We start from the raw sequence: 241,249 nt of genomic DNA, 5'->3' as shown, positions 1-241,249 counted from the left end.
TTCTGGACACCCAGTAACTGTGAAGACCATTCTTAGCTATGGCTTTCTACCTTGCAAATGTATCATTTCAGGCGATTAAGACAGGAAAGAGCCTTAAAAATGACTGTGTTCTCCTCCAACTCCAAAAGGTAAATTGCTGCGCAAACTAACTTGAACACAAGCCCACCCCTCTTCAACTAGATGGCCACCTCTGAGTCGCTCCCACCTAAGAGCACGTGGGCCTTAGAGAATCTTTAGCTCAACCCTCTCCTTTTTGAGGGACTAGAAACCTAACATCCCATAACTAGATACCTATGGGACATAATTAGTTACCTATAGAAACCTGGTATCCTATGGCCAGATTGGAATCCATGTTCCTGGCTCCAAATCTGTCTCTGCACTAAATCACATTTAAGTATTTATGAAGAATCTCATCTACAAATCACCATGCTGCCTTCAAAAGGTGGTAACTGCAGAAAAGACAAATAAAGCCAACAGTGAAGGGTAAAGACTCTGTCTCAGTCATTTGTCTATTTTCAGTGCCTAGAAACCTCCCTTTTTACCAGCTGCCAGGGAGAGTCACTGAAACATTTTATTCACGCATTAATTCAGCAAGTCAATGTTGACCAAAACTACTCTGTATACTACTACAAATTGATTAAGCATCAATCATGCTTAATTAAAAACAGCAAGTATTAAACACTGTGCTATGTACAGGATATAACAGAAGTAAGAAGACCTCAGCCCTCAAGGACTTCAGCCTAGGAAACAGCAACACCTGGATAATATGTCAGTTTTCCTCATGTTATAGGGGTTGTGACAGATGTCTGTGTAGAAGAGGCAGGGAGGGCTTCATTGAAGAGGTCACCTGACAGTCAAGCTGAGTTTTAAAAGATGTGGTAGGTCAGACACTCCTAGGCAGGAGGTGATAGCATGAGTAAAAAGCATGCAGACCTAGAAAAGCCTAGTAGTTGAGGGTACATCAAGGCAGAGTGTGGGCAAATCTGCAGAGAGCTGTGTGGACATGTCACGTGCTCTGGGACCAGGCTCTTCCAGGAGGAAAGACAGAAAGGCAAGGGAGGCTGCCAGGCTGTGTTGTAACACACCGCAGCAACAACACAGACACTGTAGATACAGATGCAGGCTTTTTTTTCCTACACCAGAGTCTGTAGGGAGCAGTCAGTTCCACAGTTCCAGTGGCAGCCTGGCTAGCTCCACTCACTCCCCAAGAAAACCACTCTAGTCACTATACTAGAGTGACTACTATAATCTTTCCTAGCATTTGGAAACACATGTGCTTGCATTTTCCCTAAACATTGCTGCCCTTCAAAATTGAAAGATTACATGGGCGATGGCTACATGGAAACACCTGGATGTGGGATAAGTGACCCTCCTCACATACAGAGCAGTTATTTATAGAGTCTGTCACCAAGGCTGGCTTCACAGGGGCGTAACCAATGCATTTATACAGGGCCCCACACTTACAAGAGCAGTATGCTTGGTTTAATGCTCTGCTGTTCCTTGTCTTAGTAATTGTTCAACTCCTCAACTCTGTCATGATAATACAAAGCAGCTATAGACAATATATAAACAAATGGCATGGCTGTGTTCCAATAAAACTTTATTTACAAAAGCAAGCAGCTTATCAGGTTGGAGATGTCAACCTGATAAAAGGCATCTGTGAAAAGCCCAAAGCTAACATTTCAACAAGTAATTCTTGGTTTAATGCTCTGCTGTTCCTTGTCTTAGTAATTTTTCAAATCCATTTTCATTTTTCACTAAGCCTTACAAATTATGTGGCCAGTCCATGCCTTTCCTTGGGGATGCTTGTGATGCTACTCAAACCACATTTCATTTTTAAAACACGTGGCATTCGCTAGGTTTCTTCCACATGATTCTCTTACCATGGCAATGTGGGGTAGACTAGTATTACTTTTTTGGGGGGGGGGCAGTTTTGGCCAGGGCTGGTTTTAAACCCGCCACTTCTGGCATATGGGGCCAGTGTCCTACTATTTTTTTTTTTTTTTTGAAACAGAGTCTCAAGCTGTCGCCTGGGTAGAGTGTGTGGTGTCACAGCTCACAGCAACCTCAGACTCTTGGGCTTAAGCAATTCTCTTGCCTCAGCCTCCCAAGTAGCTGGGACTACAGGCACCTGCCACAACTCCCAGCTATTTTTTGTTGTTGTCATTTTGTTTTAGTTGGCTTGGGCTGGGTTTGAACCCTCCAGCCTCAGTGTATGTGGCCGGTGCCCTACCCACTGAGCTACGGGTGCTGCCAATTAGTATTTCTCTTTATTCTTATTTATTAATTGAGAAAACTGAAATTTGGCAACTTTGTCCAGATGGCGCCGCTAGGAAGTGATAGAGCTTGTTCTTGAACCCAGCCCACCCAAACCCTTTCCGCCCACTATAAAGCCACCTCCATCCTGGGTTCAGAGTCCTTTCAAAGGCAGCTTTGTTATGTTCTGGATGTACTGTTTTAGAGTCAGAATACATGATAGAGTAGACATCTTTCATTTCATGGCTTTCTCTCACCTTTTGAACAGTTTTTCCATCAGTGTTGAACAATTCTCAGCCAATGTATATTCAACTACTGTTTTTATTCCTTTCCCTCTTGCTTTCTAGGGCTCCAAATGAAACACCATTAAACCTTCTCACTTCATCCCTTTCTTCTGTAGTTTCTATCTTTTTTTTTTTTTTTTTTAGACACAGAGTCTCACTTTATCACCCTCCGTAGAGTGCTGTAGTGTCACAGCTCACAGCAACCTCCAACTCCTGGGCTTAGGCAATTCTCTTGTCTCAGCCTCCCGAGTAGCTGGGACTACAGGCACCGCCACAACACCCAGCTATTTTTTTGTTGCAGTTTGGCCGGGTCTGGGTTCGACCCCACCAACCTCGGTATGTGGGGCCTGCACTGTGCCCACTGAGCCACAGGTACCGCCCAGTAATTTCTATCTTTTGTCCTTCCATGCTTTGTTCTAATAGTTTCTTCTGATTGTTTTGTCAGTTCATTAATTCTGTTTACAGCTTTTATTTATTTACCTATTTAAAGACAGAGTCTCATCTTTTGCTCATGCTAGAGATCTATGGTATCAAGCTAGCTCACAGCAACCTGAAACTTTTGGGCTCAGGCAATCTTCCTGCCTCAACCTCCCCAGTAGCTGGGACTACAGGTGCCTACCACCATGCAGGCTAATTTCTCTAGTTGTAGTAAAGACGGGGTCTTGCTCTTGCTCAGGCTAATCTCAAACTCCTGAACTCCTGCTTTGGCCTCCCAGAGTGACCCACCAGGCCCAGCCTGTTTTCAGCTTAAAAAAAAAAAATCTCTTAAACTCAGACATTGAGTTCTAATTGGTAATTCTATCTTATAGTTCTAGAATTTGTATTTGGTTGTTTTTCACATCTGGTAGGCCACTTCTTACACCTAGCAGGCACTACCAGACTGCCACTGAAAGACAAATGTTATTTTTTCTCTCCTTAAACATGGTAAATGTCGTAGTTTTGTGGTCACATCTGAAAATTCCAACGTGGAGTACCTGTGGGTTTGCTGCTATTGTTGGTTTTACATGTGGTTGTTCCACATGTTTTATCTCCTCATGTACCTGGCTATGCTTTGAACATTGTATTTAAAAAATTTGAGGTTATAATGATAAAATTTTCCTCTGGAAAGGATTGCCATTTGCTTGTTGTAGGCATCATGCAATACTAGCAATCTGGGACTACCTTAACCCAATTTCAGGACTCCAGATTTTCTGAGCCACCCAAATGACTGAAAGTTAGACTACAGTCCATGGAAGAGTTTACTTACGGTTCCTCCTTACTCAGTGGTACAGCTCTGTGGGGTCCCAGTCTAAAATTGGGAGTTCTTTTAGTAATCCATTGCTCCATAGCAAACTCTCCCAAAATTTAGTGGCTTAAAACAGATGTCAGCAGACTTTTTCTTAAAGGTCTGGATAGTAAATATTTCAGATTTAGATGCCACAAGATTTCTGTCACAATTCCAAAACTCTGTCTCTATAGTACAAAGCATACATAGGCAATACATAAACAAATGGCATGGATATGTTCCAATAAAACTTTATTTACAAAAGCAGGCAGCTTATCAGATTGAGGATGTCAACCTGATAAAGGGCATCTATGAAAAACCAAAAGCTAATTTCATACTTGATGGTGAAAGACCATATGCTTTCCTCTAGGAAACAACACAAAGACAAGATAAGGATGTCCACTCTAAGAACTTCTATTTGATAGTGTATTAGAGGTTCTAGCCAGGGCAGTTAGGTAAGAAATACAAATAAAAGGAGTCCAAACTGAAAAGGAAAACACAAAATTGTCTCTTCACACATGCATGATCTTGTGTATATGAAAACCTAAGGAATCTACTAAAAACTACTAGAACTAATAAATTCAGCAAGGTTGTAGGATACAAGATGCTGGCAATAAATGATCCAAAAATGAAATTAAGAAAACAATTCCACTTATGACAGCATCAAAAAGAATAAAATATTTAGGAATATGCTTAACAAAAGAAGAGTGTAAAATTATACTCAGAAAACTACAAAACATTATTGAAAGAAATTAAAAAGGTCTAAATCATTGGGGGGAAATCCTATGTTTATGGATCAAGAGACTTAACATTGTTAAGATGGCAATATACCCAAACTGATCTTCTAATTCAATGCAATCCCCATCAGAATCTCAGATGACTTCTTTGTAGAAATTGACGAGCTGATTCTAAAGTTCGTGTGGAATTGAAAGGGACCCAGAATAGCCAAAACAATCTTAAAAGAAAAAAAAATTGGAAGACTGCAAAGCAGCAGTAATCAACACAGTGTGGCATTGGCACAGGATAGACAAGATTAATAGAACAGAATTGAGAGTACAGAAATAATCCCACACATCTACGGTCAGCTGATTTTTAACAAGGGTTCCAAGAGTTGGTGAAATTGGAATCCACATGTATTGCTGGTAGGAATGTAAAATGGTGTGGCCTCTGGAGAAAATATTTTCATAGTTTCTAAAATGTTAAATATAGAATAACCACATGTCGCAGCAATTCCATTCATAAACATGTACCTAAAAGATTCAAAAACAGGGACTTTTGGCTAGGCACAGTGGCTCAAACCTGTAATCCCACCACTTTTGGAGGCTAAGGCAAGAGAATTATTTGAGATAAGGAGTTGCAGGCCAGCCTGGGCAACATAGTGAGACTTCATCTTTACAAAAAGACAAAATTCCACATGCCGGGCTGAAGCAAAGAATCTTTTGAGCCTAGGAGTTGGAGTTTACAGTGACATTTCATCAGGCCACTGCACTCCAACCTGGGTGAAAGAGTGAGATCTGGTCTCCAAAATAAAACAAAGCAAAACAAAACAGAACAAACAGACACTTGTATATCAATGTATACATTAGCATTATTTATAATATTCAAAAGGTGGAAAGAACTGAAATACCCATCAACTGATGAATGGATAAAACAAACATGGTATATCCACATAATGGAACATTATTACATCATTTGGCCATAGAAAAGAATGAAGTACTAATAGATGCTACAGCATGGATTAACCTTGAGAACACTGTACTAAGTAAAAGGAGTCAGTCGTGAAAGACCACATTTTAGGTGATTATATTCATATGAAATGTCCAGAACAAGGAAGACAGGAAACAACATGTAGCTTAGTGATTGTTTGGGGGTGGGTATGTAGGGGAGGGGAGGATAGGAAGGTATTAAGTAAAGGATACAGAATTTCTTTTTGTGGGGGTGAAAATGTTACAAAGTTGACTGTTGCAATGGTTGCACACATGTGTGAGCATACTGGAAACCATTGAGTTGTATACTTTAAATGAATGAATTGTACGGTATGTGAGTTATACCTCGATAAAGCTATTAATATTAATTAAAAGACCAGGTAGCCAGCCATGGGCCATAATTTGCTTACTCTTGGCCTAAAACAACAACTACTGTGTTGTAGTTATTTGCTCATGATGCTGAAATTTGGACAGATTTCAGCAGGGACAACTGACCTTTAGTCCATGTGGCATTGGTTGCAGTAGGTTGACCAGGGCTGAATGATTCATCTCCAAAGTGGCCTTACATATGGAAAACAAGTGATGGTGGTCAGAGCCCTCAGTTCTCCTCCACATGGTCTCTCCATGAGGCTAGGTTGGGTTTCTCACACCATGGTGGTCTCTAGGCAGTTGAACTTCTGAACTAGGTACCTGGGTTTCCCCAAAGGGAAAATATGGAATGGAAACTGCCAGGCCTTCCTAAGGTTTGGACCTATAGCTGACACAGCATCACTTCTGCCACATTCTTTGGTTAAAGCAGGTCATAGCCCAGGCCAGGTTCTAGGGGAAGGAACTAACAACAGTGTGAATACTCAGATACATGGTTCACTGGGGGCCACCAAAGTAACCATCTATCATAGTCCACCCACTGTCACCTGATGACTCACTTGCTCTCATGTGCAAAATACACTTGCCGGCCCATAAGAGTCCCCAAAGTCTCACCCCATTACTGGGCTCACCGCCTATGGCTCAGCGGCTAGGGCATCAGCCACATACCCCTGAGCTGGCCGGTTCGAACCCGGCCCAGGCTAGCTGAATAACAATGACAACTCACCCCATTACTGAACCAGGATTGAGCTTAAAGTCCATACTTACCTCATCTAAATCGGATGCATGTATGAGTGAGGTTTCTCAAGTGATGCTCCTCTTAAGCTGAAGACATTTGAACTAAAGAGACGAGTTATCTACTTCCCACACACAATAGTGAGGTAGGAAAAGGAAAATCACAATAGACACTCCCATTAAAAAGGAGGAAATGGGCTCTCTGGTCCTCCCGTTCGTCAGACAGCCACTTCTTCTAGTGCAGCACTAGCCGCATCCCCGAGGCACCATGGTGAAAGTGAAGGTTGGAATAAATGGTTTTGGTTGTATTGGGCGCCTGGTCACCAGGGCTGCTTTTAACTCTGGCAAAGTGGATATTGTCGCCATCAATGACCCCTTCATTGACCTCAACTACATGGTCTACATGTTCCAGTATGATTCCACCCATGGCAAATTCCATGGCACAGTCAAGGCTGAGAACGGGAAGGTTGTCATCAATGGAAATCCCATAACCATCTTCCAGGAGCGAGATCCCACCAAAATCAAATGGGGTGAGGCAGGGGCAGAGTATGTTGTGGAGTCCACTGGTGTCTTCACCACCATGGAGAAGGCTGGGGCTCACCTACAGGGGGGTGCCAAAAGGGTCGTCATCTCTGCCCCTTCTGCTGATGCCCCCATGTTTGTGATGGGTGTGAACCATGAGAAGTACGAAAACAGCCTCTGCATTGTCAGCAATGCCTCCTGCACCACCAACTGCTTAGCCCCCTTGGCTAAGGTCATCCATGACAACTTCAATATCATGGAGGGACTCATGACCACTGTCCATGCCATCACTGCCACCCAGAAGACTGTGGATGGCCCCTCTGGGAAGTTGTGGCGTGATGGTCGCGGGGCTCTCTAGAACATCATCCCTGCCTCAACTGGTGCAGCCAAGGCTGTGGGCAAGGTCATCCCTGAGCTGAATGGGAAGCTTACTGGCATGGCCTTCCGGGTACCCACTGCCAACGTGTCGGTCGTGGATCTCACCTGCCGTCTAGAGAAGGCTGCCAAATACGATGATATCAAGAAGGTAGTGAAGCAGGCATCAGAGGCCCCCTCAAGGGCATCCTGGGCTACACTGAACACCAGGTCATCTCCTCTGACTTCAGCGGTGACACCATTCTTCCACCTTTGATGCTGCGCCTGGCATTGCTCTCAATGACCACTTTGTCAAACTCATTGCCTGGTATGATAATGAATTTGGCTACAGCAACAGGGTGGTGGATCTTATGGCCCACATGGCCTCCAAGGAGTAAGAACCCCCAGACCACAAGCCCCAGCCAGAGCACGAGAGGAAGAGAAAGGCCCTTAGCTGCTGGGGTGCCCCTGCCTACTCAGTCCCCCACCTCACTGAGAATCTCCCCTCGACAGTTTCCACACCAGACCCCCTCAAGAACAAGAGGGGCCTAAGGAGCCCCACCTTGTCATGTAACATCAATAAAGTTCCCTGAATTCAAAAAAAAAAAAAGGAGGAAATGGCAGGGACAGGTCCGCAGCAATTCTGAAATCCAGTTGGACACGATTCCTAATTTAGGCCCCAGTTCTCAGGGTAGCTGGACTTCTTGCATGGCACTTGGCTTTTCCCAGAGCCAAAATATAGAAGCTGCCTTCTTAAGGCTTAAGCCTGAACTGCACAACATCACTCTCAGTATGTTCTATTGATTAAAGCAGGTAGTGGGGCACTGCAGAGTCAAGGGTAGTACACGGTGAAAACCCATAGCCAAGGCTCATCTGAGGCCATCAAAGTAACAGTCACCACACAGATGGTTTATCAGTGTTGCTGCCAACCTTGGTAGGCCCTGAACTTTGATTTCATACCCCTATTTCAAGAAGCTTTAAAAGTACAGCTCAGCCTCTCCCATGGCTCTTTCAGACTGGCAAATGCTCTTAGGGCAAAAGCAGTCCTAAGTGCCAAGCTCACCTTCCTGGTAGAGTTGCCAGATTTAACAAATTAGGATGTGCAATTAAATTTGAGTTTCAGATAAGCAATAAATACATTTTTACTATACTATAGGTATATCCAAAATATTGCATGAGCATACTTTGAGTATGAAAAAGCATCCATTGTTTATCTGAAATTCAAATTTAACAGACACAAATGGTACAAATTATTCATTACTTATCTGAAATTCAGATAAGAATTTAACCGGTAGTACTGCATTTTATTGGCAATTCTAACTTCTCTGGGCTCTTAGAAATTTCCTGTATCTTGGTCCAATAATTCCTCACTATCTCATTAGGTTTTTGATGCTTTTAAGATTTAAATCTCTTGCCAGTTGAGGTGGCTCAGCCTGTAATCCACTTTGGGAGACTGAGACAGGAACATCACTTGAGCTCAGGAGTTAGAGACCAGCGTGAACAAAAGCAAGATCCCATCTTTACTAAAACTAGAAAAACTAGCCAGGCATTGTGGCAGGCACCTGGAGTCTCAGCTACTCAGTAGGCTGAGGCAGGAGGACAGCTTGAACCCAGGAGTTTAGGGTTGCTGTGAGCTAGGGTGATGCCATGGTACTCTACCCAGGGCAGAGTGAGACTCTGTCTCACCAAAAAAAAAAAAAAAAAAGATTTAAATCCCAACACACAGAAATGATAAATACTCTTGGTGATGGATACCCTAAATACCCTGACTTAATCATTATACATTCTATGTATGTGACAAAACATCATATGTGCCATATAAATATGTACAAATTTTATGTGTTAATAAAAATATGTTATATATACATATTTATATATGTACATATATACATATTTATATATGTATATATATGTGTGTGTATATGTATATATATATATATATATAGAGAGAGAGAGAGAGAGAGAGAGAGAGAGAGAGAGACAGAGCCTCAAGCTGTTGCCCTGGGTAGAGTACTAAGGCATTACAGCTCACAGCAACCTCCAACTCCTAGGCTTAAGCAATTCTCTTGCCTCAGCTTCCCCAGTAGCTGGGACTACAGGCACCCCCCACAACACCCGGCAATTTTTTTGGTTGTCATTGTTGTTTGGCAGGCCCGGGCTGGATTCCAACTTGCCATCTCTGGTGTATGTGGCTGGCGCCTTAGCCACTTGAGCTACAGGCGCAGAGCCAATAAAAATATTTTAAAATAGTTATCTAGCATAGGTAGTTGTTTTTTACTGTGTATTGGTCCAAATTCTAAATGGCTTTTCTATGTTGGGGGAAATTCTCCTGTTAATGAGTTTTGCTCCTCAACCTAGAAGTCAGGACTCAAATTCCCAGCCTCCCTTGCAGCTATTGACATGTGATCTAGCTCTACCAACCACACACCCAAAGGAAACTTTAATTCCAAAGTGCACAGCAGGAGACATGGTAGTCACAATGGCAACAAAGGTGGTTTCTCATAGTTGGTAAGATCAACTTCTTGAGGCAGAATCTGCCATCAGTGCTGGAGCTAGGAGTGGCTGTGCTAACACTAAGTTCTGGGCATCAATTTCGAGTAGTGGTGGTAGCTGCCATTTTCTCTCAGTGTGGTTTTAGGCATTATCTCTAGAAGCTTAGCCTGGAATCTGTTTCTCTCAACCCTTCCAGTGATTCTGTCAGTTACCTAATAACCCAAAATAAGCCCTCTTTCTGCTCAATCTAGTCAGATAGGATTCTGTTATTTGATCTACTAATGATACTCCTGCATTCTGAATTCTGATCCTTCAATAAATAGCTATGCAAATTTGAGAAATTTCTTTCCCCTCTCTGTACCTCAGTTTCTACCTCTGTAGAGTGTGTGTATGGAGAGGGGGCATATAGAAATGTCCTCCAGGCTCATGGAGTCGAGAGCTCAAAGATCAGTGATTGGGGGCCCAGAGAGGCTTGTTGGCCCCTGTGGTTTCCCAGGACCACTGCCAGATATGATCCTTCTCTTTCCCCTTCCCATCCATCCCCCACCTCCTCTTTTTATTTTTTGAGACAGAGTCTCACTGTGTTGCTTTGGGTAGAGTGCCATGGCATCATCATAGGTCACAGCAACCTCAATCTCTTGGGCTCAGGTGATCCTCTTGCCTCAGCCTCCCCAGTAGCTGGGACTACTGCCACAATGCCTGGATAGTTTTTTCTATTTTAATAGAGATGGTGTCTCAGTCTTGCTCAGACTGGTCTTAAACTCCTGAGCTCAAGCAATCCACCTGCCTCGGCTGCCCAGGATGCTAGGATTATAGGCATGAGCCACCATGCCTGGGCTCTTCCTTTTCTTCCAAAGGTGCTGAACTCCAGTATAGCACCTGCCACCTTCCCTTGGTTGTACCATTCCTGACAGTCCAGTGTTGCCTCAAGAGGGAAGAACGATTTTCCATCCTAGGGAACTAGGAGCATGTCTGGATGGCTAGATTTAGTTCCTGAGACAGCCTACCAATTGCAGAAGCTCAGGAGGAACCTCAGGAAGAGAACCGATAGCTTGTCAGCATGTTTTTTGAGACTTATAAATATCACATATCAGTTATAGGTCTTTGCTTAGAAACTGTATATTTTTATAGATTGAGACACAAAAATATTTACTGTTTGCAATCCCAATTGCAATATGATTTTTTTATCTTGACAAACTGATTCCAAAATTCATTTGGAAAAATTAGCGTATGAAAATTGCTAGGAGAATTCTGAAAAAGAAGAGCATGGTAGCTCTAGCAGATGTTAAAACATAGTATAAAACTATCACTAAGGGCAGTGCCTGTGGCTCAAGGGCACTAAAACAGCTTAATTCTGGCATATAAAATATAAATATATTTTTAATAAAATCATAAGAAATACAGAAATAGTCCCTAGCACTTTGGGAGGTCAAGGAGAAAGAATTGTTTGAGGCCAGGAGTTTGGGAACAGCCTGGGTAAGACCATGTCTCTACAAAAAAAAAAAATTAAAAAATGCAAAAACTGGGGGCAGCGCCTGTGGCTCAAGGAGTAGGGTGCCAGTCCCATATGCCAGAGGTGGCGGGTTCAAACCCAGCCCCGGCCAATAACCAAAAAAAATAAATAAATAAAAAATTCCCAAAAAATGCAAAAATTAGCCAGGCATGGTGGTGCACATCCGTAGTCTCAGCTTCTTAGGAGGCTAAGGCAGGAGGATTGTGCTTGAGTTTGAGACTGCAGTGAGCTATGATCATGCCACTGCACTCTAGCCTGGGTGACAGAGTAACATGTTTCAAAAACAAAACAAAACAAATGAAGGAAATAGTCCTAACTATCTATAGACATTTAAGAGCAGTGAGGAAACACTTAAATATTCAATAAATAATTTTGGGAAAACTGGTTAGCCATCTAAAAGCGGAGGTCAGGGGAGCTAGAGTCTTATCTCCTATCTTATTAAAAAAAAATACTGCAGATGGATCAAAGATATGAAGGAGGGTGGCGCCTGTGGCTCAGTGAGTAGGGCACTGGCCCATATACTGATGGTGGTGGGTTCAAGCCCATCCCCACAAACTGCAACAAAAATGTAGCTGGGCATTGTGGCGGGCACCTGTGGTCCCAGCTGCTCAGGAGGCTGGGGCAGGAGAATCTCATAGGCCCAGGAGCTGGAGGTTGCTGTGAGCTGTGATGCCATAGCACTCTAACAAGGGCAGTAAAGTGAGACTCTGTCTCTACAAAAAAAAAAAAATGATATGGAGGAAAAAGATGAAGTTATGAAGATAATATGAGAAAGCACAACTGAGTTTACTTCTGAAGCTTATAGTATGGAAGGCTTTTATAAGCAAGAAATAAGAGGCCATAGCAGAAAAGACTAACAAATTTGGCTTTCTAAAAATGTAACATACCATAAATTAAGTAAAAATACAAACCTTGGAAAATATTTACAATACATATGACAAATGGGTCAATTCCCTAATATACAAAGAACTCCTGCAAATCAGTAAGAAAAGAAAATGGGAATAAGATATGAACAGACAGTTCCCAAAAAGAAAAACAAATGATTTAGAAATACATAAAAGGATACCTAGCCTCATTCATAATAAAAAATAATGCAATTCAATATGATGATTCACCATTTTATCTACTTGATTATTTAAAAGTTTGATAATATATAATGTAAGCAAGTATATGGGAAATAGGGCACAGCCATTTTCATTTGTAGGAATGAAGGTTGTGTAACTTCTTTAACAGGCAATTTAGCAATGTTTTATCAAATTTTAAAAGCCACATACACAATGACCCAATATTTTATTTCCAGGAATTTATTTTATAGCTATACTCCTACATGTTGGCAGAGCCATATTATATACAAGAATACTTACTGAAGTATTTGTAACAGCAAAAAACTAAAGACAATTCAATCATCAGGAGCAGGAGATTATCTTAATAAATTTTGGTTTTCCATACAACAATTTAAAAGAATAGGTCAGGCATGGTGGCTCACCCCTATAATCCTAGAACTTTGGGAAGCCGACGCCAGCAGACTGCCTGAGCTCAGGAGTTTGAGACCAGCCTGAGCAAGAGCAAACCCTGTCTCTACTAAAAATAGGAAAGATAGCCAGTGGTTGTGGTGGGTGCCTGTAGTCCCAGCTACTTGGGAGGCTGAGACAGGAGAATCACATGAATCCAGAGGTTTGTGGTTGCTATGAGCTATGATGCCACGACACTCTAGCCAGGGGCAACAGAGTGAGACTCCATGTCAGAAAAAAAAGAATATATTTCTAAGTACTGACATGAAATGTCTACAAAATGTATTAGGTGAAAAAACAAAGTATACAACTAAGTACAATGGAAACTCCTATTTTTAAAAGTTATATATATATAATTAAAAATTATATACATACATATGTGCAAATAGAACTTTATGGAAGAAAATGCAAGAAACTTTTATTTGGGGGTACAGAGTCTCTCCTTTTTGCTCAGGCTAGAGTTCAATAGTTTAATCATAGCTCTCTGCAACCTCGAACTCCTGGACTCAAGCCATCCTCCTGTCTCAGTCTCCCAAGTAGCTGAGACTACAGGCATACACCACCATGTCTGACTATTCTATTTTTAGTAGAGACGGGGTCTCAGTCTTGTTCAGGCTGATCTCAAACTCTTAGACTCAAACGATCCTCCCACCTCGATCTCCTAAAGAGGAAGGATTACAGGTGTGAACCACTCACTGCACTGGGTTGCAAGAAGCACTTAATGGTAGTTACTCCTAAGACGAGGAGACCTGAAAATCTGGGGTAGGAAGAAAACTAATTTTTACTGTATTTCTTTTTATATTGTTTTAATCTTTTATCAGATACTTGAGTTACTTTCATAATTTAAGTCACTGAAAGATACTTGACCTAACATGTAATGAGAGAAATGTAAATCAAAACCATTTTACACTTAGCAGAAAGAGATATCATTTTCTCACTAAGAGACTGCTGAAGTTTTGTAACACAGAGGGCTGGTCAAGGTGCAGGAAAAAATATTATTGGTAAGAGCAAAAATTGATGAAACTTCAGAAGACAATTTGGCAATAACTCACACAGTCTTTTACCCAATAATTCCACTTCTGGGAATTTATCTTACAGAAATACACCCATATATGCCAAGGAAGTAGCTAGATATAAAGATACAGTTATTGCAGCATCATTTGTAATAAATATAAACAACTTAAGGTCTGCCAACTGGTTAAATAAATACAATGGGATTCTATGTAACACTTTTTTTTGTTGTTGTTGAGACAGAGTCTCACTTTATGGCCCTGGGTAGAGTGCCGTGGCCTCACACAGCTCACAGCAGCCTCCAACTCCTGGGCTTACGCGATTCTCTTGCCTCAGCCTCCTGAGCAGCTGGGACTACAGGCGCCCGCCACAACGCCTGTCTATTTTTTTGTTGCAGTTTGGCCGGTGCCGGGTTTGAACCCGCCACCCTCGGTATATGGGGCCGGCGCCTTACCGACTGAGCCACAGGTGCCGCCCCTATGTAACACTTTTTAAAACGAGGAAAATCTATACTGTAACAGAGATTGTTTGTCATCCTTAATATCCATTTTCCTATTGTCCTCTGATTTTTGAGCTGGGTACATGACTATCTGGAAAAAAAGAATAAATTTCCCAGCCTCCCTTGCAGCTAGTTATGCTCCAGTGTCCTGGCTAATGGGAGGTGAGCAAAAATGCCATAGGAATTGTCCTCAAGGAGAGGAAGCTCATACCTTTTTTTTTTTTTTTTTCTCTTTCTGCTAGCTAGATGCAGATATAACAGCAGGTGCTCAGAAAGCCATATTGGATCATGAGGGAGAAGCCCGATGTTGAAGATGGTATAACAAAACCTGGATCCCTGACAATTGTGGAATCCCAGTATTACCTGGCTACTTACCCCTGGACTTCATTAGAGAGTGAAATCAATGTCTAATTTTGCAAAGCAATGATATTTTAAATTTTCTGTATTTTTTTTTGCAGCTGAACCTAATCTTAACTAATACATACAATAATGTGGAATGATTTCTGAGATAAATTGTTTTGTTTGTTTGTTTGAGAAAGAGTCTTACTCTGTTGCCCTAGGCAGAGTGACATAGTGTCATGGCTCACAGCAACCTCACACTCTGTGGCTCAAGCAATCCTCTTGCCTCAGCCTCCCAAGTACCTGGAACTATAGTCACCTATCACTACCCTCAGCTAGTTTTTCTATTTTCAGTAGAATCGGATTCTCACTCTTGCTCAGGCTGGTCTCAAATTCCTGAGCTCAGGCAATCCACCTCCCTCAGCCTCCCAAAGTGCTAGGATTACAGGCATGAGCCCCCATGCCCAGCCTGGAATAAATTGTTAAATGAAAAAAATCAAGGTGCAGAGCAATGTATACAGTATAATACTATTTTTGGGGAAAAGTACAGAAAGTTGTACCTATGTTTGTATATGGCAGTCTTTTCCAGAAGGGTATACTGTTTGAATTTTCTGACATGTGAAAATGTAACTTATTCAAAAGCTAACTTTAAAAATAATCAAAAATTTAAACTATTTGATAATGAAAGATTTATATTTTTAAGCCATAATAATTTGATAAAATTTGGTTTATTTTCTTTCTTGCTTTCTATATTTTTAGTTTTCTAAGACATTTACATGCAAAATAGAATAGCACCAAACAAGAAAAATAATTTATGCTTAAATATTTCTGTTTTGACTAGGCATGGTGGCGTGGTGGCTCATGCCTATAATTGTAGCATTCTGGGAGGCCAAGCTGGGTGGATTGCTTGAACTCAGAAATTCGAGACCAGACTGAGCAAGAGGGAGACCCCATCTCTACTAGAAATAGAAAAACTGAGGCAAAAGGATTGCGTGAGCCCAAGAGTTTGAGGTTGCTGTGAGCTATGATGATGTCATGGCACTCTACCCATAGTGACAGCTTGAGACTCTGTCTAAAAAAATAATAAATAAATAAATAAACATAGATATTTCTGTTTTGATGATATACATACCCTTTCAGTCCCAGGACTCCCAAAGATCAACATACTGAACATACACTTTGAATCTGCAAAACCAAGACATATTGTTGAGTATCAACAATATATATTCAGCACCTGCCATCAATAGGCACTGTTCTAGGTAGGCAAAGGCAGGATGCATTTATTTGTTCATGGAGTTGATGTTCTCATAGGGAAGACGGTAATGCGATTAAAAAGTGTTGAGGACACCATTAGAGAAGATAGTGAGGGAAGACCTATGAGGAGGTGACACTTGTGCTGAGACCCAAATAATGAGATTTCCAGGAAATGATCCTAACACATGGTGGAGAAATGGAGGGATGGTCAGAAGGGATGGGGAAGCCCATGGGTCAGGGAGAGTAGCTCCAGAAGGGCTGGAGGGGCCAGTATTTATATGCTTCAGGGAGAGACCAATATGCATGTCACCACAGGTGCCAAACATAAAAACTGGCAATACCAAAAGCTGGCCAAAAACAATTGGAACACTCCTATTTTGCTTGTGAGACTGTACAGCTACTATGAAACACAGTTTAGCAGTTCTTTTGAAGTTGAGCATATACACAGTTTACCATACTCAGCAAGTCTGCTCCCAAGGCAAATAAAAACTATGTGTCCACAAAAAGGGTTGTACAAGAGTGTCCATAGCAACTTTTCCATAATAGTCCCAAATGACAAGTATAATTTCCATCAACAGTAGAATGGATAAACAAATTGTGGCATGGCCACAATGGAATACAACACAGCAATAAAAAGGAACAAACTACTGAGACATGCAATAACATAGATGAATGTCAAAATTACATTATGTTTAGACCAGTCATAGTGGCTCAGACTCATAGTCCCAGTGCCTTGGGAGGCTGAGGGAGAAGGATTGAGACCAGCCTAGGCAATATAGTGAGATCCTCATCTCTAAATAGGCCAGGCATGGTGGCTCATGCCTGTAACAGTAGTACTCTCAAGGGATTGCTTGAAGCCAGGAGTTTGAGACCAGCCCAAGCAAGAGACCCCCACCCAATTAAAAATATGTACAAAAATTTGCCAGCATGTCCCAGCTACTCAAGTGAGGTAGGAGGATCACTTGAGCCCAGAAGTTTGGGGTTATAGTGACCTATGATGATGCCACTGCACTCTAGCCTGGAGTAGTGGCTCACATCTGCAATCCTAGCACTCTGGGAGGCGGAGCTGGGTGGATTGCTTAAGCTCAGGAGTTCAAGACCTTCAAGATCAGCCTGAGCAAGAGCAAGACCCTATCTCTAGGCTCGGTCCCTGAAGCTCAGCGGCTAGATTACCAGCCACATACACCGGTGCTGGCGGGTTCGAATCCAGCCCGGGCCTGCCAAATAACAATGACAACTACAGCCAAAAAATAGCCAGGCTTGTGACAGGCACCTGTAGTCCCAGCTACTCGGGAGGCTGAGGCAAAAGAATCGCTTAAGCCTAAGAGTTTGAAGTTGCTGAGAGCTGTGACACCATACCACTCTACCCAGGGCAACAGTTTGAGACTCTGTCTCAAAACAAACAAACAAACAACAAGAAGAAAAAAACCCTGTCTCTACTAAAAATAGAAAAAAAATTCTCCAGGAGTTGTAGCGAGTGCCTACAATCCCAGGTACTTGGGAAGCTAAAGCAAAAGGATCATTTGAATCCGGGAGTTTGAGATTGTTTTAAATTATGATGCCCTGGCACTCTACCCAAGGTGACAGAATAAGACTTCATCTCAAAAAAAAAAAAAAATTAGCTGAGTGTGATTGTGTGTACCTGTAGTTGTAGTTCCAGGTACTCCAGAGGCTGAGGCAGGGGGATCTCTCTCTTTTTTTTTTTTTTTTTTTTTTTTTGACACAGAGTCTCACTTTGTTGCCCTCAGTTGAGGGCTGAGGCACCACAGCTCACAGCAACCTCCAACTCTTGGGCTTAAGTGATTCTCTTGCCTCAGCCTCCCAAGTAGCTAGGTGCCCTCCACAATGCCTGGCTATTTTTGCTTGTAGTTGTCATTGTTATTTGGCAGGCCCGGGCTAGATTTGAACCTGCCAGCTCTGATGTGTGTGGCTGGTGCTCTAGCGGCTGAGCTATAGGCGCCAAGCCAGGCGGGGGATCTCCTGAGCCCAGGAGTTTGAAACTACAGTGAGTATGATTGCACCACTGCATTCTAGCCTGGGTGACAGAGTAAGACCCTGCCTCTAAAAAATACCAAAAAACAAAGAAAACCATTATGCTTTATACTGAGCAAAAGAAGCCATATACAGGGCGGCGCCTGTGGCTTAAAGGAGTAGGGCGCCAGCCCCATATTCTGGGGGGATGGCGGGTTCAAACCCGGCCCCGGCCAAAAACTGCAAAAAAAGAAAAAAAAAGAAGCAGCCATATACAAAAGAACACATATTGTATGATTTCATTTACTTGAAGTTCTAAGAAATACAAATCTAATCCATACTGACAGGAAGCAGGGTAGGGGTTACTTGGGCCAAGTGAGGATTGATTGTTGAAAGGAATAAGGAAACTTTTAGACTGGAGGTACTGATCTATATTGTGAAAGAGGTTACACAGGCAAACACATATGTCAAAACTCATCAAACTGTACACTTAAATGTGTGTATTGTACTGTAGGTAAAGTAGGCCTTTTTACAGTCAATCCAAAACACACCCAGTGTGTGTGGGTACTTACTAATCTAGTCTTTTTTTTTTTTGCTCTTTTAGGTATGTTCTAGAAAGTAGCTTGCAAATAATAATTTTTTACCTGCTCACTTTTTTCTCTTGATCCCCTGCACCAAAGTAAATATCACCAGAATTTCTAACTCTTAAGGCTGACTCCATCATCTCAGCCCTTTGCCACAGGGAGATCTAAGAAAAAGCTCTTTCAGGATGGGGGCAGTTAGGAGAAAACCCCACAAGTGGGTAAGATAGGGGGAGGTGGACCTGGAAGTTCAAGAACATCTTTCAGACCCTCACTATTTGCTATGGAGCAGCTAATTGGCCTGGCAGCAGGAAAGGGCCAGGCTTTGTTTTGTAAGTCAATCCCTTCACCACCTGCCCCTTCATTGCAAGGAGCCAGATTTATATCCTATCCCAGGCTAGTTCTCAGAGATCTGGGAGCTATCACTGCATAGCTGGATGCTGCTCTTACTTTGTCATGCAAATAGCCGACAGGGCTTTCCCAAGCCTGGCAACATGCAGGGCTGTGAGCTGTCCCCTCTGGGGAGATGCTGAGATACCAGTGCCTGCTCTTCTGGGACTCTTCCGACCCTCAAACTGGAGTTGGCCCAGTGCACTCTTCAAAACCAGTCACGTTTCATCACAGCTTGTTGTTCCTGCCCAGGCCCTCTGGGCACAGAGCTAATATTACCCCCAAGAAGCCAGTATCAGTGTAGTGGGCATAAATGGGCAGGGGCAAAAAGTGGGGTGACTGACTCTGGGTGTGTGGTAAGTGAGGAAGGTATTGCTTGGGTCAACAGGAACCACACCTGTGACTGGAGAGGGGCAGCAAGCACAAGGCCAAACCTGCGCCTTAGAGGAGGGATGGTCTCATGAAATTTTGCCACATTATGAAGACCCTTGATTATAGTGACATATTAGCCTATGTTGGAATCTGGACCATGTTCCAGATGCTATGTGAACCTTAACTAATCTTCAACAGCAACATTAGGAGGTAGATGCAATCATCCTTTGACAGTTAAGGAAATTGAAGTACTGAGGTTAAATGAACTGCTCGGCTAGTTAGAGGCAGAGCTGGGGCTTACTCTCTAAGAAGTAAGTGTGGAAGGCTGAAGCTGCTATTTGGTGGGTGGGGGGCCAAGCACATTAGATTGGAGGATCAGCAAACTCTCCTGCCCCAACATTTTTCATTTGAGTTTTTTCCCAAACTTAAATGCCCAATTTGCATAAAGGGTAGCAGAGATTGTGAGAAATCAGTCACTTGTCTGATTGTACAGCCACCCTGGGTGGAAGTGAAGTGATGTCAGCCCCTGCCACTCCACTGTGCAAATGTCACCTGCTTCTCTGATCTCACCAGCCTCACATCCTCCCTCTCTCTCTCTTGCCTTCCTATCCTGCCCTTCCCACCACCAAATCCTAGGACCAAACATTTTGTGGACTTCCCTGTACTTCTCTCTTTCCTCTGATTACCAAAATCTTTTGAGACTTAGCCCACATCTCATCTCTTCCAGAAAGCTCTCACAGACACGGTAGGAACTACTGCTCCTAGCCCATGTACTAAGATATGAGTTCCTTTGCATCAGTCAGAATTCACCTTGCCTGAGGTCACTTCTCAGGGGTCTGTCTCCCTCAGGACCTAATGCCAGGATTGCTTGGTATGTAGCTGACACTGGCCCATGGTTAAGCAGGTTATTAGGGGGTTATGAAGACATCTCTCTCCATTGATTTAAAAAAAAAATTAGACTTGGAGATTCATATAAATTCCATTTTAACACAAGAAGATACATGTGATTTTACTTTCAAAATTTGTTTTCTTTATTACAAAACATTCCATATTCTATAAAAATAAAATGGCTTTGGCATGGCAGGCATCTTACATAAGTGAAAGTGAGCCCTATTTCTTCCTTCTCTTGAGTTTTAATGAGTTCATTCATTCATTCATCAGACATTAATTAATGCTGGTTGCTCAAAGCTATATGAGCAGGCAAATTAACTTTAGGACAGAATGTGAGGTAGTGCAGCTCAGGGGTTAACTGCACAGAATCTTCAGCCAAACTGCTGTGAGCAAATCTCATTCCACCACTCACTAGGTATGTCACCTTAGGTAAATTAATCACTTCAACTCTCTGTGTATCAGCTTTCCCATTTGTTAAGGTGGAGATGCTAATGATAGTACCTATCAAGGTTGTTATGAGGATTTAACAAGTGTATATATTTGAAAGCCAACATTTCTACAGGAACACATCAGACACTGGCAGCAGTGTGGAAGATGAAGGTGGGATTCTCCCTTCTCCTCTGCCATTAGAAGTCCTGGGAAAGAGATGATGAGAAATGCCAAGGCAATGGTAGCGAGGCCTGAGAGGAAGGATTGGAGGGTGGGATCAGATGGGAAGGAGAGGACAAGAATAACCAATGGGGCATGAGGAGTGAATGGATGAGGTAGGAGAGGGCAGATCTGGGGTGGCCCTCAGGTTTCTGCCCTAGGCTGCTATGTGATGTTAGTAACCAAAATAGGACAGCAGTAACATCAGGCAGTGTTTGTGTCTCTGGGCAGAAGTAATGGCCTCATTGTATAGCCTGCTGTGATTGAGTGCCACTCTTGGGAGTTTTGCCTGTGTGACACACATGTTCTTAGAAGACAGTTACTGGGTCTTACTCACTCCCTCTGTTCACCCTTCACTCCTCCCTGCCCATGCCTGGAGATCTGGTAATTGGGTCACAGATATAACCCCTCTACCTGACTGGGCTTGGATTACTCCTGTGCTGCCCTGAAGGAATATGAAAGAAGTCACCTTCCATTGGAGAGGGCCAGACTTCTTGGGACCCTGCTGTTAGCCCCAGGGCTGCCACATCAGCCTTGGGACTGGCCTCTCTTCCAAGCCTTCCCACCTCCCTATGGAAGAGAACACAGGTCCAGGGCCTCTCCAGTAATGGGATGAATGGATGGGATGGAGGGAGGAGTGTGGCAATGAGAACAAAGAGAAAACCAGCCACACATACACTGGTCTTACCAGGCCACCTCTCCTTGGAGATGTTTGTTCGCAGGAATGATGGAATCCCTACCTAACTCTGTCAGCCAGCAAGATAAAGTGCTGCCCCGGAGTAAACCTACAGCTCTTGAGGCTTTCTTTAATTCCACAGGGTCATCTGTAAAGAAAAGAGCCAGAACCAAGCCCTCTCCTCAGAACATGTTCCCCTGGAGCATCCTCAGCTTGCTGAGCATGAGCTGGAGGGACCCCATGCCACGGGAGAGTGTGTGTGTATGCACATGCACTTGTGTGTGTATCTGTGTGTCTGTGTGTCCATGCAAGTGTGGACTCAGTGTGCCCCTGCATGAACTCAGGTTGGCCATATATGCCCACCTGCATGTCCGTGTGCACCGTGTGTGTGTGTGTGTGTGCAATATAATGTGCTTGTGAGTGTGCTACTCGCTCAGGGAGGGAGCCATGGGAGCAGTGGGGTACACTTTTTGTGCTGGGCTGTTTGTGGGCAGATAGACAGAAGTGGGTTTGGGTGTGGCTGTGGGAGCAGGAGCCATGTGTTTGTTGTGAGGGAGAATTTCTGCCCAGGTGTTTATGAATGAGGACGGGACAGGTGAGCTGGGGCAGCCATCCTTCTGGCTGGGGCCCTGCCTTCTCAGGACTCCTGAGGTCACCTCCCAGGGTGGAAGCACCCCAATCTGATGTTCCAGCCTGGGCTGGTGAGCTCAGCAGGAAGGCACAGTATTTTGGAGGCTCTATGGAAGGATGATATCAGTCTCTGAAAGTTGAAAAGGGACATGTGGAAGTGTGTGGGTGGGAGGAAGAAATCTCTACAATTCCTCTGACAGTGGCTGACTAAACAGACCATTTCCCATGGAAGGCCCTGTGCTGGGATGGGAGGACTGCAAAAGTAAGGAGGCTCTGTCTGTCCTAGCAGGGAGACTTGGGTGACACCATTCACCAGATCCCCAACCTGGGAGGCCTCTGGGGGCAGCATTTGAAGGAGGTCATAAATGATTAGGAGAATGTCAGAGGAAGGAAGTGGGAGGGGAGTGGGGCACACCAAGCACAGAAACAACCTGAGGAAAGGGGCCGAGGCAGGAAAATGCAGGGTATGCTCAAGGAAGTTAGAGCACAAAGGACCCAAAAGATCCTCGGGAAGTTACCTCCTTCATATTTTTGAGAGAAAACCAAGGCCCGGAGAGAGGAAGTGCATCTAAGACCTCGGGGCAGAAATGAGGGCTTCTGACTCAGTGTCAGTGTTCTTTCTGCCAGCCCAGAAAGCTTACAGGGAGTCAGGCCATTGATTTTGTCTCCTTTGCTCTCTTATCTCCAGCTAGGGCTGAATCAGGGGTCCCTATTCTTTGCTTACCTCTGCCAGCAGCTAGCTGTGTAATTCTGAACAAGTCACTTCCCCTCTCCGGGCCTCTCATCTCCGAAAGGAAGGAGGTGTAAGGCCTCACCTCACTTGGGAATGCTAACTCTGACTCCATAGAGTTAAAATTTGTCTTAGTCATCCTCCTAACCCTGCACCTGGCAGAGTACCTACAACCGAATGCAGGTGTTCAAATACACGTTTTTGAATGAAGGAAGGAAGAAAAAAACGATGAGCTCTGTGACTCTTCCCTACCCCTCTGCTCTGAGGGCCTCAATCTCCCTCCTTCCCAAGGAGGACAAAAGGTGAAGGAGACACGAAATCATAAAGACCTTGACAGGGAAGGCAGGAAAAACAAATAATCTAACTGCAAAGGGGCCCGGACTTCTCCCTGCCCTTGAGGGAGGGAGACCTTGACCTTGCTGAAAACTGCTGTAGTGGTGAGGGGCTGCAGGAGGGGCATGGACCCCCAAGCAGAACTCAGCCCTGGGGGCATTCTGTACCCCACCCTACTTATAGCCTCTCTGCTCCAAGAAGTGTCCCAAGCCCTCTTGTCCTACCCCTCACGATTTGGGTTGGCTCTGAAACCTACTGTTTCCCAGGCCAAGGATACATTAGTTTTTTTCCAGTTTCAAATAATGCTCCTTTTTGGAGCCTCCCTTTTCCCATTGAGAATTTTATTGATCACTTCCCTCTTCTATGATAATAGCTCTATCTTTTCTCTTTGTAAGACACACACACAAACACACACACATATACATACACAAACTAATCTATGATGATACAAATCAAAATCAGTCACTTCTGGGATAGGGACTGACTGAGAGGGAGCAGAAGGGACCTCAAAGGTGATGAAAATGTCTGGAATCTTGATCTTGGTGATCGAAATGTGGGCAAAAGTAAGGAGGCTCTGTCTGTCCTAGCAAGGAGACCTGGGTGACAGCACTCACCAGATACATTTGTCAAAATTCATCAAGCTGTACACCTGATTTGTGCATTTGACTGTATATATATTATATCTCAATAAAGTACTGCTAGCATGGAGAATTATATATGGAACATATATGATCAGTTTAATGAATTATATAGCCAGTGCCCATGCAAATACCACCCACAGAGCTGGTGTTCCCCAGTATCCTTCCATGCCTGTATGGCCAAACAGTTCCACAGGGGTCCTAGCACCCACAGACCGGGCACCTTAACTCCAGACCCCACGTGTCTCTGGCTTCCCAGATTTATGGTGAGACACAGAGAATAGGGGTAGGACAGAGCCCACCGGCTTTGGAACCTGGAATTTCCCATCAATCCAACCCCAAGCTTGATTGTGGCTCCTGTTCTGGTGAACTGAAGGAACAGAAAATACACCAGTTTCCCCTTTCTGGGAGGGGGTTTCCATACCCGGCCTCCTCCAGCAAGTCTTGGCTGGGGAGTGGGGGTTGTCCGTAGTGAAAGTCAAGGAGAAATGTGCCTTCCCTGCATCACTGCTAAAAATAACCCCAGGCAGTGCTGCTGCCACAGAGCAGCAGGAAAGACAGAGTCATGCTTTGCTCTAAACCTAGAAGCCACTCAGCAGTTGGGGGCTAGGGCCGGATGGGAGAGGGGGTTAGGGATCTGAGGACCCCAGCAGTACTCCACAAGTCCCCATCCCCAGCTGCAGCTGGTCTTCTCAGAGGTGCCTGGGAGTGGCGTATGGGTGCTATGTGCATGCACAGCTCCTACGGTGATAGGGCTCCAGCAGCAGAGCAGGAAGCAAGGGAAGGCTGGGGACGGTGGGGAGGGTCTCTGTCCTGCTAACTGGAGCGTGCAGCTGGAAGGGCAGGAGTCACGTACTTCACCGGGTCCCTGCCTCCTCTGAGAATGTTCTGGCCCTGCAGCCCACGCCAGGCTTCCTGCGGTGGGGGGCGGGGAGGGGGGCTAGAACCTCCTGCAGCATGGCTGTCTGCCCCTCAGGGGCTCCTGACACACACAGGGCTGGGGACTGTCACTTCAAAATCCCTGTCTCTGTCTGGCTTCCACTCTGCCCAAAGAGATTGGAGGTCCTCAAGGGTGGGTGCGGTCTTGCGTGAGGAATTTCCCTGGAAACGGGAAGTACAAGATGTGTCAATGTGGGATCCTAGCAGAGGAGTGAGAGGCTGAGTAAAGGGAAAGGAAGAGGCCCTCCTGGCTGCCCTCTCCTGCTGTCTCCGCCCACTGCTCTTCGGCCTGTCTCAAGATCAGGGCCCTCACATTGTTGGCCTTTCTCTGTCTATGATTTTGGCCCCCAGCTCCTTGAGGGCAGAATCAGTCTCCATTTTCCAAGGTAACAATAAAGAAGAAGCATCATTAATTGAATATGCATCATGTTCAGGCACTGTGCTGACTCTTCATGGACAACCTCATTTAATCCTCCCAGCAAGCCTGTGATATTATTACTCTTCCTACTTACAGATGAGGAAACTGAGGCTTGCTGAAGTGCTAGTATAAGATCTTGCTGGTAGTACCTGACAAAGACAGAGCTTGATGTCATGATTTGGAACACAGAGAATGTCCAGGATAACTGTCCAGGGGACAATGAGGCTGAATTTTAAAATTGGACTTTCATAGATAATTTAGTATCTATGGTTGCTATACCTGACACTTCAGTAGAAAAAAAGTGGCTTTTGAGCCAAAATTTGTACTACCTGTTGTGATTTCCGCCAAGGAAATTGACTATTCTGAACCTCAGTTTCCATTTATACAAAACAGATATAATAATGTTTGCATAGGATCTTTGGGGATTAATGGATTTGAACTCAGCCTTTTTTCTAAACCTGGAAATCAACAAGCTCTTTGGCTCGGCGCCTGTAACTCAAGCAGCTATGGCACTAGCCACATAAACCAGAGATGGCAGGTTTGAATCCAGCCCGGGCCTGTCAGACAATAATGTCAATTACAACCAAAAAATAGCCAGGCGTTGTGGCAGGTGCCTGTAGTCCCAGCTACTTGGGAGGCTGAGGCAAGAGAATTGCTTAAGGCCAGGAGTTGGAAGTTGCTGTGAGCTGTGACGCCATGACACTCTACCCAGGGCGAAAGCTTGAGGCACTGTCTTAAAAAAAAAAAAAAAAAGGCTCTTTTATGCCTCAGGACCTTTGCATGTTCTGTTTTCTGTGCCTGCAACCCTCAGCCTCCAGACGTTCACGTGACTTGTTCTGTTACTGCCATCTGCATCTCAGCTCAAACATAATGTTCCTCCGAACAGCCTTTCCCGACTGCTCAGACACCCCATCATGCTCAATTACATCCCTGTTTTGTTTTCTTCTTTACACTTATCCTGATCTAAAATTATCTTGCTAATGTATTTGTTTAATTTCGTTCTTTATGGCCTGTCCCCCTCCCAACTGCCTACGATGTAAGTTTCTTGATTGCTGGGACTTCTGTGGGATTCAATGACCCATTAGTGGTGCTCAGAGCAGTATCTGACAAACATCAGAGCTTGCTGAACATTTATGAATGAATGAATGACTGTACTTTGGAAATAGCATTATATTTAAGTGACTGACTTTCCCACAGGCCTTGCTGAGCCAAAGGGCAGTAAATGTGGGTTAATGGGGGATTGGAGGAGAGTGCTCTGGACCTGGCTCCAGCCCCAACCCAGCCCTGAAGCTCCCAGGCTGCAGGGAGCCGAGGCTGCCTGGGCTTCCAGCTGCTGCAGGATAAAGGTCAACTCTTGCTGGAACATGAGGTTCTGCACCATCTGGGCCTGCTGTCTCTGGCCTCATCTCCCTGGGCTCCCCAACCTGCACTCCATGTCCAGCCAGACCAAACAACTCCGGGTGCCCGCCGGAGGACACGAGGCTGGTTCACGCCTCTGTGCCTTTATACACACTGTTCCTTTTACCTGGAACACTCTGCACCCTTGCTCTGCCTGGCTAATGCCTCTCAAACTTGAAGACTTGCCTCCTCCTCAGAGTCTTCCCTGAACTTTCTACTCTGGCCACACCCAGTCCCCAATTGCTCAAGGCACTATTATGATCTGGTTTTGCACATTTTCCCAAGTAACCCAGGGGTCTTGATGGCAGCAACCCCCTTTTGTGCCTTCAGATTGTAGTACAATGCCTGGTGCTTAATAAATGCTCAGGTGCAGTTTTTGGACTTTGGTTCCCAAGGCATCAACATAATTCCTGGGACACACCATAGGCGCCCAATAAGTGCACATTGAATTTGTTTACCTAAACTAACTGACACTGTTATATCTGTTTATTTACCTAAACTAACTGACATTATTATATCTGTTTTGTACAAATGGAAACTGAGGCTCAGAACAGTCAATTTCCTTGGCTGAAATCACAACAGGTAGTACAAATTTTGGCTCAAAAGCCACTTTTTTTCTACTGAAGTGTCAGGTATAGCAACCATGTATCCTAACTGGTAGAAGCTTGGGGCCAGGCGAGAAGGGGTGTGGGTAGGAATGGAAGAGTCTTCCTCAGAAACAAGATTCGGTCAGAGGAAAGAGGCAGAAGGGACCTTGGGAAACTTCCCAGGAGACTGGAAATACAAAAAGCAAAAATGAAAAGTAAACATAGTGGCCCAGCAAAAAACAAAAATGGGTCTACAAAAAACTGAAATAAATTAGCTTGGCATGACTGTGTGTACCTATAGTCCCAAACACTCGGGAGGCTGAGGTAGGAGGATTGCCTAAGCCCAGAAGTTTGAGGTTGCTGTGAGCTAGGCTGAGGCCATGGCACTCTAGCCTGGTCACTGAGTGAGACCCTGTCTCTCCAGAAACAAAAAAGTAAAAATAAAAGTAGACATAGTTGGATGGAGGCATAGAAACAGGACTCAGAGAGCAAGGAAAGAGAAAGAGAGAAGGAAGAATAAAAGAGGAAGAAGAAAGAACTTAGAGGAAGAAGCAGCAGCTCAGAAAGACAAAATGTACCCATGAGAACCATAGAGGACAGGAAGCCAGAGAGCAGGACAGGCTGACTAAATACAGGATGTCTAGTGCCCTTGCTTCATTCCCTGGTGGTAGATAAGGGTGGCATAGGCAGTGTGGTGCTGTGATCCTCCCTAGTATGATAGAGCTGGGTGAAAGGCCACATGTCGCCAGCTTTTAAGACCTGCTGGAAAATTTTCCTTTCTTAAGGCGAGTCCCTGTAACAAACAAAATACTCCAGAGAGTAACCACAAGCCAAATTTCTTGCCCTTGGGAGCAACTTGGCTACTCTTGCCTCAGTTCTCCCCGAAGGAAAGTGAGTACTATTCCTCTTACTTCAGAGAAACATGAAAATCATACTGAGTCAGGACATGTAAGTGAAATGTGCACAGCCTGATCCAAATGCCAGGACATAATGATGATTTCTCTCAAAGTCCCGCTGTGAATGGGTCCTAAAAGAGGCATGTTACCATGTCACTAGGTACTGTAGACAGACCTGACGTCAGAGCCCGGAACCCAGGCTCAGCCCCTAGTTTTTGGATCCCAGAGCCAAATCACTATGAGGCAGTGTAGTCCGAGGGGGAAGGTGAGGGGTAGCAGACATGCCAGCCAGCCAAAACAAGCAGCACACACAGCCAGTAGGCCTGACCACCCAGCTCCACTGCTGACAGTGTCCTCTGGGGCCTTGCTAGCATCTGGGTTTCAGCCTGTCAAATGGACTAGAAACAGTTTTCTAGCTGTCAGATCACACCTCAAGGCATGTATGGGCTCCAAGAAGGTGGAGTTTCTCGAATCACTTGTAGGGAGAAGGGAGTAAGACTCTGAGGCTTGAGAAATGCAGGATTTGTGTTTTAGGTTCATAATCTAAGCAACCTAGCAGACCATTAGAACTGGCTTCTAAATGAAATCAGACAGACCCAAGTGCGAATTTCAGCTCTGTCTCTTCTCTAAGCTTTGTTTTCTCTGTCAAAGGGAGTTAACAATAGCACCCACCCCACAGAATCGCTGTGAAGAGTAAATGAGTTTCTATATATAAAGCCCTGAGCCCAAACCCTGATCCCTAGTAGTAAGTCTCCTGCCTCCACAGTCTTAGAACTCTGGGTTCTAAACACTGGTGGTGGTGAAAGAGGAGTGCAGAGAGACTCCTCCCACATATAAGCAGTCAAGCTTAGCTATTATTATGAATGGTAATATCACAGTCCCTGGAGGAGGAGGGCCAGATCACAAACATTTCGATCTCTGAATATCTAAGCCACTTTGAGGAGCTAAAACTGGTCACAACTCAGAAAATCATTGAGAAATAACCAAGTGTCAAATTCCATTTTGCTGCTTCTATAGGAACATGTAACTCGTGGGGGGGAAAGGGTAGGTAGATGTCCCCATCCTTGTCCCCCACTGCCAGGTTCCCACCTCTGCCTGTATTCTCTGTAACTGATGGGGCAGGATCACGGATTGCTGCCAAGCTTTTGGAGGTAACTTACATACAGCTGTCACTGTCTAGCTGGGCTCAAGAATATTAAAAAAAGTGCTTGGGGAAGGAGGGTGGCAAGGAAAGAGGGATCAAAGTAAGGGGCCCAGAGGACCTTCAGACCCAGTTTGGATCCTCCTTAGCTTTGGAGGCAGTTTCAGGGCTGGGTGATGGCAGAAAGAAAAGGGCCTGGGGGATTCACCCTTCTGGAGTCCAACTTCTCCCCCAGGGAGCTCTCTGCAACCCACCTCCCATCCTCCACAAGCATTTAGAACTCAAGGACTGTGGGGGAGAGACTCATTTCTTGACCCATGAGGGGGCAGTGGGCCCCAGATGAGGGGGGCAGAGGAGAACAAGGGTAGCTGACAGCAGGATGCCATGGCTAGAGAAGGAAGTATAAATATAAAGCAGCCAGTGTAGGACTGGACAGAGGCCATATGAAACACACGGTACATTCCGGCCCCAGCGTAACAAACTGTACCAGCCTTTTTGAGAGCTAGGAGCCCTGAGGAGGGGAGGGAAGAGAGCAGAGGTTCCTTCGAGGTTGGCCCTGCCTCTCCTCCTCCACTTCTCCCACAGCTCAGGCACCCAGAGGGAAAGTCCCCATGTTCCTTTTGCAACCACAGCAAACCTACCATCCCTGTTCACACTCTGTACCCAGGGTTCCTCTCAGCAGCTCCAGACTGGGAGGGACCACGAGTATGTGTGTTGTGCGTTGGGGGGCGTGTGGGGTGCAGATAGCCACAGCAGCACAGGTAACATCAGGGGAGGTGGCAAGCATCCCTAGGACACAGACTCACAGAGTCACAGCCTATAAGGGCTGCAAAGGAGGTATAGACAACGCGGTGAGGAAGTGCCTTGCCCAAGGTCACACAGCTAGCTGTTCTCCAGGGTGGGACCAGAGTGCATCCAGAACTGGGTAGTGCTGGGCAGCTCTCCTGGGTGTAGTACATAGGAGTGGCAGGCCAGGGAACGGGCAGTGCCCAGGGATGAGGGTGGAGAGCCCAGACCCAAGGCTGCCCCTGTGCTCTGATTGGCTCTGGGAGGGGCTGGACTGGGCACTGTCCTTTCCAACCTTTCCAATCCTATCCCCTACTTAAATAGTACAGATAACGCATGGAAAGTGCCTAGCATGGAGGCTGCTTTGTGGTGATGTAAACAGGATGAGTCACCTCTATCCCTCCCCTCTCCTCCTCCACATATAACACAGCTCAGGGCCTAGAACCTCCTGGGATCTTTCTCCCCTATCACCACCTTCTTCCCTCTGAGTCTCCATAGCTGTTACACACATTTGGTACTCACCACCTGCTGGCTTGGGTTATTATTTAACCTCACACACCATGTGTTTGTCTCTTCAACTAGCCTCCAATCTGCCCAAGGGCAGGAAATCATTTCAATACACCCAATATTTATTGAACATGATTCCTGAGCCAGGCTTGGCCTATGGCAGATGAGTTGGAGTGATGGGGGAGGCCTCAAAGAAGAGACAGACTTTGTTTCTGCCTCAAGGACTTTCTAATCTGGTTAGAAGAACAGGATTAGTAAACCGATTGCTAGAATATGAGACAGGCCACATGCTGTGCCGTAAGAAAGGTACAAACCAATCCTGCTGGGCGTTCAGAAGAGAGAGGAGTCAGATTTAGCTGGCACTGTTTCCGGGGAGCTTTATGAGCTTGAGAGATGGGCACTCCTGGCAGGGGAAGTGGCTCGGCACACTGTGGAGGTAGGAAGAAGAGAGAACAAAGGACTTCAAGAATTGTGCCTTAGCCTTCCATGTAGTAGGTGCCCCATATATGTCCCCTCCTTGGGTTGGAGAGTGCAGAACCTTCAGGCCCAGCACTTACTGATGTGTTTCTGCACATCTTAAATAAACGCACCTCTTAAATAAATCAGGATTTGGGGCTAAAGAAAGAGAAGGGTCAAGTTCCAGGGGGAAATAGGGGTCGTCTTCCTTCACCTTGCCCTTCTTCCACCCTGCTGTCCACTAGTGTCCAGACGCTCCCTGCTCCTGGCGTTCTGCCAGGGGTTTCCCAAGCTGTTCAAAAGGGCTGGGCTTGGTTGCCAGCCCTGGGAATCCCTGGAGTCTCCGTGCTCTAGACTTCTGGAAAGGGTCAGGGAAGGGGGTTGAGGAGAGGGGAGGCTCTTCCTGGGGATGCTTGAATTGGCCCCCTCAACACAGGCCTCCGTTGTCACATGACAGTGTTCCAGGTCTTGCAAGTCTCGACCTGCCGTGCTCCCAGCTTCCTCCTCCTGACTCCTGAACTGACTGCTTTGGGGACCTGGGCTGCGACCTCCTCCTCCTCGAGCTCCCGACACTTGTTGTCCCTCCACCCCAACTATGCAAATCCAGGCCCCAGGCCTAGGGTTCCAAACCAGGAGGCAGGCGGAGGATGGATAGGTCCGGGTGCTCCCAAGCCGGGTGAGTAGGCAGGGCTGCAGGGGCCCCCTCGGCCGGGACGCGCGTCCCTGAGGTTGCGCTCCAGACCCTGCCCCAGCGCACACTTGTAGGACAGCAGCAGCCGGGAGGCAGCGACAGCGGGGAGGCTGCGCGCCGAGCGCAAGCCGCGAGCACAAACAGGGCGAGGAGGCTGGTGTGAGCGCCTGGGCTCGCTGCCAGCGCGCTGGGGCTGGAACACAATGTCCCGAGCCGGCGGGCGGGCGGGCGAGCGCGAGCGAGAACAGCCTGACTCAGCAGCTGGGTAAGTGGGTGTGCTCGCTCACCAGATCAACCGCTCTTGCAGCCTGCGGTCAGCGACGACCCGACGCTCGGAGGCTCCGTGCAACGGGAGGGGCGAGCGAACCGCCAGCTCCTCGGCTCTCGCCCCAGCCTGCCGCGCGGTACCTCCACGTGGCCCGTTCGCGCATCCCTCTGCCTTCTCACCTCTCCATTAAAGCGTCTCCCAGCCCCCAGCCCGAGGAGAGCAGGCTCTGCCCACTGGAGAGACGCATTCTTCTCACCCCACCTGACAGGTGTGGCAGGCACACAGCTGCTATGTACATGTGACATTTCACCCAAACCTCACAACTCTGGTACATCTCTGGAAGTCTTAGGATGGAAGATGCCACTCTTAGTTGCAGACAGAGGTAGGAGTTTGTTCTGGAGTGGTGATGGGTGTGTGGGGGGGGCAGCAGTAAGGGAGTAGGGGAAGAGAATCCCAGGAGTAGGTTATAGGGCAAGATCTCCCCTATCTCTGTCCTTAGCTGACCCAGAGTTCAGAGTCTTTTCCTGTCTCCTCCCCTCAAAACCACTAGGCCCCTGAAGATTTCCTCCTCCGAGGCAGGGAGATGCAGATGGTGTGGTGCTTTGAAGCCTGAGACCCTGCTTTTTTGCTTTACCCACCCTCCCACCTGAAGCCACAGCAAAGACCCATGAATCCTGCCACTGAGCCACAAAGTTCCTCCTTCTCCCTCAGGGCCTGCTGTCTACTGGGTCTGTAAGGACGACAGAAAACCAGAGCATGGCTCTTTCTGCAGGCAGAGACCTGTTTTATGCCCCAGCCTCCTGTGGTATCTGCAAGGTGCCCTGAGGGACACTCTGTGCCTGGAGAGTGCCAGGGCAGGCAGGGAGGAGCTCGGTCCTCTGCGGTTCAGTTCTCGGAACAGCTCTGGCAGACAGCACAGGCCTGGGCTCCAGGGCCTTTGAGGGTGGGGCTGAGGGAGGGACCCCAGCCTGCTGAAGTACCTTCTCTGGGCCTCACTTGCCAAGGCCCATCTGATGGCATCTCTGGCACCCTTTGTAGCCAAAGGTGAGGAAAAGTATGTCAACACAGGCCTGGGCCATGGACCACTTTCCCACACAGGCTGTCATCCAGCTATACCTGCCCCATCTCCCAGTCTGGAGGCACCTTCACTGCCATCTATTCCTACCTTCTATCTCATGCATGCAATTATGAAATCTGTCCATGATACCCCAGGCCAGTGACTGCTCTGAAGCTGTGACAGGGACACTCTCTCAAGAAGGGCATCCCACTGCCCTCTGGACTTTCCTAAGTCCAGTCACCTAAAGGATCCTTGCCTTTACATGTGCTACAAGTCACTGAGCTTGTCTTTATGCCCCCCCACACCAGCCCCTCCTCCCCATTGCCCACCTTGATCCTCCCAGTCCCTGAAATTCACTATGAAGGTGGATTTATTTTTAACTACTTTCCTTCACAATCCTGTATCTGACATATTACAAAATTCTGCAGATTCTTCCTTTTGTTGCTTTTATTTCAAAATGTCTTGATATTTTCATTACTTTGCTCATTCACTCTTTCATCTCCAGCCCCACTGATTCCACCTTTGGCCCAAATTCCCACAGCAGCTGCCATACTGTCCTTTCTGACTCAGATTTTCCTTCCTCCTACACACCCTACTGAATAATCTTTCTCAAACATCATTTATTGTGTATGTTATCAACATCAGACTCCTCAGCCAACACGCTGGGTACACCAGCGACTAATCTATGTGTTCTATAGGAAGGGACCTGAATTTCTTCATAACACAGCCAGATCACAGAGTCTAGCACAGTGCCTGATGCACAGCAGGAGGGCAATAAATGTTCCTCAAGTGACCCATCCATTTGGTGGTGGTCCCTTCTCATCCAATTCTCTCTCCTGACTTGGTCTACCTATTCCTGTCAAGCCTGTTGGCTTACTGATGTTCACTTAGGTCTTTTTTGTTTTGAAGAGCCATTATCTTTCATTTCCCTCAAAGTCTTCAGAGGGGAATGGGGAAGAAAAAAGCTGATATCCAAGTTAACATCAGGGAGTTTGTGCCAAAACACCAGCTCCAAAGACCTGAGTGCAGAGTGGAATGAGTGCAGCTGCCTGCTCAGAATCTCTGGTCCACTAAAACCAGAGGAGAGGGTAGAAGACAGAAGGGGATCGGTGAATCAGTGGCTTTAAGGTTTACAGAGGGATCTTCTTGCTGTTTAGAGATTCCTAGCCTAGCTCTGGGTCCCTGTGCTGACTGTTCTTACTTGGCACTACATCTCTCTCTCTCTCTCACACACACACACACGCACTCCCAGTGGTCCTAACCTCATCACCACTTCATGACCAAGATCAAAATCCACCTGCTGCAGGAAGGCTCTGATAATCTCCATCCCACTGTGATCCTTTTGTCATCAGCTTCCCTAAAAGCCTTATAAACTACCTTCAGTCTTTTCTATATTTTATTACTTAGTCATGTCCCTATAGTATTTTACCCCTCTGCCCATAAGTTATTAGCTCTTTCATGGCAGGGGAGTGTCTTTTATTTATTTACTATCATCTATTTATTTTGAGAAGTAGGATTGAGGTACTTTGGAGGCCCAGACAGACTTGGATCTGGATTCTGATTCCAACACTTAGCTGTTTAGCTTTGGATAAGTCTCCTTATTAACAATTCTGAGCCAGTTTCTTCATCTGTAAAAGGCCCTAGCAAAACTTGCCTTGCAGAATGAGGGGCAAAGATTACAGAGAATACAGAGTGCCAAGAACAAGTCTGTTGAGTGATGAGCATACAATATAGTTCTTATTTCTTTCACATACTGTTGGAGCCTTTCCAAAACTGGGGATGGGGCTAGGGGTGGGGACAAGGTCTTCAACTTCCTCCCAGACTGGGATATTTTAAGCTAGAAAGGAACACCAGGGCCAGGAGTGATGGCTCACGCCAGTAATCCTAACACTCTGGGAGGTCAAGATGGGTGGATTGTTTGAGCTCACAAGTTGGAGACCAGCCTGAGCAAGAGCAAGACCCCGTCTCTAAAAATAGCTGGGCGTTGTGGTGGGCGCCTGTAGTCCCAGGTAGTCCGGAGGCTGAGGCAAGAGGATCGCTTGAGTCCAAGAGTTTTAAGTTGTTGTGAGCTATGACGCCATGGCACTCTATGAGGGGGACAAAATGAGAGTCTCAAAAAAAAAAAAAGTGTTTGTGGGGGGAGACTACTAAAAATTACACCAGTTCCAGGGAGGCACCTGGAACTCCCACCACCAGGACGCATGGAGACTTTATCCTAGTTCACGATTATCGGCAAGCAAGCACTGTAATCAAGTACCTAAGCATGAAGCCAAACATAGTAAAAACTCATTCAATGTTTGTTGAATGAACGAGCAAGCAGAAGCTGTGCCTCAGTGTCTTGAACATCAGTGAGCGAAGAAGCAAAAATTGAAAAGCCCGCCCCTGCCGCGCTCCCACCCCCTACCACTCCAGAGATGCAGCAGCCACTACTCCTTATGCAGGCGTCCTCAAACTTTTTAAATAGGGGGCCAATTCACTGTCCCTCAGACCGTTGGAGGGCCGAAATATAGTTTAAAAAAAAAAAAAACTATGAGCAAATTCCTATGCACACTGCACATATCTTATTTTGAAGTAAAAAAACAAAACGTGAACAAACACAATCACACCGCCTCATGTGGCCCTCGGCCGCAGTTTGAGGACCCCTGCCTTATGGTCTGTCCTTCAACAGCCATTGCCCCACCCCCGGTTGCCTTGGAAGCAGTGACGTTTCGCGAAGGGCGTGGCCTTTCTCCATCCTCTCTGGAAGCTGTGCGCCCCTCCTTGTTGGAACCTGTGGGGAGGATGAGATTGAGGGCCAAGAACCTACCCGCCCCCCGCAGGGCTGGAGCTAGCTGCAGGCTCACGGCTGCCCCCTCGGGGGCACGGCTTGCTAGAGTGCGGGCACCCCATCTTCAGCCAGGTGAACTCGCGGGGGCTCCGAAGAGAGCCAGCGTCCGTCGCTGTGAGCGGTCTCCACCCCTCCACCCGCGACGGGTTAGAGTATCCAGAGAACTCGGGCCCAAAGCTTCCCAGCCCAGGCCCACCCGTTTCCGGGCCGCTCGGGCTCGCTTCGCATCCTGGGGGGCGGGCGGGAAGGGTGGGAGCCGTAGGAGGCGCGCAGGCGCCGCTGAGCGTGGGAGGGAAAGAGTTAAACTAGGTGCCGGCGCCGGGCGGGGCGGGCGTGGGGGAGGGGAGCGAAGAGAAAGTGAGAGCGGGGGCGGAGGGGGGACGGGAGCGAAAGAACATCCTGTGCCCGTCGCCGGATGCGCGCGGGGGGAGGAGGTAGTCCGGGGAGGGAGAGCTCGCTGGGGGGAGGCCCGCGGCGGGGAAAAGGCGCCGCCTCCGCCCCCCGCCCCTCGCCTGGGGCCGGTGGCCCCCTCGGCTCCCGGTGCGTTTGTCCAGCTTCCTTGGCCCGAGTAGTGAGCTACCCCGAGGCCCCAGAACCTGGTTCCCGGGCCGGGGTAAGCTGGAGAGAGAAGGATCTCTGAGTCAGGCATCCACGTCAGGGCAGGGGCGGCCCCGGCCTTTCATCTCTCGGCTGTCTGGCTTTTTGCCGCGGAAGCTCGCGCGTGTTGAGCGTCCCTTGTGCACCCAGAGTAACAACACGTTCTCTCAGTCACTCCTGACAGCACCACTTCCAGGTAGCACGTAGGTATTAATGAACTCTGGAGGAGGAAACAGACTCAGATTATGGAATCTGTTCAAACTCGCAACTGCTGGGTTTGAACCCCATCCGGTCGGACTGCAAAGGGCTTTTCACTGGAGTATGGAGAAGCCTAATCTCCCTTCCCCCTCTGTGCACACAATTGCTGGGCAGCTGCAAAGTCACCCTGGTAATGGCCTAGCAGGGTGTCTTCCTTAGTAGGTCCCCAACTGCTTCTGGCTGGAGCTTATCTCATTAACTATGCTGAAGTGGCCACTGCCAGGGTGCTGGTAAAGACACTAAGTAGCCTTAGACTTCACGGGTGGTTAGATAGCTTTTAGGAACCAAGGAACTCAGGGAGAACTGGCTGAGGGGATAGTGCTCCGGATTTCAAACAGGGCTCTGAAGTTCTTCACAGCAATTCAGTGGGTTACAGGAATTGGGATTGATTAGCCTTAAGAACAGCGTAAGAGGTAGTGGGAGAGGGTGTGGAAGGAGCTGATTAATGAATGTACTTTTGAAGGCATGGAGGCCCAGTATCTGTGTTCTCTGCGGCTGTCCACACCCAACATTTTTGTCCAGGTGAAACCTGCTTATAATAATTATGATTATAGTTAACATTTGTTGAGCTCTGTGTGCTGGGCACTGCCTCAAGTGCTTTATTTAATCCTCACAGGACCACAAAGTTAAGTTTTATTAGTGCTATTTTTCAGATGGGGAAAGTGAAGCACAAAGAGATCACTAAGCTCAGTCAGTGGCTGAACTGGTTTTGAACCCTGGTAGTCTGTCTAGAACAGTGGTTCTTAACGTTCCTAATGCCGCGACCCTTTAATACAGTTCCTCCTGCTGTGGTGACCCCCAACCACAAAATTATTTTCATTGCTACTTCATAACTAATTTTGCTACTGTTATGAATCGTAATGTAAATAACCCTGTGAAAAGGTGATTCGACGTGGGGACCCACAGGTTGACAACTGCTGGTCTAGAATCAGCACTCATTCACTAAACTACACTGCACTTAAAACAATGAGAACTTCAGTCTTGAAGGTAAAAATTTGGAACAGCTCAGCCCTGGTAGCACAGTGGTTATGGCACCAGCCACATACACCAAAGTTGGTACGTTTGAACCCAGCCCGGGCCAGCTAATCGACAATGACAACCACAACAAAAAGTAGCCGGGTGTGGTGGTGGGTGCCTGTAGTCCCAGCTACTTGGGGAGCTGAGGCAGGAGAATTGACTAAGTCCAAGAATTGGAGGTTGCTATGAGCTGTGACACTACAGCACTCTACCGAGGGTGACATAGTGAGACTCTGTCTCAAAAAAAAAAAAAAAAAAGCTGGAACAGATGGCAAAGAGGTGTGTGTGGGCATCCTATGTACTTCTTGGTGAGGGTAGGTGCCTGGCTATGTGCATATTGACTCTTGACTTCTTTCTAGCCAATGGTTCCAGATTTCTGGATTTGACAGAAAAACAAAACAAGAAAATAAGTGAAAGCCAGGTTCCCATAAAGAGTTGCAACTATTAATTTATCCTCCCTAAGAACATTTGAAACATACCATGTATCCTCACGTTGTTTTATTAAACAAAATTTAATTCTCTTCAAAATAGACATGACATCTGAATTGAAAACAGTTATTCCCAAGGATAATCATTGACTGTCTACTGACAAATAGATGCTTCTCTGTCTTAATTGTTTTGTTGTGTTGTTATCTAGTGAAAATGTTGCCCTAGAGATGACTCTGCCTCTGATCCCTCTGAATCGCTTGAGGGATTCAGGTAGAACCAGAAGAACTGAGCTTTTGATGTAGTAGGGGGAAGTTAGGTTACAGCCAAGAAAGAACTATCTTTGGAGGTCTTTAAAGAACAGGTGAGCAGCACATTTGCTTAGGATGTGAGGATTACAGAATCAGCTCCATGGAATGGAAGGGCCAGTGACTCTGGGTCCCACTGTGCAGAAGGGCAGAGAAGGGACCTTGTCTGAGGAAATTAGTCTCAGATCCCCCAAAGAGTCTTGGAACCTTAAATGACAGTTCCCATCAGGCAGCCGTTTTCTACTCAGAGTTTATGGGTTGTGAGCGGTAGTGGCATGGCAATGGAGAAGCTGTGTGGGAGCCCATGCACTCACTCACCTCAGGGCTGAATAGACTGTGAGGAATGACTCTTGAGGAGGGCTGAAGGTGGAAGAAAGGATGGGAAGAGAATGACCACCCAGGAATGCTGCCCGTTCCCTGCCTGCCACCTAGGGTGTGATGGGCCAAGCAAGGCTCTGAGTGGGCAGGCCTGGCTGGCCACAGCATCATTGCGAATACTGTTTCCTTGTTTCCCCACTTCCCTCCAGCTCAGGTGCAACCTAGGACCCAGAGCCTTCTGTCCCCAGAGGAGCTCAAAGCCCGGTAGGTGAAGCCCTATTCTTGTTCAACCATGCTCAGCACTGCCTCTGGGCCTGCCCCTAGCTTGGGGCTTATGATTTCAGTGTTCTGCTGCAACAAGGGTTTCGCAGAGTGTGGGGAGGAGGGAAGGGTCTGGTCTTACCTGCCTCATCCTAGTGGTGGCTCAAGGCTTCCAACATGGGTTCCCATACCCTGGGGTGGTGACATTTTTCATCTCCAGAGGGGGTCTCAAGCCTAATCCCACTTGTGGGGAAGCTGAGAGGTGGTACTCCCAGATTTAGACCCACCATGACCAAAAGGCACATATCCACTCACATTTTAGTCTTGGAGTTTTATAATGGTACGTCTGGATCCCTTCAGGTTACAAATGCAAAAGCTAAGACCCAGGCAAGAGCAGTCCTTTCTTCTTTCAGGGTCACTCTGCTTAGATGGGCCTGGAGCCCCAATTTCTATACTCTGTCATCATTCTGCCCCCAGGTCCTCAAAGAATGACAGAACATGACTCAAGCACTCACTAAGTGCAGGATTCTGTGCCAGATGCTAGAGATGCAGAGCAATTGCCCTCAAGAGCTTTTGTCAAACAAGTAACCTCCAGAGCAACGTGCAGATGATGAAAAGTGGTGGATTTGTCTTCAGACTCACATACTTTATAAGATGCTCCCCTACTTTTTATCCTCCATGGGGAGCAGGGAGCCCTGCCTGAAGAACAAGGCCCACATGCAAATCTATGGTGGAGAGATTACAGATTGGAGGACCAGAGAAGGGCTGCCAGTGGGCACACCCCAAATAACCTTTCCCAAAAGGCTCCAGCCCAGAAATGGCTTCTGCTGCCCTCTAACGGGGGAGAGGCCTGCTGGAGCCCCACCAAGCTGGGTCCCCTAAAGATAAGGGGCGGTGTGCCCCTTGCATTTTTATTCTCCTGAGGTCTCATGCTTCATCTCCAGCAGGCTCTAAAACTCAACTGTCTCTTTTTTCAAGGATCCCTGACTATCTAATTTCCTGACCACCATACTCCATCTCATGGTCTCCTCAGTTTCCTTTGTTGCTTGGGTTCTGATTCTGGTACCCTGGTTCCTGGCCCTGCCAGAGTTCTGGTTCCGGAAGGCTCCTCTCAGGTACCTTGGGCCTACCTCCCACCTGGGCACAAGTCAAAGCTGAAGACATGGGCAAGAGCATCCCCCAATACCTGAAGCAACTGGACATCCGCAAAAGTATAGTGAGCCTGGCTACGGGCGCTGGGGCCGTCTACCTGCTCTACAAGGCCATCAAGGCTGGCATGAAATGCCAACCACCCCTCTGTAGCAACTCGCCCATCTGTATCGCCCGTGAGTGTCCGGGCCCTGGGGAGAGGGCTCTACCCGAGGAGGCACCTGCTCCCGAGGCCTCTGATGTGGGCGGGCCCAAAGGTGACTCCTCCAAGTTCCTCTTTCCTTGCTTTTCTCTTCTTCATTTTCCTCAAGCCCACCCTGCAGTGCCCTAGGCAAGGCCTTGCTAAAGATGCTAGTTCAGGGTCCCTGGATCTCATTCAAATGGATACTCAGACTCATCTGGCAAGTCTCCAAATACCACATTTACTCCGGCTCCCAGGATTCCACTTCTTGGAAACTTGGCATCAGCAGCTCCCCCATCCCTTTCCTGCCCCAGGAAGTGGCTACTTTAAGGAAAGGGAAAATTGGAGGATCTACATGCCCAGAGCTTCCATTAAGCCTGTATGTTTCTTTTGTGCAAGTGGGGAAAGCTGCCCCTTCTGCAAGACTCTTTGTTGCCATCTGCTGGAAGATCATTGCTATATGCTTGCTTAGTGAAACACTAATTGTTAGTGCCATATTCTGGAAAATTGTTACAGTAAATAGACAAATCTATGACTATATGCTATGGACAATATAAAATTAGATGTGCCCGTGTGCAGTATATGCCTCATTCAATTGTATGTGGTGGTGCTGCATATAGTGAGAAGGCTTCTTTTCAAAAGAGGCAAGGCAGCATTGTCCCCAGGTCCCTGCCCTTGCTTCCCAACCCCATTCTTTCATTACTTCCGAGTCTACAGCCTGAACTGGGCTGGGTGGCTGTCTAGGCCTGGCAATCGAGCGAGAGCGGCACGGGCGGGACTCGGGTGAGCTCCGGAGGCTCCTCAACTCTTTGGAGTGCAAACACGATGAGTACGCCAAGAGCATGATCCTGCACAGCATCACTCGCTGTGTGTACTTGCTGGAGGCTGAGGTGAGGGAAGGGAAGCAGGAGGCCCCTCCTAGCCAACCTGGTCCCTGGGGGTTACAGCTGATCCCTGTCCCTGGCCTGGCCTCTGGCTCTCTCTGGCTGATGGTGGGAAGGGTATACTGAGGGGTTGTGGTGACATGGGGGGGCAGTGGGCCTACGACTTCTGCTTTTCCTGCCTCTTCTATCTATCCCCACATACTCCAGGCCTCTGCTTGTACTACCGATGACATCAGTTTGATAGGCTCCATGCTGGATGACAAGGACAACAGTGTCAAAATCCAAGCTCTGAACACACTTAAAGCTTTTTCTGGCATCAGAAAATTCAGGCTCAAAATCCAGGTGAGTGCAGGGTCCAATGGTGGGGCAGAGCACACAGGATGTCCATAGAACTTGAGTCCTTGAATTGGCACATGATTAGTGCTCATATTCCAGAAGTTTGTTTGGATCTTAGTTTGTAACCTACAAATAAATAGGAAGATTGTAGTCAGATTCCCAGCAGAGTCATGAAAGCCTTTGACTCTTAGGTGGAAACTAGACCTAGGGTGGTATCTCTAAACCTCAAAGAATGGAAAGCCCCCCCAAGGATCTTTCTGACACCAACCAATTGTCAGTGCCAGCTGAGTATCCACCAGTTCAGTTCTGACATTTAACTATCCATGTAACCTTCTAAGTTAGCATAGACCCCACAGGGTAAGTCTTGTGGGACTGTGCCTACTTCAGATGCCAATAGCAAGTCTGACTTCTGACAACAGCTATGAATTCATGGGTTCCCACAACTGCCTTTTTAGATTTGATAACTTGCTAACATGACTGACATAACTCAGAAAGATACTTTAGATTTACCAGTTTATTATAAAGGACACAAATTAGGAACAGCTGATAAATAGGGCAAGGGATGGGGGAAAGGGCACAGAGGCATCTTACTGGGCATCCAGGCCCTCGCTGTGCACACCACCACCACCACCAGCATCTCCTGGAAGCTCTCTGAATCTCATTGGCTGGAGGTTTTTATGGTGGTTTCATCATGTAGGCAAGGTTGATTAAATCAGCCATTGGCGATTGATCTTAATTTCTAGCCCAGTGGTTCTCAACCTTCCTAATGCTGCAACCCTTTAATATAGTCCAAAGGGGTCACAACCCTCAGGTCGAGAAATGCAGTTCTAGCCCTTCTCCCTTCCCAAAGGTTGGGGGTTGAAAATCCCAAACCTCTAATCAGACCTGGGTCTTTCTGGTGACTAACCCCCACCCTGAAGCTACCTAAGGACCCTCCAAGAGTCACCTCATTGTCATAAACTCTGGTGTGACCAAAAGGGTTGAGAATTTACAAGACACTACTATCAATCAGGACTTCTGAAGAGTTTTAGGAGCTCTGTTCCTGGAATGACAAAGATTTAAAAGTATATTATTATACCGCATCCCTCATGCCTGGGTTGGTTAGAGGCTGGTGGCTGGACCACAGATGATTTCACCACCACCCTGTAGAAGAAATGTTAAATGACTAGATGTCACTTCCCCCCATTTCCTACTGTAATGCCCCCAGACTCACCTGTTTCTATGCCTGTCCTCCTTGCTTTCCTGCGGTGCCAGGAGAACATGGCTCTCTCCCTGTCTCTGGACAGTGCTGGTCTCAGTCCTGCACCCTGTCCTTCTTTTTTATCCCCTCTGCCCCAGGTACCCTCCCAGGCTCCTTCCTGTCAGCTCCAATACCTCCCATCTTATAAGGAAAACCTTTTCCTTGACCTAGTCTCACTCTAGAAAAATGTCTCTTCCAAATTAAAAAGTAAAATATCTGTCTGGCGTGGTGGGTCATGCTCTGGGAGGCCAGAGCAGGAGGATCTCAAGTTCAAGAGTTTAAGATCAGTCTGAACTACAGTGAGACCCAGTAAAATAGAAGAAATTAGCTGGGCATTGTGGCAGGCACCTGTGGTCCCAGCTACTCAGGAGACTGAGGTAGAAGGATCATTAAACTCAGGAGTTTGAGGTTGCTGTGAGCGTAGGTAACACCATGGCACTCTAGCCTGGGCAACAGAGTACAACTCAATCTCAATAAAGAAAAAAAAAGGAAAATAACCTAAAACAAATATTATATATATGTAAAGTAGAAAGAATAGCAATAAAACAAAACATGTATCACCAGAACCCAAGCAAAGATATAGATGCCCCCAGGTAGCCCCCCCCCCCAATCTTAACGGCCTTCCCCCATCAGAGACCATTATGGTCCTGCTTTTTGTTTATTAGTTCTGAGATTTTCTTCGTAGTTTTACCCTATATGCATATGTCCCTGTATAGTCTATCAGGGCCAGGCAGATAACAAATAGGTTAAATGTAGCCTGGGATGTTTTAAGTGTACTTGAGAGTAGGTGGTTTGTATTCTGCGGTTTGCTTTTTTTCCTCCAACATTCACCTTACTGGGCAACTCTGTTTCCTTTCTTTTCACTGTTCCGTGGTATTTTGTTTTATGAATGGCAAGCGCACCCTTGGTCCATTGGTGGGCATTTGTGTTGTTCCCAGGTTCTTGCTGCACCACTCCATGCCGTGAACATTGTTGGGTACATCTCCCTCATGTACCTGGGAGAGTCCCTGTAGGGTAGGTGTGCAGGAGTGGGATGGTTTGGACAAACGGTATTGCCCAACTTTTCCAGAAGGGTTGTACCAATCTACACCCCACCCCTGCATGAGTGTTCCTGCTATGTTGTAGCCTCACCAACACTTGATAATGTCTCACTTTTAAATTTTTTGCAAAATTTTCCCCACATTTTTTGGGGGGAAGTTTCTTTATATGTGCCCCTAAAATATGTACAACTATGATATATCAATTAGAAAATACAAAAAATAAAAACTGATTGAGTCGCTGGGTGCTGTAGCTCATGCCTGTAATCCTAGCACTCTGAGTGGTTCAAGCAGGTGGTTTGCTTGAGCTCAGGAGTTCTAGAACAGCCTGAGCAAGAGCAAGACCCTGTCTCTAAAAATAGAGGCATTGTGGTGGGCACCTGTAGTCCCAGCTACTCAGGAAGCTAAGGCAGGTGGATCGCTTGAGCCCAAGAGTTTGAGGTTGCTGTGAGCTATGACCCCATGGCACTTTACCAAGAGTGACAAAGACTCTGTCTCAAAAAAAAAAAAAAATAAAAGAGAGATTGAGAAGTAAACAAAAAGTCTCCAGATCTCCACTCTCTGGTTGCTCCCTCAGCTCCTGTGTTTCTCTAAAGCTATGATTCTCAAATATGTCAGAACAGCTTGAAAAGCTGGTTAAAAGCAGAAATTTGGGTGGTGCCCATAGCTCAGTGGGTAGGGCGCTGGCCACATATACCCAGGTTGGCAGGTTCGAACCTGGCCCAGGCCTGCTAAAACAAAAAATAGCCAGGAGTTGTGGCGGGTGCCTGTAGTCCCAGCTACTTGGGAGGCTGAGGCAAAAGAATCGCTTGAGTTTGAGGTTGCTGTGAGCTGTGATGCCACAGCACTCTACCCAGGGCGACAGCTTGAGACTCTGTCTCCAAAAAAAAAAAAAAAAAAAAAGGCGACTGCACTAATGTACATAGCTATGATTTAACAATAAAAAAAAAAGAAAAAGAAAAACAACAAACAAACTTGAGGGCCCATACCTAAAGTGTTTTAGTTCAACTGGAGAGCAGTGTTTTGCACAAGTCACCCAGGGAATTCTGATGCAGGTGGCCTGATGTTCACTGTTCGTTTGTTCCAGTGTCTGTACCCTGAGGACCTGACCCCTGTTTTCTTTCCAGTTTAAAAGTAGTTACTCCCTGGGCGGCGCCTGTGGCTCAAGGAGTAGGGCGCCGGTCCCATATGCCGGAAGTGGCAGGTTCAAACCTAGCCCGGCCAAAAACCACAAAAAAAAAAAAAAAAAAAAGATGTTTGAAAAGTAGTTACTCCCTGATCTCAATTTCCATCCAGATGTGCTCTTCTGGATCTCTGAAGCCTGAGGGCTCCCCTCACGTCTTCTCCATGGCCAGCTGCTACTGGACGTATCCATTGACCCAATACATTCTAAGGGGAGCTCGCGTCATTTCCCTAAGTCATACTGTATTCTCCAGAGGTCTTTTGTCTCATCAGCCCTCTGTCCTTTGGCCTCGAGGCTCTCAAGCATAAAGTGTGTGATTGGTGGTGGGCTACACCTCCCTGCCCTAATCCCAGCCATTTACACTGTGTGCTTTATATTCTTCCATGCCCTCGGCCTGTCACCTGGTGCTCCCTGTTCCTGAAATGCAGCCTCAGACTTGCTGAGTCTAACCTTCATTTCTCAGCAGACAGTGAAGGGTTGGAGAAGGGAGATCAGGGTACTAATAGGATGCTTACTTCCCCTCCAGGAGTCTGGTTTATTTCTTCCCTGATCCATTTATGGTACAGCTTATGAGGTTACCTGTCTTTGGTAATACCAGTAGGTCCAAGCACATTACATCTCAGAACCCAAGATCCCTTTGTTCATTGAACAAATGTATGTTGATCACTTACCTTATGCCAACATGCTGTCCTAGGTACTAGAGAGAAAGCAGTAAACAGAACAGGAAAGATCCCTGTCCTTGTGAGATTTATATTCTAACAGGATGACGGAGGCAGTGCACAAATAAGTAAAACATGTAGTGTATTTCATGTGGTGTTACAGAGAAAAAGAGGGAGGAAAAAGAAGGCTGAATGGGCAGGGTGGTGCAGTTTTGAGGAAGAAAATCTTCTGGGACCTTGATCTTTGTAAATTGTTTATGGCACCAAAAGCATGATCTTGTTAAGAAGATGAAAAGACAGGGCGGCACCTGTGGCTCAAAGGAGTAGGGCGCCAGCCCCATATGCTGGAGGTGGCGGGTTCAAACCCAGCCCTGGGCAAAAACTGCAAAAAAAAAAAAAGAAGATGAAAGGACAAACTGCAGACTGGGAGAAAATACTTGCAAACCATGTATCCGATAAAGGGCTTGTCTGTATTGTACTATGAAGTGCTCTCAAAATTCAGTATTAAAGAAAATATGCAATCCAGTTAGGGAATGAGCAAAAGGCACAAGGAGATACTTCACTGAAAAAGATACATGGATTGCAAATAAGCACTGGAAAGTATATTTAATATCACTAGTCATTTGGAAAATGCAAATTGAGACTGCAGTGAGATATTACTATGTGCTATTACAAGATCTAATCAAAAATAATAAAAGTATTTCTAGTAAAAATACCAAATGCTGGCAAAGAGGCAGAGAAACAATTCTTTCATACGTTGCTAGTGGGAATGTAAAATGGTACAGCAGCCACTCTGGAAAATAGTCTGGCAGTCTCTTTCAAAACTAAACATACATTTACCCACCAGTGATTATCCTAGAAAAATGAAAACTTAACATCTGCATAAATATTTGTACACCTTTGTTCATAGCAGCCTTATTTATAATAGCCCCAAACTGGAAACAGCCAAAATGCCTCTCAGCAGGTGAATGGGTAAACACCCTGTGGTGCCTCCATGGAATGCTACTTGGTAATAATAAAAGAAATGAAATTCTGATGCACACAAAAGCTTGGGTAGATCCCAAGGGTGTTATGTTGAGTGAAAAAAGCCAATCACAAAAGTTTACATAATGTATGATTCCATTTATATAACATTCTCAAAATGGGAAAAGTTACAGATAGAAAACAGGTTAGTGGTTTCCAGGGGTTTTAGGCTGGGGGAGTAGGTGGGAGTGACTAGAAAGGTGTCCCACGATGGAAATCTTTGTGGTGGTGGGTAAGTTCTGAGGGATTATAGTGGTGGTGATACACATCTGTGGGTGTGATAAAATGACATAGAACTATGCACACCTACCAACAGCAGTTTCCTAGTCTTGCTACTATGCTCTAGTTGTGTAAGATGTAACCACTGAGGGAATCTGGGGGAAGAGCACAAGGGACCTGTCTGTGTTATTTTTGCAACTTCCTGTGAATTTATAATTATCTCAAAATAGAAAGTTTACATATGAAAGGTGTTTCACATGTGGCAATGTTGTGAAGAAAAATAAGGAAGGCTAGAATGAGGGTGGTTGGGAAAAACCTCCCTGAGAAAGTAACATTTAAGCAAAGACTTGCAGGAGGTAAGGGTGAGTTGCCAGTTTTTGGAGGAAGAGTGTTCTGAACAGAGGGAACAGCCTGTGCGAACCTCGAGACAGGTGCGTACCAGGCATGTTCAGGGAATAACTGAGGAGACCATTGTGGGAAGCACAGGGGCAAAGGAGAGGAGAGGAGATCAAATAAGCAGTGGGGAGGAAGGGACAGATCCTAGGGGACAGTGTGCCACCATAAGGACCTTAACTTTCACCTGAAGGAAATGGGGGTCTTGAGCAGAGGAGTAACACGTCTAACATGTTAAATGAGCAGGTTGGATGGAAGCAGGGAGACAGGAGGCTAGCGCAGAAATCCAGGTGCGAGATGATGGTGGCTCAGAGGAGAGCCGTAGAAGCGGGGGTGGTGAGAAGTGCCTTGATTTTTAATAGACGTTGAAACAGATTTTCTGAAGGATATGAAAAGAGGTGGGAGAGAAAGAAAGGAGTCAAGAATGCCACAGAGTTTTGGCCTGAGCAACTGGAAGAAAGGCACAACAGTATCTGAGGCAGGGAAGGCTGTGGAAGAAGCAGGTGAGGGGTGCGGACAGCGTGTTAACTCTGAGGGGTCTATTAGATATTCAGGGAGAAAAGCAGAGTCGGCAGCTGGACATTTGTGTCCGAAGGACAGTATTTAATGCTGTGAGTCTGGATGATATCCCCACGGGAATGATAGAGGTAGAGAAGAGCTGGTTAGCAGAACTAGGGAGGAAGTCTGTGAAAGAGAAGCCAAGTGAAGGGAGACATGGGAATGGTCAACTAGGTCGAATGATGTTGAGAATTCCCCTAGGGAGAACTATCTGTTGGGTTGGGCTGGGGATCGTGGGTGGGGTAGTGACGAGTGAAGTCAGAGACTGGGACTGTGGAGGGGATCCCTGCATAAAAGCAGACCCTTCTCTTCCCCCACCCTAGGAACTCTCCATCAAGATATTGGAACTGATCTCTACCATCTGGGACACGGAGCTGCACATTGCGGGCCTCAGACTCCTCAACAACCTTCCACTACCCGACTACGTGCATCCACAACTGCGACGGGTGATGCCTGCCTTGATGGAGATCCTGCAGTCAGACTACATCTTGGCACAGGTGCCCAAGGACCATGACCAAGGCGCTGCCTTCCTGCCAGCCCCAGCATGGCACCCAGAGGGAGGAGGACAAGTTTATGTCTTTCCCTACTCAGGCCCAGATTCACCTTCCTTCCCATGCTTTACTCTTCCCTCTATTCAGGTGCAAGCCATACGACTGCTGAGCTACCTGGCACAGAAGAATGACCTTCTCTATGATATTCTCAACTGCCAGGTGAGAAAGAAACTGAAGAGGGGTTGATGGATGCCAACTCAGAAATGGTCAAGGGAAGAATTGTGGCTTATTCATACAGAATTAGCCTTGAGTAAGAATTGTCTTACTCTTCTTTCTACCTTTGCACTAAATGTATTGAAAACCATCCCCTCATTGGGTACAATGGCTCATACCTGTTATGCCAACTACTTGGGAGACTGAGGTGGGAGGATTGGTTGAGGCCAGGAGTTTAAGACCAGGCTGGGCAACATAGCAAGACCTTGTCTCTATGAAAAATTAAGAAATTAGCTAAGTACAGTTAGTCCCAGCTGCTTGGGAGGCTGTGGTGGGAGGATTGTTTGAGCCTACGAGTTTGGGGATGCAGTAATCCATGATTGTGCCATTACACTCCAGCCTGGGGAACAGAGTGAGTGAGACCTCGTCTCTTAAAAAAGAGAGAGAAAGAAAACCATCCCTCTTTCTGTTCTCCCAATAGAATAAGGATTCATTTTTTTGAGAGGGGGATTCTCCACTTGGGGGCTTTATGAACTCCTAGAGTTAGGAACATAGACAAAACAAAAGTTAATATAGATTTTTTTTTGGAGACAGTCTCACTTGTTGCCCTTGATAGAGTGTCGTAGCGTCACAACTCACAGCAACCTCAAACTCTTGAGTTCAAGCAATTCTCTTGTCTCAGCCTCCTGAGTAGCTGGGACTACAGGTGCTTGCCACAATGCCTGGCTCTTTTTTTCAGAGGTGGGGTCTTGCTCTTGCTTAGGCTGATCTCAAACTTGTGAGCTCAGGCAATCCACCTGTCTTGGCCTTCCAGAGTGCTAGGATTATAGGCGCGAGCCACTGTGCCCAGGCATAGATACTTTAATATTAGTGGAAAAATGACTTATGTAAAGAACATTATTAGGGATAGAAGGGGTAATTATGTAATAGTCAGTGATTCAGTCTCCCAAAACGATAAAGCAACACTAAACCTAATAACATAGGCGTGGCATGTGTAGCACAATGGTTAGAGCACCCGCCATATACACCCACGCTGGTAGGTTCGAACCCGGCCTGGGCAGCTAAACAACAGTGACAACTGCACAAAAAAATAACTGGGCATTGTGGCAGGCACCTGTAGTCCCAGCTACTCGGGAAGCTGAGGCAAGAGAATCGCTTAAGCCCAGGAGTTTGAGGTTACTGTGAGCTGTGATGCCATAGCACTATACCCAGGGTGACAGTGGGACTCTGTCTCAAAAAAAAAACCAAAAAAACAAAAACCAAATAACATAATCTCAGATTATAAATATGGCAAAACTTGATGGAATTATAAAGAGTAATTAACAAATCTACCACCCCCACAGTGGGAGACTTGGGACATTTGAACTACACTTTCAGCAGTCAATAGATAAGAAACTAAAACTAGTAAGGGTATATTTTCTATAAATAACACAAATAAGCTTAAGCCATTAAATTTACCTAGAATACTTTACAATTATTAAATGGACATTCAGCCAGGTATAGTAGTTCATGCTTGTAATCCCGAAGACTCAGGGGGCTAAGGTGGGAGGATCACTTGAGCCCAGGAGTTTGAGACCAGCCTGGGCAACATAGTGAGACCTCATCTCTAAAAAAAAAAAAAATTAAATAAATATTATCTGGGGATAGTGGCATGTGCCTATAGTCCTAACTACTCAGGAGGCTGAAATGAGAAGATCACTTAAGTCCAGGGGTAATAATGAAAGGAAAATTAAAATACTCCTATACAGTTGAGTCTGAAACTTAGGTATATTGAGGGAGTTGAGGTATTAGGAGGATGGAAGAATAAACATTTTAGAAGTTGCCTTTTTTACCATTCCCATCACAGGTGCACTCCAACTTCCTGAATCTGTTCCAGTCCACACACCCAGGGAGTCTCCTGTTTGAGGTACTGGTATTTGCTGAGCGACTGAGTGAGGGCCGGAACGCAGCCCACTACCGTGCTGTGAACTGGCATTACAATGAACAGTCACTGCATGAAGCCCTCTTTGGGGACGGGTCACGACTGGCAGACCGTCTGCTTGCCCTGGTCATCCACCCTGAGGAGGACGTTCAGATCCAGGCCTGCAAAGTCATAGTCAGCTTGCAGTGCCCCCAGGACTTGGTAGCCCGGTCCACCTCCTGCCAGCCCAGTTCTTCCTACTTTAAAAACGGGGAATAAAATTAAGGAGAGCCAATAAATGAGTATGGGAGAGAAGCTTGAAGCTTCTCAAAGCTTGAGCGTGTGTCTGTGGTCTTCCAGGGCTGGGGGAGACTTCCTTCAGTATAACCTCTGCCCCAGAGCATGGCAGAGCCTGGGTGTATCACCCCCAAACACATCCCCATTTCTGTATTTGGGGGATTGACTCAACTCTTCTCTTTTCTTTCTTTCTTTCTTTTTTTATTATTATTAAATCATAGCTGTGTACATTAATGTGATCATGGGGCACCATACACTGAACTCTTCTCTTTTCAAACCTGAATGTGGAGCCAGTGCTTTCAAGGGGTTGGAGAAGGCAGGCTTGGGGGACTAAAGCCAAGTGTAATCAACAAGAGACAGGATCTCATTGGACTAGTCAGCATGGGCTGGGATCTGCCACAGTGACAATCTCCACATCTCACTGGTTTAAAAATGGCAAAGGTTATTTCTCATTCACACCACATGCCACATTGCAGGTCGATTAGAGGGTTGAAGGGCAGGCTTCTCTGTGTCATCCTCACTCAGGAACTTAGGCCCAAGGAGGCTTCTTCTGTCTCTGCAACTATTACAAAAGGAAAGGGCATGTGGCAGGGATAAATGGCTCTTAAAATTTCCACCAAAATGATGCTTACCACTTCTCACATTTCATTGGCCAAAGTGGGTAGGGAAAATCAATCTTAGCATGTGTCCCAAGGAAGAACTGAAAAAATTTGGTGACAGCATAAATGACAGGGACCTGCAGGCATACTGAGTAGGAGTCAGATCTCTGGAGTCAGACTGCTAAGTTCAAATCTCAGCTCTGTCACTAGCTGTGTGACCTCGGGGTAGCCATTAACTGCATTTGAGCTTTAGTCTCCTCATCTGTAAAATGAATATAATAAAACTTCATGAGGCTATTGGGAAAATATGAGTTAATGAGTGTAAGGCACACTGTTCTGTATGTATTCCCAACAACCAGCTATGAATTCTTCATTGAGAAAATGAAAGATTAGCAACAAAGAGATCACTGGAAGAGTGTTGAGTCCAATCTCTCTCTAGTCTGTTCAGGTTACAGGCACTGAAACCTAGAGTCCTTTTTATAAAGCACCCTGAAATTCCACTGGAGCTTAGCTTTGGAAACCACAGTGATTGTGTAACATGAAACTGTAATTGTGAAGTCTCTGAGAACAAGAAGACGGCCAAACAAAATATAGTCACCCACTTTGAGATTTTCCCATTCATTTGCATTTCCCATTTGTTCATTAGCTGTTTTATCTGTGAGTCCTTGATGGCAAACAAACAGTAGTGGTTGCTAATGGTTTAAGAAAATGTTATGGGAGAAAAACCTAATATTGGAGCTGTTCACAGTCTGTTACTGCTCAATCTAGGAAGCAGGACATGGTCCCGCTGTGGGACCCCAGCTTTCTTCAGAAGTAGGATTTGAAAACCATAATCTCATCCAGGACCAACTCTGGCATTTTATTGAAAGGAAAACAAACCCAAAGGAGAAAAGTAACTTTCTGAGGTCATGTGACTGTTCTGGGGCAGCAAAAGGATTTCAGCCTCCTAGTATTGGGGTTCTTTAATTTCACACTTTGGGGCCTGAGCCTTGGAATAGTGGGTCATGAATTCTCAGCCAAACATGTGGAAATTGAAAAAGACCTTGATGCTTCTGGCTTTTACAGGCCAGTTTGGGACTGAACTGCCTAAGGAAATCTGTCCCCACATAATCCCTGCTCCAGGGTCCCATTATTTGGGTGGGGTGAGGATGGTGGTTGTGGACAAAGATGGGCTGGTCAGAGAGAGCTAGTTTCTACAGAAGGACCAAGCTCACAGCTATTGCCCAAAGTCAGACTTGTAACCCCTGAGTGGACAGTCACTACCAGGTCTGAATCAATATCCTTTGTGTCTCTCTTGAGTTCAGGACTGAGACTGCTCCTCTTGATACTTAGAGACCCTGTAGCACCCCAGTGGAACTTGTCAATTGCCGACATCACCCGGCCTACTTTGACCAGCATCCCCAGCAAGGTGCTGGGCATCACATTCAAATCCTCTTCCCTGCCGCATTTGCCCAGTGCTCCCATTTCCACTGCTACTGTCCTGTCCTCCACATCAGGACTTGTCCAACTTCTAGTCTCCATCTTCTCCAGCCCTACACATTCCAGGTGAATCAGAATCCCATATCACACCATCCTCAGAAACCTTCATGGGATCTCTATTCCATAGGGAACTATTTTCTCAGCCTCAAAGCAAAGTCACATGATCTAACAAATAGAAATATACCTTCAGCAAAAAAGCAGGTTGAATTTTGTCCTTGATGTTTGTGGTCACTGATTGAACCCCTTTCTTACATGACAGAACCAAATGAATTAGCTTTGCATTCTAGACCCTTCACAACGATCCTCTTGCCTGCCACGAGCCTGCTGTGCCAAATCTCTGCTCCAGCCAGACTGGAGCACACAAGTCATTGCTGCCGTGATCATACCAGGCGTAGTCTTTCCTCAAAGCTTGTGACACAACCTTCCTGCTGCCTACAATGCTGGAAAGGCCTTCCTGCTTTCCTCTGGGTTGTGTGTGCCTCTAGTGTCATCAAAGCTGAACCACACCCCGTCACAACCTACATCTTTCTTCCACTGTACCAGCTTTTAGTACTTCGGCAGCCATTTCTCATCTGAATTTCTCACTTGGCATTTGGCAAATTAAAGCTTGGATCTTATAAACCTTGGGGCTTTTTTGTTGTGTCTTGTTCTTTTTTTTTTTTGCAGTAGAGTAATCTGACTGCTTGTTCCAAGCCTGAAGGAAGAACCCACTCAAGGTGGGCACATGATAGAACTGGCTGATGGTAATGAAAGGAGAACTTGAAGTGGGCAGATGCGATGGGAGCAGTGTAGTACTTACCTGTTGCAGTGTGACAAATAGCAACAAAACTTGGTGTATCTGGATCTGAATCTGATCAAGAGAGAGAAACCACACAGTTATTTGAACCGACGATTTGAAAACAAAGGATTGGAGTAACAGAGAATTAGTAAGGAGCAAAGAGACCCCTATGGAATACATGAACAGTGGACATAGGAGCAGCCCTACCCCCAGGGCTGAGGTAGCCCACCCAAGGAAGAGACACTACCCCCCTCCCTCTGAGCTGAGATCCAGACCTTGCTGAGAGAGCTCTGGTGCTCACTAGATGGCAGGAAAGTCATCGTACTGTCCTGCTAGTGGAACCTGCCAGAAATGCACCTGCTAGGAAGCTCTTCATGGGGAGACATGGAAAAAAAGGCACCCCACTACCAAACCACCAGAGTCGGGGCAGGGGAAGCTGCTACTCGCTGGGTGCTGCTGGCCTCCATGTACCACCGGAGCTTGGTGCTGGAGAGACCCTGTGGGTGCTGCAGGGGCCTGATGCTGGGGAAGCCTTGTGCACACAGCTGGCAGGTACTGGAGAAGCTGCAAAAGCTATAGGAGGTGGAGGCATCCAGCTTGCGCTACAGCCCAGGGGCGGCTGTGGTCAGAGAAGCTGCTAGACGTGAGGTGCTGCTGGGAAAGCTGTTTGGGCTGCAGGAACCTGTAGATCAGTGGTTCTCAACCCGTGGGTTGTGACCCACAGGAACTGTATTAAAGGGCCGCGGCATTAGGAAGGTTGAGAACCACTTCTGTAGATCAAGCGCACTGCAACCCAGAAGCAAAAACCTTTTTCTCCTGCGATGTCTTTCCAGCTCCCTTCCTCTTAGCAATTTAAAATATCATTTGCAGCCTGGTGCTCACACCTGTAATCTGAGCACTGTGGGAGGCTGAGGTGGGAGGGTCACAAGCTCAGGAGTTCAAGACCAGCCTGAGCAACAGCAAGACAACATTTCTATTAAAAACTGTAATAGGGGTGGCGCCTGTGGCTCAGTGGGTAAGACGCTGACCCCATATGCCAAGGATGGCAAGTTTGAACCTGGCCCTGGCCAGCTGAAACAGCGATGACAACTACAACAAAAAAAGAGCTGGGTGGTGTGGCAAGCGCCTATAGTCCTGGCTACTTGGGAGGCTGAGGCAAGGGAGTTGCTTAAGCCTAGGAGTTGGAGTTTGCTGTGAGCTGTGACACCACAGCACTCTACTGAGGGTGAGAGAGTGAGACTCTGTCTCAAAGAAAAAAAAAATCAGCCTGGTGTTGTGGCTGGCTGTAGATCTATCGTCCCAGCTAATTGGGAGGCTGAGGCGGGAGGATCACTTGAGCCCAGGTTGCTGTGAGCTAGGCTTGAAGATATGGCACTCTAGCTGGAGTGACAGATGGAGACTCTGTCTCAAAAAAAGAAAAAAGAATCAATAAGCATATGTTATCTCTTATAGGAATTGAGGGGAATCTTGGCTGGCTGGTTCTGGCTCAGTAAAGCTGTGGTTAGTCAAGTCTTTGCCCACAGCTGCTGTTTTCTGAAGGCTTGACTGAGCTGGAGAATCCCCTTCCAAGATGGTACACTTATGGGATTGGTGATTTGGTGCTGGCTGTTGGCAGGAGGCCTCAGTTTTTCTTCATGTAGGCATCTCCGCAGGGATGTTTGAAAATCATCATGATGTAGCAACTGGTTTCCCCTAGAGCAGTGTTCTCAACTTGTGGGTCCCGACCCCTTTGTAACAATGAAAATACATTGAAGCATTAGGAAGGTTGAGAACCACTGCCCTAGAGTGAATCATCCAAGAGAAAGCAGAATAGGCAGGGTGCCATGGCTCACGCCTGTAATTCAAGCACTTTGGGAGGCCAAAATGGGTGGATTGCTTGTGCTCAGGAGTTCAAGACCAGCGTCAGCAAGAGCAAGACTCCCCCATCTCTAAAAAATAGCTGGGCATTGTGGTGGGTCCTTGTAGTTCCAGCTACTTAGGAGGCTGAGGCAAGAGGATCTCTGGAGTTGAATCCAAGAGTTTTAGATTGCTGTGAGCTCTAACACCACAGCACTCTACCAGTGGCAAGAAAGTGAGACTCTGACTCAAAAAAAAAAAAAAAAAAAAAAACAAAAAACAGCAGAGCAGAAGCTGCAATACCTTTTCTGATCTTTCCTCAAAAGTCATGCATTGCCACTTTCACCGCATTCTATCGTTCTAATAGTGAGTGCAGTCCCCATTCAGAGGAAAGGCAATTAGGCTCTACTTAAGGGAAGAGTATCAAAGAATTTGTGAACACTTAAAAACCACCATAGGCAGCATCAATCAACAAGGACTAATTGAACACCTCCTCTGTGCTCAGCAGCTAAATGCACCTGTCTCTCCATAGAGAGGTTCCTGCCAAAGAAAAGAGAAAGTTTTTCTTTCTTTCTTTTTTTTTTGCAGTTTTTGGCTGGGGCTGGGTTTGAACCCGCCACCTCTGGTGCCGCCGCCCGAGAAGAGAAAGTTTTTAATCAATAGTTGCCACTCCATCCCCCCCCCCCCCCCCGACTTCCTTCCAGCTGGGTAGCTGGTTTCTTGCCTGCAGACTTAGTTTAGTTTCAGGAAATTGTATTTCCAGGGAAACATCTATTCTTTTCAGTTGATTCTGAGAAAGCTTCAAAGAAGAAAGGGTTTTGAATTTGGTCTTTAGAGAGAAGTGATCTCTAGGATGGGAAACTACTTGGACTTTACCAAGTAGAGAGGAACAAATCAGTGTCCCTCGGATGGGATTCTTAAGCAATAGAGTGCTGGTGAATTGTACATGGCCAGGCAGAATGCCAGTTACTACTGTAACTGATTAGCAAGCAAGGTGGGCTGGAGTCCCCAGCTTTGCCTCTTAAAACTTAAAACAGGGCCTTTCTTTTTTTCTAAACTCACATGTTACCACCAACTGTTCTCAAAGCCCAAAGAAATAAGAATTCTGGAGTTGCTCTTAGGAATGAAAAAAAAAAAAACAGAAAAGGAGAAAAAAGAGAGGAAAGAGAGTGATTTAATTTTTTTTTTTGAGACAGAGTCTCACCATGTCACCCTTGGTAGAGTGCGGTGGCATCACAGCTCACAGCAACCTCAAACTCTTGGGCTTAAGCGATTCTCCTGCCTTAGCCTCCCAAGTAGCTGGGACCACATGCGCCCGCCACAATGCCCGGCTATTTTCTGTTGCATTTGTCGTTGTTCAGCTGGCCTGGGCCCGGTTCGAACCCACCACCCTCGGTGTATGTGCCTGGCACTGTAACCACTGTGCTTCGAGTGCCGAGCCAGAGTGATTTAATTTTTATGAAATGAGAATCTTTTTGTCATCAGCAAATGCAACTTTTACACATCTCTGATAATAATAGATGGCAGATGTGATATGCGGCCTTCTAAAATGCTGGTGATCCCCACTTCCTAAATGTGCCCTTTTAAATTTTCTTCCTTAGAATGTGTAAGCTGGACCTAGTAACTTGCTTATAACCTATATATTTATGGCAAAATGAGAGACTGTTACTTTGGAAATTAAATTATTGCAAAAGACTATGACTTCCATCTTTCTCTTGCTCTCTCTTGCCCCTTCACTTGCTCGTGCTGATGAAGGCAGCTGCCATGCCGTGAGCCTCCCTATGGAGAGGACTACATGGTGTGCAGGCTGGGAAGCCTCAGGCCAACCGCATGTGCAGAACCAGAACTGGCAGTCCTTCAGCCTACGAGGGCCCGAAACCTGAAAAAACAACTTGAATAAGTTTGGAAACAGAGTCTCCCCTAGTGGAGCCTAAACATGACTCTAAAGGTGACTGCAGCCCCAGTCAACAGCTGGATTCTTTTGTTTTTGTTTTTTCCTTTTTGGAGACAGGGTCTGTCTCTGTCACCCAGACTGGAGTACAGTGGTGTCATCATAATTCATTGCAACCTCCAACTCCTGGGCTCGAGTGATCCTCCTGCCTCAGCCTCTTGAGTAGCAAGGACAACAGGTGCCTGCCACCATGCCTGGATAATTTTCCTATTTTTTGTAGAGATAGGGTCTTGCTGTATTGCTCAGGCTGGTCTTGAATTTCTGGCCACAAGCAATCCTCCCACCTCTGCCTCCCAAAGTGCTAGGATTACAAGCGTGAGCCACCACCATGTTTGGCCCCAGCCATCACCTTGACTGCAGTCTATGAGAAACTGAGAGTGAGGGGACCCAGCTCAGATGTGACTGGACACCTAACACAGAGAAATTGTGAAATAATAGTTGATGTGTTAAGCCATTAGGTTTTGGGTAATTTGTGATGCAACAGAAGGTAATTTATGCAGCAGGGGACTATTCCAAGAGTCCATGCACTGGGTCAGTTCTTTTCTTCTCGAGGATGAAAAATACCCAATGCTATATTCAAGTGTGGGACTTTTAATACCTGCGACCCCTCCCCAAAAGTGACTAGGGCCATCCATATGTCCTGGCACATGACATGGATTCCCTTAAAAGGAACAAAAAAGGCATGGAGAAGACTTCCTCTCAACACCTGTTCCCACTGAGCCAAAGGATGAAACAGACCCCAGCCAGGGAGGTCCCTCCTTCTCTCCTCTGTTTTCCTTTCCTAGAAATCCTCTCATTACTTCCAAGCTTCTCAGTCATTAGAATGCCTCTGTTCTGATCTTGGCTGAGGAGTTCTATGGTAAAAACTAAGCAATGCTTGTCTTTCCTTAACTGGGAGGAAAAAGTTAAGTGAATAGATAATTTTCCCCTAAATATTTAGTACTTGCCCTAGCTTATCTGCTGACAAGTAACAAATGGCAAAATGAAAGAGCAAGGAGCAAAGAGTAATAGAAAAATGTAGAAATGTGTTTTCCTAAAATAGTTTATTTATTTATTATTTGAGATGCAGTGATTTAGTTACGTAGAATACAATGAGAAGAGGAAAGGAAGGCAGAGAAATAAGGCTGAGTTCCTGAAGGGAGATTAAGTCTCTCTTCTACAGAGAGTGTCAAAAGGTCTGGGCTACCAGGACAAGTGTGAGAAACTCAGCTGGTTCCAAGGGAACAAGCTGATTCCAAGACTTGACTCTGGGTAGATGAGATTCCCCAAGGCCAAAGTTGCCCCAAGTCACATCACTGAAGAATGGGGAGGAGTCTGTGTGTAATGTATTTTATCTGGTAAGGCTGGAAACCATCAAGGCTAACTGCTGAGCATCAGTGACATCTTCTGGGCACACAGCTGGAAAATATTGATGTTTATAGGCGCTGTAAACGTGGGCCACTGTGTCTGGCCCAGCCCTGTCAGTTGGTGGAGTAGGATGGCAGAGGGAAATGAATTCTTACTATAGGACCTCTCCATTCTCATATCACTCTGAATACTTGTATTTTGGGGGATATTGGAGTCAAATGTGCGTCCAGGAGACAGAGGGGCCATGGAGTGCATGGTTAAAGAGCTTAGAGATAGGAGGACTCTTGGGCACACTCTTTACTAAAAATATCTACAGATTCAGTGAAATCCATATCAAAATTATATCCTTTGTAGAAATAGAAACAAATCCAAAAATTTGCATAGAATTTTACAAAAGATCCCAAATAGTCAAAGCAAATCCTGACCAAAAATAACAAAGCTTGAGGAATCACACTACCAGACTTCAAAATATATTATAAAGCTGTAGTCCTGGTACTTATACCAAATCTGGTTTTATACCAAAACATGGTCCTAATATAAAAACAGATACATAAACCAATGGAACAGAAAAGAGAATCCAGAAATTAATCCACATATATACAGCCAACTGATCTTTGTTTGGACAAAGGGGCCAAAAACACTCATTAGGGAAAGGACAGTGTTGGGAAAATGGGATATCCACATGTCAAAGAATGAAATTAGACCCCCACCTCTTACCCTGCAGCAAATTAACTCAAAATTGATCAAGGCTGAGTGTGGTGACTCACACCTATAATTCTGTAGGCCTGGGCACCATAGTGAGCTCTCATCACTACAGGCTGAGATGAATCACTTGAGCCCAGGAGTTCAAGGCTGCCGTGAGCCATAATCATGCCACTGCACTCCAGACACAGTGAGACTCTGTCTAAAAAACAACAAACAAAACACACAAAAAGCCAAAAATAGACCAAAGACCTAAATGTAAGACTCAAAACAATAAAACTACTAGAAGAAAATAGGAGAAATGTTTTAGAGGATTAGTCTGAGAAAAGATTTTATGAGTAAGACCCCAAAAGTACAGGTAGCAAAAGCAAAAATAAACAAATTATGATTACATCAGACTAAAAAACTTCTGCATAGCAAAGGAAATAATCAACAGAATGAAATATAATCTACAGGGCAGCGCCTTGGCTCAGTGAGTAGGGTGTTGGGCCCATATACAAAGGGTGGCTGGTTTGAACCTGGCCCCAGCCAACTGCAACAAAAAAATAGCTGGGTGTTGTGGCGGTCACCTGTAGTCTCAGCTACTCGTGAGGCTGAGGCAAGAGAATTGCCTAAACCCAAGAGCTGGAGGTTGCTGTGAGCTGTGACACCATGGCACTCTACTGAGGGCCACAGGGTAAGACTCTGTCTCTAAAAAAAAAAGAAAAAACAAAAAATATAGATAATCTACAGAATGGGAGAAAATATTTGCAAACTATGCCTCTGACAGGGGATTAATATCTGGGATATACAAGAAACTGAAACATCTCAACGACAAAAATACGAACAATTCAAGCTGGGTTATGGTGGTGCAGGCCTGTAGTTCCAGTTACTCAGGAGGCGGAGGCAGGAGGATTGCTTGAGCCCAGGAGTTCAAGTTCAAATCCAGCTTGGGCAACATAATGAGACACTGCCTCTAAAATGAGAAGTAAAAGAAGAAAGATGAAAGAAGAAGGAGAAGAAGAAGGTGAACAATCCAATTTAAAAAATGAGCAGGCTCAGTGCCTGTAGCACTATGGTTACGGTGCCAGCCTCAGACACTGAGGCTGGCAGGTTCGAACCCAGCCTGGGCCAGCTAAACAACAATGACAACCACAACAAGAAATAGCCGGGTGTTGTTGTGGATGCTGTAGCCCAGCTACTTGGGAGGCTGAGGCAAGAGAATCACTTAAGCCCGAGAGTTGGAGGTTGCTGTGAGCTGTGTGATGCCATGGCACTCTACCCAAGGTGATATAGTGAGACTCTGAGCAAATGACATGAATATTTCTCAAAAGAAGACATAAAAAATGGCTAAAAATATGTGAAAAAAATCCCTCAACCTCTCAACTTATCAGGGAAATGCAAATAAAAACCACAATGAGGTGTCATCTCACTCCAGTTAGGATGGCTATTATCAAAAAAGCAAAAAATAAATGTTAGTGAGGATGCAGAGAAAAGAGAACTCTTCTACACTGTGGGTAGGAGTGTGAAGTAATACAGCCTCTATGGAGAACAGCAGAAAGGTTCTCAGAAATTTTCAAATAGAACTACCATTATGATCCAGCAATCCCGCTCCTGGGTATTTATCCAACAAAAAAGAAATCAGCGTATCAAAGAGACAATCTGTACCCCCATGTTTATTGCAGCACCAGTCACAATAGTCAAGATAGAAAACCAGTCTAGAAATCCAACAACAGATGAATGGATAAAGAAAGTATGGTGTACATATATCATGGAATACTATTCAGCCATAAAATGGAATGAAATTCTCTACTCTGCAGAAACCAACATGGATGGAAGTGGAGAGCATCATGCTAAGTGTGAAAAGTCAGGAATGGAAAGTTGAATACCACATGTTCTCAGTTGTATGTGCACGCTAAAAAATACTGATTCATAGAAGTAAAAAGTAGAACAGAAGATTCAAGAGGCTGGGAAGGGTAGGAGAAAGCAGGGGAAGGGAGACATTTGCTAAAGGACATACAATTACAGCTAGATAGGAGGAATAAATTCTAGCAATATAGGATGAGTATAGCTAACAATAATACAAAGGATGCCTCCCAAAATGTACCACACTTTAAGAAAGGGAAGAGCTGTATTAAAATTGTAATACTCAGGTCAAGTTTGGCTTCTGCAATTACAAGAGGAGCTCAAACATAATTTGCATTCATCTTTTGTTATTGGTATATATTGAGTATTATAATTTTAATACAGATTCTTCCTTTCTTAAAATGTTTATAAATTTTTTGGCACCCTCTGTATATAGTTTCAAATAGTTAGAAGGAAGATATTAAATGTTCCCAACACAAAGAAATGATAAATATCTGAGATGATGGATATGCTAATTACTCTGATCTGATGACTATACATTATATGTCATGAAACATCACTATCTATCCCATAAATATGTACAATTATGTGTCAGTTTGAAAACTAAAATGAGCTGGGTGTGGTGGCCCATGCTTGTAATCCTTAACACTCTGGGAGGCCGAAGCGGGTGGATTGCCTGAGCTCAGGCGTTCATGACCAGCCTGAGCAAGAACAATACCCCGTTTCTAAAAACAGTCAGGAATTGTTGTGGGTACCTGCAGTCTGAGCTACCTGGGAGGCTGAGGCAGGAAGATTGCTTGAGTTCAAGAGTTTGAGGTTGCTAAAAAAAAAAGACTTTGAGGTTGCTGTGAGCTATGATGCCACCACACTCTACCAAGGGCAACAAAGTAAGACTCTGTCTCAAAAATAAATAAATTAAATGACATGAAATGAAACTAAATCAAGCGTATCCCACTTCACCCTCTATATTATCTTTATCTGCACACACACACACACACACGGGATAGACTGCTAGATTCTGGCCCATGCCTGATTTTTATCTGGGCACTTAGCCGCCTATAATAAACACTTACATTCTCCCACTTTCCTTGCAGCTAGGTGTGGCCACGTGACTATGACTAGTCAATGGAGTGGAAAAGTCCTTAGAGGCTACAGTTATGCCCTCCTTTTCATTGCCTGAAATATAAACAGGCTGGAAAACAATCTTGAACCATGTTGATGGTGGCAATACTGAGGCTGTGGAGCTGCCAAATCTGCCCTGGACTGTATATGCTCGGAATGTTACACGAAAGAGAAATCAACCTCTATCTTCTATGAAGCCATTTATTCTGTGGTCTTCTTCTTCTTCTTCTTTTTTTTTTTTGTAACCCTCTCCTCCAGCCCTCAATTATCTGTATAATATCCCTTCCTGCTTAGAATCAGTATGGTGGTATCTGTTATCTACAACTGAACTTTGATGATAAAGTCTTAGGGTATGGGTTGCTAAATGTTTGTTGAATAAGTGAATGAATGATGATGGAATAAGCAAATGGAGACAGCAAAGATGTACTGGGCACACAAACCTGTTGGACTCAGCAGAGTGGTAGAGAAATGGACGAACCGTAAGTGGACAATGAAATCCGTTTGGTGGATCCTAACCAGTGTATCTTTTTTTTTTTGAGACAGAGTCTGACTCTGGGCAGAGTCTGACTCTGGGCCCAGTCTGACTCTGTGCCCAGAGTCTGACTCTGGGCACCCTAGGCTACAGACTCCTGGGCTCAAGCAATCCTCCTATCTCAGTCTTCCAGAGTGCTAAGATTATAGGCGTGAGGCACTACACTTAGCTTCATCCCCCCCACTACTCTGCTAACTAGCATTTTTTTTTTTTTATTAAATCATAGCTGTGTACATTAATGCAATCATGGGGCACCATACACTGGTTTTATATACAATTTGACACATTTTCATCTCACTGGTTAACATAGCCTTCCTGGCATTTTCTTAGTTATTGTGTTAAGACATTTATATTCTACATTTAGTAAGTTTCACATGTACCCTTGTAAGATGCACCACAGGTGTAATCCCACTAATCACCCTCCCTCCGCCCATCTTCCCTCCTCCCCTCCCTTTCCCCTTTCCCCTTTCCCCATATTCTTAGGTTATAATTGGGTTATAGTTTTCATATGAAAGCTATAAATTGGTTTCATAGTAGGGCTGAGTACATTGGATACTTTTTCTTCCATTCTTGAGATACTTTGCTAAGAAGAATATGCTCTAGCTCCATCCATGTAAACATGAATGAGGTAAAGTCTCCATCTTTCTTTAAAGCTGCATAATATTGCATGGTGTACATATACCACAATTTATAACTAGCATTTTTAAAAGAAGAAATATAATAGAAAATCTCAGAGAAGACCACATATGTAGATGTAAGTATTGTTTTATGAAACGTTAGTTCCATACACACATTAACACGTTGTACATATGTGCATACACACATTTACGTGCTAATAATGAAAATATTCAGCAACCAGCTTGACACAGATACCAACTGATTGAAATGGATGACAATAATAAATACCAGTTGTCTGAATACCTTTATAAAATGTATCTTTTACTGTGGATTATAGTAAAAAGGTGATTGAAATCCATTGGTATGTAAAATGTAGCTTAAAGCTTCTTGGGATTCGGGGTGGTGAGCACAAGTTTCCAATGACTTTTCCTCTGTTGTTGCCCTGGTTAAAGGATCATGTCTGTGGCTCTTTCCTGGCTTCAGGGAGCCATCTCTGAATCTAGGTCTGATCCTAAAGCAGAAACATCCTCAGTGTGGCAAGTTGGGATGTTAGAGACACCTGTTATTCTATTTGGCATCCATCCATCCCTGGCTTTGAGAACCTGCCCTATTCAGGTTTCATGAGGTTCCGCCAATAAAAGTCCCTGGTCCCCTGGTCTTCTAGGGTTTTCTATATGGGTACTAAAGCTCAGAGCTTTGTACAGCTTTGACCCCTTTCCCCCACTGTCCACAGAAAGGCAGCCTCCCTCCCAGAGAGGAAAAGAGGCCACCACCAGGAGCTGAGGAGAGACACCTAATGTCAACGTGTGCGGTTTTTGCACTCCTGAGGCCAGTCTTGCATAGCTACTGACCCAGTACTGTTCCTTTTGGTTTTTATTTTTAAAATAACTTGGTTTGGCTCAAGTTAATTTACTGGAGGGTAAGGAAGTTGAGATTGCCCCATGGCTCCTTGGGGTGAGCAAGGGGCCCTCACTGTCAAAGCAACTGATACTAATGTGGCTCAGATTCATTGGGAGAAGGAAGAGCCTCAGACCACCTGGTGCCAGTGAGTCTATGCAGCCACCCTGCACGTAGGCAGTGTGGGCAGGATTCAGGTCGGACATTTCCCTGCTTTGTTCCCTGTGGACATTTCACCTCAACATAGAAGTTGAGGGGAACCCCCCTGGCCACTCTGTGAAAGTCCTTGTCATAGGCTAACCTGCTTGGAGAAACTTAATCTTCTTCATGGGTGGAAGGCAAGGGGGCCACACACTTGGCTGAGAGGTATGACTGACCACTTCTGTCCTCCAGGGTCCAGGGCCTAAGGGCACAGACAGGCGTGGGAAGAGGCTACAGGTGAGTGCTGTCCTCTCCCTCCAGGCCTGACTTCCTCCCAACCTGAGATGATAGCCCCTCACCAGGGCCAGCATGTCCTGGGAGGAAATAAAATGAGAATTGTGTGTTCTGAGCCCTGCCCCTGGTTCAGTGTGTGCACGTGGGTGAGGAAGGGGTGATCTCCCTTGGTCCTCACTCACAAAATAACTTCACGCTCACCCTCTACCCCTGGCTCATAGGCTGGGGTCTTCCTGCCCTGACTCCAGCACTGCCACCACCAAACCAGTTTTGCACTGAGGAGCCACCTCAACTGGGGTTACTCTCATGACCCCTCAAGTTCCCTGGGACACTGATGCCCCAAGTCTTCACTCTGCATCCCTCTGTAAGCAGACACTCTCTCCTCACTGTCCCATCCACATACTCTGCTCACTGTCACTCTGAACCCTGCTTGGAAGCCCTGAGTCTCTGCCTGCCTCAACCCTAGTCCCTCTTGAGACTTAGCAAAGACCTTAGCCCCTCCTGCCAGGCCCTGGAACTGTCCAGGCATCCTGTGTAGGAGTTTAGAGCCTCCGCCTCTGCACCTCCCCACGTTTCCTACTTTGGGTCCTATTTCTAGAAAAGCCTTTGCTGATCTGGTTCTGCCTTTCAAACTCTCAGGCCACCAGCTTGTCCATCCCCCTCCCAAGGTTACCCTGAGAGTTCCTTTAGGAATGAATTTGAATAATGGGCAATTTCTACTATGTCCTTTGCCTCCCAAATTTTATTTTGGATTTCATAGACTGATAAAACTTCCATAAGATTGCCGGGCGCGGTGGCTCATGCCTGTAATCCTAGCACTCTGGGAGGCCGAGGTGGATGGATTGCTTTAGCTTACTAGTTCAAGACCAGCCTGAGCAAAAGTGAGATCCCATCTCTACTAAAAAATAGAAAAACTGAGGCAAGAGGATCGCTTGAGCCCAAGTTGGAGGTTGCTGTGGGCTATGAAGCCAGGGCACTCTACCCAGGGTGACAGCTTGAGACTCTGTCTCAAAAAACAAAACAGAAAGAAATCTTCCACAAGATTATGGGGACTGACAGAATTTGCATACATATATTTAATATATTGCCAAAATCACAACATAGGAAATGAAGCGAAACTAGTGTATCATTACCATTATTTCCTAAAAGTGCACTTTAATATCAAAAAGTAGGAAGGATATAATTTCAGAATAGAGAATCACTCTTTAAATATACTTTAGCAAAAACACTATTACATTATCCTTATTTTTTCATTTTGTTGCAGCTCAACAAAAGTGAGCTGTGAGAACATTGTCATGGAAACCACCACTTGGCCCACCAGAAAGATGCAGGAAAAAAGATCACACTCGCAGAATGTCAGAGGAGGGGTGAAGGGGCAGAGAATGGGGTGCTCCTCTGCCCTCAGCTGAGCCTTGTTCTCCTCACTAAGTCTGAGGTGGCCAGTTTGGGGAACTGGCCAAAGGGCAGAGCTGTGGCCGTGCTCACAGGTCAGGTGCTCAGTAATCCCCCACCGTGGAGATTCTGGTCAGCCGCCTCCTAACCTTCACACTGCGGAGGTGTCCCAGATGTGTGCCTGTGACCAGGGGCTGGATTTTGGAGGCAGGTCATTGTATAGGAGAAAGAGCACAGGACTTGGAGTCAGGAGTCTGAGGTCCAGGCCTAGCTCTGCTATTCACCAGCTGAGTTACCTTGGGAAATCCCTTCTCTTCCTGGACTGCAATTTTCTCACCTTAAAATAATAGTTCTGACCAGTCAATTCTAAGGAAGACTGCAGCTCTCCAGCTTGAGGGAGGAGAAGCCATGCACACATGTTGCATAGAATTTCAGGGGCTTTACCACCACCCCACCTCGGGCCTTCTGTGGACTGCATAGGGATGTCAAGGGACAGGGACAGCTGTTGGCCTCTTGCCCTCAAATTAGCCCTTTTCCTAAGCTGTCAGCAGTATTTACCAAATATCCAACACTGGCAAGGGGATGGGCAAGGGACAGTGATAATGACACAAGGAAGCATCCACCCTGGACGCCTCTCCAGTTCACAGGGCAACTGGGAGACTGTACCAGTGAGAGCAGCACAGGCGGGGAACCAGTCAATCAAGGTGGCTGAACACATTATCTGAAGAAAATTCAGACTGTGGGTGTCGGAGGGAGGGGCCACAGTAATGATGGGAATCCCTTCATTGGGGACAAAGACTTCTGGCTGCCCAAAATAATGTATAACTCTGATGGGAGCTTGGACTCCATAGCTAGAATGCCCTGGATTTATATCTACTCCCCCATTTAGTCATGTTACTTGGACAAGTTACTTGACCTTGAGCTTTCAGGTTCCTTGTCTATAACATAGAGATGAGAGTTACACAGCAGAAACAATAGTACACATTAAATATTCCCAGAATCCCTTGAATTTCTCAGCCTCCCTTGCAGAAGGTTGGGTTCATGTGACTAGTTCTGGCTGATGGTCTGTTTGGAAAAGGCAAGGTCTCCTGGCTTAGGCATTTAGGGGTCTGTGTACTTCCTCTTTCTTTTTCTTCACCTTCCATAGCAACCCTGGAGGCCAGTCTTCCAGACACAAGGTTACAAGGCAGAAAAAGGATCCAAAAAAAAAGTCACTGGGAGATTTGGTATAGCAAGGGCAGAGAAAGGATTAGTATCAGGAAGGAAGCTATTTTTATTTCAGCATGTAAGTTTTGGGTAGTTTCTCTTTCTTTTTTTTTTTTAAAGAGACAGGGTCTGGTTCTGTCACCCAGGCTGGCACAATTACAGCTCACTGTACTCTCTAACTCCTGGGCTCAAAATCCTTCTGCCTCAGCCTCCCCTTTGGCTAGGACCACAGACCTGCACCACTGTACCTAGCCAATTTTTCTATTTTTTGTAGAGGTAAGTTCTTGCTTGTTGCTCAGGCTGGTCTTGCACTCCTGGACTCAAACGATCCTCCCTCCTCAGCTTCCCAAAGTGCTGGAGTTATAGGTATGAACAACCACTCCAAGTCAGTTCTGTGTAGTTTTTAAAAATGAAATTTTATTTCATAGTTTACAAGTTTTTATTCAGAGGCTAGTGGTGGTACATGCACCTGTCATCCCACCTACTCCTGAGGTTGAGGCAAGAGGATAGCTTGAACCCAGGAGTTTGAGGCTGCAGTGAGTTATGATGACCTTGTCTCTCTCTCTCTCTTTTTGAGACAGAGTCTTACTTTGTCACCCTCGGTAAAGTGCTATCGCGTCACAGCTCACAGCAACCTCCAACTCCTGGGCTTAGGCTATTCTCTTGCCTCAGCCTCCCGAGTAGCTGGGACTACAGGCACATGCCACAATGCTTGGCTATTTTTTTGTTGCAGTTCGGTGAGGGTGGGTTTGACCCCGCCACCCTCAGTATATGGGGCTGGCGCCCTACCCACTGAGCCACAGGCACCACCGACCCTGTCTCTTAAAAAAAAAAAAAAGATTTATTTGAAAGTAACACAAAAGGAGGCGGTCCCGGATCCTCTACAGGTCTAGAATCCTGCCTGTTGGAGGCTAGAGCGCCCTTCCACTTTAAACCCTCCCAAGCTCGGGGTGCCTGGGGCAGCTGCTGAGGGCTGAGCTGCCGCCCTCGCTCTTGCCCTGGCAGTCTGAGCCTTGAACGTGTCACCTTCCTTCCACTCCTCCACGAGCCCCCACCACCCACGCTCTGGACACCAGGTCACGAGACAGGAGAAGGGGGTTTCTCCCAAGGCCCCTCTCCCAAGGACCTCCCATGGCCACAGCTTTCATGCTCCTAGTGGGGGTCCTGCTCCCCTGCTGGGGCATGTTTCTGAAGGATAAAAAGGTGAGCCAAAAGAATACTTCAGAACCTTCTGCCCTGAGAGAGGAGTGGCAGACAGGGCATCCCAAGCAGTGGAGCCAAGGTGCCCCCCGGTAGCTTTGGAGGGAGATGTGGGCACTGGAACCACCTCCAAACTGGGGATTTATGCCGAGGTGGGCGATTGTCCTAAACAGGCTTAAAAGGCCAAGTTACCTTCCCCTGGTGGCCTTAGAGGCCAGAGAAATTGGCCTAAGGCCGGTACCCTCTGCATCCACCCCCCTACTGCCCCGCCTCTCCTCCCCACTGCCTCGGCCCTGGGCTCGCTTCCAGACCCTCCACCTGCTCCAGTTTCTCTCCCTCTTCCTCCGCTCCTCCTCGCCCACTGCCTGGTGACCCCTCTAGGCACTAAGACTCTTTCTTTCCTCCCCATCTTTCCCTCTCTTTCTGCCCACCCTCCCTACCCAACACAGAAGGAGCTAAACCTGCCCCATCCCTCCTTTCTCTTATTCTCTGTTCCCTGAGTCCTGTAGGAGGGGTGTAGTGGGGGATGGGACCCGGGGGTGACAATGTCATGGTCTCTCTGCCTGGACTCCTGGGTTTTTGGTAATCAAGGGAACCCTCCCCTCCCCATCCACACAGCCAAAGTAGTTGCCAGTCGGGTATTGTCCCCAGCCTGGCAGACAACCTGCCTGTCCCCACAGATAATCGGGGGCAAGTGCTTCCACCACTCCGAGTGCTACAGTAGCTGCTGCCTCATGAACTTGGACTCCGGTGGAGCCTTCTGTGCTCCCAGGGCCGGAATGACTATGACATGTTTGCCCCAGGTGAGGTTCAGGTGGGGCAGCTCCTTGTGACAAGTAGGGAAGGGGTGGGGGAGGTTAAAATTCTACTCCCTGTCTTTTTGACCTCAGACAGGTCACCTGGGTTCTCTGCCTCATCTACAAAGTAAGGCAAACTGCCTACCCCACTAGGTCATTGGAAAGAGTACAGGTCTTGGCAAAGAAGGTGCTCAGTCAAGCATTGCTGTTTTCTACGTATTACTGCTAGAAATGCAGGGAGCAGAAGGCTCGGTACCTCTTATTCCTGCTCATCTGCCCTGGGCCCAAACCTTTCTAAGGAGGATGGGCACAGCCTCCACGTTCCTGTCTGGGGAGCTGTCGAAGCCCTAAAGACTCAGTAGGGCCCCTACCATGGCCCAACCCTACGGCTGAAGTGGCTAGAGGGGCTTTTCATTATTGGCACTTGATGTACTTTATCTCATTTAGTCCTCACGGTGACCCAGGCAGGTATGTCTCTCATACTGTCCCCCTTTGAGAGACAAGAAACGCAGCGAGTGGGAGAGGCTCATTAACTTGCCTAAGGCCATACAGTATAAAGCCACAGAGCCACAGACCCTGTGTCTGTCCTCTCCAGCACTGGCACTTTTGCTCCTGGTCAACAAGTTCCAGCCCTCTTCCTTCCTGCATACTGGTGACTCATGACTCTCATCCCCACTTGCCACAGACTAAGGGAGCCACCAACATCATCTGCCCGTGCCTAATAGGCTTGAATTGTGTATCCAGAGACCCGATGTGTCCCCGTCGGTGCTATATGATTTAGAGGAGGACACAGGACCAGGCTGGTCACTACTGCCTCTCCCTCCCTTGGGTCCAGAAGCCCTTGATGCCAAATCCTTCCTCCAAATCCAGCTCCTGAGACATTAAAATCACTTCTTGGTTCTGGCCGCTGTCTGCACTTTCTGGGAGCTGGGCTGTCATGAGGATTGTTCCAGTCTGGGGGCAGGCAGAAGGGGGAGCCTGGAGATGGGAAAGAGCTGCTCCTGGAGTTTGGCCCTGGGGGAGCTCAGGGCAGGGGGTGTTGGGGGAGAAGGGGGTTGGTCCAGGAAAAGGCCAACTCGCAGGTTGGAGGACTTCGGGGGAGGGGCAGGGTTGACCAGGCCTGGAGAGGCTGGGTGTGGTGAAGGACTGAGAGGGGCTATCTGAATGATTTGTGGGAGCAGTAGGGTGGAGATCATTAGGAGAGAGAGAATGTATGGAGAAGTATCAGTGCAAAACTGTGCCTGTGGGTGTGGATGAAGAACTGGGGCTCAGAGGAGCTATGTGACTTGCCCCAGGTCACACTGTTGGAGTATCAGTGGGACTCTTTCTGCTTTAAGTATATGAAATGTCAATCCCCTGGATATGATGAGGAGATATATTGGTGGCCAGAAATGGACGTCCAGAGGCTGGGCTGGTTCAGGTCCTTCTCAGTTACCATAAAAGTTCCAAGTGTCATCTAATAACAGCTGAGATTTATTGCCCACTTCCTGTGGTCCAGACACTGTACTTCCTTAACTGTCTTAACTCATTGTCAAAACAGGTTGCAGCAGATATTAAATTTATCCCTATTTTATAGGTAGAGTGTTGAGGCTTCCAGAGTAAGGAGTGAAGCTGGAACTTAAAGCCAGGAAGTCTTGCTCTTAGCCACACAGCCTCCTACCTCCATACCATGCCTTCCAGAGAGAGAAAACATCTCTGTTCCAGAATTCTCAGCAAATATCCCAAGATTGATTTTGATTGGATTAGCTTAGTCTGCCTGAACTAATCATAGGGAATTTGCCGATTGCCCTAGCCTGGGTTATGTGCAGGATGGGAAAACTCTGAGGGGATGGGTGCATGTTTTACCTGGTGTTCCCACGGTCTAGAGGGCACCGACACTTTCGAGACTTGCACCTCCACCTCCTTTCCTGGTCACATCCTGCTGAAGAGGCCTGGCCTCCAAGCTCTCATGTCTGAACCCACTCTGCTGGTCACACTGCGAGGTCAAAGACCGAAATAAAAATCATCCCGAAACTCAAATGAAAGGAAAACGGAATCTATGTTCTGTGGGGGCAACATCAGCTTTTATTTCCACCCCGGTGAGGGCGAGCTGAGTTCGAGAAGGAAATCAGCACGTGAGTAATGGTGGATGGGGCGTTTTAAGGGTCAGAAGGGTGGGGGTTGGTACATTCCCTTTCCTGGGTGGGACATCTGTTGGAAGGGTGGGGGTTGGCCTAATCTTCCCTAGGTGGGACATCTGATTTGGATGGGTTGATTCTATTTGGGCGGGTCCCTCCATTAGACTCTACCACACACTGATACCCTGAGACTGCACCTCACCTTATTTTAGGCTGTCTTGCTTTGGACCCACTTACCACCTCTCAGTGTAGCTCAGAGATCCTTTTCCTCACACAGAAATTAGAACTCACTTGTTCTGTTGTTATGGTGGAAAGCTCAGTAGGTGCACCATGCAGGAGGATCCAAGAATTTCTTTAGACCAAGATTAGGATATAAAAGTATAAAGTTTATTTTATCTTCTTAAGAGGAGAGAGGGAAAGAGACAGAAAGGAGGACAGACGGCATGTCATCCCAAAGACAGAAAGGAAGACTGCCTGCCTGAGGTCAAGTGGCTAGGTGAGTTTGGTGGGGGGAGGCAAAGAGAAAAGGTAATTGCAGCCAGATTCACAGGGTGTTGGGAAACTGGTCCATCCAGTTTTCCTACTGCAGGATGACAAGCAGCTGTCTTTGCTGTTGGGGACAGACATCACAGATGTTTCGGATTCTGTTGTTGATGTTACCGTGAAATATCATTTTTGCCAGTGTCCGAGGCCTGATGCTTAACTCATACTCTGTTGTTTCAGGGATGACTCAAGAACCCTTGAGGCTATAGGAACAAATTCTAAAAGGCAGATTTAGTCAAAAGGTCAAGCAATTTTTTTTTTTTTACTTTATTTTATTTATTTATTTTTTTGAGACAGTCTCATTCTGTTGCCCAGACTAGAGTCCCAGAGTCCCATGGCATCAGCCTAGCTCATAGCAACCTCAAACTCTTGGGCTCAAATGATCCTCCTGCCTCAGCTTCCCGATCAGCTGGGACTACAGGTTCTTGACAAGTCACCTGGCTAATTTTTTTTTTTTTTTAGATAGAATCTCATTCTGTCGACCTGGGTAGAGTGCCACGGCATCATAGCTCACAGCAACCTCAAACACCTCTTGGGCTCAAGCAAACTTCTTGCCTTAGCCTCCTGAGTAGCTGAGACTACAGGAACCTGACACAATGCCGGGCTACTTGTGGCTTTTTTTTTCTTTGTTCGTTTGTTTTCTATTTTTAGATGAGATGGGGGTCTCACTCTTGCTCAGGATGGTATTTTTTTTGTTGTTGTTGTTGTTGTTGAGATAGAGTCTCACTATGTCACCCTCGATGGAGTGCTGTAGTGTCACAGCTCACAGCAACCTCAAGCTGTTGGGCTTAAGCGATTCTCTTGCCTCAGCCTCCCAAGTAGCTGGGACTACAGGTGCCCACCAGAATGCCTATTTTTTGTTGCGGTTGTCATTGTTGTTTAGCTGGCCTGGGTCAGGTTCGAACCCGCCAGCCTCAGTGAATGTGGCTGGCGCTGTAACCACTGTGCTAAGGGCACTGAGCCTCAGGACGGTCTTGAACACTTGAGCTCAAGTGATCCACCCTCAGCCTCCCAGAGTGTTAGGATTACAGGCATGAGCCACTGCACTTGGCCTAATTTTTCTTTTCTTTTTTTAAATTTTGAGACAGAGTTTCTTTTTGTTACCCTCGGTAGAGTACCATGGCGTCGTAGCTCACCACAACCTCAAACTTTTGGGTTCAAGAGATCCTCTTGCCTCAGCCTCCCAAGTAGCTGGGTGTATAGGCTGCATAACACCTGGCTATTTTGGGAGATGGGATCTCACTCTTGCTTAGGCTGTCTGGAACTCTTTAGCTCAGGAGATCCATCCACGTAGGCCTCCCAGAATGCTAGGATTACAGGTGTGAGCCACCTAGTTGGCCCAGTTTTTCTATTTTTTAAGTAGAGACAGTGTCTTGCTTTTGCTCAGGCTGGTCTTTAATGTTTGAGCTCAAGTGATACTCTCACCCTGGCCTCCTAGATAGTCTAGTAATTATAAAGAAAATTTACATTTCTTTTTCATCTGCTGGACTCCTCAAAGGTTTGTGAAAACAGAAATCCACAGGGAGCCTGCTAGTACCCTGTTTTCCCAAAAATAAGACAGTGTCTTATTTTAAGGTGTGCTCCCAAAGATGTGCTAGGTCTTATTTTCAGGGGACGTCTTATCTTTCCTGTAAGTAGGTCTTATTTTCGGAGGATGTCTTATTTTCGGGGAAACAGGTTAAGTCTGCTAGGCAGAGCAAGTAGAAAGTGAGATTGATTTTAGTCCTTATAGAAAAACTATGAGTTAATGATTTCTCTTTTATTTCCTTATAAAGAACATCCATCCATACACCTGTATCATATCCTGATCATTTCTACCATAGCACCAAAGTATTTTCAAAAACATTAATAACTGCCTAATCCCAATTTCTTTATACATATGGCCCATACTTTACTTAACTATTTCTCAATGGGTAGACATTAAGGTCATTTCTAAAGCCAAACCTTCTGTGTTCTTTAGGATATAAGTTTGTAGGGACAGAAACAATGACGGCATAAGCAAGGTCAGTTTCTCACAGGTAGTCTGGAGAAGGTGCTGCCCAGGGAGGCTGCCTGTGCTGCTACCTCCCTCCATATCGCCCCTCAGCCACCTGCTGCTCTGCACCCCCCAACTCTCTCTCTTTTTTTTTTTTTTAACACCACGGTACACATAGAGACACAGTTTCTGTATAGCATCTTAGGGCAAAAGTTCAGGGCTTTGGGGCCGCAAAGAAGGTGTCCTGAAGGCTGAAGGGATGTTGTCTTCAGACACGCTAGTTGGAAACTACCCTTGAATGTTTGCTTCCGCCATGTGGTCGAAGATGGCTCATCACAGTATTTGCTGGGTTCCCATTCCATGTAGCAGAAAGGGAGATGAAGGACAGCAAATACCACCCATCCTTTTAAGGGCATGACAAGAAGCAGCAGGAATTATTTTCACTTACATTCCATTGGGTAAAATTTAGTCATGTGGCCTGAGCTAGCTGCAAGGGAGACTGGGAAATGAGATTTTTATTGGGACATCCTAGTGCCCAACTGAAACTTGGGTGTTCTATTATTAAAGGACAAAAAGAGAATGTATGCTAAGAACAATTTGCTGCCACAAAGCCTTTTATTATTATTTTAAGAAGCAAGAAAAACTTTGATCCCAAGACCGAGAATTAATGGTGGTATTGTGGGGAGTGCCTACATCTCTGTAAGGCTCTAGTATTAGGTAGTGTTTGTGGAAGGGGAGCTCACAACCCCAACTTCCCAGCAAGGCTGTGGTGAGCCCTAGTTGAGTCACTGTGGGAAACATGGTGGAATTGTCATTGCTGACTTGGGAGGGCACCTATATATAGCTAGATCCATGACCAAGTCATAGCTTTCTTTTCTCTAAGAGGTAAAAAATGGCAAAATATTCATGAAGATTGAAAATTAAAAACAAAGGAAAATTATGAGGTTCTTCTCACAGAGTGATGTCTCCCCGCCCCAGACATGTAAATCATGGTGCCTCTAGGCTTAATTTGTGGGGTATCTATATCTTTAACTGGCCTCCATTCCCCAAGTCCCCCTACAAGTAAAGCACTCTGACGCAGACTTGAGGAATGCGAGAGGGACAGAAGTGGGGAGACAGAAGCCAGGTGGGTTGGGAAGGGAAGGCATGCCAGTTATGTCTTCTTTGCCCTCCTCCTGCTCTGCGCCTTATCCTTGGGAAGTACATCTCCCCGCCTTCTGTGTCCTCTGGTTTCATGTCTGGCTGAAGATTGCAGGGCAAGAGAAGGGCCGATGTCATGAAGTTCTCCACTTCCCCTTAGTGTGGGGAAGTATCGCCAGCATCTCTTGTCTCTTCCGTGGCTGCTGGTCCTTTAGGAGAGCCCCACCTCTGCACTCTTCCCCTGCCCCTTCAGCCACATCGCCTCTCACATTGTTCCTCCAGCCATAGGGTCATTGGTGTCTTCCTCTTTTTTTTTTTTTTTGAGACAGTCTCACTATGTTGCCCTCAGTAGAGTGCCATGACCTCACAGCTCATAGCAACCTCAAACTCTTGGGCTTAAGCAATTCTCTTGCCTTAGCCTCCCAAGTAGCTGAGACTACCCAGTCTCCTCACCACTGTTTCTCAGCTCTTCTGTTACCTGTGTGATTGATTCCTTATGTTAAATTCTCAGTGCTTGAATACCTGGAGTAGATTGTTTTCCTTACTGGCAGAGAAGGAAAACGTCCAAGTGTAGATAAAGCTGCTTCTAGAATACTAAGCCCTCTTTAAATGTAAGGAATTCATTTGGAACACAATTGCATTGTAGAGAGAGCTGAATTCTCCAGAGAGACTGATTCAGTGGAACCTACTGTTGCCCTGATAGGTTTGGAGGGCATATGAGGCCTAGGATTTGTAGTGAGTTATGAAAGGTCTCATAAGTACTTTTATAAAACTAAAAATCAGGCTTGGCACCCGTAGCTCAGTGCTTAGGGCATGGGACACATACACTGGGGCTGGTGGATTCAAACCCGCCTGAGCCTGCTAAACAATGACAACTGCAAAAAAAAAAAAAAATAGCTGGGCTTTGTGGCGGGCACTTGTAATCCCAGCTACTTGGGAGGCTAAGGCAAGAGAATCCCTCAGCACTCTACTGAGGGCAACATCGTGAGACTCTGTCTCAAAAAAAAAGAAAATTAGAAATCAATAAATATTAAATACACAATAAAAGTTGCCAAGGGGAAAGAGCTCAAACTCTGTAAAATAATTTAAAGAGGTTTATTCAGAACTAAATATGTGGAACAACAGCCCAGAGAGCCATGCCTAAAAAGCCGTGAGCAAGGAGTCTCACCATGGTTGGGTTATAGTTTGGTTTTATACATTTTAGAGTGACAGGCAGTACAAGTAAAGTCATAAAATTGATATATGGAAGGCATACATTGGTTTGGTCAGTAAAGGCAGGACATCTTGAATTGGGACATTATGGGTTATAGGCGGGTTAAAAATTCTTTAATTTGTAATTGCTTAAAGAAATGAAGCTTTGGGCCAGGCACAGTGGCTCATGCCTGTAATCCTAATACTTTGGGAGGCCTGGACAGGTGCATTACCTGAGCTCAGGAGTTGGAGACCAGCCTGAACCAGAGCAAGACCTGGTCTCTAAAATTAACTGGAGGCTCATGCCTGTAATCCCAGCACCTGGGAGGCCAAGGTGGGTGGATTGCCTGAGCTTACAGATTCGAGACCAGCCTGAGCCAGAGTGAGACCTCATCTCTAAAAATAACTGAGCATTGTGGCAGGTGCCTGTAGTCCCAGCCTCCCAAACTTGGGAGGCTGAGGCAAGATAATCACTCAAGCCCAGAAGTTTAAGGTTGCTGTGAGCTATGATGCCATGACACTCTACCAAGGGTGCCAAAGTGAAAACCAAATATTTCTGTCTCAAAAAAAAAAAAATAAATAAATAAAATATATATGTTTTTAAAAAGAGAGGAAAAAAGTAAAAATAACCAGCATTATGGCAGGTGCCTGTAGTCCCAGCTACTCAGGAGGCTGAGGCAAGAGAATCGCTAGAGCCCAGGAGTTTGAGGTTGCTGTGAGCTGTGACACCATGACACTCTATCCAGGGTGACAAAGTGAGATTCTGTCTAAAAAAAAAAAAATAAGAAAGAAAAGAAAAAAAAAATAATAAAGCTTTGTCTAAGAATTTGGAATGAATGTTTTAAATTAAGGAAATCTGTTAATTAGAAACAAACAATGAGATATATATAAGATTCAAGTGATCTATTAAGTAAATGGTTATCTTGAAAGTGTGGTCTAAGCTTTGCCTCACATAGCTTGAGGCCTGTTAATGAGGTACAAAGGATATCTTCAAGAAGGGAGAGGGGTATAACTTCCCTTCTCAAGGCTAGCAACTTAGCTTTAAGGTATTTCTGGAATCCCCCTGGCCAAGATGGGGTCCATTTAGTCAGCTGGGGGGCTTAAGGTTTTATTTTAGTTCACAAAATTGTGCCAATGACACTTTGCATTGCTTCAAATTAGACATAATGGTTAACCCCTTAAAAATTCCCATTTGCAGTATTATTTATAGATTTTGCATCCCAGAGACCCAGTGCTCCCTTTCTCTTGATAACTCTGAGTTCCCTTTAAGGAAACCATCCACTTCTAGTCCCAGTCCTGGAGGCTGAGTAGAGCTCTATTCACATCAGAACATTGAATCCTCCAGACACAGAGACTGATTCAGTGAGGAGCCCAGAGGTACATTCTGTTGCCCCAATCATAACAATAGATTTGGAAGGGCACATGAAGCCTAGGATTTGTACAGGAGCAGGACTTTGAACATGGGAGAATATACATCTGTGGTTAAAGTTAAGCATGCCAGTAAATTCACACTTTTCCTCAACCAGTTTGGGCTGAGTTGCTGTGACTTCAAAGTGAGCAGATTTTCAGCATCTCCCTTTTTTGCTGTAGTAATAAATACTTGGTTTTGTTTGTTGCTTTATGGAAGTTAATATGTAGATTTAGCAGCAACTTTTTCTGCAGCTGGACATTCAAATGTTAGTATGTTTCTTGAGGTGTTGTTAGGGATGTGGAAGAGTCTTGAAATTGAAAAGGCTGAAGCTTAATATGTATAATTATTATGTAACCTCTAAAACAAAAAAGAAAAGGCAAAAGCCCCCGGCCACCTAAACTGAACTATTTCCCTCCTCTCCTGATAAGGCTTATTTCAGCACCTTCCTCAGAAGCCATATTTCTAGGGTGAGGTCTCCACCCCTTGAGCTCACCCTCTCCACCCTCTTCCAAGCAGAGGCTGTGGATTTACCAGGTCCCATTGCTTTTCTTCTTCCTTGGCACAAGAAAAATTGATTGCCTTTCTTCAGGTACCTTGGGCTACTGTGAATATTTGTGGCCACCAGTGACATATGTAACTTCTGTGATATAGTAAAGAAGGCTCCTTTTTTTTTTTTTGAGACAGAGTCTCACTTTGTCACCCTCAGTAGAGTACTATGGCGTCATAGCTCACAGCAACCTTAAACTCTTAGGCTCAAGCAGCTCTCTTGTCTCAGCCTCCCGAATAGCTGGGACTACAGGCACCTGCCACAATGCCCAGCTACTTTTTTGTTGCAGTTTGGCTGGGGCCGGCCAAACCCACCACCCTCCGTATATGGGAGCCCTACTCACTGAGCCATAGGCGCTGCCCGGAGATGAATGATTTAAATAAAAGAAAAAGCAAGACTGGGTGCAGTGACTCATGCCTATAATCTTAGCACTCTGGAAGGCTGAGTCAGGTGGATAGCTTGAGCTCACCAGTTCGAGACCAGCCTGAGCAAAAAGCAAGACCCCGTCTCTACTAAAAAAATAATAGCAAAAATGAGGCAAGAGGATTGCTTAAGCCCAAGAGTTTGAGGTTGCTGTGAGCTATGATGCCACATCACTTTACCCAGGGCGACTTGAGACTCTGTCTCAACGGAAAAAAAAAAAAGGAAAAGAAAAAGCAGATAATTCCAGAGAGTCATAGTGCTATGAATACAGCAAAACCAGGTGATGCGGATTAGTCTAGCTGGTAGGCTTCAGCCTGAGGCAAGAGAGGGAGGCAGCCAGAGAGATCACAGGGCAAGGTGTTCTGGGCTGCAGGCCAGCAAGTGCAAATGCCCTGGGATCAGGAAAGTAGTGGATTCAAAGACCCAGGGGTAGCTTTGAATTTGGAGAATGGTATGGTAAGTGTTACCTATTAAAATGGCTCTTCTAGCTGTTCTGGGAGTTGGTGGGAGAAGGCTGAGTGGGTGAGGGGTAAGAAAGGGGTGAGAAGGGGGCAGTGGGTGGCCTAAGGGTTACGGGCTAGAGTGGAAAAGCAGGGAGACCAGGAAGAGGTTATAGCCAAACCAATCCTCCTTTCCTGCTCTATTTTCTAATAGCACTTAATCATATACAATAGATATGATTACACATAAAATATAAATATCAATTCATAATACCATATGTGTAAATGTTAAGTAAAAATTACACACAGTAAGTTGTCCAAATCTTGACTTTACATGAAAATTAATGGGTTTTAACCTATGCAGCCACGCTCCCCATGCCTGTGAGAACCAGATGTGGAGCATCCCAGTACCTGGGAAGGCTCGCTCATGCTCCCCCCACCAAGAGCTCTACAGGCAACACTTTCCTGACCTCCATTCATCTTTTCTTTTCTCTCTCTTTTTTTTTTTTTTTTTTTCGAGACAGAATCTCAAGCTGTCACCCTGGGTAGAGTGCCATGGTGTCTCAGCTCATAGCTACCTCAAACTCTTGGGCTTAAGCGATTGTCTTGCCTCAGCCTCCCAAGTAGCTGAGATTACAGGTGCCCGCCACAACGCCTGGCTATTTTTTGTTGTTGTTGCAGTTGTCATTGTTGTTTAGCAGGCCTAGGCTGGGTTCAAACCTGCCAGCCTCAGTGTATGTGGCCAGCACCACACCCACTGAGCTACAGGCACCACCTAATCTTTTTTTATGTTTTTTGAGACAGAGTTTCACTTTGTCATCCTCGATAGAGTGCTGTGGCATCACAGCTCACAGCAACCTCAAACTCTTGGGCTCAAGTGATTCTCTTGCCTCAGCCTCCCAAGTAGCTGGGACTATAGGCACCTGCCACAACACCTGGCTATTTTTAGAGATGAGGTCTCCCTCTTGCTTAGGCTGGTCTTTTCTGTGCTTTCATTATCGTAAAAAGCTCTGTTGGACAGTGCTGCTCTGGTTCACTCTGCTGAACCTGTAAGGTCAGGCAGTCCACCCACCTCGGCCTCTCAGAGTGCTAGGATTACAGGCGTGAGCCACCTCGCCTGGCCTAAAGATTAATCTTGGCAGGCATGGTGGCCATGCCTGATGGGTGGCCATGATAGATAATATCCTAAACTCTAATATCAATTAGACTACGCCTGTAATCCCAGCACTCTGGGAAGCTGAGGTGGGTGGATTGCCTGAGTTTAGGAGTTTGAGACCAGCCTGAGTCAGAGTAAGACCTTGTCTCTAAAAATAGCCGGGTATTGTGGTGGGTACTTGTAGTTCCAGCTACTCAGGAGGCTGAGGTAAGAGGATCTCTTGAGCCCAAGAGTTTGAAGTTGCTGTGAGCTATGACATCAGAGCACTCTACTGGGGGTGACAAACTGAGACTCTGTCTCAAAAATAAACAAATAAAATTCAGCTCTTCAGTTGATCTAACCACATTTCAAGTGCTCTCTATCCACCTGTGGCTACTGGATTGACAGTGCAGATAAAGCACATTTTCATTATTGTAAAAATCTTTGTTGGACAGTGCTGCTCTGGAATGTCAGCTCCAAGACAGCAGGGATTTGTTTTGTTCCTAGCTGTATCCCCAGCACCTGTAACTGTGCCTGGTGTACAGTACAGGCTCAGTGTTTGCTCGTTCAATGATTATTGAAATTTTTTGACAGAAAGCTGATTGGTGACCATGATAGATAATATCCTAAACTCTAATATCAAGGGTTATTGATGTGTATGTGTGTGGGATGGGAGTTGGGGGGACATGTAGGTGACAGTCAAACTCGGCTGAAAGGGTAAGTAGGAGTTTGCAGAAGAGTAAAAGCCCACAGCAGAAGGCAGAGCACGAGAACCACAGGATAGTCTCACACACACTTGCGTGTGAGAAGCGACCTATCTGGGGAACATCTAAGGGTAAACCTTTGAAAACTGTTCAGTCCCCTCTAGTCACACCCTGTCTGCACAGATGTACCCAGTCCCCAGCTAGAGCCCTCCCTGCCTGGCAGGAGTGGGAGGTGGTGGCGAGTGGGGAGAAAGGCCAGCGGTGGGTGTCTCCCTGCAGGAGCTCAGGGAGATTTGCATCAAGAGCAAGTTGTGCTGGACCCAGTGCTGCCTGCCAGGTGTCCTACGGCTGTGAGTCCCACTGGGCAGAGAGGGGGTCTGAGGGTAGCTTGAGTCACATGTAGGTGAGTGTCCACGCCTGAGGAGAGCTGGTGGGGAGCAGGGGGAAGGGGGGCAGGGAGGGCCCACATTCCTGGCGAAGGGGAAAGGGTCGTGGGGATGCACCTCCAAGCCACCTGGGGGTGCCTGTGGGCAGACTTGAGAAGGGAACCTACCAGGGCCTTGGAATCCCAGATGGGAAGCAGGGGAAGGGATGCTCCGCTTTATAATGTGGGATCTTACTCTCTGTGGGTCTTCTCAGGAAACCCTGAAAGTAGCAAAGAAAATGGGAATGGCTAGGTGCTACCTCTGCCCTGGACACCCCCTCTTCACTCAGCCCCAGTAGTTCTGCTGTGGCCCTGGGCCAGAGATGGGCAGAGGCAGCCTCTGAGCTGGGTGTGCAGAGAGGGCAGTTGATTTGCCTATGAGAGGATCTGAGGAGAAGAGATGGGGGCCTACAACAGTGGTATTCCCAGATTTAGGACAGCCAACTGAGTTAATGACAGGCAGGGTGGAGCTGGGAGGGCGGGCACTGAGCAACTCCAGGAGTCAGCCTTGACTAGGCAATGGAGGAGCCATGCTGAGCAGCTGGGGAGGGGTCCCTGTCCCCAAGCTTCTGGCTGTGGGCAAGCAGATGGTCTTTGGAGCTGGACTTGGGGCTGAGGGGAGAGAAGCCCCAAGGTCAAGGTCAAAGTCTTGCCTTCCCCAGATGTTCTTTGGCCTGTATAGTGTCCCTCCCTGCCAAACCTGACTTGTGTATTTCCGAAGAATGAGAAATCTTTTGGAAACACTCCCAGCCATTGTCAGAAAATTGGAAAAGAAGAGGCCAGCTAAGAAAATGTTCTTCTAATGCTTCCTCTTTCTTGCTGCCTCTGCCATCCACCATCCTATATACCTAGAATTGTGTGTTCCTGCCCTTGGTCCCTAGAGCCTCCATCAACAGTAGAGGGGAAGAAGGAAGGGATGATGCACCATCATTGAAATGAAGCGTTTTGGTATTTGTTACCCACAGAGCTGGGGCCTGGTTGTGTGGGGCTGGGATGGGTATGGTACAGCAGGTTACTGGGGTGGGGGACATGAGGGAGGAAGTAGGAGGGGATACTGTTGGGTTGGGGTATTTCCCTAGTTGGGGGATGACTGAAAGTCCCCCAAAGGGGATCTAAGCTCCCCCTCAACCCGACCCCTTTGTGTCTTCAGCTCACTCCATAATCTACCCTCTGAAAACCTAGTTTATACCTGATCTCTCTGTTCCCCTGACCTTAAACTTCAGAAATATGAAAGAAGGTGTACAAAACATACATGTGTATTAGGAGTTTCTCGTGTTCACTGAGCACTTACTAGATGCCAGGAGCAGCTCCAGATGCCTTACACACCCGGCCTCATTTAATCCTGCAACAGTACCACAAACCTATCAGCTCTGTTTTACAGGTGGGGAAACTGAGAGGGAGTGAGTAACCTGCTCAAAGTCATACAGTTTGAAAGTGATAAATCTGAATCTTTTGGGAGGCAAGAAGAGAAGGGAGGGATGAGAAAGGGAGGAGAGCCAAGGAAACAGGAGAAAAGGAAGACGGAAGCACTCCTGTGCAGTGTGGGGATGGGGAAGAGCTAGTCCAGAGGAGTTTTAGGAAATCTCACTATGTTTTGTGAGGCTTCTAGAATTCAATGCCAGCTTGCTTGTTTGTGTGCAGTGAGTCCTCAGCAGAGGTGGGCCTCAAGGAAGCCCTGTTATATTCAGGTTACATTGTGGAGTTAACTTCTTTGGGTTTTGGACCTAAGGTTCCATACTCAGCTGTACCTCTGATTAAATATGCCCCCAGAACTGAGCCAAGCATATCCTCCAGGATGTTGGACTTACAATGCAAGAGCTCAGGAGTTCAGATACAAACTGTAATAGGAGCTGGGCATTGTGGCTCATGCCTGTAACCCCAGCACTTTGGGAGGCTGAGTGGAAGGACCACTTCGGGTCAGGAGTTCAAGACCAGCCTAAGCAATGTAGCAAGGTTCTGATTCCACAAGAAATTAAAAAAACTAACCAGCCATGGTAGTGTTCACCTGTGGCCCTTGCTACTTGGGATGCTGAGGAGGGAGGGTCACTTGAGCTCAGAGGAGTTTGAGGCTGCAGTGAGCTCTGATCTGCCCCTGCACTTCAGCCTGCACAGTTGAGTGAGATCCTGCCTCTTAAGAAAAAAAAAAGAAAAGAAAAAGGGAAAAAGAAACAATGGTCTTACTTAGAACACCTCCTGGTAAGTTACAACAAACCTGTGTAGAGTATACTTTGGTAGAATATGTTAACCTGTATTAAATGTATCAGACAGACAACTGGACTTTCATAGTGTTATGTGAACTCCCCCTATTCAGAGAAAGTCTATGAAACAACCTTGCTAGGAGAAGAGGCAGGCTGGAAACCTGCTCAAGGATACTCAGTGTTTGAGAGAGGATTGTTCTCTGTGTGGTTCAGGCTAGTCTCAATCAAACTTCCCACCTTAGCTTCTCAAGTAGCTGGGACTATAGCACCACTGTGCCTGGCCCAATGTCTTAAGAAGTTATAAGGGGGTGGGGAGAATAGAAAGCCCAAAAATAAACCCAGGGGCCTGTGCGATGGCTCATGCCTATAATGCCAGCACTTTGGGAGGCCCAGGTGGGCGGATCACCTGAGCTCACAGGTTTGAGACCAGCCTGAGCTAGAGCAAGAACCCGTCTCTAAAAATAACCGGGTGTTGGCAGACACCTATAGTCCTAGCTACTTGGGAGGCTGAGGCAAGTGAATTGCTTAAGCCCAAGAGTTGGAGGTTGCTGTGAGCTGTGATGCCACAGCAGTCTACCCAGGGCGATAGCATGAGACTCTGTCTCAACACCCCACCCCCCACAAAAAAAAAAAAAAAAAAAGAAAAACACAACATTTCTACACAGCAAAGAAAATGATCAACAAAATGAACAGGCAGCCAACAGTTTGGGAGATGATTTTGCAAACCATCTATTTGATAAGGAATTAATATCCAAAATATGTAAGGAACTCAAACAACTCAATAGCAATGAAACAAAAAACAAAACACAACCTGATTAAAAAATAGGCAAAGGACCCACTAGATAATTCGTTAAAGAAGACATTAAAATGGCTAACTGCTGGGAGCCTAAGGCAGGTGGATTGCCTAAGTTCACAGGTTCAAGACCAGCCTGAGCCAGAGCGAGACCTCATCTCTAAAAATAGCCAGATGTTGTGGCAGACACCTATAGTCCCAGCTACTTGGGTGGCTGAGGCAAGAGAATCACTTGAGCCCAAGATTTTGAGGTTGCTGTGAGCTGTGATGTCACAGCACTCTACTGAGGGTGACAAAGTGAGATTCTGTCTCAAAATGAAGTAAAACAAAACAAAACAAATGGCTAACTGGTATATGGAAAGGCATTCAGCATCATTAATCATTAAGGAAATGCAAATGAAACTATGAGATACCATCTCCTGATATTTCTTTTTATAAAGACAGGGATGGCTTTTAAAAAACAAACAGGCTCAGTGCCTGTAGCTTAGTGATTAGAGTGTCAGGCACATACACCGGGGATGGTGGGTTTGAACCCGGCCTGGGCCTGCTAAATGACAATGACAACAACAACAACAAAAAATAACCAGGCATTGTGGGTGGGCGCCTGTAGTCTCAGCTACTTGGGAGGCTGAGGCAAAGTGAATCACTTTAGCCCAAGAGTTTGAGGTTGCTGTGATCTGTGATGCTAAGGCACTCTACCGAGGGTGACATAGTAAGACTCTGTCTCAAAAAACAAATAAACAAAAAAACCCCAAAAAACAAGAAATAGCAAGTGTTGGCCAGAGTATAGAGAAAAGGGAACCCTTGAACACTATGGGTGGGAATGTGGATTTGTGGATTTTGTACAGCTATTGGAAGAAACAGCAGGGAGGGTCCTAAAGAAATTAAAAATATGACCCAGCAGTTCCTTTTCTGTGTATATACCCCGTGAAGAGGAAATCACCACCTTGTACAGATATCTGCACACTCATGGTCACTGCAGCATTTTTCATAATTGCCAAGATGTGGAAACATCAAAGTGTCCATTGGCAGATAATGGATAAAGGAATTGAGGTATAGATACACAATGGAATTTGTTTTTTTAGAGAGAAGGTTTCACTGTGTTGCCTGAGCTAGGGTACAATGGCTCAACCGTGACTCACTGCAGCTCAGCTTCTGGGCTCATGCCATCCTCCTGCCTCAGCCTTCCAAGCGGGTGGGGCTATAGGTGCACAACTCATGCCTGGCTCTGTACAGTGGGATATTATCCAATGTATGAAAGAAGGAGGTCCTGTCATTTGCAACAACATGGATGAAACTGTAGGACACTATGTTAAGTGAAATAAGCCAGACACACAAAGAAAAATGCTGTGCAATCTCACATCTGGAATCTAAAATAAACAAGCAAACAAAAAATCAAGTACATAGAAACAGTAAAATGGTGGTTATCAGAGTTGAGGAAAGTGGAGGGTGGGAAGAGAAGATTTAGGTCAAAGCGTACAAAGTTGTGGTTATGTAGAAAGAATAAGTCTAAGAAATCTAATATGCAACATGAGGACACAAGTTGTCTTTAATGTATTTTAATGGAAAAAAAAGGAGGTGGGAAAAATATATTGCTGCCATAATTAAACTAGTTCCAAAGGAGGGAAACACCCTGCTGCTCATCCTCCCATTCCACTGCTCCCTGACTTAGGATGAGGTAGGAGGGTGCATGTCAGGAGCTGCTGCTGAGGCATTTGGCACCATGAAGGGAAGATCAGGAGAATGGCGGAGCTGCCAGCCACCAAATGCCAGCTCTTCCTATCTCTAGGCTTCTTTTTTTTTTTTAAGACAGAGTCTCACTTTATCGCCCTCTATAGAGTGCCGTGATGTCACAGCTCATAGCAACCTCCGACTCCTGGGCTTAGGCAATTGTCTTGCCTCAGCCTCCCGAGTAGCTGGGACTACAGGCACCCACCACAACACCCAGCTATTTTTTGTTGCAGTTTGGCCGGGGTCATGTTTGAACCAGCCACCCTCAGTATATGGGGCTGATGCCCTACAGGCGCCGCCCTAGACTTCTTGATCTGTGAGAAATATCAGACCTGTTTGTTTCAGCCATAATTACTTGAGTTTTCTGCAGCTTGTAACCAAATGCAGTCCTAACTCAGAAGCCTGTGGTTACTACGGGATTCATGGATCATAGAACTGCAGAACCCTGGGCTTGGGAGGACAGCTGAACGCCATTTGGTCCGCTGCCCCCACTCTCTGTATGAATCTCCACTGACGGGCTGTAGACTTCTACTTGCACGCCTTGGTGATGGGGCCTCAGTACTGCCTACGGTGACTCATGTTTGATAGCTCTAGAGGGCATAACATGTTTATATTAAATTCTTTACAATTTCTACCCATTTTTCTTAGTGTAAGTAACTGGGGAAAGAACAGGGAACCTTAGTAAGGGAAGGGGATGGAGTGAGCAGGGTATAGTGGCAACTTTCTCTGATTGTGTGACGCTGGACAAGTTCCTTAACTTTTCTGAAGCTAAAGTACCGGTAGTCTCTTTATCTATAAAGTGGAGATGATAAACTCTCCCCCCCAAGGTCACTGTGAGGACTTTGTGGCACAGAGTAGGCCTCCAGCAATTGTTAGTGGTCTGACCCCTTCAGACATGGCTATGTCAGTGCTGTTACATTGTGAGAGTTGGGCCCAAGAGCCCGGCACTGGGGATGGCAAATTATGATTCGGGGAAATGACGATGAGCCATTATAATTCCCTACTAGAGGCGCGTAGGTGTGCACACACACACCAACATGTCTCTCTCAGCTTGAGAGACAGGAGGGCATCTCAGGGAGGTGTGACTGTTCCTCAGAAATGGAGAGGTTCCCAGCCTAGCTGGTCCTCCTTCACAACTTTGTCTCCAATCTGTTCAGCCACCCCCTCCCATACCCCAAACCTATCCCGGTTCTTCTGGCCTGTTTGAAGTCTGCCCTGGTGGGCCAAAGGCTTGATGTAATTTCAAGGAGGATGCTGACTCAGCAAATAACATGCAGGAGGCTAGCCAAGGTTTGCAGGAGGGCTTTAATTACCAAGAGCCCAATCAGGAAGCAGAGGTGCTGGTCAGGGAGGTGGCCAGCCAGGGAGAGGTGGTAGAGGAGGAGAGAGGTGGCCCTAGGCCTAGCATCCTGCAGTGTTCTGGGCTGGGAGCAGGAGTGGTTGGGTGGTCTCACTGCTTGGAGCGCCCAGCATCATGGCAGGTGCCAAAGTTGGTGTTGGTGATGGCGCCCACAATGCTCTTGTCCCCCTCGCAGGTCAGGCCTCGCTCACAGGGACACTTGTAGTAAACCCCATAGAGTGTCTGCAGAGACACAGAGCCAGGAGAGTCACAGGCACTGGGGGCCCACTTTGGGTAAAACTTGCCTTCTGCCTAACCCCAGGAATCAGCAGGTCAGTCTGTCTTTTCGGATAGTGCCTCTCCCGACAGCTTCCCTAGGGTGCTGTGTGTCTGGTTGACCCAAGTTCTGGTCTCCACTCTGGCTCACTTGCTCTTACTAGCTTGATCTCTCTGGGGAGCCTCTATCTGCCCATCCATGAAATGGGGATAACAACCCCTGCCCCCACCCATCTCATTGCTTAGCTGTGGGGGTCAAGAGAGATGATAGGAAAATACTTTGCTGCCCTCTTACCTCCACATTTGGCATCCAGGCTGACCCTCCTCCCTGATCCCAGCTCCCAGCCTTGAGGGCCCTCCTTCTCTGAGCTATCCCTGCCCATTCTCCCACATCCAGCCACCTCCTCAGCACTCACCTTGACAGAGCACTCACTGTTCTCACTGGCCTTGGGTGCACAGCGGGCCAGGCTCAATCCGCTTGTACGGTGACAGCACTTGCTCTTGCATTGGGCACTATTCAGGCAGAGCTCACCCTCATCCTGCCAAAGGCAGCCTGTCAGACCAGAACCTCCCCCCCAACCCGTCCCTTCTCCACCCAGACCTCCACCCGCCACTCACTACTGATATCAGTGCCTCCCCTTGTGAGTTGGGCGTGCAAAGAAATCTATCCACTTGGTCTGATGGCCTCTCTGCCCCGCAACCCATGTGAGAAGTAGGCATGTGGTGACAGAGCAATAGCCCTAGGCTGGGTGGGGGTCTGGACCCTTGAATTCTAGTACCAGCTGTACTACCAACTCCCTGGGTGATCGTGGGCAAGCCACTGCCTCATCCCAGGTCTCAGTGTTCCCATCTAGAATGTGCACATGTGACCCCAAATAGGCTTCCAAACCTCTCTGGAGCCCACATTCCTTTGAGGAGCCTATGAAAGTAGAGGATCATCTCCCTGCAAGACTCCCCCCCAGACTTTTCCATAAGATCTCAAGGAGGTCTGAGACCCTCCAAGCCCATCACAGCCCTGAGTTAAAAGACTTAAGAACCTTTGAACCCAGTGGGTGGCCAAGATAGATCTTCCCAGTTGGGCCCCTGTGGAGAGCCGGTGGGGGCAGCAGTGGGAGCACCACCCCCAGCTCACCCACTCCCAGCTGTGTACCCTCAGATGGCTTCCCTCTGAAGACTGGGCTGATGATAATGGCTCCTACTGCAGTGGGTGTTGTTAGACATTCACACTGTGTCTGCCACACAGTGAGTAAGGTGCTGCTGTAGGTCAGAGGCTGGAATCCTTTGTGCAGGCTTTCCAGGACAGAGCCCACGTCTCTCCCCTCCAACTTGCACCCCCACCCTGAGCATACGCCCACTGAGTGCTGAGCTTATCAGCCTTTTCTAGGGTGTAGGCAGTAAAGGAAGAGATGTGAGATGCTGCTCCTTCCAGCCCCTAGGCAGCCCAGGTGGTGAGATCAGCGGTCTGGGTCCAGGCTTACAGCATCTCCACCTGGGGGATGCCCCCCAACCCTCTTACCAGGCTGACGATGATCCCCCGGGGGTCGGGAGCTGCATAGGCCACTGAGAGGGCAATGAGCAGAAGGACCAGGACCTTCTCCATGGTGAGCGGGACGGCTGGTGTGGGTGGCAGTGGCAGGTCAGATGGCAAAAGACAATGGCAGCTGGAGTGGTGGGGCTATAAAAGGGCTTCTGTCCACATGTGACCCACCTTCCGTGTCCCTCAGGGCCTGCCGTGAGCAGAGGCACAGCTGTGGCCAATCTGCCCCAGGGGAGGGGTCCTGATAAGGAACCTGGGCAGGCACCTGGTGGCCTCTGGCATGCCTCTGTGTGTGTGTGTGTGTGTGTGTGTGTGTGTGTGTGTGTGTGTGTGTGTACAACAGCCATGTGTTATATAGTGGTTAAGAGGGTGGACTCTGAGGCAATTTTAGCTATACAAGTTATTAGCTGGGCAAACTTGCTGACTATTCTAATTGTTCTCTCAGTCTCCTTATCTGTCAAATGAGGATCATTTTAAGAGTTGAATTAAAACACACATATATGTGTGTTACATATATACTAACATAACTGTGTGTGATTATAAGGATATACGTATATTAGATATCCCCATGTGCATCATGCTTGGCACGGGGCCTGGCCCCTGGCAGCAGGAGGTGAGTGTAGCTGCTCTGGTGCCCTGAGCTCCTGGGGAGTTTGGTGGGCTGGGGCAAGAAGAAACACCTAAGATGTGAAGGTGTGAGTGCCTCCTACACTGTGCGTACTCAGCACAGTTCAGGCCCTGCCTTTGGCCCCAGTGAAACCCAGCTGTCCTACAGTGTCTGGCTCAGGTGAAGAGGGGTCCCAGCCTCCCAACCCTTAACCTTCCCTCCAGGCCCCTTGGGGGATTCTAGAGCAGTCCCAGGTCCCAGGGGGTGACCAGCTCTGCAGCCCTGGCTGGCCAGGGGGGGTGTGTCCTCACTGTGGTGAACTTCTCTTTCCTTCACCCCAGGGGACTCCCCATCGGACTGATTCAGGGGCTCTCAGGAGGTCCTTCTCAAGAGAGTCTCTCCCCTTTCCTTTCCACCTCACTTGGTGCCTGCACTTCCAGCATCAAAGACTCACCCCTTTAGTTAAGGCTTCCACTCACCCTGCCCGCTACCCAAGGCCACGTGTGAGCGTCAGCAGTCGCTAGTCCTGGCTGAGAAAGGGGAGGTCTCGTGAACTTCAGAACGACCAGGGGCTGGTGGCTGGGAAGGGAACAGCTGCTGGAGTGTGCTCAGGCGTGGGAACAGAGCAGCTTCCCTGAAGGTCTGGTCACTGCAGTCAGAGGTCCCTGCCCTCCCCACACCCACCACAGAAGGTGGACGACAGCCCCACAGTGAGGCCCTGGACTGGGTTGCCTCAAGCACTTTTTTTCTTTTTTTTAGAGGGTTTTTGTTGTCAAAATAAGAGAAAGAAGACACAAATAAATTAATTGTTCTGATAATTTTAGACTCCAGGACATCTCTATGGAAAGGTCAGCTCCTTATGTGCTGATGAAATACTATCCAAATCAAGTATGAGACGGTGCTCAAGACAGTCACTGGACATGTACATGGTGAGGAGAAATAAAAAGGCAGTATCCCTATTTCCTTTCCCCAGTAAGGTGTATGCTGCGTAAGGATATGAGGCTCATTTTGGTGACAAATGCTTTCATACCGAGAATTTTGAATTCCTCCATCTCTAATCCCCCCAAAAGTTTTAGCCTCTGACCTGATGATGAACAAGGAATCAAAATAAGGTGACACTACTTTGACATGGACTCAAGACTAACTGTAGTTAACATCTTAACATCCATTTATCAAATCAATACGCTGAATTTTCTCCCTTAGAAAGTTATCGACCAAATTGGAGTTACTCTCACATTAAAGTACAAGAATGCATATGCAAGACTAGGGTTTGTTCTGTGGCATAAAAAAAAGAGCATTCCAGGCTCGGTCCCTGTGGCTCAAGAGGCTAAGGGGCCAGCCACATACACCTGAGCTGGCGGGTTCGAATCCAGCCTGGGCCTGCCAAACAATGACGGCTGCAACCAAAAAATAGCCGAGCATTGTAGCAAGCACTGGTAGACCCAGCTACTCGGGAGGCTGAGGCAGGAGAATCGCTTGAGCCCAGGAGTTGGAGGTTGCTGTGAGCTGTGAAGGCACAGCACTCTACCCAGGGTGACAGCTTGAGGCTCTGTCTCAAAAAAAAAAGAAAAAAAATTCCTCCAATAGCACTGACTCAAGAGGTACCACATGAAGAACTGGCTGTAGGACAAATTATCTATTAGATCTAACAAAATGCAAAATGACTCCAGTTTCAACCTGGAAAGGAAGGTCCTTGCCAAGTCTAGCTTTTAACTGTACCCAGGTCTCAAACAGATGTTAGGCCCACCTACTTGACAAGGCTGGAACATAGCACCAGCAGTCAAGAAGCCTAAAGTTGGCTGGGCACGGTGGCTCATGCCTGTAATCCCAGCACTTGGGTGGCCGAGGTGGGTGGATTGCCTGAGCTCACAGGTTCGAGACCAGCCTGAGCCAGAGCTGGGTGTTGTGGTGGGTGCCTATAGTCCCAGCTACTTGGGAGGCAAGAGAATCGCTTGAGCCCAAGAGTTGGAGGTTGCTGTAAGCTATGATGTCACGGCATTCTATGGAGGGTGATAAAGTGAGACTCTGTCTCAAAAAAAAAAAAAAAAAAGAGGCTTAAAGTCATCTAAACTAGTCAGTGAGCACCTTTATGCCATGATTTGTCAGTGTTCACATTGACAGTGGCAAAAGAAGGATCAAGAAGCCTGGGTTTTTTAGAGCAGCACAAACATTAATTACCTCAATAAGCAATGATCAAGGTCTCGTCTAGGGTAAATAATACAAAAATAGATCCTGAAGTCCCGATACACAACTGGTGAGATTAATCTAACTTTAAAGCAGTACGAACTGGCTTCTTCCACACAACAAGGGCAAACTACACTACTGTTTCTCAAAAACCAATTATGTCTTAGGGTATAGCCTCAGTTTAAGAGTTTTTATTTTTTTTAAATATACCTTTCCTATGTCAGAGGCAAGGCAAAAGGGAAGAGGGGCTCTAGAATCCCTGGGACAGAGAACTTTAGAAGCCAGTGGGTGTGAGCACATTCGAGTCACAGGGTTTGAGATTATGGGTCCGTGGGGTGTTTCTTCCCTTCCCTCACTGGGACATCCATCTTGCGCAGCTTGAAGGTTGCTGGATCCTCAGCCATCATCGTGGCCTGGGCTCGAATCAGCTCCACTAGAGAAGGTTTCTGGGCTCCTCGGTCAGCCTAGATGGCAAAACTTCCTGAATCCTACTTCTGGAGAGATCTTGGTCCAGAGAAGCTCCATTTATCTGATGGGTTTCTGTCCTTATCTCCACTTCCAAAATCCATGGGGCTAGGATTTGGGCCAGGTAAAGCTGTGGAAGGACCAGAGCCAGCCTCTGGGCCTACGCTTGGGTGAAGAATGAGGGGTGCTGCTTGGGGTGATGGGGCTGACGCAGGCTGCTTCTCTGCTTTCGTTATCTCTCCACTCTGTAGCTTTAGTCTGCGGAGTGCTTCTGCCACTCGAAGGTACTTGCTCTCCTCGGTGGTGAGGCCCTTTTAGGGTGTGTAGCCAGTATCTCTCAGCCCTGTCTATTGTTCAAAATGCTGAATGCTCTCCTGAGTCTGTTTTGTGATCAGAGAATTCATGATGACATAGGTAGCTTTAGCCTTCACCACTGGGACCTTATCCATACTGTCAATGGCTGATGACAAGAGTCATAGCAGGGGAGGATAAACTGGCCTCTCCTTCCTCCACCTGGGCAAGGTGCCGATACTTGCGCTGTGGAATCACTGGCTTCCAGGGCATGATGCCCATGTCTGAAGGAGTAGGAGCCATGGGTGTAGGGTCCTCAGGGGCATCATCATAGCTCAATGCCCGGCGGTATATCCTGATGGACAGGGACATCTTGCCTAGAGGCCCACTAGGCTCAAGAGCAGGTACTTCTGGTTGTCTCGAAGCCATTGAAAGATGGGATCCAGGTGTTTTCTATAGAGAATTCCTAGCTGAATCCCTGCCACCACAGTGAAATTATCTGATGATTACGCTGACTAACAGATGTTAATAAGGAACATTGTCTAGCTGCTGCAAATTAGCAGAACTTCCCAGGAAGGGTCCATCCAGAGGTTCTGTTCTCCTGCTGCTGCTGCGGAGCTGCCTGCAGCCCTAGGTCGGACACTGAAGTGGCTCCAAGGACCTAAGTCTCCCGAGAGGTTGTGGCACAGTTTGGATCCAAGCCTTCATGAGAACAGCAGCGACACCAGAGGTCTCTGGACAGACCAGGAAACACTGGTCCTCAAGCACAGCTTTTATCTAGACCAACCTGGCTTCAAAACTCACCACTTACTAGCTATGTGAATTTGGACAAGGAATTTAAACAATTTTTTTTTTGAGACAGAGTCTCACTCTGTTGCCCAGGCTAGAGTGCCATGGCATCAGCCTAGCTCAAAGCAACCTCAAACTCCTGGGTTCAAGGGATCCTCCTCCCTCAGGCTCCCAAGTAGCTGGGACTACAGGTGAAACTTACTAAAGGCAGAATACAAATGTCTACATACAATGCCATGAAGGCTACATTGAACAGTTTGATGAAAATATTTCAGATTGTATATGAAACCGGTACATTGTACCCCTTGATTGAACTAATGTACACAGCTATGATTTAACAATAAAAAATAAATAAAAAATAAAAAATATTAGCTGGACATTGTGGCTGGCGCCTGTAGTCCCAGCTACTCAGGAGGCCAAGGCAAGAGAATCACTTGAACCCAGGAGTCTGAGGTTGTAGTGAGCGTGATGACACCACTGCACTGTTCCTGAGGCAACAGAATTAGACTCTGTTTCTTTTCTTTTCTTTTCTTTTTTGAGATAGAGTCTCATTTTGTTGCCCTCGGTAGAGTGCTATGTCATCATAGCTCACAGCAACATCAAACTCTTGGGCTTACGCAATTCTCTTGCCTCAGCCTCCCGAGTAGCTGGAACTACAGGCGCCCGCCACAACGCCCAGCTATTTTTACAAATGGGGTCTTGCTCTGACTCAGGCTGGTCTTGAACCTGTAAGTTCAGGCAATCCACAAGCGTTGGCCTCCAAAGCGCTAGGATTACAGGCGTGAATCACTATGCCCAGCTTTAGACTCTTTCAAAAAGAAAAGAAAAGGAAAATTTCTGCAAAAAAAAAAAAAAACAAGACATACCTACTCCATTCCTTTTGGCTGCTTAGCCCACAAATACCTTCCCTTCCCCCAAGAAATAGGTTCAAAGTGTAAATTGGGATGTACAATCATCCTAACTTTTGAATTTTCTCTATCCTTCTCCATCTTGTTTAGGTGAACGTAGGAAATGAACTTTCAGGTTGCCAGTCTCTTTAGCTCCACACTTGGACTGTGGGGATCCTCCCACCTCCCCATTCCCCCGACCAGGTGTGAAGTGGAGTTTAGGTGGCTTCAGGCAGCAGGGAGATGGGTCTTTATGATCTTCTGGGCCCTCAATGGCTGCTCAGAGATGTTCCTTATGCCGTTTCATCCTTCTATATCTGCTGAAATTATGGACACTGAAATCTGAGCTCTGTTCTCTTAGTACATTTCATCCCTTTGGCTGGTCAACATCCACGTGAACTGCCCGGTGTGGTAGCTCACACCTGTAATCCTAGCACTCTGGGAGGCCGAGGCAGGTGGATTGCCTGAGCTCATGAGTTCAAGACTGGCCTGAGCAAGAGCAAGACCCCATCCTTAAAAATAGCTAGGTGGCTCGGTGCCTGTAGCTCAGTGGCTAGGGCACCAGCCACATACACCAGAGCTGGTGGGTTCAAATCCAGCTTGGGCCTGCTCAACAACAATGACAACTACAACCAAAAATAGTTGGGCATTGTGGCAAGCGGCTGTAGTCCCAGCTACTTGGGAGGCTGAGGCAAGGGGATCACTTGAGCCCAAGAGTTTGAGGTTGCTGTGAGCTATGAGATTCCATGGCACTCTACTGAGGGCAACAAAGTGACACTCTGTCTCAAAGAAAAAAAAATCCATGTGAACTCTATTTACCCCATGCTTATATTCCCTACTCCTTGCCAGCATTCCCTTCTAACCCTGCAATCCTCCATAAGACCAAAATGCTAGGGAGCTGGCTTCATGTCACATCGGTCACTGCCCCGTCCCTAAGTCTAGCATCTCTGTGTATTGTCACCTTCTTCTAGTTTGGTCACGATCACGTTTCAATCCTGTAGCTTAAGGCTAAATTATAAAGTAGTCTCTATCTAAGAGGAAAGAAAAGCGACTTAGTAAGATGTATAAACTTACCTGATGTATTTCATATACTTGATGCAGCAGGGAAGAGAATACGGGTAGCACTGGAATCCTCATTTCTGTAGACACCACCTGGCAGTCAATGATACGTATAACCTTCATCTTCCATCTCCCATTCCAGGTTCCCTTAGTCCTCAGCCAACCTCTCAGACCTATTCCTGGACTATCTGGGCCCTTTATGGATCTGTGTGTCTTTACTGACCTCTTCCACTAATTTTTACTGGGGACATGACAGTAACAAGAGCCAATCCAGGGCGGTGCCCATAGCTCAGAAGGTAGGGCGCCAGGCACATACACTCAGGCTGGTGGGTTTGAGCCTGGCCTGGGCCTGCTAAAGAACAATGACAACTGCAATAACAGCAACAAAAAATAGCTGGACATTGTGGTGGGCACCTATGGTCCCAGCTACTTGGGAGGCTGAGGCAAGAGAATCGCTTAAGCCTGAGAGTGTGAGGTTGGTGTGAGCTGTGACGTCACGGCACTCTACCGAGGGCGACATAGTGAGACTCTGCTTCAAAAAAAAAATCAATCCAGGCATCTCCTGAGTTCTGCACATACTCTTTCCTGCCCCCTCTGTCTACCTGATTCTTCCTCCTTGGATGGCCAGGATTAGGCACCTGGCCACATTAGTAATCCTTCCTTTTGACATTAAAGTATAATTGGCACAATGAAATTAATCCTTCTTAATGTACACTTCAGCAAGTTTTGACAAACGCATACATGATGTAACCACAAGTGTTCAAGATACAGAACACTTCTGTCACTCTAAAACATTCCCTTGTGCTCCCCCTCTGTAATCGACCCTACCCCCAGATCCTGGAAAACTATAAGTTTGTTTTCCTTTCCTATTGTTTACCTTTTCCATATATAATGATAGATGAAATCACACATATGTACTTTTGTGTGTGGTCTGACTTCTTAGCACAATACATTTGAGATCTGTGCATGTTGTGGGGGGAGTGGTATCAGTAGTTCGTTACTTTATATTGCTGATCCCTCGTATGGATGGAAAAAATGTGTTATCCATTCACTGCTTGTAAGACATTTGGATAATTTCTGAAAGGTTTTGGTCAATTTTGAATAAAATTGCTATACACATTAGTATGTACACACATACAGATTTTTGTTTGAACATAGGTTTTCATTTCTCTGGGCAAATACCTAGCAATGTGATGGCTGGGTCATATGACAATTGTTTGTTTCAATTTCTAAGAGAGTGTCAAGAGGTTTTCCAAAGTGGCTGAGCCAATATGCATTCCCACCAACAGTGTGAGTTCCCGTTGCTTTACATCCTCCTGTCCTGAGGATGGTCAGTTTTGATTTTTCTTTTTTTTCTTTTGAGACAGAGTCCCTCCCTATGCCCTTGAGCAGAGTGCAATGGCGTAGTAGTTCACTGCAACCTCAGACTCAGGCTGTGGGCATCTGGCTGCCTCAGCCTCCAGAAGCCGCTGGGATTACAAGGGCTTGCCACAGCACCCAGCTGAGTTTTTCCATTTTTTTAGGAGTAGGGGTCTCACTCTCACTCAGGGAAGTCTCAAACTCCTGAGCTCAAGCAATTCTCCCTCCTCAGCTTCCCATGGTGTTGGGATTACAGGCTTGAGCCACTGTGCCTGGCCAGTTTTGATTTTTTAAATTTAGCCTTTCTAGTAGGTATGTAATGGTGTGTCACTGTGTTTAGTTTGCATTTCCTTATTGACTAATGATATTGAGCGTTATTTTATGTTTTCATAGTTGCCATCTATCCCCATATCTTCTTTCAAAAAGTATTTGTTCACGGGTGGCGCCTGTAGCTCAAGGAGTAGGGCGCCAGTCCCATATGCCGGAGGTGCCGGGTTCAAACCCAGCCCCGGCCAAAAACCACAAAAAAAAGTATTTGTTCAAATTTTCCCCTATTTTTTAAATTGAGTTGTTTCCCTATTATTAAATGTTGAGAGTTATGGATGTTATAGCGGGGTCTTGAGGCTTATTGGTATCGTTGGGAGCAGATAGTGACCATGGTTGTGTTAGTCTTGGTGGAAGATCCGTGCATGGTCTCCATCTGTCCCCCAGGGACACCTCATAATAAGCCTTTGAGCCAGCCCAGGGTAAGGGTGCGGTGGGGGTGCTGAAGAAGAAGGCTGGCTCCTGTTCATGGAGTAAGTCAGCCTGTCCAGCTGATAAACAGCCTCCTGTGTGGTAGCAGCCTCTAGAGAACATTCCCCTAGGACCCTCATGCTCTCTGGTTCTGCTCCTATTATTACGACTCCATCCACATATTCCTGTCTCCAACCTCTTACCTAAGTACCACACTTACTCTGTCCAAGATGCTGCTGACCGTCTGGCTGGTCCATGAGCCACCGCCCACAAAGTGATGGTCATGTGTACCTAAGGCCTTCTCTCCTTACGGGGTAGGTGGTGTATTCGTTTCCTGAGGCCACCACAACAAGCCACCCTAAACTTGATGCCTTGAAACAACAGAAATTTTTTCTGTCACTATTCTGAAGGCCAGAAGTAGAAATCAAGGTGTCATCAGGGCTTCGGTGTTTACAGAGGATCTAGGGACTAATCTGTTTCATGCCTCTACCTTCTGGTGCTGGCCAGCTTCCCTCGCTATGCCCGCATCATTCTGATCTCTGCATTGTGGTCCATCACCTTTTCTTCTGTGTCTATATTCTCTCTGCATGTCTCTCATGAGAACACTTGCTGTCACTGATTTAGGGCCTACTCAGAAAATCTGGTGGGATCTCCTTATTGAGAGATCCTTGACTATATCTGCAAAGAATTTTTTTCCAAATAAAGTATCATTCACATGTTCTCAGGATCAGGATGTGGACCTTTGGGGGGTAAATAGTGGTAGCACTTAAAGTCCTGCCTCCATGAAGATTTCCCATCCCCATTGTCCCATCAACAGCAGTCCCCTTCCCTTGGTGCCAGCATGCCATCAGAGCTCTCTTTAAAGCAGGCAGAGGAAGGGGCACTTGGCCTATTTGGCTTCCACCATGAGAGAGGAGGCCCTGCTGGGACTCTCACCCAGCAGAGTATCACTCCCAAATAAGAAGGGGTTAAGATGCTCGTCAGCCAGCAAAAAAAAAAAAAAGCCAAACAATGAGACAAATGACCACTAGAGATGGGAGTTACCATCCTTGCAACTTTCATATCATTGGTAGTGGCTAATTACTACAACTTCCCTTGGGACATAATAGTATTTTTGATTTATGATTTGGGAAGTGAGGGAGAGCACCATGGGCATTGGCTTAGCTCTTCATAGTATAGTAACTATTAGCTCCAAGGTTGGGGGCCAAGTTGAAGATTCTATCTACTCCTGAGGTGATCTCGTCTAATCACTCAGGAGCATGGGATGGGTTCAGGCCTTGCAATTCAGCACGCACACACTCCCTGAATCTTATTCTAATGATCCTATGTCCCATAGCAACAGCCCTTAACAGATTCTTTGAGCCATATCACATACATGTAATTCATTTTATTCCTTGAATCAATAATCTGGACATTTGGTCTTATCTCAGCTGACATTATTCAAAGTCATTATAAGCAGCCACCCCAATCATTGCTCATTTCTTCATTCCTTTAAATCCATATAGGGCCAAAACCACTTAGTTTCCTAGAACTTAACCCTCACAGGGCACATGGTCTTGATGTTCATAGCTGATAATTTGATTAACTGCTTTTCATTTGTGTACTGCTATTTTCCCAATTCCAAACATAAATAGGAGTCTCAGAGCCTTTTTGCTCAGGCTGGAAGCCCCTTTTCTGGTTCCAATATTTGAATCAATTAGGGCTCTTTGGCACCACCAACAAAACCTACTCTGGCTAATGAAAGCAAAGAGAACCAATGGAAGGCTATTGGGTGAGTTACAGAGCTGAGGAAGAAATAGGGCAACCTGTCTTAAGCAGGGCAGGAATCAGGATGACTCAGAGGCCCAGGAGTAGGAGCTCACAGATTGTTGAGAATATTGCCACAGCCCAACTAAGCAACAACATTCTTTTCTCTCAGATCACTCCACCACCAATTTGGATTTCCTAGGAAGCCACAAAAGGTCTAGCCTAGATCACCTGCCAGTCCTGTATCAAGGGTCTGCATTCCCTATGATTGGCTGTCACACCAGAAACCCAGGATGAAGGGGGAGCTGTTCTTGGAAGCAGGGGAAAGCTGTCTTACGTGGACCAAACAAAAGGAATCTACAGCTCCTAGGAGCTTGGCCCTAGCCTAAGGCCTGTTCTGAATGGAAGAAGATACAGTCCCTGCTCCTGGGAAGCTCCCAGTCTGATGGTGGAGACATAGACTGTGCCTTTCCAGTCTAATCGTTAAGACTGGTTACAAAGGCAAAGAAGAGGTTTAGGAAAAAGAAGAAACACAGGAAATGCTTGAGGCAAGGTTGGTTTTCATAGTGAAAAAGTGGAAACTGCCAAAACACACCAAAGGGAAATGATTAAATGCTTATGGTATATATGTAATATTTTGCAACATTACATAAGCATTAAAATCATGTTTATGAAAAAAATTAATATGAGAAGATATTAATGGTATAATTCCAAGTGGAAAAATATATTCAAAATTGTATATACATTCTTTCTAACTGTGTAAAGCAGTATGCACAAAAAAAGGGAAATGCACCAAAATGTTAACAGGGGGCATCATCATCATCATCACAGCTTTTGAGCATTTTTTTTTTTTGAGATGGAGTCTCACTATGTCCCCCGGGGTAGAGTACCATGGCATCACAGTTCACAGCAACCTCAAACTCTTGGGCTTAAGCAATTCTCTTGCCTCATCCTCCCAGGTAGCTGGGACTACAGGTGCCTGCCACAATGCCTGGCTATTATTTTTTGTTGTTGTTGTTGTTTTGTTTTTTTTTGGCCGGGGTTAGGTTTGAACCCGCCACCTCCGGCATATGGGACTGGTGCCCTACTCCTTGAGCCACAGGCGCCGCCCCTGGCTATTATTTTTATTACAGTTGTCATTGTTGTCCAGCTGGCCCAGGCCGACTTCCAACCCACCAGCCTCGGTGTATGTGGCTGGCGCCGTAACCCACTGTACTACAGGGGCTGAGCCCTTTTAAGCATTTTCATATGTGATGCCCTGGGTTAAACATTTTACATATGTTATTTTACCTAATATATGATACTATAATTACCTGCGTTTTATTGGTAAAGAAACAGGCTTAGGAAGGTTAAGTTCATGGATGAATTGGACTAATAAATAGCTAATACGTAGCTGACTCAAAGCCAGGTCTGTTTAAAGCCACAGTCCATGTTTTTAAGATGATCCTGTCTCTCCTTAACTCTCCTTTTTGGGGTTATGAAGACTTTTCATTCTCTTATGCATACTTTCTTGAATTTTCCTAATTCTCTGTACTAACCATGAATTTACTTATAAAATCAGAATTTTTTTTTTAAAGGGAAAAGGAAATATGTAACTGATACATACAAATAAGGGGAAAAAGGCATTGTATTAGACAAAGAATGGTATGGTGTGGGAAGGCTCCTTAAAAATGCCCTTTGCTGTATTTGCAGTTGCTTCTGTTAGACTCTCAGGCCGCATGTACAGGTATACGTGTGATGCACACATCCACATATTTACACATATATTAGAGAAGATATCCTCCAACATAGCCTGAACACATAGAGTAATTGCTTACTGAATGACAGGAGGACACAATCAGGAAAGGCTTTGCTGACCTCCGGTTCGGGGTTTGGAGGTTCCTGGAGGCGGACTAGGGAGCGGGGGACCTGTGGGGTGGGATGTGGGCAACGCTTTTTGAGCGGGTAATGAGTTTGCGACTGTAATTCAGAGGGAGGAAGGTGACAACCGCAGCCCCACCCTCCCACATCTTGTCATCCCGCTCAAAAGGTTGAGGAGAGCTCTCAGTTTCCCGGAGCCGAGGCGTGCGGGGCGGCGGGGGCTGCTGCCCGCGTCTCCGCGCGCCCGGCCGGCCCCTTCCCGGGCTTCGCCGCCGCAGGCCCCGCCCCTTCTCCCGGAGCCCCGGGGCGCTGGCCGCGGTGCTGAAACGGCGCGGTCCGACGAGGGAGGAGGGAAGGGCTCGGCCTGGGCAAGGGGCGGGCTCTCCGGAGCCGTGGGCTGGAAACCGGGAGGGGGCAGGGCGGTACCAGCCGGCTCCAGACCCTGGTCGGCTTCGGAGCGGGCAATAGAGGAGACAGGGCCGGCTAGAGCGGACTCAGGCATTTGTCAAGCCTCCCTTGACGAAGCCAAGGATGCCCTTGTGCTGTTAAGCCTCTTTCCCTCTGCCTTGAAGGGACCTGCCCCTTCTGTCCCGTCCTCAGGCTCCTCCCCAACCTGCCTGAGGAGTGACCCACTTCTGGGCCTTCACCTACAAAGCCAGGCAGTTGCAGCTCACAGGCCTCCAGCCCAGGGCCTGCTGCTCTCACCATGGTGAAGTTGCTGCCTGCCCAGGAGGCGGCTAAGATCTACCATACCAACTATGTGCGGAACTCGCGGGCCGTGGGTGTGATGTGGGGCACGCTCACCATCTGCTTCTCTGTGCTGGTCATGGCCCTCTTCATCCAGCCATACTGGATCGGGGACAGCGTCAACACACCTCAGGCAGGCTACTTTGGGCTTTTCTCCTACTGCGTGGGCAACGTGCTGTCCTCCGAGCTCATCTGCAAGGGTGGTCCCCTGGATTTCTCCTCCATCCCCTCCAGAGCCTTCAAGACTGCCATGTTCTTCGTGGCCCTGGGCATGTTCCTCATCATTGGCTCTATCATCTGCTTCAGCCTGTTCTTCGTCTGCAACACCGCCACTGTCTACAAGATCTGTGCATGGATGCAGCTGGCTGCAGGTGAGCAGGGATGGTGGGAGGGCAGGTAGGGGCCCCTAGATCACAGCTGTAGCTGCACCATCCATCTTCTGGGGAGGCTCTGGGTGTTGTACTTGGCTGTCCTCCTATAGCCCACCCATACTCAATGTTCTGCAGAAAATTCTGAAGAATACAGAATCTTAGAATGGCTGAAGCAGAAAGGACCTTAGATGAAACTATATACTACCCTCCTCTTACAGAAGATATTGATCCCAGAGAAGGAAAGTGACTTGCCCAGAAGCATACAGCTCCTGCCTCCCAGGCCACCACGCCAGTTGTTTCAGCTCTAGGAGAGAGAAATTAAGGAAGATTCCATTATTAGCTATGTAAGAATAGGACCCAACCCCAGAGAGAAATAGTGACACTAGCCACATTCTAGATGACTTCATTTCCCACTTCTGGTTCTTCTTTTTTTCTCCTTTAAGCTTGCCCAGAACCCTGCCCTCACTCCTTCCCTTACACTGAAACTGCTCTCAAAGAGGGTTCTAGGCTATTCATTGATTTTGGAATGTTATTATGCTGGGTATGAATAGAAATTTGCATCTGAAGTCTCCTCTTTCATCATGGAGTACAAATCTATGTTTCCTGATTGTAGATTCCTTACTTCAGGTAGCACAAGGAGTGATACTTTGTGAGGTGGAAGAAGCTACCTAGGGGCCTTTAAAACTATTCAGGGAGGCTCGGTGCCTGTAGCTCAAGTGGCTAGGGCACCAGCCACATACACTGAGACTGGTGGTTTTGAATCCAGCCCAGGCCTGCCAAACAATAATGACAACTACAACCAAAAAATAGCTGGACATTGTGGCAGATGCCTGTAGTCCCAGCAACTTGGGAGGCTGAGGTAAGAGAATTGCTTGAGCCCAAGAGTTTGAGGTTGCTGTGAGCTGTGACGTTACAGCACTCTACACAAGGGCGATAGCTTGAGACTCTGTCTCAACAAAAAAATAAAAATAAAATAAAAAAAAAAACTATTCAGGGTAGGCCAGGCAAAGTGGCTCATGCTTATAATCCTAGCACTCTGGGAGACCGAGGCGGGTGGATTGCCTGAGTTCATGGGTTCAAGACCAGCCTGAACAAGAGTGAAAACCCTGTCTCAAAAAATAGTTGAGTGTTGTGGTGGGCACCTGTAGTCCCAGGTGCTTGGGAGGCTGAGGCAAAACAATTGCTTGAGCCCAGGAGTTTGAGGTTGCTGTGAACTATGACACCAGGGCATTCTACTGAGGGCAGGTAACAAAATGAGACTCTGTCTCAAAAAACAAAACAAAACTATAGGTAAGGCCTTTCTCAGGCAAGGCCTTCCTTGCTCCATTTCCTGCTCTTGGCCCAGACAGTTCTCTTGATCCTTGGGCCAGTTGGTCCAGCTCTTTTCTGAAATCCAGGAAGAAATGGCCCAAGACCTTGTCCTATAACCTCGGGTAACTTGGTACCCACCTCAAGGGCCACACACACACCATCCATGTTGTTGCACGGGACTAGAGACTAGAGTTAAACATCCTTGGTTAGAATGAGAAATAGGTGATCCTTAACACAGAGAATGAAACTAGGATCTGCATCCCAGACCAACAAAAGCAGACTTAAGACTGCAGAGTTGAAGGTGACCCCAGAAACCTTCCCACAGCTATAGATCTAGAATCTGAGGCTGAGAAAAAGGATGAGACTTAGCTAAGACTATAGCAGATCAGGTGACCACTGAGGACCTAGAGAATTAAAGCAGCAGGTCCCAAGAATCTAGATATATTCCCAAGATATTTTTATTGAGCCATTTATTTATATAATTATTTACAAAATTCCTTTATATGTATTATCTGGAGGAATTGTATCACGACCTAGTGAGGTGGAAATTTCTTCCTTTTACAGATAAGGCTCCTAGCGGGTAACTTCTCTTTTAGCACATGGGCAGTGAGAGACACACTTTTTTTTTTTTTTTTATTGTTGGGGATTCATTGAGGGTACAATAAGCCAGTTACACTGATTGCAATTGTTAGGTAAAGTCCCTCTTGCAATCATGTCTTGCCCCCATAGAGAGACACACTTTTGATCCCAAATCTTGTACCCAGTCCACTTACCTGGTTTCAGAGCTCCCCACGCATCCCCTTACCACCCCCCTCTTCTCAGTAGTCTCTCTATGATAAAGGAGAAGCTGAGGTAGGGATAGGGCAAGTCTTGGTGGGCAGTGGGGAGAAAGGTAGGGGATGGCCATATCAAGAAAAAGAAGGAAATGAAGATTTAGCAGTTATGTGCCAAGGAGTAGAATAGGCCCTGACATGCTTTCTAGCTGATTCTCTATATCAGAATTGTGGGATGCTGGAGACACAACCATCTCTCTCTCATTCTTAATGCCATCTACCCTCTGAAACATCCCCCAGCATGTCAGCAGGCAGTGCCAGGAACACCTGGTGGGGGCAGGGTGACAAGCCATGGCGTCAGACACTATCTAGGTCACAGAGCTGGAGACACTGATAGCAGAGGTGGCCAGTTGCCATCCCATGGAATATTTATATTGGGGGAGTGCAAGGGTGGTGTCATGTTCCATTCTGCTGCACTGGGGAAGGAAGAATGAGCTAAAAGGAGGAGGGGGTGGGGCCCATCTCCACAGCTGGGAGATACATCCATTTGAAGAGGCCGGAACCAATTAGCTTAACCTTGCCAAGAAGCCTGGAAGCAAGGAAGGGACAGAGGGTGGGGAGGGGAAGGACTGGCGAAGGGACACAGTGAGGCTGTGGCTTGACGAAATTCATTGAACTTCTGGATGCCAGGTGTAGGCTGGTTGTGGTCCCAGTTCCTAAAAACATAGGTAGAGCAAGTTGCTTGTCTGAGTGTTAGTTACTTTATATCTTCATCAGTTCCACTTACTTCTGTTTAGTCAGGGTTGCTATAACAAATTACCACAACCTAGGGGGCTTAAATGTCAGAAATTTGTATCTCACAGTTCAGGAGGCTGGAAGTCTGAGATTCTGGTGCTGGCGTGGCATTAGAGCTATTCACGGTAGCACTCTGGTGAGAGCCTCCTCTGAGCTGTGGGCTGCTGACTTCTCACTGTGTCGGGACATAGTGGAGACAGGGCAAGAGGGCTCTCTGGAGTCCCTTTAATTAATTAATTAATTAATTAATTTATTACTATTCCTAATTGATACAATAATTGCACATATTTATGGGGTACAAGATGATATTTTGATACTAGTATACAATGTGTAATGATCAAATCAAAGTAATTAGCACATCCATCACCTTAAATGTTTATCATTTCTTTGTGTTGAAAACATCTGACATTTACTCTTCTAACAATTTAAAACTACAGAATATAAAAAACAAAACAAAACAAAACAAAAACTACAGAATACATTGTCGTTAACTATAGTCGTCCAATAGGGCTACAGAGCACTAGAGCTTATTCCTCTGTCTGGTGTGCTTTTGTATTCATTACCTAGCCTTTGGCTGCCCTTGCCCCTCTGGAGTTCCTTTTTTTTTTTTTTTCTTTTAAATTTTTATTTTTACATATACATGTGTTAATTAGGTTTTTATTTTTTTTTTGCCTTCACAAAATTAAAAAGACTTAAAATTTAATAACAATAACAATATTTAAGATAAGAATTAGAAATAAAAACCTTGTAAAGGGGCGGCGCCTGTGGCTCAGTCAGTAGGGCGCCGGCCCCATGTACCGAGGGTGGCGGGTTCAAACCCAGCCCCGGCCAAACTGCAACCAAAAAATAGCCGGGCGTTGTGGCGGGCGCCTGTAGTCCCAGCTGCTTGGGAGGCTGAGGCAAGAGAATCGCTTAAGCCCAGGAGTTGGGGGTTGCTGTGAGCTGTGTGAGGCCATGGCACTCTACCGAGGGCCATAAAGTGAGACTCTGTCTCTACAAAAAAAAAAAACAAAACAAAAAACCTTGTAAAGAACGACCAAACATAAATACATTCAGAAAAGGAATCAGATAATTGCTTCATCGAAATATTGAGCAATAATAATAAAAATAATAACAATGTGGGGTTCCTTTTTAAGGGCACCAAACCCATTCACGAGGGCTTATGACCTAATTACCTCCAAAAGCCTCACTTTCTTTTTTTTTTTGAGACAGAATCTCACTTTGTCACCAAAGAGTGCTGGGGCATCACAGCTCACAGCAACCTCCAACTCCTGGGCTTAGGCAATTCTCCTGCCTCAGCCTCCCAGGTAGCTGGGACTACAGGTGCCCACTACAATACCCTGCTATTCCTTTTTGTTACAGTTTGGCTGGCCCCGGGATCGAACCCTCCACCCTCAATATATGGGGCTGGCGCCCTACCCCTTGAGCCACAGGCACTGCCTGGCCTCACCTTCTAACACTGTCACATTGGGGGTGAGGCTTCAACATATGAGTTTTGGGGGAAACATTCAGTCCATTGTACCTCACCTATGGAATGTAGCAACAGTACCTGGGGTTCTTGTAAAGATGGGATGATGTGATGCACGTGAAACACCTTGCACAGTGCCAGTGTTGGTAAACGTGAAAACAGGAAACAACTTTATCAGTCAGGACAGGAAACGATGCTACGGCGAGGTTTCTTTCTTCTTTTTCTTTTTCTTTCTTTCTTCTTCTTCTCTCTCTCTTCTTTCTTTTCTTGTCTCACTTTGTTACCCTTGGTAGAGTGGTATAGTGTCATAGCTCACAACAATCCCAAACTCTTGGGCTCAAGTGATTCTCTTGCCACAGCCTCCCGAGTACCTGGGACTATAGGTGCCTGACACAATGCCCCACTATTTTTAGAAATGGGGTCTCATTCTTGCTCAGGCTGGTTTGAACCCATGAGCTCAGGCAATCCATTTACCTTGGCCTCCCACAGTGCTAGGATTACAGGCGTGAGCCACTGCACCCGGCCTATGTATTTCTTATTTATGGAACATGCTATTGGGGTTAGTTGGGCCTCTGTTCTTTTATTTTGTTTTGTTTTGAGACAGAGCCTCAAGCTGTCGCCCTGGGTAGAATGCTGTGGGCATCACAGCTCACAGCAACCTCCAATTCCTGAGCTCAAGCAATTCTCTTGCCTCTGCCTCCCAAGTAGCTGGGACTACAGGCGCCCACCATAACGCCCAGCTATTTTTTGGTTGCAGCCATCATTGTTGTTTGGTGGGCCCGGGCTGGATTCGAACCCGCCAGCTCAGGTGTATGTGTCTGGTGCCTTAGCCGCTTGAGCCACAGGTGCTGAGCCTGGGCCTCTGCTCTTACTGCTCTCTCCTGGGACCCACACTACAGGAGCATCAGCTGTCATTGGCTGTCCTCATTGTAGAGAGAAAGGACTTCTGAGAAGTCTTCTGCTGGCAGTTAAACACTCTGGCCTGGAAGTACACACATCTCTGCTCCCATCTGATTGGCCAAAGGTAGCCATGTGGGGTGGGGGTGGAGTGGGGCAAAGAAGAATCCTGCCAGGTACCCAGAACATTTGTGTGCAGCTCTAATGGCATCCATGTCACCAAGGTGGCTTCCATCTGACTTCAATGTCAATAATAACAGCAATGACTAACATCAATTGGCACTTACCATATATGAGACAGTATAGTAAGCATTTTTTTTTTTTGAGACAGAGTCTCATTTTGTCACCCCTGGTAGAGTGTCCTGGCATCACAGCTCACAGCAACCTCAAAACTCTTGGGCTCAAGTGATTCTCTTGCCTCAGTCTGCTAAGTAGCTGAGACTATAGGTGCCCGGCACAATGCTCAGCTATTTTTAGAGACGTGATCTCACTCTTGCTCAGGCTGATCTCGAACTCCTGAGCTCAGGAAATCAACCTGCCTTGGCCTCCCAGAGTACTGGGATTACAGGCATGAGCCACCACACCCAGCCCAGTGAACATTTTCTGTAAATAATCACACTTAATCCTCACAAGCCTATTATAAGTCAGGTACTTTACAGACAACAGAATGGAAGTCAGAAAAGGTAAATAAACTGGTCTGAGAATACTGTGCTGGCCTTTACTTAGACCCTGGGTATAGACTCCCAAGGTTCCACCAGAAGCTGGGTGATGAGTAGAGTGTTCACAGGGGGACTATGGTCCCACGACTTGCTTCTAAGTCAGAGGCCTTGGGCTCATGCCAGAGCCATCTTAGGAAGATGCTGTGGAGCCCCTTCCACAAGGGGCCAAAGGGAAGAGTGACGGGAAGAATGGAAAATCCTGAAGGGTAGCTCCCCTCCACATTCACCTACATCCAAGCATTTGCATTGGAGGCCTGCGCTCACACTTAGGCGGGAAGGGCCTGGCTTCTTCTACCAAAGGTCTACCAAAAAGCTGTGGGAGGCTTCCCTCTCCCCTACCTCACATAGCTCCCTGAACACTTCTCAGTTTGTTGAGAAGTTTGAGGTGCCACCACTAACTACATTCAGCACTTCGGAAAGAAGTCATGGTTTGGAGATGGAGGGAATGTACCTCGAAGTCAAAAAAATCAGGAATGGAGAGTTCAGGTGTTGGCTCTGCCACAGCTGGTTGACTGGGCAAGTCATTTGGTTTTTCTGAGCCCTCAGTTTTCTAACCTATAAAATGGGGATATTAATATCTGGCCTACTTCACAGAACTGTTCTCAGGGTGAAAATGGTACATCAAGTTTTTTTTTTTTTTTGAGACAGAGCCTCAAGCTGTCGCCCTGGGTAGAGTGCTGTGGCATCACAGCTCACAGCAGTCTCCAACTCCTGGGCTCAAGCCATTCTCCTGCCTCCGCCTCCCAAGTAGCTGGGACTACAGGAGCCCACCACAATGCCTGGCTATTTTTTGGTTGCAGCCATCATTGTTGTTTGGCGGGCCCGGGCTGGATTTGAACCCGCCAGCTCAGTGTATGTGGCTGGCGCCTTAGCTACTTGAGCCACAGGCGCCAAGCCGGTACATCAAGTATTTTAAGATCTATAAATGATTTCCTCTTATAAAAATCAAAGAAAGGTTGATACATTTAAGCTGGGAGATAGGATTCTGATCTTTACATTTTACTGTGCCTTTGTTTGGTCCATTGACCTTCCTTATAAGAATAAGCTGGGTCCAGGGAAGATAACTGTGGGGTGCTGCTCTGAGGGGCTCCTGGGTAGGGCACAGCCTTGGGACTAGAAAGCCTCCCACCGTGAGGAAGGAGGGCCAAAGGTATAAACGTGGCGGAGATTGGGCAGCACAGTGGCTCATGCCTATAATCCCAGCATCTGGAAGACCAAGGCAGGCAGATTCACCTGAGGTCACAAGTTCTAGATCATCCTGAGCTAGAGCGAGACCCTGCCTCTAAAAAAAAAAGATAACAGGGGGCGGGGTCTGTGGCTCAAAGGAGTGGGGCGCCTGCCCCATATGCCAGAGGTGGCAGGTTCAAACCCAGACCTGGCCAAAAACTGCAAAAAAAAAAAAAAAAAAAAAAAAAAAAAAAAAATATATATATATATATATATGTAGAGAGAGAGAGAGAGAGAGAGAGAGCAGGGTGTTGTGGTGGGCGCCTGTAGTCCCAGCTACTTGGGAGGCTGAGGCAAAAGAATCGCTTGAGCCCAGGAGTCTGAGGTTGCTGTGAGCTATGACACCAAGGCACTCTACTGGGGTGACAAAGTGAGACTCTGTCTCAAAAAACAAAACAAACACACAAAAACCCCCCAGATCATGGGATTTACCTGCATGGCCGTGGTGCTGGTGGTCACCCCAGTCACATCCTGGGATTATGTCATATATCTGTGCTTCACCTTTGTAAGGCTCAGGTTAGGGAGGTGTCTTGATGGAAGAAGTGGGAGGAAAGCAGGGACAACAGAATTTTTTTCTTTTTTTGAGATGGAGTCTCACTTTGTCACCCTTGATAGAATGCTGTGGCATGATAGTTCACGGTAACCTCAAACTCTTGGGCGCAAGTGATCTTCTTGCCTCAGCCTCCTGAGTAGCAGGGACTACAGGCACATACCACAATGCCTGGCTACTTTTAGAGATGGGGTCTTGCTCTGGCTTAGGCTGGTCTCAAACTCCTGAGCTCAGGTGATCCAGCTGTCTTGGCCTCCCAGAGTACTAGGATTACAGGTGTGAGCCACTGCACCCGGTGACAAGATAGTTTTTTTTTTTTTTTTTTTTTTTTTGAGACAGAGTCTCACTATGTTGTCCTTGGTAGAGTACCGTGGTGTCCCAGCTCACAACAATCTCAAACTCTTGGGCTCAAGTGATTCTCTTGCCTTAGCCTCCCAAGTAGCTGGGACTACAGGCCCCTGCCACAACGCCCGGCTATTTTTTTGTTGTAATTGTCATTGTTGTTTGGCAGGCCCGGGCTGGGTTCAAACAGCCAGCCTCAGTGCATGTGGCTGGCACTGTAACCACTGTGCTATGGGTGCTGAGCCTGACAACAGAATTTTTTAGCTGTAAATACCAAGTCAATGAAGGCACAGGGTGGGATAACAAGAGCTAACCCTCATGAAGTCTCAATTATGTGCTAGGCACTGTTCTAAGCATTTTCCCAATATTAACTCATTTGAGCCTCACTATAACCACCACAGGTAAGGGTTATTATCTCCATTTTTATAGATGAGGAAACCAAGGCAAAGAAAGCGTAAGCTGGCTTGGGGCCCGTACCTCAGTTGTTAGGGCACCAGCCACATGCACCAGGGCTGGAGGGTTCAAACCCCCAGCCCAGGCCTGCTAAACAATGACAACCATAACAAGAAAAAGTAGCCGGGAGTTGTGGCAGATGCCTATAGTCCCAGCTACTTGGGAGGCTGAGGCAAGAGATGGCTTAAACCCAAGAGTTTGAGGTTGCTGTGAGCTGTGATGCCTCAGCACTCTTCCAAGGGCGACAGTGAGACTCTGAGGGTGATATAGTGAGACTCTGTCTCAAAAAGAAATTCTCTTGTCACCAGGTGCAGTGGCTCACACCTGCCATAGTGAGACTCTATCTCAAAAAACAAACAAACAAAAAAAACACACCCCTAAACAAAGAAAGGACAAGCAGCTTGCTCCCCTGTGCCTGGCCTGGAAGGTGCCTTTTGCTTTTTTGAGACAGAGTCTCACTGTGTCACCCTAGGTAGAATGCCGTGGCTCACAGCAACCTCTAACTCTTGGGCTTAAGCGATTCTCTTGCTTCAGCCTCCCAAGTAGCTGGGATTACAGGCTCCCGCCACAATGCCCGACTATTTTTTTTGTTGCAGTTGTCGTTGTTTTAGCTGGCCAGGGCTGGGTTTGAACCTGCCACCCTCAGTATATGTGGCCGGCGCCCTACCTACTGAGCTACAGGCACCACCTGGAAGGTGCTTTTAAAAACAGGGATTCTGGCTGTACAAGGAGGCTCACATCTATAATACAAGCACTCTGGGAGATCCAGGAGGGAAGATTCCTCAAGCTCATGAGTTCGAGACCAACTTGAGGCATAAGGGTGAGGAATAGACGTGTTTGCTTGAGGAGAAGGTTCATGAATTAAACAGCCAGGCAGAGGGCTGGAAAGCCTTCCTATATTCATCGAATCTGAGACAGCTGAGTTGTAAGACACACCGTCAATCTTATGTATTACACAAAGAAAAAATACTGCTAGTCAAACAATGGCCTGACACTTTCTTATTATACTTACTTCAGAGGTATTGAAATTATGAACCAATGTATATCTTAGGAGAGATGAGTTCTCGGTGCTGGGACCAGACTTTGGAGGCCTCTGAAGCCAGGGTAGCAGTGCCTCAATGAGGCCAAGGTGAGGAGACCAAGGCCCGGTAGGTTCACCTGGTGCAGAGGTAGAATCTGCCCTGGGCCGAAAAGCTCAGCTCGCTACCTCTGCACTTGACTACCGAGTATCAGAGACCAGTTGTTTTTAGCCCTTGGAGCCTCAGTTTCCCACCTGTGTTCTGTAAGAAAGATGGTAGGAGCTGCCTCTTGTGCCCCTCAGGATATTATCACAAGGAGAAGGGAGGTGAGAAGAGAACAGGAGTGCAAGGTGGTGGGCTGGGCTCACCTGGCCTGACACTTTGTGTATCCCTTCTTGCACTCTCAGCTACAGGCCTAATGATTGGCTGCCTGGTCTACCCAGACGGTTGGGACTCAAGTGAGGTGCGGCGCATGTGTGGGGAGCAGACGGGCAAGTACACCCTGGGCCACTGCACCATCCGCTGGGCCTTTATGCTGGCCATCCTCAGCATCGGTGACGCCCTCATCCTCTCCTTCTTGGCCTTTGTGTTGGGCTACCGGCAAGACAAGCTCCTCCCTGATGACTACAAGGCAGATGGAAGCGGTAATCTGTCCTTCTCCATATGATGTACCCTGACTGGAAACCCCAGCTCATCTTAGCCAGTCCCCTGAGGCTGGGCCCCTAGCCAAGGGATGGGGACACCAAGACCATCAGACACAACCTTTGTCCTCCTGAGGCAGAAGGCCAGGGAAGGGTTGCAAGCCGGCAGGCAACAAGGCTGTGTGTGGCAGAGGCTGTCTATGACAGAGGAGTGCCGCTCCCTCCACAGTCTTTGGGTCTACAGGGGAGAGCCCCAGTCCAGCCTGGGGGCCTAAGCACGGTCTCCTTCAGAAGGAGGCACCGAGGCTGGGTCTTGAAGTAATACTGGGAGTGTGCTAGGTGGGGAGAGGAACAACTGGGCAGCAGAGGGTATGGGTTGTTAGGGAAGGAGGAGGAAGGCAGGTTAATGCTTGGGATACCTCGAGAATAACCCAGTGAGGGTACAGAAGTGACAGCCCTTGGAGTGCAAACAGTGGGAGCCTGCACACCTGGTTAGTTAGAGCAGCCCTGGGCTTATCTGAATGTCTACCTTGCTTTAACTCTCCCTCATGCAAATCCTACCTGCCAGACATAAAGGTCGGCCGGACCCAACCCTGCCAGAAGCTTCCCTGCTTCCCATTGACCTTCCTTCTCCCTAGGGTGCTTTCCGCTTCTGTTTCTCAGTAGTCTTTTCTCCTGTCTGTCCTGAGGGACTAACATTTCTCAGAGCACAAATATCATCTCCTAGTCAAAAGGCAAGTCCTGTCACCCCTGTGAATCCCAAACTCTGTATGAGAGTGAGGGGAGAAGGAAACCTCTGCAGAGGCCGCCATCAGGGACCGGCTACACCTCAGTGACCTGGCCAGTCTCCCTCCCCAATGGTTATCTTTCTGTCTGCCCTTGGACCTGGACTGGAAGCAGCAGCCAAACCCCCACCTCCACCCCCCAATCTCCTATGACCAAGGACTTTTCCCACATGAGGAACTTGAAGGAGGGACACTTACCCAGAGGTTCACAGAAAGGTGATGGCAAAGAGGAGCCCAGACCTTAGGTCTTCTCTGGCTGAACCCAGCCTATTTCTCCACAGAGGAGCAATCTGAAACATTTTTCACCCTTCTTTGGAGACAGAGGAAGAGAGGCTTTAGGTGGTTAAAGGTGGAAGCCAAAGTAATAAAAAGGTCTGGGCCAAAGAGTAGAGCAGAGGGGAATTTCTTACCTTGCAGTAGATTCCTGTAGCTCCTGGGTTAAGGGGGTGCTTAGGGCCTGGGTTCCCCGAGGACCCCATACAGGGAAGAAAGATGGAAGTAATATTTACCGAGCTTCTTCTATGTGCAGGAGTGATGTAAGGTTTTTTTTTTTTTCTTTAGAGGGGCCATTTTTATTTAATCCTCACAGAAGCTCTATGAGGAAACGTTGGAGTGGGTGATTTCAGCAGCAACCTGCACAACCAGGGCTTTCTCCAGTGATGGAGTTTTTCCAGGGGGGACTCACAGGAACTGATGAGGGTGTTTCGTCCCGCTCTCAGCCTCAGGTCAGGGCCATCTTAAATGTGTCTGGACACAGAAACACAGAGTTTTGTTTTTTTTTTTTTTTTTGAGACAGTCTCACTATGTCGCCCTTGGTAGAATGTCCTGGTGTCACAGCTCACAGCAACCTCAAACTCTTGGGCTTAAGTGATTCTCTTGTCTCAGTCTCCCAAGTAGCTGGGACTACAGGCACCTGTCACAACGCGCAGCTATTTTTTTTTTTTATAGTTGTCACTGTTGTTTGGCAGGCCCGGGCTAGGTTCGAACCTGCCAGCCCTGGTGTATGTGGCCAGTGCCCTAGCCGCTGACCTATAGGCACTGAGCCAGACAGTATTTTTATATTACTCATTTGCATTCTTCTTTTTCAGAAGAGATTATTTTGTCAAAAAGAAATTTTATTCACACAAATCCTCTTTTGGTTTTTTTTTTTTTATTTTGTCGAGGCAGAGTTCTACCCTATGCCCTGAGCAGAGGGCAGTGGCCTCGGAGCTCACCGCAACCTCGGACTCCAGCTGTGGGCATCCTGCTGCCTCAGCCTCCGGGGCCGCTGGGATTACAGGCGCTCGCCACTGCGCCCGGCTGGGTTTTTCCATTTTTTTCACGAGTTGGGGTCTCACTTTCGCTCAGACAAGCCTCGAACTCCTGAGCTCAAGCAATCCTCCCGCCTCAGCCTCCCACAGTGCTGGGATTACAGGCATGAGCCACCGCGCCCGGCTCACACAAATCCTCTTTAAAGTGCTTTCTTATAAAGAGAAGGTTTTGTTCCTTTGACATTTTCTTTATTAACAAAATGTCAACTTCTTTCCTCTCCCTCCTTGTCTCACTCCTTTCCTATCCATGCACCCTGGCCTCAGTCTGTTCAGACTTTTTTCATCCCTCAATAGCGTAGAGAGATTTGTTTTATACTTTTTCTTTATTACCTTTGGGAAACATCTACATAACATTTATGATTACTTCTAGTTACTCAAGGAAGGTCCCTATTTCTTCTGTCAGAGAAGGTCAGGAGAGTCAAGTTCAAGTCCCAGGTCTTCCAAGTCATTTTACCTCAGTGTTCTTTTTGGTAAAAGGGAGAACACTAACCCTGCACTGTCATTTCCACTGTTGTGTGGCATGACTGGAACAATGCAAGTGGAAATAAAGGATGTAGTTGCTGATTCTCTCTTTAAGGGTTAAGGAGGCAGAGGAAGATAAGTATGAGTTCTGGAGTGAAAACCGAGTTTAACTTTTGTTTTTGTTTTTTTCTGAGATTGAGTGGGAGCCACTTATAATCCTAGCACTTTGGGAGGCTGAGGCAAGAGGACCACTTGAAGCCAGGAGTCTGAGACCAGCTTGAGCAAGAGCGAGACCCCATCTCTGCAAAAGACAGAAAAATCAGCTGAGCATAATGGGGCATGCCTATAGTCCCAGTTACTTGGGAGGCTGATGCAGGAGGACTTGAGCCCAGGAACTGGAGGTTACAATGAGCTACGACAACCTATGACACTCTAGCCTTGGCAATAAAGCATAACCCTGTCCCCCCCCCCCAAAAAAAAAGAAAAGAAAAGAAAGAAATTAAAGACTTAATGGAAAGATAGATATCCCAGTTTTATGGATGGGAAGACTTAATATTGTTAAGATGGCAATAATGCCCAAATTGATCTACAGATTCAGTGCAATCTCTGTCAGAAACCCAGCTGGCTTTTTGCAGGAAGTGATAATCGGATCCTAAAATTTGTATGGAAAACAATCCATAGAGACAGAAAGTAGATTAGTAGTTTCCTGGTGCTGGGAAAAGGTGGTCATTGAGGTGACTGTGAATGGCCAAAGAGTGTCTAAAAGTGATGAAAATGGCTGGTGGCTCATGCCTGTAATCCTAGCACTCTGGGAGGCTGAGGTGGGTGGATTGCCTGAGCTCAGGAGTGAGACCAGCCTGAGTAAGAATGAGACCCCATTTCTACTAAAAATGGAAAAACTAGCTGGGTATTGTGGTGGGTGCCTATAGTCCCAGCTACTTGGGAGGATGACGCAAGAGAACAACTTGAGCCCAAGAATTTGAGGTTACTGTGAACTATGCCTCCATGGCACTCTACCAAGTGTTACCAAGCAAGACTCTGTTTCAAGAAGGAAAAAATTAAGTGATGAAAATGTTTTATAATTAGACAGCCATGATAGTTGCACAATCCAGTGAATATACTAAAAACCATGGGGTTGGGGTGGTGCCTGTAGCTCAGTTAGTAGGGCTCCAGCCACATACACCAGGGCTGGTGGGTTCAAACCCAGCCCAAGTTAGCTAAAATCAACAATGACAACTGTAACAAAAAAATAGCTGGGCATTGTGGCAGATGCCTGTAGTCCCAGCTACTTGGGAGGCAGAGGCAAGAGAATCACTTAAGCCCAAGAATTTGAGGTTGCTGTGAGCTGTCACGCCACTGCACTTTACCCAGGGGGACATAGTGAGACTCTGTCTCAAAAAAAAAAAAAAAAAAAGAAAGAAAAGAAAAAAAAAAAGGCTCAGCACCTGTAACTCAAGTAGCTAAGGCTAAGGCACCAGCCACTTATACCAGAGGTGATGGATTTGAATCCAGCTCAGGCCCGCCAAACAACAATGACAACTATAACCAAAAAATAGCCAGGCGTTGTGGCAGGTGCATGTAGTCCCAGATATTTGGAAGGCTGAGGCAAGAGGATCGCTTAAGCCCAAGATTTTGAGGTTGCTGTGAGCAGTGATGCCACAGCACTCTACCCAGGGCGACAGCTTGAGACTCTGTTTCAAAAAAAAAAATAAATAAAAAATAAATAAATAAAAGATTATGCTGAGGATCCTATAGCATATATAAAGCAGTAACCATGTCTGCACATGATAGGGAATTAATAAATATTAATTCTCTCCCAATTCACTCTCCAGTATGTCCACTTTTTATATCACTTATTTGCCCAACCAGTAATAGCTACTGTGCCCCAGTCACCCACCAACACCTTTAGGCAATGGGAGACAGTGAGGAGTGAGGTCTACCTTGGTGCTTATGGTCTGGTAAGGGAGATAGTCATGCAATACAGAATTATAAACTGATAAATGGTATGAACAAAAAAGTGCAAGCTTTCTTGAGAGCAAATAAGAGGAATCTGATATAGCTTGGTGATGGGAGCAGTGTGCAGGAAATCATCCTAAAAACAAGGCTTGGTTTTAAACATGTACTACTCTCTCCTTCCTTACAGAGGAAGTCTGAAGCAGCTGAAGGGTCGGTGAGTGATTTTGTTGGCGAGTGGTTTGTGTGTGCCTTTAGAAGGCCTGGGGCCTCTGCTTCCTGGTGGAACCCCCAGGGGTGGGGGAAACGACTTAAAGGAAGGGCTGAGCTGGGGGCAGGCCACATGCTGCGTGGGGAGACAGGAACAACAACCCCCAGGGACAGGAGCTATCTGGCATGTGGCATCTGAGACTCACTGGGGAGCAAACAGGAAGCACGAATAGACAGAGAAGAAATAAATTAAAACAGGCAGGTGGTTAGTTTCAGAAACTCATCTTTTTGTGGAGCCTGGCAAGTAAGAACAGACTGTTTTTTTAAAAGTCATGGGCAGCGCCTGTGGCTCAGTGAATAGGGCGCTGACCCCACATGCCGAGGGTGGCGGGTTCAGACCCAGCCCCGGCCAAACTGCAACAAAAAATAGCCGGGTGTTGTGGTGGGCACCTGTAGTCCCAGCTACTGGGGAGGCTGAGGCAAGAGAATCACCTAAGTCCAGGAGCTGGAGGTTGCTGTGAGCTGTGATGCCACGACACTCTACCAAGGGCGATAAAGTGAGACTCTGTCTCTACAAAAAAAAAAAAAAAAAAGTCATTATTGTAATTTGAACCCTTATGTTCAGAGACAGAGAATTTTAAATAATTTGTAAGAAACATACTAGAAAATCTAACAGAACATAAAAATCAGAAAGAAAACCAAAGATTCAAGAAAGCTAAGCTAATAGTGTTACTGTATTGAATATTAAATTTAGCTCTATGTGGAATCCTGATAGCCAAGGCAAAAAGAAAAACAATTAGATAACCATTTTTATTTTATTTTTATTTATTTTTTTTTTTGGTTTTTGGCCAGGGCTGGGTTTGAACCCGCCACCTCTGGCATATGGGACCGGCGCCCTACTCCTTGAGCCACAGGCACCGTCCTAGATAATCATTTTTAATGCTGGTTCAAAAAGTACAACATATTAGTTTCTTTATTGTCCTTTACATTCCCAAAATGTGACTTAACAAGAACATTAAAGAATACATTAAAAAAAAAAAAAAAAGAACCCCCATGACAGTGCTACCTGTCAGCTGCCATTTATGGAGGACCAGGCCAGGCACTTTGTGTGGGTTGAAGGGTTTATCCTCATTCAAAGTATTTATTTTTGCAAAGTACCTTTCAATCCTTAACTACGCAAGATATATATTTTTTGAGTAATTATAAATAAAACTATTATCTCCCCCTCCACACCTTAGAGAGTGATTCTCAAGCTTCAGTGTGCATACGTGTACAATCACCGGACTCTTTTCAAAGTGCAGATTTTGATTCAGTGAGTGGAATGGGACCCCAGACACTGCATTTCTAACTAGCTCCCAGGTGATGGGTCGCTAGCACAGGGCTCGCACTTTGAATAGCAAAGAATTAGAACACAACCTTTTTCTTATGTTTTTGCAGTGTTCATTATTACAGTTTCTTTCTTTTTTTTTTTTTTTTTAGAGACAGAGTTTCACTTTATTGCCCTCTGTAGAGTGTTGTGACATCACAGCTCACAGCAACCTCCAACTCCTGGGCTTAGGCGATTCTCTCACCTCAGCCTCCCCAGTAGCTGGGACTATAGGTGCCTGGCTATTTTTTTGTTACAGTGGCTGGGGCCAGGTTCGAACCCGCCACCCTCAGTATATGGGGCCAGCGCCCTCCCCACTGAGCCACAGGTGCCGCCCCTATTACAGTTTTTTTTTTTTTTTTTGAGATAGAGCCTCAAGCTATTGCCCTGGGTAGAATGCCATGGCAGCACAGTTCACAACAACCTCCATCTCCTGGGCCCAAGCCGTTCTCTTGCCTCAGCTTCCCGAGTAGCTGGGACCACAGGTGCCCGCCATGCCCTAACGCCTGGCTATTTTTTTGGTTGTAGTTGTTATTGTTTGGCAGGCCCAGGCCAGATTCGAACCCGCCAGCCCTTAGCAATTTGAGCTACAGGCGCCACCCCTATTACAGTTTTTAAATGTCACAAATTCCACAGCACTGATGTATCACTTTTTCTTAAACCAAACCTTAATTATTAGACATTTAGGGTTGCCATCATAGGTATTAACTTTTTACTTCTGTTGATGAATTCCTGGATCAAGTGAAATTGCTAAATCAAAGGGCAACCACATCTCTATGTCTGCTGTATTATTATTACTTGTATTTTTGGTGCTGCATTTTAAAAGGCGTAAGTTTTTAATTGAACAACAGTCAATACTATCTTACATATGAATGAGGAAATTTGCCTACCTAATAAAGTAAAACTGTGAGCATATGTGGGCCAGTGGTTTTTATATTGGTTTTTAAAATGTCAAATTTTATATTCTTGTAATCTTTTGTTATTTTGCTTGTCTTATCTACAGGTCGTCTATTTCTCAGACATGGAAAATGGAATCTAATTCTTCAGAAATAAGAAATTGTTCCACCTATGCTTTCTTGTCCCTGGTTACTACAGGCCTGAAGCCTGAAATCACTTTTATTATAGGACTAAAACTGGACAGTCTCTTTAGACAAGACCTCCTTCTATATACGCTTTCAGGTGAAGCAGAACTCCAGTGACCCACACCAAATACATTCAGAGGCTAAGTGATGTGGGGAGAGCTCAGCTATTGGGGCTCCAAGTTCTCTTCTTAAGCCCCTCTTACAAGCAGATCACTTTACGCTCTTTTTTTTTTTTTGAGACAGAGTCTCACTGTGTAACCCTCGGTAGAGTGCTATGGCATCACAGCTCACAGCAACCTCCAACTCTTGGGCTTAAGCGATTCTCTTGCCTCAGCCTCCCGAGTAGTTGGGACTACAGGCACCTACCACAACGCCCGGCTACACTTTACCCCCTTGAGGCCTCTCCTCAGTAAAATGGGAGGGCTAGATGAATCCATCTCTAGCACTGCATCTCCCAGGCTGTCTCTGACACCCAGAGAAATGCCCAGTTGGCTGTAAAAGGGCTCCTGAAGAAGAGTTACTGGAAGTGTGTTGGATCATTTTAGGCTGAGGTTTAGGCAGTCCTCTGCTTCTCCCTCCTCATGTTTTGTTTTCTTATTGTTGGCCATCAGAATCTGGATCCTTTAACATCCATCACAAAGTTTTATAAATATTGGGTGATAAGAGACTAATTACTCTTTTTTTTTTTTAGACAGAATCTCACTATGTTGCCCTTGGTACAGTGCTGTGGTGTCACAGCTCACAGCAACCTCAAACTCTTGGGCTTAAGCGATTCTCTTGCCTCAGCCTCCCAAGTAGCTGGGACTTGTGAGGGTGCCTACCACAATGCCCGGCTGTTTTATTGTTGCAATTGTCATTGTTGTTTAGCTGACCCGGGCTGGGCTCCAACCCGCCAGTCTCAGTGCATGTGGCTGGCGCTGTAACCACTATGTATGGGAGCTGAGCCCAGGAGACTAATTACTCCTGAGACTAATTTGCCTACCCCCAGCACCCTTAGCCCCAGGAATCAAATATCACATTTCTTTGTGTTCACACTGACTCAACCAAAACTGGCTACTAGCTTTGGATAATTGTTACTTATGTTCAATAATTTGCTACAGGAATAGATTATATTTTTCATCAAAAATTTTGGATTTGGCATACCTATCCCTCAGTATCTGTGGAATAGGTTTGTTTCCAGGACCACCCTCAGGTGGCAAAATCCACAGATGCCCAAGTCCTTGATACAATATGGTGTGGTATTTGCATATAGCCTATGCAGACTTATTTTATTTTATTTTCAGAGCCTCAAGCTGTTGCCCTGGGTAGAGTGCTGTGGCATCACAGCTCACAGCAACCTCTAACTCCTGGGCTTAAGCAATTCTCTTGCCTTAGCCTCCCAAGTAGCTGGGACTATAGGCGCCCACCACAATGCCGGCTATTTTTTGATTGTAGTTGTCATTGTTGTTTGGCAGGCCCAGGTTGGATTTGAACCCGCCAGCTCTGGTGTATGTAGCTAGTGCCTTAGTCGCTTGAGCTACAAGGCACCGAGCCATCCCACATATTTTAAATCCTCTCTAGATTTCTTATAATACCAAATACAATGTAAATGCTGCAAAATAAGTTGTTATACTGTATCATTTGGATTTTTTATTGTAATTTTTTTCCTAGTATTTTTCATTTGTGGTTAATTGAATCTGTGGATGTAAACTTGCAGCTATGGAGGGCTGGCTGGCTCCATATATGGTCAATCTTCTGCCAGGTTCTAGAGAGGAACTCAGTATAGGTAATACTTTATCACAGCAAAAGCCAAGAGGAAGATAGATTCTTCAGGGTGTTCCTTGACTGGAGGATGGTGCATAAAAATAGAGTTTTGTTGATTATCTGCAATCAATGATCCTGAGAAACAGGTTCTTTTTCTGGTCTCTTTCCATTTACAGTTACTCAATAATAACCTGAGTGCACCATACTATTAGAGGCAGAGAGTAAATGTTGAACAAAACTGCAATGAATCTTCTTGCTTGATCAAGCAGCAATGACATGGGAAGGTTTTTATCCCTGGCTGTTAGGTGTTTGGCCAATGCACCTTGACCACATGCCCAGTGTGCTGATTTCTCTTAAGTTCAGATAGGCTAGGAATGAGTATCCTAGCATTGTTACAGTTAAATTGTTTGTGGTGGGAACTATTAATGAGATTTAACCTTGTCACTTAGTCCACAGCAGCTGTTTTACAAGGATGATCACATTCGTATTTTCTTTTTTTTTTTTTTTTTTATTTTTAATTTCAACTTCCTTGTTCATTCTTCTTTGTTTGAAGTACTGTTTTTTATCTTCCTCTGGCGGGTTCTTGATGTTAGTAGAGACGGGGTCTTACTCTGGCTCACATGCTGTTACATACAGGTCTCGAACCTCTGAGCTCAGGCAATCCACCCGCCTCGGCCTCCCACAGTGCTGGGACTACAGGCGTGAGCCACCACGCCCGGCCACATTCGTATTTTCTTTTGCTAATAAAATTACTTATCAGGTATCTTCTTTATGCAAGCTTGATCGGTGACAGAATTTCACAAATTCTGTAGCTTAATGACTTTTAAACTATATTTATTTATTTATTTCTCATAATTAATTTTTTTAAAAAGGTACAAGAAAAGTTTCTAAAAGTCTCTCTACTCTCAAAACATTTCTCACTGAAACAAAACTATAGGGTCCACAGAAGCTCCTGGGGATAGGATGGGATGTAAGGTACATCTATAGCACACACCTTGCTTTTGCCAGGAGCAGTGAGTTTCACCAAAGCAGGAGTTAATGTTTACTAATGACCAGCGTTGGGGAAGGACCCACAAATCCGTAAAGGAGTCAAATAACCAAGCATTTTAGTTTTTGCTTTATTTTCAAAGAAACTCAATATTCAACCTAATAACATTTTTTTTTTTTTTTGAGACAAAGTGTCACTACATCACCCTTGTGATGCTGTGGCATCACAGCTTATAACAACCTCAAACTCTTGGGCTTAGGTGATTCTCTTGCTTCAGCCTCCCAAGTAGCTGGGACTACAGGTGCCTGCCACAACGCCTGTAGAGCATTAATAGAGATGGGGTCTTGCTTTTGCTCAGGCTGGCCTCGAACTGGTGAGCTCAAGCAATTCACCCGCCTTGGCCACCCAGAGTGCTAGGATTACAGACGTGAGCCGGCTAGGAAGATATCTTAAAAATGCTTTCATTACTTTACAACACTATCCATTACCATTGCCGCATAACAAACTAGTTCAGAAGGCAATGGCATAAAACAACTTACGCATCTGTTTCTGTGAATTAGGAATCCCTGGTAATGATAAATGTCTTTGCCTCAAGGTTTCTCCTAAAGCTGCAATTTTGTTGTATTCAGTGGTTTGCAGGATAATTTCTCACAGGTTGCTGGCTATTGGTCTCTTCATAGAGCTACTTGTATAGCAGCTTACTTCCCTAGAAAAAGGGCTCCAAAGCAAGACTGAGCAAGAGAGAGCGTACACACAGAAGCCACAGCCCCTTTGTAAATTGTAAAATTTACTGTCACAAAGGCCAGCCTACACTTGAGGCAAGTGCATTACATGAATACCCAGAAGTGGAACCCTTTTAATAGTTTTTTTTGGGTCAGGAATGGTAGCTCATGCTTGTAATCCTAGCAATCTGGGAGGCTGAGTTGCTTGAGGTCAGGAGTTTGAGACCAGCCAAACAAGGGACACTTGCACCCACATAAAAAATAGAAAAATTAGCTGGATGTGGTAGCACTTGCTGGTAATTTGAGGGGCCAGTGAGCTATGATGATGCCACTATACTCTAGCCTGGATTACAGCAAGACTGTCTCCAAAAAAAAAGTTGTTTGTTTTTGCCTGGGGGTGGTAACTACCTGCACTCTGGGAGGCCAGGAGTTTGAGAAAAGCCTGGGCAACAGCAAGACGCTGTCTCTATAAAAAATAGTGAAAACAATTGGCTGCAAGTCCCTGCTACTTAGACATGAGGATCACTTGAGCACAGGAATTAGAGGCTGCAGGGAGCTATGATCACACTACTGCACTCCAGCCTGGGCAGCAGAGTGAGACGGTCTCAAAAGTTCTTTTCTGGGCAGCGCCTGTGGCTCAAGGAGTAGGGCGCTGGCCCCATATACCAGGGGTGGTGGGATTGAATCAAGCCCTGGCCAAAAACTGCAAAAAAAAAAATTGTTTTACGGGTGGCGCCTGTGGCTCAGCGGGTAGGGCGCCGGTCCCATATGCCGGAGGTGGCGGGTTCAAACCCAGCCCTGGCCAAAAAAAAAAAAAAAAAAAAAAATTGTTTTACATAGTTATAATTAATTTTCTGCTTAAATGAGGACTGCAGCATGCAAAAGAATAAAGATCTGATTCTGACAGCTTTATATGCTGATGGATATGTGTTCTATACATCGATGAAGATGAAAGCAGGACTCCAACCCTGAAAACTCATCCCACTTTTGTTATCCATCCTCAGAGGATTTAGGATAGGGGTTTACACTAAATTTATTTCCAACACCAACCATACTCCCTTCTCTACAGCTAGTGAATCCAAGACCACCTGTGCTAACAATGATATCTGAGTGGTACAATTTATAGGCAGTCTAGTTCTGTTATGTTGGAAGGCAAGGCTTGTTATTTTTATGTTAAAACAGCCAAAAATTAGATCTGAATTCTGGACAAAAAGGAGAGATAATAAAAACTTGGAAGAATATAAAATCAAAGTGAACATCTATGTATTAGAAACCTTTCTCCTTTGGCCTGGCGCAGTGGCTCACATCTTTAATCCTAGCACTCTGGGAAGCTGAGGTGGGTGGATAGCTTGAGCTCACAGACCAGCATGAGTAAGAGCCAGACTCTGTCTCTAAAAATAGCTGGGCATTGAGACAAGAGGATCGCTTGAGCCCAAGAGTCTGAAGTGGTTGTGAACTCTGATGCCATGGCACTTGACCAAGGGCGACAAAGTGAGACTGTCTCAAAAAAAAAAAAAAAAAAGAAAAGAAAAAAGAAAAAAACAACCTTTCTCCCTGGTGCAGTCTATAAACTAGGCACTGAAGTAAACATGCTTAATGCCTTGGTTAAAATCTCGAAACACTTAACACTATCTCAGATTTTTGCCTTTTCAGCTGGGGCCTTTTTCTGGTATCACTTAAATGCATATTGTAAATATAGTTTTTTTAACTCTCAACTTTTAAAAATGTCATCAGTGACACAAAAACCTCTTGGTAAGCTTCAAGGTTTATAGCCATCTTTCTGTATTAATATTCTAATTTTAAAACAAATATAAGTTCATAATGTACTATCAGTAAATCACCAATTTTCTGTGGTCCAGTAATCTAAGAGCAAAGCACTTTCTTCCTAAGGCTGAACTGAAGACTATGGGTTTCAAAAGTAAAAGTGAAAAAACATTAAGAATGGACAGTAAAGTCTATTTATAACCTGGGCCTGCCATGGAGCAGCTAAATTGTTTCCCTGTGGACACTCAGAGTCAACGAATTAAGAATTAAAGTTGGGGCCTCACCTACTGTGTATATTGCAAGCATACATGTCAAATATATTAAAAGTAGAGTATAAATGTCTAAACACAACCATTGAGTGAGGTGAATGATATGTTGACTAGTTTGATGTGAATATTCTAGATTATATATAGAGTCAGCACATTATACTCCATAATTGCAGTAATGTACACAGTTATGATGTAATAAAAAATAATAAAATAATAAAAAATAAAGGTGGGGCTGAGTGAGAGCCTGTGGCAGGCAGGCGGGCACAGCTGTAGCCTGAGCGCCAGCGCAGGCTGGTGGGCCTCACACCCTTCCTTCTCTTCACTCCCCGTGACTTTGGACATGGTGGCCCCCTGGGCTCAGTGACCAGCCAGCTGGGCTCCATGTTCCCCTTCCTGCTGGTCCTGGTGGATCTGCAGTATGAAGGTGCTTAATGCAGAGTAAATGCAGATGTTGAGAAACATCTTGAATTGGGCAAGAAATTACGTGCATCTGGACAGCTAGCTGACACTTTATCTCAGTTTCATGCTGCAGTAGATGGTGACCTGACAACTGTATTGCTTATCATCAGAGAGCTACTGTCTTTTTAGTTATGGATAAATCAAAAGCTGCACTTCCTTATTTAACTAAAGTGATTGAATTGAAGATAGATTTCACTGCAGCAAGATTACAGAGAGGTCATTTGTTACTCAAACAAGGAAAACTTGATGAAGCAGATGCTTTTTAAAAAGTTCTCAAATTAAATCTAAGTGAAAATGAAGAAAAGAAAGCCCACTCTCAGCTTATAAAATCTGATGATATGCAACGTCTGCGTTCACAAGCACTAGAGGCTTTTGAAAGCACAGAACTTTGGGCTGAATGTTTTATAAAAGGAGAACCTAGGAAAGCTATAAGTGACTTGAAAGTTGCATGAAAACTGAAGAATGGGCTCGGCGCCTGTAGCTCAGCGGCTAGGGTGTCAGCCATATACACCGGAGCTGGAGGGTTTGAACCCAACCTGGGCCTGCCAAACAACAATGACAATTACAACAACAACAAAAAAATAGCTGGGCGTTGTGGCGGGCGCCTGTAGTCCCAGCTACTTGGGAGGCTGAGGCAAGAGAATTGCTTAAATCCAAGAGTTTGAGGTTGCTGTGAGCAGTGATGCCACAGCACTCTACCCAGGGTGACGTAGTGAGACTGTCTCAAAAAACAAACGAACAAACCAACCAAAAAACTGAAGAATGATAATACCGAGGCATTTTATAAAATCAGCACAATGTACTACCAACTAGGAGACCACGAGCTGTTCCTCAGTGAAGTTCATGAATGTCTTAAACTTGACCAGGAACCTCCTGATAAAAGGTGTTTTGCACACTATAAACAAGTAAAGAAGCTTAATAAGCTGATTGAGTCAGCCGCAGAGCTCAACAGAGATGGCAGATACACAGATGCGACTAGCTAACATGAATCTGTCATGAAAACAGAACCAAGCATTGTTGAGTACACAGTTCGTTCAAAAGAAGGGATTTGCCACTGCTTTTCTAAGGACGAGAAGCCTCTTGAAACTATTAGAATATGTTCTGAAGTCATACAGATGGAACCTGACAATGTGAATGCTCTGAAAGATCCAGCAGAGGCCTATTTAATAGAAGAAATGTACGACGAAGCTATTCAGGATTATGAAACTGCTCAGGAACACAATGAAAATGATCAGCAGATTCAGGAAGGTCTAGAGAAAGCACAATGATTATTAAACAGTCGCAGAAATGAGATTATTATAAAATTATAAAAACCAAAAAGCAAGAAATCATTAAAACATACTGAAAATTAGCACTGCAGTGGCACCTAGATAACTTTCAGAAAGAAGAAAAGAAAAATGCTGAGAAAAAGTTCATTGAGATAGCAGCTTCTAAAAAAGTTCTCTCTGATCCAGAAATGAGGAAGAAGTTTGAGGATGGAGAAGATCTCCTGGATGCAGAGAGCCAATAAGGAAGTAGTGGCAACCCTTTCCGCAGAAGTTGGAACTTAGGGCAAGATTCAATCCCTTCAGCTCAGGCAGACCGTTTAGATTTGAATTCCACTTCAATTAAATTAACTGGTTTTTTTTTTGTGCCTCTTCCTTAATTTTTTAAAAGATTAAAAACAAAGAAACCTTGTTCTGGGATCCTAAAGAAAAAAAAACAAACTCAGATCTTTCAATTTGTCCACGACCAAAGAGTTGTTTTAATAGGACCTATTAAATATTAAATAAACCTATTTTTATCCATGTTAGATTTAAGGTTGATGGAGTCTACAAAGGCAGGGAGAATAGGATGGCTCTGTTTCTGACAAGCAGCCTGCATGCACTGAGGAATGTCGGGAAGTGGTCTGAGGCAGGCTCTCCTGCGGAAGCACTCACGTAGGCTGTATTTTTTGACACTGGATCATTCTTCTCTGGTGGAGAAATTCTTCTGTTCCCAGCCTTGCATTACAAGCCAGTACCTGTGTAAGCACAAGTGTAAGGAGGAGTTGTAATCTTCTTTAGACTTGGCTATGTTTCAAATGCTTAAAGAGAGTATGAACATTTTTAGGAACAAGTGTGTTAAGATGTGGTCAGCCCAGTCACTTGCAAGCTAGGTCTTCAGTGGACATCTCTGCTAGTGTCAACATGGTTGTCACTGAAGAATGGGCAGAGTCCATCTTTAAGGAAACCTGCCACCAAACGATAGTTGGTATGTATGGTTAACATTAATTCAAAGTCTAGTCCTGGATGTGTTTTCTTGTTCAGTACCTACAGAATATTGAAAGCCACTTATACCATAAATTCAAGTTAACACGTATGGTCCCTTTTAATATTAAACATAACAAATATGTAAATAGGTTCAGATAACATAGCTGTGGTATTATTTAAAATACTGCTGAAGTGCAGACTGAAATACTTTTCTTGGTTGTTACATAAAATTTCCTATAACAGGATTGGCTTAGAAATGTAAAGTTGCTTACACAGAATGCCACATTTCCTACTCTTACTTAGTGTGGGGCAGCGTCTCCTCCTCTGCGCCTTCTATCTGGGCCTGACCACCCGGACTGCAGTGACTCCCCTGTGGGACCTGTAACTGGAGCATCAGCCAATTGGCTTCACCAGATCTCGATGCCTCCTGTTCTTCTGCCTGAAAGGAAAATACAGGCCTAAAACGGAGTCAGCTCTGGCTGTATCATTTCATTTATTACGATGTCACCTCTTGAGATACCTTTAAGATAACTACTTAATTAGTCTGGTCTTGGGCAGCGCCTGTGGTTCAGTGAGTAGGTCGCCGGCCCCATATGCTGAGGGTGGTGGGTTCAAGCCCGCCCCCAGCCAAACTGCAACAAAAAAATAGCTGGGCATTGTGGTAGGCACCTGTAGTCCCAGCTACTCAGGAGGCTAAGGCAAGACAATCACCTAAGCCCAAGAGCTGGAGGTTGCTGTGAGCTTTGACACCACAGTACTCTACCGAGGGTGACAAAGTGAGTCTGTCTCTAAAAGAAAAAGGGGGTGTCTTTTTATACCGGATAATTTTGGCCCTAAAAAAAAAAAAAAAAAAAAGACTATTAATCGGGCAGTGCCTATGGCTCAGTGGGTAGGGAGCTGGCTCCATATACCGAGGGTGGCGGGTTCCAACCCAGCCCCAGCCTAACTGCAACAAAAAAATAGCCAGGCATTGTGGTGGGTGCCTGTAGTCCCAGCTACTAGGGAGGCTGAGGCAAGAGAATCGCCTAAGCCCAGGGGTTGGAGGTTGCTGTGAGCTGTGATGCCTCAGCACTCTACCACAGGCTACAAAGTGCGATATACCAAGCGCTGTGGGTTTGAATCCAGCCTCAGGCAAACTGCAACATAAAAATAGTCGGGCATTGTGGCGGGCACCTGTGGTCCCAGCTACTTGGGAGGCTAAGGCTAAAAGAATCGCCTGGGCCCAAAAGGTGGAGGTTGCTGTGAGCTGTAATGCCACTACACTCTACCGAGGGTGACAAAGTGAAACACTGAAATTTAAAAAAAAAAGACTTTGTCTCAAAAAAAAAAAAAAAAAGATTATTAATCAAGCACATTGAACATTTATGGAACTATAGATGCTCTGCTTAAAATCAGAGAATTACCTTAGAAAAGAATTATTTTTATTCTGGAAAGGTTTTTGCTTTTGCTTTGAAGCAGTTTGAAGCATTTTAAACATCAAAGGATCTAACATACCATTTTTATGAAATCAAGCATTTTAATTAATTGTGGGAGGTATCCTGACCACAGACATCCACAACAGCTAAGCACAAATCACTTTTACAGTCATATCCTGAAACATACGCAAAAAGAATATTTTTTAACTGAGGGACAAAAAACGCATAGTTGAATAGAGCAGAACTCTTATGTGTTCTTTGCATTTATTTGAGTCTATTTCCTACCAATATACTTAATAATGCATTTCGAAAACTAAAATAAATAAAGATGGGGTTGTGACTCCCATCTCAGTTTGTTGGTTCTTCTGGGATAGCTAGAAGCTCTCCTACAACAGCACTGAGGTTTTCTAAAACCCTGGCAATTCTAGGTCCACACATTTAACCCAAGGTTAGAGGGTCTGACTAGGTTGGTCAGACTGGTGAACACACTGATTTGAAGAATCCAAATAGGTTATATTTTGGTCAACATTATGAAAACACTGTGTATCTTAAGAATTTCACACCTAAAATGAACCAACTAGAACAGTTAGTTCAAGAGTAGGTGGGTAAAGACTTTATGAATAACACTAAAAAAAAAAAAAAACCCTCCACAAAAATAAAAGCAAATTAAAAACAGCACAAGTGGCTTGGCACCTGTGACTCAAGCGGCTAAGGCGCCAGCCACATACACCTGAGCTGGCGGGTGCCTGTAGTCCCAGCTACTTGGAAGGCTGAGGCAAGAGAATCGCTTAAGCCCAGGAGTTGGACGTTGCTGTGAGCTAAGATGCCATGGTACTCTGCCCAGGGTGACAGCTTGAGGCTCTGTCTCAAAATAAATAAACAAAAACTGCATAAGTATATGAAGCAAAAATGACAAAAATTATCTTAAGTATGTAAAAAGTCCAGACCTGATCTAGTCTGCATACTCCAAAAGAAAGCCAGGTATAAATTACACTTTTAACCCTAAAAAAAAAAAAAAAAAAGCCAGGTATTTCAGCAAATAACCAAAAAATAAATATGGCCAATAAAATCCATTAAACAAGTTTCTGATCTCATAAGTAATCCAATGTGAAAATTAAAACATGATACTCCCCCCTTTTTGGCAAACTAGCTATTAGGAATAAAATGAGTCAGGAGTCAGTCCCAGATTGTAACAGGCCAACTTGAACAGTGTTGGTACACAGGGAAAACAGTTCAATTGTTTCAGGTAAGTTAGCCTTAAAAATGTACCTACTCTCTGGCCAGTCATTGCAAAAAGTCATCCTAAGAAATGAGTCAGACAAATGTATGAAAACCTGTAACAGTGTTCATAATGCTAGGCCCTTATTAAGAGCTTACACTTCCAAGTCTTCTGTTGCATTTTACACACATTGCATTTGTGATTTGAGGGGTAAAAACCTCCCAAACTTTCTGGAAAAATGCTGTTGGACCTAGGAAATAATTTTCTCATGATTTTCCAATATGTACGTTGATTTTTTTACTTTGTCAAGACAAGAGTTCTACCCTATACTCTGAGCACAGTGCAATGGCGTCGTAGCTCACTGCAACCTCAGTCAGACTCAGCCTGTGGGAATCTTGCTGCCTCAGCCTCTGAAGTCGCTGGGATTATAGGCGCTGGGTGTGGTGCCTGGCTGGGTCTTTCCATTTTTTTTTTTTCATGAGTCCAGGTCTCACTCTCGCTCAGACAAGCCTCGAACTCCTGAGCTCAAGCAATCCTTCTGCCTAGCCTCCCACAATGCTGAGATTACAGGCGTGAGCCACTGTGCCCAGCTCCAATATGGACTTTGTTAATTCCACCCCAATCCCAATTCAAAGCTAGTAGCAAAACTACAAACCCCACAAAAGGGCAAGCATTCAATTTGTACTTTCAGGCATATTTCAGTTCAAAAGCTTTTTCAACCAATCCTGCTGGGCAGACCAACTTGGGTAACAAATTAACAAAAATTTTCTAGACACAAGTAGGTTATTAAATAATTTGTTTATTGTACTGCATTTACAAAGAAAACAGACAATGCACTCAGTAGAAAGAATAAAAATGTATTCAGGGTTTTATTTCTGACAGTAAATAGAAATCCTTTAGTAAGATCATGGCAATTTGACATTATTATGATTAAACTCAATAAAGGTTTTGGGGTACTTGGAAGATCAAATTCTACAGCTGCCTCTTTCTACATCTTGTAATTCATCTGGCTCCTTTAGAGGAAAAAGCCCTTATTTGGTGGTGGAAGTTATAGGTTCTATTAAAATTTCCTACCATGTCAATTGTTAAAATAGGGCCTGTTGTTGGTGTTTTTTGGTTTCTCACTTTAAAATCCTCACCAGAATTCCTATAATCCCACAATTGTGGTTTTACAATGTAGAAGAGAATTCAGTTCTAGTCTATTGCTTTAGATATAAATACAGCTGAAAACCCAAAGTGGATCAGAATTATTGAAGGATTTCCCTGCCGTTGTTTGATAAAAATCTATTCTTTATTCTTGATAGATGCATAGACAGCCTGACTTGAAATTCTTTCTACAGAACCATGTCTGATTTCAGGAGTACCCAAATCAAGGATCCGATGAATGGCTGGCAAGTTACTCAGAGTAACATGCTTATGAGTTAAATGGACTGCATAATGGCACCATTCTTCCTTTGTCATTTTTGGTGGATGAACGACAAATTAGATTCCAATCTCCCACACAGAAGGATGGCTACCCAACAGTCTCTCTGGTAGCTTGCTAGCAGAGCCTCAAGTTGCACCTCCTTGGCTTTCTGTAAATTAAGAGTCCTGTGGCTGCTTCTGGAGAATGCTGTAATCCCCAAGGGTCACTTGGTCCATGCTGAACAAGCAGCTGTGACCCCAATCTTGCCCCCCTTTTTGCTTTTCGATATTACGAGGAATATACAATGTCTATGGCAAGTCTAGAAGAGGCCCATCCTAAGAGAAAATTCACAAAGCCTTTTCTCATTAAAAAAAAGTCTCAAGTACATCTCAATCATCTCAAAATTGTAGTTATAAACTTACATCATACAAAGAAATAGCAGCAGAGAATGGCTAATCTTAAAAACAAACCAACCAACCAAAACAAAACCAAAATCAACAACAAAAAAAAGTGCCACCCCTCCCCTCCCCTTGGTTCTTTTATGTGGGGCTTCATTAAAGACCCCAAATCTCTGAGAAAATGAGAAAGTTAAAGCCACAGAGGGAAACGGCTTTAAGGCCAGAATTTTGGGCAAAGTAAAAGCTATAAATAAAAGCAGACATTATTTGGAAAAGAATCAGAACTCTAGGAAATATTCCTAAATGGGAAAGTTTTGAAACCCAGATCTCTTTTCAGGAGTCATTCTGATTCTTTAGTTATGGGGCAAAAAACTCAAGGGCAATGAGTAAAGTGCCAGCCAGGGATTTAAAAAACAAAAAAACAAACAAAACAGAACAAAAAAAAACATAACAGCCAAACTAACTGTGCTCTTACTGTAACATAAGAACACACATAGGAAAGGACTGTTTACAGAACACCTGAGGTTCTCAAGAAATTATTACTCAATGGTTCCATTTTTGTTTATATTAAAATCAAATTTCAAGGATCTTAAAAGTTATTAAAGGAATCTGACAGTGCTTTGAACAGTGATAAAGTGGTGCCCGGATTCGGTGTTATACAGTTCATTAAAAAAGATAGCTTAAAAGTTGCAGGAAAATAATGTGAACATAGAGAACAACAGAAACAATCCAGGAAGTTGATGTAGCCTGGATACAGCAAGTTTAATGTCTCTGCTGCACAAAGAATTAGCAATACCCTTTCCCCTCCTTATCCTTATGCTGGCAATAGGATATGCATTAGAAAATTTGACTCTTAGAGTCAGTGAATAAAAGGATGGGCTCATAGATGTTCACGACTCTTTTTAAAAAGGATGTCCTAGTGGAAAGGCAAGGGTACAGGAGAAAGGCTGTTTCACTTTTTAGTCCATTAGTCTTTGGCAGAGCCCAACCAAGGCCAAATTCACATAGGATGCCCAATGGCTGTGGGGATCTCCACATGGTCAAGTAAGCAAACCCAAATGAACATGTTGGATTAAAAAAAAAAAAAAATCTAGAAACCCTTGAAAGAAGAGCTTCACCCCAAAAAGGGAAGAGGAAATGCTTGGAGGGGGGATGGTCAGAGAGGGTCAGTGTGTGATCTCTGCTGCAGTGCTGGGCAGAGGCTTAAGAGTTGAGCCAGGGGTGCCGGAGACACTCGGCAGCAGTGGCTCTCTTCTCAGGGATCAGCTCCAACATGGGCAGTAAGAAATCTGTGAAGCCAGCTGCCTCTTCCTTAGACCATTCATACTTCTCCACTAGGACCTCAAAAAGGCCCCAAGGTTTTAGCTTCGTGATGTGTTTCAGGTCACCTGCAGTGAAGACAGTACAAACAAACAAACAAACAAACAAAAAACAACAAAAAAAGAAACAAAAAACCCCTGATCAACATTGACAAGTGATAGGATCCTCTTGTGGAAATCCAGGAACTACTCCAGGTAGTCTATAAGGAATTAAATTTTGTACATGAGATTCTAATCCTCCTTTCACAAGGTACTTCTTTTCAGATGAAGTACCTTTTTTTAAATAAAGCTCCAAAAATTAAAGGTAATTTGTTTTCTCCCCTTTGCAGTATTTTTTTTTTTTCGCAAACTGAGTATGCCCATCAGGAACTTTAAAATAAAGTTAAATGCCTATATATCCTGCACATCAGGTGTCATCTGATGTGCAGATGTCATCAGAGGCAGTCTAGCACCACATACTGAGAATAATTTGCTGTATTCTTCCCTCCCCACCCCCTGCCCCCTGCCAATAGTCTAGTAAATGCTGCTTCAAAGTGAGGCACAATTTAAAAAAATAAAGAACTACTATCATGGCTGGGCGTGGTCGCTCATGCCTGTAATCCTAGCACTAACGGAGGCTAAGGTGGGCGGATTGCTTGAGAGCAAGAGCTAGAGACAGCCTGGGCAAGACTCTGTCTCTACTAAAAACAGAAAATCTAGCCAGGCATCATGGCAGGAGCCTGTAGTCTCAGCTATTTGGGAGGCTGAAGCAAGAGGATTGCTTAAGCCCAAGAGAATGAGGTTGCTGTGAGCTATGACAATGTCATGGCACTCTACCTAGGGTAACAGAGTAAGACTGTCCAAAAAAAACCCAAAAAACAAAAACTACTATGATGTTAAACATGTATTATGATGTTAAAACATGTATAAAAGTAGGCTCAGTCGGTAAGGTGCCGGCCCCATATACCGAGGGTGGTGGGTTCAAGCCCGGCCCCGGCCAAACTGCAACCAAAAAAATAGCTGGGCATTGTGGCGGGCGCCTGTAGTCCCAGCTACTCGGGAGGCTGAGGCAAGAGAACCGCCTAAGCCCAGGAGTTGGAGGTTGCTGTGAGCTGTGTGAGGCCACGGCACTCTACCGAGGGCCATAAAGTGAGACTCTGTCTCTACAAAAAAAAAAAAAAAAAAAAGAAAACATGTATAAAAGTAAAAAAAAAAAAAAAAAAAAAAAAAGAGAAAAATGTGTAAAAGTAACAAAACAAAAAGAACAAACCCTATACAGCTTTCCAATATGGATAGTATCATACTCTATACTATTCTGAAGCAGTAACCTAATTTCTCGTTTAAAGTGACCACTTTAAAAATATGGCCAGTTATTAATGGCTTATTAAGGCAAATGCTGCTTAAAATTTTATTTTCACATATGACACTTATTTGAAGTCTCTCCTGTGGGCAGAAGTGCCTCTTTAATTACCTACTTGGTACACGTGCATGCCTCAATCTGACTTTGCACACAAGGAGAAACTATTCTGAAGCACATAACAACCATTTGGGTAAGGTTCTAAGGGGATGCTCCTGTTAAGGGTGGAGAAAAATTATTTTTCTTTGCACTGGTAGAGGTTGTAAGGAAGAGGGGAACCATGGCACAATGAGGAAAAAAGAACAGCTTTCTAGGTCATTCTAACTCAGGTTTTTACATTTCAATTTTATTTGGAATGCTAAGAGATACATTATCAAGTCAAAAAGTTAAAGTGAGAGTTTTATCTTTGTTCCCATCATTAACATGTACTAACAAACTTATGGAACTGGAAAGGGACTAGTGTGTTCTGAGTGACTGGAGACTGTTAGGTGTCACTGGAATGCAAATATGAGCGAGTAGTAGTCCTTGCCCATAAGAAGCTTTAAACTACTGGCACTTGGGTAGATGCAGTTCTTAGATCAAATGCCAGCAAAAATTTTCTCATTTTTCAGAAGTGCTATAGTTAAAGTAACCATCCAACTATGTGTCAGACAATATATACATATTATTAATAACTATTTTTAATGTGAAGTACACCTTGTTACCATCTCTCTCTAGAAGTGAGCAAGTTGAGGCACAGTGAGGTTGTGTCAAAGGTTATATACTAATGGAGCAGGCAGGATTGGACAGTCTGGCTCCATTCTCTTCTTTTGACTGTACTCTTTGCCCTCTCTGCCAAGTCACACTTCAACATTCAAGGTAGGTATCCTGCTGGCGGATGTTGGGAACAAGTACTTACCTCTTTATTTTTAAACACTTTTGCCCCCTTAATGTCACATTTATTTTACCTTTTTTGGTGAAAAATTCCTTGGAATATTTTCCTGCCACAATGAGCTTGCGAGGCACCTTCCCCAGAAGTTCTATGATCAATGCAATGTGATCTGCGTGTTTCAAACATTTCAAGAAGGGAAAAAAAGACATACATAACAGGAGTAACAAATGCAACTTTAGACAATGGCAGAAAGAGTAGCATGCACACCTCTTTATAAAGCAGTTTTTGGCCAGAGCTGGGTTTGAACCTGCCACGTCTGGCATATGGGGCTGGCACCCTACTCCTCTGAGCCACAGGAGCCGCCCTCTCTTTATAAAGCATTTCAGGCTTGCTTTCTGTCCTAAATAGGAAGAGGTGGACTCTACCCATCTAATGGAGAATCCACGAAATCTTAAAAAATAAGGTGCCCATTCCAGTGGGACTTCAGTAATAACTAAAAATAATCTTGGTGTGAATGCTCTGCTTCCTGAGGTTGTATCCCTGGGGCCTAGATCAAAACTCATGTTAACAATACTACCTCTGCGATTGAAGAAGTCCTGTGAATATTTCCCACTGAGGGCAAAGCGTCTTGGAATTCTGCCTATCAGCTCTATAATATGCGCAATGTGGTCTAAAATAGAAGGGTAAGAAGAACAGGATCAAGGACAAGTTGTAAAAGAGGTTTTTCTATGAATAGCTTTTTCAAGGACTAGCTGTTCAAAAGTAACTACAAATAATACCCAGGATACTTGAGTGAAGACTGGGAAGGCCAGCATTATTTCAGGTGGTTGGTCACCTGATGATAGCTGGCAAGTCCCATTCTGTATTATAGAGGATTGTTTACACCTTTATTTCTATTTTGTCTATATATCTGGGTTTTGGTGGGTTCTTTAGGTAAAATAAAAAACATTCCAATTTGCTTTAGGCACTTTAGAACTGTTATTTATTTGTAATATTGCCTTGGGCTTCATGTAATAAAAGCATCTCATATGAGAATGTTCATGACAGAGCATTTACATATAGGACTATTTAATGAGGGTTTTTTTGAGACAGAGTCTCTCTATGTTGCCCTGGGTAGAGTGTATGTCACAGCTCACAATTGCAAACCCTTGGGCTCAAGCGATCCTCTTACCTCAGCCTCCCAAGGAGCTGGGACTGTAGGCATCCCCGTGATCCCTGGCTAGTTTTTCTATTTTTAGTAGAGATAAGGTCTCAGGTTGGTCTCAAATTCCTAAGCTCAAGCAGTCCACCCACCTTGGCCTCCTAGACTATGTGAGTTTTTATAACCATCCTGAAAAACAGGCCAAAGGTTAATACCCCATTTTAAATATTAGAAAAATGCAAACATAATATAAAAGGCCTTCTTGAAGCTTCAGGGCTAATAAAAGCTAGAACTTAAATGAAAACCAACATCACCTCTTCCCTGGAGCTTTTTCTAAAATCACTTTTTAAAAGTAAAAGTTAACACAAACCTTTAAAAGCATAGCTACCTGACTATTCATAGGCAACTAAAATGTTCAAGTCATATATAATGACTTATAATGGTCATAGCCTGAATATGGACTGTGAGCACCACCAAAGAAGTTAATAAGTCTCTTAGACAGGACCTAAGCCTGGGACCAGTCAGTACCCACACCTTCAGCTCGTCTGCCTTTTTCACTCTGCTGGGGATTCTATCAGCTAAGAATATGAAGAGGTTTTTAAAAAATAATGGCTCCTAGCCATAAAAAAAGCTTTATTAAAAAACAAAAACAAAAACAAAAAATTTTTAATCCTGTGGTAAGAGAATCATTAAGGCTAAAAGGAATCACTTAAATTTTTTTTTTTTTTTTTTTGAGACAGAGTTTTACTACGTCGCCTTGGGTAGAGGGCTGTGGCATCACAGCTCACAGCAACCTCAAACTCTTGGGCTTAAGTGATTCCCTTGCCTCAGCCTCCCAAGTAGCTGGGACTACAGGTGCTCACCACAATGCCCAGCTATTTTTTGGTTGCAGTTGTCATTGTTGTTTAGCAGGCCAGGACCAGGCTTGAACCTGCCACCCTCAGGGTATATGGCAGGCGCCCAACTCAACTGATCTACCGGTGCTGAACCAAATATTTTCAATTCTGTATCTTAAAGGAGAAATAACATGCTAGAGATCTCCATATTATCTGGGAGTTTATGAAAGTCAGGTTATATTTCTTTCTCACGTGAAGAAGCCAGTGATACGATTTAAAAAGAACTTTATAGTCATCATTTCACTACAACCTTTGAGAAGTTCTTACCAAATTTAGGGTTTGATAACAAGTACCTGTATGCCAAGAAATTTCTGCTAGTTTTAGGCAGAAACTGCAAATAAATGTATTCATATAAATTACCACTAACAACCACCAAAATAAGACTACCAAGGAATAAAATAAACTATGGTTTCTCTTACTATAAATTTCCAAGTAAAGTATTGGCTCTTTTTTTTAGAGGCAGAGTCTCGCTTTGTTGCCCTGGGTAGAGTGCTGTGGCGTCACAGCTTACAGCAACCTCCAGCTCTTGTGCTTAGGAAATTCTCTTGCCTCAGCCTGCAGAGTAGCTGGGACTACACGTGCTGGCTACAATGCCCAGCTATTTTTTTTTGTTGCAGTTTGGCAGGGGCTGGGTTTGAAACCACCACCCTCAGTAAATGGGGCCAGCGCCCTACTCACTGAGCCAACAGGCACCATCTGAAGTATTCATTCTTTTAATATTTTTCCTATGCCATGAAATTCTCTTGAAATTATTATTTTACTTTTAATTGCAGCAAACTAACGTTGGCTTATAAATTAATCATAGGATTGGTATACTTGATAAGCATAATTATCAAGTATTATCTCCGTAATTAGGGCTCTAGAATGTCAACAATAATAGGACATGCTACTCAGGTGTCAGAATTATTTAATACTATACCTTATAACAAACAATGTATACATTTATCGGGGATAAGGGTTTGCTTTTTCCTGATCCTATAGGCCAAATTGCAGTAGAACAGTATGGGGAGGTTGAGGTTTGCTGTAAGGACTATTAGCATCGATTGGTATAGGAAGGATGAAATTAAGATCTAAATCTCTAGAGAACATGGTTCTCCCTTGTCTCCTTATTTGGAACTTTTCATATATATTTCAATTTTCAGGATTGGTAGCATAAGATCCTACTAGGTATAAATCTAGCCCTTGTATGTGTTCCAGACCATACGCTAATATGGAAAGTCTAAGGAAGCATAGAGCAAAAAAATCACCCTCCTAAACAAATATAGTAGGGCATTTCTAAAACATTGCAGGCCCAAACTTACAACCCAGAAAGACAGCAAGCAGGGAACAGGGAAAATCAAGTATGTACATGGGAAACAATTATAGTATCTTCTAACATGGGACTTACATACACAAAACATGTCTAAACTCTATCCACCAAAATGGGAAATAATGGGAATTAGCTAGCATAGCATTTTCTAAACTGTATTTGTTAGGGCGGCGCCTGTGGCTCAGTTGGTAAGGCGCCGGGCCCATATACTGAGGGTGGCGGGTTCAAACCCGGTCCCGGCCAAAATGCAAAACAACCAGAAAATAGCCGGGTGTTGTGGCGGGCGCCTGTAGTCCCAGCTACTTGGGAGGCTGAGGCAAGAGAATCGCTTAAGCCCATGAGTTGGAGGTTACTGTGAGCTGTGTGAGGCCACGGCACTCTACTGAGGGCCATAAAGTGAGACTCTGTCTCTACAAAAAAAATAAAAAATAAAAAAAAATAAAGGAATATTAGCAGGCCCTACTAACATTGCCTAGTAATACCCAAGGGGACCACATTTTGAGAAATAGAGAGCACTAGTGTTCCACAGAGCACAAAACCCGATTTTCTAAAAACTCGAGGAAAGCAATGAAAGAAAAGGACATATTCTTCACATACTATGTTGCTAGTGGCCTTTCAAAGTAATCATTAATCCTACAAACAAAAGCTGCCTCAACTGTACAAAAAAGGTAAAACATTTGTTTTTTTACTAACTCATCTAGTTATTTGGATGCCACCTAATAGAAAAATCCGACACATACAAGTTGTCTGTTTCCACAGCTTCACAGGTGGAGTAACTGAAACTTTGGCCTTTTGCCACCAGCTATTACAAAACATAAATCTATTACACTTTCTTTTAAAACGAAATTCCAAATGTTGGTATCATTTAAAGAAGAAAATATAACTTTAATTTTCAGAAAAAGGAAACAGAATGGTATATGTTGCAGAATTTATATAAATAAAATACAGTCTCTGCATTCAAGTAGTATTTAAGCAATACATTGATGAATAAGTAAATTCAAACTGGATAAAGAATGAATCATTGATATATACGGAAAGGAAGACACTAGACGTTGAAGTAAAGCTGCCTGACAAAAAGAAATTTTAGTTTAACCAACTGTGGCCTTTTGTTTAATCTTCTCATAGAACCCTTTAATATCTTTTTTTTTTTTGAGACAGAGTCTCACTATGCCTTCGGTAGAGTGCTGTGACATCACAGTTCACAGCAACCTCAAACTCTTGGGCTTAAGCAATTCTCTTGCCTTAGCCTCCCAAGTAGCTGGAAATACAGGTGCCCGCCACAATGCTTGGCTGTTTTTGTTGTTGTTGTTGCAGTTGTCATGCCAGGGCTGGGTTTAAACCTGCCAGCCCCAGTGTACGTGGCTGACACCCTAACCACTGAGCAGAGGCACCAAGCCTTTAATATCTTTTATAAGCTACAGGCACTGAGACTTTAATAACTTTTATAAACTACCTAGTATATCTAAATATCTAACAAAATATATTTATATTTTACCTCTTATACACCATTTTGGGGATTTATATATACTTTGCATGCTAATAAGACTAAGGGTCTTATACTAACAAACATTGGGATGTTAACTACCACACACAAACATCCTTGGTTAAGGGGACTCACCTTCATCTCGAGTGTATTCTTCCCCTGAATGAGGTTCAAACAAATAGTCGCCTGTAGCCAGTTCAAAGGCCTAAGAAAGAGAACAAAATATGAAAATATCAAAGGATAGGACTTTGACTAAATATTATTTTCCTTTAGGAAAACCTGCAGACCAGGCTCGGCACTCATAGCACAGTGGTTACGGCACCAGTCACATACATTAAGACTGGCGATTTCGAACCTGGCCTGGACCTGCTAAACAACGACAACTGCAACAAAAAATAGCAGGCATTGTGGTGGGCACCTGTAGTCCCAGCTACTTGGGAGGGCTGAGGAAGAATAGCTTGAGCCCAGGAGTTTGAGGTTGCTATGAACTATAATGCCAGGGCCCTCTACCAAGGGTGACATAGTGAGACTCTGTCTCAAAAAAAAAAATAAATAAATAAAATAAAATAATCTCACTATCGCCCTCGGTACAGTGCCGTAGCATCATAGCTCACAGAAACCTCCAACTCCTAGGCTTCGGTCTTAGCCTCCCGAGTAGCTGGGAATACAGGCGCCCACTTTTTAAAATTTTTATTTATTTTTTTTCCTGCAGACCATTTTTTTAAAAATGCCTAAGATTTGGGCGGTGCCTGTGGCTCAAAGGAGTAGGGCGCAGGCCCCATGTGCTGGAGGTGGTGGGTTCAAGCCTAGCCTTGGCCAAAAAAAAAAAAAAAAAAAAAAAAAAATGCCTAAGATTTTATTCCTAAAGAGCTTTCCTTCCATATCTGTATCTTAACAAAATGGAGAAAACAGCAAAAATTCAGTTAATACCAACATATGGGTTATTCCATGCTAGGAAAACCACCCTAAAAGCCAGTAATTCAGCCCTCTTAAATTTTTCTTTCTGGTCACAAAAGGGCATACCTGGATATTAAGGTAACTCTAAGTTATTATTCATGAAAAACCAAGTCTTTCTTACATTATAATTTCACATGCCTGGAAATTAAAACTCTGTACCCCAAAATCAGAACCAAAAAAAATCAGGTATCTCCCTATGACTGCTTAGTGTTTGACAAAAAGTATACTGTCAACTTATAAGTGGAAAGTACTCCCAAGAGTATCCTAGATGAAGTCCCAATTCCAAGGTCTACAGGAAATCGAAACAGATTAACTGTAAAGGGAGTCAGGAGTCGCTCTATTCTATGTGACTGGCAGCTCAGCACTCTCCAATCAGGAAAAGAAAAGCACATCTCCCATAAGGGAAAAACCTCTTGCTAACAGTGTTTGAGAGGGATTTAAGAAATGATCTCCTTTTGAGTAAGGGCCAAAGCAGTATGGAAAGATAGTATCCAGGTAATGGAGTTACACAAGTATCTCACTGATTACAAATAATTAAAAAAAAAAAAACTGGTATCACAGTTCTTAAAACTGCTGTCATACCAGTTTTTAAAAATGACCTTATTTGGCTCAGCATCTGTAGCTCAGCGGCTAAGGCGCCAGCCACATACACCAGAGCTGACAGGTTTGAATCCAGCCCAGGCCTGCCAAACAACGACAACTACAGCCAAAAAATTAGCTGGGTGTTGTGGTGGGCGCCTGAAGTCCCAGCTACTTGGGAGGCTAAGGCAAGAGAATGACTTATGCCCAAGTGATGGAATTTGCTGGGAGCTGTAATGCCACAGCACTCTACCAAGGGTGACACAGTGAGACTCTGTCTCAAAAAAAAAAAAAAAAGACCTTATTGACATGAAAGTACACTTATAAGCCAAATGCTAGTTTTATGTCAATTTTGACCGAATCAATGGCACTAAGTAGTCCAGAAAATCTCAAGAACTATAGGGCAGAGGATATAATCAGGGCACATTCTTAATTTAGACCTAAGTTTAGGTCTTGGTGGCTCACCAGTGTCAGTTTCTATAGTTTGATGACAATATAGCTTTTCTCAAATTATTTGAGACATGAGAATATAGCCTTTCTCCCCACTGGAGTGGGGCTATAAAACTAAAGTTTCAAGGTAGTTCTAGGAATGAAATACTTACCTCTAGCTTCTTGCTAGGCATAGCTTGTTTTGTACTCCATTGGTTCGTTATGAAACTGAATCACACTGATAGAGCAAATACTTGTTCTACTCTGAATTACCCTGATGTCCCAAAGCAGCACAAAAAGAAAGTATGATTCTGGCTTGGCGCCTGTAGCTCATTGAGTAGGGCGCCGGCCACATACACCATGCCGGGTTTGAGCCTGGCCTGGGCCTGCTATACAATGACAACTGCAACATAAAAATAGCCAGCTATTGTGGCGGATGCCTTTAGTCCCAGCTACTCATGAGGCTGAGGCAAGAGAATCGTGTAAGCCCAAGAGTTGGAGGTTACTATGAGCTGTGACGCCACTGCACTCTACTGAGGGTGACATCTCAAATAAATAAATAAATAAATAAATAGATGTATCCATTCAGATCCAGAAACCAGCTGTAAAAGCTAGGTAGCAGAAAGGAATATTGCCATAGCTCAAAGAACAACCTACCATTTCACAGACAACATGAATATGTGGTCAAAGTGCCCTGCAGTGATTACAAACAGAAAATGAAGACTTCTGGGTAAGAGCTGTTTCTCTAATATAACAGGTCCCTCATCTGTATCAATGAGCTGGCTATTTGCTGTCTTACACAGTGAGGAAGACAAGTTCAGGAGTCCTGTTGCTGAGTCCTGTTGCTTCTTCCCCTGCAGAGAACTGAAGCTACAGAGGTGCTAAATATGCTAACTTAAGGGCCCTTATCTTGACCGAAGGTCTGACAACATTGGGAAGGACTAATGTGCTAAATGTGTTATTCTGGAGAAAAAGTATTAAAACATAATTCAAATTTCCATCAGAGGGAAGTAAAATTCTAAAGTAGAGCTAGATGCTAGGAGAATAATGTCAGTTTAAAAGAAAGGAAAGGAAAATAGTTTCCAGGGACTGAGAGAAAAGGTAAATAGGATTTATTCGATGGCTATAAAGTTTCAGTTTTGGAAGATAAAAAAGTTCTAAAGGTATATTGCACAAAAATGCAAATATAGTTAACAATACTAAACTGTAACCTTAAAAATGGTTAAGATAGTAAATTTTTATTATGTGTTTATTATAATTGAAAAAGAATTTTTCTTTCTTTGAGACAGAGTCTCACTTTGTCACCCTTGGTAAGTACTATGGCACCACAGCTCACAGCAACCTCAAACTCCTGGGTTCAAGTGACCTTCTTGTCTCAGTTTTTTCTATTGTAAGTAGAGACAGGGACATGCTCTTGCTTTAGGCTGGTCTCGAATTCCTGAGCTCAAGCAATCCACTAGCCTCTGCCTCTCAGAATCTTAGGATTACAGGTGTGAGCCACTGTGCACAGCCTTGAAAAAATAAAATTAAAAAGGCATATTTACTAAAATTTATGGGATGAGGCTGGGCATGGTAGCTCATACGTATAATCCTAGCACTCTGGGAAGCTGAGGTGGGTGGATTGCTTGAGTTCAGGAGTTTGAGACCAGTCTGACCAATATCGAGACCCCATTTCTAAAAATAGCTGGGCATTGCGGTGGGTATCTACAGTCCCAGCTATTCAGGAGGCTGAGGCAAGAGAATAATTTGAGACCAAGAGTTTGAGGTTTCTGTGAACTATGATGCCATGTCACTTTACTGAAAAAATAAATGAATAAATAGATAAATAAAATGTACGGGATGTAGCAAAAGCAGTTCTTAGAGGAAAATTCATAGCAGTATAATGCCTATATCAAAAAAGAAGATCTTGAACAACCTGACAATACTCCTTAAGGACCTAGAAAAAGAAAAAAACTAAGCCTAAAGACAGCAGGAAAAAGGTAAATTAAAAAAAGATCAGAGCAGAAGTAAATGAAATAGAGACTAGAAAAATAATATAAAAGATCAAGGAAACTAAGTTTTTTTTGCGGTGGTTCATGCCTTTAATCCTAGCATTCTGGGAGGCTGGGGAACTTAAGCCCTTAAGCTATGAGGTCTACAATAACTCTGCATATAGTTAAGTCTAATAAATGCACGGGGAGCACTCATTCAAAATGTGTCAGGCAATAAATCCAGACATTAGCTGTATGTAACAGGTACGGAAGTAAGCAAAAAAACATATAATTACAAACTGTGATAAAAGGAAAGATGGTAAAAAGTAGACTCCATTTCAAGAAACAATGTAACACATTCTAATATGAGGCTATAAGTAAAAAATCACATAACATCAATTAGGTCTGACCATGTTAGTAGCTGCTTGCCAGAGAGAAAGGAGAAATTTATGAATCCCTGGATGATATGCCTTTATATCTTGTGAGTTGCAAAAATGTCTGAAGAAGTATTGAAATATTCAGAATGAAAGTTTCTAGGCATTTCTCTGATCTGAAAATAAATCAGTGCAAAAACGGCAAGAAAACTTGTACCCTACTACTAATCAAAACCAACACCAATTTCTTCCTCCCAACAACCCCTAATAAGAGACATTTGGTTCATCCTTGGAAGTTAGTAGTAACCAAACGGAATGCCAGATGTTTATTACAGATTTTTGAAATTTAGACCTCTCCAGACATAGAATTGAGTGTATCAATGATAAGTTCTTTTTCTGCTTGTTAATTTGCTGGTCTACAGAAATTAGCAAACAGGGCAAGTTATATAACTACCACCTAATAAATGTTTTTTCAAGGAGAAAAAAACATTACCATGCACGCTGTGCTCCAAATGTCAGCAGGGGTATTGTAGCCAGATCCTATTAGAACTTCCAGGGAGCGGTACTGCCTGGTTTGAATATCTTCAGTGAAATGTTTGTGCTGCATAAATGGATAAGAAAATAATATTCAAAGATTTATCCACTCTAAAAAGTAACATGCCTAGACTGTTTAACAATAGAGATTAAAATACTCTGGAGTTTTTCCCAAACTCCAGTCTCCATTTATCTCATTTCTTAAATATAATTTTGAAGCTATTAACTCCAAATAAGCCTTTGCCTTACACACATACCTATGCAAATTATTTTTGCAAAAAAAATGAGCCTAAACTTAATATAGATATATTGATTTAGGGAAAAACAGTAACTTTTTAACAAATGGGAAACTATTACCTTAAGCAAAAATTTAGCTGTTCATTTGTCTAAAATCAATAAATTGTAGTTCAAAAAATCAATGACACTAATTTAGGTTCAATTCAAACTTTTCCTTGCTATGTGCTATGAGGAAATAAAAGATGTAGGTTTCAAGTTTAAAGGAGCTTATAAACATTTATATAGAACTCTTGCCCCCATTCTTCCCTGCCTACCTCATTCTATTCAACTAATATTAAACAAGAATCTTTGGGAAGGCCAGATGCGGTGGCTCACGCCTGTACTCCCAGCACTTGGGAGGATCCACTCACGTGGTTTGCCTTAGCTCACAGGTTTGAGACCAACCCGAGCCAGAGTGAGACCTCATCTTTAAAAATAGCCAGGTGTTTTGGCAGGGACCAATCGTCCGAGCTACTTGAGAGGCTGAGGCAAGAGAATCACTTAAGCCCAAGAGTTTGAGGTTGCTGTGAGCTGTGATGTCACAGCACTCTACTGACGGCAACAGAGTAAAACAAACAAAAAAAATTGTAATACTCAATATATACTGCTAGCAAAAAATGAATACAAATCACATCAAGCACCTCTTATAATTGCAAAAGTCAAACGTGACTTGAGTATTAAAAATTTAATATAGTTTTTTCCTTTATTAAAATGTGTATACATTTTTAGGTACCACTTATATATGAATTCTCCATCATAAAAAATAAATTAATAAAGGGAAAAATGAATCTTAGTAGGAGTCAAATACAGGAAACAAAATTTCAAATAATAGTAAAACATGTACAAGAAAGTGTAAAAGACAATTCTCTAATGTTGTTGAAATTTAAAAACAAGGCATAGGAAAATTAGGAAGAGAAAGATTCAAGTTGAAAACCAGTACAGACCAGGGCGCCAATGGGCTACTGAACTCAGTTTGACCAAAAGAACAAAAATACTACTCCAGGAAGAAAGAACGTCAAGAATAAAGGCACAGAATGACATCTGTTGGTTGAAAGACAAATACAGCTAACTGCTAGGTTGAAGTGTTGGGATTTCATTTGGCAGAAATGAGATTACCATGGCATGTTACTAATAGAGAAAATACTGTTAACAAGACTGATAGCTGAGAAAATAATTCTGATAATCTTTTGGGTGGTCACCAGATTTAGGTTCAGTAATAAAACTATGAACAATGGCTGTGGAAATAGAAGGAAGAGTTAAATCCAAGGATATTCACTGAAAGAATAAGTACAATTTAAAAAATTCAATAGCTACCAGGCACGGGGGCTTACATCTGTAATCCTAGAACTTTGGGAGGCTGAGGCAAATGGATTGCTTGAGCTCAGATGTTCAAGATCAACCAGGCTGAGCAAGAATAAGATCCAGTCTCTAAAACTAGCCAGGTGTTGTGGCAGGCATCTGTAGTTCCAGCTATTAGGGAGGCTGAGGCAAAAGGATAGCTTGAGCCTAAGAGTTTGAGGTCGCTGTGGCTCTGATGCTATACCAAGGGTGAGAAAGTGAGACTGTCTCAAATAAATAAAAATAAAACAAAATATTCAATAGCTATGAGGGAAACAATGAGAAAATCCAAAAGGAACTTTTAACGCAGAGGTCTGAAGAGTTGGCTGTCTGCTATAAAAAACAACAAAACAAACAAAAAATAAAAACAGAAACAAGAGATGGAGAGACTTACAGAGGAAAGTGGTTCTATAGAAAAGCAATGGGCTCAGATACTGAGTTTGAAGTGACTTAAGCTGACAGAATAGAATGGCCACGAAGTGAGAACAACAAAATTTAGAAGTTAGAAAGCAGAGTGATCATTGGTAACTATCTTAGTGGACACCTGTTGGTAAAAGCTGAGAAGCACTATGATTTACACCAAGTACTTCTCCCTGCAAGGGTCAGGATTTAGTGGTGCCAAGTATCTCTGGAAGTAGGGGTGAGGAGGGATTCAACACAGGAATATTGTTTTAAGAAACAGTTCCAGAACACATGGGATGATGCTGGTTAACAGCTCCTTTCCTGGCCTCAGAGACTTCTCTAGAGTGGATAAAATAGGATCTTTGGAGAACACTGACACAGTTGAGAGAAAAATACCATTCTGAAAACAGGGGGATTAAGGGACCTTACTATATTTTGAAACCCATTTCTTGTCTAACTCAGCTCCCAGAACACTGGTAGCTAGGCATTTACTCCCTGAGTAGGATATTTGAGAAAGACTATGTGATAAATCTAACAGCAAAGATCCAAAGATCTTGACATCTAAGGATGAAATGAAAACACATAAAACAGATCATTCTGTAGTGAATAATCAACAAGACTCATGCACAGAGCTTTCAAATATCACTAGTACTTCATATAGTCAGTGTATTTAGTGATCTGAAGCAGAAAGAAAGCAATAAGGCTCAATGCCAGCAGCTCACTGAGTAGGGCGTCAGCCACATACACCAAGTCTGGCGGGTTCCAGCCTGGCCTGGGCCTGCTAAACAACAATGACAACTGTAACCAAAAAATAGCCGGGTTCTGTGGCAGGTGCCTGTAGTCCCAGCTACTTGGGAGGCTGCGGCAAGACAATCGCTTAAGTCCAAGAGTTGGAAGTTGCTGTGAGCTATGATGCCATGGCACTCTACCCAGGGTGACATAGTGATACTCTGTCAAGAAAATAAAGAAAAGAAAGATCACATAAGAAAATGGCAAAGAAAGAAAAATACCCTCTGAGACTTTTTAAAGTTTTTTTTTTTTTTTTGAGACAGAGTCTCACTATGTCACCCTTGGTAGAGTGCCATGGCATCACAGCTCAGAACAACCTCAAACTCTTGGGCTTAAGTGATTCTCTTGCCTCAGCCTCCCAAGTAGCTGGGACTGTAGGTGGCCTGCCACATTGCCTGGCTATATTTTTTGTTGCAGCTGTCATTGTTGTTTAGCTGGCCCGGGCTGGGTTCAAACCCACCACCCTTGGTGTATGTGGCTAGTGCCGTAGCCACTGTGCTATGGGTGCTAAACCTTAAAAAGGTATTTTTATGAAACAAGAACAGGATGCTATTTTTAAAATGATCAGAGAACCAAAGAATGTTTGGAAAGTAAAAATAGAATAATAGAAATGAGAAACAATGAGGCCCATATGAATAAGTTGAGAAATCTTCCAGAAAATAAAGCAAAAAGGAAATGATTAAAAAATAGGAGAGTGCAGTGCCTGTAGCACAGCGGTTGTGGTGCTGGCCACATGCTCGGAGGTTAGCAGGTTTGAGCCTGGCTGGACCAGCTAAACAACGATAACTACAACAAAAAACAGCCAGGCATTGGGCACCTGTAATCCCAGCAACTTGGGAGGCTGGAGCAAGAGAATCGCTTAAGCCCAGGGGTTGGGAGGTTGCTGAGAGCTGTGATTCCATGGCACTCTACTGAAGGCAACATAGTGAGACTCTGTCTCAGAAAAAAAAAATTAATTAAAAAATAAAAAGTAGGAGAGAAAGGTAAAGAAAACAGTATGACCTGTCTAACATTTGGAATAATGAGATTTTAGTAGAGACCAAAATTAAGAAAGATTCTAAACCAGTGGTTCTCAACCTTCCTAATGCCACAACCCTTTAATACAGTTCCTCATGTTGTGGTGACCCCCTAACCATAAAATTACTTTTGTTGCTACTTCATAACTTTAACTTTGCTACTGGTATGAATCATAATGTAAATATCTGATATGCAAGATGGTCTTTGGCGACCCCTGTGAAAGGGTCATTTGACCCCCAAAGAGGTTGCAACCCACAGGTTGAGAACCGCTGTTCTAAACCAAAGAATCACAGTTTCCATATTAAGGGTGCATAATGAATCATTAGTATAATAGACAAGAACAGATTTAGCAAGGCACATCATTGTGAAATGATGATCCCACAGATTTTATAAGGGGAAAAGACACAAATTTTTTATCATACAAAGATAGAGAATCAGAATGGCATTGGTCTTTAGAAGCATCAAGACTAGAAACTAGAAGATAAGAATGCAATAACAAACATTCTGAAGGAAAATGATTTAATTTAGAACTATGCACACACCCAACACACAGAATTAAAGACTATCAGTCATGCAAGATCCTCCTCAAATCTCCTAACCCTTTCACAGGAAGCTTCTGCAGGTTGAATGTACTCCACAAAAATGATAAAGTAAACCAAAAAAGAAGATAGGAAATACAAAAAACAGGGGATATAAAAGAAAGAAAATAATAATCACCAGAATGATGGTGAAGGGAAATCCCAAACAGCAGTAATGTAGCAGACTTTCAAGGCAACCTAGTCAGATGAACACAGATTAGAAGACTCCACGTTCCAGGACAGAGCTGTTTAAGAAGATGTATGCATTTAAAGTGCATGTATTTACATGACCAGGTAAAAGTATGGGGTTGAATTAAGTGATAAATAATACAAAGAAAAGTAAGCAAATGAAATGCGATGTTATATATATAAAAGAAAAGGAATCATACTACAATATATGTTCTGTTCAGCTGAAGATAGCATTAGTCTTACTAATGTAAACATAGAAATGATCATTTATCCAAAAATTAATATAATTGGGGAAGATAGGGAATTGGTGCAGTGATGGTAAATAAGTCCTAGGGGGAAGAAATTAAAACATTGAAAAAAAAAAAAAGATTAGGAATAATATAACCATGTTATTTATTAGTGATACGAAGGTAAATACTATCATGGGGAATGAAAAATTATCAAAGAGAGTGAGATTTTTAAATTAAAATCTATACTGGCTGGGCATGTTGGCTCACACCTATAATCCTAAGAACACTAGGAGGCTACTAAGGTGGGAGGATCCCTTGAGCTCAGGAGTTTAAGACCAGCCTGAGCAAGAACAAGACCCAGTCTCTACTAAAAACAGAAAAATTAGCTGGGTGTTGTAGTGAGTGCCTATAGTCCCACCTACTCGAGAGGCTAAGACAGAAGGATCACTTGAACCCAGGAGTTTGAGGTTGCTGGGTTGTTGTGAGGTAGGCTGACCCCATGGCACTCTAGTCTGGGCAACAGAGTGAGACTCTGTCTCAAAACAAAAACCAAAAACCTATATAACTGTCTCTATACTATATATGTGCATATGTTCTTTTACTATACCATTCTTTCTACTTTTGTAAATACTGCATATTTGAACTTTTCGATAATAAAGCAGTTAAAAGAAAAAAGTGAAAAAACATTCACTAAAATATTAAGTGTCAATCTGGGTGTAGGATTGTAAATGTTTTAGTTTAGCATAACTTAAGTCAAAATTCTCTTTATTCCTAGCCACTTGAACACATAGCACTGAGACAAATTTAACTTACCACCCAACAGGCATTTCCAAGGTCAGCAATCTTCACCTTTAACTTTTCTGCATTTTTTGGCTCAAGGGGATTAACAAGAAAATTTCCAGCAGTGGATTTTCCTACAGACATCAATAAGACTGTTCAATGAAATAAAAAACACTCAAAGGGTAATAAAGCTTTCCAAGCTGAGACAACTCCCCATCTGGCCACCTATAATTATTTTCTAAGGCCTGGTGTACTGGTTTTTGGCTGTAATCCCAGCACTTTGGAAGCCAAGGTGGGGGGTGTGTGAGGGGTGGGTTATCACTTGAGCCCAGGAGCCCTGGGCAACAGGATAAGACCCCGTCTCTACCAAAATAAAAGTCTAAGATAAAAAGAGCAAAGCAAAGCAAGGGCAGACATAGTGGCTCACGCCTATAATCTTAGTATTCTGGGAGGCCAAGGCGAGTGGATTGCTTGAGCTCAGGAGTTAGGGACCAGATTGAGCAACAGCGAGACCCCATCTCTAAAAAATAGCTGGGTGTTGTGGCAGGTGCCTGTAGTCCCAGCTACTTGGGAGGCTGAGGCAAGAGGATAGCTTGAGCCCAAGAATTAGTGGTTTCTGGGAGCTATGACGCCACAGAAGTTTACCAAGGGCAACAAAATAAGACTGTCTAAAAAAAAATTTCTAGAATTAAATAAAAATAGCACAAGTTCTTCAGAGGAACAAGTGAAATGCTGTGCACTCAGTACATGACAAGTAAAATTTAAAGCTAGTTACAGATCTACACATTGAAAGTAACCTAAGACACTTCCTATAAAGCTATAGCTTAAAAAAAATGATACTTTTGGTCTAGATATTCATGAATGTGTTGTGCAGGAAATTTTTGGGAAGTGTCTACATAGGTACCTTTGTTATCCAGTGGTCCATTATGTTCTTGCTCTTGTTCATCTTCACAGGGCAGCTCTGCCCGAATGCTTTCCTGAAGCTGGCTGATGTCCTGTTCACTGAATGACTGATCTACAGCTGAGGAAGACTGGCATACCATGGTATCTGACACCTCAGAGGTAATAGGTACACAAGAGTCTGTTTCTTGAGATGTGCTGCTGTCTCCATTTTGGGCGCTTAGGAAACTAGGTTCCTGCTTTAAATTTTGGACATCACAGTCATTAGCATTATGTAGATCCTCTTTAAGCCTCAATGTTTCGTTATTACTGTTCTCAGTATAATTAACAATTTCAATTACTCCATTGCAATTAATTTCTGCTGCACCACCCTCTACACCACGTTCCATAAGAGTTTGATCCTGGCTCATGGTACTTGACTCTTCTAAGGAACAAACAAACAAAAAAGGAAGCATGTATATGTGTCTAAGTGAAAGAACAGAAAAATTTCTCACAAGATTAAAACATTTTCTAGAACTTATACTCAGTAACATAAAAACATTACTGATCATCTAATGCCTATTTATGGAAGGACAAAGATCTTATCCTTATCCAATTACTAATGAAGACTATGTTCTGTCCTGAGAAAAGTTAGAAATTACATTTGAATATTACCTGCCTGATATTTATGACAAGATCTATATTCTTATAGGACACCCCCAGAGATGTGTTGTACACATGAAACTAGTATATAATATAACAATGATAAATGAATGCTAAAGTGTGTCATAAAGTAATTTTTGTGATGCTCTATTTATACCAAGTTTTTCTTGGGTCATTTTATTAGGTGGGTTCTCTTTCAAGGGTCTTTCAACAGGACTCTCTGATTCTTCTTGCTTGTTTGGTCTTTTTTGCCCAGGGCCCGACTCTTTCTCCATTTCCTCAATTTCCTGCATTCGCTTCTCTAGTAACTCTGCCTGGCGCTTCTGCTTCTTCTTCAATTTCTTCTTCTTATTCTTTGACATTTTGTCGGCCTGGGCGGAGATTACAAACAGATAAAGCCTTCAGGTGGCTAATCCATTACCCCTAGTTGGAGATAACTATTAATTTTAATTACTTCCTAATTAAATTTCACTATTTCCCTAACATAGCACTTAAATTTTTCATTAATTTAAAAGATGCAGATATTCTCATGAAACCAAATAAAAACAGAATCAACAATACTCTCAGTCCTCTGAGCAGTCTGTGGGGCTGGTTTAAACTCAGACAAACTCAAATTTGCAGAAGAAGCTTTACCAGTACAAATTTGCTAAAGATGCATGAAAACCTATCAGAGAAAATTACAGAAGCGCAGGAATTTTTTTCCCTTTGGTTTCCAAACTCTAAACAAACTGTGACCATTTATAACAGAAGAATTCATGCTTATAGCCCACAGATCAGAATTAAATATATAAACACCTTATACTTACTGGTTTAGGTTGGGGAGCGGTACTGACTGAAAAGAAAAGAAAACCAAGTAAGAATCTTGGCAGGCAATACAAACTACAGCTCAGTTAAGACACTCTACTGGAATGAAAAATCTGTCTTGTACAGCCTACACTGCAGCAAAAACTACTGCTTTTAAGTAGCTTTGGCAAAAGCCACATTAGTAATAGTAGTGGAGATGGTGTCTATATTGTCCAGGCTGATCTCAAAATCTTGGGCTCATGCAATCCTTCTGCTTCAGCCTCCCAAGTACCTGGGACGATAGGCATGTGCTATCATGCCTGGCCTATTACTATTTTTTAAGAAAAGAGTACATCCATTAATTACCAAACTTAAAAAAATGTTTAATTTAAACTCTTCCTCAGATAGCATTAATATGTGTAATAGAATGAAGTTCCCAATGCTGCTAAAATCATCTATTCTCATTCCCATGTACTGCATAAAATAGAAAGGGGCAGCAACAATCTCCTCACCCCTACCCAGGACAGCCACCTCCAACTCTTCTTGCCTGCATCTGTCAGTTTTAAAGGGGGAATTGGTGACATTAAGCGCTATAGTAATTCAGTCAGGTGCAGTGTTGCGTGTATGTAGTCCCAACTGGTTGGGAAGCTGAGGCAGGAGGATGGAAAAAAAGTTGTATTAATTTGCTTTACTGCATGCTATGGGTAATAGTTTAGCTCATGTGGAAAGCAGAATTTTCAATCTTCCTTTCTTTTTAACACATTGACTGCCATGCTAGAAAAAAAAAATTTTTTTCCTGGAGTTCAGGTGTTTTAGTAGGTCAAGAGATGTATGAGTTACATATGCTTCACAAGGCCCCGGAATCATAACCAGTGTAAGTTAAATACAACTCGCATGGCAGTTAATGTGTTAAAATACTTGTAATTGAGGTTAAAAAAATATATGGTATAGAACTTATTATCAACTATACCTTCAAGCGTACAGTTCAATGGTGGTAACTATATTCACATTGGTGTGTAACCGATCTCTAGAACCTTTTCATTTTGCAAAACAGAAAACTATTGCCTTTGAATAAGTTCCCCTTCCTCCCTTCTCCAGGCTTCCTTTTAAAACAAAGTTTCATAACTGATATTTCGACTTGAAGATCAAGAATGCTCCTCAATATGATCAAACTACCAATATTAAAAATCTGTACCTCAAATGGGAAAAATTCATCATAATCAAAGCAGTTATAATTGATTTAGCATATAATACTATGCGACACACTACTAACTGCTTTACCATGATATTTAATCTAAATAACTCCTGCATGAGGGAAAATGAAGTCAAGTAACGCAATGGAGGTCTATCAACCAATGACAAAGCCAGGATTCAAACCAGGTCTGTTTACTATGGGTTTAAACCCAAGCTCTTAATTATATCTTACCACTACAGATCACTGATCCATAAGCAAGTAAGTGTGATCATAGTAAGAGGTAAATGCATCAAAAATGGTCATCAAATCACAAGAAAAAACATTTTTCAACGATACAAATTGGCTTTTATATAACATAAAACATACCTGTACCTAAAAGGTACAATCTCTAGTTTTCTCTTTCCCATATGGGAGCAATAATGAGAACAAAATAAGCCTCTTAAAGGTTGAGGGTTTTGTTTTTAAATGATTGGATAGTGTTTAACTCTCTGGTAATAGAATAAAAAAATAGCAATCTCTCTTAACTTCTAACGAGAAGCAAGTCTCCAAAAGAAAACATACCTGCAGACCCAGAAGGTGGAGGAGCTCCAGATCGCTGCCACTCTGTTGCTTCTGCAGCTAGCCTCCGAATGTACTGCTCATTTACCGACAGCAAGATGTTTTCCGGTTTGATGTCAGTATGGATGATACGGCACTTGGTGTGTAAATAATCCAGACCCTGTAACACCTAAAGGGAAATGATACAGTAGGACTTACGAACATAAAGTACAGGCTTTGTGAAAAGGAAGAAATCACAACAACTGGTTTAAAAAACCAATATAGGTGGCGCCCGTAGCTCAGTGGGTAGGGTGCGGGCCACATACACTAAGGCTGGCAGGTTGGAACCTGGCCCACGCCAGCTAAAACAACAATGACAAATGCAATAACAACAACAAAATAGCCAGGTGTTGTGATAGGCGCCTGTAGTCCCAGCCACTTGGGAGACTGAGGTAAGACAATCGCTTAAGCCCAAGAGTTTGAAGTTGCTGTGACCCCACAGCACTCTACCCAGGGCAACAGCTTGAGACTGTCTTAAAAAAAAAAAAAAAGCAACAAGCAGAAACCAATATAACTTTTTCTATAGAGAATAAGGCACTTTCGAAAAGCACAAAGAAACTTACCTAGACAGGATCAATTATAAACTATGAACAAAGGCAAGAATTTACTTATAAGTTTTACGAAGCTAATTCTTTTGGTAACATTCTTTAACTACATACATCATAAAGACAGAGTAAATGTTCAACACACCCTTTAAATGTTGAAATGGAAGTGATAACAGAGACTTAGATGCAAATTTCCTCACTGATAAGAACTGAGGAGTCTTGCTGCCCAGTTTGGAGCTCTTTCCAAGCCACATTATTCAAACGAATAATCTGCCCCTTAAAGTATTAATATTTTCCTAATGGTAAAATTCTATACTGTATATTGAAGGCTATTTAGAAAAACATAAAATGCCCATGAGTAATGCTATATGAAGAGATGATAATAATTTGATATAGTAACTCTCTATTAATATATAATTAATATTTGTAAGCAGAACTTTTGGAGCCCTAATTTTCCAAAGTCAGGTACCTCATACAGCTTCCCCTTCTAATTATTATAGGCGATGAATCCGGGGAAAAATGGTTATCCTAAAACACTTAAAAACAGAATAAACACAGTAAATCCTAAAGCTTGAACAACATATTAAACAATTAAAAAAAAAACTAGTTTTTAAAATAAAAATTCCATTAGAAATAGGAAACACCTGGGGCGGCACCTGTGGCTCAGTGGGTAGGGCACCGGCCCCATATACAGAGGGTGACGGGTTCAAACCCGGCTCCAGCCAAACTGCAATACAAAAATAGTTGGGCCTTGTGGCGGGTGCTTGTAGTCCCAGCTACTTGGGAGGCTGAGGCAAGAGAATTGCCTAAGCCCAGGAACTGGAGGTTGCTGTGAGCTGTGTGATGCCACGCATTCTACCCAGGGCGATAAAGTGAGGTTCTGTCTCTACCAAAAAAAAAATAAAATAAAGAAAAGAAATAGGAAACACCTTATACCTTTAGAACATTAAAAAATTACGATGCAGCAAAGAGAAAGATACATACTTGCTGAATAATTTTTTTGACACAAGGCAGTGGAAGCCCCTGATAGTTGGATTTGATGATCCACTTGAGCAGATGATGCCCCAAAACTTCAAATACCATGCAGATATCTAGGAATTTATTAAGAAGAAAAAAAGGCACAAAAGAACAGGGCATGACAAGATATGCAACCCACCCCAAAGAAAATGTTATGTATTATTTTCTTTCAGCATAAAGTTATAGAGCTTGACTGAATAAATATGTAGCTATCAATATTCTGAAATTCCAAACTCTAATGCTATATAATCAATAAAAACTTCTGTGAGAGAAAATTGTGGGAGACTGGCTTATCAATGAAATCATGTACTCAATGGTAATACAAAAAGTGAAACCTATACATACAAACAGTGAAAACACTAAGCTCAAACTGTTAATTGAATTCAGGTAAGTTAATTTCTCCCCTAATTATCAGAATTAATATTCAGGGTGAAAACTCCCACTCTCACAGTCTCAAAGCAATGGATAAAAAAATTCTTCCTTACATAGAAACAACATACGAAACTTAACCCCCAACTGCAAATGCCAACATTTAAAAAAAATAGGAAACTGACTCGGTTTATGCTCTGTAGTTTATAAAATGAATACTGATTTTACTGCCATCCCATGTTCTCTTTATGTATGAAAGTCCTGAAACCACCACATACGAGTAATGTTTGAGCCTCCAAGTGTACAGGGATGTTAGTATCATAGTATGTGGATGTCTTCTACCCCCAGAAGCTTCCACGTACACTATTATGGAAAATCAAGACACATATGCAGAATAATGATCCAGTGCCCAGACTTTGGTTTATTTTTTTCTTTGAGATAGTCTCACTCAGTCATTCTAGGTAGAGTGCTGTGGCATCATCATAGCTCACAGCAATCTCAGTCTCTTGAGTTTAAGAGATCCTCTTGCCTTAGCCTCCCAAGTAGCTGGGACTACAGGTGCCCACCACAATACCTCACTAATTTTTCTATTTTGAGTAGAAAAGGGGTCTCACTCTTGCTCAGGCTGGTCTCAAATTCCTGAGCTCAAGCAATCCACCTGCTTCTGCCTTCCAGAGTGCTAGGATTATAGGTGTGAGCCATCAAGGGTGCCTGACTTGTTTGTTTATTTAGAGATAGAGTCTTACTCTATCTCCCAGGCTGGAGTGCAGTGTCATGATCACAGATCACTATAGCCTCCCAAGCAGCTGAATCTACAGGCACGCACCACCATGTCTGGCTAATTTTTAAATTTTTTTGTAGAGACAAGATCTCACTATGTTGCTGAGGCTGGTCTCAAACTCCTGGGCTCAAGCAATCCTCCCACCTTAGCCTCTCAAAGTGCTAGGAGATTCCAGGTATGAGCCACTGCTCTTGATCAGACTTTTATTTTTTTATTTTTCTAGTTGTAGTTGTCATTGTTTGGCAGGCCTGGATTTGAACCTGCCAGCTCCGGTGTATGTGGCTGGTGCCCTAGCCACTGAGCTATATGCGCTGAGCCTCTTGATCAGACTTTTAATTAAGATTTTCCACTAAAAGATAGCTTGGGCTCCTTGGAAAAATGGTCAAATCCAAGGCTATTGCACATGGAAAATATAGGGTGCACTTACAACACCTTAGTGTGCCAACAAATAAAAAGAACACATCAAGAAGAAATAGGAACCATTTTGAAGAGGATGCCACTGGCCGAAGTGGAGACCATTTTATAGAATACAGTGATGAGTTAATACATGAATTAAAGACAGTATGAAGGCTGTCTTTGCAGTGTGGCTCACACCTGTAAATCCAGCACTTTAGGAGGATGAGGGGGGAGGATCACTTGAGTCCAGGAGTTTAGCTTGGGCAAAATAGGGAGTAACTCTCTAATGTATGAATTAAAAACAGAATGAAGGCCAGATACAATGTGGCATGCACCTATAGTCCCAGCTACTTGAGAAGGTGAGGCAGGAAAATCAAGGCCAGGAGTTCTGGGTTGCAGTGAGCTATGACCGTAACACTACACTCCAACATGGGTAACGGACTAAGCCCCTGTCTCTAAAAAAAACAAAAAAAAGCAAAAAACCCAGAATGAATCCATACTGAATAAATATACAAGGTATAACAAACAGGAAAAAAAAAATCACCATTTTGCAATCCCTATAAATAGCTGATTAGCAAACAATCAGTAAAAACCAAAACCACTGTGGAAAAGACTATTAAGGATTGTCCAGTGTCAAAATATCACTCCACAGATTGCTTATTAAGTATAATGAGAACAAAGTAGTTTTATAACAGGAAACTTTAGAAGGCATTGTCTTGGCTCAGCACCTGTGGCTCAATCGGCTAAGGTGCCAGCCACATACACCTGAGCTGGCGGGTTCGAATCCAGCCCGGGCCCGCCAAACAACAATGACGGCTGCAACCAAAAAAAAAAAAAAAAAAAAATTTGCTGGGCGTTGTGGCGGGCGCCTGTAGTCCCAGCTACTTGGGAGACTGAGGCAAGAGAATCGCTTGAGCCCAGGAGCTGGAGGTTGCTGTGAGCTGTGATGCCACAGTACTCTATCCAGGGTGACAGCTTGAGGGTCTGTCTCAAAAAGAAGGCAATGTCTTAATCAAATGATAAAACTTATTATTACCAATGACAAGAACAAATTCAAGTCATGTGCCTTCTGATGCAATACACTGTGAACAAAACACCACCCATGTGGTATACCTGACAAAAATGATTGATGTGAATTTAATTATGAGGAAACAATCAGACAAATACAAATTAAGGCACAAAACAACTAGCCTGGATTGTTTTTTTTTTTTTTTTTTTTGAAGAGTCTCACTTTGTTGCTTTGGGTAGAGTGCCATGGTGTCATAGTTCATAGCAACGTCAAACTCTTGGGCTCAAGCAATACTCTTGCCTCAGCCTCCCAAGTAGCTGGGACTATAGGTGACCGCCACAATGCCCAGCTATTTTTAGAGATGAGGTCTCACTCTAGCCCTGGCTGGTCTTGAACCTGTGAGCTCAGGCAATCCACCTGCCTCAGTAGCCGGGATTCTTAAATAAACAAAAGGAAAGAAAAAAAGAAAATAAAAAGGTCGTCTAATGTCATGAAATTAACTGTTTTAAATGAAAGATTAAGGGGACATGATAACCTCAGTGAAACATAAATCAAAATTATAATATGTGGCTGGGGACAGTGACTCAAGTCTGTAATCCTAGCACTCTGGGAGACCAAGGCAAGGGGATTACTTGATGTCAGGATTTGAAGACCAGCCTGAGCAAGAGTGAGACCCTGTCTCTACTAAAAATAGGAAAATTAGGCTTGGTGCCTGTAGCTCAGTAGTTAAGGCACCGGCCACATACACCAGAGCTGGCAGGTTTGAACCTGGCCCAGGCCTGCTAAACAACGACAACTACAACAACAACTACAACAACAACAAAAAATAGCTGGGTGTTATGGCAGGTGCCTGTAGTCCCAGCTACGTGGGAGGCTGAAGCAAGAGAATCACTTAAGTCCAAGAGTTTGAGGTTGCTGTGAGCTGTGATGCCATGGTATTCTACCAAGGGTGACATAGTGAGACTCTAACTCATCCCAAAAAAAAAAAAAAAAAAAAATATATATATATATATCTTATTACCAGTGTGGGGGTGCATGCCTGTAGTCCCAGCTACTCAAGAGGCTGATGCAGGATTACTTGAGTAATCCTCAAGACCCCAGGAGTCTGAGGTTGCAGTGAGCTATTTTTGAGTCAATGCACTCTAGACAGAGCAAGACTTTGTCTTAAATAAATACATACGTAAGAATTACAACACAATACCATCTCAAGCTCACTAAAATGCCTGTAATAAAAAAAGACTAACATCATCAACTTTGGTGAAAATGTAGAACAATGAGAATTCATATTATGCCAGTATAAAATGGTACAACTACTTTGGAAAATGGGTTGACCATTTCTTAAGAGTTAAATATAAAAACCTATGAACTTCTACTTCAGCCAAGACTGAGTATCAGGGACTGGCTTTATTCTCCTGTTTGAAAAAGCAAGAACAAAAACAGACAAAATATATAAAGACCCTGGATATCAGGCAAAGGGGGCAGTGATTCCTAAAAACTGAAAACAAACGAGTTGAACTCTAAGATCACCCCATCTTACTATCTTAAGACTCTCCAAGTAGACTCCATAAGTTGAAGAAATGGAGCTGAGAGTCTGGAGAGACCCAACCAGCTAGTGAACAGGATAACCAGAGAAGATACAGCTGCCGAAAGAGAGAACTGGGTATCTGCAGAGGGTCCCCTGCAAATATTTGACAGAGTATCAAAAAGCACATGTATGTCAAGAAAGTAGCAAAGATAGGAAAAAAATCCATCTGAAAGGATTAGAGGGAACAACACTCAGCATTTGCATAGGACTTGGAACAGTGCTTTGATCCCACCCAAAAGACTAGGAAAATTCAGTCACAGGGCATTGGATCGGATATTTGGGAAGATCTTGCCTCAGAAGAGGGAAATGATCAGATCCACACTAAGCACTGCTTTGGACTCACTTAACAAAACATAAAAGTAAAATATGATAAGATCACTTTCCAAGTAACTGCATCCCAGAACAAAGCTGAAGATTTTTTTACAGGAATACAAAATATCCAGCAGCCAACAAGGTGAAACTCACAATGTGATTACCAGGTAGCAAGAATGCAGAAATTGCATCCAAAATTAGAATCAGTCATTTGAAACTGACCAGAATCAACATAGATGTTAGAATTAGACCAGGACATTAAATGGTTATAATAGCTGTATTTTTATGTTTTTTTTTGGCCGGGGCTGGTTTGAACCCGCCACCTCTGGCATACGGGACCAGCGCCCTACTCCTTGAGCCACAGGCACCACAATAGCTGTATTTTTATATGTTCAAAAAGTAAGATGTAGAGATACTGAAAGAAGACTAAAAAAAACAGCATGAGATGAAAAGTACACCATGAAAGATGAAAACACACTGGATGAAATAAATAGCACATTAGACACAATGGAGTAGTTAACTTTAATTAATTTTAAAGCACAGCAAAAGAAATAATCCAAAATGAAACACAAGGAGGTAAAATAATCTAAAACAAACTTCTAAGAGTAAGCTGTAGAGCCAATTAGAGGGACTCAAAACAAAAAAAAAAAAAAAAAAAGAAGAGAGAAAGGAGGTCAATGTATCTGCTTTTGCAATGAATCAAGTCATAAAAGGCAACAATTACCCCAGTAGCAAAGCATACCTCTAGTGCTTTGATTTCTGATGCCATTTCCCATTAAAAAGTTCTCAGAGAAATGCATGATTTTAGATTTGGACAGGAAATTTATAAGATGAACCTGAACATCATGATGTCAAATAACAAAGACCTGCCAAAATTTCATGTGGATCCTGACTCAAAGAATAAACAAGTAGAGAACACTCTGAGTGGAGTTTGAAATCACCAGAAATCTGTTTCCCCACCAAGGCAACCAATACACTGGCAGAATCTGTCTACTGTGATTTTTTTGGAACTCTGGAATCCATTAAAGGCTCACAACTTCCAGGGGGAGGTCTGGGTAATAATTAGTTAATTTTGGTTAATTCTAGGTCTTAGCACAGTAGCAGCCACCTACCCTCCAACCCAAACCTATACACAGCTTGCCAGAGACACAGTGGGCAATAAGGAGCCTATCTTAATATCAGAGATCTGTGCTCCGTGATCCCTGATTGCTGCTGCCAATCAAAGAAGTGCAAAGAGGTGAGTGGACATTTTTATGCCTTCCCTCACATTGTTTTAAGTCCTTCCTCCACTGGCTAAAGTGACTTCCAGAGGATTAAAAGGACTGTAGCCCTCTTTCCTCTCCTACATTTTCTCGTTTTTTTCTCCTTTGAGAGCCAGACAGTAAAGGTCAGGATATTCAAAAGCAACTGTGTATCTAGGGAAAATTAGAAAATGATTATGAATGCCCAGGGAAAGGATAAGACTCAGAAAAGACCTCAGATGACTTTTAGTTTACATTTCAGGCTGATCCTTGGAACAGACAGCTTATAATAACCAAAAATATCAAAACAATAGAAAGATTAACAAAAAGGAAATTCTGGGGAAGGGGTTGAATCTGAGTTCCAGAGATACTATACTAGAGTCAAATGACCAGTTTTCTTTTTTTAATATTTTTATTTTTTTTATTGCATTTTGGCCAGTGCAGGGTTTGAACCCACCACCCTCGGTATATGGGACAGGTGCCCTACTCACTGAGCCACAGGCACCACCCATTTTTGTTTTTTTGAGACAGAGTCTCACTTTGTTGCCCTCAGTAGAGTGCTGTGGCATCATAGCTCACAGCAACATCCAGCTCTTGGGCTTAGGCGATTGATTCTCTTGCCTTAAGTAGCTGGGATTACAGGTGCCCGCCACAACACCAGCTATTTTTTTTGGTTGTTGCTGCAGTTTGGCCGGGGCCAGGTTTGAACCTGCTACCCTTGGTATAGGGGGCAGGCGCCCTACTCAATAAGACTCAATAAGCCACAGGCACCACATCAAATGCCCAGTTTTCAATAACCAACACCAAAACAAACAGAAACCACAAAGAAACGAGAAGAATGATATATTGAAAACAAAAATATAAATCAAAAGAAAGGATCTTTGTCTCTGAAAAATATCTCATAGACCCCTTAGACAAAATCTTTAAAACAATTCTTTTAAAGATCTCAAGGAACTAAAGGTCAGAAAAAGTTAATAAAATGCTATATGAACAAAATGGAAACATCAACAAAGAATCAGAAAACATAAAAAGCCAAAAAGAAATTCTAGAGCTGATAAGTACAGTAACTGACATGAAAAATTCACCACAGGGATTTAAAGGCAGATTTGAGCACACAGAAGGAAGATCAACAAACTTGAAGTTAGATAATAGAAATTAGAGTCTGAGAAACAGAAAAAAGATTAAAGAAAAGTGAACAGAGCTTAAAGGACCTGCGGGATACGTCAAACCAAACAAACACACAGTCCCAGAAGAAAATGAAGAGAAAGGGGCAGAGAGACTATCTGAAGCAATAATAGCTAAAAACTGTCCAAATTTTATGAAAGACTTACTCAAAAGCTCAATGAACTCCAAATAAGATGAACTCAAAGAGACCTGCACCAAGATGATCTAACAAAACTTTTCAAAAACAAAGATGGAAACTTGAAAGCATCAAGAGAGAAGTGACTTGTTACAAGGGATCCTCAATCGAGATTAGCAAATTAGTAAATTTCTCATCAGAAACTTTGAATGTATTGGCTCACTGGCTTCTGGTTGCCAAAGTGCTAAAAGAAAAAGAATGTCAACCACAAATCCTATATATAGTAAAATTCTCCTTCAAAAGTGAGGGAGAAAGTCAGACATTCCCATATAAACAAAGAGCTTAAAGAAGTTACATCTTTATACTTGTGTGCCCCAAAACAGACTATATGAGAATGTCTGTTATGTAAACAAAGGCTGAAAGTGTTTATTAATATTGGACATGCCCTGCAAGAAATGGTCAAGTGATTCTTCCAAAGTAAAACAAAGGGACACTACAACTCAAAGCCATATAAAGAAATAAAGATCTCAGTAAAGGTAAACACACAGACAATCATAAAAGCTAATATTATTTTAACAATGGTTTGTAACTCAACTTTTTGTTTTCTTCTGATTTAAGAGATTAATACATTTAAAAAATCATTAGTCTACCAGCTAAAAATCATAAGTTTACCAGCTAGAGACTAATATATTTAAAAAATCATTAGTCTACCACCATTAATGTAACTTTGATTTGTGACTCCACACTTTGTTTTCTACACAATTTAAGAGACTAATCTTTTGGCTCGGTGCCTACAGCTCAGTGGTTAAGGTGCTGGCCACATACACCGGGGCAGGCGGGTTCGAACCAGACCTGGGCCTGCTAAACGACAACTACAAAAAAAAAAAAAAAAATAGCTGGGAGTTGTGTCGGGCGCCTGTAATCCGAGCTACTTGGGAGACTGAGGCAAGACAATAGCTTAAGCCCAAGAGTTAGAGGTTGCTGTGAGCAGTGATGCACTCTACTGAGGGGGTGACATAATCAGACTCTGTCTCAAAAACAAACAAAAAAAAAAACACACAAAAAACCAAAACTAATCTTTTGAAAGAACTATTCATTGATGTTTTGGAGCACACAATTCATAAGGACATAACTTTGTAACATCAATAACTAAATAGGATGACTACAGAACTATTAAAGGAATAGAGTTTTTTTATGATACTAAAATTAAGCTGATAAAATTCAAATTATAGAGTGTTACAACCCTAGAATGATATGTAATCCCCATGGTAAAAGCAAAGAGGACAGCTATAGAATACATATAAAAGAGGTTGGGTGCAATGGCTCACACTCATAATCTCAGCACGTTAGGAGGCTGACTTGAGAGGATCATTTGAAGCCAGGAGTTTGAGACTAGCCTAAGCAATACAGCAAGACTCCCGTCTCTATAAAAAAGAAAAACAGGCCAGGCGCAGTGGCTAATGCCTCTACTCCTACCTAGCACTATGGAAGATCAAGGCAAGAAGACTACTTGAGCTCAAGAGTTTGAGACAAGCATGTGCAAGAGAGAGACCCAGTCTCTAAAAATAATTAGCCAGGCATGGTGGCACATGCCTGTAGTCCTAGCTACTCAGGAGGACTGTTTAAGCCCTGAGTTGGAGGTTGCAATGAGCTACAACTACGCCACTGCACTCTACCCAGGGTAACACAGCAAGACTTTTTCAAGAAAAGAAAAAAGCCAAAAGGGAGGCGGAGCAAGATGGCAGCCGAGTAACAGCTTCCTTGCATCTGGGCACCGTGAGTCTGGGGAGATAGGACTCCAGGCATCTCTGGCTGGTGGGAACTGCCTATCATCACTCCTATGAGGACACAGGAAGTCAGTGAGAGACTTCTGGACCCCAAGAGGAGGACTAAAACAGTGGAAAACCTGCAAGTGGTCGCGTGTGTTCAATCCGTCTAAACCCGCCCACAACTTCCACAGGCACAAGAACTTAAAGAGCAAGAGGAAGTGAAAGGAAAATTAGGGCAAGGAAACAGATAAAAGAAATCACTCATGAGGAAGAATCAGCAGAAAACTCCAGGCAACATGAAGAACCAGTCTAGAACAACCCCACCAAGGGACCATGAGGTAGCTACTGCAGATGATTCCACCAGTATAGAAATGTTAGGAATGACAGAAAGGGAATTTAGAATACACATGTTGAAAACAATGAAAGAAATGATGGAAACAATGAAGGAAATTGCTAATAAAGTGGAAAATAACCAAAAGGAAATCCAAAAACAGAATCAAATAAGAGATGAACGATATGAAGAATATAAAAAGGATATAGCAGACCTGAAGGAACTGAAACAGTCAATTAGGGAACTTAAAGATGCAATGGAAAGTATCAGCAACAGGCTAGACCATGCAGAAGAAAGAATTTCAGAGGTAGAAGACAAAGTTCTTGAGATAACTCAGACAGTAAAAGAGGCAGAAAAGAAGAGAGAGAAAGCAGAACGTTCACTGTCAGAATTATGGGACTTTATGAAGCGTTCCAACATACGAGTTATAGGAATTCCAGAAGGGGAAGAAGAATGCCCCAGAGGAATGGAAGCCATACTAGAGAATATTATAAAAGAAAATTTCCCAAACATCACCAAAGATTCTGACACACTGCTTTCAGAGGGATATCGGACCCCGGGTCGCCTCAACTCTAACCGAGCTTCTCCAAGACACATTGTGATGAACCTGTCCAAAGTCAAGACAAAAGAAAAGATTCTGCAAGCTGCCAGGAGTAAGCGCCAGTTGACCTACAGGGGCAAATCCATCAGAGTTACCGCAGACTTCTCTAATGAAACTTTCCAAGCAAGAAGACAATGGTCATCTACCTTTAATCTACTTAAACAGAACAATTTCCAGCCCAGAATTCTGTACCCTGCTAAGCTAAGCTTCAAAATTGACGGAGAAATCAAATCATTTACGGATATACAAACATTGAGGAAATTCGCCACAACAAGACCAGCTCTACAGGAAATACTTCAACCTGTTCTGCACACTGACCACCACAATGGATCAGCAGCAAAGTAAGAACTCAGAAATCAAAGGACAGAACCTAACCTCCACACTGATGCAAAAGATAAAAACTAAGCAATGGACTCTCACCAAATAAGATGAATAGAATACTACCACACTTATCAATTATCTCAATAAATGTTAATGGCTTGAATTCCCCACTGAAGAGACATAGATTGGCTGACTGGATTAAAAAACACAAGCCATCCATTTGCTGTCTGCAAGAAACACACCTGGCTTCAAAAGACAAATTAAAGCTCCGAGTCAAGGGTTGGAAGACAACTTTTCAGGCAAATGGAATTCAGAAGAAAAGAGGAGTTGCAATCTTATTTTCAGATACATGTGGATTTAAAGCAACTAAAGTCAAAAAAGACAAAGATGGTCACTTTATATTGGTCAAGGGAAAACTACAACAAGAAGACATTTCAATTCTAAATATGTATGCACCCAATTTAAATGCTCCCAGATTCTTGAAGCAGACCTTACTCAGTCTGAGCAATATGATATCTGATAATACCATCATAACAGGGGACTTTAACACACCTCTTACAGAGCTGGACAGATCCTCTAAACAGAAATTAAACAAAGATGTAAGAGATTTAAATAAGACCCTAGAACAACTATGCTTGATAGACGCATATAGAACACTCCACCCCAAAGATAAAGAATATACATTCTTCTCATCACCCCATGGAACATTCTCCAAAATTGATCATATCCTGGGACACAAAACAAATATCAACAGAATCAAAAGAATTGAAATTTTACCTTGTATCTTTTCAGACCATAAGGCACTAAAGGTGGAACTCAACTCTAACAAAAATGCTCAACCGCACCCAAAGGCATGGAAATTAAACAATCTTCTGTTGAATAACAGATGGGTGAAGGAAGAAATAAAACAGGAGATCATTAACTTCCTTGAGCATAACAACAATGAAGACACAAGCTACCAAAACCTGTGGGATACTGCAAAAGCAGTTTTGAGAGGAAAATTCATTGCTTTAGATGCCTACATTCGAAAAACAGAAAGAGAGCACATCAACAATCTCACAAGAGATCTTATGGAAATGGAAAAAGAAGAACAATCTAAGCCTAAACTCAGTAGAAGAAAAGAAATATCCAAAATCAAATCAGAGATCAATGAAATTGAAAACAAAAGAATCATTCAGAAAATTAATGAAACAAGGAGTTGGTTTTTTGAAAACATAAATAAAATAGATAAACCATTGGCCAGACTAACTAGAAATAGAAAAGTAAAATCTCTAATAACCTCAATAAGAAACGATAAAGGGGAAATAACAACTGATCCCACAGAGATACAAGAGATCATCTCTGAATACTACCAGAAACTCTATGCCCAGAAATTTGACAATGTGAAGGAAATGGATCAATATTTGGAATCACACCCTCTCCCTAGACTTAGCCAGGAAGAAATAGACCTCCTGAACAGACCAATTTCAAGCACTGAGATCAAAGAAACAATAAAAAAGCTTCCAACTAAAAAATGCCCTGGTCCAGATGGCTTCACTCCAGAATTCTATCAAACCTTCAAGGAAGAGCTTATTCCTGTACTGCAGAAATTATTACAAAAAACTGAGGAAGAAGGAATCTTCCCCAACACATTCTATGAAGCAAACATCACCCTGATACCAAAACCAGGAAAAGACCCAAACAAAAAGGAGAATTTCAGACCAATCTCACTCATGAATATAGATGCAAAAATTCTCAACAAAATCCTAGCCAATAGATTACAGCTTATCATCAAAAAAGTCATTCATCATGATCAAGTAGGCTTCATCCCAGGGATGCAAGGCTGGTTTAACATACGCAAGTCCATAAACGTTATCCACCATATTAACAGAGGCAAAAATAAAGATCACATGATCCTCTCAATAGATGCAGAAAAAGCATTTGATAAAATCCAGCATCCTTTTCTAATTAGAACACTGAAGAGTATAGGCATAGGTGGCACATTTCTAAAACTGATTGAAGCTATCTATGACAAACCCACAGCCAATATTTTACTGAATGGAGTAAAACTGAAAGCTTTTCCTCTTAGAACTGGAACCAGACAAGGTTGTCCTCTGTCACCTTTACTATTCAACGTAGTGCTGGAAGTTCTAGCCAATACAATTAGGCAAGACAAGGAAATAAAGGGAATCCAAATGGGAGCAGAGGTGGTCAAACTCTCCCTCTTTGCTGACGACATGATCTTATACTTAGAGAACCCCAAAGACTCAACCACAAGACTCCTAGAAGTCATCAAAAAATACAGTAATGTTTCAGGATATAAAATCAATGTCCACAAGTCAGTAGCCTTTGTATACACCAATAACAGTCAAGAGGAGAAGCTAATTAAGGACACAACTCCCTTCACCATAGTTTCAAAGAAAATGAAATACCTAGGAATATACCTAACGAAGGAGGTGAAGGACCTCTATAAAGAAAACTATGAACTCCTCAGAAAGGAAATAGCAGAGGATATTAACAAATGGAAGAACATACCATGCTCATGGATGGGAAGAATCAACATTGTTAAAATGTCTATACTTCCCAAAGCAATCTACCTATTCAATGCCATTCCTATCAAAGTACCTACATCGTACTTTCAAGATTTGGAAAAAATGATTCTGCGTTTTGTATGGAACCGGAAAAAACCCCGTATAGCTAAGGCAGTTCTTAGTAACAAAAATAAAGCTGGGGGCATCAGCATACCAGATTTTAGTCTGTACTACAAAGCCAGAGTGGTCAAGACAGCATGGTACTGACACAAAAACAGAGACATAGACACTTGGAATCGAATTGAACACCAAGAAATGAAACTAACATCTTACAACCACCTAATCTTTGATAAACCAAACAAGAACTTACCTTGGGGGAAAGACTCCCTATTCAATAAATGGTGTTGGGAGAACTGGATGTCTACATGTAAAAGACTGAAACTGGACCCACACCTTTCCCCACTCACAAAAATTGATTCAAGATGGATAAAGGACTTAAATTTAAGGCATGAAACAATAAAAATGCTCAAAGAAAGCATAGGAAAAACACTGGAAGATATTGGCCTGGGGGAAGACTTCATGAAGAAGACTGCCATGGCAATTGCAACAACAACAAAAATAAACAAATGGGACTTCATTAAACTGAAAAGCTTCTGTACAGCTAAGGACACAATAACCAAAGCAAAAAGACAACCTACACAATGGGAAAGGATATTTGCATATTTTCAATCAGACAAAAGCTTGATAACTAGGATCTATAGAGAACTCAAATTAATCCTCGTGAAAAAAGCCAACAATCCCTTATATCAATGGGCAAGAGACATGAATAGAACTTTCTCTAAAGACAACAGACGAAAGGCTAACAAACACATGAAAAAATGTTCATCATCTCTATACATTAGAGAAATGCAAATCAAAACAACCCTGAGATATCATCTAACCCCAGGGAGAATGGCCCACATCACAAAATCTCAAAACTGCAGATGCTGGCGTGGATGTGGAGAGAAGGGAACACTTTTACACTGCTGGTGGGACTGCAAACTAGTACAACCTTTCTGGAAGGAAGTATGGAGAAACCTCAAAGCACTCAACCTAGACCTCCCATTCGATCCTGCAATCCCATTACTGGGCATCTACCCAGAAGGAAAAAAATCCTTCTATCATAAGGACACTTGTACTAGACTGTTTATTGCAGCTCAATTTACCATTGCCAAAATGTGGAAACAGCCTAAATGCCCACCAACCCAGGAATGGATTAACAAGCTGTGGTATATGTATACCATGGAATACTATTCAGCCATTAAAAAAAATGGAGACTTTACATCCTTCGTATTAACCTGGATGGAAGTGGAAGACATTATTCTCAGTAAAGCATCACAAAAATGGAGAAGCATGAATCCTATGTACTCAATCTTGATATGAGGACAATTAATGACAATTAAGGTTATGGGGGGGGAAGCAGAAAGAGGGATGGAGGGAGGAGGGTGGGGCCTTAGTGTGTGTCACACTTTATGGGGGCAAGACATGATTGCAAGAGGGACTTTACCTAACAATTCAGTGTAACTGGCTTATTGTACCCTCAATGAATCCCCAACAATAAAAAAAAAAAAAATGGAACCCCATTAAAAAAAAAAAAAGCCAAAAAGCAAAGCAAAGAGAAAAGAAAAAAAAATTAGCTGGGGATCACAGTTGTAATCCTAGCAGTCTGGGAGGCAGAGATAGGAGAACTGCTAGTTTGAGACCTGGCTGGCTAATAGCAAAACCCTGTCTCCACAAAAATTAGCAGGGTGTGGTGGCACATGGCTGTAGCCCTAGCTACACAGGAGAATCACTTGAGCTCAGTGTGAGCTCTGACCAGGCTACTGTTCTTCAGCCTGGGAGGCAGAGAGAAAGCTTGCCTTAAACCAAGATAAATAAATAAAAATAGCTACTCAGGAGGCTGAGGGAAGAGAATCGCCTAAGCCCAAGAGTTTGAGGTTGTTGTGAGCTGTGATGCCCTGGCATTCTACCCAAGGCGACACAGTGAGACTCTGTCTCAAAAAAATAAATAAAAATTAATAAAGAAGGGCAGCACCTGTGGCTCAGTGAGTAGGGCGCTGGCCCCATATGTCGAGGGTGGCGGGTTCAAACCCAGCCCCGGCCAAACTGCAACAACAACAACAAAAAAATAGCCGGCGTTGTGGCGGGCACCTGTAGTCCCAGCTGCTCAGGAGGCTGAGGCAAGAGAATCGCATAACCCCAAGAGTTAGAGGTTGCTGTGAGCCGTGTGACGCCACGGCACTCTACCCGAGGGCGGTACAGTGAGACTCTGTCTCTACAACAACAAAAAAAAAAACCAAAAAAAATTAATAAAGAAATAAGCAAATGTAATTAATAATATACACAAAAGAAAATGGGAAAAGTCAACACAATAGATTATAATGAATGAAATAAGCCAAAAAAGGAATAAGGCATACAGAAAACAACAGCAAAATGAAAGATGTCAGTAACTCACCAGTAATTACTTTAAATGTAAACATTGTGTGTCAGCTAGGCACCTGTAGCTCAGTGCTTAGAGCCCCAGCCTTGTGCATAAGGGTTGGCAGGTTCGAACCTAGCCTGGGCCTGCTTAACAAAAAATAAATAAATGGATTATATCCTCCATTCAAAGATTTGCAAAATGGATAAAAAAAATAGGATCTACCTATATGCTGTTTATAAGAGGTTCCCTCTCTTTTGTTTGATTATTGTTTTGCCGGGAGACAGACTCACTCTGTTACCTATGCTACAGTGCAGTGACATCATCATAGCTCCTTGCAACCTCAAACCCCTAGGCTTAAGTGATCCTTCTGCCTCAGCTTTCCAAGTAGCTGGGACTACAGATATGTGTCACCCCACATGGCTAATTTTTTCTATATTTTGTAGAGTTTCACTATGTTCCTCAAGTCTGATCTCAAACTCCTGAGCTTAAGCAATCTTCTTGCTTTGGGCTCCCGAAGTGCTAGGATGATAGGCATGAGCCACTGTGCCTGGCCAAAAGTCTCACTATAGATCCAAGGACACAAACAGATTGAAAGTGAAAGGATGAAGAAAGAGATTCCATGCAAGTCATAATCAAAAGAAATTAAGTGTGGCTAGATGAATAATAGACAAATATACTGTAAATCAAAAAGTTACAGGAGACAAAAAAGAATTGTTTATTATTAAAAGGTTCAATACAGCAAGATAACAACTAAAGATATTTGTTGTTAATTTACATTAACAGATCACAAAAAATATATGAAACAAAAACACAATTAAGAGAAACAGTTATATAATAGTATTGGATACTTTAATACTATACTCTCAATAATGGATAGAATAAGCAGACAGAAGGAAACAGAGGACTTAAACAATATAATAAACCAATGAGATATATACACTTAATGGGTATTAAATCTCAGCTTTAGAAGATGAAAACTTAAGATGATGGTAGTGGTGACTGTACAACGTTATCGGTGCATTTAATTTCAATGAACTATACACTTCAAAATATTTAAGATGGTAAATTTTATGTTATGTGCATTTTAACACAGTAACAAAGATTAGACAAAAAATAAAAAACTGGGCCAGGCACAGTGGCTCATGTCTGTAATCCTAGCACTCTGGGAGGTAGAGGCAGGAGGATCTCTTGAGTTCCTGAGTTTAAGACTAGCCTACCCAAAAGTAAGACTCTGCCTCTACAGAAAATAGGAAAAAAATTAGCTGGGAGTGGTTGTGCATGCCTATAGTCCCAGCTACTCTGGGAGGCTGAGACAAGAGAATTGCGTGAGCCCAGGAGTTTGAGGTTGCTATGACCCAGGCTGATGCCATAGCACTCTAGCCTGGGGAACAGGTGAGACTGCCTTGAAGACCAAACCAAACCAAACCAAACAAAAAACAAACTAAACAAAATTAAAACTGAAAGAAAAAAAAAGCATGAGACACTTAAGACTAAAACCTGACTATAGAAAATTATAACTAAGAAACTGGTTCTAATCTTTATTTCTAGTTATAATAATTACGTTGGGGTTATGTATTTTAAAAGAATCTTTGTCTTTTAACAAAATGTCAAAATCTGAAAAAAAAAAATAGATATCTACTATTGGCTATAAAATTATCAGGAGGTAAAAATAAAGTAAGGGGCGGCGCCTGTGGCTCAGTGAGTAGGACGCCGGACTCATACACTGAAGATGGCAGGTTTGAACCCGGCCCTGGCCAAACTGCAACAAAAAAATGGCGGGCGTTGTGGCAGGAACCTGTAGTCCCAGCTACTTGGGAGGCTGAGGCAAGAGAATCACCCAAGCCCAATAACTGGAGGTTGCTGTGACGCCACGGCACTCTACTGAGGACGACAAAATGAGACTCTGTCACTAAAAAAAAGGACAAAGATTGGCTACAGTTTGATAACTCCTGAAATGGGCAATGAATCTGTGAGGATTCATTAAAGTCTTCTACTTTTTTATACTTGAAACTTATCAAAATAAGATTTTTAAAATGTAAAAAAGGGTAAATAAAATTTTAAAGCTATTATTTTATCTTTCCAGCTTGAATTTGCTTAATTTTTATTTGTTGAGATAAGCATTAAAATTTGATGATACTGTTTTTATTTAAAAGTAGTGATATAAAAATGACCACACATTTCGTGGCTTAAAAATAAGAAATAACTGGATAGAATATCATAAACAGGCTCAGCACCTGTAGGTCAGAGGCTAGGGCAACAGCCACATACACCGGAGCTGGAGGGTTCAAACCCAGCCCGGGCCTGCCAAACAACAATGACAACTACAATTAAAAAAAAAAAAAAAAAAAAAAAAAAAAATAGCTGGGTGTTGTGGGGGGCGCCTGTAGTCCCAGCTACTTGGGCAGCTGAGACAAGAGAATTGCTTAAGCCTAAGAGTTAGAGGTTGCTGTGAGCTGTGACAATACGGCACTCTACTGATGGTGACACAGTGAAACTTTGTCTCAAAAAAATCCAAAAGAAAAAGAGTATCATAATCAACTGGTTATAGAGTAAAAAGGAAGAGCCAAATAGCTTGGGAGAAAGAAGACTGACATATAGAAATCAGAAGAAGCAATAATTAAAACCAAAAGGATTCTTTAAAAAAAACCTCTTGGAGGGCGGCGCCTGTGGCTCAGCGGGTAGGGTGCCGGCCCCATATGCTGAGGGTGGCGGGTTCAAACCCAGCCCCGGCCAAACTGCAACAACAACAACAACAAAAAAATAGCTGGGCACTGTGGCAGGCGCCTGTAGTCCCAGCTACTTGGGAGGCTGAGTCAAGAGAATCGCCTAAGCCCAAGGATTTGGAGGTTGCTGTGAGCTGTGTGACGCCACGGCACTCTACCAAGGGCGATAAAGTAAGACTCTCTCTCTACAAAAAAAAAAAAAAAAACCTCTTGGGCTGGGTGCCCGTGGCTCAAGCGGCTAAGGCGGCCAGCCACATACACCTGAGCTGGGGAGTTCGAATCCAGCCCGGGCCCTCCAAACAACAATGACGGCTACAACCAAAAAATAGCTGGGCATTGTGATGGGCACCTGTAGTCCCAGCTACTTGGGTGGCGGAGGCAGGAGAATTGCTTGAGCCCAGGAGTTGGAGATTGCTGTGAGCTGTGATGCCACAGCACTCTACCCAGGGCGACAGCTTTGAGGCTCTGTCTCCAAAAAAAAAAAAAAAAAACCCAAAAAACAAAAAAAATCTCTTGGGGAGATGGTGTAAAGAAAATAGCAAAACGCTGAAAACATTATTGAATAAGCATATTTAGGATGCACTATGTATCAGGAGCTGACAAAAAAGGAAAGCAAATAGTAGAGAAAAAAAGTATCCTAAAGACAGATCATATAGGTTGCCAATAATGATTCACTGGTTACTGTCAACATTATGCAGAGACCAGCTGTCCCTTCTTAATCACTATTCTCCATCAACAGCCATGGAATTTGAGTAAATCAGTTCATATTGAAGTCTACAGTAACTACCTTTCTAGTTCAGCATCCTTTATATTTTAATATAAAGAAAGACTGCGGTCCAGAGAAAAAGCAGTACTACCAGACACACACAAAAATGTGGATGTAGAGCTCTGTGCAAGTGTTCTGCATTGTGGTACAAGTAGGGCAAGGGAAGGACATAAACCATTAACCCTTAACAGCAAGGGGCTTGAGTTACATTCCTTTTGATCTCTAACAGTAGCAAATAATGCAATAGCCAGGAAGGCTGGGAGATAAATAGGAGGAAAGACAAGAAGGAACAGCTAAGACAAAGTGAGAAAAAAATAAAATAGGGAATCAATGGAGCAAAACAACTGAGATCATCCAGTAATGTTTGGAAAATATCTTGGAACATAAAATTCAAAAACACTAAGATATTTTTCTAGACTTCCTACATAGGGTCAAATAAAGGTCCTTAGCATTACAGAGATTATGTGGAATAGTTCTACTGTTTTACTTCTAACATTCCCAAATTAGTAAAGCTACTTGGGAGTCTGAGGCAAGAGAATCGCTTAAACCCAGGAGTTGGAGGCTGCTGTGAGCTGTGTGATGCCATGGCACTCTACCAAGGGCCATAAAGTGAGACTCTGTCTCTACAAAAAAAAAAAAAAAAAAAAAAAAGAAATTTGGCACAATGACAAACATTATAAGACTAAGTAACATGGAATATAATGGCCATCATGAGGTCCTGTGTGGGTTTTTAAAAATTTCTTGGTAAACAGTTTTAATACTTTGAAAACACATACACATAGAGTAAGCCATCTACAAAGTGACCACAACAGGCATAAGATGCTGTATTAAGATGAATGTAGCAGTTTTCCCTAGACAACTGGGGAAGTGTGATTTATATTTCTCCAAGAAATGACTCAGAACTAACTTCAGAACAATAGATAGTCTTTTCACATTATCACCTATTTTCTCTCCTTTCTTCTTACTTTTCTGTTCAAATCTCTTCCCATAGTCCTCATGAAACTATGGAGTCATAAGTACCCTATCTCCTTAAAAAAAAAAAAAAAAAAAAAAAAAAAAATCAATGGTAATTAGGAATAAGTGCTAAAATAAAAAAAAGGCTAAACATGCACAGAAAACTAGAATGATACATTTCTTTCTTTAATCATTTAAAACCAGTTTATGAACAGGTAATTTAAGCACAGTTGTTGCAAAAAATTTCAATTAGCTCACTGAAGGTCACTTTGATAGACTGGTACAGAAAATTAGCTAAGATTCCCACCAACTCTACAATTCTAAAAATCCAGATAAAAACACAAAACAAGTCAGTTTTTTTTCATAATAGAATGTGAACTATCATACCCATTTAGATTCTACTTTTTTTTTCCAGACAGAGTCTCATGCTGATGCCCTGGGTAAAGCGCCATGGTGTCTCACAGCTCACAGCAACCTCAAAACTCTTGGTCACATGTAGTAATTCTCTTGCCTCAGCCTACCAAGTAGCTAGGACTACAGGTGCCCAGCAAAACACCCAGCTAGCTTTTCTATTTTTAGTAGAGATGAAGTCTTACTCTTGCTCAGTCTAGTCTTGAACTCCTAAGCTCAAGCAATCCACCCTCCTCAGACTCCCAGAGTGCTAAGATTATAGGCTTGAACTATCATGTCCAGACTCCCATTTAGATTCTAAACATAGCCTGTATTCACAGCTTCTTTAAAATGAATAAAATCATACCTGAAATTCTTGTTTACCCAGTATTTTTCATAAAAAATTACTTCTCTTAAAATGTCTGTGCTGATAGTATCAGGCAATTTTCTAAAAGTTTCTTTTCACTTAAGTTTATTCTACCTGGAAAAGGGAATATCCTGGGGGAAAAAAAATCATAACACACAAAAGTACACATAATTCAGATCCATGTTCAGAAGTATATAGTAAGTGTAGAAGAAAGTAATTTTATTATAGTTTGTCTTGAGAAAAGACACCCCTATTTATACAAATCTCATTCCTTTCTATGGAACAAAGTTAGTTCATTATTTTTTCTTAAGGGGTTCTTAAAAGGATACGTGTTCCATTAACTCCTGATATTTTAAAGTCATCTAGTAGTTGAACAACCATTTCTCTATTTGGATCATTAGGGTCTGAATTGCGAACCTGTAGTGGGAAAGAGACAGTAGTTAGCAAAAGACAAAGCCAAATGGTGGGGGAGGAATTCCTGTGGCTAATTGACTCAAGGAAAAGCTTTTACAAATCTATTTTAAAAACATACTAAGATTTCAGTAGCTCAAATAGAGAAAGAACTTACAGAGGCAGTTCACAAGAGAAAATATAACCAACAGACTATTTTCTAATTCAACCATTTTGCTTCTCAAAGTGTGGCCTCCAAATTAAATGTTGGTTACCAGGCGGTGAGGAATTAAAAAACTTTTGCAGGGTGCGAATCAACTATAGCATTAACTATAATGTTTATTCAGCTGACTTTTTAATTTTAATAGAAAAACTTTCTCAATGAAAGAAGTACTATGACAATTTACTTTGGAGCATGAGGCTCCCTATATTGATGCTCTGAAAAATAGTGCCTTAGAGATATCCTGGTCTAATCCTTTCACTTTAGGAATGAAAAATCTAAAGTTTTTCATGATGAGACTTCATGATGAGAGAGGGGACATAATGGGGTAAAGCTGAACCTAAACCCAGGTTTTCCAACTCTTAGTTTAAGCCTTTCTACCGCAAGTCATGACATCTTAATTTATAACAAAATTGAAAACAAATTTGACAAAATTCACGTTAAGTCTCCAAGTATAAATGGGATGAATATATACAGTATTTTTATATTATGTATTTTATAAGATTTGAAAGCATAAGATAAGGGTATATAATTACTCACACAACCTTCCCTTTAACCATAAAGAAAAACATTTACAGCAGTGCTATCTGGCACATAAAACATGCTCAATGAGGCTGGGTGCAGTGGCTCACACCTGTAATCCTAGCACTCTGCGAGGCTGAGGTGGGTGGATTGTCTGAGCTCAAGAGTTTGAGACCAGCCTGAGTCAGAGTGAGACCTCATCTCTAAAAAAAATAAAAATAAAAATAGCTAGGTATTGTGACAGGGGCCTATAGTCCCAGCTACTTGGGAAGGTGAGGTAAGAGAAACCACTTGAGCCCAAGAGTTTGAGGTTGCTGTGAGCTATGGCACTCTACTGAGAGAGACAAAGAGACTCTGTCTCAAAACAAAAGAAAACAAAACAAAAAACTCAAAACATGCTCAATAATCATTTTTGTTCATTTGAAGGTTCTTTTTTGGGGTTCATGTGTGTAAGGAGTATATCCCACGAGTTTCCTACTATATGCATAGAATGTGTAAATATTGTCTTCTTTTATCTCTTTATAGATATTGGAAATTTACAGGAAAAATTAGTCATGCTAAAGAATCTGTCACTTTCCCAAGTGTCTTAATTCAATAAACCTTTTAATGCTTTGCAGTTCACATGTAAGACTTAATACTCACTGATTTCAGCAACCGGATTTCATCAAGTGCAGTTTCAGTATAATGTTCAGCACTTTTAACTACTTTCATTGCCACAAATTTCTTCCCCCTAAGAAACATATATAAGCGATTAAAACTAAATATCCTACCTTTATTTTAGGAAGTTAGGGTTTAATTGTAACTGAGGGACAGTGAGAAAGGACGAATATTTCATTTCTCTGTATCCAAACAAACTACATCTATGGGATCATTTATACCTGTTAAAGGCACTAACTGGCTAGATTTCATTCACAAGAAGAAGAAAATCTGTTCTCAGATAAATTTCTCTAAGTTAAAAATGCATCTCTTGCCGGCGGCGCCTGTGGCTCAGTCGGTAAGGCGCCGGCCCCATATACCGAGGATGGTGGGTTCAAACCCGGCCTCGGCTGAACTGTAACCAAAAAATAGCCGGGCGTTGTGGCGGGCGCCTGTAGTCCCAGCTACTTGGGAGGCTGAGGCAAGAGAATTGCTTAAGCCCAGGAGTTGGAGGTTGCTGTGAGCTGTGTGAGGCCACGGCACTCTACTGAGGGCCATAAAGTGAGACCCTGTCTCTACAAAAAAAAAAAAAAAGTGCATCTCTTGGGCAGGGTGTGGTGGCTAACACTCTGGGAGGTTGAAGTGGGAGGATTACTTGAGCTCAGAAGTTCAAGACCAGTTAGTTCATCTCTACTAAATATAGAAAAATCAGGTGGGCACTGTGGTGGCTAGCTGGGGCTACTCAGAAGGCTAAGGCAGGAGGATTGCTTGAACTCAGGAGATGAAGGTTGCTATGGGTGAGGCTGATGCCATGGGCTCTCTAGCCTGGGCAAGAGAATAAAGCATGCTATCTCAAAAAAAAAAAAAAAAAAAAAGTATCTCCTGAATATCTCCCTAGGTTCTAAGCAAAACTACAAAGTTAGGGTAAATAAGAGGAAGGACCCCACTAAATGAGAAGTATCCTACATGTTTAGCAAAAGCTAAAAAGTTAAAAGCTACACTTTCCTATAAGAAACAGAAGAAATATGTGGGTGAAAACAAAAAGATAGAAGCCACACACACAAGGGTTGGGCGCGGTGGCTCACACCTGTAATCCTAGCACTCAGGGAGGCCGAGGCAGGTGGATTGCTTGAGCTCATGAGTTCAAGACCAGCCTGAGCAAAAGCAACACCCCGTCTCTACTAAAATAGAAAAACTGAGGCAAGAGGATCACTTGAGGCTAAGAGTTGGAGGTTATCGTGAGCTATGATGCCACAGCATTCTACCCAGAGCAATAGCTTGAGACTCTGTTTTAAAGAAAAAAAAAGTCACATACACAAAAAAATCAAATTATAAACTACGAAGTGCATAGTTAGCAATTACAGTTTCATCAAAAATGAAATGTGGGGGTGGTGCCTGTGGTTTAGTGAGTATGGTACTGGCCCCACATACCAGAGGTGGGGGGTTCAAACCTGGCTCTGGCCAAACCACAAGAAAAAATAGCCAGGCATTGTGGCAGGCAGCTGTGGTCCCAGCTACTCAGGAGGGTGAAGAGAATCGCCTAAGCCCAGGAGTTGGAGGTTGCTGTGAGCTGTGATGCCAAAAAAAAAAAAAAAAGTAATAATAAAATAAAATAAAAACCTTAAAAATGAAGCACTTTTAGGTCAAAATTAAATGTTAAAGAGGTATTTTTATTATTACACGGTTATAGATGTAATAATGTATAAATGTTAAAGAGGTATTTTTACTATTACACGGTTAAATACATCTGTTACAAAAATATCTTCACATAGATCTGTCTATGACATTTAATTATTCCAATGAGATGACAGCTATTAATTTACACATCATGTCCCCTGAATATACTTGTAATGCTTTAAATTTGGGAGCTCCAAATGCTTTACTGATAATTTAATCAAACTTAGGTTTTCTAAGGTGAAAGGAAAGTGATTTGTCCAAGAACACAGATTATTATCAGCCACAAAATTCTGATCAAGTAATTAGGCTAGAGACAGATTAAAGCCCTAATTACCTTTGGAAAATTATAAATATATATATAGAGATAATATGTATACGTGTACATATATAGTAGGATATATATATACACCCCCACACATACATATATATATATAGAGAGAGAGAGAGAGAGAGAGTGCACACACTATCTTCTAACTAATTCTTTTTGAGGACCACTGAAACTTACTGAATATCCCATGATAACCACACTGTTGAAAAGTGTCCCCAGCCTAACTTTCGGATCACATGGTATCTCCCATTGAATAAATCTCCAATTTTCACAAGATGATAACCTCCTGCAACAGAAGAAATTAATCAGAAGAACCAATATAATCAGAAATAAACAATTAAACAGTAAGAAAAAGTATCTCATATGCCATTTTTTTTTTTTTTTTTTTGTAGAGACAGAGTTTCACTTTATCGCCCTCGGTAGAGTGCCGTGGCGTCACACAGCTCACAGCAACCTCCAACTCCCGGGCTTAGGCGATTCTCCTGCCTCAGCCTCCCGAGTAGCTGGGACTACAGGCGCCCGCCACAACGCCTGGCTATTTTTTTTTTTGCAGTTTGGCCAGGCCGGGTTTGAACCCGCCACCCTCGGTATATGGGGCCGGCACCCTGCTCGCTGAGCCACAGGCGCCGCCCTCATATGCCATTTTTTAATATCTATACACCTTTCATCAAATGAAGTTTCTTCTATACAATAAATAGAAGATGATCTTTGATTGTTATCAAATCAGCCATAGTATTACCAAGCTCATGTTACAAAAAATAACAACAAAAAAATTTGATTAATGAAAACATGAATAATATTGAGCAAGTGATGCTTTGCCTAACAGCCTCATCATTAAGCAAAAGTTAAAGTTACATGTCATAACATTCTTGGCACTGAATAATCCAACAGATTTACCTAAACATATAAATCTCCTTATAGTTATATTCTCAGAGTGTTTCTTTAGGAGAAACAATAATGAACCCTATTTTATGTAGTTTTTAAAAAAGGAGGATTTGGCTCGGCGCCTGTAGCTAAAGCCCCTAGGGCCGCCAGCCACATACACTGGAGCCGGCGGGTTTGAATCCAGCCCGGGCCTGGATTCAAACATCAATGACAACTATAAATAATAGCTGGGCTTTGTGGCAGGCACCTGTAGTCCCAGCTACTTGGAAGGCTGAGTCAAGAGAACAGTTTAAGCCCAAGAGTTGGAGATTGCTGTGAGCTGTGATGCCATTGTACTCTACCAGCACAACAGCTTGAGACTCTGTCCCCAAAAAACAAAAAAAAAACAGAGAAATGCCTGAAAAGGCCGCCAAAAAATGATGAGAATCCAGGTATTTTAATATTTATCTTTGCCTACTAAGAATAGGAAGGACCAAGTTTTTCTCTCAGATGGTATAATACACTCTCTTATACATTCCTATCCAAGATACCTGGGAAGTCTCATCAAAAAACAGAACATACATATAATAGGCAACCTGATGACACAGTTTGAGAATCAATAATTTCAGATTAACTTATCTTAGTAGCTGTCACTATGAGAAAAAAGAAAAAGGTATTTTGTAAAAATCTCCACACCAAGATGCTGTCATTAGTTACCAGTGGGTGACAGTACTGCAAAGGCTTTTATTTTCATTACTATTTAATAGAGTTCTGAAATTTTCTGAAGTAAATATGTATTTTATTTTATTTATTTATTTTTAAAATTTCTTTATTTTATTTTATTTTTGAGACAGAGTCTCAAGCTGAAGCTGTCGCCCTGAATAGAGTGCTGAGATGTCATAGCTCACAGCAACCTCAAACTCTTGGGCTTAAGCGATCCTCTTGTCTCAGCCTCCCAAGTAGCTATGACTACAGGTGCACGCCACAATGCCCGGCTATTTTTTGGTTGTAGTTGTCATTGTTTGGCAGGCCCAGGCTGGGTTGGAACCCACCAGCTCTGGTGTATATGTGGCTGACGCCCTAGCCTCTGAGCTACAGGCGTGGAGCCTGTACGATCATTTTTAAAGATATTTAATATAAAATTAGCCTTTGATAAGAGCCAATACTATTTAATACATCTTAAGAAAAAGGATATGAGCAAAAACCATCAAAATTTTACACTGATAGATCAAAAACCCAAATAAGAAACTGCAAATAAATCATATCTTACTATCTCTTTCCAGATTTACCTTTACAATAATCATTGGGATCTTCCTGCTCATCATCATCAGATCCCAGAATCTCCTCTTCTTGCTCTGGGAGATCACTCTCAGAGTGGGGAGCTGAGCCTCGGTGCTGAGCTTCAGATCTAAGAAATGATACAAAAATGCTCATTCATTCCATTTAGAGAGAAGAAAACAGGACTTCAAGAAAATATTATCAAATATCACCTCCAAATAAACTTGAATATAAACAGAGTATTACCATATGGCAACCTACAGAAAGCTAATTTATAGTTGTACCTAACATTACCATAGCTAATCTACATAGCTTTATCACATGTTAGAAAAAATACTACTTTTTAAAAAGTCAGTATGATGATAATTAAATAAAACCTGAAAAGATGTATATAAAAATTCAAAGGGGAACAAATTATTTGAATCTCAGTATCCAAACACGAGCACTGATAAAACTACCAGATTTTCTTCCAGTATTTCATTGTATCTTTATATAATATATGATTATGGATATTTTTATAAACAAACACATATCCTGCATTTTCTATTATAAACTTTGATTCTATGAAATCTCTTTTTTTTTTGGTAGAGACAGAGTCTCACTTTATGGCCCTCGGTAGAGTGCCATGGCCTCACACAGCTCACAGCAACCTCCAACTCCTGGGCTTAAGCGATTCTCTTGCCTCAGCCTCCACGACAGATGCCCGCCACAACGCCCAGCTATTTTTTGGTTGCAGTTCAGCCGAGGCCGGGTTTGAACCCGCCACCCTCGGTATATGGGGCCGGCACCTTACCGACTGAGCCACAGGCACCGCCCCTATGAAATCTCTTAAATCTTAACATGCTTCCCACTTATCACCACTTACTTTGGCACATTCTGTCTAGTAGGATACTTCGCACGTTTCTAAATTTTTACCACTAACAGTAAAGTTGTTGAATATTTGTGGATAATTTTTATTCTGAATTTAGGATTTTCTCTAAAGGTAAACTATTGGATAGGGGTCCAAACATTCTCCCTATTTATAAAATGAACATGTTAAAATGTAGAAAATTTGTAAAGTACTTGTTTCAAGATAACTCTTTTTTTTTTATGAGACAGAGCTTCAAGCTGTTGCCCTGGCTAGAGTGCTGTAGCATCACAGCTCACAGCAACCTCCAACTCCTGGGCTCAAGCGATTCTCCTGCCTCTGCCTCCCAAGTAGCTGGGACTACAAGCGCCTGCCACAACACCTGGCTATTTTTCAGTTGCAGCCGTCATTGTTGTTTGGCACCTTAGCCACTTGAGTCACAGGTGCTGAGCCTAAGATAACTCTTAATTTGAACAACTGTTAATATTTTGGATTATTTCCTTCCAGTCTGTGGCAATGAATGCTTTTAAGGATTGTTATACAATATAGTAGTTTTCTTTCTTTTTTTTTTTTTTTTTGTTTTTTTTGAGACAGTCTCAAGCTGTTGCCCTAGGTAGAGTGCTGTGGCATCATAGCTCACGATAACCTCCAACTCTTGGGCTCAAGTGATCCTCTTGCCTCAGTTTTTCTATTTTTAGTAGAGAAGGGGCCTTGCTTTTGCTCAGGCTGGTCTTGAACTCGTGAGCTCAAGCTATCCACCTGCCTTGGCCTCCCAGAGTGCTAGGATTACAGGCATGAGCTACCAAGTCTGGCCTGTATAATAGTTTTCTAAGAGTTGTAACCGAATTAATTTCCATCAGCCACACATATGTTTCTGGTATTTAAGTACTACCCAGTTTACAGAACTCCCCTCGATAGATAAAAATGATACCTCATTTTATAATGCATTAAATTTTACTGATTCCTTTCTAAGTCATCAATCAGCAATATAGTACTTTTTGTGCACTGAGACGTTCAGGAGGCAGAAAGACCTGGATTTGCATACAGGCTTTAACACTTACTAGCTGCAAGAAAGGTTACATAGCATCCTTTCACTAGCTGAAGAAGAAATTTTAATTGTAGTTTTTAAATACATATTTACATTTTCAACAACTTGTTTCATCAGTTTTGAAGAGATTTAATTTAACAGAAAAAATGCTAACAGCAAAACCTGTTACACAGTATTACTGAGCTACTGAGACATAAGTACTACCTTTGGTATGTCTAATGATTTAGATTTCTGGGTACTATTCCAACTTTCCTCCATTCTTGGTATGGATTTTTATCCCCCGTAAAGCAGCTATAAAACTGCATAATTTGTCTTTCATTTTAAGTAAAAACAGGTCTTTGAGAAACTTATTTAGTAATGAACTGGTCTACTTTCCTAAGTGGAAATAACAAGTCTGAATAAACAACATCCCCAAATTTGAAAATAAGGTGGAATTCTAAAATGGATTCTCTGATTCAAATTTAATTACAGTAAGAACTATGACTGTGAAATTTGTGAAAAGCAGTGAACTATAAGTAGTGAAAACCAGATTTAACAATGCTGGAGAATTATTAGAATTCCTCGAGTATCATAGGGATAGTAACATCAAAACCTATTTTTTTATCTTCTGGTGTTATAGGTTCAGGAAAAAAGATAAAAATATGAAAAATTTAAAAAACAAAAAAGAAAATAAGAGAAAAAAGAGAAAAATTATTTTCTCAAAGATACAAACCATTTTTGAAAACTAGTTTTGTGAAGATTTGTTTGTCCTTATAAAACTGAACACATGTAATTATTATTCTCATTTAAAGGATTCAAGACTGAGTAATAAATTGTTAGTCACAACATAACGTACAAATCTCCTGACATTTGTTTGGTGCAGAAGAAAATCTTTTCTTATTCCAAATTGACTATCTAAATATATCATTACCTCAGTATTTATTCTAAATATATTATCTAAGAGGGAAAACCCCCTATTTTAAATTTTCAAATTTCACTTAAAAATTGTAGTCCCAGAGGGATGGAGGGAGGGGGGTGGGGCTTTGGTGTGTGTCACACTTTATGGGGGCAAGACATGATTGCAAGAGGGACATTGCCTAACAATTGCAATCAATGTAACCTGGCTTATTGTACCCTCAATGAATCCCCAACAATAATAAAAAAAAAAAAATTGTAGTCGCAGTTGGGTGAGACAGTTCATGCCTATAACCCCAGAACTTTGAGAAGCCAAGACAGGAGGATCACTTGAGGCCCAGAGTTCAAGAGCAGGCTGGGCAACACAGTGAGAATACATCTCAAAAAAATTAAAACACAGGCTTGGTGCCTGTAGCTCAAGCGGCTAGGGGCCAGCCACATACATCAGAGCTGGTGGATATAAATCCAGCCCGGGCCTGCCAAACAACGACAACTACAACCAAAAACTAGCCAGGCGTTGTGGCGAGTGCCTGTAATTCCAGCTGCTTGGGAGGCTGAGGCAAGAGAATCGCTTAGGCCCAGGAGCTGGAGGTTGCTGTAAACTGTGACGTCATAGTCCTCCACCTAGGGCAACAGCCTAGACTCTGTCTCAAAGGAAAAATAAATAAATAAAAATTTAAACAAAGGTGACACGTGCTTCGTGCCTGTTTTCTTAGCTAGTTGGGAGGCTGAGGCAGGAGGACTACTTGAGCTGGTAAGTTTGAGGCTGCAGTGTGTTATCAGAATACTTTCTAGCCTCACTGACAGAGAGACTCTATCTCAAAAAAAATTTAAAAAATAAAAAGAAACCCCAAACCCAAAAAAAAACCAAACTTGACACAGAAACCCTCAATGAATGAAAAGAGAGATGATGCTGCCAAATTAGTCACAGTTGTTCCCTCTTAAGGGTTCTTTCAACTCTGATATAATCTTCATTACTAACTACCCTTCATCCATCCCAATCACCAATAATTCCCCAAAATAGTAAAATCAAAGTGTCAAACTATTAGTGTACAAAAGTAGTTGTGGTTTTTACATTGTTGAAATTTGTCATTTGATACTGGAATACAATCTTAAATGTGGTTATATTACACACCATTTTAATGCTCATTTCTCATCTTTTTATGCTAATGATTTACTATTTGCTGTTTATATTTACTTTGGACTATGGAAATGATGTTAGACAAAAAGCAAATTCAAGCTACTTTCAAGTTCAAAATGGGTGGGTTGTAAAGCAGCGGAGACACAACTCATAATATACAACATGTTTGGCCCAGAAACGGCTAACAAATGTACAATGCAGTACTGGTTCAAGTACTGGGTGTGGTGCTCATGCCTGTAATCCCAGCACTTTGGGAGGCCGAGGTGGGAGGATCACCTGAGCTCATGAGTTTGAGACCAGCCTGAGCTAGAGTGAGACTCCATCTCTAAAAAAAAAAAAAAATAGTCAGGCATTGTGGTGGGCACCTGTAGTCCCAGCTACTCGGAGACTAAGGCAAGAGAATTGCTTGACCCCAAGAGTTAGAGGTTGCTGTGAGCTATAATGGCATGGCATTCTACCAAGGGCAACAAAGTGAGACTCTGTCTCAGAAAAAAAAAAAAAAAAAAGGAGTTTTCCAAAGGAGACAAGAGCCTTGAAGATGAGGAGCATAGTAAAAAGCTGACAATGACTAACTGAGAACAATCATAAAAACTAATCCTCTGACAACTACATGAGTTGCTGAAGAACTCGACACCAAGCATTCTAGTCATCTGGCTTTTGAAGCAAACTGGAAAAGTGAAACAGCTTGATAAGTGGATGCCTCATGAGTTGACTGAAAATCAGAGCAATCATTGTTTTCGAACATCATCTTCTTTTATTTCATGCAAAAAGAAACCATTTCTCAATTGGTAAGTAGACTGTTCATGATAATTGGCAACAATCAGCTCACTGGTTGGACTGAGAGGACCCTCCAAAGCACTTCCCAAAGCCAAACGTGCATCAAAAAAAGGCCAGGGTCACTGTTTAGTGGTCTGCTGTTGGTCTGATCCACTACAGCTTTCGGAACCCCAGGGAAACCATTACTTCTGAGAAGTATGCTTAGCAAATTGATGAGATGCACCCAAAAATGCAATGCCTGCAGTTGGCACGGGTCAAAAGAAAGGGCCATGACAATGCCCAAAGACAGGCACATCACACAACCAATCCTTCAGAAGATCAAATTAGGCCATACAGTTTTGCCCCATCTGCCATGTTTACTTGACCTCTTGTCAATTGACTACCACTTCTTCAAGCATCTTGACAACTTTTTGCAGGGAAAAACACTTTCACAACTATCAGGACACAGAAAATGTTTTCCAAGAGTTTGTCCAATCCCAAATATGGATTTTTACACCACAGGAGGAAACAAACTTTCTCTTGGCAAACAATGTATTCATTGTAATGGTTCCTATTTTGAATAATAAAGATGTGTTTGAGCCTAGTTATAATGATTTAAATTCATGGTCTAAAACCACAATTACTTTTTTCACCAATGTAATATTTATAATCTCCATGAGAAATATACTATTTATAGGTTTCAGGAATTTATATATATTTATGTACTTTTTTTGTTGTTGTTGTTATAGAAACAGAGTCTTGCTATGTCATCCTTGGTAGAGTGCTGTAGCATCACAGCTCACAGCAACCTCAAACTCTTGGGCTTAAGTGATTCTCTTGCCTCAGCCTCCCAAGTAGCAGGCACCCGCCACAACACCCAGCTATATATTTTTTTTATTTTCACATATATATGTGTTCATTAGGCTTCCACTTTTTGCCTTCACGAAATTAACAATGTTTAAGATAGGAACCAGAAACAAAAACCTCAAAAAACGAACAAAAACAAATACATCCAGAAAAGAAATCAGACGATTGCTGCAACAAAGTATTAAGCAATAATAATAATAGTAATGCAAAGAAAGTAACATTCACATTGTCAAGTAAGAGTATGTCTATTATATAATGCTTTGACTCTGAGGTTCAATATGGAGTCAATTAACTTATTATTTTTTCCCCAAAGTATCAAAGAATAGACAACTAATATTTATAAATAAAGATAAAAGATAACTTCAAAAAATAGATCATGCTGAATCTTATAGACAATAGAAACAGAAGAAATACTTCAAAATCATTCTACTTAATCTGAATACACCTGATATTAAAATTAGAAAAAGTATTATTATAAAGGGGAAATTACAAACATAATTCACTTATAAATGAGGATGCAGTATCCTGTATCCTAAATAACATATTAACAAGTTGAGGTGAAAATTAATGTTTAAGAAATGTACTTTAGTCAAGATCAAATCCAATTTATGTGAGAATTAGTCACTATTTTCATTCTTTTTTTTTCTTTTCCTTACCCTCAGCCCTTCCGTCTTTCTCTGTCTGCTCGCCCCTTCCCCCATGCCCCACCACGTCATTGATTGTCATTAATTGTCCTCATATCAAAGTTGAATACAAAGGATGCATACTTCTCCATTCCCGTGTTGCTTCACTAAGGATAACGTGTTCCACCTCCATCTAGGTTAGTACAAACGCTGCAAAATCTCCATTTTTTTAATAGCTGAATAATATTCCGTGGTATACATACACCACAGCTTGCTAATCCATTCCTGGGTTGAAGGGCATTTTAGCGATGTAAATTGGGCTGCAATAAACAGCCTAGTACAAGTATCTTTATAATAAAAGGCTTTTTTTTCCTTCTGGGTAGATGCCCAGTAATGGGATTGCAGGATCAAACGGGAGGTCTAACCCGAGTTCTTCTGAGGTTTCTCCATACTTCCTTCCAAAAAGGTTGTATTAGTTTGCAGTCCCACCAGCAGTGTAAAAGTGTTCCTTTCTCTCCACATCCGCGATAGCATCTGCAGTTTTGAGGTTTTGTGATATAGGCCTCACTGGGGTTAGATGATACCGCAGGGTGGTTTTAATCTGCATTTCTCTAATAATTAGGGATGAAGAGCATTTTTTCATATGTTTGCTGGCCATTCGTCTGTCTTCTTTAGCCCGCTATTTTTTGTTGCACTTGTCACTATTGTTTAGCTAGCCTGGGCCAGGTTCGAAACTGCCACCCTCTGTGTATGTAGCTGGTGCCATAACCACTGTGCTATGGGCGCTGAGCAGGAATTTATATTTTTAAATTAGCTATGTGAGCTACCCTGACCCTCATCTTTTAAAATAAGTCTGTTAGTGACTCTCTAACCTACTAGTGTAGGCTGAATTTGGAAATGCTGTCTGACAATTATTTTTAACATTGAGAATACAACCTATATAACTATAAATTCACTCATCTAAAGTGTGTAATTTCACGGTTTTCACATATTCACAGAGTTGTGTAACCTCATCATGATCTAAATTTAAAATACTTTCCTTATCCCCTTAAAAAATCCCAAACTCATCGTTTCTACTTTTCCAATTGATTTGACTCTTCTGGATATTTAATATAAATGAGATCATAAAATATGCAGTCTTTAGTAACCAAATTCTTTCACTTAGCACAATGTTTTCAAGGTTCATTTATAGCACATAAATGTGTAGCATATACCAGCACACACTTTATTCCTTTCTATAGCTCAATAATATTATATGGATGAACCATATTTTATTTGTCCATTCATCAATCAATGGGCTTTGGGGTTACTTCCACTTTGGGTTATCATGAATCATGCTGCTATGCTGAAAACAACAAAATGACCATCAATAAGAGAATGGATAAGTACATTATGGTATTCTGATATAAAGGATATTATACTTAATGGTGAAAATGACTGAGCTACATGTGTCAGCATGAATAAACTACATAAAAATAAAATATGTAGTGAAAATGGCAAACTGTAGAATATATACAGTATAACACTTAAATTTAAGAAACATACAACATTTTATCTGTTTAGGAAGAGCCAATATATAGTTATAATATAAAGAAATACAGAACAAATTCAGGATAATTATTAATACTACAGGGTAACTATAATGTAGCAATATGTTCAAGGAGGGGGCCACATGAGCATCAGCTACACATATATGGTTATTTAGAAGCTATTTAAGTGTTTATTATTTTTTATTCTTTTTTTGGACATTGCACATAACTTACCTCTGTAAGTTAACCACCCCAAGGGACTGTAACAAACTGGTCAACCATATAACCACATGGAGGTGATCAACATAAAGGACCAGGCCTACGGTACATTTTGTACATGTGGTACACGTCCAGTCTATGAAAATTAGGTTAACTTAAGGAGATAGTTGATGTACTCAACTATAGAGGCTCTACTGTATTTTATTTTTAAAATCTTGGTTATGATTGTTTTCAGGTTCAAGTAGGAATTCTTTAAGAAGAGTAAAGTGAAGTATTTAAGGATAAGGTGTCATAACACATGCAACTTCAAGTTCAACTAAAAGTATTAATACACATAAATCTAATTAATACAGCTAGATGGCTGAGTATGTAAGTATTTTTTTTTTTTTTTCTGAGACAGAGTCTATGTTGCCCTCAGTAGATTGGCATGGCGTCACAGCTCACAGCAACCTCAAACTCTTGGGTTTAAGTGATTCTCTTGCCTCAGCCTCCCAAGTAGCTGGGACTACTACAGGCGTCTGCCACAATGCCTGGCTATCTTTTTGGTTGCAGTTGTCATTGTTGTTTAGAAGGTCCAGGACGGGCTGGAACCCGCAGCTTCAGTGTATGTGGCTGGCACCCTACTCACTGAGCTACAGGCGCCAAGCCAGTATTTATTATAGTATTCCTTTGACTTTACTTTTGAAATTTCTCGTAATTGTGGAAAAGGATTAGGATCAAATCAAACTGTCTTTTTGTGCTTTATAGATTTTATTAAATATTTTAGTCACTAGTAAAAAAATGAATATTCTACACATATATACATTACTTATTGCCACTTTGTTAGAAATGTAGATTGTTTCCACTATTTCATTTTATAAGTAATTCTGTGAGCATCAACTTTAAACATAAGAGTTTAAAAAATAACTTTTCTATCTCTAATCTAAAACTAGGCTACAATTTTCATAATTACAGTGACTGTGTCTTTGTTCTCCTTTTGTATACTGCCTTGTATCTCACAGGCATTCACAGGATTAGTGAATTGGATAGATCATTTCTTTTGTCCCATTAATAAATTATAGGCATTCTTCAATTTTATATCAAGTTTCATTTTATCTATGGAGTCCATGAAAACAAATGCTTTCTTCTCATTGATTGCAAAAAGAAAAAATTTATGTTTTCCTAGAGCCTCCCATCTCCTTTCTACCCAATTTTTCTTATTCTACCACTGAATAGGTAGTCCTTCAGCCTTGGAGGCTGGTTTCTAATGTTGACAGTTTCTGCTGTAGCTGCTTGTTCCTGCAAACACCTCCCCATCATCTGGGTCTGGTTTTCCTGGTCAGAGGAATAGCATTGTTGAGCAACAAACTCATGAAACATTCACAATAAAACATGTCAAGTTAGGGTTTATATTTTTATGAGAAGAAACAACATATGTATACTTATATAAACTATATATCATATATGTGTGTGAATATATATAACTGATACAGTGTGGATGTGTTTGTAAGTACATAAAAAATACCCATTGATGGTGGCACCGATTGGCGACTTCGAACCAGGCCCAGGCCAGCTAAAAACAACAATGACAACTGCAAGAACAAAAAAGAAATAGCCGGGTGTTGTGGTGGGTGCCTGTAGACCCAGCTACTTGGGAAGCTGAGGCAAAAGAATCACTTAAGCCCAAGAGTTTGAGGTTGCGGTGAGCTGTAATGCCATGGCACTCTACTGAGGGCAACATAGTGAGACTGTCTCAAATACAAACAAATAAAAAACCCAAACCATTGACAAGTTGTGTTGGGGGTGTTTCTAATTCCCTCAATGAATGAGCCACAGACCAAGAGTAAGATGGGAGCAAAGAAAGGGTAAAAAAGGGCACAGCAAAGGATCCAGTCCTATAGAAGGACACCCCAGATAAGAAAACCTTAGCCAGTGACAAAATGACCACAGTCAAGATCTACCTGCTCTTGGAATATAGACTTTGGGCCTGGATTAAGAAAAAAGGATTAGGGGCGGCGCCTGTGGCTCAAGGAGTAGGGCGCCGGTCCCATATGCCGGAGGTGGCAGGTTCAAACCCAGCCCCAGCCAAAAAAAAAGAAAAAAGGATTAGATTGGGTAAAGGAAGAAAACCCAGAAATCCTGTGCCTCCAAGAGACCAAATGCTCAAAGAACAAATTACCCACAGAACTTCAAGAGCTGCTGGGACAGCTCTTGCCCAGCATCTCCTTTGGACAAGAGAGGGCACAGTGGTGTGGGGTTATGTTCCCACCAGTACCCACTCAAAAGTTTAAGGCATTGTTGAGGAGGAACATGATTAGAAAGGATGGGTGACCTTGGCTGAATTTGACTACCTGGCTATGGTCTGATGCAACTGGAATACCCCCAGAACTGGAATGAAGCTTTTAATATACTTCTTAAAGAGCTTCGCTGCCCAAAAGTCCCCTGTGCTGTGTGGAGATCTCAATGTGGCTCATGAAGAAATTGACCTCCACAACCTCAAGAGAAACAAAAAGAATTCCGGCTTCTCTCCACCAGAGCCGTTAGGCTTTGGAGAATAGCTACAGGTTGTGCCAATGGCCAAAGGCTTTTGGCACCTCCACCCCAACACAGCCAGTGCCTACACCTTTGAACTTATATGATGAATGAGCCAAGAACACTGGTTGGCACGCTGACTACTTTTTGTTGTCCCACTCTGTTACCAGCATTGTGTGACAAGATCCCAAAATCCGTTTCAAGGCCCTCAGCAGTGATCACTGTCTCAACACCCTATATCTAGCACAGTGACACCTCTCTCAGGTCACCTTGAGAAATAGGTCCAGATCCCCTCAACTACCATTCCATCTTCAAACACTCTCTAGCGCTGTATTTCTCTTCTATAAAAATATGAATCTTCCAACCAGGATCTTGTGACAGCCATTTTTTTTAAGCCCAAGGTTTCTGTTTTGTGATATATTTTTCTTTTTCCTTGGAGACAGTCCCACTCTGATACCCTGTGTAAAGTTTTATGGCATTATAGCTCACAGCAACCTCTTGGGCTTAAATGATCCTCTTGCCTCAGTTCCCCAAGTAGCTGGGACTACAGGCACCTACCACAATACCCAGCTAACTTTTCTATTTTTAGTAGAGACGGGGTCTCCCTCTTGCTCCTGAGCTCTAGCAGTCCACTCACCTTGGCCTCCCAGAGTGCTAGGATTATAAGCATGAGCGACTGTGCCCAGAGTCTTTTTCCTTAAACCCACCCCCCAAAACAAATACTTCAACAAAGGCTACCTGCCTCCTTTGAGCTATCCACATGAAAATGAAAAGCCATAGTTTCAAAAAAATAAAAAGTGCCTGTAAATCACCCTATGATTTTTCAAGGCAGTAGAGATGGAGGCTGAAGATTTTTTCTTTGAACTTTTATATATGTTTGTATTTTATGTGGAAGAAAAAAATCAAAACAGAAAGACCCAGTACTATCCTCACTTGCCCCACTCCTAAATGTAAATGCTAAAACTATAAAAGTTACCAAGGAGGCTTGGCACCTGTAGCTCAGCGGCTAGGGCACCAGCCACATGCACCAGGGTTGGAGGATTCGAACCCACCCAGGCCTGCTAAACAACAATGGCAACTATAACAAACAAACAAAACAAAAAAAGCCAGATGTTGTGGCGGGCACCTGTAGTCCCAGCTACTCGGGAGGCTAAGGCAAGAGAAATCACTTAAGACCAAGAGTTTGAGGTTGTTGTGAGCTGTGACGCCACTGCACTCTAACGAGGGTGACATAGTGAGACTCTGTCCCCGCCCCCAAAAAAAAAGTTACAAAAGAAACCACAAAAGAGTAATCTTAACAACCTTGGACAGGTTAAGACTTCTTAAAATACAATGATAGGAGAAAAAAATTGATAAACTAGACTTTGTCAAAATAAGAAAACCTTTGTTCTTCAAAACAATACCCATATGATAGAGCAAATACAAACCACAGACTGGAAGAAAATACAATACATAATGTCTGACAAAGGAGCTGCATTCAGAATATAAAAAGAACTTACAATAGAAAGACATAAACCCAACTTTAAAATGGGCAAAAAGCTGGCCGCAATAGCTTGACAGTCAGAACACTGGGTTCACACACCAGGGGTGGTGAGTTGGAGCTTTGCCTGGGCCTAAATAAATAAATAAAATGGCTTGGCGCCTGTGGCTCAAGCGGCTAAGGCGCCAGCCATATACACCTGAGCTGGCGGGTTCAAATCCAGCACAGGCCTGCCAAACAATGACGGCTGCAACCAAAAAATAGCCGGGCATTGTGGCAGGCGCCTGTGGTCCCAGCTACTTGGGAGGCGGAGGCAGGATAATCGCTTGAGCCCGGGAGTTGGAGGTTGCTGTGAGCTATGAGCTGTGAGCTGTGATGTCACAGCACTTTACCCAGGGCGACAGCTTGAGGTCTCAAAAAAAATAAATAAATAAAATAAAAAATGGGCCAAAGATTTGGCCACTTCAGTGAAGAAAACATACAAGTAGCCAGTAAGCACTCTGGAGTACTGAGTCATCATGAAAAAAAGAATTTAAATAGAAAAACCAAATTTGGGGGCAGTGCCTATGGCTCAGTAGGTAGGGTGCCGGCCCCATATACTGAAGGTGGTGGGTTCAAACCCGGCTCTAGCCAACTGCAACAAAAAAATAGCCAGGCGTTGTGCCAGGCACCTGTAGTCCCAGCTACTCAGGAGGGTGAGGCAAGAGAATTGCCTAAGCCCAGGAGTTGGAGGTTGCTGTGAGCTGTGACGCGATAGCACTCTACTGAGGGCGATAGTATAAGACTCTGTCTCTTAAAAATAAAAAAGAGGGTAGTGCCTGTGGCTCAAAGGGGTAGGGCACCGGCCCCATTTGCCAGAAGTGGTGGGTTCAAAACCCAGCCCCGGCCAAAAACTGCAAAAAAAAAAAAAAAAGAAAGAAAAACCAAATTTGGGGGAATTGGAATTCTCATACACTGTTGGTAGTAACATTAAATGGTGCAGTCACTGTGAAAAAGTGTGGCAGTTTCATATAAAGTTAAACCGACCATAACCATATTCTAGCAATTTTAATCCTAGAAAAATGAAAAGGTTTGCCCAAAGATTTGTATATAATTCATGGAAACTTTATTCATAATAGCTCAAAACAGAAAGTAACACAAATGTTCATTAATGGAGAAGAGAGGGAGAGAAATGGTGGCATAGTCACACAACAGATTACAAGTCAGCAATAAAAAAGAAACAAGCTGTTATATGCAACAAACATGAATCTCTCAAAATCACACTGAGCCAAAGAAGCTAGAAACTAAAGAGTACATACTATATTATTCCACATATACAAAAATCTATTGAACAGCCAAACTAATCTAACAGTGAAAGAAGACTGATGGCTGTCCAGGGCCAAGATAGGGATAGGGAGACTAAATACAAAGGTGTGCAAGCACATCAGAAGTCCCTGGGGGTGATGAATATGTTCTGGCCTTCATTGGGGTGTTGTTTACACATACATACATTTGTCAAAATATACTGAATGGTGATCTTAAAATGAGCTCATTTTAAAATTTTGCCTTAATAGAGTTGATTTTTCTCTCCCTCCCTACCTTTGCCTATTGCCCAGGGTGGAGTGCAGTAACTCTTCACAGGTGCAATCATCATAGCACACTACAGCTTCTCATAATTGACCTCAAGTGATTCTCCTGCCTCCAGCTTCAGGAATAGCTAGGATTACAGGTGCACACCACTGCACTTGGCTAATTTTAAAATAAGGCATAATAATCCCTTTCTCTTCCCCTACAAGGAATTAAAGCTATCCCTGGATTTATCCAAAGCCAAGAAATTAAAGGATTATCCTTGCTTATTTAAAGTTTTGCCACATAGCCAATGGCAGCAACCAGTAGTTCTTGATAAGGAAATGTCCTGGAATGGAGCCAAATACACTAAGAAAAAAGCAATAATAGAAGCAGATCTGGAGACAAGTACTTAATTTAATTTGCAAAGAGCCCCTGAGAGAGCACAAAGTATAGAACACTTACTACAGGACCACTGAGAACAAAAATGTGGGTCAGCCTAAGGTCCCGCAAAATCAACATGTTCAGGAAGATACATCACAGGTTTGGAAAAAATTCCTAAGTTTGATATTCTTCTGAGTTTTTAAGACTTCAGTGATTCCTTTCAATTAAACCCACTTGAAAAACTTTCTACATCAAATAATTTTTAGAAATCTAAAATTTATTTTAGTGTCCTTTGGTCATTGGAAATCTCCCTGAGATCTCAGACGGATTCGATCAGCAGCAACCAAAGGAACTGCTAAACTGAGGTATGTCATGTGAATTTTTTTTTTTAAGAGCTAGGGTTTCACTCTGTTGCCCAGGCTGGAGTGCTGTGGAATCATCATAGCTCACTACAACCTCAAACTTCTGAAGTGATCTCAAGTGATCCTCTCACTTCAGCCTCCCAAATAGCTAGGACTATAGGCACACCTCACCATGCCTGGCTTTTTATTAAGTGATGGGGTCTATGCTATGTTGCCCAGGCTAAAAAAAAAAAAAAAAAGCTATCTCTTTATTATTTCTTATAATCTAAAATAACAGGTCATTTCTCTGCACATGAATGTACTGATTCATATTCCTAGTTACTTTTCTTGCATCAATTGCACTCATATGTATAAAATATATAGCTGGGGTTTCATTTAAGTGAAATGCAAGAACTTGAAAATACCTGGGAATCCATAAAAAACAATGAAGATCTACAAGAACTCATATGGAATGAGTTCTTTATTATTTAGAAAAAAAAGCACTATGCAAAATATATATGGAATGCTTGCTACCTTATGTATAAGAAAGATTGAAATACAATATACACATATACTTGCTTATTTTTACAAAAAGAGGTAAGTCAGATATGAATAAAATGGTTACCTTTAAGTAATAGGGTAATGAAGATAAGACATCATGAATCACGTACATGTTTTAATGAAAAAAGCAAAACACAAAATTAAACACAAATTTAGAAAATAAATATAATTGTACCTTAAATTAATAAGATAAACACCAAAAACATTCATTCATTCTGGGCACTGTCTTCTGTGCACCCTTATGTGAGATATATCCTAATGAATTCTAAGAATTGCAACAAAATCTTGAACTTAATACATTTGGTCTTGATACTGGTGTATAACCTTGAAATTATTATATATATTATAGGAGAGAAAACAAAATAAATTTCTGTGTCATTGAGAACAAAGATATACAAATGTGGAATGGAAGAAAATCTATAGCATATTTGAAATAGGAATACCATGAACTATACATATATTTTTTAAAAATTATATATATATATTTTCAAGCTCTCTAGGCCTGAATGGCCTAGAAACATAGAATAGAATCCTAGTAGCAATGAGGAGACTAGCACCCAGGACTTGGTTTCCAAATAATCACTCTTCACTAAAAAGCAAGATAGGCCATGCACAGTGGCTCATGTCTATAATCCCAACACTCTGGGAAGCTGAGGCGGGTGGATTGCTCAGGAGTTCTGAGTTCAGCCTGAGCTAGAGCAAGACCCCACCGCAAAAAAAAAATGGGGGGGGAGGGGGAGCGGTGGCTCATGCCTGTAATCCTAGCACTCTGGGAGGCTGAGGCGGGTAGACTGCCTGAGCTCACAGGTTCAAGACCAACGTGAGCCCGACTGAGACCTTGTCTCTAGAAATAGCTAGGCGTTGTGTTGGGCACCTATAGTCCCAGCTACTTGGGAATTGCTTACACCCAAGAGTTGGAGGTTGCTGTGAGCTGTGACACCATGGCACTATCTACTGAGGGCTACAAAGTAAGGCTCTGCCTCAAAGAAAAAAAAATAATGGCAGGTACCTGTAGTCCCAGCTACTTGGGAGGTTGAGGCAGGAGCCCAAGAGTTTGAGGTTGCTGTGAGCTATGATGCCACAGCACCTACTGGCCATTATGGTCTGTGGAAGGAAAGCACATACTAACCCTGGAATATCTCCTTGTACTAAAAGCTAAGAATTCAAAGGACAAAGAGATAGGACCAAATTTAATGCTAAATAAACTTAATGACTAAATTCTGAATCCAAAAGAAGAAAAAAAGAAGATATAAGACATATTTGGGATAATGAAGAAAAAAATCAAAACATGGTTTTAATATCAGATGATACTGAATTAATATTCATTTTCTTGGCCAGATGCAGTGGCTCATGCCTGTAATCCCAGCACTCTAAAAGGGTGAAGCACAAGGATCCCTTGAGCTCAGGAGTTCAAGACAAGGCTGCGTAAGAGTAAGATACCATTTCCACTTAAAATAGAAAAATACATTCTCTCAGCTACACGGGAGAACGAGAGAGGAGGATTGCTTGCACTCAGGAACTTGAGGTTGCTGTGAGCTGTATCAGATACATGGCACTCTAGCCTGGGCAACAAAGTTTGAGACTCTGTCTCATATCTACACAAAAATAAATAAATAAATAAATGTCACTTTCTTACGTGTGACAATGGTATTGTGGTTATTAAGGGAAAATGTCAATCTTAGGAGATGTTTGTATAACTATTTAGGATAATGTATCATGATCTCTGAAACTTGCAAATGCTTTAGCAACATAATTACTATGTTGACAGCTTTAGTAATAAAGGCCCAAAACTGGATACAACCCAAATCCAATTCACAAAAGATGAACTGACAAATTGTAGTGTATCCACATGATGAAATACTATGCAGCAGTAAAAATAAGCTATTGGTACATTATGAAATATGGAAGCATCTCAAAAACCATATGCTGGCCAGGTATAGTGGCTCATGCCTGTAATCTTAAGGAGGCTGAGACGGGTGGATTGCTTGAAGCCAAGAATTCCAGACCAGCCTGAGCAAGAGTTAGACCCGGTCTCTACAAAAAAATAGAAAAATGAGTTGAGCGTGGTGGCACACGCCTATATTCCCAGATACTCAGGAAGCTGAAGCAGGAGGATCACTTGAGCCCAGTAGTTTGAGGTTGCAGGGAGCTACAATCACATTACCATACTTTAGCCTGGGAGACAGAGTCAGACTCTGTCTCAAAAAAAAAAAAAAAAAAAAAAAAAATTACATAGAGAAGTGGAAGAAAACATGGCAAAACATTGGCAATTTGTGACTATAAAGGAAGGAAATTACAGGTTATCTTACTTTTTAAACTTCCCCATAGGTATAAAGTTTTTTCTAAATAAAAAAGCTGAATGGCTGACAGATAATTCACAAAGAGATAAAAATGATTCCCAAACATATGAAAAAATCTTTAAACTCCTAATTACAGAAATGTAAATTAAAATACCAAGATACCATTTCTCACCTATCAAATTCTAAAAATTAATAACCCATTCTATGATTGAAGCTGCTGGGAAATGGGACTCCAAAACAGCAGCTCATGAGAATGCAACTAGTATATGCCTGCTGGAAGGAAATTTGGCAATACTTTATATATATTTTTGGTTGCTCTTCAGCTCAGCAATCCCACTTGTAGGAACGGACCCTAAAAAAACCACCTGTATAAAACTCTGAATATATCTGTATGAGGCTATTTATTCTTTGTAGCAGTTTGTAATTGCAAAATACTGGAAAACCACTTAAGTGCCTATATATGGGAGAGTGAATGAATAAACTGGTAGCTGTTTAAAAACAACAATAGAAAAGGTATGAGGACAGTCTTTATGAACTGATATGGAGATCTAAGACATACTGCCAAATGAAAAATGCAAAGTGCAAAGAAGTACCTATAGTATGATGCCTTTCAGGTAAGAAAGCCAAAGATATATATTTTTAAAAGTACCTGCTCATTTTTCCTGAAATATATGATTGGGAAGAATAACAAAAGAAGAAGAATCTGGAAACTAAACAATGGATGAGTGTGAAAGGGGTAGGAAAAAAGCAGGGTGACGATGAGACCTGGGTAGCAGGGATAAGGAACTGCATTTCTGAGTATCTTTTTGTATCTCTCTGACTAATCACAGTAATGTATTCTATATCTCTCAAAATAAACAAGTAAAACCAACCAAGATGTGAGAGCCCCCAAACACTAATGGATTAAACTAACTATATGCCAGACAAATGAGCACCACACTTTCGGCATAGATTGAAAAGTTTTTTCCCTGGGCGGCACCTGTGGCTCAAAGGAGTAGGACATGGGCCCATATAACAGAGGTGGTGGGTTCAAACCTGGCCCTGGCCAAAAACTGCAAAAAAAAAAAAAAAAAACACACAAGAAAAAAAAAGAAAGAAAAGTTTTTCTCCCCAGGTTTGTTTTTTGGTTTTGATTTTTGTTAAAAGTTTTTTGCCATGTATATATTTTTAGAGTTTTATGTGATAGAATATATCAATCTTTATAAAAACAACTATTGGTCATACTTAGAGGGTTGCCCTATTCCAAGTTTTTCTTTTTCTTTTTTTTTTTTTTGAGAGAGAGTTTAAAGCTGTTCCCGTGGGTAGGGTGCCAAGGCGTCACAGCTCATAGCAACCTCAAACTCTTGGGCTTAAGTGATTCTCTTGCCTCAGCCTCCCAAGAAGCTGGGACTACAGGTGCCCACCACAACACCCGGCTATTTTTTTTCTTTTCTTTTTTTTTTTTTTTTTCTTTTGGCCGGGGCTGGGTTTGAACCCGCCCACCTCCGGCATATGGGACCAGCGCCCTACTCCTTGAGCCACAGGTGCTGCCCCTATTTTTTTTCTTTTGTTGTAGTTGTCATTCTTGTTTGGCAGGCCCAGGCTGGATTCAAACCTGCCAGCTCCGGTGTATGTGGCTGGTTCCCTAGCCGCTGAACTACAGGCACCAAGCCAATTATTTTATTTTAATCTTCTGATTTTTTTCTTTGTATACTCAGATTCCATTTTCTTTTTTTAATGTTTAAATCTTTGATCCATCTGTCAATATGTTAAGAAGAATAAGGTAGATAGGTAACTTTTATTTTTTAATCCCAGTTTTATCAGCAGTAGTTGGAATCCATCTTTTCTAAACTCACATGAAATGTAACTTTTATCGTACTACATTACTATGCATTTGGTTCTCTTTCTAGATTCTCTACTCTGTTCTACTGCTTTGACTATTCAAACCTAGTATCAAGCAATTTTAATCATTATAGCTTCAAACATTTTAATATCTGATAGGGCAGTCCCACTCCTATTCTTATTATTCCATTTCTGCAGAATTTTGACTGTTCTTGCATTTTTATTTTTTTAACTTGGAGGTATAGAATCTCACTCTGTTGCCTAGGCTAGAGTGCCATGGGTCAGCCTAGGTCACAGCAACCTTGAACTCCTGGGTTCAAGTGATCCTCCTGCCTCAGCCTCCCTGGTACCTTGCACTACAGGCATCTGCCACAACACCAGGCTATTTTTAAAGATGGGGTCTCATTCTTGTTCAGGCTGGTCTTGAACTCCTAAGCTCAAGCAATCCACCTGCCTTGGCTTCCCAGAATTTTTCTATTTTTAGAAGAGATGGGGCCTCAATCTTGCTCAGGCTGGTCTCAACTCCTGAGCCCAAGGATTCCTCTCTCTTCAGCCCTCCCAAGTACTAAGATTATGAGCATGAGCCGCCATGCCTGGACACATTTTAACCTTTTCATTAAGTTTGGAATCACTTGTAGGACCTAACGGAATGCTGTCAGTGAGGTTGGGCACGGTGACTCATGCCTATAATCTCAGCACTTTGGGAGGTTGAGGCAGGAAGACTGCTTGAGACCAGGAGTTCAAGACCAGCCTGAGTAACAGAAAAGCCCCTGTCTCTACAAAAAAAATTTTTAATTCACCAGGCATGGTGGTATATACTCTACTCTACTCTCTCCTAGGCAGTAGAGCCCAGGAGCTGGAGGCGATGGTTGTGGGGCTGCACTCTAGCTTAAGCAACAAAAAGGGACCATGTCTCAAAAAATAAATACATAAAGATTTTTTTAAAAAGTGAAAAAGAATGTTGTTTTACTTTTTGGAAGGAGTAATTATTTAAATCTGAGCCTTCCAAACTAGCGCATATCTTCATGTATTCAAATATCTTGAACTGGCTGGATATGGTGGCTCACACCTGTAATCCAAGCACTCTGAGAGGCCGAGGTGAGTGGATTGTTTAACCTTAGGAGTTCCAGACCAGCCTGAGCAAGAGTGAGACCCTGTCTCTATTAAAAATAGAAAAAAACTAGCTGGGCATTGTGGCAGGTGCCTGTAATGCCAGCTACTCAGGAGGCGAAGGCAGGAGGATCACTTGAACCCAGGAGTTTGAGGTTGCTGAGACCTATGATGACACCATGGCACCCAACCCAGGGTGATGGAGTGAGACTGTCTCTAAGAAATGAATTTAAAAGGTATATTTTAAATCATTACTCACACGCCCTACAATAGATTATTTTAAAAATGGAAATATGGAGTTTTACTACAAAATTAATTATCATTGCTCTAGTAACTTACTCAGTGTAGGGCAATGACAGAGAATGGGCCCAAGGCTATGACAGGTTCTGCCACCTAAGATTTTCATCTGAAATAAATGAGATGTTGGAGAAACCTATTACTATAACCTGACATAACATTTAACTTAAAATCATATCCAAATACTGGTTTCTAGTTTTTTTTTTTTTTTTTTTTGAGAGAGTGTCTCACTTTGTCACCCTTGGTAGAGTGCCATGGCAACCTCAAACTCTTGGAAGCTCAAATGATTCTCTTGTCTCAGCCTCCTGAGTAGCTGGGACTACAGGCGCCCTCCATAACACCTGGCTATTAGAGACAATGTTTCGCTCTGGCTCAGGCTGGTCTCGAACTCCTGAGCTCAAGCAAACCATCCGTCTTGGCCCCCCAGAGTGCCAGGATTACAACATAAATCACCGTACCCGACCAGCTCAAATGTTGGCTTCTATTAGACACCAATCTCCTCTAAAAGAAATCAGGACTACTTAGAGTCATGACTGATTCCAGGGCGTAAGCAGGCAAAAGCACAAGATGAACCTGAACTATCTTGTGCCAAAAAGTATAGTAGTGCAAAAAAAATGAAAGAGACATGGTGGTGCCTGTAGCTCAAGCGGCTAAGGTGCCAACCACATACACCAAGAGCTGGCAGGTTCGAATCTGGCACAGGCCTGCCAAACAACGACAACTACAACCAAAAAATAGCCGGGCATTGTGGTGGGTGCCTATAGTCCCAGCTAATCGGGAGGCTGAGGCAAGAGAATCACTTGAGCCCAAGAATTTGAGGTTGCTGTGAGCAGTGATGCCACGGTACTCTACCCAGGGCAATAGCTTGAGGTTCTGTCTAAGAAAAAAAAAAAAAATGAAAGAGACATGTCAAAAGGTCAAGGAGCCAGCCTGAAGGGATTCTCAACAGCCAATATCAAAGAATTTGAGCATCCAAAGTAATAAGAGTAATAATAGATTAAAACTTGGTGAATAAGACTCCTGAAGTTTATACCAACAATAACTAACAATGATGAATAAATGAGGCAAAAGGAACATTCTAATAATAGAATAATCATAATTACATAAGAAAATGATAAAATTAGATAACCACCATTTTGAGTCCACCTTAACTAAGTGATCAAATGTATAAATAACATCACCAATACTGGACCATGTGCTTCCTGATGCACTAAGGACGCTACAATGTATTTTAGGCAGTGCCAATGTAACAGACCCAAGTCACATGGAAACAAGTCCAAACTGAGGGATACTCTATAAAATAAACTATCTATATTCTTTAAAGATATCCACAGTAATCTCTGACAGGCCATAGTGGTGGACTGCCTGAGTTCACTGGTTTGAGACCAGCCTGAGAGCAAGACCTCATCTCTAAAAACAGCCGGGTAGCATAGCAGGCGCCTGTAGTCCCAGCTACTTGGAAGGCTGAGACAAAGGAATTGTTTGAGCCTAAGAGTTTGAGGTTGCTGTAAAGCTGTGATGCCATGGCACTCTACTGAGGGCAACACAGTGAGACTGTCTCAAAAAGAAAAAAAAAAAAAAGGCTATGGAACTAGTCTGGATTTGAGACACTACTGTAAATACAATGTGTGATCCTGGTTGGACACCAGACCAGAAAAAGAAAATCTTTTTTCTATAAAGGGTATTGGGACAATTAGTAATTTTAGTAAGATTTAGATTATTCATTCTTTTAGACAGGATCTTGCTCTGTCACCCGGCCAGAGTACAGTGGCATCATCATAGCTCACTACAACTTCAAGCTCCTGGGCTCCAGCCATCCTCCTACCTCAGCCTCACATCCCATCACTCCCCACTACTTCTATTTTTTGTAGAGACAGGTCTCACTCCTGCTTAGGCTGGTCTCTAGAACTCCTGATCTCAAGTGAACCTCCTGCTACAGCCTCCCAAAGTGCTAAAATTACAGCCCATGCCTGCAGATTAAATAGTAACATAGTATTAATGTTTCATTTCCTATTTTGATAATTATATTGTGGTTATATAAATGAATGTCCTTGTTCTAAGGAAATACAATAAATATTTGAGGTCAAAGGAACGTGATGTTTATAATTTACTCTCACATGATTAATAAACTAAGGTTTTTCAGGCATGCACATTTCCATTTATAGGACTTAGCTGGTAACACTAACTTCATAGAGCCTGTTTACTGTTAGACGGCTCACTGCCTACATTTATAAAAAGTAACCACTAGATGGCACTCTGTTCACTACCTCCTAATATCCTAGTAGCCTAGGTTTCCACAGAGGTTAACTTTTAAAAAACTGGTCACCTTATATAAATTACAAATATTAGGCAAAACCACTACACTCAAAAGATTTTTTTCACAAAGGCCTACAAGGCCTTTGATGATCTGACTCTTCAGTCAGGCCCAGGCTGGGTTTGAACCAGCCGCCTCCAGTGTATGTGGCAGGCAACCTAGCCGCTGAGCTACAGGCGCGTAGCTTGATCTGACTCTTCAGTCACTTACCTCCTTAGACCCATGTTGAACTTTCCTATGTAATATCTCAGTCTTGGTCATATGCCCTTTGTCATGTTATTTTTCTTTATTACTTGGCATTTTAATGTCTTACTCTCAGATGTAAGCTTTAGGAGGGCAGACTTTATTTTGTTCTCTGTCATATCCTAAATGCCTACAATGGGGAGGGCATTTGCTATCCATCTTTAGTTTTTACTCATTGTTCTTTAATTAAAATTCATTACACCCTGACCCAAACTACCCTCCAATGGAACTAGATTGTGAAGAGCCTTAAATGTCAACCATTGAAGTACTGAACATGAAAGGGAGTGTAGTCATCAGAGTAAACCTACAAAAGGAATACTTTAGAAAGAGTCCTTTGGGAAGAAGGTTTGGAAAAACATACTCAAAGGGAGGACCATAAAGGAGAAATGCAAGAGACATTACAGTAGTTACAGTCAAAGCCTCTGGAGTCAAGAGAGTTGGGTTTGATCCTGGCTCCATGACTTTAGATAAATTGCTAATTTAAGAAGCTCTTAGTATCTCAGCTACGCGCCTGTAGCTCAGCGGCTAGGTTGCCTGCCACATACACTGGAGGCGGCTGGTTCAAACCCAGCCTGGGCCTGACAAATAACAAGGACAACTGCAACAAAAAGTAGCCAGGCATTGTGGCAGGTGCCTCTGGTCCCAGGTGCTTGGGAGGCGGAGGCAAGAGAATCGCTTAAGCCCATGAGTGTGAGGTTGCTGTGAACTGTGACACCAGAGCCTTCTACAGAGGGTAACAGAGTGAGACCCTATCTGAAAAAAAAAAGAAGCTCTTAGTGTCTCAGTTACCTCATGTGTAAAACAAGGGTATGAATTATATCTACTTCTTAAGAGAATTTGTGAAGATATGTTAATCACATGGTTTAGTACAGTGCCTGAACATAAATTTTAGCATTGCATGTAGGAAATAAGGGAAAAGGAACTAGCAAGTATTTTTTATTCGACTTAGTTTTGCTGAGTGCCTCTAAGTATGCCAGGCACTTTTCTAGGCACCGGAACTGCAGGACAGAGAGGGAGAGAAAGAAGGAAACGGGGAGAGAGGGAGAAAGTGGAAAAGAGATGGAGAGACAGAAAAGAGTCCTTTCCTTCATTGTGTTTACATTCTTGTATGAGGTGACAAAAACAGCCTTAATTCATGTGAACTTACCTGGTTCTTGTGTTTTAGATGATGAATGACAAAAGTTGTTAAGAAAGTCCAATCTCATTGTCTCTTCGGAATATACAGTACATGCTTTAAATATCAGAACATGACATGGGCTATAGAGAACAATTTAAGTAAGGAGACAAAGTGTGCTTAAGCTATTTTAAATAGTGTTGTAACACCTAAGGAAGTAGATGAGAAATGCTGGAATTTATCTGGAATGATTCAAAATGGTGGTTTCATAAGTAAAACTGAAATTCAAAAGGGAGTGTTTTCTAGATGTTCAAGGTCTTAAAAATAATTTAGCTGGAGCTTTAAAAGACAGACTAAAAGCAAACTGGAAAATGCACCTTAAAAGTCTTAGTTTATTTACATGTGTAAACTGCAGTCTTTTTTCTCTGTCTAGGGAATAAGCAATTGTAGAATTCCAAATGCAGAGGACTATTTTCTGGGGCCTGTGTTATGGGTTGAACTGTGTCCCTCCCACAAAGATATGTTGGAGTCCTAACCTCCAGTAACCCAGAACATGACATTATCTCAGTGAAGACCCCATCTCCAAAGAATCAAGTTAAAATGAGGTTATTATGATGATCCAGTATGACTGGTGTCCTTATAAAAAGGGAAAATCTGGATGTAAAGAGAAAAGAAAGATGATGTGAAAGACACACATAAAGGAAAGATGATGTGAAGAGACACAGGGAGAAGACTGCCATCTATAAGGCAAGCAGAGAGGCCTGAATCTGCTTCTCTCCCACAGTCCTCAGAAGAAACCAACCTTGCCAACACTTTTATTTTAGACATCTAGCCTCCAGAATTGAGAAAATAAATTTTTGTTTCTTAAAACCACCCAGTTTGCAGTGCTTTGTTATGGCACATTGAAGAAAATCTTCAATAAGATTTTCTTATCCCTTAAGGGAAAGGAATATGTTCTAGTCATCTTTGTATCCCTTCTAGAATATTATACTTACTTAAATCTCTTGCAAAAATTTAACAAGATACTATTTTAAGTTCTAGCACCTACACAATGAAACTCAGTAAATGCTAAATTTCTCCCACTACCTTTTCCATATATATTTTTCCTGATTTCTTCTTTTGCAAATTGACATAATCCTTTAACACATCTAATTTTATCTCAACTTCTGAGACATACTCAAGTTTTTCAACACAGAAATTATAAACTGGAGCCAGGGTTTAGCAACAACGAAACAAAAATCTGAGTGCTTAAGTTTAACAGGTGTTGTACAGAGTTAAATATAACCCATTCCTGATCATTAGGTGACTATACTGCAAACTAGACCTGACTTATATATATACTTTTATATATATATATACACACACAAATATATATTAAATACCAACTGATGAGTTAAATATATTAGCTTGATTCGTGAATAGTAACAATAAACATCACATAAAAGTCAAAGGCAAACCCATTTAAGGAAGTGTTTTTCGACCTTTTTCATCTCAGGGCAAACTTGAACCTGTAGGTAAACTTTGGTAGCACACTTAAATTATGTTGATTAAAAAAAAAAGTAAAAAGAAGAAATATGCTTACTGTGCTTCAAACTTCTTTCAAAAATAATTTAATTAATGTTCCTTAAAAATCTTCATGGCACACCTAAGATCTGCTCGTGGTGCACCAGTGTAGGGAAAGCAAAAGAAAGAAGGGAGCAGTCACCAAAGCACTTTACCCAGAGCTCAGTACTGGGATAGGCAGTTACAAGTAATTTTATTCCCAGACTCAAAGAATTCCAAGTTCACCTAACAATGATGTCAGAAGCAGGCTAAAACCTAAGATTGTGTGACCCAAAAGGACAAGCTCTTTCTTGATAAACAGCATAAAAACATATACTTGTATTATCCATCCTTCCACCTAGAGACAAAAGCATGAGTTACCTAACTTATCCCATTACATTCTTTATTCTAGCAAAGAAAAATCCAAAATATAATTCCTATTAAACCTACAATCTATTCTCAAAGGCCTAAGAACTTGTAAAAGGGAGTTTTCCATCAATGGAGAGAACCTGGCATCTTTGATCAAGCTACTTGGTGAAAACATATTCAAGAAACGTACATAAGCTGAAAAGTAGCACTACAATTAAAAGCAAAGTGAATGAGAGGATATGGTTGCCCATTAGGTATAATTTGTAACAATCAGTTACAAAATAAGGCCACCCTAGTACTTCAGGAAACAACAGTTCATAAGACTAGTCCCAGCCAAGTGAAGCAGCTCATGCCTATAATCCTAGCACTTGGGAGGCCGAGGCAGGTGGACTGCCTGAGTTCACAGGTTGGAAGACCAGCCTGAGCCAGAGCCAGATCTTATCTCTAAAAATAGCCAGGCTTTGTGGCAGGCACCTGTAGTCTCAGATACTCAGGAGGCTGAGGCAAATAGAACTGCTTGAGCCCAAGAGTTTGAGGTTGCTATAAGCTATGACACCACACCACAGCACTCTACTGAGGGAAACAAAGAGAGTCTCAAAAAAAAAAAAAAAAAAAAAAAAAAAAAAATATATATATATATATATATATATACACTAGTTCCCACCCAAAAGTCTGCTAGCCTTGTTTAAAATGCCTAGATAGGCTCAGTGCCTGTAACACAGTGGTTACAGCGCCAGCCACATATACCGCCACCCAGGGTGGTGGGTTCCAACCCGGCCCAGGCCAGCTAATCAACAATGACAACTGCAACAAAAAAATTGCTGGGCATTGTGGCAGATGCCTGTAGTCCCAGTTACCTGGGAGGCTGAGGCAAGAGAATCACTAAGGCCAAGAGTTTGAGGTTACTGTGAACTGTGATGCCACAGCACTCTACTGTGAGTGACAATGAGACTCTGTCTCAAAATAAATAAAAATAAAATATTAAATTAAATGTCTAGATAATCAGAAAAAGAATTTAGAATTTTGAGTAAATTAAAATAATATATGAAGGTTATCAATATGACTGATTGTACTAGTACCAAACTTTATAGCATTGATGTTTGCTCACCACTATTGGTGATAATTCTTACACAGTAGTTAAAATACATACATATTAAATTTTCTGACACTTTTTAATATGCTACCCTAAAATATCCATTAATATTATCCAAGGCATTTAAGCCACCAATTAAGTTCATTATCCCGTAACAATGAATTATACCAGGACTTAAATCTTCACCTATACCAGTGATTTTCTCTTTTTTTCTTTTGAAACGAAGTCTCACTTTGCCGCCCTCAGTAGAGAGCTGTGGCATCATAGCTCACAGCAACCTTAAACTCTTGGGCTCAAGGTGATCCTCTTGCCTTAGCCTCCCAAATAGCTGGGACTACATACAGGTGCCCGCCACACCGCCTGGCTATTTTTAGAGATGGGGGTCTCACTCTTGCTCAGGTTGGTTTCAAACTCAGGCAATATGCCCATCTTGGTCTCCCAGAGTGCCAGGATTACAAGTGTGAGCCACCACACCCAGCTGACACCAGTGATTTTCAATTGGTGTGTTGTGAGAAGATTTTAGATGTGCCATGAAAAAAGAACATTAAATTATTTTTAAATAATTTTTAAGTATAGATTCAAAGTTTATAGTATAGTTTCAAATTTAAATTATTTTAAAATAATTTTTAAGTATAGTTTCAAAATTTAGATTCTCTTAGATATTTCAAAGTATAGTTGTTTTTTCCTTTTTTTTTTTTGTAGACAGTCTCACTTTATCACCCTCAACAGAGTACCATGGCATCACACAGCTCACAGCAACCTCGCTGTGAGCAACCTCACAGCGATTCTCTTGCCTTAGCCTCCGGAGTAGCTGGGACTACAGGCGCTCACCACAACTATTTTTTTGTTGCAGTTTGGCCGGGGAAGGGTTTGAACCCGCCACCCTCGGTATATGGGGCCAGCGCCCTACTCTCTGAGCCACAGGCACCACCCAGTATATTCTTTTTTTTTTTTTTTTTGAGACAAAGTCTCACTATGTTGCCCTTGATAGAGTGACATGGTGTCACAGCTCACAGCAACCTCAAACTCTTGGGCTTAAGCAATTCTCTTGCCTCAGTCTCCCAAGTAGCTGGGACTATAGGCGCCCACGACAATGCCCAGCTATTTTTTGTTGCAGTTGTCATTGTTGTTTAGCAGGGCCGGGCCAGGTTCAAACCCACCAGCCTCGGTGTATGTGGCCAGCGCCCTACCCACTGTTCTACAGGTGCTGAGCCTTAAATCTTATTTTTGATCAACTTAATTTAAGTGTGCCACGTAAGTTTAACTATAGGTTCAAGTGTGTCCTGAGATAAAAAAAAAAAAGGTCGAAAACACTGGCCTAAACAAATAACAGCATGTCATGGTACAAATGAACATGATTTTTATTTCTCCAATCCTGGTGACAAACTTTTGTGTCCAGTGGGAATATTTGCTATTCTAGTTCTCTAAAAATGAACAAATGTTTCATGCCTTAAATTTAAGTCCTTTATCCATCTTAAATCAATTTTTGTGAGTGGGGAAAAGGTGTGGGTCCAGTTTCAGTCTTTTACATGTGGATATCCAGTTCTCCCAACACCATTTATTGAATAGGGAGTCTTTCCCCCAAGGTATGTTCTTGTTTGGTTTATCAAAGATTAGGTGGTTGTAAAATGTTAGTTTCATTTCTTGGTTTTCAATTCGATTCCAAGTGTCTATGTCTCTGTTTTTGTGCCAGTACCATGCTGTCTTGAGCACTATGGCTTTGTAGTACAGACTAAAATCTGGTATGCTGATGCCCCCAGCTTTATTTTTGTTACAGAGAACTGCCTTAGCTATACGGGGTTTAAAACAACAAAAATCCTCCAAGAAAGCATAGGAAAAACACTGGAAGATAATGGCCTGGGGAAAGACTTCATGAAGAAGACTGCCATGGCAATTGCAACAACAACAAAAATAAACAAATGGGACTTCATTAAACTGAAAAGCTTCTGTACAGCTAAGGAGACAATAACCAAAGCAAAGAGACAACCTACACAATGGGAAAGGATATTTGCATATTTTCAATCAGACAAAAGCTTGATAACTAGGATCTATAGAGAACTCAAATTAATCCTCATGAAAAAAGCCAACAATCCCATTTATCAATGGGCAAGAGACATGAATAGAACTTTCTCTAAAGACGACAGACGAATGGCTAACACATGAAAAAATGTTCATCATCTCTATATATTAGAGAAATGCAAATCAAAACAACCCTGAGATATCATCTAACCCCAGTGAGAATGGCCCACATCACAAAATCTCAAAACTGCAGATGCTGGCGTGGATGTGGAGAGAAGGGAACACTTTTACACTACTGGTGGGACTGCAAACTAGTACAACCTTTCTGGAAGGAAGTATGGAGAAACCTCAAAGCACTCAACCTAGACCTCCCATTTGATCCTGCAATCCCATTACTGGGCATCTACCCAGAAGGAAAAAAATCCTTTTATCATAAGGACACTTGTACTAGACTGTTTATTGCAGCTCAATTTACAATCGCCAAAATGTGGAAACAGCCTAAATGCCCACCAACCCAGGAATGGATTAACAAGCTGTGGTATATGTATACCATGGAATACTATTCAGCCATTAAAAAAAATGGAGACTTTACATCCTTCGTATTAACCTGGATGGACGTGGAAGACATTATTCTTAGTAAAGCATCACAAGAATGGAGAAGCATGAATCCTATGTACTCAATTTTGATATGAGGACAATTAATGACAATCATGGGGGGGGAAACAGAAAGAGGGAAGGAGGGAGGGGGGTGGGGCCTTGGTGTGTGTCACACTTTATGGGGGCAAGACATGATTGCAAGAGGGACTTTACCTAACAATTGCAATCAGTGTAACCTGGCTTGTTGTACCCTCAATGAATCTCCAACAATAAAAAAAAAAAGAAAAAAAAATGAATAAATGTATGTAACTCATTTTGTGGTTTCTAATAATTTCCTGAAATCATTCCTTATTAAATTAGTTGAAAAACTCAATACAATGGTCTTCACAGTTAATTTTATGGTTTTTTTTCAAATTTCCAAACTTAATCCTCTACTAAGAGGTCCACAGAACCACAGACAAGGCTCTTCCACAACTGTCCTTACTATTATCACTTTGGGAGAAAGTACTTGAGACAGTAGGCCTACAACTTCACCATGAAGACTTTAAGGCAGAGATTATAAACTGCAAGCTACAAGACAAATCCTGCCCCTAAATTTTTTTTTTTTATAATGGCTTAAAAAATGTTTTAATATTAAACTGTCAGGAGAATCATATAAAAACAAAGTTTTTTTTGTGGCTTCTTTTGAAAAATCTGAAGATGTGGTAAAAGTGGACTCATCTTCTCACAGGTTACCAGCAAGAGCCAAGAAATCTTTTCTTTTTTAGATACAATGGAGGAGGCACACTCCTACACATTCTAATAACCATCATTCCCTTTTGTCTTACTGACAGTATACTTCATAAGCCAGATGGCCACCCTGTAAAATCACAAATTACATACAACATTCATTATTCATTTTAAGGTATAAACATAGAGGATCCAAATAATTCTGCATGATTTTTTTTTTTTTTTTTTTTTATTTAAGACAGGTCTTCCTCTTTCACCTGGGCTACAGTACAGTGGCTTCATTACAGTTCACTGCAGCTTCAACATCTGGGCTGGACTCAAGCAATCCTCTTGTCTCAGTCCTCAGTCTCCCAAGGTGAACTACAAACTTTGCCACCATGCCTGGTTGATTTTTCTACTTTTTGTACAGAGGGGTTCACGTTCTCGTTCTCGCTCTTGCTCAGGCTGGTCTCAAACTCCTGGGCTCAAGCAATCCTCCCACTTCTGTCTCCCAAAGAAGACATAAAAATGAAAACAAAATGAAACATGAGAAACCAGGTGGTAACATAATCACACAGCAAGGAACTAGTCCATGTTATTATAAAACTCAAAGTAACTTGACTCTACATTCCTAGTGAAATAAACCCTGCAAAAAACAAAAAAATTGTTAGCTAAAGTAATCATACTGTTGATGGTATTGCTGACACTGTCATTCTGAAACTGTTTTCATTATACTGTGTGTGGCAGAGGAGAATGAGGCATTGTGGTACTATTGAGAACTGGAATTTTCAGTATGGGACGAAAAGAAGAGTGATACATAAAATCAAAGAAACTAAGAAAATCCTCTGGGCCCTATTAACTTGATTTTTAAATGTAACACAAAACTCATGATTTCTTTTTAAAAGAAAAAACATAACTTACTCCTTAGTTCTAATCACAGAAAAGACTTAGAAAACAATGACTAACACAATAGTAATAAGCTCGTTAAACACTCCAGATTATGGTTTCCAAACGCCATTTCCCACTAAAACCTTTCTTAAGAAAGGGCTATTTCCTGGCCTAGGGCATAAAATGTACAAGATAAGTCTGGACATACTGTTATACTAGATAGCAAAAAAGCTATCAAAAATACCACAGGTTGAATCAAAGGGACTCATGATTCATCATGAAGAAATTCTAATTGTCCAAAGAGGGGACATCCCAGCCTGAGCAAGAGTGATACCCTCTCTCTACTAAATAGAAACAAACAAAAAAACCCAGCCAGTATGTTGAAGGGCCAGATGCACTGGCTCATGCTTGTAATCCTAGCACTCTGGGAGACTGAGGCAGGAGTATCACTTGAGCACAGAAGTTTGAGACCAGCCTGAGCAAGACCCCATCTCTACCAAAAATAGAAAAAAGGTTAGCCAGGCATTGTGGTGGGCCATGGCAGTCCCAGCCACTCGGGAGGCAGAGGCAGGATAGCTTGAACCCAGGACTTTGAGGTTGCTTTTAATTAGGCTGATGACATGGTACTCTAGTGCCAGGACAACAGAGTGAGATTCTGTCTCAAAAAAAAAAAAAAAGGTATTTTTAAATTAAGCTTTGTAGTTTTTTTTTTTACACATATAATACTATTGTGCACCTAATAGACTACAGTAGAGTATAAACATAACTTTTGTATGCATTAAAAAAACCAAAAAATTTCTTTGACTCATTTTATTGTGACGATCTAGAACTGAAACTGAAGTACCTCCAAGGTACATTTATATTTAGCGTTGGCAGTCGAGGATTTGGGAAAAACAAGCAAGTCTATGTAAGTTAGAAAAAACCCACAAAAAACATGCCAGTTATTCCACAAGGTTAAAATTAATTCTAGTTGATCATGTGTCTCTTCTTTACCTTTCTTTTTTTTGACATAAGGTCTTGCTCTGTTGCTGGCACTGGAGTGCAGTGCTGTCCTCAGAGCGCACTGCAACCCCAAACTTCTGGGCTCAAGTGATCCTCCTGCGATAACCTCACAAGTAGCTAGGACTACTGATTTCACTCTTCACAAGAGAATTCCTAAGCACCCACAGTCTTATTCACTTTAGCACTTCAACAAGTTGCTGGTTTCAAGTAATCTAAAAGAACATGATTTGGCAAGCCTGGTCTCACTATGGTAGAAACACTAATAAAATTTACTAACATATGAACTTACTGAGGAAGACAATATTTCTGATAAGTCCTAGAAATGCAACTTTGCAAGTATATGTTTATATTTAATGGAAATGCACACAATTAAAAATGCAATTGTTTTCTAAAGATATAAGCACTGAGCCTGAAAATTTCATAAGTAAAATGTAATCGAAAAGATTAGCCACTTTAAAAAAAATCAATTTATGTCAAAAACACTGCAAATGAAATTTGTAAGGCTAATAAAAGCAGAGAAATACAAATCTGCCAAACAATAAAGGACACTTTTTTTTTTTTTTTTGAGACAGAGTCTCAAGCTGTTGCGCTGTGTAGAATGCCGTGGCGTCACACAGCTCACAGCAATGCCAGCTCTTGGGCTCAGGTGATTCCCATGCCTCAGCCTCCTGAGTAGCCGGGACTACAGATGCCCGTCACAATGTCTGGCTATTTTTTTGTTGCAGTTTGGCTGGGGCCGGGTTTGAACCTCCCACCCTCGGTATATGGGTCTGGTGCCCTACTCACTGAGCCACAGGCGCCACCCGTAAAGGACGCTTTTTTTTTTTTAGACAAGAGCCTCAAACTGTCACCCTGGGTAGAGTGCTATTGCATCACAGCTCACAGCAACCTCCAACTCCTGGGCTCAAACAATTCTCCTGCCTCCACCTCCCAAGTAGCTGGGATTACAGACACCTGCCACAATGCCTCGCTATTATTTCTTTTTTTTTTTTGGTTGCAGCCGTCATTGTTGTTTGGTGGGCCCAGGCTGGATTGGAACCTGCCAGCTCAGGTGTATGTGGCTGGTGCCTTAGCCTCTTGAGAAAGGACACATTCTTAACATGAGCTCTTAAGATCAAGAAAAAGTTCAATAATCCAATATAAGAAATGAGCAAAAAAATTAAAATTGAAGCAAGATACTTTATAGATTACCAGTTCTGGTGTCTTACAGGAAATGCAAGAACACTCTCACCGCACTGCCTGAAGCAGTCTTCTTCCAAATCTTTGTCCAAATATCATCTCAATGTGGCCTCTCCCACTCTACTTAAAACTGCAACCATATCCCCACTTTTCAATAGCCTTATCATCCTCTTTTTCTCTACCTATCACCTAACATACTATGTAATCATCATGTCTAGTGTTTATTATGTCTCTTTTCCCACTACAATAAAGCTTCTAAGGAAGCAAGATGTTTTCCTTTCACTGCTGAATCCCACGGGTGAAAAATAGTGCTTGGAACATGTTAAGTGTTCAACAGCTATTTATTTTATTAAAAGGAATTAAACTGGTTAAATCTTTCTAAAGAAAACTGACAATATGGACCAAAAATCTTTAAAATGTACGTACCATTAATATCACCGCTAAGAATTTATCCTAAGGAAATAATCATTGATGTGAGCAATGATTTATCCAAGAGTATTCATTTGGATATCTTGGCAGCTGTGAATTAATAATGAAAAACTGGGAACAGTGGAATGTTTAATGCTATGAAAAATATTAATGATAATGTTACCTGGGACAAAGTATGCCCAATAATTCCATTTGTCTTAGAAAGTTTATGTATGTTTATTAATGGGAACTAAAACTATGGTACAGTCATTTAATGGAATGCTAGATAAGGTTATTCCTTGGGCCCTTATATGGAACTACGACATTTCTAAGACTAGTGAAAAAGGCAGACCATAAAAAAAAAAAAAAATTTAAGCCTGCACTATATGGAACTAATATACAATCAATTTCCAACGTACATTAAGTGTAAAAAGCATCATATACTACATTTTTAAAAAGTGTTTTCAGGGCTCAGCACCCATAGCTCAGTGGTTAGGGCACCAGCCACATACACTGGGGCTGGTGGGTTCGAACCTAGCCTGGGCCTGCTAAGCAACAATGACAACTGCAACAAAAAATAGCCGGGCATTGTGGTGGGTGCCTGTAGTCCCAGCTACTTGGGAGGCTGAGGTAAGAGAATCGCTTAAGCCCAAGAGTTTGAGGTTGCTGGATGCCATGGCACTCTACCAAGGGTGACACAGTGAGACTCTGTCTCAAAAAAAAAAAAAAAAAAAAAGAAAAAGTGTTTTAAGTTTATCAGCTCTTCTTCCTACTGAATACAAGTAGTATTTCCTCTTGCAAATTTTCAATGTAACAATTTAGGTCAAGTGCAGTGGCTCAGCACTTTGGGAAGCTGAGGCAACAGGATCACTTAAGGCCAGGTGTTCAAGATCAGCCTGGGCAGTGTAGCAAGACCCTGTCTCTACAAAAATAAAAATCAGAGAGGTGTGGTATGGTGTCAGATACTGTAGTCTCAGCTACTCAGGAGGCTAAAGCAGGAGGAGCAATGGAGTTCAAGGCTGCTATAAGCTAAGATTGTGCCATTGCACTCTAGCCTGAAGGACAAAGTAAGACCAGAAAAAAATGAAAAACTAAAGTCTATTATTTTTAATTTTAAAACATTTACATTTTTAGAAAATTAAGAAATAAAACCACCATCTCCCCTGACTCCACAGATCAATGAGTGCTAGAATGAGAAAAGTACTTCTCCAGCTCAATTAAATAATTTTACTACCAAATTTTTGCTAAATCCATAGTTACTCAACTGCAAATAAAGTGAAAATTACTGTCCAAACTAACTTCCTAAGCTCAGTAATAAATTACTATTAGGTACAGGCAGTCCCCAGGTTAAGAATGAGGTAAGTTTTATAGGTTTATTCTTAAGCTGAATTTGTACGTAAGTTGGGACAACTACATTTACCTATTACTTGTAATAGCCTCTGTAAGCTCAAGTCTTACATCAGTTTGGATGTTTGTAACTCGGGGACTTACTATTAAAATAGCCTCTGTTCATATATGAGTTGGATGTAAGTTGGATGTTTGTAATTTGAGAACTGCCTATATGAAATCCTTTCTGGAATTATATTCCATAAACACAATTTCAAAAGCAGACATAAACTGCTAAATTAAAAAGCTTAAGACAAACAGATAAAGGCTCATAGCTATTGGCATAAACATTGAAAACCAAATGCTCAAAGGGAGATAGAGCACTATGGTCATTCAGAGACATAAGACAGTACAGTCAAGAAAGAGTGCCCAACCCCCTAGGCATGCTGAGATCCTTAATTCAGAAGCCTCTTTTTACCCAACTTTTTTGTTATTTGTCCTCAGACACACAAAAAGGAACTGTTCTTTGGAGAGACCATGATTAGTAACCAGGAATTTGGAGTATGTCAAACCTGGACTAGCTTTACAATTTTTCTAGGGGAATAATTGAATAAACCGCAATTTCCTTATCTGCAAAGGTGGTGACTGTCACCGAGTTAATGTTAGTAAATAAAAGCGCGGTGTTTGAAAAAGTGAAATGAAGAAGGAATTACTCAAACAAGGCAACTAAAAATCCCAAAAGTCAAATCTTTTAGCACACTGAAAGAACCCAAGGTAATCCACTCTGAAGAATATTGGGCCAGTCGGTAGACAGAAACTCTAGATTCCATTTTGGCTCTAATGCAACCAGCTCTGTGACCCTGGGCACAGTATTTCATATATGTGAGTTCTAGTTTTAAGATCTACAAAATCAGAGGACTCAAAATCCCTTCTGCCTTATACCATACCACGTCTAAATTATTAGAGATGTTATTTTCCAAGACATTCAAAAATTTTCCATTTAAATGTTTGATTTTTATACTTTTAGGTCCTGATCAGTTTTTACTATGAATGAGCTATCAGGCATTAACATATGTATAAGACTGTTTCCTTAACTAATTCATCTAAGGTCAGATTGCTAAGAAGTTGCAAAATCAGAATTTAAAATCACATCATTCTCCAAAGACCAAACTTTGTGGCCCGCTTCTTCTGACCTTTTTCCTAACTAATCTGGCAACTAGCAGTTTGCCTTTGCAAAATAACTTGAAGTCATCAGGACACACTCGAGTTATTACTCTAGCCAATTTTAATTAATTAGACATTTCAGCTACTTAAAAGGAGGCTGGAAAAACAAAATGAAAGAAAGGTAGGTAAAATTATAAAGAAAAACTATTAATTGATGGTGAAAACAAAAATAAAGCATCTATGAAATTGCAAATAAATGGGGACAATTCATATGTATTTTCAGGAGTCAAAGTTGTATAAAATGAAATACTCAATAAAATAACTGCTAGATTATCTGTAATCCATATTTTCAAATAATTAAGAACACAAATAACTCTAGGTTACCCATAGTAGTATTAAATAAAGGAGTAATAGATAATACAAAGTACGTATATCTGGCTTTAGAAATAAAAGCATATGGTCTAAACAGATTATCCAAAACAACGAATATCTGGTGTTAAAGTATGTAATCATCTACATACATTCACCCCTCAAATTAAACCTTGACATAGGCTAGTATCAAGATTAATTTCCAAGTGGAAAGAGAGATGAAGACAGTCTCAGAGAACAAGACTTCTAAAAAATATAGTAAATAAAAAATAAAATAGGCTTGGCGCCTGTAGCTCAGCCACTAGGGCACCAGCCACATACACCAGACCCAGTGGGTTCAAGCCCAGCCCAGGACTGCCAAACAACAATGACAACTACAACAAAAAAATAGCGGGTGTTGGGGCGGGCACCTGTAGTCCCAGCTACTTGGGAGGCTGAAGCAAGAGAATCGCTGAGGTTGCTATGAGCTGTGACACAACGGCACTCTACCCAGGGTGACATAGTGAGACTGTCTCAAAAAACAAAAACAAACAAACAAAAATAAAATAAAATACCGCTTCCTTATATCAATACAAAATGTTTTATAATACATTCATATCAATTCTACAAAGAATAACAAAAGTAAGCACAGAAAAAAAGTATCCCTACTGCACACTTGAATGAGATTAACTCCTTGCTGTTTCCATTAAACAATTAGGATTAGTAAAAAACTGGTTTTGATTAATACACACATGGAGAATCAAGAGGTAAATGCACGCACACAAACACAAACTCACACTTACATGCCTTGGTCACTAAGCATTTACAAAATAAAAAATTTCATAATAGAAAATGGAGCAAGAGGCAAGGTCACCTATCACTAGTTCTACTGAAAGAAGTCATTATGTGTTCTCACAAATATTAGGCAGCCTCCAAAAACAACAAATACACACACCTATCTGGTATTGTCATTCAGCAGAGTGACCTGGGAAAGCCTTTGAAATGTGTTATATCAGCTCAGAGAATGAGACTGTACACAACACCACAAAACATCAAATAAATGGAAAAGTGTAAAGAAAATACACATCTAAAATTAAGAACTAGATATAGAATATTTTTGGAATACAAAGTGAGAGTTGGTTTCCAAAAGCCTTTGCAATTAAACATTAGTACAATATCAAAATTCTTAAGGCTAAGCCTCATTTGCCAAAACCGGCTACCCGCATTTCTACTAAGCTGTGACCAATTTTTGTCCTCCCTACCATAGCGATAGCAAGAAACCAGTTATGGATCTGGTTGATAAAACTGGACTTGGGGCACTTAATACACCAGTCACCACCCATCACTCTGTGATGCCCACTCAGGTTATCTGCATTTAGGGTGAGAATTTGAGGTGAAAGCAAAAGAGTCGCAGTTAACAGATGCCAAGTGTATACACAGTGGTGTCTTGGCCACCCCCATTCCCCGCTGCGAGGAAGGCGATGGGTCTTGCAGGCTCAGGAAGTTGACTAACACAGGGGAAAGCTCCATGCCCCCTCTATGAAAGGGAACATGTGGCTGTAAGAACCAAAAGTAAACAAGGAAAAATTCATTCAAGAATTTCCTGAAGGCCTACCGTGGAGACGTACGAGGCAAGTTAAGACGCTGGGAGCCAGGTAAGTAAAAGAGACCAGAGTTCACAGACTGACAATGATCTACCAGCTCCGGTGGAGGCCCAAGCATGGGCAGCTTGTGCCTCCTCTGTGGAGCTGGGGAGGAAAGGTACCGGGCGGGCTCTGGTCCTCCTCCAACAGCCCTTTCCAGTAGGCCTGGGGCTAAGACCCAGGCCTGGAGTTCTGCAACAGAAGCTCTCTTCCACATGGTTGCTGGAGAGCGACCCTCCAGGTCGCCCTGAGGCCATGTGGCTGGGGCCGCAGGGTGCCCAAACCCGGTGCACGTTCAACACAAGAAACCAGAGCAGTTAAAGTGCCGGAGAAAATCCAAAGAATAGGATGTTGGGGTACAAGACTCACTTCCTTTGGGCTTTGTCCTTCTTGGCCTTGGTCCTTTTCTTTCGGGCCTGGAGCGCAAGCACTGCAGGAGAGAGGGATGGATGAAGGGCGAATGTGGAGGAAAGGAGGCAACCAAGGTGAGAGTGGAGACCCAGCAGGGGCGCCAGGCCGGGCTGTGGGGCCTGCCCGAAGGGCAGCAGCGGGGCGAGCGCTGTGGCTCCGGTGAGGCGGCCGGCTGGGGGGCTGGCGGCCCAACGGGCTACGAGCAGTGCCCAGGCGGGATGCGCCGGAGGGGGCTCGGGCTGGGTCTGGGGGCGGACAGGCAGGGGTCTGCTTCGCCCGCCAAAAGCCAGGCCCTGCAGTGGCCCCAAGGCGCGAGCCGGCCTGGCTGGGAACAAGGGGCGGTGACGGCCGGAGCCGGAGGACGCCTGGGCTGAGGGGCGCGGACCCGCAGCCCAGAGGCGCGGGGTGAGGGGCGGCGCCACCTCACTAGATGGGGGCCGCTCGCCCGGAGACCGGAGGGCGGCGGTTAGGCGAAGCTCTCAGCTCTGACTTGGGCCTCGCCCCGGCGGCCGTTGCCCCTCGTGGCGGAGGCCGCTCCACTGCTCACCTTTCCGCTCCATGGCGAGACCGGTAACCGCCAGGCGCCTGCGCACTCGAGTGGCGGCGACTAGAGCTCCCGCCGCTGCCCAAATCCCAGCCCGTGCTCGCCCCGCCCCCAGTTCCCGCCCCGCCCCTGCCCCGTGACACCACACGCCTGCGCGTTGGGCGCGGAATCTACCACCTTCTCCTGAGTGGGGGGCGGTGAAGAGGAACGGTAGGGACAGAGGGGAGGGAAGGGAAGAGGGGAGGGAGGGTAGACTGGATGCTAAAGGGATTTTAGGATACAAGCTTGGATGGGTGGCCGGGTTAGTTTTGTTCTATTTGCTGTACGGTAGTCCCTTAGGAAGGGCTCGGAGCTTGGTGTCAGGGTTCCCTGCGTGCCGAGTCAGAGCTCCAGAGTCAGCTGGGACCTGCCTCAGTTTTCTGGTCTACAAGATGGATTAACCAGAAAAGTCCGTTCCTTCCCTGAGCTATTGTGAGGACCAATTGAGAAACGATTTAATGAAAATTTATGGCTCGGCGCCTGTAGCTTAGTGGCTAGGGCGCCAGCCACATACACCAGGATTGGGTTCGAATCCGGCCCGGGCCTGCTAAACAATGACAACAGCAACCAAAAAATTGCCGGGCCTTGTGGCGGGCGCCTGTAGTCCCAGCTACTTGGAAGGCTGAGGCAAGAGAATCACTTAAGCCCAAGAGTTTCAGGTCGCTGTGAGCTGTGACGGCACTCTACCTAGGGTGACATAATGAGCTCTCGCTCAAAAAAATAAAAAGTTTTTTTTTGAGGGGGAAATTTACATATGAAAAAGAAAAGGAAGTGAGAGCAACACAAAAAACTGGAGGATAGGAACCTGAAACTGGATCAGCACTTTAAAATAAAAACTTCAAAAGTGATGTTTCTCTTAAAATTTCAAGTTTTAAATAAAAGCTGGAAGGAAGAGGTAGAGTAAAAACGGTTAGTGTTTTCTCTTTTTTCCACTTTATCATCTCAAAACATGATGAAGTTGTCTGTATTTGTGGATTTTTATTTATTTATTTTTGAGACAGAGTCTGAAGCTGTCGCCCTGGCAGAGTGTGGTGGTTTCATAGCTCATAGCAACTCCAACTCGGGCTTAAGCGATCCTCTTGCCTCGGTTTTTCTATTTTTAGTAGGGTGGGGGAGAGGGGTTTAGCTTTTTGCTTAGGCTGGTCTCAAACTGGTGAGCTCAAGCAATCCACCTGCCTTGGCCTCCCAGAGTGCTAGGATTACAGGCACCAGCCACCATGTCCACCCTATTTGTGGATGTTTTATACTTTTCTGAGTGCATTATCTCATTTGATACAGAACAACTTAAAGGCAAGATAATTATTACCTCATTACACAAAGAAACTAAAACTTGGAGGGGAATGGTGTACCGACCCAGTAGTTCAATCATCAAAGTTTTTCTGTAAAGAGCTATGTAGTAAATATTTAGGCTTTGTGGACCGTAAGATCTCTTTCTCGATTACTTTGCCATTGAAGCTCATAAGCAGTCATAGAAAATATGGTATGGCCTGTATGTGTTCTTTTAAAGATTCATTTATGAGCACTGAAACTAAAATTTTTTTAAAGGCAAAGTCTTGCTTAGTCACTCAGGCTGCAGTACATGGATTCAGGGGTGCATTCATACCTCCCTGTAACTGGGAACTTCTGGCTTCAAACGATCCCTCCACCCCCACCCCCATCCCCGCAGCTTCCTGGAGCTCTGGGGTTATAGGCATGAGCCATTATGCCCTGCCTAAAATTTAAATTTCATATAATTTTCACGTGTCGTGAAATATTTTTATTTTGATCTTTTTCTAACCATTTCAACCATTCTTAGCTCAGACTCAGGTTTGCTAACCGCTATTGTAAAAGTACTGCAGCTGGACAGGATGGAAGCTCTGAAGACCCTTGCTCTTTAAAAGTGGAACTCTAGGCTCAGCACCCGTAGCTCAGTGGTTAGGGCGCTGGCCACATACCCTGAGGCAGGGGGGTTTGAACCCAGCCCAGGCCTGCTAAACAACAATGACAACAGCAACAAAAAAATAGCCGAACCTTGTGGCGGGTGCCTGTAGTCCCAGCTACTTGGGAGGCTGAAGCAAAAGAATCATTTAACCCCAAGAGTTTGAGGTTCCTGTGAGCTGTGATGCCACAGTACTCTACCAAGGACAACATAGTGAGACTCTGTCTCTAAATAATTAAATAAAAGTGGAACTCTGGTGTGGAAAACAGACAGGTAGTTGTCTTCCACATGGAAAGAGAAGATGAGGGTGCAATAGTACAGTGTAAGTCAACTGAGCAAAATAAGTATTAATATCTTAAGTCCTGCCAGGGAGGAGGCAGCTTTTGAGCTGGGTCTTGGGAAATGTGGAAGATTTCCATAGGTGAAGAAGGGAGATGTAAGGCATTCCTGAATGAGAAAATTGATTGAGCAAAAAGACAGACATGGAAACTTGTAGGTGGGGGCTGGGACTAGGGCTGGTAATGACTGAAGGGATGAAATGGAAGGTGAGGCTGGAAAGGTAGGTTTGCCAAATTTGAAATTTAGTTAATTAGTATCTGTTGCATGGAACCTGAATGATAGCATGTTTCTGGGCATGTTGCAAAAGAGAACTGCACCTGTTGGCCAAGGAAGACTGCAGCCCAGTCTTTTCCCTACTGTAAACTTGAAAACAAAAGGAGAGAGGGGGCAGACAGTGAAGCCTTAAGATCTGAGAATTGTGCTAGCTCAGGAAAACCACATGTAGTTTAGAAAAGACAGAAAGGGCTGGTGGCTAGGAAGAATACCAGAATTGGGGAAGTACTGCCCATCACAAAATAAACTCTATGAGGGTTGAGACCATGTCTAGGTTTTGTTTGGTACATCCTCAGTGCCTACAGTGTCTGGCACTTAGCAAGTGTTCAATTATTTGCCTAATAAAAGAATAAATGATCTGTAACTTATGAGCAGCATCAGGATGAGAGAGAGAAAACACTGAGAGGGAAGTATGAGAGCTGTGCTAAATCTAAATGGATTCCTACAGATCTGTCAGAAAAATATGTTCAGCTTGGCATGATTCAATCATGCCTATTCTAACTCTGAGTGACTATTGCTTCTCTCTCCAAGAGCTTACTAACCATCTGTTTAATAACTTATTTGAGAATTTTTCCATAATCGGTTTTATAGAATTGACCATTTCTTTTTTCTCATCTGTTTTTCTCCATTCTTCCATGTTTCAGTTCTCCATACTTTTTCTAAGATCTCTATAATTGTTTAAGTAAGTTTGTTTTTTACCCCCAGGTTCACAGAACTTGGCCTATTCTGAGCTGTATCCTTCCAGAAATTATTCTTAAGAGTGGTAGCTATTCTTTAGTATTTATTCTTAGATACACACTTCTTCCCCAGCTGTTTTCTACAAACAGCTGTGCCAAATCCAAATGGATTAGGATTTATCCAATTGTTTTGTATGTTTTGTTTTAAAGACAAGGCCTTGCTCTGTCACTTAGGCTGAAGTACAGTAGCATGATCATAGCACAACCTTGATCATAGTATCACTGCAACCTTGAACTCCTGGGTTCAAGCAATTCTCCTACTTCAGCCTCAAGTAGCTGGGAATACAGGTGTGCACCACGACACCTAGCTAACTTTTCTAATAGTTTTGGTAGAGTGTGGTCTGTGTTGCCCAAGTTGGTCTTTAAACTCCTGGCCTTAAGTGGTCCTCCTACCTTGGCCTTCCAAAGTGCTGGGATTACAAGTATGAACTACCATACCCAACCCTACAAGACCTTTCAAAAGTGAAATTATTCAGAAAGCCTTGATATAATGTATTTATGGATGCTCATGCTAATTAATTCAGTGTCAGAATTTAAATTCTGAAAAGATCCCATTTCTCTTGAGGTAACTTACTTTTTCTTTCCTTGTAAGACCAAAGAATGCTAAAAAAACAACTTCTTTTTGTTTGCTTGTTTGTTTTGTAGAGACAGAGTCTCACTTTATCACCCTCGGTAGAGTGCTGTGACGTCACAGCTCACAGCAACCTTCAACTCCTGGGCTTAGGTGATGGGGCTTGGACTACAGGCGCCTGCCACAACACCAGCTATTTTTTGTTGTTATCATTGCAGTTTGGCCGGGGCCGAGTTCAAACCTATCACCCTCAGTATAGGGGGCCGGTGCCCTATCCACTAAGCCACAGGAGCTGCCCAAAAAAACAACTTACTTTTTAAGACCGCCCTGGCATCTTCCCTAATGCTTCTTTGACATTTTTTAAATCTGAACATCTAAAGTTCATCTGCTTCCTTACAGTCAACATTCTCTGCCTTGATTATCACATACTGTTATCCTTTGTCTAAAGTTTTGATCTCAATTAAATCTAAAGTAGCACATCCTTTATGGCTTCCCCTACATCCTGTGAGATGAAATGGACAAAAAAGTGAAAATATATCAGATACTTTCTTTTAAATGATTTAAGATTCCATGGATCTTAAATTCCACTGATTAAAAAAATACATATATTTCCAATAGCTGTCTGCATAGTTGGGGAACCCCAACAGAACTTTATCTTACCTTTTGGTACATGGTTTTGTAAAGTGTATCAGGGGACTATAATTATGTTTTAGGTCTGAATATCAGGAAAACATGGCACATTCAAAAGGATAATTGAATTTAATGAACGATGGACATGTAGATAGGGTTAAGGGAAACCAACATGGGATAGGGAGGTACATAGAGGCTGAAGTTTTACCATCCATACGCCTGAAGGGACAAGGTGAGGGAGGCATTACCAGAACCCAGTGAGAGCTTGTGTTAGTTTGGCCATAATAATGTACCACAAACTGGGTGGCTTAAACAACAGAAACTTATGTTTCACCAGCTAGAAATCTGAAATCCAGGTGTTGGTAGGGTTAGTTCCTTCCAGAGGCTGTGAGAGAGAATCTGTTTCTGGCCTCTCTCCTTGCCTTCTAGATGGCTGTCTTCTCCCTGTCTCTTCACTTCATCTTTTCTCTACATGCATGTCTCTGTATGTCCCAATATTCCTCTTTTTATAAGGACACTGGTTATACTGGATAAGGGCTCATCATAATAACCTCATTTTGACTTGATTATCTCTGTGAAGGCCTTGTCTCTAAGTAAGGACACGTTCTTGGGTACTGGGTATTAGGACCCCAACATCTCTTGAAGGGGGTGTGGGGGGGGGCACAATTCAACCGGTAACAGAGCTGTAGCAGTGAGGAAAGAGGCTGCCTGACAGCAGCTGTGTGCTTTGATGAGCCCTGTAAGGAGAGATTAAAGAAATAAAGACCCAGCGTCTTCCTCCTCTCACTCTCTCAGGCTAGTGCCTCCTGTTGACAAAACCCAGCTGGAAATAAGATGACAAAGAGGCCTCCTAGGACAGAGAGAGGGGAGGAAAAGGGTGGGAGAGTGGATCTGGATGGCTGCACAGAGAATATCCAGTACAGCCTGTCTGGGCAGTGGATACACCCAAAGCAGCTGTTAAGTCCACCTATGGGGCTCCCTGGTCCCTGGGAGAAGCCTGAGAACCAAAGCTGCCTGAAGATAACCCCCTTTCTGGCTTTATTCCAATAAAAGCTAAAGTTTCCCCAGGAAATTGTGCTTGGACAAAAGGCTAGGGGGAACAGATGATGGAGATAAATAGATAAAGGCCTTGGCTTGAGGTGGGAATAGGGGCAATAGCTAGGAGGAACAAGGAGGTTAGGGAGATTGGTAATTCCCAAGCCAAGTAGGACCCTTGCTCTGCTGTCTGGAAGTGCTCTGAGGAGGCAGCAGGTTTGCAAACTGACCTAAGTAGATCATGCCCCACTTTTAGTTCTTTTGGGTTGGGAATAATGCCTACCAGAGAAGCTTAACATAGTGAGGATTTGCTCCCCCACAGGTTCATTTCCAGGATATGAAGAACAAGCTTCAGTTTAAAATCTGCCACACACACACACACACGTTTGTTCAACACTCATTGGCAGGCAAGCATAAAATGGTTCCTGTGATCTGTTCTGTAAGCTCTATGAGGTCCCAATTCTCTGTCCTTTTGGCTGCTCTGGCTACGGTATGAATCAAAGATTTTACTCAAGGCAGGGGCAACAACATACCAGAGCCAGGATTTGGTTCTCCTCATAGTAGGCATCAGGCAACCAGAGACAAGTCTCTCTTATACTTGCAATGATATACTATTGTAAGCCTGATCAATGCCACAGGTTTTATGAGAAACAGGTTTTCACTGGTAAAAGCGTTGCTTGGTAATTTGTGTAATGGGATGTCATTGGCAAAATGTGTAGTAGTCAATTACACTGAGATACTTTGTTGTAGCTACCTTCTGGCTAAAATACTTGCTCACCTCTCTTGGCATGAGAATTGCTGATTAGAACATGAGCTGCAGCTGGGTATAACTTTCAGTAGTAACTGGTACCTACAAGTGTCATTCTGTCTCTGCCAAAAGTTTTAATACACCCTGCCTAATACACCATGCTAGGATTACAGGCATAAGCCACTTCACCTGGCCCCGCAGGGGTAATTAAAAAACATTTTACCTAGCCTGGCAACAGAATGAGACCCCATCTCATATACGTGTGTGTGTGTGTGTGTGTGTGTTTTAAGTGGGTAAGAGAGCAAAATGTTTGAAAGCTCAAGTTCCTTAGATGTCCTGTGTCTGATATTTGGTACTGCTGCCCTAGCACCAACCATACTGCCTGCACAAAGAAGGGGCCTAATAAACATTTGTAGAACAAACTATCTCCTCCTGTGCATTTTATGCTCCAGCAATATTATGCTGTTTATGGTTACCCCCATGTACCATGCTGTTTTCTCTGACTGGAGTTTCCTTTTCTCCCCACTATGTATAGCTAACGCCTATTCATACTTCCCAACTCTGCCCAGGTGTCACCTCATCCAAGAGATGCCTCTTCCCTCACCTCTCCTTAATTCCTGAGCTGAGTGAGCCTCTTTTTTTTATGTTCCCATGGCACCGTGTGCATCTACCATTGTGCATTGTGTATATTTATATGTTCATCCTTCCCCCGCTAACTAGATAGGTTATATGGTTAAGAGTATGAATTCCGGGTGGCGCCTGTGGCTCAGTCGGTAAGGCGCCGGCCCCATATACTGAGGGTGGCAGGTTCAAACCCGGCCCCAGCCAAACTGCAACCAAAAAATAGCCAGGTGTTGTGGCGGGTGCCTGTAGTCCCAGCTACTCGGGAGGCTGAGGCAAGAGAATTGCTTAAGCCCAGGAGTTGGAGGTTGCTGTGAGCTGTGTGAGGCCACGGCACTCTACCGAGGGCCATAAAGTGAGACTCTGTCTCTTCAAAAAAAAAAAAAAAAAGTATGAATTCCACTGCCCAACAGCCAAGATTCAAAACTCTGCCTTTTACAAGGCTGTGTGATCTTGGTTGTACCTCAGTTTTCTCACCTGTAAGATAGAAATGACAATAACAGTACCTATTGCATAGTTTTGAGGGTCAAGGGACAACAGCATCTAATAAACAGTAATTATTGTAAAAAGTTAAGTCCTTCAGTCCTACATTTTTCCTTCTCTGCTTCTCACAGCCCTCAGTCCAATGCCTATAGTGTAAATGTTTGTCATGAGGGTAAGCATGGTGGAAAGTATTTGAAACAAGGAAAGGAGAAAATGGATTCAACATTGCATAACAGCTAGAAATCAGATCTGAAATATATAAGCCACTGTGTCCATTTTCTATATACTTCCTAAATTGACTTCACTGTGACCGTGAGCCTGCCCAACTGGAAAAATTAAATCCCAGTCATTATAGAGCTCCTTTCTCTAGGTTCATGGAAAAGTTGGGAAGTTTTATACACTACTCAAAAAACAAGGAAAAGATGTTTGATCTTCAGCCTGTTATTTTTATTGTTCAAGTGTGCATGACCCCTTGGACATGCCAAAGAGAGCAGAGCATCTTCGCCTGCCCTGGGAGCCCCCTAAGAGCACACCATGTCCTGATGTGCCAAAAATATTTTGGCACTCATTCTTGAAATCAAGGCAAAGGAAGCATATTCTAGGCAAGGACGTTTCAGCAAGCTTTTCTGGTATTTGCAGTACCTTAGATAGGATCTAGTGTGTTTCTCTTTTGATCACTCACACAGAGGTTGCTGTGAGCTACGTCTGATGACACTATGGCACTCAACACCAGGGTGACAAAGTGAGACTCTGTCTCAAACAATAACAATAACAAACTACCCCTGTGCCAAACATTCAACAAACTAGGAATGGAAGGGGATTTCGCAACCTAGTAAAGGGTACATATGAAGCACGCACAGCTAACATCATATTTAATGATGAAAGACTGAATGCCTTCTCTCTAAAATCAGGAACAAGAAAAGCAGGTCCATTCTTGCCACTCCTATTCAGTATTATATTGGAAGTTCTAGCCAAGACCATTAGTCAAGAAAATTAAAAGGGCTGGAATCCTAGAACTTGGGAGGATGAGGCAGGTGGATTTCCCTAGTTCATAGGTTCAAGACCAGCCTAAGCCAGAGCAAGACCTCCGTCTCTAAAAATTAGCCAGGCATTTGGTGGGCATCTGTAGTCCCAGCTACTTGGGAGGCTGAGGCAAGAGAATTGCTTGAGCCCAGGAATCTGAGGTTGCCATGAGTTTTGATGGCACGCTACCGAGGGCGACAAAATGAGACTCTGTCTCAAATAAATAAATAAAAGGGGGCTGGGTGCAGTAGCTCATGCCAGTAGTCACGGCTCTCTGGGAGGCCAAGGCAGAAGGATCCCTCAAGTCAGGGATCCCTTGAGGTCAGGAATTGGAGACCAATCTGAACAAGACAAAGACCCGGTCTCTACAAAAAATAGAATAATTAGCCAGGTGTGGTGGCACACACCTATAGTCCCAGCTACTCCAGATGCTTAGTTGGGTGAATTTCTTGAGCCCAAGAGTTTGAGGCAGCAGTCTGCTATGATGCTGCTGCTGTACCCTAGCCCCTGGGTGACAGTGAGAACTCCGTCTCAAAAAAACAAACAAAAACCCATACAGATTGGAAAGGAATTTGAAATTTTAAGATAAAACTGTTATAGTAAGGCCTATGCCTGTAATCCTAGCACTCTGGGAGGCCAAGGCGGGTGGATTGCCTGAGCTCAGGATTTGGAGACCAGCCTGAGCCAGAGGGAGAACTCATCTCTAAAAATAGCTAGGTGTTGTGGTGGGCACCTGTAGTCCCAGCTATTTGGGAAGCTGACGCAAGAGAATCGTTTAAGCCCAGGAGTTTGAGGTTGCTGTGAGCTGTGACGCCAAGGCACTTTACCCAGGGTGACATAGTGAGACTCTGTCTCAAACAAAAAACTGTTCTAATTTTGAATACCATCCAGTGGAATTTAAGTATTATAGCAATTTGTTGTGCACCATCTATTTATATACATATATAAAAAGTGTAAAAGCACTCTTTTTAACTCCAAGGAATTTTAAATTACTCCCTTTTCTCCTTGAACTTTTATTTCTATTTCATTTTACCCTCACAGAAGTTTATCCTCAGGTAAGGCAATTTTACACTTGAAAGTCTTTTATCAATCATTCTGTCATACTTCTTTGCCACACAAATGTGCATTTACAAAGAAATCTAATTTATAAAATCATTTCCTGGGATCCTAATCATCTAAAATTCTTTACCTATCATTACAAGTACTATTAATTGCATGATTAATCAAAGTTACACATAGCATAATTTTTGACAAATGAAATTTTAAATGCATTTCAATAAGTGATATTTTTTGAGTCCGGCATCATTTTATTCCTATTTTTTTGGCTAAGAAAACTTATTCTTGTAAAATAAGTTGATGAGAATGGAAAGGGTTTTGCTATAGCAATACCATTCAGTTCTTTTGGAATTCCTTCCAAATAAAGTGCCAAAAGTCACATAGTAATAGTCAAAACTCATTTTACTGACCCATCAGCTGACAATTCCAGGGGTCCTTCTTCAATTTTCAAAATAATTGGAAGCCATCTGACTTGCAAAAAGACATGTTACCCAGGCATTAAAGTTACTTTCCTACCTTAAACATCAGTATTCCAATAGGTTTCTTTGTTTAGTCCCCTTGGAGATTTTTGTGCCCCTTGCCAAAGCATCTGAGATGCATTGGGTAGGGAAAGGGGCCTTGGTTTTTGTTTGCTTTTTAGTTTTGTCTGCCCCTACCACACCTTTGAATTACAGCTCCATAAAGGCTGAGGCATTTGACTTTTGTTCACTGCTCCAGGGGCTAGAAAGGCATCAGACATATAGTAGGTGCTTGGTGAATATAGGGGGGATGTTATGAACCAATTTAAAAAACACCACTGTCTGGGTATACACGTGAGGGAAAGGAGAGGAGGCAAAGAAACAGAAGTGCCCCGTGCACTGATTGGGGTTTCTTAGTCCAAAGGCACCAAAAAGCCACCTTTCCCCCAATCAAAGCAACAGCATGGGATCTGACCTGGGTCTGAATTCTGACAGTGACATTCAATAGCTGCGACTTTGGGCAAACTTCTGGTATTAAATTCTTCCCTTGGATAAAAAGAATAATTGTCCCTACCTCAAGGAGAGGCAGTGGAGAAGGTGATGATTAAATATGATAATACCTGTCATGTATCTGTACCAGCTCATGCACTCAGTAAATATGAGTTTTCCTTCATTCAATTCTGCCTCTTTCCTTTTGGGTGGTACCAGCCCAGAAATGTGTACTATTGTGTTCCCCCTAAAGCCTCCAATGTAAATGCTAAGCAGTAGACAAAAAAAGAGGCCTGAGGTGGAATCTAGGACAGTGGGAAACTGTGCTGTCATTTTCCTTATTTAGAAAACAGGGGTAATAATAGCTCTACCTCACAGAGTTTTTGTGCAAGTTAATGTGTTAACTTTTGTGAAGTTAGAACAGAGCCTAGCAAACAGTAAATAGTTAATAAATGAATGTTATTATTTTGGCCTGCCTATTGGCCACTGATGAACATGCATGTGTCACCTGGAAGAGAAGGGCAGCCCAGCATAACTGTGGACTGGGAGAGTAGGGATCTTCTCAGACGCTCAGTCTCTCACACACCCTTCATAACAGATGTACTAAGATGTCATAGAGAGGACCTGGGTGCAGCGGTGCATACCTGTAATCCTAGCACTCTGGGAGTCCAAGGTGAGTGGACTGCCTGAGCTCACAGGTTCGAGACCAGCCTGAGCCAGAGCAAGACCTCATCTCTAAAAACATCCAGGCATTGTGGTGGGCACGTGTAGTCCTAGCTATTTGGGAGGCTGAGGCAAGAGAATCGCTTGAGCCCAGAGTTTAAGGTTGCTATGAGCTATAACACCATGGTACTCTACCAAGGGCGACAAAATGAGACTCTGTCTCAAAAAATAAATAAATAAATAAAAATGAAACAGGGCGGGCAGCACCTGTGGTTCAGTGGGTAGGGTGCCGGCCCCATGTACCAAGGGTGGCGGGTTCAAACCCGACCCTGGCCAAACTGCAACAAAAAAATAGCTGGGCATTCTGGTGGGGACCTGTAGTCCCAGCTACTCGGGAGGCTGAGGCAAGAGAATCGCCTAAGCCCAGGAGTTGGAGGAGAGATGGGTGCCAGGTGCCTCATGACCCCCATAGGATGGATATTGCCTACCACCGACGTGCACCAGAGGGCTGTATAGGATAAAAGATGAAAGGACAAAAAAAAAAAAAAAAAGAAAAAGAAACAGAGCCTAAATAAAATAAAAAGGAAAAATGAAAAAATAGAGCATGCCAGGCATGGTGGCTCACGCCTGTAATCCTAGCACTTTGGGAGGCTGAGGCAGGTGGATTGCATAAGCTCAGGAGTTTGAGACCAGCCTGAACTAGAGCAAGGCCCTATCTCTCTCTTTTTTTTTTAATTTGGCTGTTAAACCACCCTGAATTCTTCACATAAACTCACCAGCACAATTGTCATGTTGGCTTTTAATACCCTACTCTAGTCAGGTATCTAATGTATTACTTAGTATTGTTTTCATCTATTTTTGCAAGTGAAATGGGCCTGTAATTTTTTTCCTCCTGTCCTTGTCCTTGTATATATTTTAAGAGTAACAATTAAGGAAGCTTCATTAAATGAATCAGACTGCTTTATCCTTTCTCTATTTTCTGGAACAGCTTCTACAAGGTAGGAGTTATTTTCTTTGCAAATGCTTTGTAGAAACTCAAATGCAAAGGGGTATGGGCCCAGGTCTTTAAAGAAAAGGACTGGCTAGGATTTTAATTGTTTTACTTATTAATGATCTGTTCCAGTTCTCAATGTATTCTTTGCCAATTTTTCCATTTCTCATTTTCCCAGAAAGTTATCCAATTTATCTAATTTTTCACATTTATTGGTGCTTCATAATATTTCTTTGTAGTAGTATTATCTAAATTTTTAAAATCTGTTATCATTTTTCTTATTTTGGCTGATTTTGTTTTATTACATTTCTTTTTTATTCTCTCTCTCTCTCTTTTTTTTTTAATTGCAAGGCCCTATCTCTAAAAATAGCCAGGCATGTGACAGCACCTGTAGTCCCAGCTACTTGGGAGGCTGAGGCAAGAGGATCACTTGAGCCCAAGAGTTTGAGGTTGCTGTGAGCTATGATGCCATGGCACTCTACCAAGGGCATCAAAGTGAGACTCTGTCTCAATATTAAAAAAAAAAAAAAAAAGAAAGAAAGAAAAAGAAAAGAAAAAATAGAGCATCAGTTTGCTTTGGGACAACTTCATGTGAACTACTATATGTATAAGTGGAGTTCCTGAAGGAAAAGGGAGAATAAATATTTGAAGAAGAATGGCTAAAAATTTTACAATTGATGAAAATTTTTAAACTAAAATATCCAAAATGATGCTTCTAAATACTGATATCCTATGACCCCAATATTATTAGTAACATGGGATTATGCCATCACTTTCTCTATGAATACTGATAAGTGAGAGTTGGATCAGATGCAATATAGTTGAGTTATTGGGCTTTGTGACACCTAATATATTTAGAGACAGCTACCTAGGGTCATTTTATTTTTTGACCAGTCTCTTTCCAACCTACTTTCCTGCAGTTTTAAAGTTCTACAAAATTGACTTAGATCTTCATGTATAAAAATTATACCTAAAACCCCGTTTACTGTAGAACACAAGCTACTTTAAGGAGTTCGGGGGGGGGGGTGTTGTTTTATTGTTTTTTTGAGTCAGAGTCTCACTCTGTGCCCTGGTAGAGTGCTGTGGCATCATCACAGCTCACAGCAATCTCAAACTCTCGGGCTCAAGCAATCCTCTTGCCTCAGCCTCCCAAGAAGCTGGGACTATAGGCACCTACCACGATGCTGACTAGTTTTTTCTACTCTAGAAGAGATGGAGCCTCTCTCTTGCTCAGGCTGGTCTTGAACTCCTGAGCTCAGGAGATCCACTCACCTGGGCTTCCCAGAGTTCTAGGATTACAGGCATGAGCCACATCACCAGCCAAAGGGGTTGTTTATTATTGTTGTTTGTTTTAGTAATGGGAAAAAGTTTGTACTCAGACGTTTACACTTGCAGAGTCAGTCTTTACCCATTTTGCAGTCTTTAATTTTTCTCCAGTTTTTAATTAGGGAGATAAAACCATGATGACCATGCTGTAAAAAGTGAATTAACCAATTCAAACCATACCATTTGTAAAGTCTGAAACATCCAGAATTCAGGTAATCTGCATTTTGAAAGAAGACTTAGCCTTTAAATTGTGAGTCACTTTATCCTTTTTTAATGCTGTACAATTTATAATTGGTTAACAATTTTTCTTTACCTGATTACTTTAGAATGAGTGGAAACTATAGGTTTATTCCAGAAAATATATACATATGTATGTAGGTTTATTCCAGAAAATATATACTTATGTATTTTTTTTTTTTTTTGAGACAGAGTCTCACTATGTCATCTTGGTAGAGTGCTGTGACATCATAGCTCACAGCAACCTCCAACTCCTGGGCTTAAGCGATTCTCTTGCCTCAGCCTCCCAAGTAGCTGGGACTACAGTCATCCACCAAAACGTCCAGCTATTTGTTGTTGTTGTCATTGTTGTTTGGCAGGCTGAGGCTGTGTTTGAACCTGCCAGCCCTAGTGTATGTGGCCAGTGCCCTAACCGCTGAGCTATAGGCACCGAGCCATACATACGTATTTTTAAAATTTATTTCATACACACACACACACACACACACACACACACGTATATGTATTCCTATATATATTCCTCTCAGACAGAGTATCATTCTATTGCCCTGGCTAGAGTGCAATGGCATCATCATAGCTCACTGCAACCTCACAGTCCTGGGCTCTAGAGATTCTCCTGCCTCAGCCTCCGAAGTAGCTGGGACTATAGGCGCATGACATCACATCTGGCTAATTTTTTCTGATTTTAGTAGATACAGGGTCTCTCTCTTGCCCAGGCTGGTCTCTTTCTTGCCCAGTTTGGTCTGGAACTCCTGAGCTCAGGTAATCCTTCCATTTTAGTCTCCCAGAGTGCTAGGATTGCAGGAATGAGTCACTGGGCCTGGCTTAATACCAGAATTTTTTATTGTTTTGTTTTGAGACAGAGTTTTACTTTGTCACCCTCAGTAGAGTGCGATGGTGTCATAGCTCACAGCAACCTCAAACTCTTAGGTTCAAGTGATAATCCTGCCTCATCCACAGGTGCCTGGGACTACAGGTGCCAGCCACAACGCCTGGCTATTTTTTAGAGACAGGCTCTCGCTCTTGGTCGGGTTGATCTCAAACTGGTGAGCTCAAGCAATCCACCTACCTCGGCCTCCCAGAGTGCTAATGCTAGAATATTTTTAAAGATACACTGTAGTACAAGCAACTGGTTGGTTTTTCTAGCGTCATGCATCAAAGCCAAGATTTAGTCATGTTGCAGTTGTAGCAGAAAGGATTATAGTCTAGACCAGGGGTATCCAAACATTTTTATTTTCTGCTGCACATTGGAAAAATGAGTTATTCTGGACCACACAGTAAATACATAGATACTAATGAAAGCTGATTAGCAAAAAAAAATGGTCTATGCATACTTTTTGTGGTATCCAACACCACAGATAAGCAATAAAGTGTCCTTACAAAATCAGCATGTGGCTCATAGGCTGCAGGTTGGACACCCCTGGTAGATTTTACCACTTACTGCACAAGTGTCAGAGGCCACTGATTCTGTGTTTAAAGACCATCCTATAGATGGGACTAGTGGGAACTGAAGTGAGAAGGTGGCAGCCCTCAGAAACTGGGCTCTCGTGTGGTGCCTGTGGCTCAAACAAGTAGGGCACCGGCCCCATATGCCGCAGGTGGCAGGGTCAAACCCAGCCCCGGCCAGAAACTGCAAAAAAAAAAAAGAAGCTGAGCTCTTCATGTACTATTTCTTAGTCTCCTATTCCTATTACAGGAATGTTTCCTTGGTTTTGACAGATTGTTGTACCCATACCTGCTACCCTGACAACTTATTCCTGGTTTGACCCAGTTTCTAGGTGGCATAGACTCTATCTGGTTGGGTCCCTAAGTACTCAGTTTGTCTCTGGGTGAGTTTTGTGGCTCAGATTTTACCCACAGCAAAAGTTTATTTTTTTATTTTTTTATTTTTTTATTGTTAAATCATACCTGTGTACATTTGTGCAATCAAGGGGTACAATGTGCTGGTTTCATATACAATCTGAAATATTCTCATCAAACTGTTCAATGTAGCCTTCATGGCATTTTCTTAGTTATTGTATGTAGACATTTGTATTCTGCATTTCGTAAGTTTCGCCTGTACCCATTCTAAGATGCACTGTAGGTGTGGCCCCGCCCATTACCCTCCTTCCACCCTAACCTCCCCCCACCTTTCCCGTTCCTGGGCCCTTTCCTCATGGTCTTGTGCTATAGTTGGGTTATAGCCTTCATGTGAAAGCTATAATTTAGCTTCATAGTAGGGCTGAGTACATTGGATACTTTTTCTTCCATTCCTGAGATAACTTTGCTAAGAAGAATATGTTCCAGCTCCATCCATGTAAACGTGAAAGAGGTAAAGTCTCCATCTTTATTTAAGGCTGCATAATATTCCATGGTATACATGTACCACAATTTGCTAGGCCATTCGTGGGTCGATGGGCACTTGGGCTTCTTCCATGACTTAGCAATTATGAATTGGGCTGCAATAAACATTCTGATACAGATGTCTTTGTTATATTGTGATTTTTGGTCTTCTGGGTATAAACCTAGTAAAGGAATTATAGGATCAAATGGCAGGTCTATTTTTAGGTCTCTAAGTATTCTCCAAACATCCTTCCAGAAGGAACGTATTAGTGTGCATTTCCACCAGCAGTGTAGAAGTGTGCCCTTTTCTCCACATCCATGCCAACATCTCTGGTTTTGGGATTTTGTTATGTGGGCTACTCTTCCTGGGGTTAGGTGATATCTCAAAGTAGTTTTGATTTGCATTTCTCTGATGATTAAGGATGATGAGCTTTTTTTCATGTGTCTGTAGATTGTGCGTCTATCTTCTTTAGAGAAGTTTCTCTTCAGGTCCTTTGCCCACCCTGAGATGAGATCGCTTGTTCTTTTCTTGCTAATACGTTTGAGTTCTCTGGATTCTGGTTATTAAACCTTTATTGGAGGTATAACCTGCAAATATTATCTCCCGTTCTGAGGGCTGTCTGCTTGCTTTACTTACTGTGTTCTTGGCTGTGCAGAAGCTTTTTAGTTTGATCAGTTCCCAGTAATGTATTTTTGATACTGCTTCAATTGCCTAGGGAGTCCTCCTCATAAAATATTCACCCAGGCTGATTCCTTCAAGAGTTTTCCCTGCACTTTCTTCAAGTATTTTTATAGTTTCATGTCTTAAGTTTAACTCTTTTATCCAGTGAGTCTATCTTAGTTAATGGTGAAAGGTGTGGGTCCAGTTTCAGTCTTTAACAGATCGCCAGCCAGTTCACCCAGGAACATATGTTAAATAGGGAATCTTTTCCCCACTGAATGTTTTTAATTGGCTTGTCAAAGATCAAATAACGGTAAGTAGCTGGATTCATCTCTTGGTTCTCTATTCTGTTCCAGACATCTATTTCTCTGTTTTTGTGCCAGTACCATGCTGTTTTGATCACTATCGATTTATAGTACAGTCTCAGGTCTGGTAGCATTGATGCAGGACAAGGCAGCACCATGACCTGCTGCCTTAGCCCTGGAGGTGTTGATGCTCCTGCAGAAGGAGGAACCAGCTTGCTGCAAGGGCCAGACACCTGCAGGGGAGATGCTGGCGCCCTGCTGTCTCCTCCACGTGGACTTCTCAGCAGATGGGGCCTTGCTGTCTCCTTCACTGCACTTCTGACTGGTGAATTTCCTGTCAGTTTCCAAGGCCTGAGAGTTCATTGGACAGCTGGCTGTAACTCACAGGACTCACACCCTAGCAGAACAACCCCTCTGCCACTGTATAAACCCCTGAACAGGGAGACCAAAGGCAGACCTCCAGGAAGGAGCAGGAGAGCTTGTTCCCCTCCTGGGTTCTCTCTTGGTTTTTGTAGTTGTTGTAATTTTTGGTTTCTGTAAATAAATCCTGACTTAGCACTGATCCTGTGGTCCCTCAATTCATTCTTCCTATCGCCAAGACCAAGAACCTGAAATTCCAGTATCAGCATAATTCCTCCTGCTTTGTTTTTATTTCTGAGTAATGTTTTGGCTATTGGAGGTTTTTTCTGATTCCATATAAAATGAAGTATTTTTTCAAGATCTTTAAAATATGACAATGGAGCTTTTATAGGAATTGCATTAAAATTATATGTTGCTTTGGGTAGTATAGACATTTTAATGATGTTGATTCTTCCCAGCCATGAGCATGGTATGTTTTTCCATTTGTTAACATCTTCAGCTATTTCTTTTCTTAAAGTTTTATAGTTCTCTTTATAGAGATCTTTCACGTCCTTTGTTAGCTAAACTCCCAAATATTTCATCTTCTTTGGCACTACTGTGAAAGGAATAGAGTCCTTGACTGTTTTTTCAGCTTGGCTATTGTTGGTGTATATAAAGGCTACAGATTTATGGGTGTTGATTTTGCAGCCTGAGACATTGCTGTATTCCTTGATCACTTCTAAAAGTTTTGTAGTAGAACCCTAGTGTTTTCCAGATATACGATCATGTCATCTGCGAAGAGTGAAAGTTTGATCTCTTCTGACCCTATGTGGATACCCTTGATCGCCTTTTCTTCCCTAATTGCAATGGCTAAAACTTCCATTACAATGTTAAAGAGCAATGGAGACAATGGGCAACCTTGCCTGGTTCCTGATCTAAGTGGAAATGATTTCAATTTAACTCCATTTAATACGATATTGGCTGTGGGTTTGCTGCAGATGGCCTCCATTAGTTTAAGAAATAGCTCTTCTGTACCAATTTTCTTTTTTTCTTTTTTTTTTTTTTGTAGAGACAGAGTCTCACTTTATGGCCCTCGGTAGAGTGCCATGGCCTCACACAGCTCACAGCAACCTCCAACTCCTGGGCTTAGGTGATTCTCTTGCCTCAGCCTCCCGAGTAGCTGGGACTACAGGTGCCCGCCACAACGCCCGGCTATTTTTTTGGTTGCAGTTTGGCCGGGGCCGGGTTTGAACCCACCACCCTCGGTATATGGGGCCAGCGCCTTACCGACTGAGCCACAGGCGCCACCCTGTACCAATTTTCTTAAGTGTTCTGATCATGAAGTGATACTGGATATTATCAAAAGCTTTTTCTGCATCAATTGAGAGAATCATATGGTCTTTATTTTTTAATTTGTTTATGTGCTGAATTACATTTATAGATTTATGCATATTGAACCAGCCTTGAGACCCTGGGATAAATCCCACTTGGTCGTGGTGTATAATTTTTTTGATGTGTTGTTGGATTCTGTTTGTTAGGATCTTATTGAGTATTTTTGCATCAATATTCATTAGTGATATTAGTCTATAATTTTCTTTTC

General features: G+C 43.1%; 5 protein-coding genes and 3 pseudogenes across 10 annotated transcripts; 5 read left to right on the top strand and 3 right to left on the bottom strand.

Moving 5' to 3' along the window:
- The first annotated feature begins 6,829 nt into the window (after window positions 1-6,829).
- On the top strand, window positions 6,830-8,091 carry LOC128594857 (glyceraldehyde-3-phosphate dehydrogenase-like; annotated as a pseudogene). The gene has a single exon (XR_008382641.1). The product of XR_008382641.1 is annotated as a glyceraldehyde-3-phosphate dehydrogenase-like (transcript).
- A 27,786-nt stretch (window positions 8,092-35,877) lies between these two features.
- On the top strand, window positions 35,878-50,911 carry ARMC12 (armadillo repeat containing 12). The gene is made up of 9 exons (XM_053603732.1): window positions 35,878-36,478; window positions 38,448-38,600; window positions 39,072-39,126; window positions 39,601-40,529; window positions 41,198-41,343; window positions 41,545-41,679; window positions 48,309-48,482; window positions 48,624-48,695; window positions 50,536-50,911. Exons 4-9 carry the CDS (start codon window positions 40,286-40,288, stop codon window positions 50,866-50,868), a joined length of 1,104 nt encoding a protein of 367 aa, XP_053459707.1. The 5' UTR covers window positions 35,878-36,478; window positions 38,448-38,600; window positions 39,072-39,126; window positions 39,601-40,285; the 3' UTR covers window positions 50,869-50,911.
- Window positions 50,912-68,756: 17,845 nt separating this feature from the next.
- Window positions 68,757-70,403, top strand: CLPSL2 (colipase like 2). The gene is made up of 3 exons (XM_053603596.1): window positions 68,757-68,828; window positions 69,506-69,628; window positions 70,308-70,403. Exons 1-3 carry the CDS (start codon window positions 68,757-68,759, stop codon window positions 70,401-70,403), a joined length of 291 nt encoding a protein of 96 aa, XP_053459571.1.
- A 17,278-nt stretch (window positions 70,404-87,681) lies between these two features.
- On the bottom strand, window positions 87,682-89,637 carry CLPS (colipase). Of its 2 annotated transcripts, XM_053603505.1 has the most exons (3): window positions 89,526-89,609; window positions 88,426-88,548; window positions 87,733-87,976 (listed from the first exon to the last, which is right to left on the bottom strand). In XM_053603505.1, the coding sequence occupies exons 1-3, from the start codon at window positions 89,607-89,609 to the stop codon at window positions 87,845-87,847; spliced, it is 339 nt and encodes a 112-aa protein (XP_053459480.1). In that variant the 3' UTR covers window positions 87,733-87,844. The 2 variants fall into 2 exon arrangements, with proteins under 2 accessions (XP_053459481.1, XP_053459480.1); XM_053603506.1 differs by lacking the exon at window positions 88,426-88,548 and having other exon boundaries at window positions 87,682-87,976; window positions 89,526-89,637.
- LHFPL5 (LHFPL tetraspan subfamily member 5) lies at window positions 89,520-124,911 on the top strand. Of its 4 annotated transcripts, none has more exons than XR_008382598.1 (5): window positions 89,520-89,610; window positions 102,101-102,646; window positions 112,608-112,844; window positions 119,931-124,191; window positions 124,303-124,911. XR_008382598.1 is itself a non-coding variant. In XM_053603504.1 (2 exons), exons 1-2 carry the CDS (start codon window positions 102,235-102,237, stop codon window positions 112,865-112,867), a joined length of 672 nt encoding a protein of 223 aa, XP_053459479.1. In that variant the 5' UTR covers window positions 101,842-102,234; the 3' UTR covers window positions 112,868-115,877. The 4 variants fall into 4 exon arrangements, 1 of the variants encoding a protein (XP_053459479.1); XR_008382599.1 differs by lacking the exon at window positions 89,520-89,610 and adding an exon at window positions 117,542-117,568 and having other exon boundaries at window positions 101,842-102,646; XR_008382597.1 differs by lacking the exon at window positions 89,520-89,610 and having other exon boundaries at window positions 101,842-102,646.
- Window positions 92,612-93,522, bottom strand: LOC128594579 (putative monooxygenase p33MONOX; annotated as a pseudogene).
- On the top strand, window positions 122,716-127,565 carry LOC128594671 (dnaJ homolog subfamily C member 3-like; annotated as a pseudogene).
- A 4,033-nt stretch (window positions 127,566-131,598) lies between these two features.
- SRPK1 (SRSF protein kinase 1) lies at window positions 131,599-222,453 on the bottom strand. Its single transcript, XM_053603812.1, is given in 15 exon segments — window positions 131,599-134,010; window positions 136,225-136,317; window positions 141,113-141,182; window positions 145,780-145,887; window positions 151,453-151,553; window positions 152,324-152,743; window positions 153,119-153,332; window positions 153,768-153,793; window positions 155,501-155,666; window positions 157,066-157,172; window positions 177,614-177,701; window positions 179,059-179,146; window positions 181,235-181,343; window positions 183,211-183,329; window positions 221,800-222,453. Coding segments are annotated over 15 exon segments (2,496 nt in total). The 5' UTR covers window positions 222,402-222,453; the 3' UTR covers window positions 131,599-133,825.
- Between the last annotated feature and the right edge of the window lie 18,796 nt (window positions 222,454-241,249).

This window comes from Nycticebus coucang, chromosome 9 (genome assembly GCF_027406575.1).
Source record: "Nycticebus coucang isolate mNycCou1 chromosome 9, mNycCou1.pri, whole genome shotgun sequence".
In the NCBI taxonomy this organism is placed as follows: Eukaryota; Metazoa; Chordata; class Mammalia; order Primates; family Lorisidae; genus Nycticebus; species Nycticebus coucang.
Note: the sequence above shows the minus strand (reverse complement) of the source record. Positions and strands in the feature narration are given on the sequence as shown.

What these genes read in the sequence shown, in the direction of transcription:
- ARMC12 (XM_053603732.1), top strand. Translation starts at nt 40,286, where the DNA reads ATGGGCAAGAGCATCCCCCAATACCTGAAGCAACTGGACATCCGCAAA. An exon ending in AATTCAGGCTCAAAATCCAG is followed by an intron (nt 41,680 to 48,308) that starts GTGAGTGCAGGG and finishes CCCCCACCCTAG; the next exon opens with GAACTCTCCATCAAGATATT. An exon ending in ATGATATTCTCAACTGCCAG is followed by an intron (nt 48,696 to 50,535) that starts GTGAGAAAGAAA and finishes TTCCCATCACAG; the next exon opens with GTGCACTCCAACTTCCTGAA.
- CLPSL2 (XM_053603596.1), top strand. Translation starts at nt 68,757, where the DNA reads ATGGCCACAGCTTTCATGCTCCTAGTGGGGGTCCTGCTCCCCTGCTGG. An exon ending in TGTTTCTGAAGGATAAAAAG is followed by an intron (nt 68,829 to 69,505) that starts GTGAGCCAAAAG and finishes CTGTCCCCACAG; the next exon opens with ATAATCGGGGGCAAGTGCTT. An exon ending in CTATGACATGTTTGCCCCAG is followed by an intron (nt 69,629 to 70,307) that starts GTGAGGTTCAGG and finishes CACTTGCCACAG; the next exon opens with ACTAAGGGAGCCACCAACAT.
- CLPS (XM_053603505.1), bottom strand. Translation starts at nt 89,609, where the DNA reads ATGGAGAAGGTCCTGGTCCTTCTGCTCATTGCCCTCTCAGTGGCCTAT. An exon ending in GGGGGATCATCGTCAGCCTG is followed by an intron (nt 88,549 to 89,525) that starts GTAAGAGGGTTG and finishes TGCCTTTGGCAG; the next exon opens with GATGAGGGTGAGCTCTGCCT. An exon ending in ACAGTGAGTGCTCTGTCAAG is followed by an intron (nt 87,977 to 88,425) that starts GTGAGTGCTGAG and finishes GTGTCTCTGCAG; the next exon opens with ACACTCTATGGGGTTTACTA.
- LHFPL5 (XM_053603504.1), top strand. Translation starts at nt 102,235, where the DNA reads ATGGTGAAGTTGCTGCCTGCCCAGGAGGCGGCTAAGATCTACCATACC. An exon ending in ATGGATGCAGCTGGCTGCAG is followed by an intron (nt 102,647 to 112,607) that starts GTGAGCAGGGAT and finishes TTGCACTCTCAG; the next exon opens with CTACAGGCCTAATGATTGGC.